The sequence below is a fragment of the Hypomesus transpacificus genome, chromosome 3 (genome assembly GCF_021917145.1).
Source record: "Hypomesus transpacificus isolate Combined female chromosome 3, fHypTra1, whole genome shotgun sequence".
In the NCBI taxonomy this organism is placed as follows: Eukaryota; Metazoa; Chordata; class Actinopteri; order Osmeriformes; family Osmeridae; genus Hypomesus; species Hypomesus transpacificus.
Window position 1 is genome coordinate 11,915,759 of NC_061062.1, and position 238,360 is coordinate 12,154,118.

Genomic DNA, 238,360 nt, shown 5'->3' on the forward strand with positions numbered 1-238,360 from the left:
TCAGGTCAGAATGTTACCTGCACTTTAATTAATTTTGCTGACAAGGATGGCCTCGAATCAATGTCATGCTTATGAAAGTCATTTTAACTATGAATCAAGACAAGATTCTGTTCCTTTCCATTAACATATTTGTATATTAAAATTCATTAACCAAAGTCTATTTTTATGATCTAACAGAGCTTATTGGTATAGAGTGCTATTGTCACAGTTTTTTCTAATTCAGTAAAAAAAATCTGGCTCAAGTAGCCGCTGTGAACTGTAAGTAAATAACTCTCAGTCATTATTGTTAAGGTATTGTAGATGCTATCCCACAGTCAAGGATAGAAGATGAGCTATAACCTGCACTTTAAGAACACTGGAAGATTGCCAAGAAAGCATGGTAATCACGATTAATTAGAAAAGGCTTTTGACAAAACACAAGTGTGTGTATGTAGGTGTGTTTGTGTGTATGTGTCACTGTGTGTGGGCATGTATTCCTGCTTGCTTACTTCATTCAATTATCCGTTCCAACCAACCCGTTTTGTAATCAACATCTGTTGTGACAGATGACCTCTAATTTTCTCAGAATGGCCCACTTCAAATAATGAGTGTCATACCCAACTCTACCCAACCCAGCTGATTTCACTCCTCCAGTTTGACCTAAACTGACTGTTGTTTGCTCTGTTGTCATTACTGACTGAACAAGATTACCTTCAGAGACCGTCTCAAATACATTTTCTGTTTGCTGCGACGTGATCCTCAATGACTGTGCCATAGGGGAACAAAGACTAGTAGCCGACATAGCCGACAACTGAATGTCAGCCAATGCAATTGGTTTACAATGATCCTTTTAAGGTACACTCTGTACTCTGCAGATACAGTAGATAAGGTATGTGCAAAATGTCAATGTGTTTTGGTGATAATAGTTTGAGCAAAACATGTACCATAGCAGTTTATACAATACAATGCAGATGGACAAAAACTGAAATGTAAAAAATGTGCAATGAGTAAGGGCTATTAAATCACCCTGGATTGATACCATAGAACAATGTGGCCTAACATTTTGACAGCTATGTGATATCTCACTGCTGTACTACATCACTATACACATAAATCATGTGTTTTCAGTGTGATAAGACATCTTTTTATGCCTGCACTCTTGTGTTATTAAGAAAGACATGTGACTACATTCCGTCTTTGACATTCCCAAGTTTCCTCTTTGAATTGCTGTAATAACATACTTCCTTAGGTTCTGCTGGGTTTCACTGATATTTTTATTTTCTGTAAAAGTGTTTTAGTCTAAATATCTGTATAGTTTTGAAATGCAAATCCCCTTAGACCATGGTGTGTATGTGTGTGTGTGTGTGTGTTTGTGAACTTTGCTTCTCTTTGGCAAGGTTTTTTTCAGCAATAGGGATTACTCATGCCTCCAAATGACAAACATTTGTGTTTTAGGCGCCCCCTCATGGTGATTAAGGTAGTGTTACTTGTCCAATCTCAATTTGACATACAGTATATGCACTCTTACTATACAAAATATCAGTTTGCAACAACACTACCTGTTTTACAAACTTTAAAATCATCAAAAACTGGACTTTGGTACTTTGATATTTCTTCTGCGACCTGTCCTCCATAAAATGAAGTTTCTTCACAGGTCAGTAAAAGTGTTCTATTGACAAACTGAATGAATAGCAGGGCTGTAGAATGTCTGAGTAGGCTATAAACATTTTACCATTTGCTATGTTTATGTGCCATTCATGCTTTACTCAAAACACATTTTTAATGAAGAACATCTCCATTATCTATTGTACAGATTCTTCAAAATGTGTGAGAAAATAACCCAGGAATTAGCCTATTCATATTTAATATGAGCTTGTTGGTTTAGGATAGAATCTGTATTAAAACATTTATTTGTGTAATCATGTGTAACAACTCAAGCAATCTGTGTGTGTGTCTCAAAGCAATTTTAATTGTAATTAAATCTCAAATTCAGCTGTAACTAACACAATGAAATGTACCAAATTAACCAAACCAAATAACACATTTTAATACAATGGGATAATCAGTTGAAGAAATGTACCAAAATTGGTGAGTCGTAATACAGTACCGTTTATTAGCACAGGGTGGCACTTGGGGGTTACATAAATGCAGAAACTTGTCCAACACTTTAGGTTCCTTTTTTCTTGATTTGGACTTGCTTTGGACCACTTTGAAATTGATCAATCATTTTTAGGAAACAAATAAACAATCTAAAATTATTCAGCATAGCTACCCTAAACTTGGAGCTGGGCTAAATGTATCATTTATTATAAAGTCAGTCATTATAAAGATTATTACAACAATGTATATGAACAACACATTTCCAATTGCTACAATTGTGGCAGAAGGTGGATAAGTCTACGTATCCACTAAGATGTAGGCTATATTATTGTCAATATTATTGTCACTTGTGATATTATTGCTCTCATTCATCCTGATCCATGTGATGCAGTCCCACAATAAAGCCATGTCTGTCCTGTTTCCAACCAGTGAGTGATTTGAGATGGTGAGTAGTAACTACATGATGTTGCAACAGACACAACATTGAATGAAGGAAGGAAATAACTGTAGCCTATTTACACATTGCCAGCCACACTATTCTAAAACAAAATGATTGACAGTATGGGTAATACATTACCCTAGGTTTGAATACCAGTGAATGCCTACAGAATAATCGGGGCGGTAAATTGCTCTTTTTATGTATTTCCACAAAGTAAAAGGTTTTATTTATTGCTTTAACCCCCGTAACACCATTTAGGTTTTATCTCAATATCAATATTGCTGTTCTATGCCGAGGAATACATATCCATACTTAATCCGAACCGGCATTCCAGACCCGGCTGCATGGGAAGCCAAAACGTGTTAACCCAACCTCACGAGCTGGGTTTCCGTGTTTACACACCCACGTAGGAGGAGGAGACTAGATTCAACGTATGTTTACCGAGCAAGCATAGAGCGGTAGTGAGAAAGTGACAGTGTAACATAGGAGGCACACTGTATGGTAAAGAAGGGGTAATTTTCATCTTTCAAGATTGCGTTTTACAGCGGAATGTTCACTCGAAGGGGCCATGGCGACGTCAAGAAATCAACACAGAAAGTTCTGGACCCAAAGAAGGATGTACTGACCCGACTAAAACACCTTCGGTCACTATTAGGTGAGTGAAATGTCACCGAGCTTTGATGCCGCACCGAGAACCCAGTGTTAGCCAGCTAGTTAGCTCGAGCTAGCTCGCTCTCGTGAGTCTCATCTCAATTGGAGCATTGCTGGTGCTTCTATCTTCCAGTTCTACCTCTGAACTAGCTTCCAGGCTTGCTGTCAGCTGTTCATGTTGGTGACCAAATGCATACATTAACGTAACATTTTGTTTACATTGTATGTTTAGCTATCTATCCGTGATTTAAGGAAAATCCATCCTTTGGGTCTCGGCGCTCTTCAGCACCAGTGTTTCGATTGGACGATATGCTTAAATCGCTTGCTAGCTAGTAGTAGCCGGCTGGATAACTGGCTACACGCTAGCTAGCTACCCAGACTGATTAGCCTGCCAGGGATGAAATTGATCCAGGACAGCGAGCTAGATGGCATTTTATTAGCAAGATATCCACTTTGTGCCAGCTAACAAAGTGTCTGGATTTCCTGTGAGATGTTGATTGTATGCCTAGTTATTTGTCTGCATTACCTGCCACATTAGCATGCAACTGCTCCTGTCATTAGGAACACCAAATAAAAGGAAGCTAACCTTCATCGAGCAGTAAGTGCAATTTAGTTCAGTTGCTTCGGAAGCAAAGGTTATTAAAGCAATTATATCCTTCCCTAATGTTCTACTTGACAGACTACAATGTGTACCTTACAGATGACCTCCTTGGTGTAGTGTATTCAGGCAAATGATGACAGGAGAAAAGGGCTATAATACAGAACCGTTTTGATATGGAAGTGGGATGACCAATTCTGCTTTGGACCGCATTGCCCACTTCTTTCCAGTGAATTTGGGAGAATCAATCTCTCAAACGTGTTTGAAGTAGTTCTCTAATTGTGGCCTCTCTTAACTTTAATTTGTGATTGTTAAGTAGTTAATGGAAATGGTTGCTTGGCAAATCAGTAATCATTTATGACTTATAAATCTTGTTTCTCTCAAGAAAATGTGCTTCTTCATTCATTTTCCGTTAACACAGATCTGCCATGGATGGAAGCATGCAAGGACCAGTCATTAACATTTTTCACCGCTATCATTACAGTTTCATGGACCCTCTAGGTAGCTCTTGGCAAAGCTGTGTAGAACAAAGATTACGACTAACTTCAGCCTCCACTTGCTGCATGCTGGCCTACAGAACACTGAAGGGACAACTCTGGTATAAGCTCCTGTGGTGATCCTTTATTGAACTACTGTCAGAAAAAAGAGAACACAAATCATTGTACAAGCTGTTTTAACAGTCCATGTAGATGCAGTTACACATTTAGATTCATATGGCAGTAGACTTGCCTAGCTTGGTGCTATTTTGTGCTACCACTACAAATTCAATGTCAAGAAGACTATTGCAATCAAGACAGAGGTTGAAGTTGAGCTTGGCCAGTGTACTTCTTGTTCTCGTGTGGTTAAAGATAAGGTTGCCCTGTTTGTCCAGTTGGCTGATGATTGGGCCATTACACTGCTATCCCCCCCCCAGCTACCTAACCTCCTACAGTGTTTTCATTAAACTAAGGATTTCCTCCTGTTGCTGTCTGGTTCCTGTGTGGAAAGAAGTTGCAATGAGTGATGGGGTGCTGCTGGACAGCACGGACACCAGGGATTGCGTTGGCCCTCTTTTATTGCTAACTGTTGTTTGGGTGGTCATAAATCATAGGCATATCGCTTGTGCCCCATTGACAAAAGGCCTAGACTGCAATGAGACACAGAAATGTCAGTGTGACATAAACATGTCACCTATTGTCCTTTGCATTTAAAAATGTATAATATATTAAATATGTTTAGACTTATCTTAGCACAATATCAATAAGTATTAGGTTCAGACTGTCTTAAGTTCTAACCTACTTGAAAAGGGCAAACTGCAGTCCAGGCTATTTTCAGAATAGCTCGTCTCTCTGTTGTTGCTTTTTCTGCTCAGTGAGCAGAACTGTGGGCTAGAGTGTGAGAGCTGCTGCATGTTAATTTGCTGGTCATGCCTGGCTAGACTTGGCTGAGTTTGTTAATTACAGGAGCCTGGTTGTACCACCTGATCACACACATCTCTCTCTCTCTCTCTCTCTCTCTCTCTCTCTCTCTCTCTCTCTCTCACTCACTCACTCACTCACTCACTCACTCACTCACTCACTCACTCACTCACTCACTCACTCACTCACTCACTCACTCACTCACTCACTCACTCACTCACTCACTCACTCTCTCACACACACACACACACACACCTGACTCGAGCAACACCACAATACTGTTCCCTTTGCCGTAGCCTTTTTTATTTTTGCATTCTCTGGATAAATAACAGCAATTATGAAAGCTAAGTCTATGAGTTTAAGAGATACATAATTTTGATAGCATGTAGGTAGGACTGAACTGTCTTTAAACAAGCTCCTGCACAAACAACAAAGGCATACAAAAAAAAATGCTGGCTTAGACTGAGACAGGATTTTTAGATCCTGTAAACAAGTTTGACTGACCCAAAACCTCCAGTGGCCTGCATGGGAACAATGGAAAACAAGTACCAAAGTACCAGTGTTTTTGGTGATAACAGTCAGGTGTGTGCAGTCAGGTGTGCTTTCCACGGTGGGGGGTGTAGCAATATGTGTGTGTGTGTGTGTGTGCAAGGCAGATAGCCAGAATAGAAGACAAGTGGGTGTTAGAGGTTGAGTAAGTGGGTGACTTCATCCTCTTCCCTATCTCTATGGGTTTGTTGTGAATGACAGAGTGACCAGGGTCATACTGGAGGGTTGCTGTTGTAAGGAGAAATCACAAGCTGAAGCAGCTCTGAGGATACAATGATTTCCACATCAGAAACCCACTCAAGGATTCCATTTTCCTGGTGGGTCCAGCTGAGATCTCTTGACATCTACCCCCCCATTCTTTCAAAACTTCAACCTCTTATCTTTTATCCAGCAATTCACTTTCTATCAACACTTGTCCACACTCTGTTTATCATACTGAATGTCAGCTTATCACTGCGGATGGTATGCTACATGCTGCTTTGAGGCTCAGGAGGGAATTTCACTCCTTCACACTTCTTTAATAGGCAACCGAGCCATTATAGTTGCTTCAAGAAAGGTTGAAGCAATTTTCGGAAATATAATGTAGGCTACTTGGCAGTTCAGTCCTTCCATGGTTAGTCTTTCTCTTGCTATTTGTCACTACGAAGGCCAGTTCATCAGGAAACTGAGCCATTCTATATTTCCATATAATTTCCATGTAGGCCTATGTCTAGTGGTTTGCTTTTTTGACGCGTATGATTGTTAAGGTTTATGGGGTGCACTCAGATTCTACTGTAAACAGAGCTCTCAAAAGACTCTCTGTTTTGGTAACAGAAAGCTTAGCCCCAGGGCACTTGGTTTTATCTAAATGCAGGCTTATTTTTTCTCAGGACAAGCTTTTCGTAAGCCTTGAATAAGGTAAGTCTTATAATTGGATATTTATAGCAATTAAATAATGCTCAATTTAAGAATGCTTTCTGAATAGTAACCTTGTTTGGTAAATGTTGTATAAATGTAAATGGATGGGTTATGTTGTGGTTGGTCTAATATTTAGGTCTGCTCCATGGACTGTAGGCTGGATGTTTGTGTGGAATGCATAGTTTTCCTGAAGGCATGAATGTTGGAGTTCCTGTCACTCCACAGAAAAAGATGGGTCAGGATTATGATTCGCTTTGCTTCAGTGACCTTGGAAACTAGCTAGCCTAACCAATGAAATCAATTGATGAAAAGCAATCCCATGCTTGTTCTGTCTCCTGCAGCAAACCATTGGGTTCAGTTATTTAGAAAATCATAAAGCCTATCTTCTCCCCTAGTGCTCTGCTTTTAACTAGCATTCTTCCTGTCATCTGTTTCTTTTATGGAGCTTGAAGAACTGGATTTGCTTCAAAAAACTGAAACATTTACAGTCAATGATAATCATCATTGTGTTTCTTCCCTCACATGTCTCGGCGCAGGTAGGTCTCTGTCATATCAAGTCCTTCGCCCACTGGTGGCCAGGGACCTGTGAGCTGCCAAACAGGTTAGCTAGCTGGGGGGAACAGCAGTGTAGCGGCCCAATCATCAGCCAACTGGACAAACAGGGCAACTTCATCTTTAACCACACACAAGGACAAGAAAAAAAGAGCATAGTGGCTAAGCTCAACTACAACCTCTGACTTGATTGCACTTTGGTTGTTATCAGGTTGATCAGCCTACTAGAGCTGCCCATTAAGATCTAAACTTATCATTACATTTCCATCACCCTGGTATGGTTATTCTTGGCTTCTTGTCGTTATTTACTGTTCTGTATCTCCTACCTACATTCTAAACCAAATCTTCACGTTTAAGCTATACCACCAGCATCACGATACAAAGGCAAAGAAAAATATGTTTTTAATATAGCAATAGACTATATGATTATTACTAATAAGCCCAATTCAATTGTTGGGAAGTGGTCTCAGGGTCAGTGTAGTCCTCTCCTATTCCTGCCATTGATGCAGCATGGGTGTGACTTCCCCAGAGCCAGTGGCAGTGCCAAGATAAGCCTTTGTCAGTGTAAAGGAACAGTGTGCCATGATATCCAAACAATTAGCATTACAAACAATAAACCATGATAAAACTTAGCAGATAGCTAGCACTCAGCCCCTCTCTGTTCGCTTACATTCACAGATCCCCCTTGCTCAGCATTAGGATGATTCTTCTCTGCAAGAAGACTAGGTCAGTGTGTCTGAAATCATTCAATGAAGTACTGTAGAAATCAACAATGTTGTCAACAGGTTTTTTTTCAAAGCAGGAAGTGATCCCCATTAGTTTACTGTCGTAACCCATTCCTGTAAACTACAATACTTCAATCAATAGTGACATATGGGTGTATCAATACATATCGTATGTGGCATGAAGGGCAGGCAGGCTGGACACTGTGATCAAAGCACGTCGTAGTCTAGGGGCAACACTTAAGACCATTTGCAAGTTTCCCCTTTGTGTACCTTGCAGTACACATCAGGCCTTTTAAATCATGTATGACCCGTGTCAGGAAAGTTTCTGGAAACTTCAAGAAAGGAGGCTTCCCTCTGATGGGCTGGAGCCTGGGAGGGAATCATGACCCGTCACTCACGCCATCTCTCTTCAGCAAGACAAAACCCTAAATGCAAAACGCATAAAATCTTTGCGAGGAATACACTGTCAAGCTCTGAACCAAGAATGTGGGTGAGCCAATAAAGTGTTGAAATGTGTTAAGACTAGACAGGTGTTTGAGAAGTAGGCAAGACTAAACTCACTTATGACCTTTCCTGTGTGAATATCTTTTCAGGCGAAAGGCTAGTTCAGTTGAGTCGAGAGACAGTTAAATGTTTCAGTGGCCTTTGATATATCTTCAGGATGAATCCTCAGGATATGCCACATATTTTTTGTCAAGTCTAGTCGGAATTCAAGGTTATTTTATGAAAATTTATCTTTGATAAAAGTCACATTTGTCAGCTTTCATTGATACCCAGACTTAGACGTGTAGGCCTACATAGTCTTGATAAAAATTCAACCATAAAAACAAAACTGATTTGCAACTTCTGCGTTCAAGCCTAAGCTGACAAGAAACAACATTGCACATTTCCGAGTGTGTTCTGGGCATAATGGACAATATTTAGGGTATTGTGTAACTTGCACAGTGCATGGCTGTCATCAGAACAAGTTTGTCAGGTCAGACTGGTTATTTATGAGGCAAGGTCAAAATCTAGCCTACATCATATCCCATGAGTATCCATGTAGATTTATTATTGTTCCCAGATCTGCTCAATTTCTCACCACCTTTGGTAATGTCTTACACATCGTTAGGGATCCTTCTAGCATGACTGATAATTATCTGTTTTGTTTGATTTAGTGTAAAGCCTGAATAAAATAAACCAGGCTACCTACTAATTACTTAGTCTTGCACCAGCTTCATTGTTGTCACTCTGTACACCTCTTGGGTTTTTGTGCGTCTCCACCTGTGTGGTAATGGCAAAGAATGAAAGGCTGGTCTCAGTTGGGGCTAGCTAGTGCTATGCTCGCAGCTTGACATCCCTGCTTAATTAGTGGAAGTATTTGAGGGCGACCTTAGGATGAAGAGTGGCAGTCTGCAGTTTATTGGCTTCCCAGTGCTAAGCTGCTAAGATTAGCTGCTGCCTGATCTGAGAGACAGAATTGGTGGAGGTCAGGCCACAGTCACGGCTACTGTGGATGGCACATCCACGTCACACATACTGAAAAAGTATGATTGTCGATAGGACCTTCATTTGCAGTGTAGGTTGAGTATGCCCAACACAGTCAAGGCTTTTTTGTTGACAAAATAACAAGCTTTGCCAGTGGCTATACTTAGTAGTAGTTAATCTCAATTCTGAAAAAAAACTAGTTATCATCAAAGCTTGTTGTCGTAATTAAACAAATCTAAATTAATCTTCTCTAAACAAAGCCTTAGAAATATAAGACCTATTTATAACATAATAAATAACCCTGAATGGGTGCGTGATTTACACCACATAGTAGCATGACATTCCCTGCAGTCTCCACACATTGTGGCTGTGTGAGTGTTAGTGTCTGCTAACAGTTCAGAGGAAGTGTGCTGTTATTTACAACAAGATGAGTAGACCCAATTCATGTTACTGTGAGTTACAGCCTGTGTTAGACCTCTGTTCACTCACATGCAGAGAAACACAACTCAGACCCATAGCTTTATCCTGACAGGCTTTTCATCACACACTGGTTCACTGCAAAGAGACGATGATGCATGGGCTGGGGGATGCTATCGATGTTCTCTACCTTCGGCAGTCGGTGTGACGATCTTAAATCATCCACGCAGTCAGCCAAGACGATCCCTTCCATCCAGAGCGATCAAAGGAAGTTAAACTGCGGCACTGCAGGTGGAGGGCTTTATCAACTGCCAATTCATCAGGGGACTCGATTGACCTGCCGATGATCGGAGCGCAGTGGACTGGCGTTAACCTCATGATAAGGGACAGTCATTTGGCCCAGTGTGTCTGGAATGATGACAGCTATGGCAGCTGCTAAGTTGTAGGTGTCCCTTCGTTGCCTCCTCTGGTGGTAGTGGTGGTGAGCTGCTGAGACGCTGTATGAAGGGCCTGATCATGAGGTAAGAACTACTACAGCAGGTTCACCCAATACAGCAGGAATCAACAGATTCATTAGTAAATCACAAAAGAATTACCCATTTGAATGACACAACACCTCTCCAGGGAAGTGAAATGGCATCATGTGACCTGAAGCAGCCCAGTCCCTCCCCTCCCCCTCCTTTCCTGCAGCTGGTTGCCATGGATTTATCATTAACCTTCTCTTAGCATGGTCAGAAGTCATCTCTCCTCTACATGAGCTGTAGAGAGCTGACTGGCTGGATCAATGACTGTCTAACTGAAGTTTTAAATCCGTAGTTTTTTTCTGGTTCTTGGTACTCTGTTTTGAAATAGCTCGGCAGGCATCAGTGGCAAGATTAGGATTGATGAGCAGTTTGCAAACCCCAGGTGGTTGGGATCAGAGGAAGCGGAAAAGGGGTCCTAGTGTGCAGCAAACTCCCTGTTCTAGGCAATTGCAAAAAACTCACACAGTGAACACAGTGTTCTCGCTCTCTTGCTCTCTCTCTTTTGCACAGCCTACACACACGCACACAAATACACAGGCAGTCCCAAGGTGCCTTTAACTGAGAGAAAGTGACGGCGGCCCAATTGAACAGTCCTGGCTAGTGACACGCTGCCTCTCTACCTGCCTCCCTCAACTTTCTCTTTCATCTCCCTTTGGCCTCGGGCCTAGAAAACACAGTAAACAAAATGTGCAGCGTTTTCCCCAAAAAGTTGTCAGAACTGATATTATCTGTCTCTATCCCTTATTACCAGTCCCACAGTGTGTGAGCATTAGGGTGAAGTTACCTTGCATTCGTCCTGACAGCCTACACAAAAACTGCCTCCCACTGCAACTCTTGACTTCAGTTAAGTTGCCCAAAGGGCCTTATTAAAAACGTCCCTATGAAAGATTTACTTTGAGGATTTTACATTGCATGAGCATAAACTTTGTCAAATGCAACAATCACACACAGCTCCCTGATTGACTCGCATTTACTCTTTGTATGTCCATTTGATTTGTGTGGTACTCGTGTTGAGTAGTTATCTTCACTGAAATTAGTGTGCTGACTAAGTTTTGCCATTGTTTTCGTCAAATAAATAAACAATGGATTTGCGTCTTCTGTGCCAACAGTATCTCTCTTTCTGTTAACATTACTTTGTTATGACATCCTACACATCTGCAGAACCACTGCTAGCTAGTCAGCTAGCCTGGAGCTAATGCTAACAAGAGTCTGCCTGATTAGCCTGCCCTCATGCATGAGCATAACTGACATGGCACATCATTACTGACTAGCTCTACCCAGTGTGAAGGTGGCAGACATTTAGCTTAGTTCCCCCAGGGTATAAAGGCCGCTTGACACACGTTTGTACAGTAAATAGGACAAGTTTCTGACAAAACTAAGTGAAGTGTGCCAGGTCAGGAACTGTGACAGCCTGTTGATCTGGACGTTTGGTTTTGACTGTGCAAATATGCCATAGGCTTTAGATGCCTGGAGGGTGACCTTCACCCATTCAACATGGTGGACAAACCTAAGACACACACACACACCATGGCAGAACACTCTAACACTGCTTGCTAAGCAAACTCAGTTTAGCACAAGGCCAATTCATTTGACAAAACAAGCAGCTTGGTAACAGCTAGCTAGCCTAGTCTGAACAAGGCATACATTCCGTTTTTCATTCAGAGTATTAGGCTATGGTTGATTCAGGCCAAAAGGCACATTGTTACATTTCTTGCTGGTTGTCTATATTAGTGGTAGTCAAAAGGAAGCACATGTTAACTCCATGACTCCAGAGGTCACACAGATGTAGAGGGGTCGGCCAAGCTGACGTGATGTCAGCTGACACAACGAGACCTCCGTGTCAGCCTGGAAGGGAGGTCGAAGAATCACCCCACAAAGAAATATCCCGTCTGACGTTTTTAGGAGATCGTTTTCCTACATTATCCCAGAAAGAGAAATATGGTGGGAATGAAAGGCAGCTCCAAGGATCTGTCTTGAGATGATGTTGTTATGAACACTCGGTGTTTTCCTTTCCTGAGAAGCTCGCCCTGAATATTTCATATGGCCATCAGCTCTGTCTGGCTGCTGGTGATTACTTTCCAGCTGGTTTTTCCCACAAGGGGGGGTGGCGGGGGGGGGGGGGGCAGCTGCAGCTGCTCTTCTTTGACAGTTATTCTGGAAACACCTTCTCGATCACACCAAGCTGTCACACTTCGCTCTATGATCTCAGAGAGTCCGTCTCTGTTCTGAACTCAGGGAAAATGGGCTGCATAGTGACTCTTAATAGGACTTTAATGGACACTTAACGATATTGCTGTGGATTATCTTGCTTTAATGTAGGCCCACTGGGCATCAGGCTAGCACAATGCCAGGTCCCATTGACTTGAAGTGGTGGATTAGGGTTTGCCAGAGTGGTATTACTAACACATTGCAATAGCAATTGACCCTCAGGTCCACACGTTGTTGAACTTGGCCAGCCTCTCTTACCACTCAAACACCCCCCTCCTTCCTGTCTCCTCTGAGTTGAGGGAGAGAGTAGCTGTTGTGTGTGTGTGTGTGTGTGTGTGTGGGAATTGGATCATTGAGCGTTGGCACTCTCATACACACCGCCACAAACAGACCTCTCTGAAAACACAGTGCAGCACTATCACAGTCGACAGTTCCTCCCGCTCCAGTCAACAATGAAAAACATGCCAGATTTCCTCAGCAATAACATGGCTTGTGTGCGTGTGTGAAGATGTCATTCTCAACGGCTGGTGTTTGGTGATTCACCCTCCGGTTGTGTTCCTCCGGGCGGGCAGAAGAAGGGTGTTCTACAGGATACAGTGTCATGCCCTGCATTCCTCAGTCCTGCACAACAGGTTCTGTGTCCGTGGGCCAGGCCACCTGAGAACTGAGGGGTCCATTGAGCCATTTCCCACAAGGTTTAGCCTAGCCCACTTACAGAGCCTTGAAGCCCAATTTGAGGCCCGACTACGGTAACTAAAGCTGCCCCAAAGCTATGGCTTGAATTCAGTAGGCTAGGCTAAATCAAATGCCAGCATACAGCACACAGGTCAACAACACAGTTAAACCCAATGGTCCAAATCGTTTTCACCAGCCTCCCTCTCCTGTTCGATTTCCACTCCCTTTCAGACACCCATGTATTTCTTTTTTCCCTGAAGCGTCCTCCCTCCATCGCTCCGTCATGCTCCACAGCCTGGCTGGAGGAATGAGAGCAGATGGAGGCCAGTGAGTCTGGAGGGTGGGGAAAGCAGGATGACAGGTTCAGATGGCTCGTTGACGTTGATGACGGCAAACAGAACTGATCCATCATACGCAGACACTCTCATGAACACACCTGTCATATCAGATATCTCACAAGACAAGAGAGGCATCAACATAGTGTTTTTAGATGACAGATTGACAGGCATATGGTAATTGGTAAATTCCCACTTTGGTTGACTGCTGGTTGACTTGTTGGACCACACAATCCTCTCTTTAAAACACCCCACAAGATTTCTTTCCAGTTACAAAACAAATAAATAATTGGCTGTATTACAGGAATATGGAGGGGAAGTGGAAGTGGGAATTGATAGCCTTGCTATCTCTAAGCACACCAGTGTGCACATACACACACTTCTGTGGAAGTTTTCACTCAGTTCTCTGTTTCCCCCCCACCCCACACACACACACATCCACACACACACATATACGCACACATACACTACAGTCCCTTATGCACACACATTCCTGACCCTTCTGAGCCCTCCGGATTCCCTCTTTCCTTGAGGATGTAGCTGCTGCTGGACTCTGTTCTCTTTTCTCCTGCCCTCCCCTGTTCTCTCCTGCCCTCCCCTGTTCTCTCCTGTTCTCTCCTGCCCTCCCCTGTTCTCTCCTGCCCTCCCCTGTTCTCTCCTGCCCTCTCCTGCCCTCCCCTGTTCTCTCCTGTTCTCTCCTGCCCTCCCCTGTTCTCTCCTGCCCTCCCCTGTTCTCTCCTGCCCTCCCCTGTTCTCTCCTGCCCTCCCCTGTTCTCTCCTGCACTCCCCTGTTCTCTCCTGCCCTCCCCTGTTCTGTTCTGTCCTTTCCTCTCCTGTTCCCTACTGTTCTCTCCTATTCTCATTATCTCTCCTCGCTTGTCCTCGGCCTGCCCTCTCTCCCTTCTCCTCCTCTCCTCTCCTGTGTCTCCTCCCTGGGCTGGCCCAGAACTGCTGATGAGTCAACATGTTTTCCTGAGTGAGCGGCATGCGGGCAGGAAGAGCTCCAACACAATGAGCTCTGCTGAAAAGTTGACCATGTGAGGTGCTGAGATAAGAGCCTCGCCCGGGCACCAGACCCCTCGTCCCCCTCCTCCCCCTCCTCCCCTCCCTCTCTCCTCCTCCTGTGGTACTGTCCTACTGGCCCCCACCGGCCTTCAGTGGCCCCTAGACCGACAGCCTCCCTTACCGACAGTTTAGCCCTGTGTTCAGTGGGCAGGGCAGAACTTGTATGGAGATTGTCTTCGTCCCTGCTCAGAAACCATTGAATATTCACCTCCAGTTACTTAGCTAGGTGTGGCGCTTTTGAGTCTATCCCTCTGTGCACTGCTTAATAGCTCAGTTTTGGAAATTCTTTATGCCAGTATTGTTGGTAGATTTATGAAGCATACTACCATTTTGGCCATTGTTGGTTAAATGTTTGAACATTGTCTTGCGTTCCCTGTTGTGTGTGTGTGTTGACTGCAGACTATTTGTCGTTTGGCTCACAAAGATGATGAGGTTCACATTGACAGGCAGAGTGTGTGTGAAGTGGGAATTGAAGAGATGTGATTGGTTGAGAGACTGGCTAAACCCTCTCTCCAGCACAAGCGAGCTTGCAGCAAGGCAGATACTATCAAGAGGTGTGAAGCAAAGGAGAATTTAATGAAGTGTTACCTCCTTTGGGAACTGGAGACAAGAGAGACAGGATAAGAGTGTGGGGAGAGACGAGAGTGTTTGTGTGTGTGTATTTATAAGTAGGTGTATATGTGTGTGAGTAAGTGGGAGGTTATTGTGTGGTTGTGGTTTTGTTTGTTTGTGTCGGGGAGGGGGGGGGGGGGGGGTTGATTGTGTTTTTGTGGGGTTGGGCATGCAGAGAAACAGAGATGAACTGCTCCATCCAGAGATCCAGCCAGGTGTAATGCTTGGTGTTGCTATGTTGAGCAGTGGAGTAGAAACGTGTTACAAGGTGACACGCCACACACACACACGCACTGAAAAGTCAATATTTGGTGTTGGAGCTTAAAAGGCCATTATGCACTCACTCTGACGCTAGGCTGGGTTGAAATTGGTTGGTTGGCTAGTTGGTTCACTAAAGTGTCCTCAAGGGCCCACGCCTCTCACAGAGAGACAATGAGAGGGAGAGTCTAGAGACAGACAGGCAGCCAGCCAGCCAGAGACCACGGAGGTTCAAGCCTATAAAACATTAGCTACCATTACAAATCATTCATGTATGTAGTTGAATCATTCGGTCCAAGTGCTGACGTTAGCCAGTAAACCTATGCCTGAGAGGGTATTATGTCAGTTTGGGTGTTTAATAGGGTATGAAGAGAATTTACCCCAGTATTTGACCCCTTTAATCCAGCACTATTAAGGGGATTTTCTGCTTGAGTTGGTCAACTTTCTGTTAAGGAGACTAATCTTTGTTTGGGAGCTTAAAGCCATGTTGTGATGTTCAGTAACATGTTGTTGTTTTTTTCCTTCCTTCATAGTTTTTGTACTCATGGAGTTTTTGGACATAGTCTAACCAGTAGGACTGCCCAGGCTGTAATCCCTTACTCTCATTCAGTAGTTGAAACCTGTTGTGGTTGTATTTAGTTTATTTTATTCCCAAAAGTCCAGTCGTATTGTTAATACATCAAGGGTGTTTCCCCTTGTTCACTGGCAATACAAATCTTCCCTCCATTCTCTAGGGAGTAGCTCTGTTGCTGTTCTGGACTCATGGAGAGGAGTTCTGCAGCAGGAAGGATCTCCTGTAGCTCACTAGCTACCTCGTCTTTATATTTAGCATCAGGCTGCTTTGCATACAGGTCATTTTCCCCCGCTGCGTCTTTCAGAAGCTTCTGTAGATGAATCCTGTGATAGCTCTTCATTATTCAATATTCCAATCAGAGCCCTAACACAGTTACCCCGGGAACAAAAGCAGTTACGGCCCAGTGTGGACTGTCTCTGTCAGGGGGCATCATGATTGAAGGCCAGACCCATTCAATTGGGGAAGCTCAAATATGATATCAGAGGGGTCGTGGCCATCTTTCTTCATTGTGTGTGCTTGATTCGCGGGCCAAACATAAATCATTGCTGCGCCATTGTCACACACGGGACACGCTTACAAATGCCAGCACTCCCCCTGAGCCATTTAGCTAGCTCGCTAGCCTGGCTGTGTTTGGGAGGCATCCAATTTGGCGGGGGATCTGGGGAATATTGGCGGGAGGAGGGAGTGGGGGGTCCACAACAGAAGGTAAGCCTTAATTGCTCAATTGGCATGCCAAGCACCCTCCCGGTCTGATGGTTATTCAGGCTAGATTTTACCCGTGTATATGGAGGTTAACTGAGTACTGATAATCACAATGATAATAATACGATAGTCTACTCTACATTGAACCAGTTCACAAATGATGTCTGTTCCACTGTAGGTGTGTGTGCGGATGGATGTGTATGTAAAAGTGTCTGACCGACAGTAAAGCAAGAAAGGGTTTCCCACTGGTATGCCCTGAGATAAACCACCCTTCACCTTGGCTGTGACCCCAACCAGGCCTAGCAGCAGATCTCCACCCGTCTCAGTAGAGAAGATAATCCCACCCACAGCATCAGCGTGCACCACCCTGGCTGAGTGCTTTGCTATGCACTCAGCAGTCAGCCCTCTTAGGCTAACAAGCTAACAGCTGCCTCTGAGTCTGAGAGGAGTGTGAACCAAGGTACTGTGCTGGAGATTAAAGAGAGGTAGGTTGTCGGAGGACGGCGGGATGTCCTAGATAATGAAAAACAGACACAGATGTGTGTGTGTGTGTGTCCGTGTCCGTGTGTGTTTGTGTGTCCCAAACTGGCAGATGTTGAATAGGATTCTGATTTCGTGCCGCACCATAATATGCACACGCATTTCAGACTCACGCATGCACAACGCCAACTTGCACCTATGCGCACACATTCACAAAGATGGAGGTATGCCCACCCCCCACACTCTAACACACACGTACACACACACTGTGTGCAGACTCCTTGGGGTTTGCAGTAGACAGCCACTGCATTAAAAGGCACGTATCTACCTTTCAGATGTGAAGGATTGAAAGTACGATCATCGTGTTTCATGCAGGCCCACTCCTCCTCCTCTGGTGTACTGGAACAACTCTTTTCAGGCATTAAAACATATCAGGTTATTTTTAAACGCCTCTCTCTCTCCTCAGCGCTTGATGTGCTGTTGGATTCTTATGGCAGGGCTGGCTGGAAAGCAGCCTAACGATTATGAGAACGTATGTTCAGCTGGAACATGGAGGCATTCATGCCTGGTCTAATTGGTTCACTTCTCAGATCCGTTTAATGGCCAATACATGTTTATGTAGCCTGTGTAATGTGACTGCTATGTCTAGTGGCATCTGTGGCATGAAATAATAAATCATTTGTTTACTGCTATATGGATCTGACTCTGTTTCTTGTTTGGTTTGCAGATATCATTGAAAGGAGTGAACTGAAGACGTTCTTTGAGAGCAACTGCTCCCAGATTTATTTTATCTTCTATGAAAATTTCATAACACTGGAAAGCAACTTAAAGCAAAAAGGTAAGATCCATACAGTAGGGTGAACTTGTTTTCCCATGACTTCTCTGGCAGCCAGCTAATTAGCTTACTAACGGCATTATTAACTTGAGAATAGCAGGGTTTCAAGTTCGACACAAGTTGTAAGCCTCTCCCTTCCCTTAGCTCCTCAAAGCCAATTACAGAAACATGAATTCAGAAAGCTGGTGCAGAGAAAATACGATTTGATCCTCCAACCAATGACTCGTCAGCGATTTGGGACCATTAGAGGCAGGAGGAAAAAGCGATTAGAAAAACCTTTTGCTCCCAGAGTTTACAGCACATCAGCAATTGACTTTGCCTCGACTGTCGGGAGTTGTAGGCTAATTTTCAGCATTGAATGTACAATAGTAAGTGTGACAACTTGGAGAGAAATACGTGTGGGGTGGTTACGGATGGACTACGATATGGTATTATGTGCTGTGATGTAAAGGGCCTCTAGTTCAATAGCTTTTAGCAGTGAGAGTTGCACTGGGGAAAGAGGTGCCGATGGAAGCTCCTGCATCCAGGCCTCTTCTCTCAGGTTTCCTGTTTCCCTCTCTCTGGGAGATCTACGTCCTGCACACCGGTCTGTCACCACATACCTGCTACCCCTCCTCTCCACCTCCTCCCCTCAGCGGCCTCCTTCCTCCACTCCTCTCCCCTGTCTGAGTGTGGAGATTGATTTAGAGCCTGTGGTACTCTCACTGTGAACTCCTTAGAATAGAATGTGGAGAGGAGAGCCGAGTGCTGCATGGATGTCTGGCTACTTGTGTCTCTGTCTGTCTCTCTCTCTCTCTCTCTCTCTCTCTCTCTCTCTCTCTCTCTCTCTCTCTCTCTCTCTCTCTCTCTCTCTGTCTCTCTATGTCTCTCTCTCTCTCTCTCTCTCTTCTCTTGGTTAATGCATAGTCCTTGTAATGCACACTCATCTGTTGGCCTTCCCCACCTCCCTGGAGAGCCAGCAAAGCAAGAGAGAACCACCTGCGTGTCGAATGCTATCGTCATTACTCGCTAACGCTAAAGCCTTCAGTAATGGAGGCCCTTCACTGCTCTCCACATGCACTCTGCACTCTCAATAAATGTCTCCAAATGTCCTAAATGTGGAAGCTCAGTTCGTTTCGATCCTCATCCTCATTTCCTAGGACTACGCCACTGCTTTTGCAGCTTGCGGAGAATGAGGTCAGAGTCCTCAGCCCCCACATCCTCGGCCCCTGCATCCGTCTGGCTCTGACGGGTGGCCTGAAGGCTCCTGCTCGACATGCTGTGTGTACTACAGTAACCACAGTGGAAACTGTAGTTTTAATAGAAATGTCTGAAACTGACCATAGCCCCCCCCCCCTCCCTTTGTCTCTTTCAGGGAACAAATCTCAGAGGGAGGAGCTGGACTCTATCCTCTTTATTTTTGAAGTAAGTGACTTTTCTACATTCTGGCTCCTTGTTTTCTTGCTGTGATGCCCTTGTCTATGATTCCTACTGACAGCCCCCCCTGCATCCATCCAGCCTGTTTACTGCAACACAGGGGAGGGACCAAAGTTTCCATGGTGACGCTCGGGCGTTCCAGCCACTTCCTGGATTTACTTAGAATTGGAAATGAATGGCAGAAAATAGACACCAGCCTCATTGTTTTTCGCCCCAGGAGTTGGCGGATACCTTGCTGGGTTTGTTTCTGTGTAGCCGTAGCTCAGCAGAGGGCGTGTGTTGTGTGTTTGTGTGTGTGTGTGGTTGACAGCAGAGCACCCTGCCCCTCCTCTCATCTTCTCCATCCATGCTCACGTGTTTCTCCTGGAGGTTATGTCTCCCACCTTGTTTTCCCACCTGACTGCAGGGCCAGGCTCCGGTTTCCAATACAAACAGGCTTGCTCTCGGGTTACATTTGCTCAGGGCAGGGCTGGCAGGCCGAGTATCAGAGAGAGAGAGAGGGATAAAGAGAGAGAGGGAGAGGGAATGACAGTCTGTTAGGGCCTTTCAGTGGCTTCTCTGTGGGAGGGGAGTGTTCTCACTGTGTCAACAGGTCATTGTGGCCCGGGAGGGACAGAGGGAGGGGATCCCAGGGCCGGGTTCCAATACTCTAGAGAAGTGTCTTTCCTCACTTCCTTCAGGTCGCTTAAAAAGGTACAGGTAGGGTTGCATTTTAGAAGTATTGGAACGCTACCCTGCGCCACCCTGGTCTGGCTCCAGGCCTATGGACACATCCGTCAGGGTAGACACCCGTGCATCCCTAATGTAGCCTCCCGGGGATTTACATATCATCATGTCACATCTCAGCCTGCTTATCAGTGTCTGTCCGGGCAATGTTGGTCCTGTTTGTGATTGGTGACGCAGTCTCACAGGTGCCACACACTGTAGGAACAAAGCATGCTGTGTTGTTTGTCATGTTTTTATTTGGATAAAGGTATATTAACGCCAGTAGGCTGTTGTGACTGCTTGGTTAGGATTCGTACTACAAACTGTTATCCTAAAGGGTAGGTTACGGAAAGTCTTTTAAGTGTTATCTAAGGAAAATGTTTAAAGAACTTTGATACCCCCCCCCCCCCCCCCCAATCAAACTGAGATGCATTTTTGACAGTTTGTGCTCTCTGCCTGGGGATGTAGAATCAAGCTACAAGTCAGGATCCTTCTCTACACACATACACACCAAATGCACACACACAGACACACACATACAGAAACACACCAGATACACACTACCATCTGACCTCTAAATATAGCCCTGGATTCCACACCGTGTTAAATATTTATGGGGGGGGGTATCCTTTCAAAAAAGAGAGCTAATATTCAAAGCAGCTTAACCTCTAGCATGATTGTTGATGGCTGGCATTCACACTGTGTCGAGCAGATAAGCTGACGTTGAGTGGCGTGTACAGGACAGATACGGAGGGCTTTGATCCTCCGCCCGGGCTACATTGTGTCGACTTCACTTTGAGCCGTAAGATTAGAGGCGGTGGATCCTACTTTTGTTTTTTTGTACAGGCCGAACAGTAAACGTCCACATCCACCTGCTGGCACACAGCAGTGCTGCTCGTTAGCCCATACTGACTCAGATGGGATTCATGTTGACATGTGAGGGAATTGGGGTGCTGGGGGGGAGGAACGAGCCGTGCTCAAAATGAGATGGAAGACAGGCCTGTGCACCTGCCAAGGGAGGGCATCTGTTTGATGCTGCTGTTGTTGTTGTTGTGACACAAACACCCAACAGCTCTCTCTCTCATCAGCTGTGTCTACTCTTGGTGGAATGTAGATTGAGTTCCAATAACGGGATGTGACCCACTGTGCTCCTGTTAGCGAGGGCATTAACGGTGAGCACATTTCATTAGTATTAGTTAATATAATCGTTCAACCAGAACGATTGTTCTCCCTACCTCTATTCCTCCATCCCTCTCTACCTCCATCCCTATCTCTTTCCATACCTCTATTCCACTATCTCTCTCTACTTCCAATCTCTCTCTCCCTTTTCCCTCCAGTGATATAAGATTTGTCAAAGCTACTGCCGTCTCCATTTCATTGGTCCTCCCCCAGGAAGGTATAAAAGAAGGTTTCCCCGCCATCAGACCCCCCCCCCATTTGTCATTTTGACACATTATTTTCTCCATCACTCTCTCTTTCTCTTATTTGTCTCTCGATCTTTCTCTCCCTCTCTCCCTCTTTCTCTCCCTTTGTCATTGACTTCTTCCCTCTCTCAGTCTTCCTCTTCTCAGATAGGTTATTTTGATGAGGCGACAGTAGGGATTACCTTACTGCCGTCGTGTGGTATGTGACCCCCTTTCTCTGGATGGCTGGAGTGTGAGGAGCAGCCCCCCCCCCCCCCCCCCCCCCCCCCCCCCCCCCCCCCCGAGCCTGCTGGAGGAACAAGCGTCTGTCTCTTTTGTTCTCTGTACCCCCCCTCCCCCCCCCCCTCCCAGCCAACACCACCACACACTGCCTACCACATCCCCACTCCTCTCTTTGTGTCTGCTTCCACCGAGATACACACACAAATGCTCACACACGCCAGTCAAACCAGCGTACGTGCTTTCAGGTGGTGACTGGTTATGTGTACACTATAGATATGTTGTGTGAGATGTAGTCGTGTGTGTTGCATCAGACCGCCAGATGCTGCTGTGCTGGGATGAATGTCTTTGTTCTTTCCCAGCACACACACACACACACGGACACACACACCATAGCGGTGCAACCACAACACACCTTTCTAGTCACTCATCTGTGTACCGTTTAAGCATTCACTGAGAAGCAGGTCAATGCCAGGGAAGGAAACCAACTGATATATGAGCCATTGAAGCCTTCACAGAAGCCATCGCATCCCTTTTGAAGCAAGCCTATCAGCGGCACAATCCATGTCTGCTTTCCTGCTAATCATGTCACTGGACTGATCTCACCGGCCCTTAAGATTCCTCCCATCCCTCCTCATCTCAATGAGGGACAGTGGCATCATTGAGAAGGGGGACTGTCACATGTCCACCACATGAAAGGGCCAGTGAATGGACGGTGTCGGCGAGGCGGCACGCCGCGTGTTTGCTAAGTCACGGCGTGAATGCCACCTCTGTTTGTCTTTGTTGTGGCCCGTCGTAAACACACTATAGCCTCTGTGCCCAGATGGGCACTGACTGGGCATAATGGCTGCTTTTTAGCTGGCACTGCCACCTGGCTGTCACCTCTATGCTTCACCTCCTGTCCTCACTGCCAAACAGGAGCAGGCCAAAGTGCAGTGAGGTGAGACATGAATACACACAGACACAGTGTCCTTGTTGCTCAGGGAAGCGGGGAGGGGCAGCGAGGCTGGATGGGGAGACAGGGAGATGGATTTGCATGCCACCTGAGTGAGCTTGTCGCTGCTGTTTAAACTGTCGTTTCATTCCCGGAGGACGCCGTAGCAAGGCACTGTTTCCGATGCAGCTTTCTGACCATGGCATTTTGTGCTCAAGTTGGCTAATCAGTAACAAAGAGCATTGTAAATGTGCAGCAGCATAAAGACCCGGGGATCAGTCCCACTGCTTGTTATTTTCAGTGTACCTGTGTTAGCTGCTGTGTTTGTATTCAAGCCGTCCTCGTGACTGATAGACATCTGCTGGGCTCACACAGAGCTGTTTTACTCTCCCTGTAAAAAGACCATGTAGCCCACAAGTTATATTTGAACTGGCAATGAGCTAAATGCTTTTCAATCGGTTGCTGATTAGGTCTTTTTTGCCGGCGAGTTGCTAAATTGGAGAGAATGCGAGTGGGTGGATGAGAAGTTCTATGAAGCTGTCGAGGAGTGACACTAATTATAGCGAGAAAGCCTTGGTGGAAATCACTCTACAGCAGCCTCTCACTGTCGGCTTGTGGACCGCCGCTGGATTTGACATGAAGCCTGTGAAATTTGACTATACTCAGGACCTCTAGTTTGTTTATCAACCATTACAATGACCTTTAACCTCTGTTGTGGTTACATAGGCTATGGGACAGGTTGCCATGGTAGTGTGTTTGGACAGAGAGGGAAGTGTGTGTCGTGCACTTCCCCAGGACTTATGACCTCTCTGTGACCCCCAGCTCTCTGTCATCCAGAACTGGATCAGCTCTGACTGCCACTGAAACTGGGAAACCCCCAGTTTAGACCTAGAATGATGTGGTCATTTATCTGGTGTTGGTACATCCATGCCTTATATGGATAAAATATCTTCCCGCGCTGTGTAATCAAGCTAAACGAGTCAGATGGCTGAGCGGTTAGGGAATCAGGCTATTAATCAGAAGGTTGCCAGTTTGATTCCTGGCCGCACCAAAATAAGTTGTGTCCTTGGGCAAGGCACTTCACCCTACTTGCCTCGGGGGGAATGTCCGTGTACTTACTGTAAGTCGCTCTGGATAAGAGTGTCTGCTGAATGACTAAATGTAAACATCCATTTTGGTGAGAATGAAAGACATAGAGAGGAGGGGGGAGAGAGAAAGAGAGATGGGGATAAAGAAAGCGAAGGGGGGAAGAGAGGGAGAGAAAGAAAAAGAGAAAAGGAAAGAAAGAGAGAGAGTGAAGGATGAACTGTTCAAAGGCCTCAGTTGGCTCATGGCAGTCTGACAATGGGCACTACGTCACTACATCCTGTATGTTCCTGTTCCACCTCCCCACTGGTGGAGATGAGATACTGCAGTGTGCCAGGTGCACAGACCGTTCCTTCAGTCTGACCACCGAAACACTGTTGCACATTTGATCCTTGATTTTCTACTGTATACTATATCCAGGGTTTCCCGCACCCGGTTTGCCCGGTCTGACAGCAAACCCCACCCTCCACCTTAACTAACACATTTTCTGCGGGGAAACCCTGAAATCACAAATAAAAGCGCTGGTTATATGACACATTTCATGCTAAATGTGTAATTTGTAGTCCGGTTTGACACCAACTTAGCTTTTCTGCCGACTGTTTGATTACAGCTTTGTTACCGTCCGGGAAGGCTTAACCCTACAGCCAGGTATTTCACAATACCCCTGAATGGGCAACATCTGACTGGACCTGGAATCAGTAAAGTAACAAGTTGTTTAAGGCAGTTTTTAAACATTAACAACACCGTACTCAAAGTGATCACAGCTCACATGGGTAGGAGCATATTTCCAGCCAGATACAATATGGTGCTAGAGGGACTGCATTGTTTAAAAAGATCAAGACTGAAGCATGATTGGATAGCTTCCACAGCTCTCATTATTTACAGTGTTCCAGTCCCTGCTATCACTCACTGGGGGGTGGGGTAGTGGGGGAGTGGGGGAGTGGGGGGGCAGACGATTGGCTGTGATTGATGTCCGTTTACACGTCAGGGGGCAGAGACGGGCCATTAGAGCGCTGGCTATGTAAATGCTCCAAGTAGGTCATGAATAATAGAATGTCAACCTGGACCCTGGCTAGCCATCAGTAGGGTAGGATTCCTCTCCTCCATAGCTATCGGACTGTCGGTCTGTCTTCTACCTCGGTCTTGCTCTCACGCTTGCTCTCTCTCTCTTGCTCTCTCTTTCTCTTTCTCTCTAACTCTCTCTCTAATGGCCTCAAATTCCCCTCAGTGCATATCCTTGGTACCGGAGCTGAATATCTAGGTTGTTCATCAGAAAGCCTCCATGCTGAGCAGTGTTTCCCACAGATTAGAAATCTAATTGTGGCGGGGAGTGGTGGGGGTTGTCAGACGGGGGGGGGGGGGGTCGTAATTATTCCTTCGTTAATAATTCGTTACACAGTTAATTTGTTAATAATTTTTACATTAAATATTAATCCAAAATGATTCACACCTTCACAAATGAACAACAACTAACATATAATTTCTGCATTATGCATGTAGCAACGCTAGTGCTAAACAACTATTTAACTGGTCGGCTCCATGACGCCGAGTAAGTAGCTAGCTCTTGAGACTTCTCACCAAAAGAACGAAGGGGAAACTTCGAGTACTAAATGTAAATGTGAGTAAGGTACCTAGCGAAAAGTAGCCGCAACTTTCCTCGACTTTTAGCCACGGCACTAATGCTGAAGGCTCGCTGATATAGCTGTCGGTCTTACTAGAACGGCATATGTACTGTATGCATTGTTGCTAACGTGTGCTGATGTTGTGACTGTGTGCATATGTGGGAAAGACGCATCAGTAACAGAGAGACGGAGGGAGAGCAGGGGAAAGGAAATGCAGCTGAACGAATACGCTGCATGTTTTAACCTAAATAGAAAGTAAAAAAAAAAAAAAACGAAACGCAATGTGTGGCGGCCGGTGTTGATTCTGTGGCGCACCGCCACAAATTAGTCTATGTGTGGGAAACACTGCTGAGGGAATGTCTCTGATTCCCCATGTAGTTTAGGAAGGCAAACTGGTCATCAAGATATGATCGAGCCATGTCTGTGGACTGTCTTGGTAAAACTGGTCGTCCCCTTTGTTATAAACGGTGACATTTGCGATGGGACTTTGTTTAAATTCCCTCGCTGTACCCTGGCCTCCATGTAGCTGATCATATCATTAGATCAACCAGACCGCAAAGGAATGCAGCACACTGAAGTGAGATCAGGCACTGGTGATTAAGGCTCACTGGAAGCTACTGTACTGTACATTTTGCAGATGCAGGCTATTCTGGTCAGGATTTATGGGCATTCATGGCAAACTGTCTCTGGCTGTCCTCATATAGGGATGCATGGCTGCAGTAACGGCAAGATGAACATGCCCCGTGAAACCTAAATCATGAGTCATAAAACATGGTCATTATTAGACTCATAGAGTTGCAGACTCAGCGAAACTAGATGATGTGCTGTTATAGGACCCGTGTGTTATCCCGGTCCACCACCACGTCAGTGATCGCCCAGGACGAGTTGTGTGTTGTGTTGCTGCCCCCTAATGGTGAGACAGCAGGAAGGCTCGTCTTGTGAATTCAAAACCTGACATGAGTGTTGCCTGTCTGCACTTAATAATAGTTAACAGTACAGTAAATTAGCCTGTGGTGTCTTCATTTAGCCTACTTTTACTAACCAAACTATAATATATCACTGCTATCCTATTGTAGAATCAGGCCCTAGTGCTAAGACTACTTGTACAAATAGGCCAGAGTAGGTAATTAGGTTTGCATTGTAAATAAGTTATCCAGTTTTAGAATAGAACCAGGCTCCTACCAAGCTGCTAGGGCCTGTGCTGTGAGCCGGTGTGTCTAACCGAGGTTGGACGACACATTCCAGTTTGTCAACAGTGAACTTTGAGCTGGTCTCTGGTTGTGCAGCATGCTGTCACACTCGTACCTCTGGCTTTCACATGCCTGTCACGCGGTTCAATGATAAACCTGGTAGGAAATGTCAAAAGAGTCTGTCTGTCTGCCCGCATGTCTTTGTCTGCCTCTCTCTCTGCCTGCCTGTCTGTCTCTCTCTCTCTATATATCTTTATTTATTGATCTCTCTGTATAGCTGTCAGTTTTTTCTCATACAGACCCATACTTGCATACACACATTATGTCCGTACAATATCCACTACCGACAATTTCCCAAACCCTGTCAAGAGTCTATGGGGGCGGCACAGTGACGTCACACCCAACCGAACCAGTCAGGAAAGTCTGTAAAGTTTGTCTCAAGTGATGCGGAGTAGCAGGCTTCAGTATGCACCCCGCGTGGTGAAAAGCCCTAGTGGGCCCGCCTCAGGGGGGAAGCGTATTCTCAGTCATGTCCGCCCTGCGACTGGAAACCTAAGTGTGGATCAGGGAAATGCAGTCGTGTTCAGAGGCGCACGGCGGTAATGCCCCCATCTCTATGCCTGGAGTAGGGCGCCAGATTAGAGGAACGCCAGCGGCGGGCGCTCCGCTCAGCCGCCTCGCCGGATGGCAAAGTCCCCGTTGCTGCCGAGGCCATCTCAGCTCCACAGGGAGCCTCCTTGCTTCTTCCACTCTGCTCGTTCTCTGTTCACTCCCTGGAGCTGGAAGGGGAGAGAAAAACAGGGAGGGAGGGGTGTTATCTAACTCCCACACGCAAACACGCACATACTGACACACACACACACATATAAACCTTCTTTCCTTGTTCCTCTGGAAGACTCCCACAGGCTTAGTCCCGCCCCCTGCTGTGTTCCCACCCAGTATAATGTGTCTGCCGCTCCAAGGAGAGAGCCGAGCAGGGGACGTGATGGAGACTCTAAGCCCAGACAGGGATCAATAGCTCCAGTAGCAATGGGACACACATGTGTCATCACGCTCCGGATCAGTCAGAAGTCAACCAGAGGGAAGGAAAGAGGAGGACAGGAGAAGGGAGGAAACAGGATGGGAGGAGTGAGGAGGAGAGGGGAGAGGGAGGAGAGGAGAGGGGAGAGGGAGGAGAAGAGAGGAGAGGGGAGAGGGAGGAGAAGAGAGGAGAGAGGGAGGAGAAGAGAGGAGGGGGGAGAGGGAGGAGAAGAGAGGAGAGGGGAGAGGGAGGAGAAGAGAGGAGAGGGGAGAGGGAGGAGAAGAGAGGAGAGAGGGAGAGGGAGGAGAAGAGAGGAGAGAGGGAGGAGAAGAGAGGAGGGGGGAGAGGGAGGAGAAGAGAGGAGAGGGGAGAGGGAGGAGAGGAGAGGGGAGAGGGAGGAGAAGAGAGGAGAGGGGAGAGGGAGGAGAAGAGAGGAGAGAGGGAGGAGAAGAGAGGAGGGGGGAGAGGGAGGAGAAGAGAGGAGAGAGGGAGGAGAAGAGAGGAGGGGGGAGAGGGAGGAGAAGAGAGGAGGGAGGGAGGGAGGAGAAGAGAGGAGAGAGGAGGTCCAAGTTGTCCAGGTGGCTTGACAGTCTGTCTGCATGTCTTGTCTGTCTGTCCAACATACTTTCACTGACATGGAGAGGGACTTCGACAGGCAGTGAGTGAGTGAGTGAGGGAGGGAGGGAGGGAGGGAGGGAGGATAAGGGGACCTGATGGAGATGGGAAACGTTGATGACGAGGAGGGGCAGTTGTTGACAAACCGAGGCGAGTTGTACTCCAGACATGAGTTTGGAACACAAACGTGGGCAGGCTGTCTGCATAATGTGTCATCATGGCCCATCCTCTCTGGAGGCCGCTAAGCCTGGCTCTCTGGTCTCTCTGGGCTTTGAAGACGTGCCCTGCATGTGTGAAGCTTTCTCAGAGTCGCTCACTCTTATTCTCTCGAAAACGGTCTCTCTCTTTCTCGACCTCTCCCTTTCTTCTTCACTCTCTGTTTTTCTCCCTACTCTGTGGAGACAGAGCTATTTGTCATGCAGGCTAGGGACAGTTGGAGAGGTCACAAGCGTGTGTTCAACAGAAAGAAACAGGCTTGACCTCTAAATTGCAATCACGGAGTCTCATCGGGTCCATGATGCCCAACAAGTGGAGAAACAAGTGCGGCATCAATTACCCAGTGGCAGTTAACGGTCTGATGCCACACACACACACACACACACACTCAAACACATTTATAGAGTCATTCCAGAGTGGTGCCCCCCCCCCCCCCCCCCCCCCCCCCCCCCCCCCCCCACCCACAGCGCTCTCATTCCCCCAGAGAGACCCAGTTAACGGAGACCTTCCACACAGGAACGATAAGCTGCTGAAAGGTCAGGCCTCTCTAATTGAGTTGTAACATTGTGGTTGGGGATGTGATTACATTTTTCTGCACAGTGCCGTGTCACGGGGCCAGTGATCAAGTAAGATAAGATAGACTTTATTGTCCCGAAGGATATTTGTCTGAGACAGGAGCAGTGAAGGAGGACGCTACGTTTCTGGGGTAACACTTGTGTTTAGGGCTCTCACTAAGAGGCACGCCAACACACAAGGTTGGACAGTAGTTGCCGTGGAGACATTGGGGGCTGACTGGAGTTTTTTTTCCAGCTGCTTGTCGTATAGCCTTTTTCATTGAGTTGTTAAGTCTATTGATCGAGCATTCTTTTGTCCTTCAAACTGTCCTACCCCATCTCTCCTATCCTCTGGTTGTGGAGTGTATCTCTTACTGAAGTGACACGTTTTGTCTATTATTGTCTTTTCTAGAAAATTCTACAACTACTTCCGGAAAAAATCTACAGCCGATGGCAGTTCCACAGTATAGGTATGTATTCCAGAAGCAGCTATCTCTTCCATACTCCACACTCCTACAGTAGTTTCAATCCCCCATCTGTGTAAACATCCAAATACCAAAATAAACCTCTGAAAGCACAGATAATCTCCACGGCCATGCCTAAACTGCTTGTGTGAGGTAAATGAAAAATGCAAATGAGCGCCTCATTTGAAATGCAAATAGGTAATTGAATTATGCCTGGAGCGGTTTAAGCTCTAGCTAGCAGGAGGACCCTGGCACCAAGCACCTCAATTAGAATCTGCCAGTATGTCAGCTGTTTTTCGGCAGTAAAGTGACTACGAAGATGCTGAAGTACATGTTCCAACATGCCCACCATACTCCCGAGGTTTATTCCTCCACACACACCCTCTAACATGCCAGGCCGTCCCCTGGTCCTTCCAAACACACACACACACACACACACATACATACATACAGAGACACACACACACACACGCACACATACAGAGACACACACATACACACACACACACATATACTGAGACACACACACATACACACACACACATACAGACACTTCTTACTGAGAGCAGATTCATGGGAGTCTCCAACAGAGGAGGCTCTCCAGGTTGTATGCAGTACTAGTTGTATTCCTAGAATCCCCTCTCTCACCATAACAGCTGTGCAACTGTGACAGAAAAAGCTTTTTTTGTTGCATTGAGCTAGAGAATTGAAGGTTTGGAAAAGACTCATGGTCAGAACTGATAAGAAGAAACCGAAATGTGTGCCACTGTACTCTTGCCTTTCATGCTGTTGTAAAGTGTAGGCTAGGTTGCAGATCCACAAGGACATTTCGCAAGACCATTTCTAAGCTAAGAAATCAATAAATATCTTTCTTTCATCTCTTTCTATGTTCTGTCTGTCCTTCTCCCGGTATCTTTCTTTCTCTCTCTCTCTTTCTCTTTCTCTCTCACTCACTCTCTCTTTCCCATCCATCTCCACATTTCCAATCTTTTGAAATGTAAGACTTGGAAGCAATCAATTTTTTCTTTTATTTTGCCAACACACGGAATGTAATTGATTTAACCTGATAAGTGGAGAATCCCCTCCCTTTCTCTCTCACACACACACACACACACACACACACACACACACACACACACACACACACACACACACACACATACACACACACACACACACACACACTTCTCCTCTTGTTCCTTGTTCTTTTTCCTCTGACGGCGTTTAGCAATCAGAGCAATGTCTCATTTGATTACAGCCAACCTGATTGGCTCCAGAAATGCACATCCCCGCCAATTGATTTTTATTTTCATCAGGCAAACAAGCATCCATCCTCTTAATTCCAGCTGATTTATCAGCCTGCCAAGGTCAATACGTATTGATGAAGATGACATGCTTGTCTTCTACAATTTTGTGTGTGTGTTCCCGTCTCTTAAATCACCAGGTGCAGGACACTTTTGTTAGCTCCAGGGTTGTTAAATGTATTTGGTAATTGATGTATTCTCCTGTCATTGTTCCAGGTTCTATTCTGAAAAAGCTTTTGCACACTGGAAACTCGTTCAAGGTAAGGGTGAGAGTAGTAGACACACTCATTCCCCCCTACTGATACACACACACACACACGGCCGCCATTTCTTAGTTCCAAGTGACGCGGGCGTTGCGGTGACGTGGTCCCCTGTGTGTGCAGATCCGCTGTGAGGGGATCCGTCTGTTCCTGCTGTGGCTGCAGGCCTTGAGGGACAGCTGTGCCGAGGAGCAGTTCCTCATCTTCGCCTGCCTGGTGCCGGGCTTCCCGGCTGTGCCCTCCACCAGGGGGCCCTGCACCCTGGACACCATCATCTATAACCCCTTCTCCAACCCACCAGATGGTGAGGGCCTCGCTTTCAGACACAGACACACACACATACGCCGTCACACACACATGCAGTCACACAAGCCTTGTCATTTGTGTCAGATATCTGATCACACTATAAGACACTCTTTCTACTCTCTCGTGTGTGTGTGTGTGTGTGTGTGTGTGTATGAGCAGCCAAGGTGGTGCCTGAGGAGATCACACCGCTGGTGCCTGCTGTGCCAGGGGAGAAGGTGGCAGACGACCAGACCTGCTACATACTGCAAACCCTGCTCAAGTTCATGGTTGTCCAGGTGTGACGTCACATGCATGCTTATCTGAGCTCTTACTTTGACATCTACCTGTATCTCTTTCGAGTCTACCTGTGTCCAGTCTGCCTGTGTCTCGATCCAGTCTACCTGTGTCCAGTCTGCCTGTGTCTTGATCCAGTCTACCTGTGTCCAGTCTGCCTGTGTCTTGATCCAGTCTACCTGTGTCCAGTCTGCCTGTGTCTTGATCCAGTCTACCTGTGTCCAGTCTGCCTGTGTCTCGATCCAGTCTACCTGTGTCCAGTCTGCCTGTGTCTCGATCCAGTCTACCTGTGTCCAGTCTGCCTGTGTCTCGATCCAGTCTACCTGTGTCCAGTCTGCCTGTGTCTCGATCCAGTCTACCTGTGTCCAGTCTGCCTGTGTCTTGATCCAGTCTACCTGTGTCCAGTCTGCCTGTGTCTTGATCCAGTCTCTGTACTCTGTTGGGGTTTTGTCTGATTAGGCGTCCAGCTTGGAGTGGAAGAACCGAGACAACCAGGACTCTGGCTTCAGGTTCCTCTTCAGCCTCTTCAAGAAGTACTACCTTCCCCATCTCTTCCCCTCCTTCACTAAGCTCACCAACCTCTACAAGCCCTTATTAGGTAAGGGACGGTGTGACAGTGTCTATTTGACAAACATCCCACTGTTGTGTATTTACCTAACTCAAAAACCGCCAATTGAGATGAGTAATTTTAGAGATCTTGTTTAATTTTGACAGCAGGCAATTGGTACACCTTATTTTTCTAAGATGGAGTGCCCTTTATATAAAAGCTTCTAAAATGTTTAACTGAGGTGAAAAATAGTCTTGATGTTTTGAGCCAAGCCTGGCCAGAAGGGCTTCTTTCTGATAACTAGAAAAGTACAAATGCAGCTTGACCCGCAAATGAACTACTGCCAAGACTCGCATGCCTTAAACCAGACCATTTTCAATTTCATGTCATGATCCTGACTTTTCTTTGTCCTCTTTTGGCTTATCTGCTGAACTCATTCACAGAACCGCTATTTGAATTTAATTGGCAATTAGCTAAGAAACTCGCAGTTAGAAATGTGCCTAGTGAATCTCAGATAATGAAAAATCCATTAGATAATTGGCAGGCCTATGGGACTGTAGAGCTGGGAAATGGTGTGGGCCAGACAGGTCAATGCCTTTTATAGGCTCAGTGAAATGACCAATTTCAGCTGAAGAATTGACATTGAGACCATGAAGAGCAGCACATTGAAATCTCTCCTATTTCTGCGCTTCCACACTCTCTCTCTCGCTCTCTCCTCTCTCGCTCTCTCTCCTCTCTCCATTCTGTTTTTTATCTCCCCCTTCCCTGCCCGCCCTTCCCCACCACCCCCACACACTTGCACATTCCTCTCTCTGTCTCTCTCCCTGCTCCGTTCTCTCTCCTCCTCCCCCCCAGACCTCCCCCACCACCGGCCCAAGCCGCTGTACGTCCCGGTGACGAGGAACAATGAGAGCACCTTCTGCACCAGGGACCAGTACCTGGCCCCGCGCGTGGCCTTCATCACCTGGCTGGTCACCTTCTTCCTGGAGAAGAAGTACGTCAGCACGGCCCCTCCCAGCGCCAAGAACGGCACCGAGGTCATCCCCAAACTCATCCAGGTGAGAGTCATCCCCAAACTCATCCAGGTGAGAGTCATCCCCAAACTCATCCAGGTAAGAGAGTCATCCCCAAACTCATCCAGGTGAGAGAGTCATCCCCAAACTCATCCAGGTGAGAGTCATCCCCAAACTCATCCAGGTGAGAGAGTCATCCCCAAACTCATCCAGGTGAGAGTCATCCCCAAACTCATCCAGGTGAGAGAGTCATCCCCAAACTCATTCAGGTGAGAGTCATCCTCAAACTCATCCAAGTGAGAAGGTCATCCCCATGTAAAGGTCTTTGTACACCGAGTCTGAAATTTGTGTCTGAAATGTTCGCACGTTAAAAAAGAAATACGACCTCACGTCATGCATCCATAGCCAGCATTTTGAGAGTTTTTTTGACAATCCAGAGCAAACCAAATATTTTAGCTGACGATTAAGAAAAGACGCGAAATTAACCGTGTACTGTATGTTCATCTCCTAGTAACTAACTTGAGTAGCTCTTATCCCCTATCCGTTTGGTTCTGCGGTGGTCTGTGGACTAAAGCCCTCACTCACAGTTTCACATCTCTTTTCTACCTCTCACCACTCCGACAACGTGTGTGTGTGTCTGTGCCTCTGTGTGGTTCCAGACTGTCACTGCGGGCAGCAGCAGTCAGGAGAAGGACAAGGAGAAGGACAGAGAGAAGGAGAAGGAGAGGGGGTCGGAGGGGGAGCCCAGCGGCCCTGCCGAGCCAGAGAAGAGCCATTCCAACAGCAGCACGCTGTCGGACCGGCGCCCCAGCGACTCCAGCCTGTGCAGCATCGACGAGGAGCACCGCAGCGTCTACGACATGGTGCACACCATCCTGCTGTCCACGCGGGACAACGTCAACTTTGTCAACGAGGTCTTCCACCAGGTAGCTTGATGTCCCCCCTCCTCCTGCCTCACTAGTCGTCAGAAAACCGTCGGAGAAAATCAGAGGATCGACTTGTGTCGTCCCTGCAGGTTTAACAAAATACATTCGATAGTGACCGATTATATCGGCAGTGTTCTTGCCACAATGTCATTCACGGACTGTGTTGTGTTGCTCTGCCTTCTAGTGGCAGCCGATGGTACTCCATTAAAACAAACTAACATTCTATATTCCAAAAGATATCGATCCTTGCACATACCGCGTCAGCAAGCACGTGTTGAGACGTCATGACCACACCGTGTGAAATCCCGCCCCAAAAGTAAACGTGCCCTTGCGCTCCTCAAGGCCTTCCTGTTGCCCTCCTGCGAGGCGTCGGCGACCCGGAAGGTGATCAAGGTGTACAGGAAGTGGATCCTGCAGGACAAGCCCACCTTCATGAGGGAGCCGGAGAAGAGCAGCCAGGAGGAGGAGGTGGAGGAGAGCCCCGAGGAGCTGCTGAAGACGGAGACCGACAGCGCTCTCGCACAGGTGACACACACACACATGCACACTCAATACAGAATACACACACATGAACAATGTACTATATACATGCACACACACACACACACAACATACTGTAAACACAAACACACACACACACAGAGATGATGACTGGATATCCAGGGTCCGTATAAGCCTATAAAAAAGATGTCGAATGAACGGTAGGCTAGGTGACATCATGACCCCACACACATGCTGAGCATGCTGGTGTACCGTAGCAGGTGCTGGAGAGTCACCCAGGCCACAGGCGCTCGTCCAGCTGGGGAAGGACCTACTCCTTCAGCAGTGCCATCAGCCGGGGCTGTCTCACTGAGGACCACAACAGGGACATCAAGGCTGGCATCCAGCCCACACTGCAGGTATCTGTGTGTGTGTGTGTGGTGTGGGTAAGTGCATGTACATGCACGGCTCCCCTAACCATGGTGAATGTGGTATGTACACTTCCGGCCATGGTTAATGTGTGTGTGTAAATCCCGCCAGTCCCTCACCACACCACAGTGAATGTGTGTGCGTTTGCACTCCCCGTCCCTCACCACAGTGTGTGTGTGTGTGTGTGCCCAGGTGTTCCTGACCAACTCGGCCAACGTGTTCCTGCTGGAGCCGTGCCAGGACGTGCCCAAGCTGCTGGACAACCAGGTGGAGGTGTGCAAGGGGGTGCTGAGCATCTACCGTCACATGATCATGGAGCACCCCATGAACACACAGACCTGGTCAGTCTGCCCCTTGGACCCCCCCAGCCCACCCCACCCCACCCCCGCCAGTCACTGTGGAGCACACGTTATGCATGTCTCAACCGTCTATGCCGCTGTTAAAACGGCTCGACAGGCAGCCGTAGCATGAAGGAAAGTGTCGATGGTGCTCACGTGCGCGGTGTGTTGTCTGCGTGTGTCCCACAGGGAGCAGATGCTGCAGGTGCTGTTGAGGATCACGGAGGCGGTGATGAAGAGGCCTCAGGAGAACCAGAAAAAAGATCCCTTCGCTGAGAGCCTGGCAGCCATCCTCTTCAGGGTCAGTCTGGGCCTGTTCCTCACAGCCTTCCTCACTCACTCACTCACTCAGCAGCAGCAAGGCTATAGGGCTCAACCAGAGAGTCAGGAGACGTCAGAGATGTCATTAGAAGGTTTACTCACAGTGGTTCATCCCGATTGGTACTCTTTATGAGCCAATAATAGGGTGTATCGAAAGACAATTCGGGTATTCACCCGGATTGAAAAATGCAGTGTGTAACTGTTATTATTGAAACCCCATATCAGTCAATTCTGTTTCCTTCTGGCTTTCTATCTTTGTCTCTCCATGTGTTTGACCTGTGCTTATATCTCTCTCTCTCTGTACCCATTTCTTTATGTCTGTCTCTCTCTCTCCCTTCCCCCCCCCACGGACCCCAGACCATCATCGTGGCGTGGGTGCGAGCCAACCTGTGCGTGTTGATCTCGCGCGAGCTGTGGGACGAGCTTCTGAGCGTGCTGTCGTCCCTGACGGGCTGGGAGGAGCTGGTGACCGAGTGGGCCAGCATCATGGACTCCCTGACGGCCGTGCTGGCACGCTCCGTCTACGGCCTGGACATGACCAACCTGCCGCTGGACAAGCTGAGCGAGCAGAAGGAGAAGAAGCAGAGAGGCCGGGGTGAGGGGAGGGAGGGAGGGGGGGGAAACCTCTCAGATCACAGATGGAGGACGAGATTGTGACAGCGCGCCATTTCGATATTTTCTGATTCGCGTTTGTGCGCGTGTTCTTACAGTGTCTCTTTCTGCTCCCCATCCACCTCCTGCTCCTCATCTTCTTCCAACTCCTCCTTCTCTTCCTTCTCCTGTCCATCCTCCTGTCCCTCCTCCCCTCCCGCCCCGCCCAGGAGTGCTCCAGGACTCCCAGAAGGCGGCGGCGGCGGCGGTGGCGCGCTCCTTCTCCCTGAGCTGGAGGAACCAGGGGGAGCAGGGTGGCCAGGGCGTCCAGGAGCCCATGAGGTTCCGCAGTGCGACCACCTCTGGGGCCCCCGGTGTGGAGAAGGCCCGCAACAACGTCCGGCAGAAAGCCACCGGTGAGACACACACACATACACGTGTTTATATTCTTAAGACGCTTGTTTTTATTTTATTACAAAGGTGCACATTTCGTCAGGTTTTTGTTATTCAATTAAATGTTATATCATGTGGGGTATACAGACACACCTACCCTGGGATCATCTCAGTGCAGTTTTGAGAAGCTCTTAATGCATGATATGAGGGTAACAAGTTAATTTAATGATAACTTTGCATACAAATCTTTTTCTTTGCAGAACTGAACTGTAAATTCAAGAATATTCTCATTGTCCGGTTAACGCTGGTCCAAATACATCTTCCTTTACTGCCGAGTAATGTTTGCGTCCGTCTGAATACAGTATGGCCCATCCCTGATAGAGTACACATGGTCTTACATTGTGTGCTATGCCAGGTGTTGGGGAAAGGCCTAACACCGGACACAAAGAGGCCGGCAGATGGCCGCCATTGTCCCCCCCCCCCCCCCCAGCCATGTCACGGGCCAGTGTCAACATGTTTCCCTGTCAGTTCCATGGCACACACAGGCCCTCGGTGACACGTCAAAGACCAGCCATTGTCAGCGGTTCAATGCATGCACAGTGCACAGCCACTTATCGGAGCGGGATCTGTCACTCAGGGGAGCGATGGCTTTGGTGCTGACGTGTTCAGGACAAGGTTATCTGGGGCCGAGGACACGGGGAAGACGGACCGGTCTGTTTGAAACGACGGCAGCCTTGAAGAGAGAGACGTTCCTCGCCGGCTCTGTCTCTCTCGCCGGCTCTGTCTTCCTCCGTCCACCGCCCCCTCTGTTCACTCTGATTCGATCTCGGCGCTCTGAAGAGCTTGTTGAGCTCCAAGCAGATGCAGTTGAAGCTGAAGGAGGGACTCTCAAAGGCTGCATGCGCATTTCTGTGTGTGTGTGAGGGAGAGAGAGAAAGTGTGTGTGTGTGCGTGAGATAGACAGTGTGTGCGCGTGGGTGTGTACATTTGTTTGTTTGTCTATCTGCGTGCAGCCAGAGAGGAACATGAAACACCACCGCCTCAAATTCTTCTCTTTCTCTTGCCTAATTGGATTTCTCACACATTGATCTTCAAACGTCCCGATTCCTCCCTTCCTCCCTCCTTCAGAGACAGAGAGAGTACCCACACATCAATTGGCGAGCCGTTTTTGATAGTTTCATTAAGAGTGTAATTAATGCTCATGAATATACATAAAGGGCTAACAGTTAGCGGTCTGTAGCAGAGACGATGTTATCGCCTTATGAAAGGCTCTAATTAAAGTGCGCCGTGGGCCGAGAACAGAAAGCCTTCCTCTCCGCTCGTTCACTTTCAGATCAGACCTGAAGAGCCGTCCAGACACAATCCCCAGGCCTTATCTGGAGGAACTGGCCAAACTTTGGATGCTCTTGTCTATGCAAATACCTCCTTATTATCCTGGAGGGGGTGTTGTTTCTGATGGGTTTGTTGTTCAGAGGGAGGTCTAAAAATACATCCGGATCTGTGAGGAGGACATACATAGACATGAGGTGGACTAATATGGTAGGTTTATTAGTGGGGAGGGGGAAGAGTTTGAATGGCTTTTCTGGTGCGATGCTCCATTTGTAGACTAGAATATGAGCTTAAATAAGCTTGTATAATGTCAATGTACAGTTGTGTTAAAACCCAACTTCAGACGACCCTGCGCAGGTTCTTGGCACCTTTGCGTTTCAAGATTACTCTGGAGAATGATATCAGAAGTTGAATTAAAGTTTTTGATACATTTGTCTGCTTCCTATCTGCACTACACAGTCCACGCTCCTGTTCTGTATTCCTACTGAGAAACGTTCTCTAAAGCTCCTCAGTCTCATGCTCTGGAGAACTAATTAAACTCCTCTTCCAAAACAAACGCAACCCAGCGCATAAATTAGTCGTAAATCTCTTTAAAGCAGATAGTCACTTATTTTTTAAATTTGTTTTGAAGATTGTTTGAAAAAAAAGTTGTGCGTATATTTTTTACACAGCGCAAGAACAGCAGCAGAGTGGGGTGGGCTTTGTTTAGGTGAAGAGCCCTCAAGTGACAAATTGAAAGCACAGGCAGCTCCAGCAATGTTCCTGTCCCCCACTCTGCTTTTCTTCATTTCCTGTCTCAGTGCCTCCACTCTGCCTTCTCGTCACAAACTTCCTTCAGAAACTCTCAGTTTAGAACTTGCCCATTTTTCAGGCCTGCTCACCACACAAAGAAAAAGCATTCACACGCACACATTATTCCATTATTTTGTACTGCTGTGTCATTCTGAGAACGACAGGTAGCCTACGTGGGACTCGATGTCCTTTTCAATGTTCTGCTCTCGTTGACTCCTCTCTTCTTTTTCCTCCCTCCCTTTCTTTCCCTCTGTCTCGTCTCCTCCCTCTGTGATGGAAGCTAAGCGGAGCCAGTCAATCAGCAACTGTGTCCATCTCTATGAGGCTTTGCCCGCTACTAAAAGTGTCCCCATGCTGCTTCATACTGTCAGCTCTTTCTTGCCTGGTATCTCTTCTGGCACTTCTGCTTGCTCTCACAGGCTTTCAGGTAAAGTGTGTTCCGGAAAGCACCGTGTGTGTGTGTGCGTGTGGGACGTGTGTCTGCCTCCACTTCCGGTCTGTCTAACCTGTGTGCCACCGCTCAACCTGTCTCTACCTCTCACTGTCCCCTGTCATGGTAACACATCCGAGTGAAGGCAAGCGTAATACGACTGAGACCGTGTTCATGCTAGTTAGTGGTCATGTGATCGCCGCGTGGTTGAATCCCGGTGTGTTTGGTTTCCACCGCATGTGTCCCTCTCACAGTCTGACTCATAAGCCATCCGAACAATGTCAAAACCATGTCACCACTCGCGCTCGTGAAAGCCTGAGTGTGTGAGTGTGTGTGTGTATGTGAGTGCGTGTTTTAGCACGTGAGCGTACAGTGAGTGTGTGTGCAGCCTGGCTGAGGGTCGAGCCGCGTCGCGTCTCTCTCCTGACGCCGTCTGTCCTCTCTCTTGTCTCTCGCCCGCTCAGACGTGGAGGAGGGGCAGCTGGCGGAGTGCGGAGGGGAGGAGGAGCTGGGGGGCGCCGACAGCCCCCTCCCGCGCAGCAGCAGCACCTCTGACATCACCCAGCAACTGGCTGACACCTTCCCTGGTACAGACACACACACACAGAGATGCATTTGAATGCCTTATTTTGGATAGGGAAGACGAATGTAGGATTCTAGACTTCCTGGTTTTGATAAAAACCAGGAAACACTGCTTTGTTTGTGTCTTGGTGTTGTGATTACTGGTCAATATTTCATGGTTACAATGCAAGGAGTAGAGAGGAAATGCAGAATATATACCATTATACTATATAATATTATACATTATACTCATTCAATACAGTTCATACTACAGTACAGTATGTGTCAAAAATCTTAGTCAACATGCAGAGAAATGTTTCCTATCTTCCTGAATGTGTCCTCCAGGCCAGAAGAGGGAGTACTCCCCCTCCTCCCTTGGCTCTGAAGGCAGGACGTCAGAGGACAGAAGAGAGAGCTGTGAGCCTCCCGTGGTAGGAATCCCCAACCTCCACATCCATGCAACATGTTCCTGTTGGTCTCAGAAATCCAGCAGTAGTTCTGGACAGACCAGTAAGGCCTTTATTACTGATTATGACCAGAACAGAGGCAAGTGTGACATAGTGACCTGTGTGTGTGTGTGTGTGATTAGATCCTGATCCGGCGGAGCAGCAGTCCAGTAGAGATGGACTACCCGGCTGATGGACCGCTCACCTACAGCAGGCCCAAGCTCCGGGAGAAAAGTGAGGACCCACTTGAACATGACCAACCTCCTCCTGCTCTGGACGCCTGGCTGACGGAAGCAGCTAGCGATCTGCGCCGCTAACGCTAACAACTGTCCTGGAGCTCTCAAACCAGAATCCCTGTGTTGACCTTGGACCCTCCCTGTCCCGTGCCCTCCTCCACAGGTGAGAGTGTGAGCAGTGAGACGTCCAACGGCTACCTCAACGACGCCGACGTCAGCATGATGACCTGGCAGGCCTTCGAAGAGGAGGCCGACACTCAGTCCACCCAGTCGGCCCACATCGACGTGACGACCGACCCCCACAACCAGAGGAACCTTCTGCTGAGCCACAACGAGGCCCTGGCAGGTACTGTCCTGGACCATACCATGTCTGCTCCAGAGGGAGGGGGGGTGGAGGAAAGGGACCTTGGGGGTTGGGTTGCTTTGGAGTGTGATAGTGAGGGAGACCTGAATGCAGGGCTCTTTGGGCAGGCTTCTAGAAGTTGTGCGAGCGGAAAGGGGTTCATTTCCATTCTGTCAACGTAGGCGGTGAATTGTAATGCATATTTAGTCAGTCCTTTGTCGACTATATTAAAGTGGGATCGCTCCCAGCAGCACTAGGAGTTTACAGAGTCCAGCTGACCCGTATGTCCTCATGTCGCAGACTCCAGCCTTAGCAACCGCTGACCTTTCCAGGGATTAGCCTGGGCCCTGTATGTCATGCAAACCTGATCCGGGACGCAGTATCTCCTTTCTCTCCCCTTCGGCGCAGCTCTGTCACCTCCTGCCACAGCCCGGGGTACAGGTTAGCTCCTGGCTGCTGGGGATGCACCTTATGTTAGGAAGGTGTGTGACACACTCAGCTTGTCGTGGTTAAAGAGCAAGGCCAGGTGAAGTGTAAGGGGTTTCATAAAACATGTATAAAAACTCGATGGAAAGATCTCTACAGAACCCAGTCCCTGCTTGTGTCGTGTTTCTGTGTTTTTTGTGCGTTTGTGTGGCGTTTGTGTAATGTGTGTGTGTGTGTGTGTGTGTGTATAATACATAAGTTCATTGTGAGCCTGTAGTGTTTGTAATTTGTGTGCAGTATTTATATGTGCGATACATCAGTTGGCCGTGAGCTTGTGGTGAGCCGTCCCTGCCACCTTCCTCTGACCCCTCCACCCACCACCCTCCACCTTGTGCCCCTGTGCTCCCTCAAGTCTGACTGTGTTCCCCTCCCCGCCTCCCCCCTTCCCTCCTTGCTGCTGTAGATCCTGAATGTGTCCTCCCTCCCCACTCTACATACCCCCACCACCACCACCACCACCACCATCACTACCACTACCCCCAGCACCCCCCAGCCTCGCCAGCCCTGCTGGTGCACCCAGAGTGCCCCAGCCAGGACTGCCACCAGCTGCTGGACGACACCATGCACAGCTCTGTGTTGCGCATGCCAGAAGACCTGGGTATACCACTCCTCCTGTCCACTCACCCACACACACACACACACACCTGTCACATCCCCATGCATCCTCATTGTGTTACTCTTTCTATCCCCTTCCACACACACACACACACACACACTGCCCGTACTCAGTGTCACTCTCTTTTCTACACTCTTCACACACCCCTCCCCACACCCACACCCTTGCCACCTATTGTGTGCTGTAGTTGTGTCGGTGTGTCTGCCCCCCCCCCCCCCCCCACACACACACACTCTACCTGGGGAGCTGTTCAGACAGACCCTGGGTTAGATGTCATTACTTTGATGGGGAGCAATCTGAAGATAAAGGTTCACATTATTCCAAAGGAATGTGGATGAACTTTTAATTATTATAGTGTATATACAAGTGGCTTTATCTGCTCCTCTGCAGTACTATGACCATGCTACAACATATTGCATCTCTCTTATCCTCTGTCTCGCTCCCCTTCCCTCCCTCCATCTCTCCCTCCTTCCATCTCTCTCTCTCCCTCCCTCTCTCCTTCCCTTCCTTCTCTCCATGGGCATTGCAGACAGCAGCGAGTGCCTCGCTGATGACATCAGCATCATCGCCGGGGGCAGCCTGACAGGTTGGCACGCCGACTCTGCATTCGTGCTGTGGCGGAGGATCCTGGGCATCCTCGGGGACGTCAACAGCATCCGCTGCCCCCGCATCCACGCCAAGGTGTTCAGCTACCTCTACGAGCTCTGGCACAAGCTGGCCAAGGTAGGACACACACACACTCATACTCGCACACACACACGCACACACACACACACAGACATTCACCCACAAACACACATTCCATCCAAAGCACATATCCAGACAGACTTGTGATGCTGTGTAATAACCTGTCTGTGTGTGATCCAGATCAGGGACAACCTGGGCATCAGTGTGGATAACCAGTCGTCACCCCCCCGGCCCATCTTCACCCCTCCTCTCCGCATGCTGGCATCCTGGCTCTTCAGGGTGAGTCCACTGAACATGCTCTGACACCTGCTAGTCTGACACTGTATGTCCAAACCAATGTGGAGGTGAGAATGCATCGTGAGAATAAGGAGAACCCAACAGACATATCATTAATCTGTCATATTGTTTCTGGTATGGACTCATTCTACTATACTGTCCTCCCACCCCTCCCCCCACCGTCCACACACACACACACATACACAGGCCACCATGTTGCCGGTTGAGTACAAGCTGGGGAAGCTTCAGGCCTACAAGCTGATCTGTGAGATGATGACCAAGCATCAGGACGTGCTTCCCAACAGCGACTTCCTGGTGCACCTCTACCACGTCATGCACAAGGGCTTCGTCAGCGAGGACCAGGTGAGGCCACCAGGGGGCGCCACAACCTCGCACACACACGCTTAAGGGGCATTCCGGCTCTTTGTCGTGAGCCGGCTGGTTTGGCTCAGCTCACTGAAAAGAGCCGGCTCTTTAGGCTCCCGAACGGCTCTTTAAAAAAATACATATTTGAACTATGAATTTGACTATGATAGGTGTGAAAACAATTTGAATTAAATAATTAAATGAAATCATACTCTACCTTAACCACAATGTCTTTAAAAATGCATTGATTTGTTATGGCTCTCCTCCGAGTTTCGATAACTCGTCTAAGCGTGTGTGTGTGTGAGTTGGCTCGGCCCTCCCTCATGCAGTATAATTGGTTGACACCGCGTGTACGATTGACAGGAACAGAATGTGAGGATGATCGCGTGCGCCTTTAGGCCTACAAGTATTTTTGGGTTGTTCTTTGAATTAGTCAATCATTTTAGATAGAATTCAAACTCATTATTTCATAATCATTGAATTTTCATAGGCTATATTAATCTATTAAAAATAGAGTCGGCTCTTCAGATATGACGGTCACCTACAAGAGCAAACGACCCGTCACTACTCTGCTCGATCTCCATTCGTGGCAGCCCCGTTCCACTAGATGGCGCTGAATTCAAAGAGCCAGGAGATTTTCCGGCCCATCGCTCACTGGAGTTGATGAGTGTGATGATGAGCTGGGGTACGCCAGTACACACTCTGCCCCTCTCTGTTATTGTGTTGTATTGTAAGATGTTCGATTAAAACCTGATGTGAAGCTGCTTGCTTCTTCATGCCTACTGATATACTCACAGCCTAAGTTTGTCACGGCAGGTCTGGTCTGGTTAACGTCAGTGTGAGTCCCATGCATAAGGGGGGATGAGGCCCATGGTTAAGGACGGTTGTCAGGGTCATTTAGGTTCACCACACCTTGGTCCTCCATCGGTCTGTGGTTTATGGTTAATGGTTTAGGGTTACTGATGGTGGTGTAGGGACCTGGTCTTCCTGCCAAACGATGGTGATGGCAGGAAGGTGATGGTGATGGCATCTAGCCCCTCCTCTTCTGGGCCCGGCCACACCCCTGGCTCCTCCCTTCTCCTGGCCCTGCTCCACCAGCACCAGCCTCAGTGCTGGAGCCCCCCAAAACAAAGAGAGGGGGAGATAGATGGAGCCAGGGGAGAGGATGGGATAGAGGGGGAGTCGGGGGGGAGAGAGAGGGGGAGTCAGGAGAGATAGAGGGGAGGAGAGGGGGAGTCTGGGTGAGACAGGGTCAGGGGAGATGTAGAGAGATTGAGGGTGTCAGGGGGAGATGGAGGGGGAAATGGACGGAGAGAGGGGCAGTCAGGGGTAGAGGAAAGAGAAGGAGGGGAGATGGAAGAGTGGACTGTGATTACATTCCTTTGTTTTGGACGTGTGAGAGTGTGTGCGTGGGTGTGTGTGTCTCTGTCCTCAGCCCAGTTTTTTTCTTTCTATCAGGCCTTTGGCAGGACGACAAGCTTATTAGAATGTTTTCCGTGTCGTTAAATAATGTTTGAGCCCCCCGCTGTGTCTCTGTGATTAACCAAGGCCCGACGCCTGTCGCGCTCCCTCAGACTGACGCGCATGGCAGGGCCGGCCTGAACCTTAGTGTACATGCCCGAGCACATGCATACCGGTGGGTGTGTGTGTGTGTGTGTGTGTGTGTGTGTGTGTGTGTGTGGGTGTGTGTGTGTGTGTGTGTGTGGGTGTGTGTGTGTGTGTGTGTGTGTGTGTGTGTGTGTGTGTGTGTGTGTGTGTGTGTGTGTGTGTGTGTGTGGGTGTGTGTGTGTGTGTGTGTGGGTGTGGTTGTGCGAGGGTGTGTGTGTGTGTATGAGAGCACCCAAGCATGTGTGCGAGCATTTGTGTGTGTGTGTGAGAGAGAGAGCGCGTGCGTGCGTGCGTCTGCAAGAAAGTGTCGAGAAATGAAGTGGGCCTCAGAGGCAGCAGCAGCCTTTGTTGTGTCTCAGTAGAAGCCAGGGAGCCGGGCTGGCCAGGACAGCTCACTGGAGCGTGCTCTAATTGGCCGGAGAAAGAGTCCTCACGCCACACAATAGAGGGACAGCCGCACGCCTGCTTAACATAAGAAAGTGGCTCTTACTCCCACTCCACCCCCCCTCTCCCCCTCTCCTTCCTCTCTCTGCTCGACACCCTCCCTCGTGTTCTGTGTCCTCTCCCGCTAGGCAGCCACAATATCCAGACCCCCCCCCACCCCCCCTCAGCCCGCAAAAAAATCCCTCTCATCTTTTGCTTTCCTCTCTCGATCCTCTCTTCCTCTCTCTTCCTCCGTCTGTCCCCTCCTTACTACTGCCTTACTATGTCCGCCTTACTATCTCGTTTCATCTTGGCGTGCTTCTCCGCTGATGAAGCCTGCCTTCTTTCCCAGCGCTGGGTTTGGGTACCGTGGGAGCCCTTCCTCTCGGGCTCTCTGCTGAACCCGCCTGTTCAGCTGTGGAGCGCTCGCTCTTCAGGCTCCCAGATTTCACAGATAATATTGGACTCGGAAATAAACACGGCTTATTTCCTGCCTGGTCCAGAGATGATTATGGTCTGCCATCCCGCTTCCCTCCCTGCTTGGCTGTCTCCCTCCGCGCCTGGTGAGTTCCCAGCAGGCTGTGCGGGGACAGGGACCGGTTGGGTTCTCCTCCTCTCCCTGGCAACAGCTAAGGTCAGTGCTATTGTCCAGACTGGCTGGCTCAGTGTGTTGAGCCTGGAGAGGCATGACCTCAGGACAATAGCAGTAATCTATCTAATCACACTGATGGTGTCACACACATCAGACCAGGGATGGGCTACGACGCCATGTGGGTTAGGGTCTGCGTGATCGCTTGTTTGTTTTGAAGTGGCTCACTTGAGACATCTTTGTACCGTTCACCTTGAGGGAGACACCAGAGGGCAAAGGCGAGGGAGTGTTTGCGACAGTGCGCCGCTCGCCCATGTGAGACGACTGCCACGTCTGGAAGGGCTCTCGGTTTAGACAAAAGAGAAAGCCTGCATCACTTGGCTGGGCATGAGCCAGCCGGACTGTTCTGCTCCAGTCTCTCCCTCCCTCCCCCCCTCACACACACACACACACACACAGCACATCACACAAACACACCTCCTTTCTGCCTCTCTCTTTCGTTCTGCCTCTATCCCTCCCTCCTTCCCTCCCTACTTCCTTCCCCCTCTCTCTCCCTCTCTCTCCCCCACTCTCACTCCTGTCTACCCCCAACCCCATCTTATCAGCGGAAAGAAGAAAGAAAACACTCACACAGCTGCCCCCCCCCCTACCCCCCCACACACACCCCAACCGATGCCCGCAGAGTGGGGCCGATGGGGGAAGTCTGACGGTTGATGATTCCTCATGTGGCTCCACCATCCAGCGTCCTGGTGGATGATTAAACACCTTGCCACATAGTCATACAGGTGGGCCACATCTCTCAGCAGGCCGGGCCCTCACCGGGAAGTCCCCCAGCCTGTTACCATGACACCACCTGGGGGGCGGGGGCGGGGACAGCACTCTGATCCCTGCTGCAGTGGAAGAGATGGACTGTGTTGGAAGGCTTTGTAGCAGACTGTACTGAGAAGCATTGGGGGAAATTCCAATATTGTCAACGACTCCAACGTCCTTAATGACTCCAACTGATAGCACCTGATTGGACGTTGATCTCCCGACCCAGATGTCTCTTAATGGCATTTTTTGTTCAACTGGAACTTTCCCACTGCGGGCAGAAAAGGAGCTGCTGAGCTGTGTTCCCATGTGCGTCTCCCAGACCCTCTTCTACCCCCGCTGACACTCACAGACACTTCCACACTCACCTACACAGTCACCTACACACCCAATTACATGCTCACCTACACATTCACCTACACACCCAATTACACGCTCACTTTCACACTCACCTACACACCCTTGTACACTACACACTCGCAGACACACGCATCCGTTGGAAGCAGGTTCTCCCTACTTATGCACACAATAGCAACACTTGGTACACTCTGCACTTCCTCTAAAACGCTCATTTCAGGCAATCAAGCGTGAGTTTGTCGCAAGCTAATTACCTCTGACTGCTCGGCGCATTACGCCCCAGAGGTCAATTACCGACAAAATGAGGGTAAAATAGGCCGGCGGGCCCACCACTCTCACAACCAATTTTCGGGGACTCGAGTTACAGAGTGTGTGTTTTAAGACCTCTTCCTTATTGCTCTGCCTGTTTGTTTGATCTCTCCTTTGTTCCCCTGCACTCCAGTGTTTACCAAAGCTTCATTTGAGGTGATTAATGTTGCAGGTAGGGAGGGGGTAAACTGAGGGTGGAAGGGTGCGTGTGTGTGCGTGTGTGCGTGTGTGTGTGTGTGTGTGTATTTACCAAGTGCACTCTGCTCCAGGCGCTTGGAGATACCAAGGCCAGTGTTTGAGCGTCCTGATTTGCCTGCTTTTACAGCCACCAGAAAGGCAGGTGTTTCTAGACGGGGCTTTGACATTGTAGACACACACACACACAAAGACGTCTAAGACAAAAGACTGGCATTCGGATCCCATGTTGGCACTTGAGGGCAGCCCTGGCATTGTGGGCATCCGGTGTCTTTATGACCACCGAGGGACATTTGCAGCAGTGCTTGTCTAAACACACAAACCAACAACACACACACATGCTTTCAATATGTAGATTACCTCTTGGACTTGGGAGTTTATTGATAGAGGCATGCAGGAGCTGCCTAGGAGTTTGGAGTCTCCTCAAAGCTGCAGCCAGAGCCCATATTTGTGCAAATCCCTCTGCAATACGACATATGTCAACACAGAGAGAACACCCATCTGCCACTAGGCTGAGCCTACCTGAACAATACCTGCACCCTGGCTTTAATTACAGGTGTGTGCGTGTGTGTGGGTGTGCGCGTGTGTGTGTGTGTGCGCGTGCGTGCGTGCGTGCACGGAGGAAACTTGAAGTCTTTTGTTCCAGAACCCACCCCCCTATCCTCCCTTGCTCTGTGAACAACCCATCTGCTACCTCTTTCTTTCTCTCCCTGCGTTTCCACCTTTTGCAATATTTTGTCTTGAGAGAGAGGAGGGCACTCAGCGGTCCATCTCCAGTGAGTGGAGCTACAATAGTTCACCTGTCGAGAAAAAGCTTTCACATTACCATGCTTCTACCCAACCTCCAAAAAACCCTTTTATCTTTGCCCGTTTCTCCCGTGATCCTCTCTTAACGGTAGACCTGACTATGTGACAGGGTTATGGTGTGGACTACTCGGACTGTTGATTGATATTGTGTCGTTTATGATTTCCGTTGCTTTTTTTAGTTAACGAGATGATTGTGGAACGTTTTTTGAAACTTATATTAAACAAGGCGGATTGAAACTTAGCAGGGGTGACGTGCATGTGCAACTATAAAATAGAGCGATTTAATGTATGTATGTGCGTGTAATGTGTATGTGTGTGTAACGTGTGTGTATGTGTGTGTAATGTGTATGTGTGTGTAACGTGTGTAACGTGTGTGTGTGCAGGATGTGCTGAACACGGTGATCCGCTCCTGCTCCCCTCGCTTCTTCTTCCTGGGGCTGCCAGGCTTCACCATGCTGGTGGGGGACTTCATCACTGCCGCCGCACGCATCCTCAGCTCTGAGTCCTCCGAGGTACACACACACCAACACTCGCGCAGAAACACAGTGTGCCCACGTATGGACGCACACACACACATGCGTCATATGGACATGGCATGATGAGGCTCAATCAAGTTCCATCCGGTTTCCCTGGAAGAGGAATGATTCACTCCAATTCACTGAGTGCTATAATAATGTGTGTATGTATGGTGTGCTGTGCGTGTGTGTGTGTTTCATGGGTGTGTACGTGTGCCTGTCTGTGGGAACCGTGCTGTGTGTGTGTGTGTCCCAGTCCCAGACCCCCAGGGTGGAGGCCCAGACAGTGCTGGGTTCCTTGGTGTGTTTCCCCAACCTGTACCGTCAGATCCCCCTGCTGCAGACGGTCCCCGGCACCCAAGACATCGTGGTGGGCAACGAGGACATCAAGGTACCACACACCTGCTCCCGCCGACACCACGTCCCCTCCCAAGGCCTCCCTGGTGGGGGGTGGACGTGTTGGGGTTGGGGTTAGGATGCAATGCTGTGTGAGGTGATGCTGTGGTTCTCTGTCTGAGTGTCTGGTGTGCTGTGACCTCCAGGACTACCTGGTCAACATCCTGCTGAAGACGGCCAGGAATGAGCACTGTGAGGGGGCCAGGTACGCAGGGTCGAGGGGGGTGGAGAACAGACCGAGAATACCCTTTTGGATGTTTGTTCTTGGAATGTCAGAGGGTGTGATAGCCTTCATTGCATGGGGATGTTACGTGGCTTGAAAGAAAGAAGAAGAAAAACACTACATACATTTTTTATGAATTTGATATTTTTTCATCATCTTTTTTTGAGTGATCTTGGTTTTGTAGTTGTTGGTACTAAATGCCCAGCGTGTCCCCTCCCAGGTGTGTGGCCGTGAGCAGCCTGGGCCTGTGGGTGTGTGAGGAGCTCACCCAGAACAACATCCACCACCAGGTGAAGGACGCCATCAATGTCCTGGGAGTGACCCTAAAGGTGAGGGGGGGCGCTCCGCTGGGCCCATTTCTCCATTCAGCTCTCCATCCGCACAGCTGGGCATCCATTTTACATGAGCGCGGTGTACCTGGTAGCCACTTTGGCCGTAAATCAGTTGGGCCTTTCCGACGGCCCTTCTTGTTTTACCAACAAACTGTGTGCTGTGCGGCACAGCTTTTAGATCCTGGAAAATGATAGTAGATTACATCAAAACCGACTGTAGAGCAATTTGGTGAGAGTGGGAGCGTGAGCACACAACACTGTGTGTGTGAGCACGCATGTGTGTACCTGTGAGCGTGTGTGTGTGTGGGATAACATGCCTTGCAGTGCAACTCCAAAAAGTGGTATATTTTCAAATAGCCCTCTGCCTCTCTTTTCCCCCTGGTGAGTGTAGAGATGCAGAGAGGCGGTATTTGGCTGTTTTTTGGGGGGGGGGCCGGGGTGCTTTGGGCTGTTGGCGTAATTTCCAGGCCCCACTCGCTCTCTTTGGTTTCGTCGTGGGCCCAATTTAAGCAGGCACATCTCCCAGCTTCCTGCGATCCCCCCGCCTCACCCACCCACCCCTCACCCACCCACCCTCTCTCTAATGGAGCGGTAATCACTCCCCTTGCACAACTTGACACACAGGCTCGTCCGGCCCAAAATAGAGGGTACGGAGGGGCGGTGGGGGAGGGGGGGGGGGGGTATTGGGTTAGGGGGCAGGGGAGTAGAATGCTGCTCACAGTCTTTTTTCTAAAAGCAGGTGCTGAACTCTCAGGGCCCCTTTTTGTGTTGGTCCATTTCTGCACTCCCTACATTGTCTGCCCTTGTTACATGTTGAAAGGCATTCAGTCGGAAGAAAATGGGAAATGTCCATTTCTGTGCTCTGAATTCCAAATCACTAAAAAATAAAAACCAGCGCCGAAAGAATATTGTCAGCAACTCCAGCTCGTTCAGCCCCCAATGCCATCTTTTTCCAACATACAAACAAGCTGGTTTTGGAAAGAATGAGTTTTGAACCACTTCTACACAGCCAATATATTTTTTAAAACGCATTATTTTCTTTTTTTCTATTTGTGGCAGCAGTGTTCATCCAGCTCGTACAACTCATTCCCAGCAAGCACAGGAAAAAAACAATTTACGCTTTCTAGCAGCACAATGAGAAGCTCTATGGCTGTAATGTATTGCCTGTCATGGGCTCTAGTTTGAAAGAACTGGATGTGGATCTTAATTTGCCACCAAGCAGAAACCAGGGGGATAGACCTCTTCAAGCTCCAGCTCTGACCTGTACGGTGTAGTTGCTGTCATATCATTTGTTTCCCTGTGTGTGTCTGTGTATGTGTGTGTGTGTGTGTGTTTATGTTTTTAGTTTGGGAACAAGGCAGTTGCCCAGGTAGCATGTGACCTGTTCCAGCTCCTCATCTCTCACTGGGAGCACCTACAGAGACTGGAACGCACCCTCCCCAAAAAGATCATCGAGGTAGGAGACTACACGCACACACGCCACAACTACACTTCTACTGTAACACAAATCCTTTGTCACATCCACTGTCCCCTTGACGGTGTCTGTGTCATTAAACTATCTCTCCCACCCCTCTCTCTCTCTCTGTCTCCCCCCCCCCCTCCTACTTTTTGGCCGACAAAGATCTTTGTTGCCACAATAGCTTTTCTGTTGCCGAGCGCAGAGCACTCGACAGTGGAGGCAGACAAAAAGGTATGGAGGAATATTGAAGGAACATGAAATGAATGGGAGGATCTGAAGGAACTCTTTGTCAGACATGCAGTCCATTTACACAGGAATTTTTGCACTGAAGCCCATTTATGGTTGTGTTATCCTCCCTTCAGCCAATCTCTGATATCCTCTACAGTTTGGATATTTATTGTGGTAGAGTCCTATTTCAATCAAATGCAAAGAACGGGCTAATGGTAGGGTCTCTCTATCTCCTTAGCGCTCTGTCTCTCACCCTGTATCTCTCTCTCTCGCTCTCTTTCCCTCCCGCTCTTATTCTCTCTTGTACTCTCTCTCTCCCCCTCTCTCCTTCCATTAGCTGATGGTGTCTCTGCTGCTGTGTCTGCTGGACTGGTGCATGGCTGTTCCTCTCAGTCTTCTACTGGAGCCCATAACCATGCCTGTCCTGGATGACCCCACATCCAACAAGGCCCCTCTGCTGGATTACATCTACCGGGTGGGTATTCACAGGACAGACACACCCCTCAGATGGCCCTGACCCCTCGGAGGCTAAAGAGGTTGTCACTTTCATTTGTCTCACCTCTGAAACTGCTCCTCGTGACTATGCTATTTAGCATCGGAGGTGTGGCTAGGCTACGTACAGAAGGCTGCCTTGGTAATTTAGCGGTTAGTATCATGGCTATTGTTGCAGGTACCCTCCAAACATGCATAGATAGTAGACTACTTCGGACTGCGTTCATTCAACACCAAAACAGTTCCCTAAAATATTCATTTCAAATTCTATTTAGTGACATTAGTTAGCTTTCAGACCCTTTTTTATGATCAAATGTAGAGCGTCAGGGACAAACAAATGAAGTGTTATTCATTGGCGTCTGGGCCAGCTGCGGTCAACGGACGACCTTTGTAAGGATGTCTCCTCTGATAAGAAATGGTCAAATTATTCAAACGGAGCCTTTGTCCACTCACTGCGCCCGGCCATAAAGGCTTGTCTGAGATATCTGAATTGAATATGTCTTAATATGAGAGGCAGCAGCTGCTAATGCAGGAAATGGGAGAAGAAAAAAATGGTGGCTGCTTAGCTATGCACATAGAACTTGGCCTTGTTTCTCATGGGTGAATATTCATACCCTAACGTAATAATCCATTGAGGTCTCTGCTTCTCCTAATTATGATTATCTGTATTTTGCCTTAACAAATCAACTTATATGTTGGTTTTGGCTGTCATCAGCCTTTCACTTACTTTACAATATGCCTAAAAATAAAACAACCTTTTATGAAATGATTTTATATTTTGGATTGAAACACTTTATTCTTTGTCTACGTTGGAGTTGGGATGTTTTCCCCATCAATTCCTTCCTGAGCAGATTAGCATGATCCATTCACATGCTCATGAATAAAGATGGCTGCTCCGCTCCGGTCTTGAACTTTGCCGTGTGCTGTGCTGTGTGTGGTGACCAGCAGCATGAGGTGGGTGTGCTGTAGAAAGCAGGATTCAACTGGAGCTCCACTCAGGGCTTCTCCATCTGCTCTCTCTCTCCGCCTGCCTCGCCAGCTGCACCACTGTGTCTGTGTGTGTGTGTGTCTGTGCACGTGCATATGGCTCTTATTCTTGCATATGTCTCTCTCTGCTACCATTAGCTTTTGTTTTGAACCGTGTCAGAGTGTACTGTACATGATGTATATGTGTGTGTGACTTCACATCCACCCACGTGGGCACAGCCAACCACGCTAGATTCCCATGTGTTGTTCTCCTGGAACTGTTGCTATGTGAGGTACAGCCACTTAGTCGTCAAGCAGCTCGAAGCTCTTCCTCCCCTAACCCCGCCCTCCACAGAGGAGGTGCTCTGGGGCCTTACTGTGACAGCTGTTTGGTTTTGGTCTTTTCACCATCAGCTCTAATCCCTCCACTCCCCCCAAGCCCACAGGACTGGGAGGCATCATAATCCACATAGTATCTGCTTGTACATTGCCCCACCCAATACTGTTACAGATGACAGGACCTACCTCCCTGCGCTGCCCCACCCGTGTGTGTGATAGGTTTGTGTGTGTCTGTGTGTGTGTCTGTGTGTGTGTGTGTGTGTGTGTGTGTGTGTGTGTGTGTGTGTGTGTGTGTGTGTTTGTGCGTGCGTGCGTGCGTGCGTGTGAATGAGAGTGTGTGAATGTAAGTGTGTGAATGCGTGTGTGTGTTGAATGGGATTAGCCTCGGCCATGGCCTCAATCCCAGAGAAAGGCCCCCACACACATGTTTAGACAGCATCTTCAACCTGTCCCCTATACAGTACAGTATATACAGGTGTGTGTTTAGTATCCACTTATGTGTGTTCTTGCGCACAGCGGCAGAGGGATCAAGCCTTAATTAAATCAAACAAAGCAAACCTGTCCGATGTCGGTAATGAAGCGGCCCAGCGCGCCGCCTTATCTGCTCCTGCCAACGGATGGCTCACCATCTGTTATGCAGATCGATACACTGGCACATCGCAGGAGAACTGGATTAGCGGTAATAAAGAGCCTCTACTCGCCCCCCCCCCCCTCCCCCCGGCTGGCTTACCACGGTAAATATACCGTACAGCCCTCCTCCTTATGCTCCAGGCTCTCCGGAGCACCAGCCCCACCGCACACGCACGGGGCCGCCGCCGTGTCACAGATGATGGCGTGCTGGACCTTCTGAGATGAGGCCGTCCTCCTGGTGTAGATTCGGGTGGAGGCCTCTGGTTGGTGGAGGCCTCTGGTTGGTGGAGGCTCCTGTGGTTTTCTGGTTTGTAGTGGAGACGTGAGTGGATTGTGGCTGATGTTGAGCGACAAGACAAGCCACAACGCCGTTGTTTAGATTCGTTAGCGGGCCTCAACGTTTCAATCGTTCCAACGTCCGTTCGTCCCGAGTAAACACGCATTTCCCCCCCACCAAGTCTGCATATGTACCTGTTTAGCATGTGCGGCGTGTCCCCATGCGTCAGACGTCAAGGCGGGGCGCTGTGAGCCGTGTGGACGCTCACCCAGCTGTGTGTGTGTGTGTGTGTGTCCCTGCAGGTGCTGCACTGTTGCGTGTCGGGTTCCAACCTGCACACCCAGCAGAGCCACTACCTCCTCAGCCTGTCCGACCTCTCCACTGACTACGACCCCTTCCTGCAGCTGGGTCAGGTCAGGAGCTCTGAGACCCCACCCTCCCACCCCAACGCCGCTGACTTCGGGAACCTTCTCACCGTGGCGGAGGGTAAGTGAGTCATCGGCTTGTCCCAGCCCCAGCCGGAGGTCAGGAGGCGGAATGGGCAAATTTGTCTGTTTACTACCCGCTGTGTGGGAGATTGCCCTGGGGTGACAGATAAACAAGGCTGTAGTCTGTGTGACAGAGAGGTGTTGGTGTCGCTGTGTGTGTGTCTCTCCCTGTGTATCTCTCTTTCTGTGTGTGTCTCTCTTCCTGTGTATCTCTCTTTCTGTTTGTGTGTGCGCGCATGCTTGTGTGTGGAGGACCAAGAAATGCTTGTGAATGGTTAATATGACCTTCTCAGCCAACATGGATTTACCCACTGTAGATAACTGTAGTTTGTTCATGCGTTCACACTCTCTTGTGATCTCTCCAACACACTCAGAGTACCTCAGTCTTCCTGTACTACACCCTAGCATGTAGATGAGTTTACCAGAAGCAGGTTCCAGGCAAATGGAACCTGAGCGTTGCCACCCTTTGGAAATACTCCATTAAATGTCAATATCTTATTAAAAGTCTGAAAAATAACTCAAACCAGCACGGCAAAATGGAATCTGCACATTAGTGCCGAGCCAGAGAGAGCACCCATTATGGGATTTATTTTAAAAGATGGGAGGTAGTGGGTAGTGACCATGCAGTGCCATTAGGTAATGTAATTTGCCCTCTTTTGCAGCGGCGTGTCCTCGACTTTTCAGAAGTCCTTTTAGCCCCCAAAAATGAAAGTGCACATATAGCCTCTGAAACAATGCAGAGCTCTCTGCATTTCTCTATTTCTCTACCGGAAATATCCACCCTGCTCCATTTTGAGTTCAGCCGTTCAAATCAAAGTCTCAAAATGGGAAATAATAAAACGCCATCAAAAGACCAACTGAGAAGCGCTAGCTCGCTACGGCTATATGCACCCCCCCAGCCCCTCCAACTCATATTGATTAAGTCACATCAAAGAGCCGTGTATCTCTAATGCAGCTTGGCCCTGCTTCCCAAAGAGCTTTCTCCACTTTGATGAAGGGATGATGGTATTGATAGCAGTGTCACAATGCAGACGCTCGTCTTCTTGTTTTCCTCTGTGTCGGACTAAAGCACTGCATCCCTTTCACCTCACGAGCAAAACCTGGGCATTTACATAAAATCCGATTCAGTAAGTAGCCGGCTATTCACGTCGCCGCTAAAGATGGTGGGTCTCATTAGCACTTTGTCATTCTCTTCTCTGGCCCATTGTAAAAGATTCAATGAGGCCCTTTTCAAAGTTGTATCCTATGATTAGATGCTACCTACTTAGAGGTGTGTTACTGTAGCTAAACCATTGTTAGGAAATGAAAAAAGTAGCTCTATTAGCGCTTCTGAATCAGATATGTAGCTTTGTGGCGAAAAGGCGAGAGAAAGGAGAACATGTCTACACAGGATCTCTCAAGTTTTTGAAAATAGCGGTTTTAAAAGTTGGATGTGCATGATTTTTTCTTTTTTAATAAATGAGAATTTGATGCTTTGTGCCGGCCTGAAAATTGATGACTTCTTGCACTTACATGATCTGATAATATTTAGCCTATAAATCTCAACAAACATGAGGTTTCAGAAGTGGTTTAATTGACTGGACCCGATAATGAAGACATCATGTGTGTGTTCTTTGTACTCTCGTATCTCTGCCTCCCTCCGCCGTCCCCCACTTAATGTCTCCTTCTCGTCTTCTTCTTCCAGAGAAGAAACGTCGGAACATGGAGCTCATCCCCTTGACAGCGCGGATGATCATGACACATCTGGTGAACCACCTGGGCCACCACCCCCTGAGCGGGGGGCCTGCCCTGCTGCACAGCCTGGTCAGTGAGAACCACGACAACCCCCACGTGGAGTCCTCCGAGCTCTCCTCCGAGGTCTTCAAGAGCCCCAACCTGCAGCTCTTCGTCTTCAACGACAGCACCCTGGTGTCCTACCTCCAGATCCCCTCGGAGCCCCCCACGGCCGGGCAGCCCCCGCACCCCGCCTCTCAGGTCCGCGTCATCGTGCGGGACATCTCCGGGAAGTACTCGTGGGACGGCGGCGTCCTGTACCGTACGGGCGAGGGCCCTGGAGGCCACGGCACCAGGGCCTCCCAGGACCCCAGCGAGGAGGAGCGCTCCACACCCAGGCAGCGGCCCACCTCCCCAGGACTCCCCAACCACATGTCCTCCCAGGGCTGGGACCCCCAGTCTCAGTCGGGCTGCTGTGACGACGAGGACGAGGATGAAGAGATGGACGTCCTGGACCAGTTGCTGGAGGAGCTGGGTCAAAGCAGCCCGGAATGCCTTCCCCAGCCCAGGCTGAGGCTCAACCAGCCGGCTCCCTCGCCGTACGGCATGAACCTGGAGCAGGAGGGCTCCATCATGGAGGCCGTCCTACGGCAGACGCGTCAGGAGGAGGAGCAGGTGAGGAAATGGAACGCCGACGTGAGCGTGCGCGCGGCGTGCCAGGGGGAGCCCACCCACCAGGAACCCAAAGCGCCCTTCTACTTCTGCAGGCTGCTGCTCAACGACCTGGGCATGAACTCCTGGGACCGCAGGTACGCCACGACAGCCAGACGATGCCTTTAGCATAGTGGTTTAATACCATCCAACTAGAGCGGATTCTCGCTATGCTAGACTGAGTTCGAAACACATTTGGACTGTGACAAAGCCCTGAAGGTTTCTGCAGTTCGCCTATAGAAACCCCCTGAGCTTTGGATACTGAGAAAGAAAGAGCGACAGAGAAAGAAACAGAAGGGAGGAAAATAAGAGGAAAAGAGGAAGAAAGGTTGTTAAAAGCTTGGTGGGATCTTGGGGCTGTTAATCTGCTCTCCACAGGGCAACACGGGCCCTAGCTGTTTTCACGCAGGTCCACCATTGTGGGCCACATCCTTGTCAAGTTGCCCTGTAAATTAGAAGCTCACACCTCTAATGGGCAAGTCGAAACACTCTCCAGGCACGGCCAGATGGGAGTTGGAGTTTTTTTGAACCTGTACCATGTTTGCCACCTTTTCAGTTGCGAACACGACATTTCTGTACAATTTCAAATTAGTCCTTTTTTTGTGTGTTTCTTAGTAGATATATCCTAACATATAAACCCTTTCAGGAAGAGCTTTCATCTCCTTAAGAAGAACTCCAAGCTCTTGAGAGAACTGAAGAATCTGGATTCGAGACAGTGGTATGTTTCTGTGCAGGAACCCCCAGTAACCTGCTGTAGTTCCACTCGGGACTTAATTTCTCCATAGTCTTGGTAGACCTCCGTACAGCTGTCTCCCAGCAGTGAACTCCCTCCCTGTAGGTATACTAAACCTGCAGTGTTACATCTGTCATTGTCCATCATTACTGGGCCCTGGAGCTCGCTAATGAACTGGTCTGCAGATTAGCAGAGATCTCACTCTCAAGGCAACACGTCTCAGAACCACTCAAGGCACTAGTCAGCCTCTCCTCCCCCTCCATCCATCCCTCCATCCATCCCTCCATCCATCCCTCCATCCCCTCCCTACTAATCCACACAATCTCCGGCTGATCACAACTCTAGAGCACTCACACACACACATGCATGCACATGCACACACATACATGCACGGACACACACAGAAAAACAGGCACACGCATGGTGCGATCAATAGGCACTCCACACTGCTGATGACTGGGGCTTATTAAAGAATGCCCCCAGGATTGAGCTTTGCTTTCCCAGTCGGACATACCTAGGTCGCACGTAGCAACCTGTGTCAAAGCATGCAAAATGCCCCCAATTTACCAATCCGCCACATGCTACCATGGCAACGTGGAAATCACAGGGGTGTCTTTCTTGGTTATTTTGTTTGTGACATGGGACAGTAAATACAAACCAGTGTTAAGACACGTTATCAGTTACTCAAACTCTGTTCTGAAATCCGTGCTTACAATAAAAAGGTTCACTATTGAAGAATAACATATTGAGATTTAATACGATTTTTTAAATTTTTTTATTTGTATTTAAACTTCGGAATTTCAACCAATGTAAAGCATCTTAACATGAACCAAACCCAGGACCCAGTGATGCTGGAGATGCTTGTTGCTGCTGTGCCTCTGTGGTTCCAGGATGGTGACGTGTCCTTTGTCTCTGTTCTGTAGCAGGGAGACTCACAAGATAGCTGTGTTCTACATCGGAGAGGGCCAGGAGGACAAGTGTTCCATCCTGTCCAACAGCGCAGGCAGCCAGGCGTATGAAGACTTTGTGTCTGGACTGGGATGGGAGGTACACACGTCTACCCAGCTACACACACACACACCTTACTTTCACACGAACCAAACCTGCTCAAGCTCAGGTCCTTTACACACACACACACACACAGATCTGTAAGCTACCGTGTGTGTGCCTGCTCTCCCTCAGGTGGACCTGTCCACACACTGTGGCTTCATGGGCGGGCTGCAGAGGAACGGCAGCACGGGTCACACAGCTCCCTACTACGCTACCTCCAACGTGGAGGTCATCTTCCACGTCTCCACGCGCATGCCGTCCAACTCCGACGACTGCCTCACCAAAAAGGTAGCGGCCCACCCAACACTGAATATCTCGAATCCCCCCCCACCGTCCGCCCTCCTCCGCCCTCCCCCCTCCATCCCCCAAACACACACACACACATACTAACCTCAGTTAGCGAAAGGAACCAAGGGCTTGAACAGACCTCGCCTTTATTGATTTGTCGGTGAAAGGGACTGGGATTCGTTTGCGTGTGTGTGTGTGCCCTGGTGTTCTTCAGTGTGACGGGAGGGGCACAGATCAAAAGACATGTGAGAAAGATTGAGACAAACAGACCCAGTACACAGCATACATGGCTGGATGGCCTTGGTCTGCCTGTGTGCTGTGTTGTCTGTGGGCCCTGGGCTCTGTGCTAAGCTGCCATCAGGTGGTGTGACTCCTGGGTGCAGCCATTGATTAGCAGCCCTGGACAGGCCCGAAGTGGAGAGCGGAGCAGGCAAGTGAGGGAGGAGGGGGGTGGGGGAGGGGGGGGGGGGGGGGGGGAGCGGGCCTGTGCCGCTGCTGTAATAATCATGATTCCTCCCCCTCCTCCTCCTCCTCCTCATCTCGCCCCCCTCCTCCTCCTCATCTCGCCCCCCTCCCCCTCCTCCTCCTCATCTCGCCCCCCTCCTCCTCCTCATCTCGCCCCCCTCCTCCTCCTCATCTCGCCCCCCTCCCCCTCCTCCTCCTCATCTCGCCCCCCTCCTCCTCCTCATCTCGCCCCCCTCCTCCTCCTCATCTCGCCCCCCTCCCCCTCCTCCTCCTCATCTCGCCCCCCTCCCCCTCCTCCTCCTCATCTCGCCCCCCTCCCCCTCCTCCTCCTCATCTCGCCCCCCTCCTCCTCCTCATCTCGCCCCCCTCCCCCTCCTCCTCCTCATCTCGCCCCCCTCCTCCTCCTCATCTCGCCCCCCTCCTCCTCCTCCTCCTCATCTCGCCCCCCTCCCCCTCCTCCTCCTCATCTCGCCCCCCTCCCCGAGCGTTGTGACCAGGGCCCAGATTCAGCCATTAGCCCTCCCCGGCAGGGCAGGCGCCGGGCGGATGCCGGCAGGACCCTTTTATCCGCTTCCCGCAGTGGACGGCGAGAGCAATCGATGTGCTGCTCCAGCGGGGGCCCAGGCCCCTGTGCTCTACCCAGCCACAGTTAGCATGGAGAAATGAGCCGCTAGGCCCCTGCCCGCGCTGCCAATCTTCTCATGCGGCATCCCGTCGAGAGAGGAAATTCATCAGCCTCATACACCCCCACCCACCCCTCTCTCTCTCTCTCTGTCTGTCGTCTCTTCAAAAACACCCTCTGCTCCATCCGGCCCCCATACTGAACCTGTGCTCAGCAGCCGAGGAAATTAGTTAGGCCCATGCAGCAGATTCGATTCTGACTGGCCGGCGTGCACCATCGGAGGGACGGGCCCCGGCCTTGACTGGAGTGTGCCGCCGGCCTGCTTCGATTCATTTGACCGGGAACCCCTGTAATTGCTCTCCTCACTCCCTTCCCCAGGTCCCTGCACTAGCCGCTGGCCCGGACAAGAAATTGGCAGCTTGGCACCATGGGTGGAGGGGGGGGATGAAAAAGAGGCTTTATCTGCGTCCAGGCAGGAAGTTTCTCTGTCTCTTTACAAAATGAAACTCCCAGCCACCCGCCCCTTTGCCTGCCTCCACAGCCGTAGACACACTGTGGAGAGGGGAGGGACGGGGGGGTCCACGGGGGCAGATTGTCTGTTGAAGGAGTGGAGGGGTGGGGGGGGGTGTAAAATAAGCCTCCAGCTAAACCGAAAAGAAAAGGAGAGAGGAAAAAACATGAATTCCTCCAATCCAATTGTGGGCTTCAGGGCAGTGCCTGGCCCAAGCTGCGGCAGCAGCTGGCTGTGGTAATGTGGTTATAGCAACGACCTTGGGGGGTGGGGGTCAGGCCATGTAGGGTCTTAATGTCAGTGTGCGTGTGTGTGTGTTTGTGTGTGTGTGTGTGAGAAAGAGAGAGAGACAGAGAGAGAGAGAGACCCAAAGGAACACACACACACACAAACCACCCCAAGGCAAGCTTTACTGGCCTGCTGCATGGTGTTTTTATAAGGGAGGACTTGTGCAGTGCAGACCCCTGCTATACATGTGCAGTGCAGACCCCTGCTATACATGTGCAGTGCAGACCCCTGCTATACATGTGCAGTGCAGACCCCTGCTATACATGTGCAGTGCAGACCCCTGCTATACATGTGCAGTGCAGACCCCTGCTATACATGTGCAGTGCAGACCCCTGCTATACATGTGCAGTGCAGACCCCTGCTATACATGTGCATGAGTGAGATGCCCATAGGCCTGCTGGGGGTCACAAAGGGCTAATTGGACAAGAGCCTTTGACTCAGGTCATGATACGTACTGCAACTGACTCCACACATAGCTACAGTACTCACTGTGTGGGCCTTGGTGAGACTGAGCTTGATGCAGTAAGACTACAGTGGCGTGTCAGCATTCACGCCAGTCCAGTGGTTCAGTGCACCCAGTTCAGCATGCTAACTTTAATTAGCATTCCCACCATTCCTGGCACCCCCAGAAATGCATATTCAAAATGTTTGCTTAATTTGTCAGAGTGACTGACCTGCTGGGGAGCCATTGATCCATAGACAGAAGAGCTGAACCCAGAGAGCGGCAGCACAATCAGCGTTGTTGTGGATTTGTTTAACATTATAACATTACCATAATTAAGGGCTTATAATAGAATGTGCTAATTGAATTTTTTGGTGGCGAGGGCATGTTTTCTTAATGGCTCATTAGGCCTCCAGTACACTGGCAGATGTTTCTCTTTCTTTGAGTGAAGGCCCAGTCTAGGCTGCCACGATGCACAGTGACGGGCAGAGGCAGCTCCAACACTCGTATGTTTGTGTGTGGGTGTGCCCAGAGCTCTGTCCAGATGGATGGGACTGTACACCAGGGCCATGTGTGGAGTGAGCACGTGTGTGAAGGTGTTTGTCTCGCGGCCTTAGTGAGACCGTCGTAAACAATTTGACTGTTTCAGACCAGCGTCTGTCAATTTCCTGTCATTTGTGTGTCTTTTTTGTCCTACCTTCATTTGTGTTTGTGAATAGGATATGAAAATTGGTGGCAATTTGGTGTCTTGGTGGGAGGTTAATTGGATTTAAATTATTGCTTTTAAAAATGCCCAATTTTTTGTGCTTTACTGTTTGTTACTTGAATTTGTAATCATATTTCAGATTATTCCGGAATTAGATGACTATAAATGCATACTAAAGCCTAGGCCACAGTAGCATTTTATATTAAAGTAATTTTGTCCTAACAACCCTTCTATTTGAATGATAACTGGCACTAGATCTGCACTTAACAGATTTGTTCTATCATAGTCAGGGGTCTGTTCAGGATGGAAAAATATCTATACACATCAACTGATCAACAATGTGTGTTGTTTATTTGACTCATCATCCATATGGCCTCAACCTGTACTTTGGCTAGATTTCTTTACAATGTAACATTTGACTTTTCGCCCATTAGCTACATAGAAATAGTGCAAATAGAAAGTACTGCAGAATACCAAGGAACAGAAGGGCATAGTACCACCTCTGTTTGAGTTGTCAGATTCAGGGAAGGTCAACTCCAGTGTCTTGTTCTGTCAGCACTGTGTGTGCCGGCTGTAGCAGTAAGAGCGGCGTCTAACCCTGGATGTGTCACCGCAGCTGCGTCACCTAGGGAACGACGAGGTGCACATGGTGTGGTCGGAGCACACGCGGGACTACCGGCGCGGCATCGTGCCCACGGACTTCGGAGACGTGCTCATCGTCGTGTACCCCATGAAGAACCACATGTACTTCATCCAGATCATGAAGAAACCACAGGTACTGACAGGACTGTCTCACATGTCGTTGGTTTCAGGAGAAAACTCCTGGTTCTGTGTGATGTTCTGTGTATTGTATACATGCACTTTTATTATCATGTAGGCTTCTCTTTGTTGGCATTCTATGTGATGCATTGGCATTGTATTGCTGCTGTTATCTTGGCCAGGTCTCCCTTGTAAAAAAGAAGTAGCATCTCAATGGGACTTCCAGGTTAGATAAGATTAAACAAAAAATATATAAAAAAACATCTCTGGGTGAAATTGGCGCTGAGCTATGTATGAACCCAAACATACAACTTGACATCAACTGAAATTGAGCGGAAGGATAAAGAGAAAAGACATGGAGAGTGGAGTGGGGCCAGAGAGACTGGGACTGGAGAGTGGAGTGGGGGCAGAGAGACTGGGACTGGAGAGTGGAGTGGGGGCAGAGAGACTGGGACTGGAGAGTGATGACGGAATGAAAGAGGGCCGACTTGGAGAGAGAAAAAGGGAGGGCTCAGAGAGTGATGAGAGTTAGAGAAACAGGAGAGAGGGAGAGGGAGAGGGAGTTGTGCCGGCCAAACAGGGGCTTAAGTGTGGCACAGCGTTGGCCAGGAGAATGCTAGGACACAGGGCAGCCTTGGTGCTTTACCCACCTGCCAACACGACTCTGCCAACATAGAGATGATGGTGCCTGTACCCCTGTGCCAGGCCAGTGCCTGCCACCGTGCATGCCCAGACACAGACAGACAGCATCTGAACCTTCATCTTAGCAAACACTAGACCACCGCTCAAATTCACACACACAAATCACACACTAGCTACTACAAGGGTGCTGTAAAAGTTCATTGTCCTGAGCTAACCCCAAGAAATTAGGCTTCATCTTTTATGGTCAGTATAAATTGTTTGGAATGGGCTGGCTGTCAGCACTTACTGTGGCCTGGTTATTAGAGTGCCGGGTGCGTTTGAATAATGAGTTGGACTGTGGAGAAACAGCAGGAGCTCTCTCTCTCTCTAACTGTCTCGGAGGGCACACTGACTTCAAATATCAGGTCAACGATCATTCAGCCACAGTGATTTAGGAGCGCTTCCCAGATACATGAACAGACGCGTGTTCCCACACACACTGCTGTCTTCCGACGCAGACAACTCTTATTGTATTTGTTCAGAGATCTTTTCTTTGGTATTAATCAATATTCTGATCTGAGTTGCATCGATGTGTGCTTTTGTCACGCAAAGTCAAATTTATTTTATAACGTTTAACCTTGTTGCTTTACTCCTGGCAGATAGAAAACAGACCACAACAGCAATATTACTCATTTGGATGCTTTTAAATAAAAATTAAAAAACACACAAATTAACTTTAGTTTTAATTGCCAAGTAAATACTTTGATGTCCTCCCTCTCTTCCTGTTTTTCTCCTTTTCCCTCCCTCTCTCAGGTTCCTTTCTTCGGTCCTCTGTTCAACGGAGCCATCGTGACAGGAGCGCTGCTGCCCAGCCTGGCTCGGGCCACCTGCATCAACGCCAGCAGAGCTGTCAAGTCCCGTCTGACTCTCTACCAGAGCTTGTATCCTTTCTGCTGCTCCGCACTACTGTACCTTGGGTGTGGGTGTGTGCGCGTGTGTGTGTAAATAATCCGAGTCAGAGTGTGGGCACTCACAAAAGTGAGGTTTGTGTGAAAGTAAGGGGGGGGTAGGTGTGTGTGTGTGTTTGTATATTGTTTCCATGTATGTCATAGGGATTCAGCAGGTAGGCTAGTGTTTGTGTGTGGGAGTTTGCATGTATGGGTGGATCCACATGCATACACATGGCTGAGCATGACGGAGGATCTTTTGATTACCATGCGTGATTACCACTCATGGTGTTGGGTAACCTGTGACACGCATAGCCATAGTATTACATCAGCCAAAAACGGAGGTGGCATCTCTTCATTTAAAATGCCCGAAGAACTGGGCCTGTCTACGCACTCACATGCAGGCCAATCCCCGTGGCAGCGTGTGTCTATAAGGGCCTGACTCCAGCTGTACTTGTCAGTTGGTTTAAAGGGAATGTAATCACTGATGGAGATGAATTAGCATGTGAATGGCAGGAGGAGGGAGAGAAGGATGGGGGGGGGGGGGGTCGGGGAGGGGGGGGGGGTGGTGGGGGGGCAACATCTCTAAGCAGCCCCTGGGGGCGAAATCTGATCTCCCACAATGCCCTGCTCCTCAGGACAGGGTGTACGCTGTGGCCCTGGCCGTCATGCCAGTGCGCTGGTTGCCATAGAAACGTCTCCTGTTAAATCAAATGGGTCGTGTTTTGGTGCTTGTGTTCTGAGAGAAGAGGACAGTTTGGTAATAATGCCAACAGCTAACAACAAAGACTTGTCTGCTTGCTGTCCTGTTTTCTGTGTGTGCAGGCATGTTTGTACACGTGTGTGTATGCACATTCACACACCACCCCCCCCCCCCACACACACACACACCCTTGTATCTACCCTGTATCAGCCTCCGCCTGCGTCCCATGGGCACAGTAGTCACAGCAGAGTAGTCACAGCAGAGTGACAGATGTCTGTTACCCCACGCCAAGTCAACTATCCCAGTGAGGGGGGGACTGCCAGTGAGGGGCCCACCATCCTCCAACCTCCCCCGGCCCATCTCCGTCTCCTCCCTGCCACGGAGGGCCAAACCTTGGCCAGGCCGGCAGGGTTTAGACCCCCCCCACCCAACCTGGCATTCCTTAGCAGCAGTTGCAACACAAAGGCCTGATCTCAGAGAGGAGATAACGACTGGGATGGGGATATGGAGTCTTGGCTGGCCAAGGCAGCCTCAGAGCCAAGTCTGGATGGACAGTGAGGAGACAAATGGATGGTCCCAGCCAAGCGCCCTGCCAACAGTGCCTGGTGTCTGTCTGTGTGGACTGGCTGTGGGGACTGGCTGTGTGTCTACCATGGCTGGAGGACTTTGTTAGGGGACGAGAGATTGTAGTGAAACAAAGGAATTCTTACAGAGATCCGGAGGCCTGTTTTTATTAGTACTGCGTTGTACAACACACACAAAAAAGAGATTTCTTAGCGTTTGTTTGTCAAATAAGCCTGAAATTTAAAAATGTTTGGAATGAAGCAATCTAGAATGTCATTGTAGTTCTATTCCCTAAGGGAATAACAGGCATACCATGACGATATGATTCATCAAAATTTGACCGCCCTATACCATCCTTCAATCCTCTGCTGTCGTCAGAGGACAGGCTGTTGTATTGTGCCAGGTGCTTCACATTCTCCCCTTTCCATCTTAACCCTCCCTCCCCGCTGTCTTCTTCAGAAAATTTGGGTCATTTTTCTTTCGTTCTTTTTTTTCTCTCTTTTTTTTTCTTCTTTTTTTTGTGTGCACAAAGTCGAAACAACGTCCCCCGTCTCTTCCTGGAGATGGCTGTTTTTGTGCAAGAGATGAAATCCCCATCAAGAGCGTCCCTCCTTCACAATGGCCCCGGCAATCCGCAATCTGCTGCCCGCTAGCCCTGCCGCTCTCCAAGGTAATTAGTTGAATATTTCTTCAAAGAGAAGCCATATGACCCCTGTGCGTCCACATGAAAGGGGAGCGCGGCGCTGGGGCCCTCTCTTCCCACCCCGCCACCGCGGGACTGGAGAGGCGTACGGTGGCCCGCCGCTCTGCCGCTGGTTCACTCTGGTTAATTGGATCTGATATTGAGAAATGACCACAACCAGCCTCATGGCTGCAAAACACACACACTGACACACACGCATAAAAAAAAGGCTACTGACAGAGTGAATGAAGTGGTGTTCGAGGGTGTGGTTGAATGCTTGAGTATGTTTACGTGTGTGTGCGTGTGCGTGTGTTGATGTGTGTGTGTGTGGCCATTGGCCGCAGGGTTCTTGATCCAAGTCTAACCAAGGGTTTGTGTTTTGCTATTTTCACTCGTGCATCATTTACATTTAGTCATTTTTTTTTAGCAGACGCTCTTATCCAGAGCGAATTACAGTAAGTACAGGGACATTCCCCCTGAGGCAAGTAGGGTGAAGTGCCTTGCCCAAGGACACAACGTCATTTGGCATGGCGGGGAATCGATCCGGCAACCTTCTGATTACTAGCCCGACTCCCTCACCGCTCAGCCATCTGACCCCCGTCAGCATCAAGTCAGCATCTACTCCGCTTATTTAATCAACAATGCAGCGATATCATTTTCTTGCCCGAGGGGCACCGTATTTAAGAGACACTGCTGTCTCACACCCAATAGAGTCCCTTAGAAATCTTTCATAATGTGTCATTTATTATTGATACTGAACTGGTGAAGAAGGCAGCTGTCTGAGCAGCACTGTCTCTTCCTATTGAGAGAAGCTGGACAGCAAAGTGGATTGACAAAATATATTCTATCACACTACACACTGTACTTCTTATTGCACTACCGTTAGTTGTTTTTTTGCCCCCAACCTCCTTGTTCCTGAATGTGTCAATTATGGCATACTGATAAGCATGACACTGATATATTGACATGCTGTGTAGTGACTCAAACATTGGTACAGGAAGATGATGTGGCAAAAGCAGGAGGACCTCTGGTGGGTCATCACCGCTGCCACGTGTCCTCCTGCACCTCCCCCTTATGGCTGGAGCCTTTTAACCAAGTCACTACATGTTACTCTTGAACAAGCTCTACTTCAATGGTTTTATGTGCTCTTCATCCCTCCTTGTAAGGGCATTCTTTGTACACAGGGTGGTAAGGTGTGTTTGGAGGTGTGTGTGTGTGTGTGTTTAGGTTGCTGAAGAGTCTAATAGGTGAGACGGAGGAGAGCTGACCTTCATTCTGAAACCCAGCTTCCCTGCCGGTCAGAATCAATAGCTTGTGCACACTGCCCCTCGCTCCTCTCCCCTGGTACACACACTCACACAGACACACACACACAGACACACACACACACACATCCGTCTCCGGGCAGCGATCAATAGCCATAATCTGTTCCTGCCCATGGCTGGTCATGCGAGCCGGGTTTTAGGTGGCATTGTGAGGAGCGTGTAGGGGGAGGAGGTGAGCCATCTCCCCGGCAGAGACACCCAGACAGAGCTGCTCATGGTGGCCCCTTCCCCAAACACTGGGTTGGGCCTCCCTGTGTTGAAACATGGCAGGGCTCATGAGACAGGCTGTGTAGGGTTAGTCATGTGAAATCTACTGTTGCGTTTTTTACCTTTTATGTACGAGGTACATCCACTTTTGTTAGGCCGATAGCACTTCAACCTTATTCATCTCTTGGTTGACTAACAAAGGTGGGTTTTTTCTCTCCCATTGAGGGAAATATTATTTACCAAGTGGAGATGAGAGCATGTCTGTAATATGTGTGCGTGTGTGTGTACGCGCGGGAGTACGTTATGAATAGATACTGCCATGTTAGTGTTAGTCACAAATGCATTATTTAGCAGTCCTGATGGGCCTAATTTGCCAGCTGTTGTGCCTACCCTCGTCAAGAGTCTTGTGTATGTGTAATACCCAGCGGGCTGAATTCATGTGAACGCAGTGCTTGGCTGGGCACAGTCTGGAGTCTGCCCTGCCGCACTCTGATTGGCTGGGGACTTGAGTGTGGATAACTAGCCCACTTCCTGCCAATGGCCCCGCCCCTCAGGGAGAAGTGGAGTGTGAACCTGGAAGCCAAACATGACTCAGAGTTGACTGTACCTTGAGAGAGTCTAGTTGGTTCTGGGGGAGTTTGAGGTCATCCAGCCAGTCTCTGTTGTTTATCAGCCTGTTAGTGGAGAGTCTCAAGTGCCTCGGTCACTAAGGCGCTGCCCAACTTAGTTTCCAGAACCCAGAGATCATCCAGCAGGGGTAGACTCACTGTGAGCCGCCCTGGAGTTGGGCGTGCTGTTCAGGGTGGGGTTGATGGGGTCAGGCTGGGTGAGTGGGGGGCTTGTCAGGGGGTAGTCGGGGGCACTTTACGCAGTGGAAAAGAAGAAGGGTGGGGGGTGCGGTCCTGAGTTCCCCTGCTGAATGTTTTAACCTAATCCCATTATCAGTGTAGCGCACTGCCTCTCTCTCTAACCTCCGCTCCCACCCCCGCCCCCTACACCCCAACCCCCCCCCCCCCCCCCCGCTCCTACCCACACCTCTCTCCAGCTGACCAGCTGTTCCCGGGGCTTGAGACAATGTCCAATGTGTTCAGATCACTGAGTCTCTCCCTTCCACACCCACCCACCCACCCTCCTACACACACACACTCCTTTACACACACACACCTCCACACTGGCCCCCCAGAGCTGCAGACAGCTCAGTCACTAGGGTCTAGTTGGGGGGGGGGGGGGGGGGGCTACTAGGAAGAGGAGGGGTAATAGAAGGGGCGGGGGGGCAAGCACAGGCCTGTCAAACCCAGTAGCCCTGACTCAGGAGGAAAGCAGGCAGGCCCAGGCCTCCGGATGGCATATGGCGTCTAGCTTCATACAACATGCAAAAGTATTCTCCCCCTTGCCTCCTCACCACACCCATCCCCTGCTGCTAATGCAGAATGACTCAGAGCATTTCTCTTTTTTTTCTTCTTCTGCCGGGCTCTTCCCCCCTCTTCTCCTCCTCGTCCTCCTCCCCCCTCCTACCAAACCCCAGGCCTATAACAAAAGGCATCCCCCCCTGGTGCACCCACACAGGGAAAGCCCTGGGGGCCCGGGGCCGAGGACTGAGGGGGAGAGAGAGAGGGCTCTTAAACACAGGTAGAGCAGGCGTGGAAACAGACGGACGACAGCAGGGATCCAGGGGCTGATGACAGTCAGCCCCGTCTGGGAGGGGACACACACACACAGTCACACACACACACAGTCACACACACACACAGTCACACACACACACAGTCACACACACACAGACACACACACACAGTCACACACACACACACACAGTCACACACACACAGACACACACACACAGTCACACACAGTCACACACACACACAGACACACACACACAGTCACACACAGACACACACAGTCACACACAGACACACACACACTGTCACACACACACAGTCACACACACAGACACACACACACAGTTGCACAAACACAAACACCCACACAAAGTCACCAACACAGTCACACATACACGGTTGGTGTTAGTTGTGGACTGGTGTGTTTGTGGGAGCACCAGTGATGGGGGATAAAAAGAACGCAGAGGGTTATGTAGCAGCAGTCTGTTTGTGTTCAAAGATGTGACGAGCTGCTGCTTTGCTTGCTGCATTTCATATTTCTGCAAAACTCCCTAGATTGAATTAAATCTAATTAGGGAATGAAGGACATGTTGTCCATATGCTGATTTTTACATGTGATAATAGCCAACAGTGTCACTCTGTCATTATCTTTTAAGTGATATAAGGACAGTGTTAATAAAAGTATCTAGCTTAGCACTCTGAATGTACAGTACTTTCTTACTATCATTTCAATATAGCAGTACATGTTCTGTTCACTATTCCAGATGAGACTCAACCCTTACACTGTTGCCTTTTGTATTGCTGACATAGCACAGCATAATGTTACTGGAAGAATGTCATGCTTCGAGTATTCTTAAACTTGAACCCCCCCCTCCCGACCCCACCCCACTCCACCCCACCTCTCCTCTCTCTCCGTCTGCTCTGCTTTCATGCGTGACATCTGTCCGTTTGAGGGGCCAAGAAATGAGCGGCAGCCAGGATGCCAGTTATTTTGCGTGGGATCTCCCTTTCTTTCCCATCCCCTGTGGGGAGGTGCGAGGTGTCAGGTAGCATTACCTAGTCCCAGTCCATACCATTATCAACCTGTCAGGGGTGGACCTTGGAGGCGTTTGGTACTTAACCCTAGCCAAGCCCTACAAATAACTCCAGAGGCTGTCTTTGTTACCAACAGTGTCAGATCCTTTGGTATTTTCCTGTACTTGTTCACAATATTTATACATAGAAAATTACATTAAATCTTTAATCATGATTATTGTTTGTGACAAACCATAACCCCAATAGGATTATATAACATATATGTTGTTAATACTTTCTCAGTGTTTCTATCGATTTTCAAAGTCTGGTATTGTATGTGAATGTAACTGTCCTTTTGTGTGTTCATTTAATTGGTTTGAATGTTTTTTTAGTTTTTGTTTTTTTTTGAGTCGAGTTGAGGCTAGCTTCTCTAATACAAGCTCATCCTCGCTCTCCATCCCTCAGACTCTCGCAGTGCGTTGCTGTTAAGAGTCCATGTTAATTGTGATTGATGTGTGTGTGCCTGGCTCTACCCAGGGTGTAAAACTCTGGGTCTGTCTGCTCTAAGTGATTAGCATCCAGCTAGCCATTCCATCTGTTCCCCTAGCCTTGTTTAATTAATGAACTTTCTTTCTCCGCCCCTAGCCAGCCAGTGCAGCACTAAAGGAAAGCTGTTAGCCCTCTCAGGTTATCCAAATGGATGCCTGTTCTTGTTTGCACCACAATGGGTGCGTTCTCATTGATTAGTTGTGTTTTGTTTCCCCCTCTTTTGTCTCTGGGTTCTTGAGGGAGGGTTAATGAGGTTTTCTGGCAACCGCCAGCACTAGGAATCTGCGGATAAATGGGAATCTTTTTTTTTTTTTTATGCACTTGGCAGAAGTGCAAAAAAACCTCAATGTTTTTGTCTGAGCGTGAGCATGCTTCTACACACTTGTTTGTCTGCGCACACACAAACACTTGTCAGCATGTCAGCAAGTGCCTGCATGTGTGTCGAAAATGTGGTTCTCCTCTTTGGATTTGTGTCAGTGGGCTCTGGGAGGTGTTGCCGACTATTTTCAGAAACCTCTGGCCCTCTTTCTCTAGTAAAATTGTAGTCTTCCTCCCTCACTCCTTCCTTCCCCTGTTTCCTTCCAACTGTCTCATTACATGGAGGCACCGGACAGTCTTTGTCCCCAGACAGCTCCCCCCTCCTTTGTGCACAGACTCACTCATCGACATGGTCGTGTGCCCGTGTTGGAGCCCATCTTTCACGCTCAGCTCCCCTTTGTTTGACGCCCGCCCAGATAAGGATCCCAATTCTAGGGGCCTCTCTGATATTGAAATCCGACAGCGGCGCACTGAGAGCTTTCAATCATCCATTATCTGGGCTCCAGTGATTACCATTCAATCTCCCAGGGCCCGTTCGGTGTTCGCGGCCAACGCTCAGCAGCCAGAGTCCTATCCCCTCTGAAAGACCAGGAACCAGCCAGGCACCATGTCACGTTCAGGCATATCCGTAGATATTTCCGAGGCGGACTTGAGACGCATCCGTGTTCGCCTCTGTGGGGGAAATGTCAGCAAAATGTCAGTCATCACCATCCCCTGGAATCTCTCACTCTGTGATGTGGCCCCAGGGTTTAGGGACTCTTTTGTGAAGACACCGCTCGCTTCGTTGACATTATTCCATTTTCTCTCTTCTTTTTTTGGTCCATAAATGGACTTTAGCTTTTCAATTCCCTTTTATCATAATTAGGCCTGGCCTTGAATTGTGCAGGTTTTATTTATTTATTTAAAAAATATGTTGTCTTTTTTCTTCCCTTTTTTTAAGGGGGGGGGGGGGCGGACAGTGTGCCTGCCCACGTTGTGTTTAATGTCACAGACTTAATTGGTTATTCTAAAAAGAGGAATTAGTTGATTATTTATAAGTTGCACATAAATGCCTCTTTAAACAGTTCAAAGGCAGCGCCTGCTCCTTCACTTGCCTGTGTCCATTGTTCTCCATTAGAGGATGTCCTTGTCCCGCAGCATTTCCATTTTTGCACTAAACGGAATTTATTTCCTACATAGAGACAAGCAACGGCAAACAAAGCAGTAACAAAAACAGAACATTAAAGTCGTCCATCGTGCTTTGTTTGCCCCTTCTTAGGGAAAGCACTCTTTGATGTGGTAATGCCCAGAGACTGTACGTTGACAAGTGGAAGGCCATACTGGGACTAGCACCAGGTCTTCCTGTGTTTGCTAGAGTTTTGGAGTGTGTGTCTGCACGCGTGTGTGCTATTGTGGTTGAGGCTTGCGACAAAGAGAGAGCTTTATCAGTATTAGCACTAGTGAGAACTCCTGAGGTATTTCCACAGATCGCTTCATAAGCAGCTCAGGATGCATAACCCTCTTAGCTGAGACTTCATTGTCTCCTCTTCTCTAAATACCAGGCTTGGGACAACAACAACATCAGATAACACCGTGGTGTTCGCATGCTCCTCTCACAGGTTTCGCAGTACATAACATTGATGGGAAAAATCCCTTATTTGCCCGATCTTCACACTCACAGCAAAGCTTTGTGCTGGGAAACAAAAGCTCCCCGCTCTTCAGCTCTAGGTGCTGCGTGCTGGGCACATCTTCATTAGTTATGTATAGCCGCTAATTACTATTGATGAGATTCAGGCAGATTTGGGTACAAATCTATAGCCATTGTGATTCTAATGAGAGTTATTTACTCTCAGATCTGCTAGCCATGGGGGATATGGGATGGAGATGCTGGGCTTTGTGGAGCCAGATATAGCCTGGACCAGCCCGGTCCTTCTATAGCCTTCTACACCCACTTGTTTTTGTATCTGCTGACTCCCCCCCCCCCCCCCCTTCCCAAATCCCCCCTCCCCCGGTATTGTCACCGTCTGCTCGGATGTATAGCACTTCCCGCTCCCCCACCTGTTTTTGTCCGCCATGAAAAGGTCCCATTATAATCTGACCGACCGCGGCTGCCGGGGACATGTAGCCATGAGCGGGCCGGGACTCCCAGAGGCCCTGGCGTCGCTGCTCTTACAGTACTCCACAGTTTGAACCATCTAGACTAGCCCCCCCCCCTCCTGAAGATCTTCACTTGGGGCCCTACACAGCTCTGCATGCCCCCCCCCCTCCCCCAACACACACTCACACATGCGTACACACACATACTCACACTTTTGGAGCCTGTTGAATAGGGGGGCATAGAGCTCCTATACGCCAAGGCAGTGTTCCTATTAACCCTTGAGTGACTGGGTAATGTCATTGAAGGAGGGCCACCTGGCTGTGAGACTGTACAGTCAGCTGCCTACTTGCCACAGAGGAGTAGAGAAGGACCAGGTGTTGGGCCCTAGAACCCCCTAATTGTTGCCATGTAATAGCCTCGCTTGACTGCACACTGTAGCCCGGGGGCAAGGATTAGGGGAAAAGCTGTTGCCAACACAGAAGTCCATTTTATTTTCAGCCTTTTTTCTTTTTTGCTTGTGTATATTTTGTCTCTTGAAGAGGGGATATATCCAGCTCTTTGATTATTCCATCCAGGTTGGAGTCTGGACCCCCCTCCCTCTCGTTCTGCCTTCTTCATCCCCATCTTTCTCTTCCTCTCTTCTCATTCATCTCCGGCCTGGTACACATAAAGGGGTGCTTTAGGCCAGGAGATGCTGGCTGTAAGAAGGCAGAAGAAAACACGTATACACATCAAAGAAAAGGCTGAGGGAAGGAAATGGGAGGATTGGTTTCAGACCTGGGTGTGTCTCAGCATAACCTGCTATGTATTCCAGAACATTCCTGGCAGGTGAACAGCCATATAGCAACAGTTGAGGTTCTTTGGCTTCCACCTGTGAGCTTCCACTGGAGCACTCCCACCCCAGAGAGCTTTCCCTCCTTCAGTCGGTGCCTTTCTTGTTTTGCACTTCTTCGACTCCCCAACCTGAAGCTACTCTCGGCCCTGTTATTATTGTAATGGTCTGCCCACAGTGGAAACGATCCCAAGAGAAGAGAAAATTGTCCAGCGGCATTGTCTGTCTCTGTGTACGTGTCACGTTTTGATAAAGAGCTCCCAACCCCATTACAACCACAATGGCATTGATTGAAATTATGTCAGTAATGCCAAAATGAGGGCAACCGAATTCACTCTTGTCCCCGTAACTAACCCTTCCCCTCTCTGCGCCTCCGTGTTAACTGCGATCACACGCCGCCCCTGCCACTAATCATTAGCATTCCCGCTAAATGCCTGCCGTTTTGTATGAGGCCAGACGGCTCAATTTATCCGATGAACCTTTCACAGCATGGGGCCAAAGCGGAAACGGGAGTATGCAGCGATGAATGGAAGCACGTCCTGAATGTGCCTCGCCAGAATCAGACGCCGGCTGAGTGGCGCTAACGCATCACAACCATTCCCCCGCACATGCCGCCGGCATCATTAAGATTGCAGAGGCCCCAGTCTGGATGGTTAATATTTCATTACCACTGGTTGGAAAAGTGCTTGTGTTATCGTAGGGGTTAAACCAGTGTTTGGCATGGCACGGCTTCATCAAGCTCCTTTGGAAACAAAGCCGTCTGGGTGTCTCTGTGAGTGATGGCAAGTCATCTTGCAGTATATCCAGCTGTTGCTGTTGGCTTAGGAGCACGTTAGTGTGTGTGCTTGTGTTTGCGCGAACAGGCACGTGTGCGTGTGTTCCCACATGGTTAGGCTCCTCTGTTCTCCTCTGTCATTTTCTGTCTCGGTAATCTTCGAAATCCACATCCAGCCCTAATTGTCTCATTATTTCCAACTGTCCCACAACATTCCCTGAATACTGTAACTCTCGTCTTAATGTCCCCTTTCAGAATCATCTTTTTATGACTTTCCGTTAATGCATCACAGCCCTGTAATCTGTCTGTATTTGATTAATCAGGTCTGGCCATTGTACTTCACTTCTAAGGCCAGTCCTTTAGCCATCATCAATGGAGAGTAGGGCCCTTTGAAAAGGAGATTAGTTACACAGTGCTCATCTGAATACACGAGCAACCATGTTCTCTTTTCAGAGGAAATGATCTTGTTGTGTTAACTAACCTACTGATAGTCTGATAGATTTGTTAGAATCTGCAGATTATGAAAGAGCTCCTGTTAGCTGATGGTTAAAAGTGAAGCCAGACAGTGATAAGTCAAGAAAGAAAAAAATAAATAGGAAAAGGTAAAAGAAAGAACAAAAAAAAAGGATTGAAGAGTGATGACATGATGCTTCTCATGACACCAGATCTCCTTTGTCACAGCAATGTCCATTCGCGCTACACTGTGATCGTCACTTTAACTGCGTTGAATGGCATAGCTTTCCAGGTGGCCATATGCATATTGAAAGACTAACTGTCTGGCCCCTTGATTTGTTATCAAGTGCTAATCGATTTAGTGTTCGTCACAGGGGAACAGTGGGGCGCAGAGGGCGTGGCATGCTTGAGGAAGTGGGCGACTGCTTGGTCCATCCCTGCCATAAATAACCAGCCGTGCCTGCAACCAGACACCTCGCCAGGTTTACTCCAGAGGTAAAACTGTTGATGTTGCTGGATCGCACTGATGATGTCACAGGTTAGGAATGATGTCACCGCCATAACTCCCTGTCCCCTTGTCTTGACTCTGAGACGGACGGTGGAGAGGTGTGGAGGTCTGGGCCCTGGAAACTGACGCCGGGGGAGATGAAGCCCCCTGGAGGTGTCATTAGCCCGGGCATACGCTGTGACCTCCTCCCCTCTCTTCTTCTGGGAGTCTGGGACTCTTGCAACACTGCTAATTAGGCTACCTGTTAAAGCTTTCTCACCCGGCCATTACATTAGACAGCACTCCATTCATTGTAGCATCTTAACGCGCACACACACGCACCAAAAAAGCTACAATGTACACACTCTGTTAGCACTCAGAGCCTTGCTTTCTTGCTCCCTCACACACCTCCTCTCTTGACTCTCTAGGAAAAAGCTGTTTAATGAGACACCAGGGTCTTAGTAGCTGCCCATGCATAATGGGATGGTGGGGCACACACACACACACACTTTCACACTCTCCCTTCTGGGTAGTATCTGTCATTCCCTCTCGGACTTTATCCCTCTCGCTTAGTTGTTTCTTCCCATCACTGGATCACGTGTTGTCAAGCCCGAGTCATCTCTTTCGCTCCACCTCTCCCTGTCTCTCCCCTCCTGTTTCTCTCTCTCCCCTCCTGTGTCTCTCTCTCCCTCTCCCCTCCTGTTTCTCTCTCTCCCTCTCCCCTCCTGTTTCTCTCTCTCCCTCTCCCCTCCTGTGTCTCTCTCTCCCTCTCCCCTCCTGTGTCTCTCTCTCCCTCTCCGCTCCTGTTTCCCATAATCACCTCACACCTCTGGGCTCTTCCACTGGGACGAGCTTCTCACCTCAGCCAGCGCTGTGACAACAGGTACCACAGGTACTCACTCACCCAGCCTCTCTTCAATCAACACCTGCTACTCTCCCTCTCGCTCTCTCTCCCTCTCTCTCCCGCTCTCTCTCTCTCTCCCCCTTCTCTCTCTCTCTCTCTCTCTCTCTCTCTCTCTCTCTCTCTCTGTCTGTCTGTCTCTCCATCTGCTCTTCTCCTTCCCTCCGTTTGTCTGTCCCTCACTCTCTTTATTTATTTCCTTCTACCCCTCTCGCCCTCCCTCTCTCCCCCATCTTCCTTGTATCTGTCCCGCAATCTCTCTCCCCCCCGTTCTCCTTCTGTTTCCCATTTCTTTCTTCCTCCTCTTTCTACACATCTCTCTGCTCTCTCCATCTGCTTCACCACTCCACCTTGACAGATCTCTCTTCAGTTTTTCTACACACCATTGCATCTAAGAGATGACATTGTGACGGTCTGATAACTTAACCACAAAGCAGGGATCTTGTGCCGGGATTGTGACTGTATTAAAATGACTCATGATCATAGATCCTGGCCCATATTGCTAAACCATACCTTCCACGTCTAACATTCATATAGGTAAAGTATATTTGTATACAATGGGAAAAGAGAGGACAAGAAATTGTAGTTTCACAAATCTCCTACCACCCTCCTGCTGCTACTTCACTTGCCCTCCCTCCCCTGCCCATCCATTCGAACACCCGGAACCTTCTCCCCCTTCACACACACACACACACACCCCTTAACCGGCCAATTATGTGACTGCTGAGAGTCAATGGTACTGTGGCGGGCCACTCCTAGTCTCTCCTCCTCTGGAAGGTCAAGCTGATTGGCAGAGGTTAATGGGTAGACGTGGGCAAGAGAGGGGGTCAAGCATCTCTGGGCCCCCTCCACTACCACTTTCCAAGCCCCCCTCCCCTTCTCCACTACCAGAGGGCCTCTTAGCAGGAGGACCTTTGAAAACAGGATTAACCTTGGCTTCTACCTCTTTGGTTGTGGGTGGCATTTCTCTGTCATTTGAACAGAGTACTGCATTAGGACGTAATTTACTATCTATTATGACCAATGAGCAACCTCTCACTGCATGGATATCATGATGATTCATCGTGAATTGAGAGCAATAACGGCTTACCCTATGAAGCATACATGGAACCTCCACTACAGTGGGAGCCCCCAAACTCATAGACTCTGGACGCAACGGCTGGAAGCAGTCGGCTAGCAGCGGCTTGTTAAGTTAAATCCCACGAGCCACGTTACCACAGTAACCCAAAGAAAAGCCTCCTCAGAGTTGAGAGGACATGCCTGCACTCAGACTAAAGACCCTTCCCATTTGAGAGGGGCCAGGGCCTGAGGCTTTGTTCAGGATCATGACCTTCACCCCTGGCCTCCCATCCCACACACGCATCCCCCTCCCCCTAGTGTCTCCAACCCTGAGGACTCGGACGTCTTTAAATATAAATTTGGTCGATGCCCAGTGAGGGATCCCTGGGCGATCCTGAGTCCTAGCTCTACGGAACCCTTGGAGGTCTTTGACCTCCGTTGGTCATGGTCAGAGGAGGTCATGCTCACATGTCATGGTCAGAGGGGGGGACCTCTCATGATGGGGCATCCAAGTCCCAGATACTCTCTCTGCTGGCGTCTCATCGAGCACTGCAGAGACCCCGACTGTGTGGTTCATCTGGTCTGAATGGCACATTAACCTCTCTGTGCTTGGTTTAAGGGGTTTGTCCCGTGTGTGTGTTTACGTATCACTTAGAAACACACACCGTTTTGGCTAAGTCTGTAGCATCAGGCCAGTGACATGCATGCTCATCACAGATGTGCGCTCCTTGCGGCTGTCTGGGCAGTGTTGGTTGAGCGATGCGGCGTGAGGTTCAGAGGTCAGTGGTGGGGTGAGGCCTGCTGTCAGGGAGGTGCTAGTGGACACAAAGGGAGTGGGCAGCAGGGCTGCTCCTCTCCCTCTTTCTCACTCTCTCTGTTTGGAGAGGAGGGGGGTGTGGAGGGGTGGTCTGAGTTCAAGATAAGACCCTGTTGAGAGGGAGGGAGAGGGTATGTGGGGTCTGCGTGAAATGGAAAGTGACGGTGTGTGCGGGTGTATTTGTGCACACACTTTTTTGTTTGTTTTTTGTGTGCGGTATTCCAGGTCACAGAATATGTCCCTCTGGACAGGACTGGGAGTGAAAGGGGGGGGGACCCATTTTGAGGAGCGGTCCCCTCAGAGAGAGCGAGGGGTGCGGGGAGGGTCCGGCGGGGCCGGGGCAGCCTGCTAATGATGAGCCATCTGAGGCCTCCATTCACCTTGAACATGGGCTGCTGCTGCCTGACCTTGGCTTTGATCCACAAAGACTCTTGACCCCCACCATTCCCTCTTGGACAACACCCCTGCCATCTGGACAATGCACACACACTCATGCATGCATATGCATGCATGGATGCACACACACGCTCCCTCATGCACATACACGTGCACACACAGGGGCATCATTGTTTGTCCTCCATCCTTAGATTTTGATGGAACAAACACACAGAATGGTATGTTGGTGCGTGTGTGTGTGTGTGTGTGTGTGTGTGTGTGTGTGTGTGTGTGTGTGTGTGTGTGTGTGTGTGTGTGTGTGTGTGTGTGTGTGTGGGTGTGGACGCGCCATGTGAGTTTTGCAGCAGTGTGAGTTTGAGCGACAAACAGACGTCTCACGCCACAGACAAACGGCAGTTTTAAGCATGCTGTGACTCACTGCTGTCATCTCGAAAACTGTGGGCCAAAGAAAGAGAGGGGCAGGGTGTGTGAGCTGTGGAGGGCACAAAAGGACCTTTATCTGCCAAATACACTGCCAAATGTGTAAATGTACCATTGTTGAGAGGATTTGAATCACACTTTGAATCACACTTTTTCTTGGTGTTATCTGGCCAAATCGTTTTTTCTCTCCTCCCCCGTGTTCGATTTAAAATTGCCTTTTTCTCCGGTCAGGTCACCTCTGTTTTACCTTGCTAGTAGTTTTGTAGATAGTCAGACTAAAGAATGCGTAAAAAATAGATTTTCTTTTTCTTTTGGGGTTTATCGCCTAGTTTTTAATACGCTTCATCGCAGTTACATTACCGCGCCTCTCTCCTCTATAATAGGAATGTTCAGCGGGTCGGAACGCTTGGGATTCGTTGGAAATTCCCAAAGTGGTGCAACACCCCAGCCGTATCCTTGATCAGGCTTGCAGCAGTCAGCTGGAAGGAGGCTGTTATCCACGGCGACACGGGTGACTTGCATTGGGAGATGCTTGGGAAGGAAGCGCCTCTCTGTGCTTCCCCATCCTCTTTGGTTCACATCATCTCCAACTACCTGTGACCGGATCGTCTGAGCACCGCCAGAGTCGATAGTGAAAGGCAATGTCAGAAGACATTAGCTGGCGCCACGGCCTAACATTCTAATAATCGTCTCAATCACGTCCCAGGTTCAGGGGTAAATTCCAAACTGAGCAAGCAAGCGTTTCAGCTTTTCACCTGCGGAACAGCTATTGGAATATGCATTTTCTTGCAGGCTTTGAACTCTCATGACAAATAAATCCAAATTTAAATGAATATGGATCCATGACTACCAATGAGAGACCCTGACCAGCCAGTCGGTGGGCTGGTGGACTCGACATGAGATAATGTCTTTGCGTCAAAGCCCCCGTTGCCATGAGCATGTCCCTTAATTGAGTAGAGTGGAGCGCCATCCAGAAGCAGTCCAGTCTCTGAGCAGGAGAACGCTCTGTACCCATGGTGGAGTAATTAGATACAAACATGGGGAGAGAGGGATGAGACGAGGAGAGGACAAGATTACCCCTCACTGTGCATTAGGCCTTATTGTCTGTGCCGCAATTCTTTTTTCTCTTTTTTTACGCACCGATAGCATCGCACTTTTACTTAAATGAGCTGATTGGAGCTTTTACTGGTGCTTATCTCTTCTCTCTCTCTCTCTTCTCTCTCACCCCCCTTTCTCTCTCTTCTCTCTCACCCCCCTTTCTCTCTATCTCTCTATTCGCTCTGTGCCCTTAGTCTTTTTGTCTCACCATGTCTCTCTCTCTCTCCATCTCCTCCTTTACTATCGCTCTCTGTATTTGTTTGTTTGTTTTACTCTTGCTCTTTATGATTCATTTTCAGACCCACTCCCTCACTCCCAGTATCTGGGATAGAAATAGGGGCAGCGACTGAGCACAGGGTTGGGGTAGGTGTGTGTGAGAAGAGAGAGAGTGTGTGAGTGAATGTCAACTGGCTCCAGCTGGAGTCAATATTTGCTTTGGGAATCTCAATAACAGGGCAGGTTTGAGTCATCTGCATCCCTGATAATGGACACCCATATGGCTCTGTTGACCCACTGGCCCAGGACTGTAGTTCTCTCTATCTCTCTCTCTCTTGTCTATTCTTCCATTTCTTTATCTCTCCTGCTCTCTCTCTCTTGTTCTGTTCTGACTTGAACAGATTTCCTCATATTTGTCTAATGCTTTCTGTCCATCTTTCATTTATCTCTCTCTCTTCCTTGCTCAATCTCTCACCCTCGCTCTCTCCCTCTCATCCATAAAACCCTGGGTATGACCTAGCACACCGAGCTGTGACCAAGGTTGCCATGGCAGCTAAGCCAGCAATGTTCTGGCGGTGTCTGGTGGTCAAGACTGCCGAGTCGTGAAACACCAGGAAATGATGACCATGCGCCGGAGGAAAGCGGAGGCGTACTGTAAGATCAGAGCTCCGGAGCGGTAAGAGTGTCACACAAGGCTCCCGGAGCCTGATCCTGGACAGGCTGTCCTGACTCCCTGTCTCTCCGCAGAAGCTTGAGAGGCTCTGGAGCCGCTTTGTCTCCTGACGGCCAACACACTTCACACATAGCACAAATACTCACACGCGTACACATAAATACACTCTCTCCTACAGACACACACTTAAATACACAAATACGCACGGTCAGACACACACAAATACAAACACACAGACTTAAAGTCTCACACACACACACATTCCCTGATTCTCCTCGATTATTTTTCTCTCTCATTGTCTCTCTGCACCTCTGTTTCTCTCCTGCCGTCCCTCCCTCCCTGTCCCTGTGTCAGCATGGTGAGCAGATTGTCTGCAGCCGTCTCCAGTGTGTCCAGGGCCTCAGGCTCAGGTGCCTGTCAGACCCACTTTGCTACGGTTCCCTTTAGACGTTGGTCACGCCTGCCTCGAACCCGGCTGTGCCGGCACGTTAAAGCCCAGCCAGTCCTGACAAACCTCAGCCTAGCCTAAACTACTCCTGTTGAAGGCTGGTTTAGCCTGACCGGCTCAAGCCAAACCTCAGCCTTAGCCTAAACTAGGCCTGGCCTGACTACTCTAGCCTAGGTTAGCGTAGCGTAGCCTAGCATGGACCAGGCTTGGCCAAACAAATTGAGCCGTAGTGTAACCTAGTTCAGTCTCTCCACAGGACCGAGAGCAGTAAGGTGCTGGCAGCAGCCCTCTAATGAGCTGGGCATGGCACCAGTGGCTGCCTCACAGAGGAGGGACAGAGTTTGGCAGGCAATTTGTCAGGCTCCGGCCATCAACAAGGCATGGCCAAAGCAGACAGGCGTGAGGACCATTAGAGACACATTCTAGCACACACACTCTACCACATTCTCACACACACACACTCGCATACACGCTCCCATTTTAATATGGCCCATTCTTTTCTACTGTACAGGGTTGTGTTGTGATCATGATATCTTTGGCTTGTGTAATACATAATAGACTGTATTTTTAGGTTGTAGAAAGAGAGATGGGAGATGGAAGTAGGGTTAGAGGGATGGTGAAGATGAGGGATCTCTGTCATTCATGTGATTATTGTCATCTGGTCAATGCTTTCCCATTTGGACAGGATGCGTATCTTTCTCTCTGTGTTTATAAAACATTTGTCCAAAACTTGGATGATTGTTATTTGTTTCACACTTTATTAAGTTATGTTCAGAGAGGTTTCAGCTAGGTGTGAATGGTGTGCAGTCTTCCTTGTGTGTGTGTTTGTGTCTGTCTCGTTGTCTTGCCTTGACCGTAGTCTTTCAGCTATGAAGAGCGTGCTCTCTATCTGGAGGCCATCGTGCAGAACCACCGAGAGGTCATGACCTTCGAGGACTTTGCGTCCCAGGTGTTCTCCCCCTCCCCCAGCTATTACCCAATGAGCGGGACAGGTAAGAGAGCTGAACACACCTGCCACAGCCCATCTCTCCTCCTCTGCCCCGCTCTCTCTCTCTCTCTCTCTTACTCCCTCTCCTCCTTCTCCATGGCACACCTGTTTCCTCTCCTCCTCCCCTCCCTCTGTCTCCCTCTCCTCCTTCCACAGCCACGCAGGGTGATGAATATCAAACAGCCCTCCACACCTTCTGAGTAGCAGCAGCATCAAAGACCGCCTCTCTACAAGTTTTCTCTGTCTCTCGCCCAATCTCTCTCTCTTTCTCTCCTCTCCTGTTTCATCTTTCCCTTCCTATCATTAATACACACAACCACACCTTTCATGCAATTACCGCCATTCAAATATACACGCCACTTTGTTGAATGGAGGTCAAAGCTGTGTGTGTTTGTGTGTGTGTGTTTGTGTGTATCCATCCCTCTGTATCACACACCTACAGCACAGGAACACAGTGCCAGTTAAGGCCAGCATTGTAGCTAACTGTGTGTAGCTTCTAGGAAAGTAGGGTTAGGGTGTGTTTAATGTTTGCCTGATAGGATATATAGCCCTATCTACCATAGGTCCAAGACTATCTGCAACAAGGCTAACAGGAAATTAATACAATTACCCATTCTTTAGTTACTGAACACCTGGAAAGTTAGTCAATATCTATAGAGAGAGAGACAAAGACAGAGAGAAACAGAGAGACCAAGAGAGAGAGGAATTAATTAGTTTGAAAACGTGTATGCGTATGAGTGCATGCATGTGTGTGTGCGTGCATGCCAGTGTGTGTGTGTACAGATCTCAGCAAGCAGTCCCAGAAGGCAGGACAGATAAGCAGACAAGCAGCCCCATTAACATCATTGTAGCTGGTTCTCCGGGAGGTGTGAAGAATCCTCACCCTGAACTACTCTGACCCTTGATAGAAAGGGGGGAAAGAGAGAGGAACAGAGAGGGGAAAGAGGTGAATACACACAGTTCTAAAACAGGGAATGGAGGAGAGAGGAAGCCGTAAAGGAGAGGGAGAGAGAATGATAAAAGGAAAGAGAAACAAAGAAGGAGAGAAAGGACGGAGTGGGAGAGAGGGAAGGGAAAGAGGGCTGGGTAATTACTCGGAGCCTGGATATTCATGTTTTTTCTGCCTGCTGTGGTGGGCTGTTTGAGTGAGGGTGTCTTTGTAGCAGGGCCGAGGGAGATAGCTGGGCGACGCTTAGAGAGAGGGGGCTGACAGGGAGGGATTCTCTCTTTAGCCAAACGAGGAGTAGCTTCACAGAGCGATAGTTGCTAGAACACTATATGCTGGCTTTGGTATGTACAGTGCTATGTAATTTTGTGTGTGCGCATGGGTGGGTGTGTGTGTGTGCGCACGTCTGCAGCGTCCAGAACAAATCTTTCTCCCCGCAGTGGGTTCACAGTCAGCTGGCCCTCCGTCACAGCTGTGTCTAGGCACCGCAGCACGGACATGCAGGGCTGTTCCACACATCATGCAGACTTCACCTGGCAATCTTCTAAACAAGGGGGAGGTTAAACCCTACTCTCTCACACACGCACACACTATCTCTCACACACACGCTTTCTCACACACACATAATGTGCAGGTGCGCTTGGCTTTCTTCAGTGAGCGTTTTTTCTTTTCGCTTTTTCTCTCCCCTTCTTACAGGAGTTGTTTGGCTCGCCTGTTTCTTTTCTCCCTCAGATGTTGTTGTCTGTGTACAGCAAAAGCAAAGCCGACTGGACAGGCCTCGCTAGTAGAGGAATCCATTGAATATAATTTGCAAATCTTACCGGATTGTCGTCGTCCTCCAATACTTAGTCTCTAGTATGTCCATGTCCGTGTGCCCCATGCTCTGGTGAAATTACTGCAGGATTCAAGCAGCCATCCCCATCAGATAATCTGCTTCATCATGTCCCTTTGAGCCTCACTCGGTCTGCAATGCCTGGCTTAAAATGCTGCTCTCCATCCTCACCCTTTTAATATGTGTGCCATTCCCCCTTGCCCCATTCTTTGTGTGTGTGTGTGTGTGTGTGTGTGCGTCTGTCTGTATGTGTGCACGTGTGTGTCTGTGTGTGTGTGTGTGCCCATATGCCACGCTTTGGCTCACTGCTCCACTAACATGTCACCCATGACAGCGTGCAGGCGTTGGCCGGGGATGGTTTGGGACATGGAGTACCCCTGGGCCAAGCTGGACTGTAAGACTCTCTGCCTGCTTCCTCCTCTAGGCATGATGCCCCACCGCGTGCACCCACCCACCCCCTGACCCTCTGGAGCCCACTGACACCCACTGACCCCCCCCCCCCCCCACTACATTTTGTAACATTTCGTAACCCCTTGTGTCCTGAATGCAGCCTTACTTCTTAACTTCAGCTGCCCAAAGCCCACTCTCTCTGTTTTATATGTGCACTCATTGTGTTGGGTTGTGTTTTGTAGAATGACATTTTGATGCTTGACCTATTTAGGTTAACCCATGGACTTTGACTAAATTCAGTTTTACTTCACTTGTCAACTAAGGCGAGCGTGATGGAAAGTGTTTTGTTCATAATGATTTCTAACTAACAAAGATGGTCTCTTTTTCCTGAGTGGGGACTGCCAAATCTCATGCTGCCCTGTGATACTTGGCAAGCTCTGTTCTTTCACGTCTCAACTTTCTGTGTAGAATTTTCAGACTCATCAAGATCTTCTGGTCAGATTCACGCATAATTCAGATACAGGGACCTAACATTTCCACTACAATCTAGTCTAACAAATTCATACTGTATATCTCACAACTTTCAGTGTCCCAGTGACTAACCCCAAGCGGAAAAAGAGTATACTTAAATCTAAATTACATAATCAAATAAAAGCTTAATATGTTTTCCATTATATTTGTACTCAAACTGAACTGATATAAGTATGTTTGTACTCTGTAAGTATACTTTAAGTATAATATTTTTTCGCTTGAGTCCACAACGCCACACAATCAGTCTGAATGTTCCACCTCACCCCCCTTCATCCCCTTCAACCCCTACCCCCATCCCCTTCACCCCCCACCCCACCAAAACCCATCCCCACCACCCCTAAACAGAGTGTTCTCTACTACAGCGCTGTGTTGTGTTGTGCTGTGGTGTGGTGTGACCCTGCCTTACGTGATGCTCTACTGTCTGTTTCTTTTTTGTTTCTTTGTTTCTTTTTTAGATTAAAATATATTAAAGGTCTCGTAAAGATATTTGAAGAAGGTAAGCCCCGAGATCGGACCAGAAGCCTGCGTGCCGCCCCTGCTTGTTGGAGCGAGGGGGCGCCCACTCACTCTCTCTCTCTCTCTCGCTTGTTCACTCACCCTCGCTGGTTCCCTTTCCTTTATATTTGGTACTAACAAGCTTTATTTACCCAACGCTCCATAAGAGTAAGGGGGGTGTAAATAGCGGGAGGCTGTGTCAAGGGTTTGGGCAGGGAGGGGGGGGGTGGTTTGGATGGGGAGGAGGTCCTGTTTGACGAGGGTTTGTTGATCGAGAGCAGCGCACGATGGGGACACTTAGCACCTGACTAAGTAGCAGCATGAACAATACAGTGCACACTTCTGGCTCGGCTTCTGCATGTGGTGTCGCTTTATCCTCCCCCGACAAACACTCCTCTCTTTTCTTTTCGTCCCCTCTTTTTTCTTCTTTTCTTCCCGTTTCTCTCTCTCTCTTGCCCGAGGCAGACTCTGACACCAGCACCTGCCGCACCGGAGAGAGAGAGCGTCTTTGTCATCCGACAACCTTGTTTGCACTGCTGCAGGGGGATGGGGGGGGAGGAAGAGACTCATTTAAAACTTCCTTTGTTGAGGTTTTTTTTGTTTCTTCATCTTTTTTTTTCTCTCCAAAATTTACTTTTCTCTTTGTCTATCTTTCATTCTTGGTCACTCTCTCTGCATTGCTTTGTGTTTTCTCATATTTTTCTGAGACAGATTTATCAAAAACAGACAACGGTATTGATACAAACAGATTTACTTTCAATTAAATTATGTGGATTCTATTCATTATTTCGTTTTTATTATTTCTGACGTGCAGTGAACTGTTTCTTTGTATGGCTTTAGAGTTAACAGAGTATAAAGCTTTTGTATTGCTTTGTATTTGAGAGAGGCTGACCCACCTCCACCCCCCCCCCATCAGAGCTCCCTGACAGGGCCCTGGAGTACATGGTTAGGGTAGCTCTTCCTAGTGTTGGAATGGCCTACCTGGAGGGCACTGGAATGTGTGAGCGTGGCAGTTGGTCCGACTCCCGTTAGACCCGCCCACCAACCCCCCTGATCCCCTCCCTCTCTCGTAGTTTTTGATATGCGTAATGAGGGTCTGCGGTACATATTCAGTCTATTGTACTAACCCCCCACCCAGTATAAGTCAGTGGGCCTGGTGTCCACGGCGCTGCCGAGTGTCTGTTACTCCAACCATCTGCCGTGCCTTTTAGATACAGCAACTTGAGATGCTTCAGGGAAAAAAAGAGGGGAGATGAAAAAGAGGGGCTAGGAAATAAAATAGTCCAGCAGATGCCATCTCTATCACAAAGAGAGGGAAGTTGTTTAAACTCGAGGCATTGTAATATGGGTGTTTGGGGAAAGGGACAGCAGAGTAGAGTGGAGTGTCGTATGCAAATGAGTTTGTCCATTCTTCCTTGTTGCTCCCACTTATCACTGCTTGGGGTCTGTAATTGTAGGCTTGAATCTTTTTTCGTTTGTTTTTTTCCTCTTCAGAATGGACAGTGTTTTATAAGGGACACGTTTGTGATTGTCCATGTTCAATTGTGGGGATTTTCTCCTACGTGGTACACTCTCGCAACAAAAGCTCAATCTTTTTAAGCATTCTTCTACCAAATCATGCAAGCATCTGGAGAAGTATACTTGTGTTAGGGAGTCAGACCGAGCATGTGAAGGGGGCCCCATGTTTATTTGCTATCAGACTGTCTATTTCAGTCTAATCGGTGCACTTGATTGTTTTTGTTTTAATGGAATGGGTCAAATGAATCCGCTCCAAGATTGTGTAACACGGTGATTACCAGAAATTGTGTTTTCATATTTGACTTTCTTAATTTTACTCTTAAAAAGCAGTTGGGCGAGTCTGCTTTTTGGGTGCCCTGGGAAACATGCATGGCAGAGCATGCTGGAGTATGCCACATACTCAAGATCTCTGAGAACTAATGCCACATATCTGACCATCTTTCTCTGCCCCATCTCTTTCTTTCTCTGCCCCATCTCTTTCTTTCTCTGCCCCATCTCTTTCTTTCTCTGCCCCATCCCCCCTCTCTCTCAATCCCTCTCGTTTTCCTTCTCTCAATCCTTCTCTCTCTCCCCCTCTCAATCTCCCTCTCTCCTTTCTCCCTCTCTCCCGCTCTCCCTTTCTCCAGGCTCGTTAAGCGGCAGCACAAGTGCCGAGCTCAGTGTTGCCGTAGGAACAGACTCGGTGGACCAGGTCTCTCCTACGATGCCCCGTGCCACAAAGAACCGGGTTTCTGGAAAACTCCGTCGATCCGCCAGCGCCATAAGCAAATCCTCCAACTGAGCTCTTCACCCAACCTCCCATTCTGCCTTCAACTACTTATTACTCCCTTTAAAAGAAAACGCCTACCCCTTGTGACTGCAGTTTTGGGCCATTTGAATTATTATTGTTTTTTGTTGATGTTTTCTGTGTCATTTAAACATGTAACTGGAGCATATTGCAATTTATTTTAAATGGCAGTTAATTCTTTGATACATTTCCAGTTCAAACTGCGTAATTTAAGATGGACGTGAGATTAAGCTACTTAGGTTCATTCCAATGGAGAGTCCAGATTGTCACATTGTTTTGAAGTCGACCTGTAGTGAGAATTTCAGTCTGTTCTATGCCACAACTTTCAAGCCATAGCCCATCATCTGGTAGCTGACACTGTCGTACAGAGAACTCTAAAGAGAGGGAGAGGACTGGGAGACTTCTGTTTCCCCAGGCTGCACTAACATGCAAAAACAAAACACTGAAACAGGACAGCCGCTAATGTAGTGATCATATGTAATCAAACTGTACAGGACGGAAAGTTCTGATCACCCGTAAATTTTTATAAACAGTTGGTCTGCCTTTTGACCCTTCAATGGGTTTTATCATTGATCTCTCTTGCCCTTTTGAACCTACTGTGTAAAACACTGCAGAGCTCTCAATGCTGTTGACCGGGAGGATATTTAAGTGTGATGTCTTGTTTGTTTGGATCCTACGTTAATGTATTTTTGCCCACTCATCCTTTTATTGTGAAGAGGAGATGACTGTGTCATAGGAGATGCTGTTCTGGTGTGCTCTGCAGACGCTCCACCTCTATACGCCATATCCTGGTTACGGAGCACTGTGGAGCACGTGCAGTAGGAGTCTGTTTTTAATAGTTCCAAACCCAGAGTGGACAATCAATGACGTCATTCCAACAGGGCTAAATCGAAGATTTTCTTCTTTTTTTATCTCTAATTCCCTCTTTTAAATGGATTCCGATGGATTTTGTTGTTCTTTGATTTATGCAACTCTGCTGGAATGAGAAAAGACTGCATTTGTAATTATCTCATGATGTTGTTAACTCGGGCTCATAACCTATAATCAGATAAGTTCCTGTTGTCTCTTTCCTCCTCCTTCCTTCCCTGTCCTGTCCTGTGAAGCCCCTAAATGACATTCCAACGTTCCTATAGCCATGTCTTTTGCACTCACTGTCACGGAAAAGGAAACTAGAATTGAATGTGTCTCTCTTTGTTCTTGGATGTAAATTGCTTTAATTTTATTTGATGACATTTGTCTGTTCCGGGTGTACATACAGAGTGATATTGGATGAGTTATTTTGCTGTTGTGTTGAACTGTGTCATACATATGCTGTGTAGATGAGAAAGCCGCAGGAGCCTCAGGTGAATCTTACTCCATGCACTGGTTTGTGTGTGTGTGTGTGTCTGTGTGTTTGTGCGCGCCCCATGTGTTGTGCATGTGTGTGTGTGTTTGTCCGAGTGTGTGCATCCGTGTGTTTCTGTGTAGCGTGTGTGTTTGCTGAAGGAGCTCCTCCCAGTGCCTGTGTAACGTCTGTCCACCAGGGCCCTTCTCCCACACCCCTCTCCCTCCCCTCTTCCTCCCCTCTCCCTCCCCGCCACCTCCCTGCCACCTGATTACATTTCTTTGGTTTATTTTCTTTGCTGTGAGAGGCAGGCAGCAGACAGCTCACCCTGCCTTTCTGTCCTACTTTTCTTTTTTAACCGGGAGGAGGGACGGGGGTGGTTGGACGCTGCCATGTGATTGAACAGGTCAGCGTCTCTGCCTCCTTCAGCTAGTAGGAGCCCACTGACGGGGCTCCGGGCTGCTTTGTTTAGTCTTGATGTGAGGAGGTGCCCCCTTCTCTCCTTTTCTCTCTGAATCTGAATCGAATGGCACAGACTCCTCCTCTTTCCCATGATATGCCCTCAGTGGCCTCAAGGGACTAGAGGAGGAGGGGGGGGGGGTGTAGATGGCATACCATTGCCGAGCCTAGTGGACCCTCCTAGCAACAGGAAGGCTGGCGCTGCCAATGCACCCTGCCCCCCTTGTTTGGGTTGCCACGGCTACAAGGTGTCCCCACCTACCCCGTGCACACACCTAACCTGCAACACTATCCTAGTCAAGTCTGTTGCACTACTTTGCCTTACCTTTGTACATTTCCTCTTTCTATTCTTAAATGTTCCTCTCCCTCTTGTTCTTTTTATTTTCTACTCCCTTCATTTCCCGAGCACTGATTAAATAGCAAAGGAGGCACAAACTGGAGGTTTGTTCAGAATATAGTCCATTTTGTGCAGTTGAAGAATGTATGCAAATATGCTGACCTGAGTCGGAGCAACGCTCTCACCTTCCCCAGTAGTCCCTGGAACCATCCGACTGGCTTTTCCTAGGCGTTAAGGTTGTAGATAATAGATGAATTTTCGTGGATGGGGTTCCCTGTTCTATTCGGAAGTGTATATGGGCTGGAAAATGTTTTTACCATGACAAGGATTGTGTCTTATACTGGGTCTACTTATGTGAAGCAAGAATTTTAGTGTTAATTCAAGACTTTTGGGGTTAGGAATCCTGTACATTGTGTCAAATCGAGGGCTCCCGTCCTTTTCCTGAATATAAATATAGTAATGCCTGTAATATAATATTTGTAAGAGGAAGAGGGAAAAGAGCTTGAAGATTTCATCATTACTTGTTAACATATCAAACTGTTTTTAATGACTGGAAGTCATGATATCTTTATTAGAAATGTGAAAATCGGAAAACATTTCATTAAATCAATTTGAAGTTCTACTCTTTTTGTGCGTGTATGTTTGTTGAAATGATGTTCCACTTACATTGTGCATACTCTTATGGCTCATAAAACTGAAGGAGATCAGTTAATGTGGCGATGATTCAGCAGAGGGTGGGGTGAAGGGGCCGGTGGGGGAGAAGATGGGGGCGGGGGTGAAGGATTGGGATGGGGTTGTAAGGGAAGCGGGTGGGTGGCTGACATGATGGTACTATTGGATGGATGGGGACGGAAGGGGAGGGGGTTGGGTTGACCCTGGCCCAGCCCTAACAGCCCCAGCAGCAGCAGTGGTAACCTGACCCCCTCCCATATGTCCCCCTGCTGCTCAGGCCAAAGGGGGGGGGGGGGGGGCACTGGTGAGGGGAGGGGGGTGATGTAGCCCCCGTCCATGACGTACAGGTGCTCTCTACAATTACTCCTACCTTGTTCTTCCTTCACTGGGAGCCAGGCTCAACACTGTATTATAATTGGAGGCTCAAAACTCTCTGTGAAAGAGAGAAACAGAGCAAGGAATCCGAGAGACTTTGTAAATGTCATTGATGCTGAAAAATACATATGGTAGTTTTAACCTCTACAATGAAATAGTGAAATAGGAACAACATGAGTCTACATCACCAGGCAACCACTGATGTGGTTTATGTTTCAAAACAGATTTTTGTATTAGGTGTGTTGAGATTATGTTGACATGGACATCACAGTCTCAAGTTTTCTCTCAGCTAGATGAACAGCACTCTGAACCAGCTTTGTAACTACATCCTCTTTGTCCTCTTGTCATGTTGTGACTTGAAATTATGTGAATTTATGATTGTGCTTTAAGTGCTCTCTTTTTTGTAGTGTCAGGACCCTTTTGAGCCTCTGTGGAATGATTTAGTATGACTCCGATATCAGACTGATAAATTGCCAATCAATAGACCAGGCGACCTGCTCAGGGTTTGTCGGTGTTGTATTACATGGTACACCTCTTTCAATGAAACATTGCCTGAGGTTGATCCGGAATGGCACTGGAATGTTACCAGAGATTTGCATAGGATGTAGACTAGGCTACGTCACTCTGGGAATGCCTACATTGATGTTTCAAACTCCTACAAACGGTTTCAAAATCGTATTGTTAAGAGCCCTGTGCGCTTATCCTCTCTTACGTCACGCTTTTGGCTAGCGTAGGCTATATTATGGTCGATGGTGTTTATGAAGAACAGGCGTCGTTGGAGTTTTTTGACATTTCGGCCTACACAGCTTATCATATTGAAAGTTTAGGCTTACCTAGAACTGGTAGCCTACTGAACAGAAACATTCGAGTGCTTGTTTTGAAAATATTTTTATTTTATTTTATGATAGACGACAACGATGTACACATACAATCAAAGCGCTATAAAAGCCAACATTTAACAAAATAACATGTCCATAGAAAAAGATTGCATCTAAGTTAAGAGCTTTACGTTTAACAAGAGCTGTGGAGATTGAATTTAAACCTACCCACGACAACTATCACAACTCAAAATTTTGACAAAACATTTGGCTACGACATGTAAACTGCCAGAACGATTCACAGAATAATCACACAACACAATTATAATTTACATAAAATAATTGCAGAATAAATAAATAAATACAATTATGATGAAAATATTGCAACAATTATACTCAACAATAAAATGTGCCAGCATTCAAAATTAAAACAATCTTTATATTATGTTGACTTTTTAAGGCAGTTGTACAGCGGAGTTTCCATTAGGCTATATTCTAAAGGCAATTGTGGTACTACTAAAGGGGAATGTTCCAGTCGTTTTATCATTTCAAGACAAAGTTGATAAGTTTGTCGTGTCATTCATAAACTAGCATAAAGCTACAGTGATACAGCAATTCACAGTCGGTGAATTAAAAGGCTCTGATGATGAACAAATATCCACGGTGAATAAACATTTCTTAGGTCTAGAAGCTATTACTTGAGCACGTGTGCAGCTGTCCTAGAAAAATACCCTTTAACAGTCAAACTACGCTTTGTTTTATTTTGATAAACTAATTTGAGAGAAATCTCAAAATATAGGCCTATTTTATTCAAGATATAGATAAGCATTCAACAACCACTGATTGGCATGAATAAGACACCTCATTGAACACACCATCTAAACATCAAGTTGCCCGGTCATTCATACAGTCGGGCCTTGAACATCACTGAAACCTTTTCTTTTTTCAATGCCACGTTGTTTCCCGTCTAAAGGCACGCATTTTCTTATATTAGCACGCAGGGCGCACGGGCATTTGAAGCAGGATCACCTGCCTGTTCTCAGAGGGGTGGCATTTGTTGATGTGCCTCGTGAGTCCTGGTGAGCTGTAGAAAGTGGCAGGGCAGTACTTGCAGGGATAAACCTGGGATGAGTGCATGAGACGCAGGTGTCTCTCTTGGTTGGCCCTGTTGGGGAAATTCTCCCCACACACGGGACACAGAAGGCAGTCCACGGGGCTCAGATTCAGGGGACTTTGGTTTGGGTGCTGCTCTTCTGAGGACGACGACACTTGAACCTCTTCTACTCTGTCGCTGTGTTGAAATCCGTGGTCCTCGAAGATTTTATTTTGCAAGGCTTGATGTCCAAGAATATGTTTTCTTAGGTATGCTTGACGCTTAAACCTTTTCCCACAAAGTTGGCAGTCGTATAACCCATCTTCCGAGCCGGACTCTGACAGACCGGGACTCGGGGTGTCTCTGTCGCTCAGCATCTCAGGTCTCATGTCTTTGGCTTCCTCGGGGATGGACTTGACAACGGGGGGTATTTTGGCGATGTCAGATTTCATGTTCTGAGTTGGTGGCATTCCGGGTGCGCTTGGGACGCGTGGTTTGTGCCAGCGTCGGTGAGAGGCGAGGTTGGCCGGACAGCTGAACATCTTGTCACATTCGGGACATCTGTACTCAACTCTAACTATCCTAGAACACTTGTGCTGGGCTAGAGAAAAGGGGTCCGCGTATTCCTCCTTACACAATTGGCAAATGTACTCTCCTAAAGGCTTATTACCTCCCGATGTCTGCGCTCTTGGTTTGGAGTCGACCGGTCCCTCTTTGATTTTAAGACCAAGCACCGGTGAAGTCGTGACTTCGTCCTCAAAATTTAGTTTTCTTATGGCTTTGGGTTTCTTCGATGCAGATTTCTTGCGCTCATTGTCGGATGCGGGCCTTTTAGTGCCGGTCCGGATGGCCGTGGCGGGGATGCTGCTGGTGATGCCACTGCGATTGCTGTTGCTGCTTCCTATTTTCAGGTCCACTGGGGCGAATAGAAGATGGTCTAAACTCGAGAGGGAGGCAGGTGTCGGGAATGACTCGGCAGAAATCGGTGAGCCTAGATTGAAACTTCGCTCGAAATATCTCCTTTCGTGTTCCTTGCTGATGGGCCGAGTCGGACTGTACAGTGCTTGGTACACCGCCTCGGGGTTTCCAAACTGCACCGGTTTACTCTCCAGCCTGGGAACAGGTGCGTCTGCGGCGAGATCCGGCGATATAACTGCTCGGTCAGGACTGGATGCAACAGACGCTGCCGGGGATGAGTCGACCTGGCTATGAAAGGTTGGGATATGATGCTCCTGTTCATTTTCATCGGGACGGGTCCTGTAGGAAACATGTGCAGATTTCCTGTTTCTTTTTACTAGGAATCCTTTGGGCATCTTTGCGAATGATGGTGGAAAGGCACTTTGGAAAGGAGGGCGAAGTCTCTATTATGATCCAGGTTTGTAAAATTGCAGACACGCAGGAGCTTAAGATGACAAACTTATATTTTCGCTATCGATTCCTCTGTTGCTGAAATGTTTTCGCCTCCAATGCATAGCTGCACTCCTTTTATGCCGGAATGATGCTATTGTTCTCGCCCCTTGTTGCGGCGTCCCCAACCAATCAGACGAAACTAAGATCCCAGTGGATTTGGTTGTGGGAGTGTTCAAAGCCTGGCTTTGGTGGATTTCGTTGGAGGATGTGCAGATAGCTGGGCAGATGTACTTGCGGTTTATTACATTAATGTGTGCGCGCGGCCCCGCCCTGACAGAGGCACACGCCGGGTCCTCCTCTTTTTACGGTCTGATGGCTTTCTATACAAATGCACACGTGCCACGGCTTTGTGGCTCTCCTCCGGGGGCCACAGAGCTGCCAAAAGGAAATGTCTGTCACTACCGCAATCATCAAAATTTAGAATTAAGATAGGGACTGGAGTGGAGTGGGATTCATAGTATTGGGCCTAGGCTATATGATTTTGACAATCCTCGGTATTAAAATGTGTGCGCATAATGTGTGCGCCTACCACAGCAGGGCTTCAATAACCCAAACCTTGTAAGCATCTTTACATGTTTGTTTGATGGTGGACGTGTTTTTATGTTTTTGTTTATATATTTCACGAATGCACAACACTTCACGAATGCACATTATGGACAACATCGTAACTTGTGTCAATTGTGAGCCTTGACATTTCTAACGCATATAGCCAACATAAAACATTCACTTGACTTGACCTTGATCATGTTTTGTGTTCTTTTTTTAAATGGAAATATTCTTTAGTTTAAATCATATTTATTTGAGCACGTGTCTGTCTCGGCAGTTTAACTCGAGTTATAAATCAGACGTCTCACTGCATACATAAGTAGTAAGCAAGCCCTCTGGTCTTCGTGGACAATAGCCACGTCTGCCCACGCTGGATATTCCGTTTTCGTTTGAAAGGCAAATTGACCTCTTCACTGTGAAATAGGACTCACGGCCAATCTGGCCTAGAGATAGGCGCGTGCTGTGTGTAATCAGCGCTCCAAACAAAGAGGGCCGCAGTCCGAATGTCAGTCAGCGCGCACTGCTGCTCGCACAGTAATGAAATGCAATAACATCTAAAACATGACTGCATGATTATGTAGGCTAATATGGAAATACAATCATCTTTATTATTTTCCAACATATTACCTTCTTAAAATGTTTTCTTATTTGCACAATGCTGTTAAAGCAGGTAGTATTGTCAGTTTTGGCATATTTGTTAGTTTTAACTATAGTTAAAACTAACAAATCTAGCTAACTAACATATTTAGCCTACTAGAATTCAGTTATATAGGCTAAATATGTTATTTTCAATGTTATTTTTTAAAAATTGTAACGTTTTTTTGTAGGTCTAATCCAAAACGTTAAAGAACCCATTATTAAATGGCTACAGTGAATGTGAAAAAACGCGCAAGTTTTTCAGATGTAAAAAAAAACTGTTTTCATAAAAAAGAAAGACTGAGAAGACATCTCAACATAACTTTGTCCGTCTGGTTGAATATTTATTTAAATGAAGTCAAACCAGGGACTTTGTGCGCCCTGTACTTTGGAGAGTGCCTTTCTCTCTGCACGGGGAAACCAGGCAAGAATTAATCTCCATCATCGCCCATTGTTCTGCCCATTTGCATAAAGCTGCTGTATGACCAAGTCAAATAATTGCACAATCAAGTTGAGACATGTGTCTTTGAATGGCTGTTTTGGTGCATTCTCACCTGCTTCAATGCTCACCGTTAGATTTGCCACGATTCTATATTCGCTTTTTAATTTTGTGAAAAGTTGCTTTTCACACACTTTTTTGAACTTTATTTGTAGGCTACAAAATACCATGGGCAATTCAAACCAATTTAAACAAGTTATGTTATCTGGATCAAGTCAAAATCTTAACCTATATTTTCTACTTTGAGAAAAGTAGAAAGTTGTACATTTCTTTCATAGACAAGAGTAGACCCTATTGTCCTTTTCCAACATATGAACACTTATTTAACAAATACATGTTTTCATAATTCGCTGTCTTAGGTCATGCATTTGCCCTTGTTTGTGTTATGGCCAATCAGTTTTCAGTGTTTCAGCTGCACTTATATTAGCATTGGTTCGAGGAGATACTTTAATGGCATTTTAACGAGTTCCTCTTTCCCCGTGATAATTTCTCTTAAGCGCGTGGGCCAATGTGCAGTGTGGTGGCCTTGGTATCGGACGCATGTGCGTGTTTGCTCAGTGGCGCGTGCTCCCCTGTCTATGCAAGGGGGAAGTGCCTCATTACCATACAGCTGCCTCTCCTTCCATACTCATAAACTTCCTCCGCCCTTCATGCACTATCACCGGGGCCACTTCGGGATCGCATAGGGGTTATAACACACCTCTTTGGTTTGAATCGTCGTAGGTCTCATGGGCCTCCTTTCTACAAGTTTGATAAAAAAAATACATACCCGGGTCTAATGCTGAGGATTGTTTGTGAAACTTGGATTAAGTGGCCTGTTGGGGTCTTTAGAGTGCTTTCAATGGTGCGGTTTTGCTCACGAATACAGAGCAACTTCATAACGATCTACATTTTGACATAGGCATACATTTTATGACAATAATCTTGATATTTTGATACAACCCTGAAGACAGCCGTCTAGTTGAGTTAATTCCTTGACAACTTGACTTCATTGCACCACCTACAGGCTGAACGAAGCATCCGGACGGTGGACGATTTAAGATCCTAAACATCTTGGTTCCAAAGTAGCCTATGAAATCAGACTGAATTATTATTATGTCTATATCAATTATATATTATAAAATATTCTACATACTGGAGGTCTAAATCACCATTGGTATGTGTGCTCGATCAGACCTTGTGTGCCTCTATATCTAACCCACTATAGCCTATAACAAGTAAGGATGTCACTGTAATTTGCGGTCACGACATGGGCTCCATGAATGGTGTTGTCAATAAATTATTGTAATGGATGAGTTGGAGCTCCATTCGGCCTGTCTAATCTGATAAGAGAAGACCAATTCAGAGAGCCAGTGAGGAATCCAGATTTAATCACAGGGGATGATGCAAGGACCTGTGTAGGAGCGCTTTAGCCATTGTCTTCAGATGTTTCTACGATGAACCAATTAGACAATGAAACAAACGAGCCTTTGTGAGTGAAGTTATTCAATTTTTTTGTAAAATAAAAAGTTTATAAATCGGTTTGAGGTGTATTGTTTCTCATTGTGAAAAGCAAATGCAAACTAATCGTGTCCGATAATAAGCCAAACTGCATAATTCAGCATTTCTGGGGTTATTCCGACTCCTATCCATTGGAGTAATAACATAAGCAAAATAAAACTGTATGAATATAATTTGCCCTTATCCCAGAGGCATGTTTGATTCTCTAATCGAAAACATTCGAGAGTTGCTTCGTAATTTCCAATGTTTCTTGGTCGTTAGGTGGAGTCTATCCCACGAGACATGCCCTGGAATGTTAAATGCTAATTCACCTCTGAGCCACAGAGGTGGATAAAGTGATTGTTCTATCTGGGACTGATTAAAAACCACTACCTCGTCTCTCCCCGCGTTCACCTCTGTCGGCCCTCACATTCATTTCTGTATTCATGAGCGGACAACAAAGCGCAGGCAGAGCGGCTGGTGTATTATAGATAATAAGGCCAGCGGGCGCCAACTTCCCGCCGCAGGTTTCCCTCTGCCCTGGCTCATTCAATTACCTCAGAAGAGTTCTCAGAGGCACAGCTGCTCTATGGGAGAGCGGAGAGGGAAGATTGAGGTACAGAACATGCACGCCTGCATGCACGCGCATGCGCACACACACACTTCGACCATCATCCATTTTTTTTTTTAAGGAATAAGGAACGTTAACTATTTCACCCCTGTAAGGAGAAGGGAGTTCAGCATTTCCAGTGGCGTATGTTTGTTTCCAAATGTGAGTGGGACAGCTTTTTGGATGCAGCCACTAAATGTAATTTTCTTAATAAAAAGTGGGAAGGACAGATTTGCCGTTTTCAAATTAATGTATCATGAAACCCACGCCACTGAGTTAAACATATGACTTTCTGATAGACTTTGCCACACCTAAACTGAAGGCAGCATAATTCTATATAGATTTGAAGTGAATAAATTATAGCTATAAGAACACTAAAATATGTGGCACACTACAATGTGTACAGTTGGAATGACTTGTGTCCTAAATTAATTAAATTGCTCATAGTATCATTATAGGCTATGTGAGGTTACCATTAACTTGATGAACGTGTGGACTGTAGATGCATTATCTGGAGAAACATGAAAGATGACCGCTCACCAACCTAATGGACCAAATCTTCTGTCTGTTGACAAATGGAGCTACAGAATTATCTCGCTCTCTAACTCCTTCTTTCTTTCTTTAAATGTCGTGCTCGAACCTTTTTTTCTTAAAGGGGACCCATGAGTTGTTTGCTTCCACAAATGAAACGCCCGCCATACATTCTGTAACTGTTCAGGAATTCTCCTATTTTGATTCTCCGAATTTAAGTAAACTGCAATTGCTCATGTCATTTTAGTATTAGTACAAGCCACCATCCCTGCGAAGTAAAAACGCTTCAGACGTTCTTCTAATGGAACGTGTAAACCCCGCTCTTATAAGCCAAATTGCTGTCCATGGTCCTGAATCTCTGCTGTAGTTTTGGCTGCCGTACACAACTGACGTTAGCATAGCTCTGTTGCACTGCATGTAGACTTCGGGGCAATGCTATTTGCCCGTAAGTGACTCAGTCTTACTTTCTGAATAGTCCACATCCATTTCTCAACAGGAAAACCCAAGGAAATAATCTTGTTTTGCTGTTGACTGGGAAATGTAATGTGTTCAATTTGGGAAATCCAACGTTATGCTTTATACTTTTTGGATTGGACGTGGTGTTTGGACGTGGTCTTATTGAGTTTCTCAATAAGACGTTCTGGTTGGTGATGTATTCTTGAAAAAATGGAATGAGCATCCAAATAATTTCAGGCTCAAGCATGTAAGCCCATCCTCGTACAGACACACAATAACAAATGACCCCATGTGAAGAGTTTGGAATGTCACATTTTCCAAACAAAACATCTCCAAAATTGACATGCTCCTCATTAGCTGGAGTCATTTGCATTCTCTCATAATTGCGCTGCTTTCTTGATTATTAAATGAACCCCATAATTAGTCACCTAAATAGGGTTAATCAGACTCTGCTCATCACTCTTATTATTTTCCCTCAGAAAAAAAGAGAGGAAAAAAGATACTTGATTAATTATATCAGTCTTTTCATCAGCCAGGCTACGATTCCCACTCTGAAATTAATATCATGTTGTAAATGGAGGAAGGAGCGGCCGGACCCAGACAGATGAAAGATTTCACTCAAATTAATTAAGTACTAATTATGCAGTGGGAGTTGGGAGCCGTTTGCATAATAAGCTCCAGTCGAGGAGATCAGTCATGGAGCAGGCTGAGCTGTAGACTAATACACCCTCCGGATACACATGCTGGACCTCACTCTGCCTCTAAAAACTTTGACTGGGATATGTGACCGTCTGGAGTGGGGTTGCAAGTTTCGTGATATTTTGTTTTTGACGTGATAAAGGGACAATATTTGTTTGTTTTTTGTTCTTAGTGCGGATGTTGGTGTGCTCAATGTGATCGAAAATCATATTAATGATCATGTTAAAATTGTTGACCTGATTTATAAAACCATGATGTCATTGTTACTATTACTTTAAACCCTTAGGAATGAGTTTAGAGGAGTCTGACAAACACCTGTGTTCTAAGAGATGATTTGCTCAAAAAGGAACAGAAAAACACTCACATGCTGCACAATTTATATCACATCCAGTAAGGGTAGATGTGATCTCTTTCACTACAAATCTCATCAACAATTATTTCCTACTTTCAACATCAAGACATTGCTTTAAGCTCAAAGCACTGGTAAAAGCTCTAAGCTCCATCTAATCACGAACAACCTGCCTACCCTCTTGCCAGAGGGTTTAAAGAGCCCAATCACCTTCCACTCCAACCCTTTTCATCCCTAGACTTGTATTGTTGATCAGGGATAGTTGTTGTTTGTTGAGTGCAGCAAGGGGGATTATGGGGAAATAAACTCAGTGTATCTTAATTGTCTGGCTAATCACAGCCATTCACCAGTGTATGGACCATGTTCCTGGAGATGATTGGCTCCAGACTCCCAATAATCAATGTTTAGGTCAATAAGGGTGTACAGGCAAGCCTGCCCTTGGAGGCCGAGTGGGATTACAAAGACTATGATTAGTTAATCAAATCAAGAACCCACTTTCTTGTTGGCTGTCCTCTCTTTGTTTATACGTACACCGTATCTAAATGGAAATCATACAGCCTTCCACTTGCGGGAGGGCAAATCTACATGTGAATGATGCTCAGGGTCTTTGTGAATATGTTTAAAGATCTTTCACTTTCAATCTTGGTGGTGTGGCCATCAGTGGCTCCTCTTTGCCAACAACACTGTTGTCCTATCATTTGTACCTAAATTTGTACTTTCCAGACACATTCAAAAAACTCTTTAATCCAGCAGTGCATTAGGGAGAAGGGATTTACTGTATTTTTTTATGTGAACAAGCCCACCCGTTACCTTATGAAAACTTCCTTCCAGGGCCACCAGACTTGACCTGATCATCAGGCCTGGGATCCCTTCGATTCTTCCTCAGTGACAGCAGCCCATTGTTAAGGGGTTCCTACCAGAAAGGTACTGGGTCGAGGCCCCCCTATCCATCTCTGTCCAGAGGCCAATTGATAGTGGCTTGCTGCCTGTGAGGGGGGTTGGGACGTTCCTTTCTGATGAGTGATGGGGGGACCCCTTTGACTCTCAACACATGGTGAGCAGAGGCAGGGTCTATGATGAGGGGTCAGGGGCAGCTGGTGGGGGTAACAAGGGTGGATCATGGCGCAGGGTAGAGAGGGGGGTCACCAGGATCACTAGTTAGGGGGTATTGGGACAAAGCCTCCCAACCAACCACCTGAGTCTATCACTAAACCCATCCATCACCGGCCCGCTTTGTGATATTAGCCTAGCGGCGCCTAATCGTTTCATAATCAGAGGATAATAGGGGTGAGAGTGAAAACTGGCTAACAGGGAGGTCATTCTATGAGAGTCAGTCCATAGGGCTGTGAGTGTCTGCAGAGTGCCTTCCGGCCAGGGGGGCAGCAACATGAGACTGGTGCCGTGATGTACCACTGCTCAGGTCGCTGGCTGTTGAAATCAAATACCCTTTTTGCTCTGTTAAATTGCTGCACTAGTCCACACTTGACCGGTGGGGATCTCATTCTATTTTGACTGTAACTGTTAGCTGCTCCTGGCATTCTCTAATCCCTGCTCTCCTCTCTGTCCCCCCCCCCACACATTCCCTGTGGTGTGGGGGGTTTGAGCTGTCAGGACCTGCTTGGTCGTCGGTCTGCCAACGCTGAACCAGGTCGTCACCCGGAATCCAGTCTCCATGACGGCCAACAGCGAGTTTCCCGGTCCCATCCAACGTCTATAAAGCCGAACAATGGATTTTGGTGTTTCAAAACCCATTGACACTGTATGACTATGTTTAGCTTGTGTTCTGCTCCTCTCTCTTACCAACCGTCTCTGGAGGAGGGGATCCCTCTCTGAATTGCTCCTCCCAAGGTTTCTTCCATTTTTTCTCCCGGTGGGAGTTTTTCTGGGAGTTTTTCCTTGTCTTCCTTGAGGGTTTAGGTTGGTTGAGGGGCAGTTCTATGGGCGCATGTGAAGCCCTCTGTGACATGCTTGCGTGTAAAAAGGGCTATACAAATAAATTTGATTTGATTTGATTTGATTTGAAAATCCATGCTGTGGCCGCCACTAACAGAAGTTGGTTGCCAGGCAGGTAGCTCTAGGTAACGTGTGTCAAATTTGTTCTGTTTGAGCAGTGGTTAATGGTTACACTACTGTATGTGAAGCCTAGGTGTTCTGAAGTGGACACCTGCCACAGAGAGTTCATTGCAGTTGGCGGTAAGGCATTGATACCATGTTTGGTTTAAGGCGGAGACAGGGCTTTTTACTAAAATGTAAGATTCTTTGCTGATCCTTTTTGGGGTGTTTTCATTTCATTTTCACCATCCCTATCCCACACAAGAATATACTTCAAAAAGCAAAGGTCTCCGAAAATATAGGTTTAATGATAAACCTTACGAAACCAAATGAAAAATGTAACACAGATTATCTCTAAACCTCATTGAGGAACGATGCGATTTCAGTCTGGGGTTCTGATTTGAATTGAACCAGGACAGAGGCAAAAGGAGGTTGCCCTTTGAAGGCTGTTAAGCCCAGCTTCGGCTTCGCTTCACTGGGCTGCTCTGGCAGCTTAGCCCCCTAATCACCCTGAGAGGCCTCATAGGGACCAGAGCTGGCCTTCCAGTCAGATCATAGGGTTCACACTGGCATACTGCTGCTGTAAGTGCATGCTAATCTATATGAGATCTCAGACTTTTACAATGGGAGTATTTAGATGGATGGTTCAGAATGTGAACCTTTTGCATCTTTTCTCTGTATTGTCAGTGCAGATACTTCGGAGGCTCTTTCCTGGTTTAATAGAATCAATCGATTTCATCATTGTATTTCATCTTTGATTGGCACAGCACAATCCCATGTTTCTATATGAAAATTCTGCCTGCAGTCGACACATCTCAAATGCCTGTGGAGATAAATGAATAGCCAGTGTACCTGGTCTAAAAAGCCATCAAACAGGAACTGGCTCACTGTAGTTACAGGAAGTTGCATAACCTTTAAAGAGGTCAGCCTTGGGCGTGCGTAGTAAGCTGGATAGGTAATCTGATATGTTATTAACATAGAAGGGGCAGGTGCACCAACCAGCCCCATCCATGCAGGCATGTTAGACACAGGTCATCCATTAGAGAACTAATTCCAAGCTCTAAAAGACTCCCCTCTGCCCTACCCTACCACTCCTGTTGCCATGATACCAAATTGCAGTGATGGATGGTCTGTGCTCAAAAGGGTAAGGAATGTTCAATGTTTATTTGCTTAATACTCAGAGTGGAACATTTTGTTGCTGAAAGTTCTTTGAATTTACGGATGAGGATAATAGAAAATGGATGCCATGTAACAGAACAGCTAATAGGAATATATATCTTATTTCCAACAGTAAAGGGATAGCGTGAAAGACAATTAACAATTTAAACTTGGTACCATTCTATAAATAATGTGTGTTATAGTGTTTGTATGAATCAATAAATAACCATGTTATTCAAATCCCATCCAGCAAAATCAAGTTAACCTTATAGGATAAATGATGAATCGGATACACCTCAACACCTGTCATTATCAAACCCACTCCCATCTCTCTCCATTATCTAGCCCCAAACAGCCCCAGATGCCAAATAAAGCTTTACCGGAGGGATCAGACATCTGCTGCCTTCTGATTGGCCGATGGACCAGCGATATGCTCACCTGTTATCCACACACCAGTGCGTAGTAAACACTCCCAGTCCGACCTGTAGGAGAGCCCATCTGGTGGCCGCCATTGAAACAGGCTCTTTAACAATGACTTCTACGAAAAGGAAAAGGGCAGATTGCGCCACACCACCCAATAAAAACAGGCTATGCATGACATTTAGCTCCTAATACAAGGGTTAGCCCAGCACTGGTTATCCACAGTCTGTGGATCCTATACCAATAAAACTCAGCCAATTTCCGAGAGTATGGGAGGCTTTGTGTAAAGCAGTCTGTATTCATCACAGATATATTTTTCTTTTCAGGGATCTGGACACTGTATAATTAAAAAGCTGTGAAGGGAACGATGTCCCTGTCCCTTTCATATAAACTACAAGTAGATAAATGAAGCCTTTGTTACAGATTGGGAAAATCATTCTATTCTATATTCAGAGTTGACCTATTGTATAGTTTCATAGAATAATAAACTTTTATTGTTAAATGAAAGGCATTTATCTTGGTTCACATAATGGGGCTGGTGGGTAGATGACTAAATAGAGTTTTCCCATGTGAAGATTTTCTTTTAGCAAAACAGTGCCCTCTTGTGTTCAATTGTTTTCTGATTTCAGATCATATAAAGTGTGGAGATTCTCTGTCTTCATTGAGAACTGTCTGTATTTATCCACAGTCTCTGTACTTTCTCCTCACCTCTCCTCTCCATGCATCATCAAACCTTCTTCTGCCTGGCCTGATCTCTCTCCCAAGCCCCGTCAGACTGGGCCTATGGTAAGAGCAGCCATAGACATTTTAAGATTAAAGTCTTGAGACGTGACAGTGCAAAGTGAATACGTCATAGAAAAGGGTAACACATACCTGGTGAGTAAACCACTTCACATGGAAACAGGTGAACTGGTGATGAGAGCTATTTGCTTGGTTGGGATGAGGTTTGGACAACAATCCATATACAGCTGCTAGCACTAATGAAGGTAATTACCACTGCAATGAAATTACCCTATCTGAGGGAATGGACGAGGGAAACAAGTGGTTGTGAGGCATAAGTGTGTGTGTGTGGGGGAGGGGGGGATGTGTGTGTCTGGTTGAGTGTATGTGTGTGTATCTATGTGTGCCTTTGTCTAAATACAAGTGTTATTGAATGTGTGTCAATATGTGTGTATGTGTGTGTGTGTTTATGTATGTGTGTGTGTTTGTGTTTATGTATGTGTGTGTGAGTGCATGCATCCCTCTCCATGTCAGTTTCTTTCACTCTCTCCCTCACTGCTCCTAATATCAATATCTCTTTGTTAGCCCACAATAATTCCATTTGGTCCTCATATCCGCCATATCAGATTCTAGTTTGTACAGGGTAATTAGCAGAGGAAGACAAGCCTCCACACCATGAGGAAATGTCTGGTGACATCACCCCCACTGGGTTAGACACGGAACATTCATGTCATTTTACTAAGCTCTCAAGAGAAAGGCAAATAGATGGAAGGTTGAAAAAAAGATGTAGATGAGAGAGAAGAGGGAGACTGGGATAACCCACTGTATGAGAGACGTGAAGGGACATGGAGGGAGAATTGAAAAGAGGGGGAGTTAGTCTAGATTGGATGGACTGTGTCTCCCTGCAGGTCTTTAATCTCTCATCAGTATTAGCTAACACAGAGTGCAGAGGAAAGGTTCTCAGTACTAATGCCAGCTGCCATTCAGATGGAGACACACTATCCAGCAGGGACTGGGAGTGTGTGGATGAGGAGGAGATTAACGGAGAATCAGGCAGGGAGAGACACACACACATGCACACATACTGTACATACACAAACTCCTGCGCATAGAGATGGTCCCTTGCAGATGGCCACATCTTTCAGTCTTCAAGTCAGACAGCCAACCCGCCCACCTCCCTACCAACACTCCATCCACATCGTTCCAATAAGAGCAATTTGTTGAGGCCAGAGCATCCCCCTGTGTTGTCAAATGGAACTGCTCACAAAATGTACTGTCACTTTACCTTTATTCTTTTGGTCTTCTTACCTTCTTTTTGTATGTTGGTTGAATGAAAGTATCTGATAAATGAATAACATTTAAAATTTAAATATGTAATGTAATGTAATGTATAACATGTAGAGCTGCCATTATCTGTTCTCCCATGAAATGAGCATTCATACTAACGTCAATACTGACTGAAGTTGATAAAACAAATGACCAGATCAGTAAACTGAAGTGCTTTATTCATAAAGTGCCATGACAATATAGTAGCAGTAGCATTGTAAAACAAGTAATGCATGGTATACTGAATTTAAGATATGGTATTTTGCTATTTCACAGGCAAGAATTTTCTATTCCTACAAACTCGTTATACTCAGTTAATTCATTTTCTGTGAGTTAAAGTCCAATGAACCACCTTGGATGTCAGACACAGCAGGTCACCCTAGATAGTCTCCAGACTGCCCATCATCACTACCTTCCTCTGTGTCGTCATAGAAATACTCTTCCTCCTTCTCCTGTCGCCCTCTCATCACTCTCACCACTGATGAACAGATCAAAAAGGGAGGATTTAAACGTTTCTGCCAATCTGATAACAGTTTTATAAAATAAGACTTCAAAGACAAGTTAACTTTTGTTTGACTTTTGATTGATAAGTGACTCTTAAATAAGCCTTAGTTGAGAATCTCCCAAAATAGTGTTGTGGAACTCACTCTGTCTGAGCACGGTGAGACGGGCGGAGGCAGACGACTCCCCCAATGCATTGTGGGAAATGCAGGAGTAGACCCCTGCGTCAGAAGTGTGGAGACCCTGTATCTGCAGCGCTGGGGGCCACCTCTAGCCTGGGAGGGGGAAAGGGAGGGAGTCTGGGCATAAGAACAGACCAGATCAAATGGTCAAAGGTCAAACAGGAAAATATTTAATTAATTTATCTTAAATGAATACATGAAAGACTGTTAATGACATCCTCATCATCAGACCTGGACAGATATATGGGGATCGTCCCCTGGCAGGAAGTTGTCACTCCCCTTCTTTCTCCAGCTCAGGTTGGGGAGGGGGTATGCAGTGACCTCACAGCCAAACACTATGTCGTTTCCTGTGTAGTTGGAGAGGTCCCTGGGCGCCCTGGATATGCGGGGAGCTGAGTGAGAGAGAAGCACCACAAGGTTAACTATTAACACCTCAACTGGTTTCATTCATCTTTGAAATGCCACTGTTGTTCTACTGTGAACAACCAACAGAGTTGTTTAGGACTACCCCTTCAAGATAGCAATGTCCACTAATACATCAAAGTGGCTTTAGATACTATTTCTGGTTGCCAGACACAGAGTGGCTATATTTACCAGAGTAGCATGGTCCATGTCCAGTGAGTCTCACGGTGGCATTTCCTCTGCTGGCAGCTTCTTTCAGCTGGCACAGGTTGGGGTAGGTGTGTCCATCAGAGCCACACACTGGCCCCTGAGCCTGACACACACACTTAGGCTCAGGGTTCTCCCTGGCCTGGCCCCTCCGCCCTCTCTTTGTTTTCCTCTGGCACACCAGCCCCTCTCCGCAGCGCCCATAGAACTCCTGAGCCCCACCAGGGTCACACTGCTGGCCCTCCACGTTGCCACACTGCTCACAGCAGCCGCAGCTGTCCCGAACTCGCCCAGCTGGGCAGTCATGCAGCGCCAGAGGACAGCGCTGTAGATCACACTCCCCACAGCCCTCACCCTCTTCCCAGAGACGCAGCCAGCCACGGTGCTGAGGGGGGACCCCCAAGGATGGAAGGATACATATGACCAGACAGATACTAACACACAACCAGACATGAGTACTAAAAGCCATGGCATCTGTGATGTGCAGTATGCACACATTCACAGATGTAGAGGTATCTCCTCTGGACCTGCTTATGAATTTGAGGGAAGCTGTAAGGATGTAGAGTCTTCACCTGGTTGTTTGTTAAAGTCCGAGCACAAACCGATAAAAAAATGTTTACTGATCCCAAAAAGGCTTTTGCTGTGGTTCCTTCTTTCTCTCTTCTGTGCCACTGTGTCCTCACTACTAGGTCTCTTGTTCAGTTTACCCCAGCTTGTTTCAAAGGATTCTTACTTTTATGTTGCTCTCTCCTCATTATTTTCCTTCAGCTCCAAGTTGTTCTTCATGGAAATTAAGCAAAGAACGAAGCGGTGTGGGAGGAATCTTCACCCCCCAAAACCTTGAGTGGTCTCTTGTCTCCTCTCTCACAGTGCCTCAGTCTTTCTTCATATGCCAGTGTCTCCGGGCAAGGCATAACTGGCACAAGGAGTACAAATATGGCACAGCATAGAAAAGAATGTGTATTGAGATGAGTGCTCCTTCTTCTGCTTCGTAGTGAGACCGTGAAGGGATTTTCACATACTGTAGGTGGTATACCAAAACTAACACATAATATGGTAACACAGATTTATTATGGTATGTACATAAGGTACATGCATATAGATATCTCTGTATGAATCTCTTTTTGTCACTCTCTCAAAATCACTGTCTCTAGCAGAGTGGCATGAAATTCCTTGGTCTGACGTCTCCTATGTCATTTAGGTAAATCTGCCTACATGTTGAAGCATGTAAAAAATAAAAAGGTTAAATAAAAAGAAATGTTATATATGTATAATGTCTGGGGGTCAGATGGCTGACCGGTTAGGGACTTGGACTATTAGTCAGAAGGTTGTTGGTTTGTTTCCCAGCCGTGCAAATGACGCTGTGTCCTTGGGCAAGGCACTTCACCCTACTTGCCTCGGGAAAAATGTGCCTGTACTATGTTATACAATGTTTGTTCTTTGTGCTCAGATGTTTTTCATCTTGGGAAAATAAAATTATTTTAAATACAATGAACTGCTGTTCCTCATCATGTGCTGGTGAAGAGGATTCTAAAGTAATAATATTTTTTCCTCCAGTTCTCCTTCAGTGAAAGAGGGCATGGACGCACATCTGGCATCAAATTAACTGCTTCTACAATAAATACACTGTGTGGGTAGAGATGTGGCTTGGAAAGAGTGACTTCTGACGTCAGTGCGCGTGAGGCTTCCTGGTTTGACGACGTCCACGTTTCATTAGTGTGAAGGCAGCGACAAAAGTATGGATGTTCATTGACCGTCGACGATACTAAATAAAAGTACTCTCTGATGAACATGCAAATGTTTAGCCACTAGCCAGTCAGTCAGAGTCAGTTGCATAAATATTTTTGTAATGTGACCAAAAGAAATGAGGCAAGGCTATTATATATCGTTTCAGATAAAAGAATGTTATGGCATAAGAATGAAATTGGAAAATGATAGCGCTATACCAAAATCGTAGCTTTTATTTTGAAAAGAAAGCACTGGCATAATATTCTGACTTGACGCAGCTCCACGTAGTGATGTACAGAACAGGAAGCAGGAACGTAGACCCAAATGTTGACAAGTTCTTTAACAACTTTGTTCATTCTTGGCAGTCATCAGTGACTCTCTGCCGCATTGGCCAGTGATTTGCTTCGGGTGGAGGTTTTTCCCTTCGTTGTACAGAACGTTAAGGTGAGAATTGTGTAAATTCACTTATAGGAGGTTAATGTACTGATGTTGCTGTTAATGTACAGCTTTACTAAACCGAACGCTATGAACATAATGCCATTGCAGTTGTTGCATTATAAAGATAGCCTGTCATTACACTTAGAATGGAATACAAGAGGAATGTGTTGTTTGATATTAATATTAGTTGGTTATGCGAAGCGGTACGTGGCACAAGTGCACAGAGAGAGATGGCATTACCACCCATCCAAAACATTCTGGGAGACACACTGGACTTTTAATTGAATGGCAGCAATAATGTTCATGTCACTGGATTTTGTTATTCAATAACGATAGTGCGCTCTGACTTGTTATACTAGAGACACTTCTCTGAGCTGACCGAAGGACAGATATATGAAAAAAGCTAACGACATTGGCCGGGTTTCCCAGATTCGTTAATAAGCTCTTAACGCTAAGAGCGTCTTAAGAACGTTCTAAGGGCGCTCTAGAACGTTCTTAGAACGTTGTTAAGAAGATCTTAGTGTTAAGAGCTTCTTAACGAATCTGGGAAACCCGGCCATTATTAGTGAACGTCTAGAATCCAAACCGTATCCTGGTTACTCTGACCAGGTACAGTGGCACCCGAGGCTATGACGTGTCCAGTGGGTGGGGTGGGGCAGAGTTTAACACGTTTGACGTTTGTCCTGGCTTATAAACCAACCAGGTTTTCAGGATTGCCCTGTCACATTCATGACACGATTCATCAGCATTTCTTATTGGCAATCTGTGAGATCATCCATGTCAGTGAATCTATTCAGTACAACAGGCTTGGTGACCACACAGTTTTATTACAAGACCTCTCAAATTCAGAAGTGATAAGCCAGAATAGTTTCAAGGGGAGAAAATGTCACTGTTTCTACTGATGAAGTGCACTGTGGAGTAAGTTTGTCTTGTGTTGTGCAATGCTAAGACAGGTGGCGAGGATGGCAGAGAAGGTCCTAGTGACAGGTGGGGGGGGCTACATCGGCAGCCACTGTGTGGTGGAGCTGATTGAGGCAGGCTTCTGCCCTGTGGTCATAGATAACTTCAGCAATGCTGTTCGAGGTAAGTGTCCATAACTCAACAGAAAGTGTATTATAGCCATGCAGACGGTTCTATGTTTGTTTTTGTGATTTGTGATGCTGATAGCCAATAAAGATGTGTGTGTGTCTGTGTCTTCTGTTCTGGAGGAGAGGGGGATGTACCAGAGAGCCTGCGCAGGGTAGAGAAGGTTCTGAACACCAGTATCGAGTTCCATGAGCTTGACCTGCTTGATCGTCCTGGCCTGGAGAAGATCTTCAAAAAGGTCAGAGGTTATTCACAATGATTCTATTCATACCCACACATTTACATTTGTATTTATATGTTGTTTAACTGTGTCTTTATTTGTGTATCTGAACAGCATACGTTTAGTGCTGTAATGCACTTTGCTGGTCTGAAGGCTGTTGGGGAGTCTGTGAAACAACCCTTGAAATACTATCGTGTCAACCTCACTGGGACCATTAATTTGTTAGAGGTGAGGTGCAAAGGAGTTGTAGCCTTGTGCCCTGCACACCTCAGTCCCAGCTTGCCCTGCACTGTTTGAAGTAATTTACTGCTGCTTGCTTGTCACCTTTCTGCATGAATACCTGTCTGTGGGTGTGTGTGTTTTATGTAATGGTTTTCCCACTTACTTACACAACAATTGACATTACCATAATCCCTGTATACAGACTCATTGGCTGTTTGTCGAATGCCTTCGTTGTGTCGCTTTGCTATAATGTTAACCTGTTGATGCCAGGTGTGTGAGCACTTAGGCTGGTGTCAGCTGTAGATTGCTTTCTCAATGGCTGCTGTGTGTACATGTTCTGTGCATCTGCATGTGGCTCAGGTGATGCAGGCTCACGGAGTACACAATCTGGTCTTCAGCAGCTCGGCCACTGTGTACGGGGACCCCCAGCGCCTGCCCATAGACGAACAGCACCCTGTGGGGGGCTGCACCAACGCTTACGGCAAGACCAAGTACTTCATAGAGGAGATGATTATGGACCAGTGCAGTGCTGAGAAGGTACTGTACAGCTCACAGAGGTGTCATCTGCTGTATATTTTTAGGTACACAGACACACTGTAAACAAGTCTTTTTTGGCTTGCTATAGCATGTTTTTTCAGTCCATTTAGATGTTTGTGTTTTAGCTTCATGTGGCGAATGTAAATGTGTGTTCATGTGTGTTGGTAGGACTGGAATGCGGTGCTGCTAAGATACTTCAACCCCATTGGAGCTCACTCCACTGGGGTCATAGGAGAAGACCCACAGGGCATTCCCAATAACCTGCTGCCTTACGTAGCCCAGGTAGCTGAAGGAAGAACCTAAAAGTAAATAAATATAAAACAATAAGGAAACAAATTATAAATAAATACCCAAATTGTGTTCTTATTCTTCTTCAGGTTGCTATTGGGAGGAGAAAACACCTAAATGTGTTTGGGAATGACTACAACACTGTTGATGGAACAGGTAAAAGGCCTAAAGATTGATCAGTGATTGAACGGGATTAAAGGTGTCTGAATAGTCTTTATATATTCGAATGCAAAGTACCCAGTCATGGTTTATAACTACATACCTCTTTTTTTAGGAGTAAGAGATTACATCCACGTTGTGGATTTGGCTAAAGGACACATTGCCGCTCTCAAGAAACTGAAGGACAACTGTGGAAGCAAGGTAAATGCTCTCACCAACTAATTCCTGTTTTTCTCTCTGTGTGCCTGCTGGCTTTTTTACTTTCCACTTGTATTCTCTAATACACACTTAATCATAACGCTGATGTTTGTCTCTCTCTGTGGATAGGTATATAACCTGGGAACAGGTACAGGTTACTCTGTGCTCCAGATGGTCAAAGCAATGGAGAAGGCCTCAGGGAGACAGGTGAGTGACAGTAATGACTTAATAACCTTGTAAGAACATACCAGGATGCAGACATTAGGGCAGTACTGTGTATGTACACAATAACATCTGTGTGTTATTTGTCTAGGTTAAGGTGAAAAGCAGTAGTCTTTGGGGGAAAATGACTGAAGTACATGGGGTCCATTGATATATACATACACATACACACACACACACACACACACACACACACACACACACACACACACACACACACACACACACACACTGTTAACTCCATTCTTAGGTGTATACTGAATATGGTGAGGTAATAGCAGCAGAGCTAAAAGTCATGTCTAGAAGATTAAAATGTTTAAAACAACCACACGTCACAGACTCCCTAAAAAATATAACTGATGATACAGCTGATGACAGGGAAAACCACTATAAAGGGGGGTGTTTTTGACTGTGTACATTTCTCTATAGATCCCCTACCAGTTTGCACCCAGAAGAGGTGGAGATGTAGCATCCTGCTATGCTGACCCTGGTCTGGCTGAGAAGGAGCTGGGCTGGAAAGCTGACTTTGATCTGGAGAGGATGTGTAAGGACTCTGACATAATAAAATGAACTTGATCATCATGCCTGTTGGGATTAGGTCATCATCATTGGCCCCAATTGTTTTGACTGAGGAAGCGCTCCATTGTCACCGATAGATTGTTTTATGGTCATGGTACTGTAAAAGGTCATTATGATAGGGACTGTCCTATTTGAGGATGTACATAGTTTCCTTTCTGCACATCCACTTAAGCTCTCTCTGTTTGTGTCTCAGGTGAGGACCTGTGGCGCTGGCAGTCGAAGAACCCTTCTGGATTCCTCAACAGCCCAGCTTCGTGATGTTACTCACCAGCTTACAACAGTGGCCAAAGCAAATCATGACGTTGTTTTTATATTATAAAACTTAGAGGGACCTCAAGACAAAATGAATGATTACATGGCATAATGTTTGAGATTGTCTGAAAATGCCAGATCGCTTTGCTTCTAATTATTGCTTTCTTAATGAAACATACTATAGATCAATCTCTGTTCGTCATTTTACTGTACAGCCATACAAATTAATTGTCATCACACAAGCCATAATATGAACACAAACAAATATATATATATTAAAATGACTAAATATTGTCATTGTCATTTGTGATTGTGTTGTGTGTCTGTGTGTGTTGGGAAGGGGGTAGTTACAGAGATCACAATTGACAGATTGCAGATGATGCAATGTAGGCCTAATCAAGTTAAACCCACTTTGGATTGTACTGTGTTCATACAATTAAATGTCAAGACAGATACATAATGTCTAAAGTTTCCATTGGTTCCAATGTTATGCAGTTGTATGATAAATTAAAGCTGGAAAAAGAGCACTAGGGCTTTAAATGACTTCTTGGCCCTCGGGCGCTCTTGCTAAACACCCACGTCAGCACAGCAGTTTTTTCGGTCTAACAAAACGGGTTTCGGTCTTTAGGGCTGAGCAGGAAGTGAATGAATGTGTACCCTTAACCAGAAAAAGGAGTGAATGTACTAACGTTTAAAATGGAAATGGTGACAGAGATGAGGTCGAATAGGATTTATCGGGCACCGGGTGAATCAGGTCACCAGTGAGTATTTACAGATAAAATGTTGAGGGGAGAGCATCGGCAGAAACTAGGGAAGCGGGTATGTCAGGGCGTAAGCGGGTCTTGCAGATATCGCGTGCCTGAGAAAGGGACGCTGGGTTCCGCAGCAGGCAAATTCTCTCCCCGCGGCTGTGCTCTGCAGCTCTGGCAGGAATAGGGTGATCCATGGATCAAATATCGGGTGTAGAGGGAGAGAGCTCATCTTCACAAATTATATTATCATGTTTGGCTGTTGTAATTACCATTGCTGATATGTCCTACAATATGTAGTCTATTGTGCGGGGGCTGTGGTAAGTGGGCGTCTCTCCAGGTCTCACTGGGCTGCGCTCGCGCGCAGCTACCCGCTTTTCTTTCGCTTGCACTATCAACAGTCGCAGCACATACAAGCTGGTTTCGAGAATGCAGTGAAATTGCAACAATTGAATTGAATCATTGCAACATTTTTATTATGCAACATCGACTCAAACCGGGTGTTACTGTAACCTACTGTACATCGGGCACTACAGCACACCTTCTGGGCGAATGAGTCCAGTAACATATTTCTTCTTAAATCGATAAGCGTATTCAATGTGTTAAAAATAATTATTTAGAAATAAGAATAGCCTTATTAAAGTTGCTGGGGAAATGATTATAGCCTCAATGGAGGCTCGTATGGCCCATTTTGTTCCTTTGTTTATGGAATCTTTATTCTGGCCATTTCTCGTCATTTATTTCCTAGCCTCGCATCATAGTTTTTGTTATCTTAAATGTTTCAATTTGCATCCTTGACGTTTGATGGATGTTGTTACCCGATGCGTTCGCCTCGTCGGGTGTTGCCCCTTCAATAAAAAAAAGATGCTTGACTGGCGGCTTATTCGACCACTCAAGTTGCTGGATTGTGGGTTGTGGGCGGGAGTTTCAGCGGATTTGACTTTGCTTCACCGTGAAAACGAAAGAGTTTCTATCCAAACCTGACTTTAGGGTGAACGAACCGCAATGTTCTAATTAAATACATGTATAGTTAACTAAACCTTGTAGCGCACCTATTTTATCAACTTTGATCAGATAACTTATTCAATATTAAACTCACACTGCAAATTATGCACTACCAATAGTTACAATTCTTAAAGTATAATATATATATATATATATATATATTACACATACAGTACTACACATACAGTAAATATACATTAGGGCTACCATGCCATAATGCACTACCCTTTGTCCATGTGTTCTGTGTTTCAGACAGACCCAGCGGTGGTTCCACAGCACAGACATCACTGCTGACCACCAGAGCTGTCTGCTAAAACAGCTGGATGAGCAGCGGCACCAGGAGCTCTTCTGTGACTGCAACATCCTGGTGGAGGGTCAGCTCTACAGAGCCCATCGCAATGTCCTCTTCGCCAGCAGCGGCTACTTCCGGATGCTTCTCTCCCAAGGCTCAGAGAGCGTTGACGGAGACCCCATCAGCGCCTCCTTTGATGTCTTCAGCCCCGACACCTTTACCGTCATCCTGGACTTCATCTACTCAGGCCACCTGGATCTCTCCAGCCACAACGTCATCGAAGTGATGTCGGCCGCCAGCTACCTGCAGATGAACAATGTCATCAGCTACTGCAAAGACTTCATCAAGTCTTCTCTAGAGATCAGCGCTAAGGATGACGATGATCGTTACCTCAGTCTGTCAGAGACCAGCAGCTTCCCCCAGGAGGTCGGAGAGGATGCAGTTGAGCAGCAGGCAGCCTGTTCCGGCAGCCCCCCGGCAGCCCTCTGGTCCCACGATAGTTCAAGGTCCCAGGGGGTCTACCTTGTAAAGGATCCAGACTTGGAGGTCCCGGACCTAAAGCAGGACCCTGGAAGTCCCATTCACACCAAGCCCAGCCAGCAACAATGCAGTGATGCAGAGGGTCCCCACGACCCAGGTGATCCCCTGTTCACGCTGCCTGTCCCAGGACGGAGGCGCAGGGGGGCAGCCAAGAGGAAGGCCTACGGCACTCGCTCAGCCACCCAGGAGGCCTTGGAGGTGGAGGAGGCTCGATCACAGAAGGCAGAGAAGGCAGAGGAGCTGTATGCTACGCTGCCCACAATTCTGGGTGTTGTTGGACTCTTCAACAAAGGTGAGCCCTTTGTTGAAACTATTGACAAATGCAAAGTCAGGTTACAGAATAAGTTAGATACTGTATCCAGCTTTGAGGGATTTAAAGTATTTCACAATCAAATTCATAATAAATACAAATGAGGTTACTTAGGGTAGAAACGTTTCTAAAAGCCTTTCTTTCCACAGACCTGAACCCCTCCATGCGCTTCAAGTGCCCCTTCTGTACCCACACGGTAAAGAGGAAGGCAGACCTTAAGAGACATTTGCGATGTCACACAGGGGAGCGGCCTTACCCCTGTCAGGCCTGCAACAAACGCTTCACCCGCCTAGAACACCTGCGCAGCCACTATGAGACGGTTAGTCTCACCCGGGACTAACACACACATCTGACAAATATCATTTTCTGGGTGTATTTGTGATATTCAGTTGGCAAATTGCTTATGGACATATTTCTCATTTGAAACCTTACTTTTTTTCATGATATACAGATTCATCAGGCTCGGAAGCTGGTTTGCAGGAAGTGCAAACGTCTGGTAACAGAGGACAGTGGACAGGTAGTGTGTGAGGGGACGCGGCGCTACCGCCTTTGTACTGAATGTATTCGGGAGACAACGGGCTGTGAGGACCTACCCATGGATAGCATAGATGGGACCAATGAGGAGCCTGCTCTATTGCTGGGCGTTGATGGAGTGGAGGAGGGAGAGACTCAACGGTCCTGGCTGGTTGCTGACGATGATGACTTGGCAGAGGACTCGGGGGCTGACCTCATCATCCAGGAAGTGGATGACAGCGATGAGGAATTACAGTGAAAATGTTTGTGTGGATGTATCAAAGAATATATTTGACTGTTTATGCAAAATGTAAGTAACATTTATTGTTGTAAATGCCAATGATGTACTTACTATAATTACATTTTAAAGGATTGAATTGAAAGATTTTCTCAAGTTATGTAAAACAACGTTGTTTTTACACTTTTGTTCAGTTTTAATGTTAAGGACATGCTTTTTCTGGGTGAATGCAAGTTACATGTTCAGAGCTCTCAAGTTTTATAAAACGTTTGGATTACCACACCTGTATATTATGTTCTGCCATTGGCAGTTTATGGTCATGCATGTGTATTAAGAAGAATTATGTTCAGCTTTAAAAAGTAAGTGACAAAATTGAGTATTGATGACAAACTTATTAATGAGATTAATTAATGAGAAATCTGGGCTTTTTAATTGTTGAATTGCATTGACACTTCCGTGTGCAGCATTTTGTTTAATTTATTATTATGTTGTTTGTCCACAGTTGATTGTGAACCATGCTGATTATTATGATAATTAATTATTTATTACCTTTTGTACTTTTTTCCGCATAATAAAGATATTTATATACAGTGAATATTTCGTTACTATTGTTAGCCTACATCTAGGGCACTAGATGCAACATCTACACATCTTCTACTGTGCAGTCCTATTTTTTCCAACTACATTTTCTCAGTGCACTACCAGTAGATGACAGTATTGAGCTAGACGACCCGTTGCCAACTTATCGACTTTCTCGCTATGTCTGGCGACTTTCCAAACCCTCCTGACGACTTTTATTGTCAAAAGCGACTAGCGACAAAGCTAGCGACTTTTTCCGGTGTTGTTGGAGACTGGTGTTTTGGAGACTGACGTGAAAGCACGGATCGTTTGGGAGTACTGCCAGAGAACGTCTACTGTCCTCAAAGAGCAGCGTCTGCTGCCGTGAACTCCTCCACCGTCCCAAAGCACTCACAGAACGGAATTTACGTCAGTGGAGAGGCTGAACCAACATGGCGGCTGTCATGAGAATCTTCAATAGAGGTGTTTTTAATTGTAGAATGGGTCATCAATGCTTAGCTTTGAGTACCACTACTTCGGTAGCAGTGGTGAAATCAGTGAGTACTTTTTGTAATTTTGTTCACTGCATGTGTTGTTACGGATGATTTCGACCGGTTCACGAAGTTGTTCGCAAATAAATGGTTTAATGAATGCAAATGCTAGTTTCCTAGCTAGCTATCTTGCTTAAGTTGGCTAGCTATCTTGGATAATGTAAGTCAAGGTAGACTTGTGACCATCCTTAGGTTGCCTACGTACTAGTGTAGTTAACCACGGATCTCAACTGTCATTTTCCAAATAGATTTGCGTATATTAGGGTATCTATCTAATCAAGCCTCTCTACCATCAGGTTGGTGTGACAGCAGAGAAAGCTCTCCCAGAGAGAGTAAAAATAGTTGAGGTTGGACCCAGAGATGGTCTTCAAAATGAGAAGGTAATGATCAGCAAAAGGTGTAAAAGCCTAGATGGCTGGGTGTGTTAAATAAGTTCCTGTGATGGTCTATTAAATCAAGCTGAAACAAATGTCACATGGATTTCTCTTTCCATGCTCTCTCTGTATTTCTCTCTCCTTCTCTCTCACATACACAGACCATAGTTCCTGCTGAAGTAAAGATTTGCCTCATTGACATGTTGTCAGATTCAGGACTCTCTGTCATTGAAGCAACAAGCTTCGTCTCCCCAAAATGGGTTCCACAGGTGAAGTTAGTGGACAGTAGTAAATTGAAAACATACAATCTCAAACCTAGAGTGACCATGTATTATTCTCTGAAATACCTCTATCAATAATCCCAATGTTCGTTTTTATATTGTTTGCTAGATGGCAGACCAGGTGGAGGTGATGAAAGGCATAAACAAGAAACCAGGTGTGTCCTATCCTGTACTGACCCCCAATCTCAAGGGCTTCCAAGCCGCTGTAAGTACCTGATCACTAACATTTGTATAATCTAGGAGCCTTAATGACCAGCCTAGAGAATAAAGTCAGGCAGTTGAACAATCTTTAGAAAACACGTCTTTATTGTGTGTTGACTTAGTATTTCTACATGTATTTGTTCTCTCAGTGATGCATTCTTTTTCCGTGCTTTTGTACTTAGGTAAAGGCAGGGGCAGGAGAGGTGGCCATATTTGGCGCTGCATCTGAGTTGTTCAGCAAGAAAAACATCAATTGCTCTGTGGAGGAGAGCCTGCAACGTTTTGAGGAGGTCACCAAGGCAGCCAAGGAAGCCGGTGTGCCAGTCCGGGGGTAACACCAGCAGTGGGGAAGGTTCTAGAGACTGGCAAGAACAAGGAGGATGTGGATTGTTGATATCAGGTTATGTCTCTCACCTCTATTCTTTGTACTTTGCAGGTATGTGTCATGCGTACTGGGGTGTCCATATGAGGGCAATGTGGCACCAGAGAAAGTAGCACAGGTGAGTTCCTCTCTTAAACCAATCTTGGTGGTGGTGTGTATTTGATTTCAATTGAGAATGTCTCCTGACCACCGTGTGCCTCAATATGACAGGTAGCCAAGCGTCTGTACTCCATGGGTTGCTATGAGATCTCTCTGGGCGACACCATTGGTGTAGGCACACCTGGGGGCATGATTGAGATGCTGGAGGCGGTGGTCCAGGAGGTGCCTGTTGGTGCCTTGGCGGTGCACTGCCACGACACGTACGGCCAGGCCCTGGCTAACATCCTCATTGCTCTGCAGGTATAGGAGCTCAAGATGATTGAGTTCTTGAAGCATCTCATCAATGTGCAAGCTAAATGTGTTAAACTCACCCCAAATACTGGCGACCCACGCCATTGAATGGCCAGCTTTTTGGTGTTGTAGCAGGCTTAAGCTGTGTTTATGAAAGGTGGTCATTGCGAGTATGATTCATAAGACCATAGTTTGACCCCTATTGTGGGCAAGTGAGGGAAGAAGTGATACTGATGAGCGACTTGACAACACCTGTTACACATACATTACTTATACAGGTGTGTGATTATTTTGAAAACCCTCCTTCTCCTCCAGATGGGCATCAGTGTGGTGGACTCCTCAGTGGCTGGTTTAGGTGGGTGCCCATATGCACAGGGGGCGTCCGGGAATGTGGCTACTGAGGACGTGGTCTATATGCTTCATGGACTTGGTATTCATACAGTGAGTCTACCTCTTTCTTTTCATTATAATCTTTTGATCTCTTACTCTCTTTCCCTTGTCCTTTTTTACTTCCCTCTTTTTGGCGTTATTTTCCATTCTGATACAATCAAAGCTTTGTTGTCACCTGTGTTCAGTTCATTTAATAGAGTCGGCGCTTCAGGACTGGAATTTCCTTGTTTTGTAGTTCCTTGTTCCTGCCTCTGAGGCTCTTTTTCTATGTCCATTGAGTTCTACCTCTCTCTACCTCATGTTCTACCTCTCTCTCCCTCATGTTCTACCTCACTCTCCCTCATGTTCTGACTCTCTCTCCACCTCAGGGAGTGGACCTTCCCAAGCTTATGGATGCTGGAGCTTTCATATGTCGTTCCCTGAACAGAAAGACCAGCTCCAAAGTGGCACAAGCCACCTGCAAACTCTGAACGTGGACTCTCAAAGCCCTTTCAAAAGGATACATCAACGAGTATGTCAAGTAAAGATCATGGCAAACAAAAGAACACATGGGCCACCTTTAATGACTTTAATCTGAAAATTACATTATAGTTAAATCTATCTGAAATAACTACAAAAATGTCTCTTTAGACATTGCTGATCACTGGTGCCTTATCATTGCGGTCATGTCTTTCATGTTTGTGGTGCATGTTTTGCTCCAATTCCTGTGTACTGTATGGTCATTACATTACTTTACGGCTTTCTTTTTCTTGCTGTGACTTGCTGTGCCTGTAAACCAGTCTCAAGTCCTACAGTATACGGACACTTCTGGGGATTGGCAGCATGCCTTTCCTCTGACACTTGATAGAGAGTATAGTAATTCTTGTCTGCAAATGATATCGCAACTGGGAGACATTAAGTCAAGGAGATGGCGTTTGACTAAATGGGTAATTTTGGTTAATGTTGTACTAGTGTACATCAGTGGGTATCCATGTTAGCCAAACAAAATGTTAATGGCAGTGTTCAACTTTGTCATTGGGCATTGGGTGTAGAACCATTGTTTCATTTTGTTTGAATAATCATCCGTCACTTTTGATATCTGAATGATTTTCTTATTGGTTTTACTGTTTGTAATAAATACTGTGTAAATATTTATTGTAAAAGGTTGCACTTTCCATTGAGTTTATTAGACATGTTACCTTTAAATGAAAAAAAATAATACTTTGCTTTACTTTAGAAATACATAACTGTTTGTTGAAAGTTGTTTGTTTATTCAAACAGTTCTAATTCTTCCTAGCTGCAAATGAATCATACTGGTGAAAGGGGATCAGACTGTAGGCCATGTTTAAAGTAATTATGGATTTGGGACTATATGGTACTGATAAGTAATACTTGTACCATTGCAAGGTAAAAGCGAAATAAACAAAAAAAAAACATTTATCAAAATATAGTTGTCTATATATTGTATAAATACACATACATTATATTTTAAGCCACATCTTCCCAAAACCTATAATTCAAAGTTAAGCATTGGGTAGTTAGAACCTTCATATGGGTGAGGAGTTTCTTCTCTGAGGCTGTGATTTAGCACTTTGACTATAAAGTGATTCAGAACAAACACATACTGTACTTCGGTTTGCCATCCACACCTACCAGTACCTGAAGTACGAGCCTGACCAGCTAAACTGAAATTCCTCTGCTATACAAACACATCTAAGAAGTCCTTGACGATGTTCTTTAGCTTGAATATCTTAATGAGAATAGGTACTGTCGCTGAAAGGTGCATAACTACATTCCTCATAGTTAAGACTAGGGAATTTCTTACTAGGGAAAAGTAGCTTGGTAACCATCGACATTGGCTTTGAACCCTACATGCTGAGAAGGCATACAAAATACTACCAAATAATACTATAAGGAGACAGAACACAAGGCTTATGTTAGTCAATTGTGTAGTAAAATGTGGCAGATATCACATGGTTATAACAAGACACATTTGACCTAAGTTGTTGACTTTGTCCAGGATGTTATGGGATTGGTTTATTAAATGGCCTGATTCTAGAAAATCTGATTTGACCATCAAGGCGCAATCTAGGTTTGAGAGCCACATATCTAGTCACCTAGAAAGTCAGATCGATATCTAAGGTATAAGCCTATGTACCATGAGGGAAAAAAACACTGGTAAACAGATATACATACTAATGTAATGGATGACACAAGTAATTATGCAAGAGTACGATTTATTACAACAATGTAAAACATAAACATTCCCAGGTGTGATCATTTAGCTGCTGACCATGCAAAGTAGTTCAGAACCGCATAACTGGTTGTCCTTTGTTCCTATTGTCTCTTATGTAGCTTGAAACATCTTTCCAAGACCAGTGTTTACTTGCATTCAGACTTCTTTTATAAAAACAACAGCATTCCTTTATCTCATTCGGATCAACATTGGATTTGGGAGAGTGGAGCTTGTGTACAAAAATGTCAAAACACGGACAATGTATGTGCCTAGTGCAGCTGTGCAAAACAAACGAGGGTGAATAAACATTAGGTATGAGAGATGAGCTCTGTTAACTATTGGAAATGTTTTTAAACAATAAAACTGGCCAGGAATTTAGTATGCCAATTGACTGTGCCGACAACCAAGTCCAACCAATGCCAAGAGACTGTGTAAATCACCGATACACTTCACTCTCTCTACTGTTTTAGATGGAATTATGTTATCATTCTGTTGTAATGATCTCCTAAGACAACAGTCTGTAAACCTTAAAATGGTTGTTAAGTCATATTCTCAAGCAAGCTGGGGTTGCTACTGGTTGGTGTTAAGGAATTCACTGAAACGTAGAAATGTTTGAGGTATTTCTTGTTTCATTTCCCCCTGTACATCATGGAAGCATTGGCATTGTGTGTGCATACCAAAACCAGGTGTGTCTTAAAACTCTTAGCATTCAGTATCAGCGTCTGTTTCCTCCCACGTCTCACCTCCAACATCTAAACCCGGACAGCCCCAATAGAACGATTAAAACATTTGAAAATCTACATGCTCAAATTGTCATGTCAGTTTTATTTTTATAATTTATTTCCAGGATTGTTTCTTTCTCCATCCCCATGGCAGTCGAAAGTAGACTTAATTTTGTTAAGTCTTAGCCAGCCTTAGTATATGGCTTGGGTCTATAGATATTTCAAGAACATTAGTTATAAATACTTTTTTGTAGGGAAAACTTGCAGCTAAAACTGTTTTTCACAGTCTCTTTGAAAGACACAACCAGGATGTAGCCTGGTTCTGTGGCAGTGCTGGCGTTCCAAACGTCCTTTTTACAGAGCAGAGGATAGATTAGGAGCTGAGGCACGCATGTCCTCAGTGAGTTTATATGCAGGCTTATAGGCAGACCTGATGCTGCCCTTGAGCGGAAGCTTCTGGTTCTCCCTGGACGAGTGAAGACTGCAGTTTTTACAGGAAGGGTCACTGTAATCATGGTTGTGTACGGCCATTGTGCGCTCACGCCTTTTCATCTTCTGTGCAAAGTTGGCAACACGCTTAGAGATCAGGTAGATGACCTCACAGATGTTGAGGACAATGCAGAGGGCTGAGGCCCCCACCATAAAGTAGGTGAAGACCTTCTTCTCTGTGGGGTGTCCAATGTAGCAGTCCACCTGGTTGGGGCAGGGCCACACCTCACACTTGACCAACCTGGGAAGGTAGAAGCTGTCGTAGATGTGATGCAGGACGTAAAGGAACCCCACCTCAATGCCCGTCTTGACGAAAAGGCTGAGCAGGTAGGTCCACCACAGGCCGCCATGCTTCTTGGCTGTATTTTTGTAGATCTTGGCGTCCTCGCCAAACTTGGCACGGTACTTCCTTTCCCGTTCGTCCCGGTAGGCCACATGCATGACTACCATGAAGGAGGGACAGGAGACGAAGATGAGCTGCAGGGCCCACAGGCGGATGTGGGAGATGGGGAAGAAATAGTCATAGCAGACATTGGCACAGCCCGGCTGCTTAGTGTTGCAGTCAAAGTCTTTCTGCTCATCACCCCAGACACGCTCTGCCGCTACTACGTATACCATCACCCTGAACACAAACACCACAGACAGCCATATCCGACCAAAGGCAGTGGAGTACTTGTTAACCCCACTGAGGAGGGCTTGGAAGTTCTTCCAGTCCATGATCTGGGCTTGACAGAAAGTGTCTCTTTTTTAGAAGTTGTTTTCTCTACTTCAAGAGCTGTGGATAACTGTTAGCAGCCTAGAAAAACAAAAATGAGAGAAAGAGTGAGTGATCTGATGTACTGTTGAGAATTACATCAGTTGTATACCCTAAGATACAGTTATTAATCACTTTATGATGGAAATTTGAATATTAGCCTATCCTTTTCAAGTCAGCATATCTATACAAGTCAGCATTTCTGTACAATTTCTGTACATTTTGGAACTATTACGGTATCAGAAACGTAAAATACTATTAATATTTCACAATGTAGGCTACGTTACAATGTTTCCAACAGTTTATAAACAGATGTGAGTGAAAAAAATGCCTCTTCGGTTCAGCAATATGGATGAGTGGGATGACGGTTGAAAAACACTGTTTGTATACAAATGATTTTGACCATCTCTGATGTGTTTTGTTTGATGAAGGTAGAACCACAAAAGTGGTCAAACTAAAAAAGAATATGACTGGTTGAAAAAAGTTAATGTCGTAAACTTCTTCATAACTCTTCATCCTCCATGCGCACTTAAAACTCCCATAATTGATGAAAAAAGTTACAAAGTTAATAACGTTTCACTTACCAAATATGTCTCGATCCATAGTTAAAACCGCTTTTAGTGAAATAATGTAAGGTCTATTTTACTATTTTGTCATACGGTTTCCAGACGGTCTTTAGGCCGTCTATTAGTTAATCGCTCAGGTAACTCTTCTGGGCTGGTCTTGAGAAATAAGTCTTGGAAATCGTTTATGGGCGTGGTAAAAGAAAAGAAAAAAAAGACTGGTTCAACGAATTGAGACCTAGATGAGTAAAACATGTTGAGATTTAACGATGTATCATGTTTTTCCTGGAAAGCAAAATCTAATCTCATATTGAATAATAGAACATTGAGGTTAGTTAACTAATTAAAGCTTCCATTTTACTGCAAAACAAAAGGTCTTCATGCACATTGATTCCTAGAAAATATACAGTTCATGTTTGTGTATTCTGTTGTTTAGTCCATATTTGATTCTTATATTCTACACAAATTGATATTAATTTACAGAATATCTCCACTTTGTTAGTCCTTTATTACTATCCTAAACTGAAACAGACACTGTTTAGTTTATGGTCGGTAAATACAATTTGAGATCATGTTCGTTCCTCATCCTGTTCATACTTGTTCCAGAATGTCTCCAGCCTCACCCAGAAGTGAACAATTTTACCTGCACCCATTTTACTTGTCCACATTACTTGCTGATGCTCACTCCTTATTGGTAGAAAGCTTCAAAGAGGTCTATGGTTCTAGGCAACTTCTCATTGTGGGTCGCAGAGGCGGAATGGCTGCAGTCAAAGAGGGACAATCTATTATGGGTGGGATTCAAATCCTCTACAGAATTAATATCCCTTACATGGCTTTTGTGATTGTGTAAAATGAGTAAAGCTGGTAGTAGAAAAACACAAAGGTTGGTTCAGGAACGGGTACAGTAACATGATAGTGTAACCTGTTTCTGAAAATACAGCTTTGTTTTTATTTTGTTTTGTCAGTTAAGCCAACCAGTACAATGTGCAGTACCCTTGCATGCAGATACTTGCTGTACAATTAGATGCTACTCGTACACATTAAGAACCTTGCTGAATTTTTAAAATAAATAATGGTTCTGAATAATGAACCTTTATGTTGGAACAAGTAAGTTCTGTTTTGAGTATCGTGTGTTACCCAGTTGGAAATGTTTGAGCAGCATTGTTATACAGTCTGAAAAGAATATTGCTGTGTATGACATTTTTGTGCTTAGGAAGAGAAGCACTGCACCCCAATATGGTTAAACAGAAAAGAGACACCCAAGGAACATTCCTGTTTGTCTTAAACTTGACTTAAACATGCTTTGCTAAAAAGTTGAGCCTTTGATGTCTTGCAAATAAATGTATGAAGAGCTGGTGTAGCAGAATGTCATCCAAGGGTCACAGACTCTCACCTCCACATGTAGGAGGTGGAAAGTCTTGTCTCCATCCTGTAACATGTTTTGAACCATCAGAACTACCTATTACTGTAAAGCTTTAAGCAACTCTGTACCGACACAGACTTGCTTCCTTGCAAGAAATAAACCATTGAACCTTCTTTGAACCTGATGACTATGTGAGCTTCTTGATAAATAAATATACCTAACATACCCTTATAAATTACACAACAATAAGTAGGCTTATGCAAAGTGAATTGAAATATGTCCTCATATACACTTCATATCCATTCAACTATACACCATTCAATTTGTACAGTAGTCTTTGCATCACTATAGATGTGCAGATCTGTTGCTTTCAGGCTCAAACACAAAAACAGGAAAACTTAAACACGCAGAGCAAGTGCATTGCTCAAACTCTTGACATGTTTTACAAGACTTACAAAGTGCAAATACAAATGTCATGATTACCTTTACCTTGCTTGATTACATTCTGTTTTCACATGCAGTTTCTGAATAAGCTATGGAACTAATGAACAATAATTCATTTAGGAACCATCAATGTGAAGACAAAACTAATCACAAAACATATCTCTACCAATTCCATCACTACTACTTTTTAGCTTTGTAGAATAAATGGTCATCAGGTGTAGGTGTATTTAGATATTTCTGTCCAAATATCACTCTCAACAAATCTTCTACTTCATAATGATTAGGCGCTTCTTGAAACTTGTCAACATCTGCCTTAGCAACAATTGCTGCTGTTGAGTAGGAGGAAAGTTCCTTTTGGCTCCAGATAAATAACTGGTCCAGGCAGATTGTTTGGGCGTAACTGAAGGAATGCACCATATGACTCAACCGCTGTGAAGAACTTGTCTCTACTTGAAGACAGAACACAACAGGGGAAAATGTATGATGTTGTTGCATTTGTTTAAACACACTCAATGAATTCAACTTAGGCTTTGAAAACATTGACATGTACTGGCATGAACTGGGAGATAACTCAAAGTAGTACCCTAAAGCTTCATTGTTCCTGTCCTTGAACTTCTTAAAAAAAAAAACAGGAAGGTACAATGTACCATTCTAAACACCCTGTTACCCAATTTATAGCTTATCACAGAATACCCTCTATTAAAGGTGATTAAAACACAACACGGAATTGCTAAAGTGAAAGAAAGTGAATCTTTGTTTCCCACCTTAAAACACATTCACACCCTTCTCTCCTCTTATGCAAACAGGGGAGTCTTTCACGCATTACAGGCTCTTGTGAGTGATAGGGCAAATTCCTCCAGAGGGTGAGTCTACCAGCTCTGACTAACGAAAAGAACTGGAGAAGACAGAACCCCACCTGTCTTAATGACTGTACCTGTCTTAATAAACAATGGAAGGTTCCATTCATTGGTCAAACGTGTCCAACAGCTACTCCTTGTATGTGTATAGGAATACTGTTGGTATCAAGGCCGTAGTCACAATACATATTGGGGGGGGGGGGGACATCCCCCCCCCTCCAATATTCAAATCTGGTCAAAATGTCCCCCCCAATATATTAATATAGAAATATAAATGTGCTACGCTACGACAGGCAACCACGCACGCTGTCCAAAATGATCATAAATAAATAAAAAAGTCCCCCCCCAATGTTGACTGATGGCTACGGCCTTGGTTGGTATTATGTTATAGGGCCAGTACAATTACTGTATGGGACAGTATTTAATATTGTGAGATTGAGGTAAATCATTATTATACTACTATTATGTCTTGCATCTGGTTATCTCTTGCTCTACTGTCCATACTCTGCATCTGTGTTCAATCAGTTCCACAGTTTTCTGAAATGTTTTATTGACATCGATATTTAAGAAACTATAAAAGAAACAATATGCAACTGTAAAATAGGTCCTATGTTTAGAGTTTCAGTTTACATCATGTGTACATGGTATGTACACAATCAAATATATATACATTTTCTGTGCTTACAGAAATCCACTGATTGCCTTAGAGAATAATTCAAGTCTTAGATCATAAAACCATAAAAGTTATAACAGTTAACATACAATAATTAAAAGTCATAATTGTGCATAACCTTTTGACTAATATAATTTATTAATCCATAAAATAAAACAGACTTCTTAAAATGCAGGATGAGTTCAGAACTTGCCATTGTAACAATAAACCATGTAACAAGTTGACTGAAAATGCAGCAATTGGAGGGTATGGTAGTGGACAAATAGTGAAAACTCTTTCTTTGCCCAGCTTCTACCACTTGTATAACTTGTCACTTCAAATAATGAATAAATGGCTTCTGACTAGTGACAAATCTTATTTGGATATTTGATTTGATTGTAATTAAACAATTCTGTAAACTCCTCTCTGTTAACAACTGTAACTCCTACAATCAAATGTATGTAACTCCCTAAATGAATGCCATGATTGTCAACCATGTGCTTCTACGTATATGAATACAGAAATACATAATGAAGATACAACTATTATTGGCAAACATGTCCAAACACATATGAATGCAGAAAAATAGACCACATAACAGTAAATACATTTTTAGTCAATGTATCTGAGTCAGTTGTACAACATTAATGAGTAAACAATTAATCCAGGACTAGGAGACTTAGTTCCACTGGTATTCCACAGGCATTGACAAGACAGGCTTTAATGTCTATGAAGCCTATAAGAGATGTTGCAGAAGAGATACATGCAATATCGCGTATGTCCTCCAGGTTTTCGATTGGTCATTTGTATTTTTTTTCCACATCTTCTGTGAAGTCAGGGGAGTCTCTGTGTCAACAAAGTCTCAGGGCCTGGCTATGCTGCTGTAAGCAGGGGCCGGGCTCTCCTTGCCCTTCCATCGCCCACAGTTGTGTTCCAGATTTCCGTTCTTGACACCGACCAGCGAGGTGGCGGCTATGGCCATCTGGCGGGAGTTGTGGATGGACGTGAGCCACTCACGGCATCGTTTGCCCACCAGGTACAAGATCTCGAAGAAGGTTAGCAAGATACAGACCAGACTGGTGACCACCATGAAGATCGTGAAGATGCGCTTCTCTGTGGGCCGTGCAATAAAGCAGTCCACCTTGTTGGGGCAAGGCTTCTGCTCACACTTGAGAAGTATTGGAAAGTCATAGCCCTCATAGATGCGGTACAGGAGGTACGTAAAGGTGGCATCCACAGCAACTTTGAAGACCAGTGTCATGACATAGGTCCACCAAAGCCCGCCACGTTTCTTGCCGGTGTTCTTGTATAGTGTACGGCAGTTATCACCATGTTTGACACGATTTTTGCGTTCACGTTCGTCCCTGTAGGCTACATGCATAACTACCAGTAAAGAGGGGCAGGTGACAAAGATAAGCTGCAGAGCCCACAGACGGATATGGGACACAGGGAAGAAGTGATCATAGCAGACGTTATGGCAGCCAGGCTGCGCCGTGTTGCATTTGAAGTCTTTCTGCTCATCGCCCCACACCTTTTCAGCTGCTACAACAAAGACCATGACCCTAAAGAGGAAGACGATGGACAGCCACACACGGCCAAACGCTGTTGAGTACTTGTTTACTCCACTGAGGAGCCCTTGGAGGAATGCCCAGTTCATGGTGAGGCTTTCACACTGTCTGCCTCTCTAGAGGAAGTAAAAATGGAGGAAGAGAAATGAAGTTAATCCAAGTGCATCTTATTCTCGTAAGACACATGCACATTATTTTAGGAGAATATTAGACTCTGTCCCTTCTATTACATGATTGCCTTTGTGACGAAACGCAACAGCACACGTGTTTATACTCAGCTCAAATGCATAAATGTAAGATCTACTATGGTAACTCAAACTCATAAATGTAAGACCTACTATGATAACTCAAACTCAGGAAACAGGCTTGAGAGTTAAACTGATATTCATCACTCAGTGTAACAAATTAAGAAAACCAAGTCGTATGCATGTGTCACATAGGGATGGGAAGCGCTCACTTAAAATGTGATCAAACGTTTTAGTTGAGACTTGAGCATAGATGACAAGTGATTTAAAGAAATGATTCGCATGTTATGCGTAAGACACGATTCAAATGTCAATAGGGCGCTCCGAAAGGAAATTTAAATGCAATCAATAGTTAAGGCTTAATTTTCTTTTGGACAAGAAAACAAAAGCCAGCTAGTAATTTCATATAAAACAAAAAGCTACTTACATAGTAAATATTTATTAAGAAGGGTTTTCTTACGTGGCAGATGTCTTTTGGAGCCCTCGCAGGGAGAAGAGTTTCACTGACTGCGCCCCCAACGCTCAAGATCTTCAGATCTCTCAAGTCATGGCGGATGTGAGGGTGGGTGGAGTTTCGACATCCCAATGTTTTCTTACAACAACCTTCACAGGTGTGAGCATGGACGAACTGGGTGTGAAGACCAGTCAACCAGGCCTGCGCCTTTATCTTAAATCTCAACATTACATAAGCCTCATAAAAATCGGCGTCCGTAGTAAATTAAAACATATGTAACGTAACTTATAAAAACGATTTGGTTTTCGTTTAAATCGTCAACAAGAAATGCAGAAAATGAAAGTCACGTTTTTATTTATTATAAAAGTGTTTATTGCAGTATTTACAATACAAAGGGTTGGTCTAGAAAAACTTGGACAATAAAGTATTACTGTAATAGTATTAATCTGAACACTGGTATCACTCAGCCATCTGATGTGAACAGTCTAACGCATCTTTCCACATGTACCACACGCACACACACGTATTTTCATTTACACATATTCCCCACAGTCCGAGATGATCACTTTCTGCTTTGGCTTGCCTTCTTTTGTCCCTTCGGCCTGTGGAAAAAGATAGTTTAGCCTTTAAACTAGATTTTGAATCCATCCTAATATAATTCAAATCATGTCAGAATAAGAACGATTCTATGGCCATTATACCCTCCCCCCACTTTACATGCACACCCCTACCATGCCCTTACCTCCATGGCACGGACCACATCCATGCCCTCCATCAACTCCCCAAACACCACATGCTTGCCGTCCAACCAGTCTGTCTTGTCACAGGTGATGAAGAACTGGGAGCCATTGCTGTTTGGTCCAGAGTTAGCCATGGATAGTTGTGCTGTATGCATATCAAGAGGATAAGTACATGATACACAAATACTACTGCAAACAAACTGCTACTCTAGCAAATATCTAAACTTGCATTCAGGTTTCAAACTATTACAAAATATATTAAATTAAAGACAGATGTCAACAGTAGGCTTCTCACCTGGAGCAGTGTGTTTAAGGACAAAGTTCTCGTCATCAAACTTGCGCCCATAGATGGACTTGCCCCCAGTGCCATTGTGGTTGGTGAAGTCCCCTCCCTGGCACATGAACTGGGGGATGATGCGGTGAAAGCAACTTCCCTTGAAGCCAAAGCCTTTCTCATGAGTGCAAAGACAGCGGAAGTTCTCCGCTGTCATGGGAACAATGTCAGCTCGGAGAAGGAACCGCAGCCTCCCAGCCGGCTTGTTGCCAATCTTGATGTCCATGTAGACCTGGGGGTTGACTCTGCCCTTCTTAGCTGGGGGTTCACCCTGCACACAATTCAACTCAATTCACTTACTTGATCCAGAAGGAAATTCAGGTAACTCCATGAGCATAGAAAAGGTTACAGATAGAGGTAACAAAGTCATCTTAATTAGGCCTCATGAAGCAAATACATTGGATCAAACAAGCCCATTCAGAACTCTTTTACCTCCTGTGTTTTACTGTTTACAGACTCCCCAGCAGACTCTTCTACCTCAGCTTCTTCTGTGGTCTTCCCAGAAAACTTCTTCAACCAGTCATCATCCGACCATACTGTGGAGGAATTACATACACTTGTCAATATTATCAGGACTACTGGATTTCAAAATCACAGGTGGTGAAACGTTCCAGCCTATTTAAACTCAAAGTGGTTAGTTACCTGGACGAGAGGAGCCTTCCTTGATCCTCATGGGTTTGGCTATGTTCACCCTGATGGTTCTGCCAAAGAGCTCAGACTCATTCTAGAAATTACCCAGAAGGAAACAAAAGATTGTTAACATAACTATAATTAAACTACTCCACTTGGACAGGACTATATCTTAAGTCAGGTGGTAAAACCAATTAGTAAGTTTACTCACCATGTTATCAATAGCGGCAGCAGCATCCTAAATACAATGGAGGTAGTGAAACATTAGAACTCTTTCAACTGAAGATTCGAGTTTAGAATATTTGGTCCACCAGATGGCGAGCTAAAGTATGGCAGCTCAATAATACATTTAAGTTTCTTTAAATTGTCACCACACTTACTTCTGCCAATTCAAATTCAAGGAAGGCGAACCCTCTGTGTTTCTCTGCAAAGAAAAGGTATATTTAACACAAACTCCCCCTGTAAGTGGACTTTACTAGGGTGACCACATTTACGTTCTGGCATGGCTGCAGATGTCATGTGCTGTTGTAAACAATGCAACTGTAGGCGGTAAGGTGCTCAGTGTTGCCAGATTGAAAATGGCGAAATATCGTACCAAAGGCTCAAAAGGATCGTATTTTGAGGATAATTATCGTGCATCTGGCAACACTGAGAAAGCAGTCGACCAATGACAGTTTTCTCTACAGCCAGAGCTCACGCAAGAAGGTAGAACAGATACACTTTCCAAAACTTGTAAGGGCGTAATAATTGTTTGTGAAAGACCCAGAGAAACACAAATATCCAACGAGTCAAAATCCCGGACGTTTTTGGAATCCCTGCCGGACGCTTTTTTTTTGTCCGGGAAAAAGGACGTCTGGTCACCCTAACTTTACATCTTCCTTTAATTGTAGGCTACCTGAAGCTGAACTTCAAAGACGTCTTGTTGGCTAATCAATATTACATAGCCTACATTCTCACCTGTTTCATAGTCTAACGGAATCTGGATGTCGGTGATATCCCCAAACGGAATGAATGCCGCGTGAAGAACTTTTTCATCGACCTCTTCAGTCAAACCACCTGTCGAAACCCATACTTCAATAATTAGTTTCCATTTTCAATAGTTCTATGATAATAATCAGGGATATTAAACTCCAATCACTGAGGCTGTGTTTTTATGGCCATTATGTAGGACTATATGGTTTGTTTCATTCAATGTAGGAAAAGAGCCTGCCGCATAGCACAGTGGTGCTTGTAACATTGCCGTAATTTAACTAATCTAGCAGGTCAATACGATTAAAGATTAATTCATAAGTAGTAGAACACATTTTAATAATAACAGTGGCGCTCTACATGATTGCATATAAAAGAAAACAGCTAAAATGACCAGTTTTGTGTCACAAATGCTTACCAACATAAAGCACTCGTTTTGTCGACGCCATCTTGGATTTAAACTTTAACCTCTAACCTCAACAAATCCTCATTGGTGCATTATTTCCAAGGCCCGCCCATTCGAGCGCCACCCATTGCCCTGTTAAATCGCAATTTGAGGTAGACTTTTAACTTGGGATATATAATAATGGTACTTTTTTAGCCTGATTCAGACTGTGAAAGAGGAACGTCTTGTACATGTACATTTATATATATCTGGACATCATTTAAATGTTGGCCACCGTATAAATACTAAATAAATTAGTAAAATATATGAGGGTGAAAAGGACCACAAAGAAAAACGCAGCCAATTACTATCTGTCTTTGCTTTCTGTAATGTACACCAATAGATACCTACTTAATGCTGCCAACATTGATCAGAAAACAAACCAAGAACTGCAATGTTAAACCTGATACATATTTGTTGGCTGTTTATTGCTGTTAATGAAAAAGAGACAACAAAGTGGTAAACTTGATATATTCATCCCTTTATTGAGAATACCACACCACCCATGATAGCAGGATGGGACAAGGAATCAAATAGACCAAATCAAGTCTTCAAACACAAAATCCTCAAGCAAAGAATTAGAGCAAATATCATTTTCTTGATAGAAAAAGGGTCTATCAAGGTTCACAAATTGAAGGACCTTGAATCAAATTGTTTTGTTGCTTTTGGTATTCTGTTTTAAACTATTACAGGACTAGGAAAATAATTGAATACTGTAATATTTCTGAAAGGGTTCAAGTAGGTTTTTAATTTATTTTTCGTTTTTTATATATATTTTTTGGTTTTGCATAATGTAGTACATATCTCAGGAAACTGAAACAGGTGTAATAATCTCTCCCCTTCTCTTATCAGCGTGTTTCCTGAAAAGAAAAAACAAAACAAAATGAGTGCCATTGCAAACCATATTAGGTCAAAGGTCATGAAGCATAAGCAGGTTTCTGATGAAAAGTAAATACTCCTACACATCAGGAGGTGGTGGCAGCAGCAGTTGCAGGGATGACTCCTACTTTCTGGGTGGCGTCCTTCTTTGCCTGATGGGCCTGAAGTACTGCAACGGCCTCCTCCACCTAAGCGTACACAAACACAAATGTTTGATGGGAGATATTTGATTGTTGACATTCCTTTGAAGCGATGCATTTACAAAATGACGCATGTAGTGCTTGAACTTCGTCCGTCCCAAATAGTTGTACCTTGGAGCGCAGAGATTCGTGTGACTCAAGCATGTGAAGCAGCTCTGAGTTGTCAATCTCCAGGAGCATCCCAGTAATCTTTCCTGCCAAGCTGGGGTGCATGGCCTGGATCAGGGGGAACAGACGCTCCCCTGAAAGAAGAGAGAGACAGAGAGAGACACAAAGATAGAGTGAGGGAGACAGAAAGTGGGCTCAGGCTAGGTCGCCAAAGAATGCTTGTCCGCTTGTATTCCTATGGGGGTCTGCAATCCTAAAATACAACCAAGTCTATCGCAGCACCTACCGAGCATCTGCTTCTGCTCCTGGGGTGGAGCGGCGGCCAGCATGGATGATGTGAGAGGCTCCTGGCCCTGCACATGCACGGCAGGCTGAGTCTGACAGAGGAACACAAAGCAAGAAGAGAAGGTAAGACTCAAGACTAAGACTCAAGCAACCTAACCTTGAGGGTTTAGGTTGGTTGAGGGGCAGTTCTATGGGCGTATGTGAAGCCCTCTGTGACATGCTTGCGTGTAAAAAGGGCTATACAAATACATTTGATTTGATTAAGACTGTTGTAATGTAATATGTAATATCTGGTAACTGGCTGTGTTCCTGTGACAGAGGGTTTGTGTATGTGAGCTACCTGCTGAAGGGCAATTGGCTGCACCACTTGGGGGTTGGTGTTGCGCACGCTTGTGGCGTACTTGTAGGGAGGCATAGCACGTGGGGTAGGGAGGGAGGAGGGACGAGGTCCCATGGCCTGGCCAGCGCCTAGAGGTGATTGGCAGGAAAAGATCATATCTATATCGGGCCTTGTCCAACCATACACCAGCATACGGTAAATCATCGTGTGCATGCTTTTTCTTTAGAAAGGGTGATTCCATTTAAACAGTGCTCATTGGTCCAGTAAGACAGGGATGAAGTTGGTCAATAACGCTGTAGCAGAGATCTGTCCAAAGTTTTACCAAACTCTGTTCACCTGGGGGCATACCTCGTGGGCCCTGGGCACTAGCATTGGGAGCTAGGTGTCGCAGGTTGGCTCGTGGACCGGGTTGGCGCAGTGAGTTGGGCAACCCCTGGAAGCCACCTATAGGAGAGATGGGGTAGCACAGCCAAAATATAGGAGAGTTCAGCGTTTGTTGAGAGATTAGATGGACAGAGGACCCATCTGCCAAAGCAGATATAGAGAAAGACTCTCTGGTGGCTAAGAATAAAAATACTTCTCAGTCAGTTTGCAGCCTACAAATAACATTGACAAAAAACAAATTCTTGTCCTTGACTTTTGCCTTGTGACTATGAAGGATAGGCTGTTAAGCTGAGTTTGTTAAGCTGTGTATGATGTCATCATACACACCACACTAATCCCCCCCCCACACACACACACACCTTGGCCTCTGCCACCCTGCTGCTGCCAGCGGGGGTTGGGACGCATCTGGGCCAGCTGATTGGGTGCATAGTAGGTTGTCCTGTTCTGGGCCTGGAGGACACAAACAGACAGATAGTTGTACTACTGCAATGTGCTACAAACAGTCATCCACCCCTTCCCCCAAAACACACACGCACCTGTGGCACTGCTGGCATGAAGTAGCCGCTGGCAGGCTGGAACTGGTTGATGATGGCGTTGGCTGGCATGGCTCTCATGCCAGCGATGCGCTGCATATACTGGTTGGTCAGGTGGGCTTTGCGTTCCTCCTTGCGCTGGGCCAGGGCCACATAGAGGGGTTTGGAGCCCACAATGCGCCCATTCATCTCAGTCACCGCCTTGGTGGCCTCCTCAGGGGAGGAGAAACACACAAAACCGAACCCCTTGGAACGGCCCTCCTCCAGCATGACCTGCACATTGACACGTCAGATAGTCATATGGTCCTCTGAACCTACTTTAACCTCAAAAGGTAATGAAAATAACTGAAGTATCCCTCCTATTGTCAAATTCCATTCTTTCCGTCACTTAATATTTTTTTACCTTGGCACTTGTGATGGACCCAAATGGAGAGAACTCCTTGCGTAGTTTCTCATCATCAATGGTGTCGTCCAGGTTCTTAATGTAAAGGTTAACACCCTGGGATAGGAAACAAAAAGTCAAAACCCAGTTAGAACATAATAATTTGGTTGTTGTTGCTGTACTCAAACACAGTCAACGGCATCCGCAATTAGTGGCTGATGAGACCAGATCCTACCAGTCTTTTTGTAAAGAAAGTTTCACTGGTTCACCTGGTAACGGCTAATCCTCTCCTGTTTTATCTGCTCAAACTTCCTTTTCAGCTCAGCCTGACGCTCCATCTTCTTCTGAGCACGTCCCACAAACACCATCTTGCCGTTGAATTCTGTGCCGTTCATCTCCTCAACAGCCTGCAGATGAGAAGGCCAGGACAGTCAGCATTGTGAATCAAAAATACTGGCACATACAGACCCACGCACCAACCAACTCAGAACACAATATGTGCAGTACCCGGTTAGCGTCCTCGTGTTTCTCATAGCTCACAAACCCAAAGCCTCTGGATTTGCCGCCGTGGTCCATCATTACTTTTACACTGAGTGTTTTACCTGCAAGGGTCAAAATGCACAAATAGGTCAAGTCCATATCTTCATGCAGTCAGTGTGACAGTTTATGTTTATCTCATGGTGTTCTGCCTTAGTTTACCGTATTTGTCAAACATTTCCTTCAGCCGGTCATCATTCATATCGTCCCCAAAGTTCTTAATATAGACGTTGGTGAACTCCTTGGCTTTGGCACCAAGCTCAGCCTCTCTTTCCTTCCGAGACTTGAAGCGTCCTACGAACCTAAAAACAGAGGCCAAGAAGCAACATAACTTTTGTAAAACAGTCCATGGCAGGAATGAAGTGGGATCCAGATCCATCTTAGTGTCTGTGTATTCTTTCTAAATCTTAGCAACATGTTTTCAGATTCTGGTTAGGCTCTCACATCAGTGACAAGCAAGACAATTCAAACAGGCGGTTAAAAAGACTGCATTTTGGTAAACTGTCACTGTCTTAAATATATACTGTAAAACTGTAGGTGGGCTAAAATCCTGATCCCATTGTATTCATTCATTTCTACTCAAAAATAGACAGTCCAACTGTTCTAAAGGACCACAAAACATTCAATCAAGCCCATCTCAAAAACAAAAAAAACAAACAAACAAACAATGAAAATCCTTCAAGAAAACAATAAACATAAACACTAAACATAACAACCAAACCAGGAATGCAAGTATCCTCATCATGTTATGCATCCAAGAACAAGGCACCGGGACAAACATTTCCTGGTCCAATACTTGAAGAGGTTGAAGGACAGACGTCCACAGAGTAAAGTGGAGGAGGACCAAATTATGTTTATATACCTTAGGCAGACCTCTCCCAATCCGTGTTCCAGCATTGCATTCCTGCATTCGCCGAATCACTAAAACACACAAGCGTGGTTACACACACACACACGCACAAACAGGCAGGCGGAAGGATAGACAGACAGGACTGACACTGAGTTTGGATGGGGAGTAGGGACATTGAATCAATCCTTTTCCAGTGAGAGTTCATGTGTGTATGTATGTGTGTATGTGTGTGTGTATGTGTACGTGTTTGTGTTTGTGTGTTGGGGGAGGGGGTTGTTGGGGGGGTTTTGAAGTTAATCATCCAAGGGATCTCACTGTTAGTAGTAGTATAATTCACACACAATGCAATTGTAGGACAAACAGTGCATAGGGGACAGTGAGGAACAGATGCATCACATCTATGAACTGAAGTCATACACCACTTGACTGTTTCTCAGCTCACACCAAACATTCTCATTCAACTACATTATAATTAGTAGCGTTTCCTTTCACCATTCTCTTAAACCTTTCAACACGACAGAACACATGAAACACATCCAGACAAATCTGGAGACTGGTAAGATTCTTCAGAGATTTGTATCAACAAACCATTCTAACTAACCTATAATCTGATGAAGAAACCAAAGTCCAACCTCTCCTCTAATCTCTCTCTTCTCGTCATTGAATAGACACTCACACCTTGCGGTCGTTCAGAAGCATGCCGTTCATCTTCTCGATGGCCCGGTCGGCGGCGTCCTGTGTCTCGAAGTGCACAAAGGCATAGCCCTTGGATCCGTTTTCATCACACACCACCTAGTTATAGGAGGTCATACAGTACAGAATACAAGTTTCATTGACACAACAGAGGACTACATCTGAGAGGACTACATTTAGGATGAGAAGATTTTAATTAGCTGAGCAGCTTATGTACAGTGTCAGTATAACCTCAATCAGCTACCTTGCAAGAAAGGATGTTGCCAAAAGCAGAGAAGGTGTCGTAAAGTGCTTTGTTGTCAATGGTTTTGTCCAAGTTCTTGATGAACACGTTGCCCACTCCAGACTTCCTGAGGGAGGGGTCTCGTTGAGACCACATTATTCTGATTGGCTTCCCTTTCACCACATCAAAGTTCATGGTGTCCAGGGCTCTCTCCGCTGTAGAGGAACGGGGGGGGGGGGGGGGTAGCAGGGGTTAGAGGTAAAAGGGGAGCCACATGGATGTTTTTCTTACAACTAGGAACAAAAAGCACAAGTCATCAAGCTGAGCCTCCAATGCTGCTTGGTGATTTGTTACAGGACACACCACAAGGCTCCATTTACATTATACAACCACACACTTTCTAGTCACTTCCATTCCACTATCACACTTCTTGTCTCATTTACCAAAGTAAATTGTCAAAAGTGTGGTATCACCACTACAGTGTTAACACAACAAAAAGTGTAGACCTAATTGTTCCTCCATGCCACTAAGGAGGAGTCAGACCACACCAAACTATTATTTGTGTCAGGCGTGCAGCTGTGCCTGTGAGTGCAGTAAGGACAGCTGCAGCTGGTAAGATGGCCAGCACATGGCGCTCCCACTCACACACAGACAGATGGGAACAGCAGTACATTGTGGGGCCACATGCTGGAGCTTGACCCAGGTTAACGTTATGGCTTTCTTACGACATGATGGAGACTGTCTCACAATACTGGGTACTGACTTTTCCAGTCTTTCTTTCAATTGCCAATTCTTTGAAATGCTAAATAGTACAACTAGCTATTTCAAAGCAATGAATCGTCCCCATCATGGGCTTATTTGCCCTCATTCACTCACTCTATTCGTTTGTCTCATGTGGGCTCTCATGTCCATCTGGGCACATATGCCAACCAGAGAGTTTCCCTTTGTTCCCTTCACTCCACAGCAACACACACCCCAGGCTTTAGAGCAAAAAATGTCTGGTAAACAAAACCTTGCGTCTGCTGGCATCAGCAGTTTGCCCTGCAATTGTACTTCACAAACCATTCCCTGCTCAGAGAAGGTGTGTGATGATAACAGCCTGTGTTTGTGTGTGTGTGTGGGGGGGTTAATCCTAGAAGGTTCTCCAGGGGAGTTTGAATTTAAAAAAACTCAAGCATTACTATATCTGTGTGGCTTTGAGGAAAGTACCTAATTAAGTCATGTTGAATACAAATACTACAGTACATTGCCCATGGCAACCTTGGTCATTTAAAATATGCCGACATGAGAATTTGCTCATTTATGTCAAACATTTATTTTAGAAGACAAAGACAGAACATATTACTGGCAGGCACACTTTGGGCAGCCTTTGAGTGAGTCTATATTTAGAGTGGGGTCCTGACAGCCATGTTCTGGAGTGTGAGTTAAGCATTCTCTACCATTGATAGGGAGGAGACTTTAAAAGAATGCTCAGATGAGCAACTCCAGGTCTAGGGACTGTTTATAAAAGGCAGCTGTGATATGATGTAACCAAGAATAAGTGAGCAGCTAGTTAATTGCTGAAGGAGGCTTCCCATCAAACAAATCCTTCTCGAGTAAAAAATAAAATACTAACGCCAATGGCAAATGTAATTTGCAAAGAGACCATGTGACAAAACCAGGAAAACTTGGTTGGTGGTGCTGTGTGTGTGTGTGTGTGGGGGGGGGCTCTACTTTCTACCACTAAAACCACCAAACCTCAGCCAAACAAAACATCCCCCTTGCTTGCTGCAGCTCTTCAGCCTGTCTTTTCTCATACCAGTACAAGTTGGTGATATTTAACACTTTTCAGCAGCAGATAACCCTGTAAAATGTTTTACAGCTTTGTGGCTACTTTAGGTCCTGTGTGCTGCAATGTAACAGGGTCAGAGACAGGTTGTGACAGGTGTCCAATGTTGACAACAACCAAAATGACCCACACTACACACTTACTATGGGTCAGGGGTGGAAGGCTCAAAATAGGCTTACACAAACCTCAATTGCTCAATCACATACGGTCATAGTCCCAAAAGTAATCATCTGCTACAGAGCATACTCATGAATGACAAAAGGCCAGATAGAAAATGAAGTCACTGAGTTGAAACTCCAGTGGATCCACTGAGATGACATAACATTAAGCAGGGAAACGTTTTCATCTGCCACCCCCCCAGCAATGGGAATTAACTTCACTACAGAACTGTCCCATGGTGGATCTTTAAATAGGAGCATAATTTGGGTCACTTTGGGTTGTGCATCATGGAAGTGCTGAAGCTGGTCCCTGACTCCTGCAGTGCTGCCTCGTCAGATGGTCACGGTTGCTGTTTCATGTTCTGCTACATACTTAATGCTGACGGCTGAATGCAAAACACCAAAACATAAGGAATTTCATTAAACAGACTTTTCTGAATCTGTACTTTGCAATGCTTTGGCATTAAATATGACATTTACATGTAACAATGTGTACAATTTGTACAGTTGTAAGGGTATGAGCCTCTGACTGTCAATGAAAAACAATGAAGTAGGTGTGCTTGTCTGTGCTTAAGACATGAGGTTTGACTGAGATACAGCCTAGGTAAGGGTGCATATTCCTAAATATAGAGGCCAGTAACAACTTTCTGATTCAAAGCACCCTCACGTGCATACACATGCACTGTCACATATAAAGCACTATCCACAGGGCAAAAAAAAGCTTGATCGTAACTGAGATTAGTATTTCTTACCGTCAGCGGGCTGAGAGAAATTGACATAGGCATATCCAAGAGAGCGCCGGGTGATCATATCACGACATACTCGGATAGACAGGACTGGTCCGGCTGGGCTGAATTTCTCATACAGCATAGCCTCCGTGATATCGGGGTGCAGATCGCCAACATAAAGAGAAGCCATTGGATAACTCCCCTCAGTCGCTGTGCTCATTTCTCGGTGATCACAATATGAATGAAAGCTTTTCTCCCCACAGAATTGCAACTGAAACTATTTGGAATTGTTCTCCGGAGCTTTGTGCTTAATGATGAAACGCTCTTTGGCAGATCGACTTGGGTTCCTATCTATAAAAGTTTCCACGACTCGCTGATAAGACAAGTTAGAAAACAAGTTGTCGATGTCTTCCAAATAAAAATAGTCTTCTTCAAAAAGTACAGCCGCCAACTTCGGGTTAAGCCCGAGGCCTGTCAGTCTTTTTTCAAATATTATAAAAGAGATGTATTTTTTAAAAAATTATTTTGAATATTACGGTACTGTTTTTATTAAGATTTTATGTATTTTGTATTTTTTTATATATTTTTTCTTTTTTAAGTTTTAGAGAACAGTGAGTTAGACACTCACGGTTGTTTTGTGGCCGGGGAAAGAGACTGCGTGAGAAAAGCATGGGCACTTTATAGGGAGTGCGGTGCAGAGGAAATAGTAGCTAGGGTCAAACTTTGGGATAGAAAAAAAAAAAAAAACTGCGTGCCGTGTAAAAGGGAGAGCGCCCGCAGCACTGTCACAAGAACTCAACCAAGCTCCCTACAGCGACATCTGGGTGTGACTAGGCTACGTGGGGGGTTATTAGATATTAACTAATGTCACTGCATTTGTCCCTCATATTTATTTATTTTAAATATTATTATTACTGTTAATTATAATTTGATGCTGGTAGTTCATGAAGGGACTTTCTTAGTTTTTTCATTCATACAATATTTTGCATAATAATACAAATGTATTAATTGTTACCCAGTGAAATTAGGGATTTATTAGCAATGGGTCTAGCACTTTTCCAAGGCACTGTATTCATGTCACATTTGCATTGGATGCAGAGCACCCCTAAAGGTCTGATCTGAGAATTGCCCCTGCTGCTTGGTATAAGAAATATAGAAATTCACATCTGGTGGCAAGTCTTAAATATTTGCATCAAAAAACACAAATCTACAGTTTGTTGTGAACAATTTATTTTCATGAAGATATCTGGTTTGTCCAATTTCCTATTCAGCCTTGTCCAATTTCCTAAAGGAGAGAATATTTTCAAAAAGGCACATACAGACCTACTAAGTGAAAACTCCAGGGTTTAATTCCATGAGTTGTGTTAAATTACTTACCTCAGTATATCCACAAAAGACAAAGCCAGACCCTTTCCTTGCAGCCCCTTTTGTTGAGCCTTGCCCTCCATTTTAAATGTTGTCAGCCCTCTTCGTCCAGGGCGCCTTACTTCTTCCTTATAGCTCAATGTCTGGGAGCCATCAACCACTCGAGACAGCTGCAGCTTTGACCTCACCACTGAATTGGAGTCATCTGCTGCTCTTCCATGTACCTCAGGCTCTACATTCTCCATTTTCACCAGAACTAGACCATCGTCTCCAATATCGTGGCTGTTCTCAATCAGGGTCAGCTTATTCAGAATGGGGTCCTTTGCCTTTGGTTGAAAGCCCTGTCCTGTCAGTCTGTAGGAGGAGTGCACACTCTTACGAGGAACCTTAGATCTGCCACTTGATTGCTTTCTTTGCGGCTCTGTGAAAGATGCTATCAGATCCAGTGGTGTCCATCCATAACTGACAAGATCCATTCCCTTCATGAAACTGTCCCCCTCTGCATCTGTCAGTACAAAGTCGTTGACATTTTCCATGGATGGGATGAAATTTTCCATGGATGGGATGACATTTTCCATGGATGGGATGACATTTTCCATGGATGGGATGACATTTGAGGGCTTATGTTCCTTTTTTACTGTGTTTTTTAGTGGGTAAAACTGGTTCTCCTCTTTTTCATAGTTTATGGAGGAACTCTGCACTGATTCAGCTGGTGCTTCACTCTGCATGGATGGCACTTGATATGCTGTTTGACCAAGTTTAGCTTTGACCTGCAACTGTCCAGGTACCGACATAGTCAATGAATCCCCAAGGTCCTGGCTGATGACCACCACGTCATTCATTGTAGATGGAATGGACCAGGGTACCTCTGGGATTGTGTTTTCCACCAGAGCACTACCTGAGAAGGAGTCACCTGATACTGCCACACCTGTAGGTGCTGGGGCTCCATGTATGGCAGAAGAGCTCATCTGAGCAGATGCACCTGGATCACTGGAATCAGACTGCACAAATCTGGTTTCCATAGGACTGCAGGAGTGGTCAGGCTCATGGACAACAGACTGAGGCTCAAGGATGGGTCTGTCCGCAATAATCAGCAGACCAGAGCTGACCACTGCCTTGGCAGCTGAAGTGAATAGTAAATGGGTCAAGATGGCACAACTTGCAAAACATTCAGCATTACGTTCACATTAACATTTTAATTTACTTACCAATATGAATGTTCCTACTAGAAGAGCCTTTGCACTTAGAGCCACAACAACTGCACACATCAAAATTCCCATTCAGCTCCACCCATCTGTTAGATACATTTAGCACACATCAAGCAGTGAACCACTAGAACACATCTGAACAATATCAAAGCAATGCCCCAGTACCTGGATTTTAAGTCATTGTAGTTGCAGCATTTTGAATAAGTGGTCACACCCTTGTCAGAGATGATTACGCTACAGTGTAGGTACACCTGCAGAGGACATGGTCATTTCACCAAAACTAAAAGGTAATTTCACCATGAACACAGTATTCACAGCTAGTACCATCCTACCTCTGTTTGTAGGTTTGAGGTGTCGAGAATTAAATTGACAGCATCATGTCGCCTGAACGCCACAAACTGAGCCACCACAGCATGCTCTGACCCCACAGATGCTGTGCACCTGCAGAGAGCCATGACCCATGTCAATTCAAGGCAGTTTTCCTTCCTGACAAATTCATGGCTTGTGAAGCTTACCCCTTGTTTACTATGACCCCAAGTCTTGGACGAGCGTCTGGGTCGGCGAACACAGAGACGAAACAGGTCTGGATGAAAAGGCTCTGATGAGGGTCTACTGTGGCTGCTGCCTGCAGTTGCACAATCTGGCCTCTATAGTAAAGGTTTGATTCTTCTGGATGGATCCAGGATGCTGCAGGAACATTCAACCGATGACTAATTGTGTGAAACATATTAACCAGAACCAAACCGCATCTCTAGATCACTTACGATGCATAGCTTTCAAAGAAAAGCCCCAATTCTTCTCCGGAAGAGAAGGGTATGTTGGAATATGTGTAGCAGATCTGAGCTTTGACCTAAAAGATGAGCCATTAACGTGAGGTCTACACCAGTTATCGATGTCAGTTCTTAGACCAGTTCAAACCTCTTCGGTGTGCAGGAGATGGGCATGCTGAACGGAGGCAGCCACCATGTGTCAATACTAGCTTTGGGGTTGAAGTGAAGTTGATTGGAAAACACCTTCCTTCCATTGCGTCCCTGTATGTGTGGAATGAAATTAAACTTAAATGTGACACTTGACATCTAAACTTATATTAGATAAAGTAAACATCTGATTTACCAAATAATTTGTCCCACACTGAGAGTGTTGGTATGAAAAGACAAGCTGGTTTTCAAATTGTCCATTGCTAAGGCAGCCCTCACCAAGCACCAACTCCTCTCTGCTCAGTTCAACTCCATTTAATTGCATATCAACATGCACTGACATGTGAGTTTTATCACACATCACCTGAATGTGGGGTAAATTCATAAGAAGTCCCAGCTCAGCAATCATGTTGACATTTGGCGCTCCAAAGGGCCAAGAACTGACGACGGGGTCATATAGAATGGCGTTCCTATTCTCATCTGACGAAGTGAACGTCGGAAAACTCCATAAACTATGCGGGAGTCCCACAGACCGTTTGCCAAATTTCTGTTCCAATGTTGACTTAAATGGCAGATAAGTCACTGAAACAAATAATGTGAGCAACACAACCCAAATCCTCATCTTGGAAGGAAATCAATAATTATTCAACTGTCTGGAATGGTTTAGACTCCGACTTAACAACATGGTCCGTAAAAGAAACCCACGAAGTCAATACCTCAGAGACCTTCTTGTCCCCTAATGCGCAGGTGATTGCAATTGACGCTAATTATATATTTAAAAAAATAACGTTAAAAAAAATTAAACATTGCTAGAAAATGAAGCATAGGCTTTTATATTAATAATAAACCTAGCGTCAGCATATAATATTAATATCTAAAACTGATGTAGGCCTAGCCCATTCGCATAGTGCGTCAAGTGCGTCTTTTGATAAACCTGTATTTAACTTATTTTAATCTTTTTTAAATTTACAGGCTTTTAGAGGCTGTGTATTTGACTATGAATGAGGTTTTTGACAGACCCTACATTGAAACAGGTAGGCTAATAGGCGGGGCGTAGTATGTGCCAGACGTAAGAGCAATGCGTAGTTTGCGCTCTGCTGTCAGCCAACAGGTGGGGCGGAAAGGAAAGAAGGTAGAACGAACAAAGGCAAGAACGACGATGTTCTACGGGTTAAAGAGCTTCATAAAATCTTAAGATGATTTAAGAAACAACAGAGGAGCCAATATGGTAAACTCAGGTGAGTTTAACGCGACTTTGTGCAATATCCATGGATTATATGTCAACAAATAACAAATATACAATCAAGATACAAGCTGTAACTTTTCTGGGCGGGGTCGGGACAAGCAGAATTTGCAGTTGAAATTGGAATTTGAGAACTCTCTGTCATCACGCAAACGCAACTGACACGTGATGCAGTGAAGTCACAAATGTCTTTAGCGTGATAAAAAGCCAACAACAACGTATTATTTTTACATCGAAGTGGGTTAACCCAGGATATTATATGATAATGTCTATGAACCTTTTTCCTTGAATTACATTAACTGAAATTGGAAAGGTTTCCACCAAATCAGATATACTCTTGACATAACTGCACCATAGGCAATGCAATACAGTAATGGCATGCCTCTGCAATGTAAATTCACCTCCTCAATACTGGAGTGAATCCCTAAATGTCCTGATCTTAGTCTGTGCCGTTTTTGTGGTAGGATTGTAACCAGAGCTTTTGGTGCTTGTTTGCCTTAGGGGGATGGAGGGGGTTTCAGTTCCTTTACACAAGTCTACCTGCCTTCTCATACACACATATGGTCTATAACAGTGGTTCCCAAACCTGTCCTCAGGGACCACCTGTCCTGCATGTTTTAGACGTTTCCCTGCTCCAACACACCTGATTCAAAGGCATGTTCGTTACCAAGCTTCTACAGAGCTAGATAACGACCCATTCATTTGAATCAGGTGTGTTGGAGCAGGGAAACGTCTAAAACATGCAGGACAGGTGGTCCCTGAGGACAGGTTTGGGAACCACTGGTCTATAACAAGGTGTGGCCTGCTATACATGACCTTGTATTAAGCCTGTGTTGTTGCTTCTCCTTCACCTGGACCCCTGCTGTCCTACACTCCCTCCCGGTGTGTTGACACTATATGACACCTCTCTAACCTGATTTTCTCCTTAATAATAACACACCTTGTCACCTCCCACACTGCTGTTTACTCAGTAAATGTACCATTCTTTTTCCTTTTTTAATTTTATTTTACAGATTCAAGAATTTGTAGACATTTTACCAGCACAGAATGCATGACGACCTTTGGGTAGCAAATAGACTAAAATCTTAGGTAGACTGTGACCTTTTAAGCATTGAAGAGGCAATTGTGTCCTGCAATTAATAAAACCACTACCTGTGTTGTTACTATTTGTTCATGTAAGCCTGCCCTCCCCCTCTCCCTTTCTAGGTGTGTGCTGTGCCAGCCTGAAGGACAGCAAAGCCCTGATGAAGATGGGTCTGGGCCTGGTACTGGTGGGTCATGTTAACTTCCTGCTGGGAGCGTTGGTACACGGTGCAGTGCTTCGGTACGTCAACGTGCACCCCCATCCCCGTCGCATCCGGACATATGCTGTCGCAAATGTGATTTCCTTGATGGCAGGCCTAGTGGTGAGTTGCAGTCTTCTGATAATTTAGCATTTTCAACAATGATTTGAATGACAATATTGAATAGTATTTCACCTTATGGAGTTATTGTAGCCACAGAGAATCATTTTTAACTAAATGGAACAGCATCAATAGTTTTATGGACATGGATGAAGTTTGTAGTGTTTTGTTTGAACAGCTGCATTCCTTGTGGCATATAGGAACAGTCTTATTTGTGTGTTACTTTCTGTATCCTTCAGGGCATCATAGCTGGAATAGCAGCTATTGTTCTCTCCAAAAACAAGAAAAACAAGATTATGGTGAGCATGGCTCTCTTTCTCCCCACGCAGCTTCCCAATAATTACATCTCTCCACTTGTCAGGAACATGTCTAGATACTTCACAGTACTGGCAGCGCATAATATCTCAGAGGATGTTATTCTGTGATGTGATTCTCAATGTGTGGGTTAGGGATTGATATGGATTTACAACTAGTTTCAGGGGGCGACAGTGTCTTTGCTTAAGCCAAACCTACATTCAAATATATTTGTATGCATTTGCAAATAGAGGCTTGGAATAATACATATGCAAATCAGGAAATATAGTGATCCTTCCTAATGATTATACAAAAGTAACCATCTGATTTCCTTTTTGACCTTTGCCCTCTTCCAGATGTGGTTCTTGTTGGTGGTCAGCTTCCTGGCAGGCCTCCTGGCTTCGGCCTCCATTGTTGGGCTGTTCTGGGCCATGGTAAGGGCCATCCTGTATCGTGGACAAAGCCTGCTGGCACACTGCAAATTCCCTGATGCCATCGGCTACTCCAGCATAACAAACGAGTGCCCTTTTGACCCAACCCGTATTTATGTGAGTCTAAAAACGAGAGCCCTCATAACGTCATCCATCAGGTTTTCAACATCTGTGAGGAAATAAAATGTAACTTTCTTGAATGTTATCGCAATATTCTTCTCAGTGAAGATTTAAGTATTATTAAGGATTCCTATATTGGAAGAATGAAGGAGCTAATGTGTGTGCCACTGTCCCATGCCAGGGGACCACTGTGATCCTGTGGGTGCCTCTCATCCTGATGTGTGTGGTGGAAGTGGTGTTCTCTGGACGCTGCTTTGCAGTCTGCACATTTTTCCTACGGTTCTGTAGAAAGAAGGCAGTCAATGCCAAAAAGGTAGGCCATCGTGACTGGTGTGTGTGTGTATACTGTTACTGTAGCTGGTGTGTGTGCAGCCAGTCATCTTTCACACATCCAGTTTTTTTGTTGCAGGTGCGGATAGGCAGATCTGTTGAAATGTCCTCATCTCCTCCAGAGTTAGAACCAGAAATGCCAGAACCTGAACCCCAGCCAGCAGAACAGCATGAGCTGCTGGGGCCAGACTCCCCTAACGAATTGAGTGACTGGGTCTGAACCGGCAAACCTACATGGCTAGGTTGGAAACTTTTATCATTGGTGTCTCTCAACTCTCTGACCATAAGATTTTATTGCAACTCCAGAGGGTGGATCTGGAGTTTTGGCAGGGGCAAGTCACAGGATTGGATGTGTTTAACCCTGCATGGCATGTTCAATATGCTGTATGTTACAAAAGTATTGTTACAATTTATGAAAAATATATTTCAGCCAGACCAACTTATCCATACAAATGTAATGCTGCCATAGTAGTTTTAGAATTTGGTTTGCCAGTATGTTTTAAAACTTAACAGTATATGTTATAACATAACCGTTTTCCATTTTATACATTTATTGATGAAATAATAGCGCCAAAACAATGAATTATAATTACTTTTTATTTTATTGGTGTCTAAAGGATGATCATACAGAGTGTAGTCCTTCACAAACGAATATGAAATATTCAAAGCACTGTTGTGGGGAAAAAATGTTTGTTGAATTATACTTAATATATATACAACAATGAATGTGTTCTAACTAAGTTGGTCTCCATTTTTATAACTTGCCAAACTGAACATAAATTCATGCACTTTTAAAAACTCATCTGAAAGGAAAGTTAATTGAAGTTCCACCTCCCTTAGAACACACAACTCCCTTAGCATCCATATTTTAGTCCTAAAAAGGTAGGAAGTCTCTTACAAGATCAATTGAAATACTGTAAAAAGCGGTTTTCAGTTTTATTGAATTTGTGCTCATCTCCATTGGCTTGGGGAAGGGAAGACCGGAGATTATGCAAAAACATGTTTGAGAAGTGGACCTAAGTGTCATGTTTTCAGCTGCATCTTAACAAGGCACAGGACCAACGTGGGACTTGGTACACAGTAACAGGGAGGGACTGCTAGAAGGGTGGCGACATATCCATGATTTAAATAAATTAAATCCAGTTAGATATATAAAAAGTATTACTGTGGCTGGCCTTTTTATAAGAAGTGCTTTGATGAAAGCAGGTATCATAGTAGATAAAAATTATTAAACCGAGAGACTACCAAAAACACTAACAAAGCATACAAAAACATAGGAGTACTTATAAAAAAACACAATTTTACTTTTTAAGTCCTTAAACAGTCATATTTTAAATGTGTTCTAGAAAAAAACATATAGCCCATTCAAATCTGAGGGGCAGGATGTGTTAAAATGTATAGTCCTTCCGGGATTCCCATTGCAGCAACCAGTATATAGACTGGTCCAAAGACATACGTCTCATCAGGAATAGTTGCATTGGGGTTATGCAGGGCTGGGGAAGGATTTCAAGGAGTCTTGGACTCTTCTTTTGGCCTGTTGGAGAAAGAGAGCAGGAGTTGAGTCCACAGTTTGAGTAGGTCTTTGTGAAATGAGTGACAGGTGTGTGTGGAACGTTTGCTTACCCCTTTGAGGTGTCCATCTTTTCTTCCTCCGGCACTTTCTCCTCTTCTTTTACTTCAGCTAGAACAAAGCGATCCATCAATTCATCCATTAAATATTGCTGCATACGTATGCATGAGAGGTCAGACATTAAGGATGACAAACTTGACTTAACTGCCAGATTGTTCCCCATCATATGGAAATATACTGAGAATTATGAGAAATAAAATTGGTTATAGATACCTTTTTCTTTTTTCTCCTCACTTTTTTTCTCTTCTCCCTCCTTCTCCTCCTCGGTCTTTGTTCTCTTGGCTTTCTTGAAGCTGGCTGCATTTCTGCGACCACCCTGGCCCTCGTCTTCAGAGTCAGAGAACTCCTCTTCACACGCTATCCTCTTATCATGAGCCCGGACTAAACACACACAACAAAATAAAATAAAGTGTTATAAGGCTTTGTAATTTCCTGTAGCAGGAAATTAACATTTTCCAAAACGGTCTTAATCAGCACAATGTGTGTGTGTGGGTCTTGCTTACTGGAGATGCGTTTGTTGGGATCTTCCTCCTCCTCGTCTCCACTGTCCTCCTGCACTGCGTCCTCAGGGATGGCCTGCATCTGCACCCCCGGAGCATGGGGCAGCATGCGCAGGTTCTCAAACAGACGCTGCCTACACACACACACATTCACAGAGGTAGTTAAGTTGACAAATAACCTGATGCTGGCTGTCATATGGCCTTGATGCTAGGTTACAACCTAGTGACTAGTGTAACTTTTTGGAGTAGTGGGACAGCGATAAGAACACAGAACAAAGAGGGAGAGGTGCTCACTTGATCTTCTCCAGGTAGTCGTTGGTGTTCTGGTTGGTCATGTTAGAGGGGCTGATGTGCAGCTTGAAGTCTGGCCCAAAGTACTCAAAGTAGTCGTTGTATGGAAGTTCTGTGGAAAGAAAGCATTCAAATACTTCCAGCACAGCATTGGCAGTTTGTGCATACCCCAACATCTTCATAAACAACTTAATGTGCTAGTAAAGTTTTGAATTGTATCATCATTCTCAATACATGTGACAAGTTACATTTTATGCGTAACAGAGTTGAATTGGTTAAACTCACTCACATCCACTGCTAGCTTTTCAGCGGCATAGCTAACTAAACACGTGTTTCTGAAAGGTGGTCCTTGCGTTAGTACGAGGACCCTAGTTTGAACCCCAGAGGGAGCAAGTGAGGGAGGAAGCAATCCTGACATGCGACGCGATGACACCCGTCAATATAGTTGATGACGTTTGATTGAAAACCTGATGGAGGCCAAATACCAGCACACTCACCGTTGGGGATGACACTGTCCAGAGCCACGGCAGTTTCATAGGTCCAGCAGCGGGCTACATTGCGGATGGTGTACCCACCCCCACCCAGCATCAGCAGGGGAAGGTTGAAGCTCTTCATGTACTCCACACACTTGGCATGGCCTGGAAAGAAGAGCGGGCAATAAAAACAGATGATATCATGAGAAACAGCTGAGATGACAAGAAAGCAAACCACAAGCCTTGACTCAATGGCCACAGCCCAGGTTGAGGAACACCTTTTTGTCCTTGTGCTGCCTTACCTTTGATGGTGAGGTTAAAGCAGCCCAGCCTGTCCCCTGACAAAGAGTCGGCCCCACACTGAAGAACCACAGCGCTGGGCTGGTACATCTCCATCACCTTAGCCATGATCTAGAAACACACATGCATGGTTAAGTAACACCTTAGATGTGGTCAACAAGAGGCAATTTACCACAGGCTTTAAAACAGGCCGTTTGAAAGATGAGGGAAAAAATGACATGTGTAAACTTACAGGCTTGAATATAGCTTCATAAGACTCGTCATCTATTCCATCTCTCAGAGGGTAATTGACAGCGTAGTACTTGCCCTTCCCCGCACCAATGTCCTGAAGGAGAGACAACATAGTCACCATCAAAGATGCTTACACCGGTAACACTTTTAACGGACGCTTTTATCTAAAGTGACGTCCAGGGGGGATTTGAACCTGCCACCTTTTGATCTGCTGTCAACTGCTCTAACACTGAGCTAATACCCACCCTCGCTGATCTGTTAAGACCAATGCTCAGACTCACCCGCAGGTCACCAGTACCAGGGAAGTACTCTCCATACTTGTGGAAGGACACCGTCATCACCCTGTCTGTGGTGTAGAAGGCCTCCTCAACCCCGTCACCATGGTGGATGTCAATGTCTATGTACAACACCCTCTGGTGGTACCTAAAAGTGCACAGCATTGACATGAACTATGAACCACTCCTTGGTTACTTGTATGTCTGATCAAATAAATGTAGCTCTTAAAATCGGGTCTACCAACACCCAAATGAATGTTTATTGAGAGTGAAAGCATCCACCACCTCTCTCCCACTTTTAAACTTCACAGTGAAAGGGCTGTTTGTACTTACTTCAACAGCTCTAGAATGGCTAGCACTATGTCGTTGACGTAGCAAAACCCTGAGGCCTCAGACTTCTTGGCATGGTGCAAGCCTCCAGCCCAGTTAATGGCTATGTCTGTCTGCTGCTTATTCAGCTTCACTGCCCCGGCTACACAGCAACAAACAGGTCAGAACATCGACATTAATGTAAGCAACATCAATGGAACCAATTACATTTTGGGGGATCTGGTGTAGAGAATGGTCATATTTATACATGTATGCCATACACTTACCAACAGAGCCCCCTGTTGAGAGCTGGCAGAACTCAAACAAGCCATCAAACACCGGACAGTCCTCTCCGACATTAACTGTGAGCAAATTACAATTTGGGTATTTCATTTAAGCATGCTATTACTTATATTGGTTTCATAATTTAATGTATATTATGATAGTGTTTAGGCCAATAGTCGATGATAAAGTACTTAAGTGTCTCTAGTCTCAGAATCAAACTTACATCTTTGCATCTGTTTGCTGTACTCTGACATGTTGTCTGGCCGGATGGAGCGCAGAAACTTGATGTAGTCATCACTGTGGTACTTGGTCATCTCCTCACCATTGGCTTTGTGAGGTCGCTAAAGCAAACAAAAAATAAACTTGTTACAGATCCTTAAATCTAGCCAGCGTGGTTGACTTGGGTGACTCAAAAGCCCTACAACAATTATGATTTGAATTACTTACATATATTTCCATCTTTCTGTATAGGCCATAGTTCAGCAACAAGTTGTGTGTCATGCGAATTCGGTGAGGCTTCATTGGATGACCCTGGCCATAATAGTAATTACCAACATCCCCTGCAAAAAAAAAAGTGTACATTTTATAGATGAGCTCATTTGTCTTCTGTTAAATTATGAATTAATCGGCTAATTACACCTAAGACAGGCCCCAAAAAAATCTTTACTCATAATGGTACACAAGTGAAACACATGCCCGTACAATAAGATTATTCCAGACCATTTACATTAGATCTAACTAGATCATTAGAATCAGATTCCCTACAATAAACTAGGCCGAATTATTTGATAACTTTGACGGCAAAATGACTCAAAATGCAGTAATGTGGAGACAAATGTGAACTAATAGGGTAATCTTGCAATAATTATCTAGAGTCTAAAGGGCAAACTAGGACATCTATGATTAAAGTAAATTAGTAGTCATTTCTTGAAGCCAAAACATTCCCTGCTAAATTTACAGAATGCATTTTAATGGAATGTAACTTCCCTCATAATTCCCTCATTATTTGTACAAAAGTATTTGACAGTGAATCAGGAGTGAAACATCACGATATGCAACTAAAACGTAACGGTATTCACTGTTCCATGGAACATTTTCTGAAAATAGACGAATCCCGGTAGCTTGTGATACTGGCTGGTGCTAGCATGCTAACTATGGATGTTAACACATTGTGCTTGCACGCCTTTTGTTCCATTTAGCTAGCCAGCTGAGCAACCAGGTATTTAGTAAACAAGCAACCCATCGTTGGGAGTACTTTATTATAAATAACGTTAATTTTTATGAACGTAGCTATTTGATGTATGAGTTCGCTAACTGGCTAGCTGGGATACAATGCACGACAAGGGATGCTGCATGAGAAAGCTTGCGCGTCTAACCTAGGGCTAACCTAGCTAGGTAGGCTAGCTAGATATTGCTTACTAGCAGCATGCTAGCAATACCGAATATTTAGAACAATTTCCTGGACCCCCTTACCAAATTGTACGACTTATTTCGCATATGATCAATAATATGATACAAAGATTAATACATACCATCATAATAGTAGCAAACTTTTTTCTTTGTTCCTTGAGAACTCAGCGCCATTTTAGCTTCTTTTACCACACACACACACACACACACACACACAACCACAGTGAATACAACGGCAGTGGTGATACTTCCACTTTGAAGCAGATACTTTGTCGAACCGGCCTTGAACCAATCAAGACTAGGTCGGAAACCAGTGGGCGTTGCAGATAGATCCCGCCACAACAAACAAGAAAACTTAAACATAATTTTTTTCAATTTTATTTAAAGAAAATTATCTTGTTATGACAGAGAGAACACCTAAATGTTTTTGTAGGTTGCATGCATTACATTTTTTTTTACATCACAGATCGAAACAGCAAAACAAAACAAACTGAATTCACAGCAAAAAAATAAAATAATAATAAAATATAAAAGTTTGATTTATTTACACTTTCAGAACACGCACTGCATTTACTTTACATGTCTTTTTGTATCTATCAGATGGCACACCATCGTGTACTTGGAAGACTTGTGCTAGATCTTCAGGAGCAACGTTTCATTCTTATTTTTTCCTTGTCACTGCTGCCCCAATCTAAGTCATGTGTGACACTTTTTTCTCAGTCTGTGTCAGCTTGTCTGTCTATCAGTCTGTCTCAACAAGGCTGCTCCTGATACTGCCCCTCTGTGGCCGTGAAGAAGTCTTCCAAGACACTCCTTAGGTACTCAAAGGTGGGCCGGTTCTCCGGGTTCTCCTTCCAGCACAGACCCATGATGTTGTAGAGGCCCTCTGGGCAATTCTCGGGTCGGGGCATACGGTAGCCTTGCTCCAAGTTCTGGATGACCTCAGGATTACTCATGCCTGACCACAGTAAGACAGTAATATTACAGTGTTGGTGGTGATGAGTTTGGCATTATTGCAGTACATAAATTAGGGAGGTCAGTTTGAACAATAGACAACATCAGAAATATTTGTCAGAAATTTAAATCAGTGTGACCCACTTTATTGACCATATATGAGCTATTTGTTTAGGATGGAATATGAGTGACCTACCTGGGTAAGGTATACGTCCATACGTTACTATCTCTGTCAGGAGAATCCCGAAAGACCACACATCTGTCTTTATGGAGAAGGTGCCATAGTTTATAGCTTCGGGTGCTGTCCACTTGATGGGGAACTTTGCACCTGAGAAGAAAGAATGAAATAACTATTTTTGAACATTTCTATCTCTATCTTTTGGAAGTTGCTTTGAATACAAGTGTCTGCTAAATGCATAAATGTAAACGTAAATGTAATCTCATTCATTTAGCCGACACCTTTATGCGAAGCAACACAGCAATAGTGCCTGTAGAAAATACAGCAGAAGATCTGAAGTACATAGTTAGAACACATGGTGGAGACACAGTACAGATTACATGTTGTTCTCTCTGCTCAGATCTCAAGTGTTCCTTGAAGATTATTGCATTGCAAGTTTGTTGAACATAATGGAATGTGATAGTCTCATTACCCTCTCTGGCTGTATATTCATTGTCCTCGATAAGTCTTGCAAGTCCAAAGTCAGCAATCTTACAGATGAGCTCATCGGACACCAGAATGTTGGCTGCTCGTAAGTCCCGATGAATGTAGTTCTTCTCCTCGATGTAGGCCATTCCATCAGCAACCTACAAGGGGCAGAGTGTCATTAGAAAAGAACGGTGCATGTGTGCTTTTGTGTTTTTGTGTGTCACAGACAGACAGACCGAGATTCCTGTGACTGGGAGGTTCTCACTTCCCCAGGTCAGGTCTGTGCTCCTCACATCTGTGCTCCACCTAGTTTTCTAGCTGGCAGACCAGTCTGAGGACATAAAACAGGCAACTCTCTATCCTGTCTCTCATACCTCAGCTGTGTGGGCACATCCGACTTTAGTCATACAAGGGTGTTGGTGTCATAGGTGAGAAAATGGTATCAGACAGAACATAGGCTACTGACTGTGAGTGAATCAAAGAATCATTGCCATAAGAGGAGTCACACAAAGGACGAGGGAGTTATGAGGTACATTTTGAAAGTGAGAATGTACCTGACAGAGAGTATATAACCGCCCGTGTGTATTGAATGTATGTCTGTGTGTGAGAGTTGTGGGGGCAGATGTGCATAGTAAGAATCTCACAGATTGGCGTCATGGGGCCCCAGGGCCCTTGGCAGGAAACTGAGATGTGCGTGTGGACTATGTACTTTAGCTCATCATCACGCACCACGCCGGAACCAGAGAGAAAGCATCTCCATTTCATTCCTTTGCTTTAGGGTGGATGTTGTGTTGTGGTTCATATTAAGTCACATGCTTCTTTGTGGGTAAACATAAGTAGTTTTGTCGCACACACTCTAACCTCCAGCAGTGGGAAAGAACAGTTCCCAAGATAGACAGAGCTCCTCTGAAGCAAATCAGTGACAATTTTAGCTGGTAACAGTGAGTCACTTTGGACAGTGCTCATTTGAATTCTAAATCAATCCCATGATGAACATGGTCCCTAACCAAATGAGTTCCATGTTGAATGGATGCAGTGTTCGCTCCATAGCTCAGGGATGTTTCCCCTCGTAACACCTCTACAGAGAAACCATAGTCTATCCTCCATCCCCTCAGACTGTCACTGAGATGCTGTGAAGTTGTCTTTGAGAGTTGACCAACTGTGACCTTTATCTAATCTTTGGAATTTTGACCCAAATTACACCTGCTTGTATCTCTTACGTTGTCTCTTAAAGCAAAGTTATAGCATGGTAGCATAACATTTAATTAGCAAACAACAATTAGGTTTAAGGGTAATTAGATGTTCTCATTAAAACGACAACTGAATTAAACCTGCACATGAACTGTGTTGACCCCCATTTCTGACAGCCAGAGTTGATGTACTGTAAATAATGTTTACTCTACTAGGTCTCAATGAAAATAAATGTCAACGCTTATAATGGACCTATATTTTGGTGATGGCTGTGTATCATCAGCTGTGTCTCTATTGAACAGCATTTACTTCATGGTGTGTTGGTTGACACCTTTAAAGCATGACACAATTATATTTGTGTCAAGGTGTCTAGCTGCGTTTTGTTTCTGAAACCTTTCCTCACGCACACAGGTCTCTATTGTTACCGGGCAGATTATGACGGCCGGTAATTACAAGATCACGATTGCAACTGAAAGGTATACTTAGTGAGAGACAGGAGCCAAGATAGAATTAGATAAACATGGCGTAGTAATGAAGAGATGCGCGACTTGCCTGTGAGGCCATGTCGATTAGGGTGCTAATGGGCAGACTGCCCCCCTCAGTTGTCTTGAGGAAATCCACCAAACTGCCTGTGAGACAATGAGATCCAATCATTAGCACAACAGCTGTATCTGTAAGAATCGGGCATTTGTTGAAAATACCCGTATGTCAAAGGACATTAGTCATTAGGCAAAGCATTCTAAAATGTTTCATTTGAAAATAGTTCTATGACGTTAGACATGTTCATGTGGAGTAACAGCTATTGTGAAGGAAGTCAGTGACACTCCAAGTAACAGTACATCCTGGACATAAATAGCTGATAAAAACCAAGAATAGATGTTTAAATCAGGGATCATAACATTTGCAGGAAGTGAGCTTTCCATCATTCAAGGTGATGCATGGCCTCTTCCAACAGGCCACGTCTCCTTGCTCTTTGCATTGTTTGATTAGGGCAGAACAATACCACGGGACCCAAGTCAGGCCAGCCGAGTCTATCCACAGGAAATGCCTTAAGAAAATAGGAAAGACTGTGCAAGTAAAGGGGCAACAGCTCCTCTGCTTTATTCTAGACAGATTCCTTTGAAGTCTGAGGGAGAAAAATAAGTCATAGTTGAAGTGGCCTCGGGACATTAGGGTGCCACGCCCGTTATTTTCCCCCGGTTGTATTATCTTCACTGGTAAAATAGATGGACAAATTGAGAAGATGGGAACCTCAGTCCTTCCTTTTCTGTTGACAACAGTGACAACAACAGAGGACACAATTGAATTTGTCCACACGTGGATCCCTGACAAAGGGACAGCTCATGTTCGACCACTGTTGGAGCTCTGCAGGGCTCTCATGGGAACATACAATGGTCGTCCATTCACAGGCCTCCAAGCTCTTCCATACTGAGGCTGTTGTTGCACCAGTGACTGCATCTCTCTGTGTACTTTGTTATTCTCCTCCACAATCTTCCCAAGGAAAATACAAAACCTTTGCTGGACAAAGTGGAACATACACAAAGGCAACACCTTAAAAACGTGTTTTCACCTAAATCGTTCTGATCTTTTAAACATTTAGGGGTTGAATGTGTTGCCTTTAAATAATCAATTTAGTTATAAATGCCTTAACTCTGTGTGGACCTGTTACCATGGCCACCATTTTATAGGTCTTCCTTTAGATTTGTGACAGAGACAGACAGGTTGCCTTTGTTGTGTGTTTGAAAGAGTGAAAGGAAGAACAATTTTAATGGTAAGTGGTTGAAAGGCCTAGTGCAGCAGGTGGGGGCTTGGGTGTGTCTGTTTTTTAAAGTCTGGCTGAGGGTCTGTCTTGGACCCAGGTTGTGTGTGTGTTTGTGTATGTGGACGCACTAGTGCATGTGCATGTTTATGTGTATGCTTGGTGTGCTGATTCTGGAATGAAGCCAAGCACCAATGGGGGTCGGCGGGCCCTCTCAGTGAACAATGAGGCGGTGAATCACCTTCTCCTATTTGACACCTCTGTCCCAGACCAGCCGGGACAGACTTCCCCTTGGTGTGTTGACATCATACACACGTCTGGAGAAAACAAGTAAAAGTTTTGTTGCTTTGAAAATCAGCTCAGAGAAGTGAATTCAACAGGCTCACTGAGAGACAATGGAAATGGCCTGTGGTATCTAGGCAAGAGAGGAAAGATGTTGGGAAAGTCTGGACAAACCTGTAACGTGTTTCTAATGATCAAATGGCACAAAAGCATAAGGCGTGTTCCGTAGTGCTCTATTTCACGTCTTATCTATTCAAACTATAAATAAAGTAATCTCATCTGAGGTCTAAATGATATTTGGATAACTCTGAAGAGTCATTGTCCTGTGGAAGGAATCTGACTCATGAACCATACACAGACATGCAACAAGTACAGTAGAGTAGAGAGGACCCGCCTTTTTTGAGCTGTGTGTGTACTGATAACATGTAAACATGTTCGATCATGATGGCTGATGACATTGCCCGCCCCTTTGAAAACAGTTTTTCTCTTTGTGAGTTCCAGGTGTTCGTAAGTATCTGGATGACTCGTTGTGTGCTGTTCAGAGACAGGGGTGCGGACTGTGAGTTAGAGATGACAGAGACGGAGGCCGGCACAGACAGAAGCTTGCTGGGAAAGTTCAGAGAATACAACAGAAACCATCTGAAAAGAACCGAAACTAACAAACTGCATCAATCATTTATGATGAGTTGATCCTTCCTGGAAAACGAGCTTGAACTTCTGATAGCGTCCTGTAAATACACCCATAGGACAAGCAATAATGACAATAATCATGCCCTTTCCTCTTGTTTTGTCTTTAAAATGGCTTGCCACTGGAGGTTTGGACCACTGACGGATCAACCCACCATTCTCCATGTATTCTGTGATGATGTAGATGGGTTCTTGGGTTACCACTGCAAAGAGGCGGACCAGTCGAGCGTGCTGTAGGCTCTTCATCATGTTGGCCTCGGCCAAGAAAGCTGCCATGGACATGGTCCCTGCTTTTAGACTCTTGACTGCTACCTTCCTGTTGTTGTTGTACACACCTGGAAGAATGAACAGAACAGCAGTTGACATTTGTTAGAACCTAATGGTGACATTCACTTTCACCCTCGAAAGAATTTAGCAATTGTTTGACATAGGCTACAGCTGGTGGTTTTAAAGTAGGGCAGTGCCATGGATGATGACACGATGGATTGTGACACGATGGATTGTCGCTTTTCAAGTCCTAGCCCTAACCCTCCACAATTTTTATTTGTAATTCCTCAGTGATGGAACCAACTTTATTTATTATTGAAAGCCTTCTTCTTTTTTTAAATCTTTATCTGCTATGGACATCATGAGACTGAAAAGGGGGTGGGGAGCCTTTTATTTAATATCTGACAACCATGAAAAACAATCATAAGGGAGTATTAACACACTGCTGCTTGGACTAAGAAGGACAAACAATTCCCCTGCCAAGATCACTCACAGGGGGCAAAGAGAAAACGGGGGAAAAATTCAAAAACACAGGAAGGGATATTTGCTTTACTGATACTGGGGCTTGTTTAGAATGTGGGACTGAGTGCACACGTAGATATGGACAGCATGACAGAATAAACAGCCTGGAGTGAGAGAAGCTCAGATTACAGGAGCAGATATACCCCAACCAACGCCCTCATCCTGGTATTTAAGGTTTGATTTTGTGATCTCAACAGGGGAACGGTAATAGATAATGTACCAGACATTCACCCTTTTGTAATGCTAGCCTCGTCATAAACCCAGGTTAGAGAGGTTGGTAAGCTATGGTGTATGTGGCTTGTGCCCTAGTGCAGCTCTTACTTTCTCTTGGTCTTGTGTAATACTGCTAATACTCAACATCAATCCTAAGAGGCCTCACCAGCTGAAACAAGCCCTTGTCACATTGCTTGCATGAGGAAATCATGCACAACACAGTAAACCCAGTTCTGAGACTATTCCGGCAGACAGGGAGAAAGACAGACAGGCGTGCAGCCCAAAGCCAGGCTGAGCAACAGGGTGTTGCACATTTGTAGGGCAGCTAAAAAACTGTAAAAAAAACTGTGTTGTTTTCTATCTTCTGTCATTCAAAAAGATTTCTGTTTCTGATAGAACTTTAACAGAGCTGTCATGAGAAGACATGAGACACTGTTTAACATTAAAGGTCTTGGTGCAGCCAAAGCCAGAGTCATCTGTGGAGTATACACATCCAAACCCAGTCTGACTCAGTGGCTTTGAGTATAGCAAAGGTCACCACAAGTCTTTTCACATTTCCCTTGTTGGAACAGACGTACACACTCATCCATAGCCCTCATGTGCATTCCTATCCATTTAAACATCGAAACAACCCGAACACATGCACAATCAAACACTCATTTACCCCTCAACACACTTTGGTGACCAGCTAACACACTCACCCATCCAGACCTCCCCAAACTGGCCTGCTCCCAGCCTGCGCTCCAGTTTGAGAGACTCGCGAGGGACCTCCCACTCATCCTGCCACCAGGGCTTCTGGGGCAACTTAGACTGGCACGGCTTCAGCAACCGGGTGCACAGCCCGTCAGCCTCACCTGTGGGCAAACACAAACGGGTCAATGGGTTGGAAAACATATTTGCCCATTGCCCTTCTGTCTTCATCTTGTTGAGTTTTGATAGCCTCAATGCCGGTTTCTAGGTGGTTCTTACGCATGTGATGTTGGACCAGCTCCTTGAGGGAGCTGAAGGAGATTTTGGCGGTGATGTAGAAACCACCTTCGTCCAGGTTCCGGATCCTGTAGTGCTTGACCGTCTCACCCTGGTTGTGGTCCAAGTCCCTCACAGATAAGGAATAGGAGCCTGAGACACAGAGAGACAAGCGTTCATCAACCTCTTTCATCTAGAAACGCACCCTCCTAACTGTCAGAGGACATCGGGCAAGCATGAGATGGTGAATGCAGTCTACTTGCAAAGATTCATGTGAAAGCACAGCATAACAAGATTGCATTGGGTTTTGATGGAATTGCAACCGTACTACCACTAATTGAGTTGAGTAGACGAGAAGGACGACATACCTTTGGCGGTCTCACTCTCCCTGATGAGGAAAGAGCCCTGTGTGTTCCCAGGGGCCAGCAGAAGCCTCATCGCATCATTTCTGGTGAGGTTCTTGAAGAACCATCTGCAGAGCAAACAGAGCAGTGCAGCTTCAGAACCCAACCACATCCCTTACCTTTAGGGAGTCAACTCGACAAGCATGAGATAATGTTGAGGTTGAGCAACGCGTTTTTTGAGTGGCGTTCGGCTGCGTGTTTCCGGTGTGACTCACGGCTCTGTCTCCATGGTATTTAGGCTGGCGACAAAGTTGTGTGGGATGTAGCCTCTCTGTCCGGTGATGAGGGACTCAGCCAAGTACCACTCTGGGTCATTTCTGGAGATAGAGACAGCAAGTGATCAGCATATTTTAATATGACTAACAATTAAGGTTCTATATACTGACTACTTGCAGCAACTACATTCACATCACTGGAGTGTACAATGCATAGCTTTGACTTCCTGTAAGTGATTTTTTTTCTTTTTTTTTTCTTTTGGGGGTAGATTTCTTGAAAACCCGCCAGGAAAACCAAAAAAAGTGGTTTATCTTTTTTTATAAAGTTTGTTCAGTTTTTGTTTTGTCTTTAAAGCTTTCCATGGCCTAATTCTCTCGTCTCACTTATTGAGGATCCGCAGCCTTTCTCCCTTGTCAAACCCCAAGTCTTCAGAATGGTTTGGTTCATAGCTGTATATGGCAATCATTAGATCATCTGCAAAACAGAAATAATCGTGGATATATTGCAAACACAAAAATAAGAATGGTCTCTCATACACTTATCCACTTCCACACATTATAATTTACCTGGTAAAGGGGAAGTGGGAGGCTGCTGGTACGGGTCATAGGGGATCAGCTGCTCTGTATACTGGTGAAGGTAGAATTGGAAAGTGACAGTAAATATACAACGTCAAATGTGTTTCACTCATCTACAAGAGAAAGATTTGGCAGACACCTTTCAGCTATGTTAGCTCAAGAAGAGAAACATCAGGAAGACTTTCAGAAGTTCTCTTTTTAGTTTGGTCCAACCCAGTGGGTCTTGCAGCAGACATGTGTTATTCTCCTCTAATGCTAATTTAATTGGGATGTCTATTTCATATGGCGGAAGTATACAGAACATTGGTGAATGGTCGCAGTCCCAATTAATGGCACACAAGGGGAAACTTCCCCTCTAACTGTGTAAGTTACAAATTCCCACTAAGCAACACTGACTTACACAAACATCCTGGCACAACATTCATTCCAAAGACCATGGTTACATAGGTCACATTAGTACGTTGTGTATTAATACATCAATTGCTCTCATATCTGTGATATTCATTTCACCCCATGTAAAAACATCACACCCTCTTCCTTACATTGGACTACATTTCCTGAAGTCACATGCATTGCTTATGTGTTGTAGCACTTTGTGCTAGCGCTCAAAAGCGATTGTGAAAAATCACACACAAACACTCAGACAAACATGCACAAACACACACACACACATATACACACACACACTCACCGTGTTGACTGACTGGGGGGGAATTGGGCAGTTGCAGTGGTCACACACTTCATCCAGGTTCTCTATCCAGTCTTCATCATTATAGTCTGAACTGCAGTTACATCCCATTTTCCCTGGAATACAGTGTACTGGGTTTTTTTTATCTGTGAAATGTTACATTTTGATAAACAAATGAAGCTTTGGTTAGAAGCTTCATTGATAAAACACATATATGATTCATAGACAATCTAATGCTACATTGACAATGCAAAACAACTAATCCATCTGACCAAATGACCTTTTACATTATATCTCCAATCAGAGTTTGTCATTTAATGGGATTATTTCACCATCCTCTCATAAATTAAGAACTGCAGGTCCAAATTAAATTACATTTCGACAGTATTTCAACCCAGATTCAATAAATAAGTATAACGTTTCTCAAATAAATGGTTGTATTTTTTAATACACTTGTAAATGTAAACAACTTTGAACCCAAATAATGTATTTCATGTTAACATTTAACATATTACTGTACCAAAGCATGGAACAACTCATTTTGTTGAGAGTAAAATCAGAACGATAAAAAACTTTGATAAAACAAAGCAGAGCTGATAGATGACATGTATACTGTAAATCTTAGATGTCATTTAAATTTAAGTAAACCAAACAGTAAGATGCCCAGATTTGTAAAATGTTAAGATGCTTCAATTGCAGAGTCTAAGGCGCTAGGCCTTAACTCAATGTATAAAGGAATTTTGACCACACACAGATTTGAAGAACACAAAAATGTTAAGAAATAAATGTTGTTCAGTGATAAAAAAAAAAACAAAAAAACAAGTAATATAGTATATACAATGAAATCATAAGTATCATAACATTACAAATGGAAAGTGTGGAACTTGCTCATGCTGCAGTAACATTACTTCACATTCCACAGAGTCCTCCTAGATTTATAACTACAAAACTTCACATAAAATATGTATCCAATTCAGATTCCTGGAGAAGAAATGTGATTATATAAATGATTGTATTAATCCTGTCACAGACTGCACGAGATCAGTGTGTGCAGCTCTACCCTGCCACGTTGTTAGAACAGTGGTTCTCAGGCTCACTCTTCTTCCATTGGACAGCTTGTGCAACAAGGTCAGTGAGCTAATCTCAGTGGCCTCAGGCATAAAGCCGTGAGAACATCTGACAGGGGGTCAGTTTTGGGGAAAAACCTGACCCCCCCGTGACAGCCGCCCCCTGTACTGGGACGCTGAGTAATGACACTGAGAGGGACCATGGAGGATGGCGAGGGGCTTCTTCTGGTCACTTCCATAATGCCTCTGTTCTGTCACTTTGTTGGAAGACTCACAGAACCTCCCCCCAAAAAGGTTTGTCACATTCACATGCGGCTCTCCTTTTGAGTCGACTAAATTCTAGTCCAGAATGTTAAATTTCAAGGACATTAGTGGTGTACTGGTAAGGCAGTGTCTGGGAAAATGTTTGATGGCCAAGATGGGTAGTAAATAAACGTGGCTACATTTTTAAATCATCCCCTATGTATTTATGTTTGCTCTACCATTAGTCATCAGTTTACATCACATTTATTAGCAGCCTCCTTCAAACCCAAAGATTGTACAATGGTTTGTTATTTGATACAGTTTTTTAAAATGTGTTTACGTCTCACTACCCTTCAGTGTAGGAATCTTTTATTCTGCATAAAACGGCTGATTTAATTTATGTCAACAGGTATTTTTCTTTGCTTCAATCAAAATAGATCAATTCACAATTACACAATCAGTCTAAAACAATGAAATCCATATGGAAACTATATAAAAAAGAAAGAAATTTAACTGTTGGTAGGTTTGAATTGGTGATATGTTATGTCACAAAAGTAACAATTCAATGACCTTCATAATTGTGCTGGTTGTTCCTAAGCTCTCCACGACAGGTTCTTACCTCAACTTGACCAGTGTGCTCTCAAACAGGATCCAGTGGTATCAGTGGCCAGTAACCAGTATACGTACGCCCATGACTAAAATATCACCTTCGGATGGTTTGGAATAAATCTAGTCTATATTACAATATAGCTATTTCAAGAAAAGCTCTAAATGAAGGGTGAAGCAAAGTGAAAGTACAAGATGCTGAAGCGCAAGGTCTTTTCTCTTCTTAACGACTCATTTTATATCTTCAAATGGTGCTGATGTGCGCTTGTACGTAGGCTCATACACACACATACACACGCAGACACATATTCACATACGGATACACACACATCTCTGCGGAGAGATAGCAACCCAAAGGGCTTCCTGTCGTTGAGAAGTTAATCTGCAGTGTGTTTAGCAGGTGTTAGACATGCAGCTGTGTGGTAGCATAGGGAACGTTGGGATCCACTGTATGTGGGTCAGGACAGCACCTTTCTGACAGCATGAGTCTACATGTCAATGTTCCATTAGTTCAAAACATTTAAAAAAGGAGGAATGTCAAATTGTCTAAGGACAACATTTTGTTTAAGAGACTGTAAGCAAACCACAATGAAACAGTTAACATGAAATCAGTATCATTAAGAACCTGATAATGAGTCACTGTTCATCATTGTTGTTCCGTAATAATAAATGTTTCCAACTCTCCAATTACTTTATAGTATAAAAGAGACGGAAAATGATAATAAGTAGCTATGTTACACAGGCTCTATGGTACCTATGATTCCCAAGCCCTGGACTGGGATCATTGTTGAGAACAGTGTCATTTGTCATTGTTGTAAACAATATATGGCTTGATGGTTGGTTGGTTGGATGTTTGTTTTTTCATGAACTTTGATAACATACTCACACACACTTTCACCTACAAACTCTGACAAACAAACACACACACACACATTCAACACATTCACACAGACCTTCAGATTAATGTACATGAACAGACTGGAACAAGGGTCTGAGAAACATACTATAATGGACAAAATAATGATGCTTCAGTAAACTGACAAAAGACATGAAATCCACTGTTATATCTTTTGCTCTAGTGTAACTCTGGCATGCAGAGTAGTGAACGTTGCGGTGGCAGACACTACGAGAGCATGTAATGACAGGAAGTCAGACTAAAAATGTACAGGAAGTGCACAAAAATAGGTGAATGCACAACTGCAGCAAGTTTCCCATATTAAACATTGCCACATGTATAAATACATTCAGATGTAGCATTTTATGGATACTAACTTACAGTGTTTGGCTCTCTGTGTTGGGAAGTTTAGAAGTTTAGTGTTTTTTTTTTTTCCTATGAGAAAGTGAAGATTGTGCAGATAAGGGCATGGGCACTTTCCATAGGAAAAAGCTGTAAGTTGCATAATTAATTTAATGCATTTGATTTGGTTTTAGTATTAGGCAACGGTTATTGAGCTGGTGCCACAAATAATCAAATTCCAGTAAGCAGTTTGAGTTTGGACTCTCAAATGTGTTTTCGGAGAACTTCAAAGGTTTACACAAATCCAAGACAGAAGCATGTGCAACTTATTATCTTCTTACTAGTAAACTCATAGCATTGATGGGATCCCAGAGGCCGTTGGAACTTAATTTGAATTGAATACATTTACTAAACCAGCACTTGACAAAGAACCCAGCATAGAATCAGAATATCAACAACTGATATCCCCCCACACAACCATGCGTCAAAGTCAGTGGGTGCAGTGAGTTTCTCTGAGGGGTATTCCTGCTCCCACATCTGCATCTCTTGTCACTTGTTTCCAAATTGTAGGTTTGAAATCTCATCTCTGACGCATCTGATGTTTGTCTAGAGACTATCAATGCAGCACATGTTCCAGGTCCTCTGCTTCACATTGCTCTGTAGTGTGCACAATGAGGTTAAAGGTTAATCATCTGCTTAGCGTTTTAGATAAAATGTTCATTCCTACACAAAAACAAAGAACTGATGGTCCTTGTTCCAGGTAACGGCTAGATGGTTCTACTCAGCCTCTTGTAAATGTATGTTTTGTTGTCTTTATCTGTTAAACCATAAAATCACAGGAAAGATTTAATTTGATCAGCTTGTGTTCATCTTGTCTGTTTACTTGTAGGAGTAAGGTGGCTGAGCAGTTAGGGAATCGGGCTACTACTCAGAAGGTTGCCGGTTCAATTCTGGCTTGTAAATGACATTGTGTTCTTGGCCAAGGCACTTCACCCTGTACTTACTGTAAGTCGCTCTGGATAAGAGCTTCTGCTAAATGTAAATGTAACGTTCTTCTTGATTTAGGGTTCTATGACATGATCATTCTTCTGTTTTTAGAGCCATGTCTCTATCAGTGTACTATCTCACTATCTGTTTACAAACAAGCCAGAAGCCTACAATCGAAACTGAACATTTGTTTGTATATTGTCGGTGTTCAAATAGCTATCTGATGTTTTCCCAAGGGGGCAATACATTGTAATGCTCCTCTGTGAGAACCTGCCATCCAATCTTTACTGCATCCAAGTGCACAGAGAGCAGAGACAGCCCCAACCGAACTCTGACCTTCCCAGGAGAAACCGTACTGTATGCAGCTGATGGTTACACTTGACATGTTTGAGTGACCTAATATTTTAGAAATACGTTTGTTAATTGAATGTATTATTTTTGTGTATACTGTTTGTGTTTACTAAAAAAGCAGAAGAGAACTAGAGGCTAAAATGATTATGTACATATCAACAGCATCTATTATATCATTTCTCTAATATATATTTAGAGTATAGTCTATACTAATTATCATTGACTGTATTTATAATAGAGTTAAATATAGCATATCTGCAGGTTTTTGGTGAATATTAGTTACAGTAGGTGAGCTGTATGAGAAATATGAGCACAGGATATCACAGTAGTCTAAAATGGAGTTAAGCCTCAAGGTACAAATTTTCAGATAATGTGCATCCTCTATATCGTATCATTCTCAACAGTACCATTTATTCTTCACTATCTCTTTCACATACGTCATGGATGAGGTCACCTATAAAAAGTAGAACTCCACATTCTATGTGCTTGAGCATCCATTACATATGAAATTGAGCACAGTATGTCATACTATATTTGGTTGCACGTTGTGCTAATCATGTATGACACTTTGGTCTGTGAGGTGGAGCATTCCTTCCGGGCTTTACCCGTATCCTAGCATAATGTTGTGTTGTTGTTGAAGAAATTCAGCATTGTAGAAAGATTAAACCTGCACAAGCACTGAGGTCCTTCAGCCTAGATGTTGATTGACAGACAGACACAGACATATAGGCAAACAGACTCAAAGAAATCAAAACTTTAACTTATTAATATCCACTTTCTCCAATTCATTTTATTTATTATAAAAAATATTTTACATCTTTAAATGTGAAACCCCTAACAATATAAATGTTATACAACTGCCCCCAAAACACCAGTCTGTCTGAGGTTGTTTTATTTCCCCCACACATCGGAGATACAGAGAAACAGAAACTCACTTTACTATCTGTAACACAGATAATTGTATTACATCTAGTCATTTAGCAGTCATTTAGCAGACGCTCTTATCCAGAGCGACTTGCAGTAAGTATTACCCATCTATTATTTTATCTGTTCACCTTCTCTCCCTGAGAACAAAAAGCATTAGTATATTTCAACGTAAGAAGCACATCCTGTTAATCTCATACTATTTATGTGCTAAAACACTGTGCTGTCTATGGAATTCAGTATTACATTGAGACTGTCCTGCTGTACACTAAGCATTGTACTGCACAACATCTGGACAATAGAATGGAAACTAAATCTCATAGCGAACTTGCATAGGTCATAGCCTCTATTAGGCCCTATCGTTGCAGTCCTGACCCTGGAGAAGTCAGTGTTATTTTTGGTTGATGAAGAAGAGGTGTCAGAATGCTGGAGCGTGACCCTCTATATTTCCTGTGGGACTGGTGTCTGGGACTCAGCCAGACCCATTTTCCCTGTGGCTCTCTGCATGGGTCAGAGCTGTTTTACCACACTAAGTTTTCCTTTCCCAGTGTCTGTATTTCTATCTGTCTGAGGTACTGACTTGGGTGTGGGATTCCCTATGAAGACACTACAGTGGACATGGAAGAGACACAGCATGAGACTACTTGATGATGCTCTACGCATCTCTGTCCCCTCAGAAGTTCTGATCTTATCCTATCGATGAGTCGTAATACCTAGAACACTGCATCCTGAGTCACTGTACTCCTTCTATGCCATATATTTCTGTTACTATTTTACACAATCTTCTTTGATCCACACGTCAAAACAGGGGCCCTGAGCACGAGGGGACTAATAAAGGTACTTCTTTACAGGGTGTGTCGCCCCCACTTGGCATCTCTCTCATGCCATGACAAAACACAAACACAAATCATAGCAGTCATCTATATTTCCTCCCATGGTTAATTACCGACTAAGAGCTCTGTCAACTATTGTTCCGTAAATGCTGTGAAACAATATCCGCAGTAGTGTGTAGCCAATAACCTACACAAACAGATTCAGGAATTAAAGGGCTACTTAGTCGTTAACAGAGAGAGAAGCGTCTGGAGTTGATGTTCATCTTGGTGAGGCCCAAGTGTTTGAGCGGTGTCGACAGGGCAAACGCGGCCTTCATGGGGATGTCGCACAGCAGGTCCGACTCCTCTCCACACTCCTCGAGCTCATAGGTGGCGTCATCCAGCATCTCCTTGTGCCGGTGACAAATCTGCTCCACTTTCAGACGGTGTATCTCCACGCGCAGACGGATCAGCTGACGGGCCAGTCGGTTGTCCTGCAGCTGCATTTCCCGCTGTGGAAGTAGAGGCAGGGAGGGAGCGGAGTTGGTAGAGAGATAGATTAGTAATAAATAATATATAATGTAGGCTAATACAGGAGTTATATCTTCGACCGATCTAGCATTGACTGGCATTGATTTTTGGGCGATTGAAAGCGTTTTAATTGAGTTTCGTGTGTTTGTTCAACAAGATGCAAAGCCACGAGTTGTGTTCAACAAGATGGAAAGCCACGAGTAGACCTACTGTAATATATTGTTAGTAGGCGTTCCAGCAAAGCAATTACCAAAAATTATGAAAAACACTGAAGACACATTGAAGGCGAACGCCAATGGAATCTAAAACAACGCATTTAAATAAAACAAAGGGCCTATGTTTAATCTTAGCCTAATACGAACCATATAATCCGAGCAATTTTAGACACACGATTCGCCTATATGTATTATGCACTATGCTCTCTATCCAAGTATCATAGAGGAATATAATTTCACAACAATCCAAACTATTTCTTTGACTCACCAGTTCTTTCCTAATGAAGTCCAAAGCATCGTCAATTGTATCAAAGCCGCATATGTTGCGCACTACTAGTTCAGAGTTTTCATCACGTATAATTTCAGGTAAATGAGTAACTTTCTGTGCAGAGTCTTGTTGAGGATCATCTGCGTTCTCCTTCCATGGCCGGCTCTGTAAGCGCTCTTGCCATTCAAAATATGAAGGTCTGCGAGTTTGTAATTTCAGTTTTTCAGTAAGCGCTTTCACACAATCTAAATCCTCTGTGTCTCCCTCACAGTTTTCCTCTCCTCCAAGTTCTTTGAAATCCATTGCAAGTGCTGAATTTGTGTGGAAAGTTCAACGCGTAAAGGTAAAGTGTAATTCTGCGGCTGCAAACAAGGCTGAATGAGATATTCCCAGATTCCTAAAGCGCTTACTGTCCTATATTAAGAGGGTTGTCCCGTTCTTATTGGAGTGCACTATAATACTTGTACTTTATAGTGTGAGAGAGTGACCGCCCATTAGCTATCCCGAGTTGAGAGAGGTGTCTCCGTAACTTTCCTCATATCCACACGATCACTTTCATTTTATTTTGTACTGCTATACAGCACTTATAGGTCCCACCTAACATTATTACTGAGGGCAGTATTTATTATTTGTAAACTTTGTTTACTGATATTGACATGAACTTGACAACAACAAAAAAATGGGGGGGGGGGGGAATACCCTACTATTAAACGTTGTCTCCATATTAAACATATTGTTATAAAATATGCAATCTCTTTCACTGTTACCTTTCCAGGCACACCACGGAACCATAAAGATTACAGAAAAAAGTCACATATAGGCCTATCTGGAAATAAACTATTAATGTTTGTTCAACGTAGCCTAATGACACCATCTAGTGGTTATTTACGAAAACTTTATCTAAGCGCAGGATTTGCAAAATTATTTTATTGTTGGGAGTTTGGTAAGGGAACGCTTATTGAACAACTGACACATTGTGTCATTTTTAAATTTTTTAAATGTTTAAGAATTTAAAAATCCGATCATTACAGACGCGAAACCTTCTTAGGAAGGGATTTTAGCCTGACAGTTCAGTTTGTCCTCTCACTACTACTTCCAGGAAATGATGACTTCAGCTCTTACCACAAGTTGTGGTCACATTTTGTGAAAAGCAGATATGGCCTTTCAATAAGGTGTGAGCTCTCTCAAACTGAAAGGCGTCGCTATTATTAGGTCCTTTATCGCCAGGCAAACACTGAAGCAAGTCAATATTATGGACCGACACACCTCTTTTTCCATGTTAGAGAAATGAAGTTCATTTCGAGATTCTTTTTCGTTCTTTACAAATAAACCAGATAAAAGAGGATTTTGCAACCAAACAGTTCATTCGCGGAAGACGTTTTGTCAAACCGAATAGCTTTCGGTTTTCCTTTTTTTGCGCGTAGGTGCCAGAGATGGAGTTTTCGGAGCACATCAAAACGGCCAACGTTGAAGATGTTGTCCTACGACGGCCGTCACATGCTCCGATGAAAGGGACTTTATGTGTGACAGGGCATCACCTTCTGTTCTCTGACAGGGATGGAGACAGTCCAAAACAGGTCTTGGTACTTCTCAGAAACATTGATGCCATTGAGAAGAGGTAAGAAGGTTCACCTCTACATTAACTACAGGATCAGAGACAACCTCAGTGCCTAAAGGATAGAAGATAACTAATTTGTTGTGACAAACGTTTGTCTGTAATTATGATATTCAATGTTGTCTACAATGAAACGTTTTTCCCATTCTTCACTGCCCTTCTAGTGTCAGTAGATGTCTGATTATCTCTTCACTCAAGATCCACCCCATGCTCTCTCTCTCTTTTTCTCTCTTTAACCAGTGTGGAAAACCTGTTAGGCTATTCCAGCCTCTTCTCTAGTTCAGTCCAGAGTGAAAGGTTGGACATTGTATGTGCTCTTATGTGTGTTTGTATGCTTTGCAGGACATCACACAGCATTTTGCAGCAAAACATACAGTATAGAGCCTCTCTCATTTTCAAGCGTCATGGTCGTCTGTTTTTGTACTGTTTTCCGATATTGTACCGCCTTCAACGTTTGACATGCTTTCTCTCCTAAAACCATGTTTTGTGTTCGCTTCAAGTCAAACTGCTTTGCATTAAGGCAGAAACTAAAATGTATATTTAAACCCATGAACCATGAATTACTGTAGCTTGTTGGAAACATACCATTACAGTGAAAGGGTTGATATTGAGGGGTAAAGGGCCCCCATTAAACTGTCAATGTGTAGAACTCCCCCCTGTGTTGGCCTCTGCAGTTGCTTTTTTGTTGCCTTTCTTGCTGCAAGATTTTGTTTTGCAGGCTGTGGAGTCCTAGGGTTTGGGGAAGGGCATATTACGTGTGGGGTGAGATAAAGGCCAGTGTGATGATATTTGTGTGTCTGTGTGTATGTATATGTGTGTGCGTGTGTTACTATGTTTGTATGTGTGTGTGTGTGTGTGTTTCCTTAAAGGCCAACTGGGTCATCTGGGACAATCACCCTCCGGTGTAAGGACCTGTGTGTTCTCCAGTTGGACATCCCGGGTATGGAAGAGTGTCTCAACATCGCCCACTCTATTGAGGTACAATACACAAACTGATGGAATCTACAAGTTTCAGAGGATATTGAGAAGTAAACCATTTCCTTTTTTGTCAGTACCCCCCCCCCCCCACACACACACACACACACACTCTTGCTTTCTCTGTTTCAGTTTTTTGTGACAAACTGTTGAGTAAGGTACAACACGACATCCGGTAAAGTGTAGTAACACTAAAGGTGTGGTAACACTAAAGGTGTGGTAACACTCAAAACACAGTTTGTCTCTCTCTCCCTAGACTCTTTCGTCTCTGGAGACAGTGTCACACACGTATCCCTTCTTCTACAGACCTTCTGGTTTCAGTCTGCAAAGCCAATGGGGCCTCTCATCCACTGAGCAAGACTACGCTCAAATGGAGGATCTGGTAAAACCCATAGATACACATATGCACGCGCATCCACACATATGCACATGCACACAGGCATACACTGACAAAAAGACAAGGCCAGGGACTCACACAATCAGGTAGCAACAAGAACACTGGAGCCTCCTGTCGGACACGGGCGTGGGAGCAAGTTGAGTGAGCGTGGCGCTTCTGGAACGAGTGGCCACCTGGACACACACACACAGTCCAGAATCCATTCACACAGGAAAAAACACTTGGCAAGCTCATTGCAGGGGTCAGAATGTATTACATGTCCTGCTGCTGAGATCCAAACTCAAGCGTAACAGCCACAGGCATGTGGTTTGACTTACTGCATGAGAAGTGCACAGAACACACGGAGAGGATATATAGCCATCAGTTTGACACCAGTCTCAGTCATGCTTAGCTATATCATCCTATATCATCCTTTTCCCAGTATTTAAGTGTAGGATATATACAGTATATTGTCAGTAAAATATGTATGTTTGGGGTCAGGGGATTTGAACCTGCTCTTAATCTACAGTCAAACATTATACAACTGAGTTATACCTATAATAATAGTTTATTTTATCATTGTGGTCTCTTTATGCAGAACGACCAATGGAGGCTGAGTCATGTCAACAGGGACTACTGTGTGTGTCCATCCTACCCCCCTGCTGTGATCGTCCCCAGGGCCATTGATGATGAGGCCCTCCTAAAGGTGGCCAAGTTCAGACAATGGGGGCGCTTCCCTGTGCTTTGCTATTACCACAAGCCTAACGGCATGGTGAGGACACACACACACACACTCACACACAAACATACAATAGTACATGTTCATACGTGTACGGATACAAGTATCACAAAAGAATGTACACACACATTCTGCACACACACACGTGCAGTGACATGGGCATATACAGTTACTCACAAAACCAGTATGCATTCACATATATACACCTCCATGTAATTACAGTGTAATTCATATAGGAACGTATGTGACAATTAACAGACAGTTAAACTCCCTGACTCATGTGTTTTCCAGGTCATCATGCGCAGCAGTCAGCCCCTGACAGGAGCCAATAAGAAGCGCTGCAGGGAGGATGAGCTCCTCCTCCAGGCTGTGATTGACAGTTCAGAGAAGGGTTACATTATCGACACCCGCTCCAGCCAGCAGGCTCAGCAGGCGAGGATGACAGGGGGCGGCTTTGAGTCCAAATCCAGCTACAGCTGCTGGAAGAGACTGCACAGGCAACTGGAAAGGTGTGCTGCTGGGAGCAAGAGAGGAGAAGGGTGCTTGCATGCATGTGTGTGAGTGCATGTGTGTGTGTGCGTGTGTGTGCATGTGTGTGTGTGTGTGTATGAGGGAGAAAGAGAGACGTCGAGAGTTGAGAGTAAGCATGGGATTTTGTAAATGTAATATAATAATAATACCATTTATTATTAAGAGTTCCATAATAGTGTGACATGCCAATGGAATTCAATAAAATGTGTGTGTGTTTCCTCAGAGGGAAGGTGCTTCAGGAGAGTCTAATCAAGCTGGTGGAGGCCTGTGGGGACCACTCCGACAGTGTGGACCGCTGGCTCAGCAAGCTGGAGAACTCCAAGTGGCTGAGTCATGTTCACAATGCCCTGGCCACCGCTGGCCTCGCTGCAGAGTGTGTGGAGAGGTACAGCCGCAGGACTAGGATCTGCCTCCGTAGCACTCTCTTCAGCAAGCATACACATGCTTTTGAGCATACAAATGTTCTTGAGGTTTCGATGTATAACAGTTTTTCACCGTTTTTTGTATTTTCTGTTACATTTGTTTATCTGTATCACTAACTGTATACCGTAGCTGTAACAACACACATTTGATCCTTCTAACCTAAATCCAATCAATGGTTATTTTCTGGATGCTCACAGGCCAAAATATTCCCCTGTAAATGTTGTTAACAAAATGCTACGTGCTGCATTGAGACAGAGTAACCAGGTAAACATTTCAGTTGAGACAAATTGACAGAGAAGTTGTAATGCGTTGCTGTATGGTTCTCTGTGTCCAGGGATGGCCACTCGGTCCTGGTCCATGGTTCTGAGGGGACAGACACCACTCTGCTGGTGAGCTCCCTGGCCCGGCTGATCCTGGACCCAAGCTCACGCACACTGCCTGGCTTTCTGGCTCTGCTGGAGCGGGAGTGGGTGCAGGTGAGATTCATGTTTCACTGCAGGCCCACTGCAGGATATCACATCTTCCCGATGTCAGCGTTCATCTCACAGAATGACCTTCCTTTTTTCCTGTGTGTGATGATGCCTCTCTTGTGTGTTGGTGTGGGTTTGCTTGTATTTGTGTTTGTTTATGTGTGTGTGTGTGTCCAGGCTGGCCACCCGTTCCAACAGCGCTGCGCCCACTCTGCCTACTCCCACGCCCGTATCAGACAGGAGGCCCCAGTGTTCCTGCTGCTGCTGGACTGTGTGTGGCAGCTAGCCCACCAGTTCCCCCTGGCCATGGGCTTCTCTGAGGCCCTGCTCATACGGCTGGCCTCAGATGCCTATGCCTCCAACTATGGCACCTTCCTCTGCAACTCTGACCAGGAGAGGTGAGTCCCCCTCCAGCTCTCCACTCCTTTAAGGCTTAGGTCTGAGTTTGTCTGGTAGTTTACACTCTCACTTCACTTGCCTGTCCCTATCACCCTCTCTCTATCTTTCCATCTCCTGAGGTGTGCTCTGGGTGTGAAGGAGAGAACCCACTGTCTATTCCAGGCTCTGTTGACACATAGGGAGAGGGAGTGCTATTTAAACCCCCTGTATGAGCCCACAGAGCTGGCCATCTGGCCCTCTGTCCAGCCCCAGTCCCTGCAGCTCTGGAGAGGTGAGCTAAAGGAACATATCTGGGTCTTCTCATAGAAACATACTGAATGTCAAGGCTTAAGTCAACAGTATTGGGGGGTCTAGTCCTGTGTGCCCTATTATTTATCTGTGAATGTTAATCAAAACTGATGTATTTTTTGGGGGTGATTACGTCGTCGTCGTCGTCGTCGTCGTCGTCGTCGTCGTCGTCGTCGTCGTCGTCGTCGTCGTCGTCGTCGTCGTCGTCGTCATCTGCCGCTTGTCCGGGGATCGGGTCGCGGGGGCAGCGACCTAAGCAGGGAGGCCCAGACTTCCCTCCCCCCGGCCACTTCCGCCAGCTCTTCCTGGGGGACCCCAAGGCGTTCCCAGGCCAGCTGAGAGACATAGTCCCTCCAGCGTGTCCTGGGTCTTCCCCGGGGCCTCTTCCCAGTGGGACGTGCCCGGAACACCTCACCAGGGAGGCGTCCAGGAGGCATCCTAATCAGATGCCCGAGCCACCTCAGCTGGCTCCTCTCGACGCGGAGGAGCAGCGGTTCTAATCTGAGCCCCTCCCGGATGACCGAGCTTCTCACCCTATCTCTAAGGGAGAGCCCGGACACCCTACGGAGAAAGCTCATTTCGGCCGCTTGTATTCGCGATCTCGTTCTTTCGGTCACTACCCATAGTTCGTGACCATAGGTGAGGGTAGGAACGTAGATCGACTGGTAAATAGAGAGCTTCGCCTTTCGACTCAGCTCCTTCTTCACCACGACGGACCGATGCAGAGCCCGCATCACTGCGGACGCCGCACCGATCCGCCTGTCGACCTCGCGCTCCATTCTTCCCTCACTCGTGAACAAGACCCCGAGATACTTGAACTCCTCCGCTTGGTTCAGGATCTCCTCCCCGACCCGGAGATGGCACTCCACCCTTTTCCGGTCGATTACCATGGCCTCAGATTTGGAGGTGCTGATTCGCATCCCAGCCGCTTCACATTCGGTTGCGAACCGCTCCAGTGAGAGCTGAAGGTCACGGCCCGATGAAGCCAACAGGACCACATCATCCGCAAAAAGCAGCGACCCGATCCTGAGGTCACCAAACCGGACCCCCTCAACACCCTGGCTGCGCCTAGAAATTCTGTCCATATAGGTAATGAACAGAATCGGTGACATAGGGCAGCCCTGGCGGAGTCCAACCCTCACCGGAAACAAGTTCGACTTACTACCGGCAATGCGGACCAAACTCTGGCACCGGTCGTACAGGGACCGGACAGCCCCGATCAGGAAATCCGGTACCCCGTACTCTCGGAGCACCCCCCACATGAGCCCCCGAGGGACACGGTCGAACGCCTTTTCCAAATCCACAAAACATGTGTAGACTGGTTGGGCGAACTCCCATGTACCCTCCAGGACTCCGCGGAGGGTATAAAGCTGGTCCACTGTTCCACGGCCAGGACGAAAACCACATTGCTCCTCCTGAATCCGAGGTTCGACAATCCGACGGACCCTCCTCTCCAGGACCCCTGAATAGACTTTCCCAGGGAGGCTGAGGAGTGTGATCCCCCTAAAGTTGGAGCACACCCTCCGGTCCCCCTTTTTAAAGAGGGGAACCACCACCCCGGTCTGCCAGTCCAGAGGCACTGTCCCCGATGTCCACGCGATGTTGCAGAGTCGTGTCAACCAAGACAGCCCTACAACATCCAGAGCCCCAAGGAACTCCGGGCGGACCTCATCCACCCCAGGGGCCCTGCCACCGCGGAGCTTTTCAACCACCTCGGCGACCTCAGCCCCAGAGATAGAAGGGCCCCCCCCGATGTCCCCAGACTCTGCCTCCACGTCGGAAAGCGTGTTGGTGGAATTAAGGAGGTCTTCGAAGTATTCCTTCCACCGATCCAGGACGTCCCCCGTCGAGGTCAGCAGCGCACCATCCCCACCGTATACAGTGTTGACAGAGCACTGTTTCCCCCTCCTGAGCCGCCGGATGGTGGTCCAGAACCTTTTTGAAGCCGTTCGGAAGTCATTCTCCATGGCCTCGCCGAACTCCTCCCATGCCCGGGTTTTTGCCTCCGCGACCGCCAGAGCCGCGTTCCGCTTGGCCTGCCGGTACACATCAGCTGCCTCTGGAGTCCTACCAGCCAATAAAGTCCGATAGGCCTCCTTCTTCAGCTTGACGGCATCCCTCACCTCCGGAGTCCACCACCGGGTCCGAGGGTTACCGCCGCGACATGCACCGACCGCCCTGCGGCCGCAGCTCCGGTCAGCCGCTTCAACAATGGAGGCCCGGAACATGGCCCATTCGGACTCAATGTCCCCGGCCCCCCCCGAGACATGATCGAAGCTCTCCCGGAGGTGGGAGTTGAAGCTCCTTCTGACAGAGGGTTCCGCCAGACGTTCCCAGCAGACCCTCACATTACGTTTGGGCCTGCCAGGCCTGACCGGCGTCCTCCCCCACCATCGAAGCCAACTCACCACCAGGTGGTGATCAGTTGACAGCTCCGACAGCGTATATAAATAGCCTCATTCTTCAATCATCACTACACATCTGGAGAACCCTAACTATAGCAGTAACTATAGTTCAAAAGTGTATTTTACTACTTTTCTATGTTCTTGTCTGAATCTTCAACAGGTCTGTTTTTGAGGTGGACACAACACACTCGACACCTTGAAGAGGCTCAGGAGGAAATACGCAGCCTTGTCCTTGAGTGTCGCGGAGCAGGTCGAGTGTCAGGGGAACTTGACCCATAACCGTTCTAGTTCATCCATTCCAAAGACACATTTGATGTTGATTATTTAAAATATCCTACTGTAAAAATGTGTATTAGATTTTTCATAGTAAAACCTTTATCTAAAAGTTTATAACCTTTGTTTTATAAATAATTTGTATTTGTAACACGTGTATTTGTCTTGCTTAATTCAATAACCTTTTAAAAAATCATGATCACATGTCCTTCCATGTTTTATATTGCCAATCTCATTTCAGTTGTAATTTGTACGCTACATATTGTTTCTTGAATTATTCCTATTTTAAGTAAATTAATTATATACTTTTTAATAATCTTTAAATAATAACATTTTAATTATCTGATTGTTATATTAACATTGTAATATTATTATTGGACTAACTGTTTTGTTAAGCTCAGCTAAACAATATACACAATACAAATCCTCTGTGAGCAATGAGTCAGCATGTTTTCACACGCGGAGCTTTGCAAGCTGGAGACTGTAGTCATGTTCAGTCGAGGGACACCTGCTCTAAGGATTATATCACAAACGAGGAAAACCACGTATCCCAGCATGACCTTCTCTGCCTGCTTATGTACCCAATGGTTGCTCGGTGCGCCTAATCAGTGACCAATAGGAGGGTAATCTTTTAATTCTTACAGTTGAAAACTATGAAATCAGTTTTATAATCAAAAATTAATTTAGCAGTCAAGGCTAGGTTTAGCGTTTTTCCGTGCAGTAGGCTAAAATTGTATTTGGATCAACAACTGGACGTCCCATCACCTGGCACAGTTTTCAGGTTTTGATCATCACACAGGTAATATTTCTCAATGTATTATCACAACGTTCCTTCTTGTTATTTCTGAGGCATTGATCTCTACGAAGATTGTTCTCAGAATTGAATGATCTGTTTCATTCTAAACCAAAGCTGCTTATTGCCTGAACATAGTTTGCCTGAATGTAATAATAATGTATTATTATGTAGTATTATAGCTCACTGTTTGTTGTAGGTTTACAGCTTTTCACCTGCATCTCGACATGCTGTCGGGTGTGCGGCACTTTTTGCCTTCGGCACTGTCCGGTTCGTTGTGCCGCGACTGTCTCAGCCGCGCACGTTGCTTGCCGTCCCGAAGCTTTAGTTGGACGCCGAGACAAATGAGCAGATGGAACAGTCAGGAGTGCAGCGAGCCTCTGGAGGACAACCCGAGGGTCCTCATTACAGGTGATTTCATTTAACTCTCTCTGCTGAACAACCTTATTTGTTACATTGCAAATAGTATTCTGTGTCCAGTGGTGCTATCAACAGTAGGCCTAGACTGCAGGCGTTACGTAAATATGTCAGGTTTTCGAGTTGTTTTCAGTGTCCAGTGAAAGCCATTACAATAGGCTGTGAGCAGACTGTGCTGGTGACATAAAAGATCCAGAAAGATACGGAGTGGAGAATAATAGCTGGTGGCCGGTCGTTGGTTTTTGTCTTTAGATAAAGCTCTGGTAAAAACAGAAAGGTCAAACAAAGTGTGCCAGTTAGTCTATAGATAATCTGGTTAGTCTCTGCAATTTTGAGACAAGTTGCAGATTAGTTTATTACCTGACCCGTTGTAATTTTCTAACTGTATTTGTATTATTTGTTCCCCATTAAAAGGTGGTCTTGGACAGTTAGGTGTGGGGCTTGCCCAAATGTTGAGGTGAGAGATGTTTTCCTCATGGATGTACATTTGCGGCAGATTTGAACAAAGGTTAGATTATGTTCATTTGTGCATGTCTTTGACTCATAGGAAACAATATGGAAGAGATAACGTTATCCTCTCAGATATCAAGAAGCCTCCATCAGAGGTGTTCAGTAGTGGTAAGCCAGAGGAAGTCATCCAAGTCTCCATTTCCTCAATCAAAATCACCTACTTGTTGTGCTTCACGTTATCTTCATTGCGTGCTACATCCCATCTATGTCATCCCACCCGCACAGGTCCATTTGTGTATGCCGATGTGCTGGACTACAAGAGCCTACGGGAGCTGATTGTCAACAATCGCATCACCTGGATGGTGCATTACAGCGCCCTGCTGAGTGCCGTTGGCGAGGCCAACGTCGCCTTGGCACGCAAGATCAACATCACAGGTCAGCTTGAATATCACACACACATGCCATGTTCAATATGCTGAGCTGGCCTGACTCCTTCACTGTGTTGTTTGTTTACTGCTTCTTTCTCCCTCTCGTTGTATTCCCAGGCCTTCACAATGTGCTGGATCTGGCTCTGGAGAACTGCTTACGTCTCTTTGTGCCCAGCACCATCGGAGCCTTTGGTCCTTCCTCTCCCCGTGACCCCGCACCTGACCTGTGTGTCCAGAGGCCTCGCACCATCTATGGGGTGTCCAAAGTGCATGGAGAACTAATGGGGGAGGTGTGGTCTAACACTAATGCATGCATATACATTAAGCACACACAGGCAAAGACACATCGTAAATGTTGTGTCGAGTTGTAAATGCCTCAGTTGCTGGGAGTCTTGGTGCATGAAGTCACTATTTGAGATATTTCATTTTTGAGTAGATAATGTGTTTCAGGTTGGAGTGGACCACATGAGTGACCACATACAGTACATAAACTAGTTGATTATTGGTCTACCTCCCGTGTTTACTCCTTGTCCATCAGTACCTCCACCATAAATATGGACTGGACTTCCGTTGCCTACGCTACCCTGGTGTGATCTCAGCTACCACACAGCCTGGTGGAGGAACAACAGGTAACTGCTATCCAATCAGCAGTAAACATCACCATGAAGCATATAGTGAATATCAATAACATCTAAACATGAGTGATTCCCTCTCCCCAGACTATGCTGTTCAGATCTTCCACGACGCCATCAGCAGTGGACATCACGAGTGCTACTTGCGTCCCGACACCCGCCTCCCCATGATGCACATTGCCGACTGCCACCGCGCCACAGTAGAGTTCATGCAGGCCCCGAAGTCTCAGCTATCGCTGCGCACCTACAACATTGATGCCATGAGCTTCACCCCAGAGGAGGTGGCACAGGAGATCCGCAAGCACCTGCCACACCTAAAGGTCACCTACAACCCTGACTCTATCCGCCAGACCATCGGTATGTTAATAGACAGAATGGGGCTTATTCAGACCAATTCAGGCTGTGTAAAATTGTCCCAGACTACAGTATATAAACTTTGATCCTTGGTGACCTTTAGAATTGGTAATAATACATGAGTAGAATACATTCTGCTACTGTATTTTTCAATGATCTAAATCTTGACTACCTGCAGCTGACAGCTGGCCAGTGAGATTTGACGATTCCAATGCTCGGAGAGATTGGGGTTGGAAACCAGACTACGGTCTTGAAGAGCTGGTGATAGATATGATCAAATCCATCCGCGACAAGAGGGCCAATGAAGGACTACCAGTCAGCTAGCACAGCCTTTTCCACTGAGACTGTGCTACCAGTACACTTCCCCTTCAAGTCCTCATCAGTGTGGGTTTGCACTATACAGAAAAACCTCTTCGACCTCGGACTTGTTTCCCAACTAGGACTCATCTGCAAGTAAACCAAAAAGCTGTTTAGAAACCTTGAATCTTAAGCCAGAGGCACGCAACCTGTATCACAACACCGGACACTGACAAGCTGATATCCAACCTGCCAGATGTATTCATGAACTTGGAATACTTGGAACACACCAGGCTCCAAATATACAGGCAGCAAACAGCTTCTTACTTGCATGCCTTAATCGTATTCAGGGAATCACACTGTTAACCATTCTCTTTTCTTGTGAATATCTTCATTTTTTTTTGTTTTAATTGTGATAAAAAAGGGTATGAGATTCATAGAAGCTTAGAAAAACATTTAGTATAGGGGTATTTTAGAGGTGTCTGGGGTTGGGTGCACAGTGATGGTATAATGGAACATCACAGAGTGATGTTACACTGTAAAAATACACTGTAGTTGTGCTAAATGGGGACACACCAGTGAGAAACATTTTACAATATAGATGAAACATTTTCAGAAAGCTACCAAGGTTCAAAATGCCTGCATTCACATGTAACTTCAACAGTACATCTACACATTCAAACATTTCTTTTACCAGCATTGTGTGATTTGGAGTACAAATTCAAGCAAAGCCTTATTTTCAAATGTTAAAACTGTTAATTTCTGACATTTGTGAGTAATTCATAAAAATTGCAGTGTACTTTAAATCAGAAAATAAAAAAATCGTATCCTAAAATCAAGTATTACATTATTTTCAATGGAGGGTAACAATTATATGATAATACACTTGTCAGTTTAGCTGTGATGGTTTGTCATGGAAGATAGGTTAAATAAAAACAGAAACAATGTAGATATAAATAGGTTCAATATCAACCAAGCCTATTGCCACACAAGTCTACGCTGATACATTTTTTAAATGATCATATTGAGAGGTAACAATTTGTAGTTCATCCAGGCCAACTACAACAATTTTGTTTCGTGACAGGATGTGTACTTGCCTGTTTACTTTTAATATGTTGACTTTTATTTTGAACATTTCAGAAAGGAACCTACCGGAAGTGTACACATTTTCGGACCCGCTACTAGTAGAAGTCACACAACTGGCCTTGGAAAGAATTTAATGTAATAAAGAACTCAATCAGTTTAGACGAACCATGTCCACACTGAAAAACATACTTTGGCCTCAAGTCATATTATTTGGCGATTCAATCACGCAGGTAAATACTCGCAGCCGTAATAAATAAAATTATATTGAGGACATAGTAGCCTATGCTAACGTACCCTTAAATTTCAGTACTCCTTCTCATCAAGCGGTTGGGGATCAGATATAGCCAATAAACTAGTCAGGTGAGTTTAACTAACACAGCTGAGTGTTTACTTTTACTCTGTCAGTGTATCCGTGTATCTGCTTCTTAGCTTAAATCTGACTGCTAGGCTACATACATTACATTCATTTTAGAATCTTGGGGACCTCTGTCTTGTACTGCCAGAAAATGCGACGTGGTGAATAGAGGGTTGTCGGGCTACAACTCCAGGTGGGGCAAGATCATCCTTCCTCGCATCATCTCGAGCGACAGAAGTCCACACAACAAAATAGCAGCAGTAACAGTTTTCTTTGGAGCTAACGACTGTGCCCTGGAAGGCAAGTGCAACCACAGATGGCTCTAACGTCACTGCCTCTGGTAAAAAGCTTTATGCTGCTGTAGAAATGTTGAACATGATAAGGAGCTGTTATTTCTTGTTTTTCCAGATAAGAACCCAAAGCAGCATGTCCCATTACAGGAGTACTCAGACAACCTTAAGGAGATAGCTAGGCACCTAGTGTCAGTGGGCATAACTGCTGACAAGGTAATCTTCATCACTCCACCTCCTCTAAACGAGGCAGCCTGGCAGAAAGAGTGTGAACTGGCAGGTTCTCCCCTGAATCGTCTAAACTCAGTGGCAGGTCAGTATGCCCAGGCGTGTGTGCAGGCAGCTGGCCAGTGTGGGGCTGACATACTGGACCTCTGGACTCTCATGCAGAAAGATGGACAGGTGAGGTCCTCTCATGTACCAAATAAACCCCTCCTTGTCTGCATGTTACAAGGTGTCATGGATACCACAAATACATTAGACATACTCTGTGGTACAACTCCCCTAAATATCCAGGATGTTATTGTAATTTACACTAATTTAGAGTCTGTTATTATAGAATGATGCTGATGCCATCTTTGATCCTCTGGTTTTCCACAGGACTTCACCGAGTTCCTCTCCGACGGGCTCCACCTTTCGCTGAAGGGGAACCAGTTTGTGGCGGAGCAGCTGTGGAAGGTACTGGAGAGACGGGTGGTGGATCTTCCCTTCATTCTGCCCTACTGGGGAGACGTCGACCCAGAACACCCTGAGGCCAGCTTGCTCTGTGACCGCTGACCTCAGCATTCAAGACTTCCTAGTATTAACACACAGCATCATCTATTGCCACATCAGAGACTAGTTTATGTGGAATGTTAAGATTCAGCAATAATTTCTTTTGATATAAATGTATAAAAAAACACAATAAAATATTTTATTTTCGGAATGCAAGTTGCATTTGGTCATACAGAAACACAAGACAAATGGCACATTAACATCAAGGCATTTATTGATCCAGATTATTAAGTACTTACTGTACATAAAAACAGGGCAAGAAGCCAGATAACTGGCCACTGAAGAATATTTCACTCAAATTAAATGTACATCTAATATAAAACATTTAGCAAAATAAAATTAAAGACACCAAGGAGTAGCTCAAGCTAATGGCAAACTGTATATTGGCACATATGCTTTCAAAACAAAAGTTATCCTCAAGCCTACGTACATTGGAAATTACATTTAGAAACTATGTTCTTGGAAATCAGTCCAGCTAGTTGGGTGCAGTATTGCCATTTCAATATTCAGCTGTGTGGATTGTGAGTGTTTGTCTACTGCTTACAGTACAGTTACAGACATAAGGACGCATGGTAGCAACATTTACAGGCTCAACTTCAGAAAGGCACTACTTATTTATTAAGGATTTTCATATGGGTAAACCCGAAGCTGGAAAGTGCATGATAAACATGACTTGACAAGAATATATGAAATAGTGATAGTTGTGTGGATTTCTCAGCTTCCTAAATATTGAGTTGTCCAAAACTTTGGGATGCAGATGACAGTTTACAGGGCCACATCAAACAGGAGTGACCAGCATAAGGAAGGACCCACAATAACAACATGATTTCAAAACAAAAACTGGACCATACAACTTCCAGTGAAAATACCAATACAAGTGCAGCAATTTTCTGTGTCCAAAACAGTTGTTTGCTACATTCAGTCCAAAGATTTCTTTAGTGTGTCACAGATCTGAGAAATACAACTATTCATCTAAACATAGCACAATTGTTTGTATCCACTCTAGATCATTGTCACAGATTTCAGATTTTCCTAATGACCTACAAGAACAACTAAATGGATCTTAATGCCATCTGTGGTATCCTGTTAGACCCCTGGGTTTGTGTGTATCCACTACCACTGTATCACCCTCTGAGTGCCTGGGGGTGGGCATTATGATCATGTATGGGTATGACATCTACTATCCATCTATTTATAATTCATAATATGGAAATATATGAGCACTGGTATGCATGTCCCCAAAATGTATCCTGTGTGTGTGAGTGTGTGTGTGTGTGTCCCTCAGCATTCCGTCTCCTTACTGTCCACGCAGGCCTGTCTCTTGAGCCGCCGCTGGTCCCTGGCTGGTGTGTTCTCGGTCAGGTCCTCGTAGGAAGCCTTGGTGCCGCAGGAGGATCCGGCTGCAGCTGCTGGCGCTGCGGACTGGAAGTCTTCCTCCAGCACCTCCTCTCCCAGGTGAGAGTCGATGCTGAGGTCCTCCTGGATGGTGGCCAGGGCCTCCACCTTCAGGGCCCCTGCGCTGGCCGGGGCAGGGCCGCAGCTGGGGCCTGGGGCCGGGGTACTGCTGCTGGCCTGAGGAAGGGCCCCGCTCGGGGGCTGCTGATGCAGCTGGGAGGAGGGCGTGATCCGGACGGCGGAGAAGGAGGGAGGCTGAAGAGGCTTGACGATGCGCACGGGCGCTGACTCTGGGTTGTTCAAGAGCTCGGCATTCTGATGGTGGGAGGAGAGAAAGAGGGGTGTCAGGGCAAAGTAAACTGGTTTACTATCTGAGACTGGGGGCTGGCTCATTTCCAACTCAACTTTTGTTCAAACTTGTACTGTTTTATTTAAAGGATTACTATAGTTTACAGAAGACATTCAAAGTCAATTGGATAGCTGTAAAGGGAATGGACCAACGTCCCCAGTCTGTTTCAAGCGACACTACCAGTCATGAACAGATGACCTTCCAACTGAGAAGCCCAAGCATGATCAAACTCAGCTCACGCACTGACAAACCAACAACATCAACGCCATTCAACACTGCCCCCATAACAGCAGGCGATGCAAAATCAATGTGCGTTTGTCCTTACAAAGACAGCGTGCACTGCTCAGCCCTCACACAGACACGGCATCATCATGTGACACACACTGACCGTGCACACGGACCCCCAAGCCACGCTCTAAAGCCACGCCTTTCCCACTCACCTGAGGGCGGAGCTCTACTACATACTTCCACCATCTGCTGCAGTTCCGGGAAGGGGGAGGGGCCAAGGCAAACAGTGACTGACTTGTCATTTGATCTGAATACCCAAGGTTAATTCAGAGTAGACAGAAGAAAAATATCTGGCCGACACACTGCCCTTCATCACCATGGTAACACACCAGACTCCTTTCTGTGCCAGGCACTTTGAATAACCGACGTTTTGCAAACTGTCATACAGCAGACTAATCAAGCTGTGATGACACTCACATTCTGCAACAGCTTCTTCAAGCTTATATCTTTTTGGAGGTGTAAACCAATGTCTGTGACATTCCAGTTTGGCACAGAGACTGGATTTGGTGCCAAGTCTGCCTTCTCTCTCATCACCCCATAAATTGAACTTGTAAGCTGAGCCCAGAGCAGTAAGATACTTCATGAGCTAACCTAGCATAGCCTGACAACAAACTAGAAAGTAGAATACATTCAAGAGGTGGGCAGCTTTCATGCTCTTTCTGAAGATTAGTAGATATGTTAATTATGTGGCTGCAAACTAGTTCATGCTAACAATGCAGATGCCATATGTCTGCAAGAGGATGGGACAGATCAGATCAAATATATCAGAAACTTACACTTGGGAAAAAAAAGGTCTTGGTGTTCTCCTCATACTCCTTGTCAAGGTTCTTGTCCTACAGAGAAGGTCAATTCAACAGAGAGAGGACATGTCAGGGAGGCAGAGAGGAAGGATGCATCATGGGGTTTGTAGGACAGGGTGGAGCAGTGTACAGAAGGTTGGTTCTCTCACCACACAGTGAACCAGGATACTGAGAGGGATCCAGAAGACCAGGGAAAAGACCACCACAGAGCCCACAATGTTATCAGCCAGGAACTTCCCTGAGGGGCAGAGGGACAAAAAGAACAGTCAGTCAATTGTAAATCTTTTTTTAAATAAAGGCTTTAACCAAGGCCCACGTACCAAATGTATTGATGTCCAGCTTGTCGATGAAATCCCACAACCTCTCGATCACATCCTGGACATGCTTCATGCATTTACCCTGAAGACGAAAACAACAGAGGACTCAAACAGGAGACAGCAATATCTCCAGTCCTCCCCTTCCAATCCTATCCCTGTCCTGGAAGCCTTTGGGGGTTAAAGGTCAAGGCTACAGGAAATGCTGACTCACCGCCCCGTCACAGAAGCCCACAGTGCAGGGCTTCCCCTTCCGCAAGAACAGGAAGTCACTGGTGGTCTGGACAAAGGGAACACAGGCTCCGATTTTGTCCCGGCAGCACACTTTACAAGAGTCCCTGGTCTCTACAGAGAGAAGGGGCACAACAGAGGTCTAGGCCTTAATAATGCAGCTATTTGCTGGTTCATACAATTTTGATAAGCACACCAGAGGTAACATATGTAGGAGTGTATGTGTGTGTCAGCTCACCATTGCAGGCACAGGACTGCAGGTTCTGCATGGCCTCGCAGAAGGGGATACACTCCCCCTCCAGACATCTGCCGCTATCCACACAGACGTTGTCGTCAGGGAGGTCGTCGGGGGGTGGGCACTCGCTGCTGTTACCTGGGGGCGTATTACATGTCGTATAGCGTCAAAGGTTATGACAGCCCACAGACGGTGTTTCGAGACGTGACTGTAGGACTTGGAATACTCCACTAGGGGCGAGGTCTCACCTGTGCACAGAGACAGCCCTTTACAGGTGGCAGTGATGGGCTCCTGGCAGACCTTACCGGCCTGCTCAAACTGGCAGCTCTTACAGCACGGGCTGTTCCTGTCACTGAGGGGACAGCAGGAGAACGACCTCAGTGTGCATGCGGCTTCAGAATCAGTAGCAACTGTTTGGAGACACTTGACTTTTGATAATGTCACTGACATTCTGTACGTGTGCAAACACCTTTTATCATGTGAAAGACAAGCTTAAACTTGTCCAATTGGCTTGTGCCAATACAAGTCGTTGTTGTCATTCTCCCTTCTCAAAGCTCCTATCCTATGTGTGTATACTGAGCAGTGTGTGTTCAGGGGTGTGTCTAGCATGCCCTGTACCTGCACTGAGCGCCCCGTCTGAACTTGCACTCAGCAGAGCAGCACAGGTCGTCGTTGAGGTGGAGCAGGCCGGGGTCACAGTCCTCCCCCTCCTCCACGCGGGAGTTCCCACACACCTTGCTGTTCCTCTCCCTGAAGCACACTGGAGCCTTGAAGCGGAGAGACTTCCCTATGGAGGTCTTGCTGCAGTTTGAGAACCGCTGGGGCCGAGAAAGAGTGTATGAGAAAGAGAGACAGAGGGAGTGAGAGAAAGGGGGAGACAAAGAGAGAGGGAGATAAACAGAGAGGGAGAGAGAGTAAGACAGCGAGACAGAGAGATGGTAGAAAGTAGAGTGTTAAAGGTTTTGTGGTTTGTGGATCGTACATTCTTGGCTGACAAAGAGTCATAGTTTGTCACTTTCACTTCCTGTATCTAGAGCTGCATGATGTTGGGACACTACCTTGTTGTTGTAGTGGTCCCCGCTAACAGCGATAGGGTACATGACAAATTTGCCCCCGTCGTCATCGCTTGGGGCGCAGTGGGGAATGTTGTCAGGGTCATGCTCTGCCCCAAAGTTGTGTCCCAGCTCATGGGTGGTCACCAAGTCTGCCTCCTAGACACAGAACAGACAGGAAACAGAGAGAGAGACAGGGAGGAAGAGAAACATAACCATGTGGTGTCAAGCGTTGATCATCTTGACTTGAGAAATTGCTTGGCTTGGACAACTAACAAACTAGGTCAACAATTACACAATATAGGATAAAAGGTTCTGCTTTTCAGAGCAACTGACATGCTGGGTATAGCTCAGTGGTAGAGCATTTGACTGATGATCAAGAGATTGCAAGAACGTTGCTTTGGATAAAAGCGTCCGATAAATGAACACAATATGGGGTGTTACTGAGACTGGATGTGGTCATCAAGTAGAACTCACTTTGGTCAGAATGGTCTTTCCATAGTTTTTTGTGCTGGTCAAACCAGTGTTGAGGTAACTGGGCTTCTTGCTGGAGGTAGATGGATAGTAGGCTAAAAAACCCAGAAATAAAACATTTGTTTTAAAAACGTATCTCCATACTGTTCAGAATTTAAACATTAATTTTCATTAGAAAGACCACGTCTCTGTCGGTGGGCAATCAATATGAGCCGACAAAACGCTTCCGAATGATAACTATGAGAAAGTCCTCACGTTTTGGGCAGAGCCCCCCCAGGGCCATGGCTTTAGAGGGGGCCACGTAGGCCAGGCCCAGGGTCCCCTCGTCAAAGTCCTGGTAGGTGAACAGATGAGCCAGGCACACCTTTGACGCATTGTCTGCCATGTCTGAGCTGAATTGCTGGAGGACAAAGAAACTATATTACAAAGGGGGTATTCAAAGTCTAAAAGAAAAGTTCATGTTTAATGAGCATTTGATACAGTCAGTTGTGGTTGTGGCCTCTCTCACCTCCAGGAGTTTCTTGACATCCCACACCTCCTTGCCCTTCGTAGGGCTGTCCTTCATGTTGTAGTGGACCCAGTTTGTGGCCGCCATGCCTGCTGGTGGTTTTGTCGGCTCCTTGTTGATGACGATCTGGAAACATATTAGTGAGGTCAGCAGAAGTTTATGAGCTGTAGCGGCACATGTGAGAGTTAAGAGTTTTACTACACTAACAGTGTCTTTACTCCCTAACCCAGAGGAACATCTTCTGCACGGACATGAGTTATATGGTAAACACAAAGTGTTGGGATATTTCAATACTGAACACACATACTTTGGACACGCTACACTGGAAACCAATGTTAGTCACTCGGCAATGTATGAATGAGTATCCATTCAACTACACATCCATACCCCAGCACACACACACACACACACCTGTTGGATCTGCACACCATAGTCTTTAAACTCGTTATCCCAAGTAGTGTTCCTGTAGATGTCATCCACACGATCAATCAGCTCAATCTGGTGGACAAACAGCACAACAGATGACGTTTTGGGAGAAAGAGCATTCCTTCAACTGAAATGTGTGTGTTTGTGTGTGTGTGTGTAGTTTACCAGGTAGTTGAGGGTGGTGCTCTCCTCTCCACGGCCCATGTGCTTGAAGAAGCGGTAGTCTGCTACCAGCAGGAGAGGACAGGTGTTCTTCTTGTGGTTGTGGACCTGCCTCTTCTCTCTCAGATGGGGTTCTAGAACACACAGAGACAGAGTGACAGACAAGAGACTGGCAGTCAAGGCAGATGGGGTTTTAGAACACACAGAGGCAGAGTGACAGACAAACAGTTTGACAGTCAAAGCAGATTTCCACTGCAAGATAAATGTGAACCTGGTTGTATTAACCTGCCTAATGGCAGTGAGTTGAAGAAACACTTGTGCATCTTGACCAGATTCCACCACTGAACTGTGCTTGAATAACAACAGACCAAGCCTACTAATTATTCCTTCTGTACAAATAAGTCAGATGGATCATAGCAGGCTAATCCTGCATGACGAGGTCCTTTCCTAGTCGGCTGTGTGTGTCGTACTAAGCCTTCAAGCACAGACCTGACAGTAAACCCCACCACTCCCCAATTACCTTACCACTCCCCGTCTATTTTCCTTTTTGTAATATATCCTTCCTCCTTTTAGACCTCAGGCACATTTCAATATTGACCCAATTCTTTATTTGCCTAGACAAAAAGAAAGTTTGTCCTCCATTCTGTCACTTACACCTGTCCTTTGGCTTCAGGTCAGTCCAGGAAAGAAGTCAAGGAAAGCAGGCTTCTCTAGAGTATGGACTCACAGCCCCAAGCTACTACAGAGCCAGGAAACGTGGGTGACTAGCGCGTGAGACCTGCGAATCATAGTCATCTGACTACGCATATACGCAATACTAAGTGCTCCCATGAATTTGAATGCCTCCACTGTGAGATGATTCAACTCCACGTATTGTCCTAGCAGGCAGTAAGAGCAGCACAAAGAAATATGGTCTGTTGATAATTGACTACTAGTCGAACCAGTGTACCGTAGTTGTTTTACATGACATGATTTTTTTACTTGAAGGCTTCAAAATCCCTAACCCTAACCCTAACCCTAACCCTAACCCTAACCCTAACCCTAACCCTAACCCTAACCCTCATCATGTAACACACCATCTTAAGCTGCATCTACAAAAGATCCACAGAAAGTGGGGCACACAAACACCACATGTTCATATAACTGCATTAACAACTGCAGTTACAACAGGAAGTCAAGTTTTTTTTTTTTTTACGTTTTACTCAACTGCCAGAACAGCAGCACATATTTTTCCCTCATTAAAGCCCACACACATTCACAAACACACACAGACGCTTACCATCCTCCTCGGCATCTGCAGCCACCCGGGCCCCCTCTGGCAGGAGGTCCTGGGCTGCACCATGGACGTAACCACACACCTTTGGAGAGGCAAGGCGGCTCAGGTTCTTAATGTCCTCTGAACGGTACACCAGCAACCTGCCGTCCGGACTTGCCTTGGTAAACCTCCACAGGGGCTGGGGGTGGGAGGGCAGGCAGAGGGATGAAGTCAGAACAGACAGAAATGATGGGAAGGAAAAATGGATATGAGTAATAAGTGGGGGCAGAGAAGGTTTCTTTGTTTACACCGATCCTTTACTCCCAGGCGAACACTATTTGTATTTAGAATAGTATTTGGAGGAGCCTTACCTCTAAGTTGTACTCTGCCTCATCAGTCAGAATGTGGGCTGAGAACTCGTCCCCATCTATGTGGGCTTGCACACGCGAGTGCTCCTCTCCTATTGACAACAAGGTATTATTGCATAACTAAAAATGTACGTTTCATAGAATTCAACAGCAAATCTCAATTTATATATCAGACTCGCTCACCAACAACATGTCCAGAGAAATAGTTTTGCAGCTGGACATTATAAGGTTTTTCCTTTCCTTGTTTGTCTACAAAAACTGCTTTGAAGTCCTCTGTGAACAGGTCTGTGTTGGTGGTCAAGTAAAGCTGGAAATTTCTGTAGGGAGACAAGCGACTCATGTGGAGGAGGACACAGAATGACTTGCCTAAAGGCTATGGGCTACAACCCTCATCAAGATGAAGCACCAACCACTTTTCATCTGGTAGGCCTGACCACCTTGCATGGACAGTGTCTGCCACTGCTGTTATAGACAATCATTCCAGAAAATCCCTGTTAGAGTCTCCCTGGACCCAGAGCCAACTTTGAATGGTCCTGCTCTCTGTCGTGTGGTTAGCCTACCTCTGGAGTGCCTTGAAGCTGACCAGGCGTTCCACCTGGGACCTGGTGTGAACATCCCTCTTCCTAACAGAGTGCTGCTGGAGGCCAGACACAGGAAGCACCTCATAGTCAGAGAGCATGAAACTGAGAGCCTCTGGAGAAGAGAGGGAGCAAATGCTGTTCATTTATTGTGTTAATATAGAATGTTGTTCATTTATTGTGTTAATTTAGAAGGCTGATCATTTATTGTGTTAATTTAGAAAGCTGTTCATTTATTGTAGCAGACACGTGTCAGATTAGTACTAATCTAAAGCACAGGGGGTTTGGATCCTGCAACCTCTTAAATATGTGGTCTACCACTGAGATATACCCATCCCCAGTCATATTTCAACAAGCAAGTTTTTTCCAGCAAATCCATAGACTGGGATGACACGGTGGGGTGTTGGTCTGTCTCTCCTAGCCTTAGATCGATTGTCATTCTAAACTAAACACTAATGTCGTTTATAGTGGCCACATGGACTTGGCATCCTTGGCATTATGCTTCCAATTATGCTTTTTATCTTTTTAACGGAACATTCTATTTTACGCAGGCAATTATCAAGCAATTGTAACTAGCGACCCTAAGGATAACACTTCTCACAGACCATCATTACATCGGCTAACTTTTGGCAGTTTAGGTATTTCAAGGGCTACGCCTCGGAAGGAAAAAACGTGGCTAACTGCTTTAACTAGCATTCAGGCATAGCCACCTTTTAACCCTTGCAGCTGCTATGAGCCCCTCCACTTACTTGACAACCATTCAATCTAGGATCAATATTACAAGAGCTAGAGGAGCCACAGTAGTTGGCTAATAATAGCAATAAGTCAAGCCAAAGCGTAACGGTAACGCGCAACTAGCGAGAGCTAGCTAACTAGTACCAGTTAGATACCAGCTCTCTAGTTTACTAGTCTACAGTAGAGTCCTTGGTTGTACGACCACGACACACTTTTTATGTGATGTTAAAGTATTAATATATTATATTTATTGTATTTTTTGTTAGACTCGAAATACTATACAGTAACAGATATGTTTTCTGTTCACTTGTAGCTAGATGTGCAACGCTCACACTAGTAAATAATTATTGTTAAGGGCGCATTACTGACTCGAGATAACTAGTCTAGCTAGCCTAGTCAAGCTCTAGTGTGCATAGTCGTGCAAAGTTGTGTAGGGTTAGCTCGTCTAACTAGCTAGCTAGCTGCAACTTACCGTTCTCGGGAGTTTTCGATTTGTCTGAGGTTTTATGTACTGCACAATTGACCCAGAATGGAGCCAGCGAGGCAATAAATAATATAACAATATACTTCATCTTGACTATTAAACAGATAGCCAACGTAGTGGCTGACTAGCTACACTACACTGGTGTAGTTGTATCAGACATCGTTGTCTACTGTGTAGGTAGCCTAGCTAGCTCAGCCTCTATCATTCAGACTTCCTGGCTACCCGTGTTACTTCGCTAGTCTAGACTAGGTAGCATAACATCAGTTACTGTAGCTACTATAGCTAGCTCAGATACCATAAGTACAGTACAGCAGTAAGAAACTACCCTATTTGCAGAGCCGCATGCAAAGGGAACCAGTTACATTTCCAATTAGAAAATAGCGACATCTTCTGTGTGGGATAGTCTACGATTAAGAAAAAAAGCGTCTGCTAAATAAATAAATGTCATTGTAAGAAGTATTATTTATGTCGTGTAAAATACAAAAGTGACTACACTACACTAATGAATTACTGAAAAAATCCTACAGTAAAAAAATACGCGGTAGAAGGTTGTTCTTCTACTTTGCCAACTTGTCGACTAAAGGTTTCATTACATTACATCTCTCTCCAAATATGTTTTCATATACAAAGTGACCATACCGTATTAAACATATATATATGTATAACTATAGATAACATTACTGAAGTTAGCTCTAACTGTGGCAGATATGCCAGTTCGTACGTTTTTCCATACAGTTTATTTTAAACAATGTGACACGAGAAGTAAAAGACATGCTAATCTATTTTGACCTGACAACTTTGACTAACCTTATCCATTCAATGTTTATCACTTTTGCCTTTTATTTTGCAAGACTGAATTACTGCTACGTCCCCTTTAACTGGCTTTGGGTGGCGCTCAGAGGAAGTAAAGTGTCAAGTCTCGCCAAAATAGAAAGAAACACACAAACTCCCCTGATGAAACAACACACCACACAGCCATAGAAGGCGAAGAACACATTCCATTCTGAGGTATGCCATGCGTAATTGTGCTCAGCGCTCGGATTTGTCACTTATTTGGTAAAGAGTGCGTTCATATCCGCATAATATGAGTTTGGAGGGGATACAACCAGAGTTGTACTGTACGTACGGTTGTGGGTGGGGTTAATTGTTTATCCTAGCAACGAACGGGTGCCGTGAGAAAAGTTTAGGGGACATGATCTACTTTCGAACAGTATCTATAGACTTTCATTGAACTTCTGTTGGTCCAGAATCGGTTTACTGCTTAGCTCAAGACTAGTGAAACTACACACAGATTTCTAACTCGAATGAACCTGTTGATTCTGATTTGGAAAAGTTTGACTGATCAGTGTAGTTGAGCACTGCACCATTGGATGGGAGACATTGTCCATGATGGCTTTGGTAGCCACAATTTTACTCAGTGATTATGATGACATCTTATTTGGTTACATATGTTACAAGCAAGACTGCTGTCTGCAGGGGAGCAGGGTGGCTGGAAGGGAGAAAATCTGGTGGAGTCATGTTGAAGAATGTTCCGGAAGGTCAAAAAGCGCCACAGCAGCAGCAGCTCCCAAAGCAGTGAGATCAGCACCAAGAGCAAGGTAGGCCGTCCAACACTAAACACACACACTTACTCCATCTGTCCCATCTGAATCACAGGTCACAGTTGGTCTTAGAGACAAAACAAATAATCATAGTACAAAAAAGAAAATACAAATGTGATATCACATAACAGTATTGGTCTTCAGTCTGTCTTTTCCCCCTCAGTCTGTAGATTCCAGTCTGGGAGGTCTGTCCAGGTCCAGCACCGTCGCCAGCCTCGACACCGACTCCACCAAGAGCTCAGGTCAGAATATTTGCTTTAACACTATGTATACCTACATTCATTTAGTGTTGACAGACCTCTTACCCCTGACCTTTGACCTCTGGGTCCTGTAGGTAACAGTGTGTCAGAGGCATGTGCAGAGTTCAGGGTCAAGTATGTGGGTGCCATTGAGAAGCTGCAGTTTGACATGAGTAAGGTCCTCCAGGAGCCACTGGATCTCATCAACTACATTGATGCAGCCCAGGTTAGAAACAGACTCAAAAACATCAGCTTGTGCCATTGTTCCTTAATCTATTACATTTCAGCATTATGCTTTATTGGGATTCATGTGATTCTGTCTTTTATTAACCAACCAGTGGTATTCTCTCTCACAGCAAGATGGCAAGCTGCCGTTTGTTCCTGGAGATGAGGAGATGGTATTGGTAGTGTCCAAGTACGGCGTCAAAGTGGCCTCCATGGAACAGTGTGTAAGGTCTTTTGTGTCTTTATTACTAGCAAACAAAATGTTCTCATGGGTACAAGATGTGAAAGTGACAAACTGATACTGTATGTGTATGTATTGATCTAGGATTACCATTGTTATGCGATCTAGTGATCTGAAGCTGTTCCCTGTAGGATGTTCTGCATCGCCACCCCCTCTACCTGATCGTGCGCATGCTGTGCTATGATGACGGCCTGGGCGCCGGCAAGAACCTGCTGGCTCTGAAGACCACAGACACCAAGCAGCAAGAGTGCTGCATCTGGGTCTACCAGTGTAGCACAGCGGTGAGCTTGTGTGGGTTAGAAAGGGAGACTAAACTGTGGGAATGTCACTCAGCATGCTAACCAAATGCAGGCTCCTCCACAAGTAGAGCAGGAATGCAAGACTGCTGGTCAGGATATCAAATAATGACTGTAACAAGTAGTCCTTCTCCCCCGTCCTCTGTTTGTGCAGGAGCAGGCCCAGTCCATCTGCAAGGTACTCTCTGCCTCCTTTGACTGCGCTTTAACCTCAGACAAGCCTTGAGGTGGCAGATCGCCCATTTTAAGGTACTCAACCTTCGACCTGCCTCAAGAGAGGACATCAGGAGCCTGGGCTGCAGTTTACAGAATAGTCAAATGACTTACCCAGCATGCCCTGCACCACATTTACATGCACCGTCATCCATCAATCACAAACACACCCCAAAGTACAGTTGTTTTAATTTAACAAAACATAATTGAATGTAAATACAATGTGGTAACCAAGGATGTATCTTATGAGGTTGGGCTTGGGAAGTGACTGTATGGGATTGAGGTATTTTTGATAATAATAGTTAGACCTTTACTGACCTCCTTTGTAGAAGGAAGGCAGCAGGAACAGTGGTACACTGCAGTCACTCCATCCACCAGTGAGTACACACAACCAAGATCAAGATGCTGTAGAACCCCACAAATATTGTGTTTACGACACCTCTCCTCGTCATGCTCATTGGTACAGATGGGAGTGAATCATTCAAGTACGGTACAATAAAGACATGGCATTTTAATTGACCATGACTGTGTCTGTATTATTTGACCAGACAGACTGTCTGGTTGTCTCTTTACTGTAGTCCCACCAGGCTGACTCTGGGGCCCCTGCCTCCTTATCTATCCCAGCTGGAAGGGAGAAACTCTCCTGGTTTATGAAGTCTGCCCAGTGGGAGAAGGAGGGTGCTGTTTGTGTGTGTGTGTGGAGGAGGGGTTATGGGCTACTGGCTGGCCGCATTGGTCACTGTTAGTCCAATCAAAGGAACACTCCCTCCCATACTGACCCCAACATTTCTGAGCTGCAGGAGGGCTGTTGATCCTGATGACTTTATAGGGAATTGTGGTTTTATAGCCTCAGACTTGTATTGTGATACTGTGTTGATGGCTGTAGACTCAATTGAACTATAGTATCTGAATTGAAATATATAGTCAGATTCAATGTGGCCTACCTAAATGAAGTACAGTAAGTAGTTGTGAGATGCAGTTTACTAAAGGAAAGCTAGTCTTTAATGTTTTACAGTAAATACATGATTACACATGTATCTTCATTTCCTCCAGTTGTCCATTAGAGGGAGCTCTTGCTGCATTACTAAATACTGGATGAATCTGCAGGTTATCTGAACGCCGAGGGTACAAACTTGATCTTATGTGGGCCCTAGATGCTGCATTCAAATTACAGGTGAAAAGAAAGACCACAAGCGATCAATCCTTTCATAGTTTATTATTCCAGTTTCAGTTTCCCATTTCTATGCAACCTAACAGGTTAAGATTCAATGCTGCATTAGCTGCAGTTATGTGTGTGTGTGAATTGGTGTGTGCAGGCTTACACTACCAAGACTAGTCAATGCACACAGAGGAGCAACTGGAGACAACCAATGACCCTGCGCTGAATCAAAAGACAGTTACAGCAAAATGTTAACTTCTCTTTAATTAAATATCGACAAACAAAAAAAGTCACCTATTTACATAAAGACCATCCCTTTTCCAGTGAGTTATTAGATGGAGAAATAGTGTCAGATTCATGATACGCATGCTTTGTATCCTCTAGTTTTAAGTCTAGTGGAGTTCATTCACAATCACAACCCAAGTTAAACATGTCCAACATACTGTACATACATACATACATAGTTGCTCTGCAACCAAGTCAAGATATTTACATAGAAGCCTCTGTAACAATCGTTTAGAAACACAATTTTCTTCAGTATGGGGTCAACAAAATACAGTGCAGGAGGTGAGGAGCTCTGGTAGAAGCAGGGAAAAGCTCATTTGGGGTCTCTTATTGTGCACCTTCCTCATTGGGTCTGCTGCCATACACAGTTCTTCGCTGATATAAAAAAGTATGATTTATCTAACTTCTGTCATGCAGTGTGCTTTTACAGTCATTATTGATCACTGCACAGAAAGACAGACAGTTTCCTGATCTCCAATAAACTGTAGTCACTCACCGATGCGAAGGTGAACACCAAAACACCACGCACAGGAACAGAAATGTTGAAATGTGAGCCAGCTGGCTGGTCTCTCCTTTAGTCATTTTCTCCCACTCTCCCCCTTCATAGACAAACAGACTGTGAAAGGCTGGGTTCTCCCAGGTGTGATCTACTGAGGCCTATTTATACCTACCAGCAACCCCCTTTCACTGCCACATGTTGCCTGGTAATGGGGACAGTTGAGCGCCCCCTAGGGGATAGCACCTAGCATATTCCTGGGTTAGCACCATTTCCAACTATTGGCCTCCACTTTGGAGAACTGGAACTAGAACATATTAGAACATTTATATGCGTCTCATTTGAAAACCATGCATGTAGATGGAATGTAAGCACTGACCATAATATTCACAAGTGTTTGAGGCTCTAGATTATGTTATTGTAGGACTCTTAAAAACTGTACAATTCACTCCAAGAGAAAACAATGGGATAAGATAGGAATGACATACTGTGTGGAAGCTTCATTATATCTTCATGTCTTCTTATGTCATGATAACCACAATAAATTAGCAGAAAGTGCATTTTATTGCAAGAGGTTATTTACTACACATTAATGTTTTTTGTGTTTTTTAAAACTAAATGTCTTTTTCATGTCAAAACATCTAAAAATAGTTCCCATGAGCCTTTGGGGCCTGGCCTTTAAGACTGCTATTCCCAGACAGGGTCAGTTGTCACAACAGCATTCATCCTGTGCTGCATCCAGTGCATTGGGATGACATACTTCTCTGTCCTGTTTCAGTTCGGGCTTGACTACGACGGTGATGATGAAGATACCGATGATACCACACAATCTAATGCACACACCTTTAATGACCTCTGACAATCTTTGACCCCATTTCAGTCCACAATGAAGTGCACAAAGGTGACAGGGAATGCTCCTCTCCTCATTGGTTCTCCTTCGATGTGGCCCAGCTAGGAAACAGGACAGAGGGAATGTTAGCTGACAGAACTTAGTATGAGTGACATGCACAAACAGTACTGGACGAACCGCAAAACTTGTTGAATACACAATGGTGCAGCAGGAGCAGCATGCGGTGCAGTAATGCTGGCAGTTTTCCCTGGTCAGAAACCTGGCTTTGTTTCTGCCTCAGATATGGTTTTTAATCTCTACTCATGCTTACATATGACAGAGGCATGCAGAGATCCTGCTTCCCAAGACAGGAAGGCTTAGGTCGGGGATTTGAACACACATACACACACTAAGTACAGCCATGTTAGCAGGAATGAGTTAGGGGGAAACAAGTTGCAGCTGGTCTGTATTCAGACGAGGGGTTCGGTAGAGGAAGGAAGGCAGTCAGGGGTGGAGCTGGCCAGAATGAGGTCATCATTAGCGCTCAGGCCACCATGGTTATTGGCACAGCAGACGCTCCTCTGAATGGACAAGATCTGGACTGGACCAGGCTGGACTTGTCATTACTCTCCAGTCTACACACAATGCACAACCAATCCGTCCTTGTGAATATTTAACCACCCCCACACGGTACTCACCCACCACTCCTGGTCCTCCTCCCCGTCCACCACGATGACCTCCCCCTCTGAGAAGGTCAGCTCATCTGGGTTGTCTGCTATGCAGTTGTAGATGGCTTTCACCCTCTTAGGCCTCTGCTTCTGACACATACACACACACACACACACACACACACACACACAGTCAGTCAGTTATAAAACAGTCAAAACAGACAAGCAAGCGACAAGAGTTCACTCTGATCCTAATTCTGATCTAATCCTCACTGCTATGGAATGTTCACAACGCCCACATCAGGACACTCCTCTGTTGTGGACATGTGACAAAACTGCAGTCATCCACTGTAGGTATCCGGTATACACAACCACTCAAGTGGCAAACTCAAAAATCCTCCTCCCCACACACACACACACACACACGCACGTTCTATATGGGTTAGAGGAAGGAAACGCAGAGCTTAGCAGGACAGAGAAAACACTCAGACAATGGAGAGATACTGCTGACTGTCCGTGGGACAGTGGGACTGTACAGGATACCCAGACTGACTGGAACTCAACAGACCCAGATATGGCACAGCAGGAGGGCTCCAACATTATCCTCAACAACAGAAGAAGAAGCACGTATCCAGGGGTTTAGGCAGGACTTACAGGATACGCCTTCCTAGGTACGGTGGCGGGGGGTAGAGATTGACCTGCCGAGTTCTGGGGGCAGCCCGGCACTTCCTTAGCTAGAGAAGGAACAGGAAATGACATTGGTGAATGAAAACAAGCGTTCTTTTGGCGCAGTACTTCCTAAGCTGAAATGTATTAATTATGCATACACCACACTGACATACAAGAAAAGAAAGAACTCATACATTGACACTTCTTAGACACTACACGACACATTTACTGACAGAAGGAGTAATGTAGCTGCCGTTTCATGCTCACCTGGCCTTTCAATGGACCCAGTCCTATTAGGAGGGCGATGGTTGAAGCTTTTGTCTGGGCTGAAAACCACAATCAAAGTCTTTCATTAAGCTGCTGATTGGCAGGGTCTCTCACATTCACATAAACACCCAGCCATCTACATTTCAGTCTATCTGCATCATCCCTGCTGGACCTGTGGGATCTGACTCTGCATGATGAGGAGCAGGGCTGAAGCTCAAGCTGACAGCTGCAGATGAATCAAGCCAACCTCATAGTGTTAGTTCAGTGTGTGTGTGGAAGTGTGTGAGTTGGCTCACCCTGATGGAGATTTGGGTTGTGGGCCTCTGTGGTGTCCCTGTGTGCTCCCAGGCGGTCCGCTCTTAGACTGGAGGTTCATGGCTTCCATCATACTGGCCGTCTTAGCCACTGGGGGAGGGGGGTTCAACACGCCCCCAACTGGCGGTCCCAGACCTGGCTGGGCTAGGCCCTGGGAGGCTAGTCCCAGTGGACCTAGACCTGGAGAACAAAGGACCAAAACAAGCTCACAGACTGTACTTGCTAAGACAACAGCCTTCAGATAACAGCGTTGTCTCCATTTGTGTGTACATGCCTGTGGTTGAGGTGATCCTCATAGGGGGGACTGGGGGGTGCATGTTGGGGGGGTCGGAGGAGGATCTCTGTCGACCCCCCAGGTCTATTGAGCCAGGCTTCCACCCTGAGGACCCAGAGGACTGGACTATCCCCCCCAGACCAGCCAACTGAACTACAACAGAGGAAGAGAGCGAGAGAAAGACAGAGAGGCAGGGGGGAGTTATGCTTTGACAGTGAACATGTGGTTAGAAAGTGGACCCACCTTTATTGAATGTAACTGAAACGAGACAGAGAGGAACAATGTGTAGAATGCTGGCTGCAGTGTGACCTCTACTGCTGTTTGGGCTGAGCGAATGAGCAGGAGAAAGGAGCAGGAGGAAGAGGAGCAGGAAGAACAGCAGGAGCAGGAAGAAGAACAGGATGAACAGGACCAGGAGGAGGGGAAAGAACAGCAAGAGCAGGACCAGGAGGAGGGGGAAGAACAGCAAGAGCAGGACCAGGAGGAGGGGGAAGAACAGCAGGAGCAGTGGAGGAGAAGGAGAGAAGTTGAAAAAGCAGAGAGCAGATTTGGAGAAAGAACGAGTGAAGCCTTCCTAATGCAGGATGAAGGTCCAGGACAGTCAGGGCCAGAGGGCTACCATCACTAGCCTTATGGAGGCTGCAGAGTTGAGCTCATTTCTAAAGGAAATTGACTAATTCAGCCCATGAACTGTAAAATGTCTCTCATGTCTAAGGGGCTAATTTAGTCTAATTAACTAGGTTGCAATGGAAGAGCAGAATTTTTGTACGGCAGGGGTTCTGAACTTTCTGGAAAAGTAGCTCACCCCCCCACTCACATTGGTGTGAGACCACACACACACACACACACATCAGAGGCCTCTACAGCTCATATAGGTCAGAGCACCACACCAGTCATTCCGGGCCCAGACGCTAATTAGAGAAGAGGCCATCCTTATCAAAGACACGTGCCCCAACATGCGTTCTCCTTCTGACACGGTCCTAGTGGGCTGCTGTTAGAAATATGACTCCTAAATCCAATCAAAGGAGGGTATGGACTGACAGAGCTTCCATCCTTTCAACAACCATCATCTCCCATCATATTTATTTCCCAGTAATGTGCACCACCCAATAACGTTGCTAAAAGCGTGGGCTGAGCCCTACCTATATTGCGGGGAGGTAAGGGGGGTCCAGAGATGTTGTTGGCCCCCCCGGTCTGGGCTGAGGAGGGTGCCGTGGCGTTGAGGATGGTGCCATAGGTCTCGTTGTTCACCAGGTTGGGGATGTACGCCCGCTGCTTGTCCTTGCCCTGGCTGGGACTGTCCCGAGACAGGGAGGCCGGGCTGGGCTGGAGGTGTGTGCTGCTGCCAGGAGTGTAACAGCTGACTGGACGCTCCTCTCGCCGGTGGGGGCTGGGCTGGAGGGGACCATACCGATAGGGTCAAATGGTCATGTTCTGGACCTGCTTTGCTGCCCTAGGCGACTTATGCATTGTAAAGAGTGTGTAGGTCGTGTCTGGAAGCGTAGGTGTGCATGTGTGTATGTGAAGGGTCTTCACCCTCACTTTCTCATCCAGGTCCTCGTCACTCTCGTCCATATCTTCATGCTGCAAACACCACTCGTACTCCACGTGCACGTGGGCATTGAACTTCCCTGCCAGGGCCTGGTTCAGCTGCACACACACACATGCACACACACACACAAGTGCGACACAAAAGGTCAGTAGGATGTGGAGGAGTAATAACAGAGTGACAGTGACAGACAGAGTGACTGACAGTGACAGACGGCCAGAGGCCAGAAAGACAGCGAGACAGAACTCACCAGTTCTTCACACTGCAGGTGCTTTAGTCTCCTCGCAATGTCCAACGGTGTCTCCCCAGATTCATTAGCTGCAGGGAGACCATGTTTCCTGTTATGGACTTGATATAAAGTAACACCTCTAGACCTAACACCAGTACAGAGGCCTCCACACAACCCCTCTCCTTTAGCACAGCCAGACCCACTGGGTCAGGCTCTGTCGGCATCCAACAATCACATCGCAATTCATCTCTGTGGCTATGTTTGTTCCTTACCAATCTCTATGGAGGCCTTGCCCCTCAACAGCAGTTTGAGGCACTCACTGTTGTCTGTCAGACAGCAGTAGTGGAGGGCTGTGCTGCCTTTAGCTGTTTGCTTGTCAAGGTTTACACTGGTAGAGGTGGAGAGAGGAGAGGTTTATTACTGATATACTGTAGTTGGTCCAGGTCACATCTTAGGCTCTTTGTTGTGGCTTCTGCTACAGGGGCCAGTGGAAGGCTCCCAGTGTGTGGTACGGAACAGTTTTGTCCCTCCTGTCTTGCCGTACCTGTTCTGAGTGAGGAAGTCCACTATGTGCAGTGAGGTCCTGTCCACCAGGCGGACAGCCAGGTGCAGGGCGGTCTCTCCATGCTCCTGTAACCATGACGACACAACAAACACTTAGAAAGGGACCATGAAAGGGACCTCTCATGCTACACTGTGTGCGTGTGCGTGTACATGTCTGGGTGCGTGTGTGTGTGGTACTGACGTGTCCGTTGGCAAGTGGGATGGGCTCCATCAGGTCCACTCCCTCTGCGTAGACCTGGATGAGGGAGAACATGTCTCGAGCCTTGACGGCGTCGCACAGCGTGTGCAGCTTGGACGCCCCGTCTGGACACTTCCTCCTGGCGAAGCGCTTCTCTGTGTACTTAGCTAGGATGAAGTCCTTCCTGGCCAGCCTGCACACAGAGAGGGGGAGAGAGACTTACTGACTGTATGGCACACAGGAGAGAGAGAGACAGAGAGAGAGAGAGACAGAGAGAGACAGACTTGGAGCCTACATTACATTTCAGTGTTTCCTAGTAAACCTAGTAACATGTAAAAGGAAACGATCAGTCCAGGAGAGAGAAGAAATAAGGGCTAGGGAAGGAGAAGATGAAGACAAAAGAAGAGGAAGGAAGAGGGGGAAGTTGAGGGAGGTGGAGATAACTTACATGTCACTCGCAGGGTTGGGTTTGACCACATTTTCAGCCGTCAGACAAGCCTCCATGATCTCGTTAAAGCCTGCATTCCCCACGTTCTTGGCCAGCTGCATGACAGCAACACATGCACACACACACAAACGGTCAATCCATCAAAGTGTAAATGAGTCTTGTCTCTGAGGGGTTTTCTGTGAGTATAACTCCGACACATTTACCCAGATTTGCCACTTCAGCAGATCTTACAGTCAATGGAGAGTCACTGATTCTGTGTATGAAACTGCCTCAGTGGTTGAACTATGTGGATGACACCCATTTCACTGTGGCCAGCACAGCTCAAACATTACAACGCATAATGAAGCCAATCACTCAGAATTAGCCACAAAAACAGTTCAGCCCAGATCATTGAGTGGTGATAAATCTCTGTACCAAATGGCTATTAAAGAGACCAATAAAATGTGGAGGATTTAGAGTGGAGCCAGTTTCAGTCCCACAACCCTTCATCCCGGGGGGGAGGATAGGGAGAGGCTGAAGGAGAGGCTGAAGGAGAGCAGGGTTTTATAGAATGAGGCCAAGGGTGCTGGGAGGTCTGTCTGAGGCCTCCTCTCCTGTCCAGAATGTGGGTTACCTCCTCTCAGTGGACCTTCCCCAGCACAGAGGCTGAATATGTAGGAGGGTTTGCTCACCAAGAGCTCGGAGGTGCTGAGGACGTCCAGAGTGAGGGACTGGATCCTGGAGTAATGGACACCCAGCTCCCTGTGGATCCCTGAACACTCGATACAGGTGAGGATGCCTAAATTGGTGGACAGCCAGGTAGGGTCTGGGAAAGGGGGAAAGAGAAGAGAGGGCGGAGGGAGGGAGGGAGGGGATAGAGAGAGGACAGTGAAAAAATGAAAGAACAGGTAAATAACGTCCTTGAGAAGGAAGTGCTGGAGGGTGCAAGCTATTTTTTAATACACATTAGTAATGTAATGTCCTCTGCAGGGTTGAGGGTCTGCAGCTCTGGAACATTTATAGCTAGGGCCCAGAGGCAACTCTGCTTCCCGGTATGTCCAACTGACCAATAGGAACTGTTCATCAAGTTCTCAAACAATCATATGGGAAGTCATTTTCTTGAAACAAAAAGGACGCATGCATTTGTGTGCAGGCATGCTTCTCCTCTAGGTGACCCGTGCTGCAAGTGAATTTCTTATGAATGTGTGTGCGTGTGTGTTTGTGTCGGCATGTTTTTCCGTGAGGTGACTCACTGGGAGCGCCGCAGTCGCAGCAGACATCGTTACCGGTCATCCTCTTGACCTCTCCCAGGATGGCCTTGGTCAGTTCCTGCACTATGTTGTTTTCCCCAACATGCTGGTCGCCTTTGAAGGCGTTGTTCAGCGCTTCCTCCTTGCTGTTCTGCAGTACTGAGATCCAACTGCAGGGGGGGGGGGGGGGTGTGTGGGGTCAACATTGGGTGAGAGGATACAAATGCAGGAAGCAACACTTGCCTGCGCGTACACAACCACCACAAACACACACACCATAAACAAACACACACACCATAAACACACACACACACCCACACACCCCAAACACAAATCACCAAAGGAAGGAACTGAACACTTACATCTGACAATCTGGGTCGTCCTCAGCTTGAAAGTGATATGTTCTGTCATCTACAAAAGAAATGGAGCAAAGGAGAGAGGGAGAGGGTGTGAGAGGGGGGATGGGAGGAGAACAGGAAGAGGGGAGTGATTGGGGTGGGTCAGAGACAGACATAAGCATGAAGTCATCAAAGGAATGAGAGCAAAGCTTTGAGCCTATCAAAGCAGCAATCTGACAAGCCTGTGTATATGTGTGTGTGTGTACAAGCATAAGAAAGTGGAAAGAAAGAGATGCAAGGGGTGGAGTGAAGAGATGGAGAGAGAGACAGTCAGAGTGAAGGAGGGAGGGGACAAGTGGAGGAGGAGGAGGAAGGTGAACCTACGAGAGATGAGGTCAAAGCTTTTCTTCTCCTCAGGGTTGTGTTTCACCTGACAGGTGAGGAGGTTGAGTTTAGCTGGTGGCCGATTCGCCTGAGGGAAGAAAGGAGGCAGAGGATGAGAGATAGAAAAGAGAAGAAAGAATAAGAGATGAGAGGAACAACATTAAATAGGAAGACAGTGAAAACAAGTATCTAGCCGCATGGCAGAATGACAGAACTGTAAAAAACATACACGGATTTACTCTCCAACATCACATATCTATGCCCATCGGCCAGTGAACTACACAGTGAAACAAACACCACCAACAAATTTAAAAACAACATTTGCTTTAATTTCTCTGCTGGGTAGTAAACTATGATATACTGTATGTGAGAAAGAGGGTCAATGTGTTTGACTGAGCAAACACTAATGGGGGTTCCTAACAGAGAGAGAGAGGGGATCGATACTGTATTATGACCCTGATGGTTGTAGAGGGTCTGACTGGTGGAGATAGACAGTGCACACACACACACACACACACACACACACACACTAGTGAACATAGAGGTGTTGGGATGTCTCCTGCTACCACTCCAGAAGCATCTCCTCAGACATTAGAGCAGAGTGCTGAGATCGAAACCTGGAAGAGACTGAGAGCTCAGATAAACCGCTTTGTATCTGATTTGTGTCTGAACATTGTTAGTGAGGGAGGTGGGGGAGAGAGAGAGAGCAGCAGCAGCCAGGGTGAGACCTGCCCAGGTGTATGTTAGCTGGCAGGGAGTAGCAGGGCTAGCTGAACGCTAACTGCTTGGCTTCTCTCCTCGTCTCCTTGTGTGACTGTAAGCAGAGCTAATGAAGGGAAAGCTGACGGACAGGATGCTAGGAGTGGGCAGATGGCGGGCTGGTGGGAATGGCGAGTCAAGACATATTTTTATACAAGGCAATGAGGGAAAGATGTGAATGCTTGTGTGTGTGTGTGTTTGTGTGTGTGTGCACTCCAGATTACTCACAGTCCCATGTGATATGGTGAGGTATCCATTCTTCACTGTACACTTTCTCTTCTGCCATACCTTCCTCAGCCTGGAGAAACACACAGAGTACAGTGAGACACAGAACAGATATGGGGGATCAAATATTAAAGATGACCTGACTACAGTGTATTCTCATTAATGACATGCATTAGTAATGACCACCTAGTCTTGTCTGCCTACTGTGTCTGTATGGTTGTGTATAAGCGAGTCCAGTTATAATGGACAGAGTTGTGGTTTAATAATGACAACAGTGTGTGTGTGTGTGTGAGAGAGATTGCAGGACAACCCACCCATCACTCTTCTTGTAGAGGTTCCCACAGCGCTCGGTCCCGTGTTCCTTGTTGCCCTGCGGCTGGTGCAGACTGTAGGTGGCGCTCTGGCGCACCTGGGAGTCCTTCAACAGCAGCACACACACACACACACCCATAAGCATCTACCCAGGTCTGGTGTGTTAGATATCAAAGGGCTCCTCTCTTCTCTGTAACTACTCTACACGCAAATCTGAACCGACAGGAGAGAACTGTGGACCTTTTCGGCCATGTTTTCAGCTGGGCTTTACTGGGAGTGGAATGTGAAGGAGAGGAGACAGCACACAGGGAAGGGAGGTGGTTCTAACTACTGAGATGACTCCATGGTGTCATCCCACACAGTGAGAACTAAATGCTGGAATCATGCATTCAAGGACTTCACATCCATACAGGAAGTGGAATGGGAGGGTGAATGGGGCAGCAACCGGAAGGAGGGGGCACATTTAATGGAATAGCTTGAGAGGTTAAATGTTTACCAGTTACCGGACAAACTACACCTTCATATGACACATTCTGTCCAAATGTAAACTCCTTTTGAGACGGTCTACAATGCTTCTCATGGCCATCGTTCCTATCTGTAGTGTCTGACAATTATAAAAACAGCAGGACAGACAGTAGCAGACAGACAGGGTGAAGTGTAAACCACTTACTCTCCTAGACTTGGTTCACAAAGTAGTGGACGCAGCAAGGAAGAGAGGAGAGTATGGCACAAATAAGACAGTGTTCTTACACAGCCGACCCAGAAGAACGCTTTAAACAGTGTTTAATCAAACTGAACTGTACAGAGGCACAGACACAAGCCCTCCATTAATAAGCTTAATTCTCAGAGAGCATGCGATTAGATGGTTTACATCAGGGCTTTATGCCTGTAATCTGATCCCAAAGCTGGATCAGAGGAAGACAGTAGATTGTCACCAGGATGTTACATGTGTTTGTAAGCATGTGTGTATGTGCATATACTTCTGTGTGTGTGTGTATGTGTGTATGTGTGTGTACGTAAGTGTCTAAGTGTGTTACCTCCTTCTGCTCCACCTGCAGGGCCGTCTTCAGGACATCACGTAGCTGAGTCAGCTGTTTCCTCTCCTCGTCCTGGACCTGCTTGATCTGGAGTCAGAGGAAAGTGGCAGTGTTTAGATCCAATCTACCCACAGAACGGCATGTCGAGATTCCTATCTACCCAGAAGACAGGACATCTACATCCTATCTACCCAGAGGACAGAATATCTAAATCCAGTGTTTACAGAGGACAGAATATCTAGATCCAGTGTTTACAGAGGACAGATCCAATGAGGACAGGATATCTAGATCCAATGTTTATAGACGACAGATCCAATGAGCACAGGACATCTAGACCCAATGTTTATAGAGGACAGATCCAATGAGGACAGGACATCTAGATCCAATGTTTACAGAGGACAGGAGTGCCATCTCACCGTGTGTAGGTCTGTGGCCAGCTTTTCTATGGAAGGTTTCAGGTTGTCTACGGCCTTCAGGCCGTCCTGGAAGAAACTGTAGAAGTAGAGATACATAAATAAGAAATCTTTCACTGCTGACTGTGTTATTAATGACTGTGTGAGTGTGTGTGTGGCCACTCACTTGCACTGTGCGTGGAAGTATTTAATGAGGTTCTGCAGCAGGTCCACTCCTTTCTTGATCTTGATTTCGTTCACTTTCAGCAGATACTGGAGTAGGAAGTCAAACCAATTACCGTTACACACATTCAGTTTCTAACAGGTGTTCACCCAACCTGGCAACCCTGGCCTGACTCCACTCTAAGATAAATACATGAAGCATGAGACACATCTAATTACCCATGAGTCTCTGCATATTTTGTTCATGGACATTGACATGGGGCCAGCTTTGGCTAACTGAATGCATTACGGTGGATGGCAAGATTAGCTACATTTGGCCCAGTGTATTTACCACATAGTTGGTTGTCATAATGTAGAATTTTACACATGACAATTTTCACTGGATTACAGTAATTGTTTATAATATATTGTGTGATAACTCGCATATTTTTCTTAAGCGAGGACAGTTAGCAACCAGTTTTAGCTAACGGTTTTGGTTTGCGTTGCTATAGGTGATGAGTTACAGCTAGTCTCGTGAAATCCGAACTTCTCCGTTGTGATGACGTTGTTGTCTCAACTCCCCCCCCCCCCCCCCACTCACACACACACTTCCTGTGTTGTAGCTCCACCCCCTGACTGACCTCACACATCTGCAGCTGGAAGAAGCGTCTCTCCTTCTCCATCTCCTCGGCCACCTCCGCTCCGCTGATCTCTGTGCGGATCATGCCGTGCTGCCGGGCGTGCTCCTTCTTCTCCTTCTCTATCTTGGTGCTGGCAGGAAGTGACATCACAGACAGGGGTCAAAGTGTGTTTTTATATAGGGGTAGGGTTGGCGTATACGCACACGACACGCAAAACAGGAAACACACAGAGGAAGCACCATTCCATGCACAGCATTATTTTCCATATGCTGGAGCTGCAGCATATATCCCCCTACAGACGTACAGACAGACACAGATGCAGCATTTCCCTCTTCTGCAGGAAGAGAGGGACTCCTGACTGTCTCCAATAAGGTCTCCAATAAGGTCAGAGGCCAGGCAGAGGCCAGGCCAGTCTAAGGCAGACCAGGCCAGACCAGGCTACTGGCTCATGGTTGTGTAACCAAGGTTACAGAAACCAAGGTTGATCATTCCCTCCAGTTGTCTGCACCTCTCAGCCTGCAGCCTGGCTCAGAAGAATCAACACAGATGAATCAAGGTCATTCCAAATCAAAACAGAACAACAGAACTGGATCAAACCAAAACAGACACGCGGGGGGTGCGGTGGTCAAGCTGAGAAAGTGATGCGTATGCATGAGCCAGCACTGTGGTCTGCTCTGCTCTTTAAAGGCCTGAGTAGGCCACGGGGGGGGACATGGTCCTCCAACATCATCACTGGGCCGCAAATCTCCCATCAGCCTAGTGACTCATGGTACGACACCACTTTGATTAAAACAGGTTCTCAGAATAAGAAGAGGTCACAGTTCCTGTCTAATCTCCTTCCAGCAAAGTCCTTTAAGCGTGACCGTTCAGACAGCATTTATCTGCTCATTCCCGGGGTCGGAGCCACCTCTGCCGGCACAGGGAGCTGCGGAGGGTGATTTAGTAGGGGGGCATGTGCCTCGCTAGCTTGTGTTAGTCCTCAGCCAAGAAGCACTAGTCTGACTGAGACAACGGCCACATGAAGCAGACACTAGCCTGGAGCCTACCAGAGAGTGCTGTACCAAGACAGGCGGAGAGAGAGATATACACATCTACAGAGAGCGAGAAAGGATGTAATAGAACTTTAACTGTGTCAGTAGTGAGGACGACGTGGACAGAGAGCTGGTGAACCAGTTCAGGGCGGTCGGGGCGAGGGCTGCTGCTGTGTTTGGGCCAAACTGTCTCATCTCTCTCTGTCTGCAAATATGAAAGGACTGGTTATGAGTGTGAAAAGAGATGGGCGATAGGACTGGTCTTTAGCTAGGGTCAGAGCAGCAGGCCAGCCAGGAGAAGTTAGGCCCCAGCTTGTGTGTGTGTGTGTGTGTGTGTGTGTGTGTGGAGGGAGGGGGGGGGGTACAGATGGTCTTGGATCACGCGGAGTAACTGGACCCCATTGATAGCTGGGCAGACAGAGAACATCAATGGAGGGTAAATTAAAGGGTTTGGCAAAGGGGGTCAGGAGCAGTCACATGGCATCCGGTTGAACTTAGTAGTACAAAGTAAGCACTGTCTCTCAGCAGATTTTGTTCAGAGAAGAAAATGCATTACCCTTTCAGTAAAGAATGTCCTTTGCAGCTTGTAAAATATATATCACAGTGCTATGAAATGTCATCAATCTTTACATGTACAATAGTGAGGGGTGTGGAGTAAAGTTGAGGTGGTGTTGATACAAAGAATAATGGATGAACCTTGAACGGGGGTTAGAGTAACAGTGAACGACAACAGTCAAGACTTGTCACAAATTTCACACAGTAAATATTAGTTCAAATGCAAATTATTTGTCATGTAGTACATCACTCAATAGCTTTGACCGCATTACCAAAATAGCCTTCAGAATGTGAGGATGGGCCAAATTATTATGGCAATATGAAGCCACAACATCACAAGCAAGAATCTGAACTTCAACTAAGTTCCGTTATATATATATATATTTTTTTGTATAATACTTACACTTTAGTTTCATAATCCTTCCATGCCTTATCAAAGGGCTTCTTCAGGTCCTGAGTTGGAGAGAGAGAGAGTGAGATAAGAAAGATGGGAATTGGACTATTATGTGAGACCACATCTGAGGATCTCTATAAGAGACACAAAACAGCTTCCAGCTGCTCGCATCATCATGGATGAACATCAAAACATCCAACCCCCTCTAAACCTAGCGTAACTATTTGATTTGTATCAAGGGGTGATGGGAAATATCCCACACGACAGGGAAAATTATTACTTTTAAATTGGCCATCTTACCCTAAGCTAACTAAGCATGTACACACAAAGCATGTTGTCAGCATAAGTGTGACTGTGTGTGTGTTTGGGAGAAAGACAGAGTGTGTGTGTTTGCTGATTCAGAAGTGTTTATAGTGCTACTGCCGTCTCTCTGGGGAGCTGACGGGGTTCTGCCTCAGGCTCTGGACAGAGACCTTGCGCTGTTTAGTATCAGAACACGGATCTCATTGGCCGCTTCGCTGAGCAGATTAATACATTTCCCATCATTATGGGGGTGCTTCAACAGCTGCTTCATTGAACGCTTAGATTATGCAACTCCTTTCAACCCGTCCCACTGATTAAACAGTGATTAGGACAAACAAAAACAGACATTAACTGGTGCAATTGTCCGTGTCGTTCTCTAAAAACACCACAACAGCCATAATTGCCCGTGCCAGGGCTAGGGAAAAGGCCAGACCGACAGAGGAACAGGGAAAGGGAACAGGGGCATTACACAAACAGTTGGTTGGACTGTAAATTAGCAGTTGATTTAATGTTCATTCTCTGATTATGTGCCAGTCACAAATTGCAGGGTATATCTGTTGCCAGCTCTGAAATTGCAGTTAAAACCGGTTTGTTTTAATTTACACAATCATTGGGTAGAACAGATCTGCAGTCTGGTTCTGAAAACATCTAACATATATGGTCGCTCTCGTGTTCTCCGACAACAAGACTGAGTGCCAGGCAGACAGGGGGAGCTGGGTAAGGGGGGGGGGGGGGGGGGGGGGCAGGCAGGCAGGCTGGCAGACAGGGGGCAGCCAGGCAGATGGAAGTCCCCATTGAATGATGGTGTGAACCAGTGTCCAGGAGAAGGACCAGTCAGCCATTAACTAGACAGGCAGTGGCGAGAGAGGGAGGCCAGGGACGAGACAGAAAGGAAGCATGAGAGGAAGTAGACAGGGAGATAGAGGAAGGAACAAAGAGAGGGAGAGGCAGGTGAAGCGTGAGGCAGAGAAGAAGCCATGGAAAAAAGGAGAGTGCTGGCTAAAAATACAAGGTCAGGGTAGAGACAGGCAGGGAGACATACAGACAAGCAGGCAGGCTGGCAGGCAGGCAGACAGACAGACAGACAGACAGAAAGGTAGGCAGACAGGCAGACAAGCAGATAAGCAGGTGAAGTGATGGCTGTGTCATGCCCTTCACAATGGCCAGTCCTCAACAAAGAGCCACTTTCATCTGCATGTCCCTCAATTAAGTTGTCTCTCAATTGGTTCGTGTCTGCATATAATTGTATGTATTTGAATTCTGAGCACATTTCTAGTAGCTATGTCGTTTCTGAGCTGTTTCCTGTGGTGGAGGTCACTGAGCTGAGCACAAGGGCTGGGGAGTGGTCCTTCTGTGTGAGTGGGTTTCACACCTCACTGAGCCACTGTGGGGAGGCTATACTGGGCTCACACTACACTGCAAGTGCACCAGACCATCCTGAAACACATTATATACACAGACACAGGCCCAACACACACACACACATTGTTTCACACACATACAGAATACAGATGGGTTGATATGACTCATAGTGGGTAAAACAGGAGGGGGGGGGGGGTTGTGAGACAAGGAAGAGAGGGGGGATATATAGACAGGATGAGAAGGTCCAGGGCTGGAGAGAATGACATCATAGCCGCTGTGTAAATCCCCTGGCAGGCCAATCTGGTGGGCTCAGCACTTTCCAACCCTCTGTTGATGATGGTGTGTGTTTTACAATAACACAGGGCTAACAGGGTCATAATGGTCTTGGGGAGATAGGCAGGGATGCTGTTGTCATAATCAAACCAGACCTCCCTAAGTTAAGATAAATTGTGTTTCAGCTAATCAAAACAGACACAGTGGTTTCCACGGATGCATGCAGCACTGGGTCACTGCAGCGTTAGTTACTTTCCTCTATCCTGTACCAGTCACAGAGCAAAGGAAGTTCACACAAAATGACAGGAAGTGAAGAGGAAACTTCAATTGACCGGGTCATTTTGCGCCATAACCTTGCAAAACAACTTTTCAAAATGTTCCTTTCTTTTCCTCACCTGTCAAGGTCAAATAGTTGGAAGTGACGAGTGGGATGTGAAATGACCGTTTCTAGTGAAAGGTTGGTTTTTGAGAGGCATGTCATCTGACAGCTATTAGCGTCAGCCTTTCACAAGGCTCTTGGTGTGCACACACCACACACTTGCATGAACACACACATACAATTAAAGCAATAGTTACCTTAGACAGTAATAGATCCCTCAGACATAAACCCAGTCAGACATTATTTTTACTGAATATCAGCATTTACTGGAACTGTGAAATGTCATATCTCACCTCCATTATGCAGGAGTATAGAGTTCCCATATAGAGGGAAACAATAGGAAATAGTGGGAAGGCAGGGTGGGGAATTGGGGGAAATGTTTTATTCAGTTACTAGCTTGATGTGTCTGGAACCGGAGCTCCATTTCAATCCCTTCCTCTCCCCCTTTATCTCTCTCTCTCTACACACATCTCTCTCTCCCAAAGTAGGTGAGTGGCCTCAGGGTGTTCAAAGAATCTCCAGCCACTCTAGTGGGGTCTAGCCCCCCCCCCCTGCTTCCTCCTCTCCACAGGAAGAGGAGGGAAAGGAGCAGGAGAAAGGGGAGGAGGACTAGGGGAAAGGGAGGAATGATAAGAAAGTGCCTGAGGCTTTGTAGGTGAGATAGTGGTGTGAAATACTGTGTGTGCACACGTGTACGTGTGTGTGTGTGTGTGTCTGTATGCATGTATCTGGTAGAGGATGCCCAGACCAGAGCCTCATTAGGAGGACATCGGCAGTGTGATTGGCGTTGGTTGTGGGGTAATGAGCTGATCTACAGCCTCACTACAACTGGCATTCCCATGATGCATCACATTTCCCCTGGTACAGCACCGCCAGAGGAACAGGGAAGAGAACTGGCAGGGAGGGAGGGAGGGAAGAGAGGATAGAGAGAGTTAGTAGAGAAAAAGCTATGGTCTCCATAAAGAAGGGTCACTTGGGACATGGAGAGAGAGACAGAGAGAGACCCACACACAGAAACAGAGGGAGACGGAGAAAAGAGAAAAAGTCTCATTTGAAATGGTAAAACACCTCGGGCAACAGCAGCAGCTCTGACCAACCCTGTATCAGGGAGGAAAGGTTAGCACTCTGAGTGACAGGACTGGGGCTGATGGGCATGGTATCTACATTTGGCTGACAGTACTGATTCCGTAAGCAAGTTTTGGTCTAGGAGTGAGGCCGGATTAGTGGTTCTTTCGTAGATGTTCCAAGAACATCTACGAACACTCAGATCATTACGACAGATTATCTTTAATCAACCAGACTCAACATGTCCTCGTCTCTAAAGTTAGGCTGGCTAGGGGGGAGGTAGGTTAGGGTGAGAGGTCATGCTTCTTACCCCTTTTACTCCCTTCAGGTCTCCTTTCAGCAGGCTGTCCAGGGGAAAGGTGATGATGTTGTTCATGTTCTGGAACTGGAGACAGACGAAGGAGAGAGTGAGAGGGAGAGAAGGGAGTGGGGTAGAGAGAGGGAGATAGAGAGAGGAGTGGGGTAGAGAGAGGGAGAGGGGGATAGAGAGAGAGAGAGAGGGTGAGTGGGTTAGAGAGAGGGAGAGAGAGAAGACAGGAGGTTACATCACAGGGTTTAACACTGAGCCAAGTAACAGACAGAAATGAGAGGTGGTAGCAGAGATAATCTGATACCCTCTCCTGCCGGGATGTGTGTGTGCTCATGTGTGTGTACTGTATGCATGTAAAGACAAACACACACAATTCCTGTGATAACATCGTTATGTCCTTTCCGTAGCATTCAGTAAGTTCTATATGGGGCAGAGGAAGGAAATACAGATCCTAGCTGGACAGAGAAACCACTCAGACAAGATGGCCGGTCACAATACAATCTCTAATCACTGAGCCCTGAGTGTTCATGGACATGATTTTTGAGGGGTAGCAGGTGGTTCTAATAAAGCTCGGGGATTGTTTCAACGTGGGCTGGATTCAGAGTGGGAGCCTTATCAGAGTAAAGTAGGTCCAGCTGAGATGCTGGTGGTGGAGGAGCACACTGGTCGCAGTAGTGGGGAAGTGATTTGGCCCTGAGGATGGGTTTCCAGAGTGTTCTGACCCATTGGGATGGACACATTCAGGACAGGACGGAAAATCCGATCTGCTGTCACACGTGCATGCCTAGTACACCCACACCACTTAGGCCATCTCACCAGATTCTTGAAGAGGGCAGTAAGCTCTTTGGTGAAGACTGAGAACTTGAGGAAGGCAGAACCCAGGTCAGGGTCGTCTCTGTAGACACAGTTCTCCCCAAACTTCTCCAGAGCCTGTGTGTACTGCTCCTCGTTCTCCACATGAGCTATGGGACAGAGAGACAGACAGGTCAGAACATGGGAGACAACGACAGAGAGGGAAGTCAGACAGACAGGTCAGAACATGGAAGACAAAGACAGAGAGACAGACAGACAAGTCAGACAGAGAGGTCAGAACATGGGAGACAACGACTAGAGAGACAGACAGAGGGCATGGCAGCCAGTTGAGGTGTCATGGTGACAGTAACATTTCACAACTTTAGGCGAGAGCAGTCAGCAAAGCACATACTGTCCTACTGTACACCAATCACACACACAGTACCCCCCCCCCCACACACACACACACACAAAGATACACACAGACAGGCCTTTTCTGATCTTTACAAGGTTAAAATCAATCCTCCTGATAAATATTAAATGATGGCCTTCGTTAGAGTGCAGCGTACGTGATATGAGATCCAGCTCTCCCTCTTCATTTCCCTTTCTTCCCCCCCTTTCCCTCTCTCTCCCTTCCGCACCCTCTCCCCTAAGCGTCATTTCTGCCTGCAAAGGACACAGGAAAGGACAGGAAGAGGGCTGCAGTCTCAGAATAGAGAAACTCCAGAACAGAAGGAAACAGAGAAACAGAGAGAGAGATAAAGAGAGACACAGAAAGAGAGACAGAGAGACAAAGAAAGACAGAGCAGTCATTGTCTGTCTAGGTCAAGGAACAAACTGTCTCATGAGGTCAAACGTTGAGCAACAGTGAAGGTATGACTCGCCATGGCTCTGTGTGTGTGTGTGTGTGTGTGTGCAGTGTGCATGCTATCACGTGCTGGTCATCGAAGTGAGACTAAAGCTGCAGAATCTAGGCATGGTACTGTTCCAAATACAATCACAGAGAAAAGAAAGGCTCCATTCTAGCATGCACCAGACCAGTGCACACCAGATCGTCCCCCAGCAGCCAACTAGCCAGCCAACCAGCCAGCCCTCTAGTCCAACAGCCAGCCAGTCATCAAGATGTCAGCCAGCCATCCAGGCAGTCAGCCAGCCGACCAACAAGTCAACAAACCAGCCAGTCATCCAGGCAGCCAGCCAGCCAGCAGGGGGACAGATGCTCGAGTCACACAGCAGCTGACGCATGTTAAGCAGGGGAGGGCTGGGGAGAGACCACCGACCACAGCAACTCGCTTAGACACCAACGGGCGTTACCATGACGACGCTGCACCCTCCCCTCCTCTGAGAACTGTGTGGGGATGACAGCGTGTGTGTGTGTGCAGAGAGCTCACGACCTGCAGGAGCCTCCAGGAGATGAAACACTACAGCTACTCTGTAGGGAGGGCCTGTTGCTCACCGTGGAAAAGGCTGCAATGCTGCCATGTCAACAGGACACACACACAAACACACACACTCTGCTTTGACATCACACACAGCTGCCTTATCTGTGGCGCATGGCCAGGGCCCAGGGGGGGGTGCTTTTTGTTTGGAAGAGAAACAGGAGCTCAGGAACATACCTATTCACCTGTGACTGGCATCATGCAAGACTGCACACACACACACAGCATAAACCCCCTGTAGTTAGAGAGATCAGCATCACATAACTCTTTCACTGTCTGCCTCTCTTTGATAGCAGGGCACTGTGACAGCAAAGGCTGTGTGTGGGCGTGTGTGTGCGAGCGTGTGTGTGCAGTGATGTGGATAGAGCGAAGTGGAGGGGTTCCATCCTGTCACTGTCCCTCAGGAAACACACACACACACACTCTTGCTTGCGGTGTATTATCTAAGAGCCCAGGGGGTGATGGAGGTTGTTATTGCAGCCCTCTCCGTCCCTCACACACACACACATACTGTTTAATCACCAGATAGCACACACAACTGCGGTTTCCTCTCTTCCATGCCTCCAAATGTCTCTTTATCTCCCTTACACAGTCAAGCACAAACACACACACACACAGTCAAGCACAGTCCCTCACACATACACACTATTCATTCCTGAGCCTACTAGCAGTGGCTAATGTCAACATCCCTATCGATTTACCAGCTTAAGGCCACTCTCTTTCCGGTAAACACTGGAGTTACATCGCTTTAACAAGATGGCCGCCTGCGGCCCTCAGGGTTGTAAAAGTTTACCCAGAGGACAGAGTGGTGGAGGATTGATATGGGCCATCGTTAAAGGCCGCCGCATGATGAGATATGGGAGATGTACTTAGTGAGGCTTGGCTGGTCTCTCTCTGTGGTCTCTCTCTCTGCTGCCTCTCTCACAGACACATCCATCCACTGGGTAATTACATTAGTGCTTATGGTAGCCTCATTCTCTTGGTTACCTGGCAGCAGCCAGAATGCCTGTTTTGTGTGTGTGCGTGTGTGTCGTGACTTGTGATGGAAAACTACAAATCTGGAACAGAGAAGCAGGGGAATAACATCTGAGAGATCTTCATGTCTATGCGTGAGCAGACAATGTGTGTGTGTGTCCCTTGTGTGTGTGTGTAAGTGTGTCTGAGTTTGTGTGCGTGGGCATGTATCATACGTGGAGTGGCTCAGATTGACAGCAGCTGGGCACCTGCACAAACTCAGAAACAGCCCAGCACATCCACCAGGCTGGATCCTGGCTGCTGCTGGGATGCTGCTGCCTTGTTAGAGGACAGAAGACTGCAGAGGGAGACAGCAAGAGAGCAACAGAGAGATACATGGAGATTTATCAGGGCTCTGTTGAATAATGCAGTGATATGCCAACATCTCCCTTCCACTGGCAGAGAAAAACCAACACTCACCCCAGCAACTATACCACTCACCCCAGCAACTATACCACTGACCCCAGCAACTATACCACTCAACCCAGCAACTATACCACTCACCCCAGCAACTATACCACTCACCCCAGCAACTATACCACTGACCCCAGCAACTATACCACTCAACCCAGCAACTATACCACTCACCCCAGCAACTATACCATTTACCCCATCAACTATACCACTCACCCCAGCAACTATACCACTCACCCCAGCAACTATACTCCTCACCCCTGCTCCTCACCCTAGCAACTATATCCCTCACCCCAGCAAAATTAGCTGTTCTCTTTAGACCTCAGCAGATCCAGTCTTTGTTGTAATAACATAGACATTAAGGGATCAGTTAGGTTGTTTCCACAACAGATAAAGCTAGAAACGGAGCTTGTCCACCTCCGCAGATAAGAGAAGGCTGCTTTGACAGTGTGATGAAGCAGTTAGAACCACTGTCAATGGCTGCCAGATCCCCCGCTGGCCTCCCCTTCCACCCCCTGACCAGGGCCTGCTCTGTGCACATACCTGGAGCCCATCAGCCTCCTGTCCCTCCACACACACACCTCTATGATCGAGCTGAGTCTGTGTCTGTGAGAGGAGCACAGACAGGTGTGGAAGCTGTCCCACACAAACCAGGAAAGTATCAACCTCCAGTATCTGTCTGTTAGGGAAATACTCCCAAACCTTAGATGTTATCAAAGAAACGGCCAGTAAAATGCAAATAGGTAGATTTGTACTGAAAGCAGGCTTAATTTGTTTTGAAAACACACACACAGAGGCATTCACACTGCGGTCCACTGCAGTTACCTTGTGTAAGGTGACAACTACTCCTGGTCTTCAGAATGAGAGGGTTAGGGTTAGATAGGATAGGAGATGGGGTCAATGCTGGGAACTGCTAGGAACTTCATTAGAAGTATAAAGGAAAACACACACACACACAGGCAGGCAGGCAGGCAGGCAAGCAGGCAGGGCGTGCCCTGAGACAGCTGTTCCTCTATGGGGGTCTGGAGCAGACAGCTGTCCCCCTGAACAGAGGAGCACTGTTCCCAAAAAAGACCAGCTCAGCATTATGTTCCCCTCCCTGCTCTCTCCCCCTCTCCCTTTCTTTCTCTATCACTCTTTCCATATTATGTCTGCTTTTCTGTTATCTTGTTCCTCTCTTTCAATCTCTCTTTTCTTCTCTCTCTCAGCAGGGTTCGGCAGACGGGCCAAACATTAAGCAGCCCGACAGTCAGAGCCGGCCGCAGTGACACACACACACACACACACTGCAGACATGTCTGTATACACACACACACACGTGCTACTCACCCAGACCAGAGGTGTAGATGGCTTTGACAGACTTCTTCATCTTGTAGAGAACGCTACGATCCACATCCAGAGCCTGCACAAAGGGAGGGAAAGAGGGAAGCAAGGGAAGGAAGGAGAAGGACGGAGGGTTAATAAGCAGTTTGCCGTTTCTCCAAACAAAGCACAGGAGAACACCCACGGTTCATTAGGCTGCCTGATTCTTCTCAGCAGTATCTCAGAGGAAAACTGGACCAAGGCTGTCATCGCCTGAGACCACTTTCCCTTTCTATAAACCTTAGGAGTATCTAAGGGATGGAGAGAAAGAGAGATGGAGAGACGTAGGGATCCCTTGTCCCAGGCACATTGGCAGGCATCTCACACCACTGGCCTCAGTGGACTCAGGTGTGTGTGTGTGGCACGGTCTGCGGGTAGCAGGTGTGTGTGTTTGTGTGTGTTGAAGCTGGCAGCATCCATTCTTTCTGCTGCAATTCATTATTCAGGGCAATGCTATAAATAGATTTGCTACACTCCCTTCTGCATCAGAACCAGGAAGCCTACAGTACATTGTTTTTGTGTGGATGTGTGTGTGTGTGTGTGTGTGTGTGTGTGTGTGTGTGTGTGTGAGAGAGAGCGACAGCAGGGGGGCAGGCTGTCTGAAGAGGCCAGAAGGTGCACATATCCATGCTCCTATACCTTTAAAAACACACACAGGCAAACATTCACTTAGTGACTCCCTCACACAAACATCCACACACACACCATGCGGAGACAATGCACCACAGTACCAACTGATGATTGGAGGGGATTTGGGAAATGAGTCCGGTTGATGATTAAATAGCCCACCCCCTCCCTGGTTTCGGCGCCAGTCCACTCTACCCTCCTTCCTTCCCAACCCCAACACATCAGATCAGACCCCCCCCCCCCACCTCCCCACCAACTTACTGAAAACAAAACCAGACATCCACAAAGGCTTCCTTTCATCAAATACAATACACACACACACATCCACACACTAGTCCCAATGCCAAACAAGTAGCCATGTTACAGAAGATACCAAAACATGGAAACCCCAGTGCTAGTGAGTCAGTATGCTGTGATGTTGTCCGTCGCCGGGCTGCAGTGTCTGCGTGACCCTCTCTGTTCTGTGGTGTGCTATTACACACAGCGCCGGAGTAGCCAGCTGACAATGTACTTCTTCATGTTGACCAGGCCTGGCCCCTGGCTGACACACACTGGCCCACCTACAGTAGCGAGGAATGAGACGGCGAGCCGTTATTAAAAAGAGGTGGAAGAACAATGCGACACTTATGTGGGTCTCTCTGGCATTTAGGAGCTCCCATGCGCTTCCCTGGCAAGGTTCCCAACGTGTGGAAGAACCCTAAGAGGATGGGAAGCTTCTTTAGTGTCGTTTCGGTGGAAGAACTCGTAAAGAAAAGATGAATCACAGGGCCAGTGCCTTGTTCTTGAGAGTTATTTTTTCTGAAGAACCAGAAAGACCGCCTCTTCTGACCTGAACTTGACATTTGCGTCAGCCAATCAGAAGCGGTGCAGCGGTCCCAGGGATAGGGACTCTAGCCGGCCTATTGTGTGAGAGCTTATTCACTTTCCTTTCACAGCCCCAGTCCTGAATCCGGATATGTTTTGTTCACCGTGCCGGGTGGCTGAGATGTGGTGACTTTGCAATGTGGCTAGTACAGACAATTCCTTAAATTTGACCACAGAAAATACTGTGAGAACTCTGCACTTCTGATCAGTGATATTCTGCTGTATTTTCCATATACACTTTGTATAAAGCGTCAGATAAATCAATGAAATGTATGTAAAGTATATATGAGTGAGAAACAAAGAGAGAAATTCGCCATCTTCTCTTGTTAGCCAAGCACACTTAGTCATCGTACAGACATTAACAAGATCTCCACCTGGCCCATCCCACTCAGTCAGCTGGGCTGAGTCACAAAAACAACAACAACAGATAGCATACTTCTGTTATCTATTAACATCCAATCTAAAGAGTACCGGTACTACAAGTTAAATGTGCAGTGGGTTCCGGCGCTGGTGTTCAGGATGACTGACTTTAGTGTAAACTAGGTAGACATGCACACACGGCATGCACGCACGCACGCACACACAGCTGTTCAGTCCTGGAGGACCTGTGGGTTTAGGAGAACAGTTCTAAAAGCTTCTTTGCTGACATCACATTTCTCCCAGGGTAGACCAGCTAATCTCTACAGCAGATCTCTAATTGATCTAGCCTACAGCTTTACCTCTCTGCACCTCGCTCCCTCTTTCTGTCCGTCTTCCTGTCTCTGTCTTCTGTCGCTCTCTCACATCCTCTCTCTCTTCCTGAAGGACAGGAGGCCTGAGCCTGGCCAACAGTGATGTCACACTGCAGCAGCAGCAGCAGCAGCAGCAACATTCATTAAATACAAACTAAGCTTCAGGAATTGTCTTTCTGGTCTTGGAGAGGGAGACTTCATCTGAGGCGGAGACAGAGGAACTGATCCTTCTGAATCAGGGCGATCTTGGTCTCTGCTGCTCACCCTGCAGATGCCATGCCCCGTGTTCAGAAGAGAGGGCCACCGGCTCAGGAGGAAAGCCCTACAACACCCTAGACTGGACAGGGAGGGAACCCAGGGGATGTGCTGACTTGAGTGACAGCCCTCCTCCTCCCAGCCAGCCAGCCAGATAGCCAGCCAGCCTCACATCCAGCAGACAAACTGACATCTACAGCAGGAGCTGACCACCAGAGCACTGCTGCTTTGCTGGACAGGTAGTCTACGTGGAGAGAGGATTTATAATGTTTGGACTTCTGACGATGGCATATACACATATGATCAGAGGTGTTGATGTTCTCAACGCTGCAATCTTCTAGTCAAGAAGCAGTCAAGCTAGAAATCTTGGAAAAGGTGTGATTGGGATGTTTTACTGTGATCGGTCCAACACACACACAGGCGTGCACACACAAACACACACCACGCCTGAGCAGACCCCTTCAATCTGAGGAGAGTGCTCTGTCAGGGAGCTGGATGAGAAGGGGACAGACGGAGGTTGTAAACCAGACCCAGCTGAACACACACACACACACTCCTATAAATCATTCTCACACACTCTCTCTCCTACTCTTTTAGTTACTCAGCCAAGCATTCAGTCTCAGACAGGCTTTCACTCATTCAGTAAGTCACATACACACAACCACACACACATACATTCACTCTCCCTTTAGTATTCAGGGTTTTGCTGATTCAACTCCAAGAACCAGGCCAGCCTATTGTGTGCCTTCTTGTCTGAAGAGGAACCATTCTAAAATTAAACACTTTTTACCCAAAACTACTTAGAAAAGCAAGGGGGGATTTCCAGGGCAGTGACGCTGCAGGGCACTGCCTCTCTCTCACACACACACAACAACAACATAATAGATGGCCTGAAAGCATGAAGGAAATACATAACAATTCACTGCACACAGCCATGTCAAATCAGCATTTTGTTTGGTTTCCTAGAAGACGATGTTCCAAGACTCACTGGTACTTAGAATGACCCTGCTTAGGAGAACTACCGGTCCAGCACATGAATGAGTCCTCTTAACACATGACATCAGTGGGCACCATCTGGCTCTGTCTGGAGGTACAAGAACACTGATTGATGATGCTGGGGCAAGCCCTCATCCGCTCGCTATCCTTTAGTCATCATCCCTCAGACTGGCTGACCAGGGTCAATGGTATAAGCTAACCCTTTGCTGTGCTGTCGTCTGGGCAGCTAGCTGAGCTTAGCTCAGGCCCGGTCACGCCCACACCCGGGCCTAATACCCCAGAGCACTTGGCCCCGCATTTGCCAAGGTCTTTCAAATCAAAACAAGAGCGGAAATGAGCGAGGGGACGAGGGAGGGCCATCCATATTTCATGAGCTTTTCATAGCACGCCCATTGTTCCTCTCTCCTGGTGGACTGCACTGCTTTTCAATGCTTCTTTCTCCCTCTGGGACGCGTGCAAAGAATGAAGGGGGGAAATCTAGTATTAACAAGACGGGCCGATTTGTTTAAAACTTTTTCCCTAAAAAGAAAGTGGTATTTTTAGGCCCTGGAGTAGCCAAACTGGATGGAGAGAGCGTGGAGCTGGTCCCACCCACAGCCCTGAGGCCCTGGGTATCTGCTGCCTCCAGGAACGTACTGGAAGACATTCCTGGATGATTGCATGCTACACGTTGGACTGACAGGGACGTCTCTGCTTCTGGACTAGTCATGTCTGGTGATGACAGCATGTCTCGAATGACTGCCGCCTCCCTAACCTCTGCCGTCAGCACGTACACGCGCGGCCCAACAGAGGCGCAGTCTAACACCCACAGACGCATTGGTGTTGCACGGGCTGGGCTGTCCTCTTAGCGACATTCGGGAAGCTAATGTGCACTCTCAACCCCGCGTCTCTTTGAACCGCAGAGGATCATGGGAGGCAGGAACACCCATGGTACACGAGTTTGGTTCCTGTTTGGTGTCACTTTACAACACTTCACCCCCTTACCTCCCCCTCCTTCCACCCCCAGCCTCCCCCCTTGATGAGAGTCTGTGCCACGCTTTGGATCTCAGCCAGAAAGAATGAGGCAGTCTGGGATATAATTATCCAATTGAATTGGGAAAGGGGTGTGTGGTGGTGATGTATGTGTGTGTGTGTGTGTGTGCGTGCAGGGGAGGCCTGATTCTAATCTAAGTTTCACAGAGACACCAGATGTTGTAGTTAAAGCAAACAAACACTCCATGAAGACAGAAAGAGATGGAGAGAGAGAGTGAGAGAGAGACAGCAGGAAAAAGACAGAAAGAGAAAGAGAGAGAGAGTGAGAGAGAGATGGAGATGGGCAGAGCTCTGGTGTGGTGGCTGGGTGTTGCGGCAGCTCTAATCCATCTGCATGGTTCCTTCTTCATCACCCCGGTCTGGTCTGATGTGAAAGAAGGAGACCTTCTCTCCGTCATGGGAGAGAGTGCTCTCGACCTCCCACACACACACTCACTTGGCTACTGTGTGTAAAACACTCCCTCAGAAAGACAGGAAAATGACTTGTTATGTGGTAACGGGCTGCTGCAGTGCACTGCAGTGCAACACCTACGGGAAAACACACAGGCAAGCACTCAGACGGATACACACACCACACACACAAGGGCACACACAGACCGTTAGTAGCCCTCAACAGGACAAAAAAATCCTAAATGAGGTTGGAAATGTTAATTCTAAAAATACAAGTCAACCCCCTTTGAAACACCCCATTCACACATCTGAGCCATTTTGAGCTACAGAGTCAACATTAGAATAAGGCTGTGTGCCGTTAAGCAGACCGCTAACTAGCCGTGGTTCCAGTATTTGACTCTGAGCAGTAATTCATGCAGCTATGCTGACTAGCCCTGGGGCAGAGTTGAACATTTATCCGGCCCTGACTCAGGGTCCTGGAGTACAGTATGAAGGGTTAGGACAGCCATGAGGAGGAGGGAGCATAGGACAGAGGGAGATCTCTGGTTATGGACACAAACGCATAAACAGACAAAAGCTCTAAACTGTAGACCAATACAGTCTTTTACATAAGTGTCCTTGACTGACCACGAGCGCAATGACGAACGCAGTACATTTCCCTTTGTCGAGACATTCTTCTTGACATTCTCAAAGACAACATTCTTTCTCCCTCTCTCTAACAATCTAATGAAATATACAAGGTTCTGCCTGACTTCCTTAAACACACACTTCTTCACCCTGTCCACGCTGTGTTGCTACAGCTCAGAGTGGTTACGCCTCTTTACTGCTCCTCAGATAGAGCGCAAACAGCAGTCCTGGACCACAGTCCTCCCCACCTGCCAGCTCACACTCACACTGGGGTAACGACTTGAACTCAGGTACTTAAACTGCTCAAGAAAACAATCTAGGGTTTAATGGAGAAAGTCACGCAGTGCCTTAACCATGCTAGATCTACAGGCTTCCCACATGCTCTCCTGGGCTGTATACATCAATAGCTTATATATGGCTCCATTTGTGACCAGAGGAAGGCCACCATCTGACTAACCCTACCCCTGCTACCAACCACTTCAAAGACCTGTCTTGTCTGAGTCCTTCTTTTGTTTTTGAAGGCTGTTTATGACACTTGCACTGTCCTGAGGATGAGCTAGATGTTCAGTCACTGGGGGGGGGGGGGGGGGGGCATCAACATTAAGACATCAACTCACTTTCAAGTTGTTTAAAGGGTAAATTAGCAGGTCGATTCGTGCTGGATGGGGTTTAAGTTTGTTCTTCGAAGTCTGTGTGATAAAACAAATTATTGATGTAGGTGTTAGCATTTTGGTTTTATATACTGCACAGCATGGGATACAGTACACAGATAAGGTCAACTTCTTTCAAATAATATCTTTAAAGGGAGACTTAAGGGATGAATGACTGAAAAGACCCAGAGGCACCAATTTAAAGACTGTATGAGTTGTTAAGTGGAGTACTACTTAATGAAGTAAGTAAATTAGCAAGGGAATGAGGAAAGGGGGCTGGGGAAATGAAGACCAAATGTGGCTTGGTTTCTTCACTGTAGTCACAGAAACTCCTGTCTGAAGATTCTGGCGTCTTGCGTCTGCAAGCATGTGTAAGCCTCATGAGTACAGTAGAGTTTAGTCGAGTCTTCATGGTCTCAAGTACTCATCAATGATGCAAACCTATTTTTTAATAGGTTTTAAACTTTTCAAACTTTTTTCAAAACTTTCGATTGAAAATATTTTTCATCCCTTCCAAAACTTTCTTTCTAAAAAATTCTAAAAAAAACAGAGAAGCGTAGAACAGAGTAAAGCACAGCACAAGAGTCACGGCGGAAACGTAGCCATACCAAGAGTACAATGCTAGAGGTGCACACAAGAAGCAATCTGCAGACAGTTTGAGGGAGAGAGAGAGACATATATTCACCTGGAAATGATCATCTGGAGAATGTGGAAAACATGTGTGCTATATGGAGGGATGTGTGTGTGTGTGTTCTATAAGACTGTGTGTGTGTGCAAGTTGAATGGAATACCCTTCTAGAACATTGCTCCTTTGAAGTCCTCTGAAACTTTGATTATTTCTACCGAGTCTCATCCTGTGTGAATCCCGTCTCCAGAAGAGGCAGATGAGGTGTGAGAGAGGAGTCCCTGTATTACTGCCCCACAGCAGGTTAGACTGGACTGTACCAAGGCATGAAACATTCAGCGTGGTAAAGGTCAAAGAAAATAGAGCTTGTGCTCACACAGTTGAGGTCAACCAGCAGCTTTATATTTTTGTAAGGTTTTCAGCACCCGTCAGTAAAGTTTTCCAGCTCTGGACTGGGTTGAGAGAGAAGGGCTACTTTGTGCCTTTCCTGCTCCTCCAGGGGCCTCCCAAGCCTGCCTATTGGAACTAGTCAGAGGACAGACTTCGAAACAGACTGCAGGTGAACTATATGGTATGAAACAGAAAAACTGAGATCGATAGTACCTGCCATGTTTGTTATATGATAGATGCTACCATTTTTATAATCAATGAGTCATGCATGACATGAGTTCTGACTTTGAATCTCGCCATCTGTTCCTACATCAATCTTGTTAAATGGCTTACGGTTACATTAAGCTTATAAGAACCTGACTAAAGCTCCCCTGAGAGTCTTAAGGAACACATCTGAGGGCTGGTCCTCAGAGAAGAAGGGATGCCGGCAGCTACTCTTAAGTGAAAGTGACGGCCCAGCAACGTTATTAGGAGGATTCCTGAGGAGCCTGCTGTCGTCATGAACACAGGCCAGCGCTACAAATCAATGAGGGAGTTCATTAATGAGGAGGCATAGCCTGTCGTGGAACAAAGGCACTGAACAGAAGATGTCCCAAGCAATCTGGGGCAAGGCTTCAGATGAGGCACCCCCCATCCTGGACCCCGGAACCCCAGCTAAACAAAGGCCAGTGCACTCTTGACCACCTCCTCAATAAATGCCCCTTCCCCCCCTTCCAGTCCACTGAGATAGTTTTGAGCATACTTCATTCCGATGTCCTGTGTGTGTGTGTGATCATACTGCAACACAGCCCAACAGTCAGGTAGCATCACACGGGACCCCCTCAATTGGGACGGGACTCCCCACCCTCACCCCACCCTCCAAACATAACACACCCTTCCATCAGCAAGCCCCATGGGGAAGCCTTTTCATAAGCGTGGGAGCCCAGTCTGAGCCTGGGTGATACAGAAAGGGCTTGTAGCCCCTAGATCATTGGAGGGACACACCTCATGCTTCAAAGATAAATCCTGAAGGAAAACACTGAGGGAATTCCCATCTCCCAGACAGGAAGAAGGGATTTTAGTTTTTTATAGTAATGTTAGTGTGACATCTAATACGCTGAGAGGACATGACAGCACTATGCCCAGTTTTATGTCTCTCTTACCAAATGAAAAAAAAAAAAACTGCATACATTTGCATCTATTAAAGTCTGACAGCAGATCTGTAAGGAGTACAACACATGAGAGAACAGACTAGGACACTGTTGATCCTATCAGCGACCTCATTTCAATTACAGAGAGTACATTAAGCCTCTTAGGAGGAAAAAACAGGCCAAGGTGGCCGATAAACAGGCCATACCAGGCTAATAGGTCAACGCCCTTTTAGTGTATGTGAGTGTACGTCTGTGTGTGTCCACACATTAGGGTCCATAATATGCCTTGATTGTCATAGCATCTAATCCCTATGAGGGCTTGTTAAAACTTCCCTCCATCCAAACCACCTGTTCCAGAGGGCAGCTGTTCCCTCCAGCCTGGTTATAACCCTATCTTATTGGAGAATGGAGATAAAAAACGATTACTTTTAGTGAAAGGGAGAAAATGAGTTGAAGTGTAGGAAAGGCTACTGCTGTTTCAGCTCATTCACTCTGATAACAAACTCTTGTCTGTTGGATTGGCCAGTTGGAAACTAAACTACTGATATCATCATCAGTTTACACAAGATAAGGCAGGGATCCAATTCTCAGAGCTGGGGCAAAGAAAGAAACAGAACAGCACCAACAACGAATGGTTGGGTTTTAGATTGAAAGTTCCGCCTAGCGTTTCCAAGAGCATGACAGAGTTTCTTAATTGGTAACATTCCACAATGCAGCCAGCCTTGACATTCACCCAAGCTTTGCCCCATTTCTTTTCTGAACTCCTGAGTTTCTGTGAGAATCCACTTGAGTATTCTAGTGGAGGCTCATCCTTATTGTGTAACGAAGCCAGGAATCAGTCCCCGAGAACCAGTCCTATAGAGGGGGTGCAGGGAGGGCATGGCTAAAGCTAGCACCAACAGTTGCCACGGATTCTAGGAATGCCAGCACGATCCCCTTGATACTCCCCAATAATCTCCCTCCAGAATCATGCAGTCTTGGACAACATGCCTTCACAGCACATTGCTGGAATACCAACGTGAAGGACTTCAGTTAGGGTGGGATTAAATACCCCCCCCAAAAAAATACAGGACAAAAATGTCCCTTGCAGAGCGCCGCCTATAAATAACCCTGATTCAACAGTAAAAAATGAGGAGAGTGAATGAAGGGAAGCTAAGGCCTGGTGTGCCTGGTGTTGGCCTGGTCATGGGGGTGGTGTTTTTGTCGGAGGGATGTGTGAAGAGGCTGGGGCCCCTGGGATGCTCACAGTCCTGGAATGTCTCCCTGTGAAAGGAGGGCCTGTGGTGGTTCGGTTTGGTCGGTTCAGAGAATCATTCAAAAGCCAGCACAATGGAAATCCTGGGTGGCATCTTGACAGCACACTGTGCCTTTACATTCTCATGGGCTCCCATGTACAGCATCAATTCATTTGTTCGAACTACATTGGGAACTTTATAAATAACCACAATGATGGAGTTACAACTTGGGGGAAAAACATGGTGATATAGACTACTTCCTTGTATGTATACCACACTGGCTAGACAGAATGCTGGCGTCACAACAACAGTAATTACACACACCTGTTAGGCCATGCTGACAGTAAACCAAACCAGTCATCTACTAACTGAGTCATAGGAGATTTCATTCACAAAATGACAAGACTGGCGATGTTGTTGCTGAACTGTATAGAGACGCCATGAAACAGACCCAGTATTGACTTAATACTGCCAACGTTGCAGCCAACAGGGAGGGTGATAGGAGCACAGCTATTAGTGAAGTAGAACATTAAGGGGTCAGGGGAATACATCTCCTGTTTCACTAGGCTCTGCTCCGAGCCAGATCTGGAGGTGGATGTGGTAGAAATCAGATCAAGGAATATTGATTCCATTCAGATCGTCCACTTAGCTCTTCATCTTCCCTTTGGCAGAGACTTGCAGAACCATGGGTAATGCCAGTGCTTGGCAGCTTCATAGCCCAGAGAAGGAGGGCTCAAGTGAGGGTCATTCTCAGCTAGGAGTATGAGGGACTACCTTCACCTGGGGTTTTCTGATGTCAACAAAGGGATGGAAGTACTTTTACTTGAACTATTACTACCCTAAGGGTCGGTTTGACCTTGATGTTAAGTGCATTGTCTTGAGCTTTGAGGTTTCCTGGTAATCCCAGACAATGCAACACTGTACTGCACTGGCATCACCAGTCATGTGTGGAGCCAGGGTATTATAAAATGAGGTAAGTGCTGAGGTAAGTGCTGAAGAAAAAGGCCCAGTTTGGAGGAGTTGCCATGTTCCACAGGAACCCAGAGGGGGGTTAATGACACCAGGCACAAACATCCCCTCTCTGGACAAACTGGTTTTATAGTCGTGTGGCTTTAAGGTCACACACACAGTAATCTGAGAGGCTTGTAAACTCCCATCACCACCACCCCCCCTACCCCGCTCCCTCTCTCTCTGCTGGACACATTAAGCCCATTTATTTGGCAATAAGAGACAAAGCTTTTATAGCCACAAGGCTAATTAAGGTTATGTCCACTGTAATGGGTTTATGTAGAAATAATCACAATATAGACTGGGGTCCATTAGGCCCTAAGAAATAATAATTCTCCCCCAACTCGAGACAGGGTTAAAAGACTAATATATAGAGAACATATAGAGGCCGTTTTATATTGATGGACGGTAAGGGATGAGAGTACAAATCATTCCGTACCCCTAAAGACTAGACAAGCTTCTCATTTGTTTACCATACTGTCACAGAGTTGGGACCAGTCCTTTGTACAAATCAGCTCGCAAGCAAAACGGGAACTCTGACCATCTGGTCAGACAGGATTTTCAGAGAATTCTTCCCCTCCCAGAATGAATCTAAATCATCTGCTAGGCTAGTAGTTCTCTGATGCCAGCACACTCTCTAGAAAGCTGCTACTGTGTGAGTCACCTCAGGTCTCTATCACTCAAGTTATAACACATTGACACAATTGCAGACATCCCAACCTGCAGAGACTCATTTACGGGAGGTGGATTCCAGCCCCCCCCCCCCTCCCGGGATGCAATCCGGACGCATGAAGTACCCCCTCAACCAGCACGTACACGATACATGATGCGCGATATGCACCTATCTCTACCAGAAATTACAATTTGACAGTCTCTCGCTCGAAATACAAAATCCCCAATTTCCGGGAGATTACATAGCATTTGTGGGCGTCCCGGACCTTCCGGGAGACTTGGGATGTCTGCAATTGTAAAAATTGAGAGCACTATGTTTGCTACTGGTGAACAATGCACATCCCAGTGCTGCTCCTGCTAGCCAGGGAATTCCTGTTCCATCCAGGACGTTCAGCTGTCAGATGAAGGAGGAAAATTGAGACGTTAGCACTTTTATACCAAACAACAGCAGCCGCATCAGCAAAATGCTAGAGATTTGAACTCTTACCAATTCCTATCATGTACTCTATTCTACATCTGCACAGAGGTACAGTGTCCTTTCAAATCTGTAGCCTAGCTCTAGCCTGAATTGCTATCATTCATGTGAGGATAATAAGAACATACACAAAAAATCTAAAAAGGTGTTTGTATTGAAATGGCAACATTCAGTCTGTGCTATAATAATACAATGCCTTATGGACTTGAATCACAGTCACGTTTAAAAGCATTTCTCTTGAAAACTGAAGCAAAAGAGCTCGGTCTGGACAGCTGCATGAACACAATACATGGAAGTGTTCCTAGTCCACTGCAGAGTCTAATTGGTCAAACAGACGCAAGGCCTTGTTTGGCTCTGAAACAATGGCTGTGTGTTTTCTGGGCCTCAGAAATGGGAGGTTATCATAAGAAAACAGAAGTTTGCACACAGCAGTTCCACTCTCAACTAGGAGTTCCACTCTCAAAGTCTCACTATGAGCAAGTCTGCCCAACTAACTTTACTGAAAAATAGAAGAAAAAAAAGGTTCCATCTCGAGGTGTTTGTAGGCATGTTGCACCTGTCAGTTTGAACAGGTGCCAGGCTCACTCATAACTCCTGAAACACAGGCTTATCCTGAAGGTCTTCATTGTGCCAAATGTGTAATGTCTCTGCCCCCCAACTACTGTCAGGGTGTCATACTGACAACAACATGCACAGGCACCAGGCACACACAAACACAATGCGTGTTCAGTCGTGTATAAAAGTATAGTTAGTATTACTATAGGCCTACAAATTTCACATAATAATTGAGAAATAGTCGTTTGAAATTAAGTGTTGCCTTTACTGTGCTACCCTTAGCCATGAATGGAAATGTAACGATCTCGGATAGACTACTCTTCGAACATCGATACGATCTTCAAGAGAAGTATTTTCTTTACCATCCTAGCTCAAGATGACAGCTATGAACATTTTAATTCAGAAAATCTTAATATTTTCCTTGCAGAGCTTTTTGAAGATAGTTCACAATCCATAGACAATCCTGAGTTTTGTATTAGGTAATCATAAGCTACACAAACAGATAGCTTACCGTATGAAAATGCTAATTTCTATTATCTGATAGGGTGAGACTGTCCCATAAGGGACACGGTATGGGGTTCACGGTATAGGCACAGAACTTGGAAAGGGTGGTCGGTTTTTCACAGTAGCCTACTACAAAGCGGAAGTCTATGATCTGCAAATTCGTGGAACTAACGCGTCGGACAATGAAACACATATTCAGACAATGCAGCATTTAAACAAAGAATGCATCCGTTTCGTTGAAACAGGTGCTCTGCAAACTATTCTATTCGCTGGGAATTTAAACTATAGAGACCTTAATTACCATAGTAATAAATGGCGTACAGCCCTTTGTCAACCTCATATAGCACTTGAGGTCTATTGATATTTAGTTATGAAGTGTAAAATCAAAGACCAAGAGAAGTTTTCTCTCCTCTGCACATGGTGCATATATGGAGAAAACGCCCAACCATTCAGAACTATGACAAAGCTTCGCCAGTTAGGCAATTATTATGCTTCTGCATGGCAGTCTGCAAAGACGTAGTAGCCTGTGAAGTCGTGATAAGCCGTGGATCAATGGGTGATGCTACCGAATGAGGACAGTGAAGGGTCTGCTCGAGTCTCACCTCTTCCAAGGCAGTGACCGTATTCCTGCAGTGGGACATTCGGGTGGTGAAGTTCGAGGCTGTGGGCGCTTTGTAATCTTCATTCGTCTCTGCCACGAACTCCGAAACTGTTATTTGGTCAGGCATTATTAATCCTTGTTTGAAAATATAGTATAGTCTTCCCGTGGTGCTTGTTGGAGAGAAAAAAAACATTAAGTAAAAGTCAGATGAAACGCTCCCATGTTAACCATTGGCAAATGTTGGTTCATTGAGCGCTCTCACTGAAAACCCAAGTGGGACCACGATTGAATTCTCCAGCTACACAGCAGACGGTAACGACTACGAGCGCCTCGCGCTCTATCTGTGCTCTCCCTCCAAATAGTGTCGAGCTCGCGCTGCAGGTAGACTTCGACTGAAAAAGCGGCGTTGTTGTGCTTTCCTATACCCTTTCTAAGACAATGCTCCGATGAGTCTAGATAACTTCGGTATGGAAAACACCAAGACACTTCAATGAAAGCGCAGAAAGTGACAAAGGTAAAAGGAGGGATTCAATGGATGTGCGCTATCCAATGGAGAACACCAGCTGGCCGTGGCGACCCAATCACAGCCTATGGAAGGCGTGGTGTTGGGCCTTATCACGGCACCAACGTAGCTTTAAGGATTGAGCACCACCCAGAGCTTTTTAGAAAGCTCAGTAGAAATAGACAACTTTCGACCGATCACAACATAATCCTCCTACTCCATCCAAAATTATAACATTTTCCAATTTGTCTATACAATATTCTGCTGTCACAAAAGCAAAAATAGCTTTTGTGAAAGTTTAGCTGCTCCTTTCAGATTGCCATATCAAAGAAAACCTTTATTTATAAGCGGTTGAATAAAAAAATAAAAAAATGTTATCTTCAGTTGTGCAGCTGGCAATGTGCTGTGACTGTCTGCTGGGTGTAAACTGATGCATGGCATTCAAAAGTGTATCAAGAGTTGTGATATGGTGTGCGAGTATCATGTCTTCACCTTTATTCATCTTAGGCTCAAAGGGAAGGCAAGTTTGCAGAGAAGACAAGACATGCACATAAATTCGGATGTATTTATAACAGACCAATGAAGCATAACCAATAATGGGAGGTCTCTTCACTGTTGCTCTGTCGGAAGGGCCACACCCACTGGAACAAAAGACTAATTAGAAGGATCATTAAACATGGATTGCCATCTCAATCTTTGTGGTATGTGCTATAATAAGGAACAGGTTAGCAGCATCGTGAGATACACACAGTGTCGTGAGATGAAGAACCCTATCCCCATGAGAGTAAACAGGGTTGTTGTTTATGAGGCACAGAAACCGAAATAAAGTGTCTTACTCTTTGGTTTCACACTTTGGTAAGAAGTGAGTGAGAGAGAGAGAGAGAGAGAGGAGAGAGAGAGAGAGAGAGAGAGAGAGAGAGAGAGAGAGAGAGAGAGAGAGAGAGAGAGAGAGAGAGAGAGAGAGAGAGAGAGAGAGAGAGAGAGAGAGAGAGAGAGAGAGAGAGAGAGAGAGAGAGAGAGACAGAAAGAGAGACAGAAAGAGAGACAGAAAGAGAGACAGAGAGAGAGAAAACTATCCTATCATTAAACCAAGGTTTATGAAGACTATCCCACGCTTACAAGAGCCCAAAGGAGCGACACACTCAGCTCCCAAAGCGCTACTGTTTTTCCTGGGCTTTGTGATGAAGAATCTGCTGACGTCCCTTGGTTCATTCAGCCTCGGTAGGACAGCTAGTGGTATAAATAGCAGCTCAGCGGCGGGCTGAAACCCCGGGCAGGATCTAAATCACAACCCTTCGGCCTGTGTTCAGCACTCCTCTCTCCCCAACACATTCTTTCAGGTCCATGCCGTCTCCTGGCTAGCTGCTAAATGAGCAGGGCTGAAGCCAGAGTTGACCCTGGCCTGACCACCGCCGCTGCAAGGCTCTTTTTCCTTCCAGATGTAATGAGATGCTCCACATCTTTGCTTCAGAGTTACAGCAGTAAGGCTAAGTGCAGCAACATGTATCCAGGCCGACTAACATGTCTTCAATATTTCTGGAAATACATCAATTATTGGAATGTGGTCCATAGCCGCGTTATTCGTTCAAGATCATCTTAGGAAATATCTAACATTATATTAAGGCAACAAACACGGTGCAAAAAAAACACCAAGCGACCATTGTATTCCAGTAAATGTTTACAACAAATGATACAGAGTATATAAAACCACA

The 238,360-nt window shown here is 46.0% G+C and overlaps 22 protein-coding genes across 42 annotated transcripts; 9 read left to right on the forward strand and 13 right to left on the reverse strand.

Moving 5' to 3' along the window:
• The first annotated feature begins 2,948 nt into the window (after positions 1-2,948).
• On the forward strand, positions 2,949-91,418 carry ralgapa2 (Ral GTPase activating protein catalytic subunit alpha 2). 5 transcript variants are annotated; one of them, XM_047013818.1, is made up of 41 exons: positions 2,949-3,173; positions 17,932-18,042; positions 19,394-19,443; positions 29,454-29,511; positions 31,026-31,069; positions 31,193-31,373; positions 31,535-31,650; positions 32,108-32,246; positions 33,051-33,253; positions 33,868-34,134; positions 34,477-34,659; positions 34,893-35,033; positions 35,236-35,384; positions 35,571-35,682; positions 36,060-36,297; positions 36,524-36,709; positions 39,702-39,824; positions 40,144-40,229; positions 40,388-40,478; positions 40,644-40,826; positions 41,713-41,907; positions 42,455-42,648; positions 42,793-42,891; positions 43,096-43,251; positions 48,736-48,864; positions 49,124-49,258; positions 49,410-49,468; positions 49,707-49,815; positions 51,164-51,274; positions 51,440-51,508; positions 51,843-51,980; positions 54,512-54,695; positions 56,382-57,219; positions 57,768-57,839; positions 58,778-58,901; positions 59,037-59,192; positions 62,843-63,001; positions 64,420-64,547; positions 83,057-83,181; positions 86,332-86,372; positions 88,516-91,418. In XM_047013818.1, exons 1-40 carry the CDS (start codon positions 3,068-3,070, stop codon positions 86,334-86,336), a joined length of 5,952 nt encoding a protein of 1,983 aa, XP_046869774.1. In that variant the 5' UTR covers positions 2,949-3,067; the 3' UTR covers positions 86,337-86,372; positions 88,516-91,418. The 5 variants fall into 5 exon arrangements, with proteins under 5 accessions (XP_046869774.1, XP_046869790.1, XP_046869765.1 ...); XM_047013834.1 differs by lacking the exon at positions 86,332-86,372 and adding an exon at positions 39,088-39,234 and having other exon boundaries at positions 34,896-35,033; XM_047013809.1 differs by lacking the exon at positions 86,332-86,372 and having other exon boundaries at positions 34,896-35,033.
• A 1,340-nt stretch (positions 91,419-92,758) lies between these two features.
• insm1b (insulinoma-associated 1b) lies at positions 92,759-95,437 on the reverse strand. The gene has a single exon (XM_047016726.1). It carries the CDS (start codon positions 95,065-95,067, stop codon positions 93,652-93,654), a length of 1,416 nt encoding a protein of 471 aa, XP_046872682.1. The 5' UTR covers positions 95,068-95,437; the 3' UTR covers positions 92,759-93,651.
• Positions 95,438-106,956: 11,519 nt separating this feature from the next.
• Positions 106,957-108,659, reverse strand: LOC124466435 (kazal-type serine protease inhibitor domain-containing protein 1-like). The gene is given in 5 exon segments (XM_047018281.1): positions 106,957-107,123; positions 107,293-107,400; positions 107,403-107,421; positions 107,560-107,720; positions 107,923-108,659. Coding segments are annotated over 5 exon segments (876 nt in total). The 5' UTR covers positions 108,407-108,659; the 3' UTR covers positions 106,957-107,019.
• Positions 108,660-109,942: 1,283 nt separating this feature from the next.
• Positions 109,943-114,159, forward strand: gale (UDP-galactose-4-epimerase). Of its 3 annotated transcripts, none has more exons than XM_047014750.1 (11): positions 109,943-110,109; positions 111,053-111,186; positions 111,312-111,427; positions 111,524-111,637; positions 111,992-112,168; positions 112,337-112,450; positions 112,546-112,612; positions 112,731-112,816; positions 112,943-113,020; positions 113,465-113,579; positions 113,808-114,159. In XM_047014750.1, exons 2-11 carry the CDS (start codon positions 111,066-111,068, stop codon positions 113,870-113,872), a joined length of 1,053 nt encoding a protein of 350 aa, XP_046870706.1. In that variant the 5' UTR covers positions 109,943-110,109; positions 111,053-111,065; the 3' UTR covers positions 113,873-114,159. The 3 variants fall into 3 exon arrangements, with proteins under 3 accessions (XP_046870706.1, XP_046870726.1, XP_046870715.1); XM_047014770.1 differs by having other exon boundaries at positions 111,315-111,427; XM_047014759.1 differs by having other exon boundaries at positions 111,057-111,186.
• A 304-nt stretch (positions 114,160-114,463) lies between these two features.
• Positions 114,464-118,102, forward strand: zbtb8a (zinc finger and BTB domain containing 8A). The gene is made up of 4 exons (XM_047015175.1): positions 114,464-114,627; positions 115,873-116,744; positions 116,912-117,081; positions 117,214-118,102. The coding sequence occupies exons 1-4, from the start codon at positions 114,563-114,565 to the stop codon at positions 117,532-117,534; spliced, it is 1,428 nt and encodes a 475-aa protein (XP_046871131.1). The 5' UTR covers positions 114,464-114,562; the 3' UTR covers positions 117,535-118,102.
• Positions 118,103-118,301: 199 nt separating this feature from the next.
• On the forward strand, positions 118,302-122,059 carry hmgcl (3-hydroxy-3-methylglutaryl-CoA lyase). The gene is made up of 9 exons (XM_047015294.1): positions 118,302-118,628; positions 118,919-119,002; positions 119,158-119,265; positions 119,387-119,482; positions 119,661-119,809; positions 119,915-119,978; positions 120,071-120,259; positions 120,566-120,691; positions 121,009-122,059. The coding sequence occupies exons 1-9, from the start codon at positions 118,524-118,526 to the stop codon at positions 121,108-121,110; spliced, it is 1,023 nt and encodes a 340-aa protein (XP_046871250.1). The 5' UTR covers positions 118,302-118,523; the 3' UTR covers positions 121,111-122,059.
• A 780-nt stretch (positions 122,060-122,839) lies between these two features.
• gjb3 (gap junction protein beta 3) lies at positions 122,840-126,013 on the reverse strand. Its single transcript, XM_047015307.1, has 2 exons — positions 125,405-126,013; positions 122,840-124,862 (listed from the first exon to the last, which is right to left on the reverse strand). Exon 2 carries the CDS (start codon positions 124,781-124,783, stop codon positions 123,932-123,934), a length of 852 nt encoding a protein of 283 aa, XP_046871263.1. The 5' UTR covers positions 124,784-124,862; positions 125,405-126,013; the 3' UTR covers positions 122,840-123,931.
• A 2,824-nt stretch (positions 126,014-128,837) lies between these two features.
• LOC124464998 (gap junction beta-4 protein-like) lies at positions 128,838-131,091 on the reverse strand. 2 transcript variants are annotated; one of them, XM_047016955.1, is made up of 2 exons: positions 130,973-131,091; positions 128,838-130,383 (listed from the first exon to the last, which is right to left on the reverse strand). In XM_047016955.1, the coding sequence occupies exon 2, from the start codon at positions 130,354-130,356 to the stop codon at positions 129,562-129,564; it is 795 nt and encodes a 264-aa protein (XP_046872911.1). In that variant the 5' UTR covers positions 130,357-130,383; positions 130,973-131,091; the 3' UTR covers positions 128,838-129,561. The 2 variants fall into 2 exon arrangements, with proteins under 2 accessions (XP_046872911.1, XP_046872919.1); XM_047016963.1 differs by having other exon boundaries at positions 130,940-131,047.
• A 229-nt stretch (positions 131,092-131,320) lies between these two features.
• On the reverse strand, positions 131,321-134,101 carry ppie (peptidylprolyl isomerase E (cyclophilin E)). Its single transcript, XM_047016942.1, has 9 exons — positions 134,058-134,101; positions 133,628-133,726; positions 133,051-133,094; positions 132,882-132,908; positions 132,683-132,764; positions 132,473-132,576; positions 132,002-132,311; positions 131,709-131,851; positions 131,321-131,568 (listed from the first exon to the last, which is right to left on the reverse strand). The coding sequence occupies exons 1-9, from the start codon at positions 134,086-134,088 to the stop codon at positions 131,500-131,502; spliced, it is 909 nt and encodes a 302-aa protein (XP_046872898.1). The 5' UTR covers positions 134,089-134,101; the 3' UTR covers positions 131,321-131,499.
• A 443-nt stretch (positions 134,102-134,544) lies between these two features.
• Positions 134,545-142,875, reverse strand: pabpc4 (poly(A) binding protein, cytoplasmic 4 (inducible form)). Of its 2 annotated transcripts, none has more exons than XM_047018249.1 (15): positions 142,237-142,875; positions 139,520-139,713; positions 139,259-139,374; positions 137,895-138,034; positions 137,703-137,797; positions 137,465-137,602; positions 137,217-137,312; positions 136,817-137,086; positions 136,640-136,730; positions 136,245-136,340; positions 135,897-136,024; positions 135,558-135,648; positions 135,275-135,405; positions 135,047-135,151; positions 134,545-134,944 (listed from the first exon to the last, which is right to left on the reverse strand). In XM_047018249.1, exons 1-14 carry the CDS (start codon positions 142,430-142,432, stop codon positions 135,050-135,052), a joined length of 1,884 nt encoding a protein of 627 aa, XP_046874205.1. In that variant the 5' UTR covers positions 142,433-142,875; the 3' UTR covers positions 134,545-134,944; positions 135,047-135,049. The 2 variants fall into 2 exon arrangements, with proteins under 2 accessions (XP_046874205.1, XP_046874203.1); XM_047018247.1 differs by having other exon boundaries at positions 136,233-136,340.
• Positions 142,876-143,433: 558 nt separating this feature from the next.
• On the reverse strand, positions 143,434-144,296 carry LOC124466415. The gene is made up of 2 exons (XM_047018250.1): positions 143,590-144,296; positions 143,434-143,497 (listed from the first exon to the last, which is right to left on the reverse strand). The coding sequence occupies exons 1-2, from the start codon at positions 144,174-144,176 to the stop codon at positions 143,476-143,478; spliced, it is 609 nt and encodes a 202-aa protein (XP_046874206.1). The 5' UTR covers positions 144,177-144,296; the 3' UTR covers positions 143,434-143,475.
• A 40-nt stretch (positions 144,297-144,336) lies between these two features.
• On the reverse strand, positions 144,337-145,512 carry zpcx (zona pellucida protein C). The gene is made up of 6 exons (XM_047051951.1): positions 145,301-145,512; positions 145,118-145,226; positions 144,951-145,036; positions 144,786-144,871; positions 144,476-144,700; positions 144,337-144,353 (listed from the first exon to the last, which is right to left on the reverse strand). The coding sequence occupies exons 1-6, from the start codon at positions 145,510-145,512 to the stop codon at positions 144,337-144,339; spliced, it is 735 nt and encodes a 244-aa protein (XP_046907907.1).
• Positions 145,513-146,779: 1,267 nt separating this feature from the next.
• tmem54a (transmembrane protein 54a) lies at positions 146,780-150,263 on the forward strand. The gene is made up of 6 exons (XM_047016457.1): positions 146,780-146,940; positions 148,152-148,351; positions 148,588-148,647; positions 148,999-149,190; positions 149,375-149,506; positions 149,603-150,263. Exons 1-6 carry the CDS (start codon positions 146,928-146,930, stop codon positions 149,741-149,743), a joined length of 738 nt encoding a protein of 245 aa, XP_046872413.1. The 5' UTR covers positions 146,780-146,927; the 3' UTR covers positions 149,744-150,263.
• LOC124464549 (histone deacetylase 1) lies at positions 150,107-155,474 on the reverse strand. Its single transcript, XM_047016446.1, has 14 exons — positions 155,350-155,474; positions 154,265-154,377; positions 154,041-154,158; positions 153,820-153,894; positions 153,557-153,695; positions 153,230-153,371; positions 152,950-153,042; positions 152,720-152,828; positions 152,442-152,582; positions 151,948-152,056; positions 151,657-151,787; positions 151,367-151,534; positions 151,147-151,204; positions 150,107-151,057 (listed from the first exon to the last, which is right to left on the reverse strand). Exons 1-14 carry the CDS (start codon positions 155,399-155,401, stop codon positions 151,030-151,032), a joined length of 1,476 nt encoding a protein of 491 aa, XP_046872402.1. The 5' UTR covers positions 155,402-155,474; the 3' UTR covers positions 150,107-151,029.
• A 115-nt stretch (positions 155,475-155,589) lies between these two features.
• lck (LCK proto-oncogene, Src family tyrosine kinase) lies at positions 155,590-166,859 on the reverse strand. Of its 2 annotated transcripts, none has more exons than XM_047013934.1 (13): positions 166,527-166,859; positions 164,601-164,713; positions 163,901-163,961; positions 163,718-163,808; positions 163,334-163,435; positions 163,083-163,186; positions 162,718-162,867; positions 162,450-162,602; positions 160,902-161,081; positions 158,571-158,647; positions 156,832-156,985; positions 156,378-156,509; positions 155,590-156,185 (listed from the first exon to the last, which is right to left on the reverse strand). In XM_047013934.1, exons 2-13 carry the CDS (start codon positions 164,706-164,708, stop codon positions 155,980-155,982), a joined length of 1,518 nt encoding a protein of 505 aa, XP_046869890.1. In that variant the 5' UTR covers positions 164,709-164,713; positions 166,527-166,859; the 3' UTR covers positions 155,590-155,979. The 2 variants fall into 2 exon arrangements, with proteins under 2 accessions (XP_046869890.1, XP_046869898.1); XM_047013942.1 differs by having other exon boundaries at positions 164,601-164,743.
• A 2,984-nt stretch (positions 166,860-169,843) lies between these two features.
• On the reverse strand, positions 169,844-172,337 carry fam167b (family with sequence similarity 167 member B). The gene is made up of 2 exons (XM_047013951.1): positions 171,839-172,337; positions 169,844-171,336 (listed from the first exon to the last, which is right to left on the reverse strand). Exons 1-2 carry the CDS (start codon positions 172,139-172,141, stop codon positions 171,073-171,075), a joined length of 567 nt encoding a protein of 188 aa, XP_046869907.1. The 5' UTR covers positions 172,142-172,337; the 3' UTR covers positions 169,844-171,072.
• A 597-nt stretch (positions 172,338-172,934) lies between these two features.
• Positions 172,935-180,483, forward strand: zgc:154055 (uncharacterized protein LOC556036 homolog). Of its 3 annotated transcripts, XM_047018266.1 has the most exons (11): positions 172,935-173,456; positions 173,694-173,750; positions 174,323-174,431; positions 174,685-174,810; positions 175,403-175,576; positions 175,835-176,052; positions 176,298-176,459; positions 176,832-176,973; positions 177,145-177,365; positions 177,486-177,637; positions 180,220-180,483. In XM_047018266.1, the coding sequence occupies exons 1-11, from the start codon at positions 173,272-173,274 to the stop codon at positions 180,336-180,338; spliced, it is 1,665 nt and encodes a 554-aa protein (XP_046874222.1). In that variant the 5' UTR covers positions 172,935-173,271; the 3' UTR covers positions 180,339-180,483. The 3 variants fall into 3 exon arrangements, with proteins under 3 accessions (XP_046874222.1, XP_046874224.1, XP_046874223.1); XM_047018268.1 differs by lacking the exon at positions 173,694-173,750 and having other exon boundaries at positions 174,735-174,810; XM_047018267.1 differs by lacking the exon at positions 173,694-173,750 and having other exon boundaries at positions 172,936-173,456.
• A 139-nt stretch (positions 180,484-180,622) lies between these two features.
• tdh2 (L-threonine dehydrogenase 2) lies at positions 180,623-184,520 on the forward strand. Of its 2 annotated transcripts, none has more exons than XM_047018270.1 (8): positions 180,623-181,536; positions 181,957-181,999; positions 182,090-182,160; positions 182,278-182,427; positions 182,538-182,710; positions 182,959-183,049; positions 183,140-183,409; positions 183,585-184,520. In XM_047018270.1, exons 1-8 carry the CDS (start codon positions 181,353-181,355, stop codon positions 183,728-183,730), a joined length of 1,128 nt encoding a protein of 375 aa, XP_046874226.1. In that variant the 5' UTR covers positions 180,623-181,352; the 3' UTR covers positions 183,731-184,520. The 2 variants fall into 2 exon arrangements, with proteins under 2 accessions (XP_046874226.1, XP_046874225.1); XM_047018269.1 differs by having other exon boundaries at positions 180,623-181,131; positions 181,325-181,536; positions 182,090-182,427.
• Positions 184,521-184,836: 316 nt separating this feature from the next.
• On the forward strand, positions 184,837-186,359 carry iah1 (isoamyl acetate hydrolyzing esterase 1 (putative)). The gene is made up of 5 exons (XM_047051307.1): positions 184,837-185,019; positions 185,097-185,149; positions 185,293-185,444; positions 185,553-185,836; positions 186,035-186,359. The coding sequence occupies exons 1-5, from the start codon at positions 184,957-184,959 to the stop codon at positions 186,209-186,211; spliced, it is 729 nt and encodes a 242-aa protein (XP_046907263.1). The 5' UTR covers positions 184,837-184,956; the 3' UTR covers positions 186,212-186,359.
• A 467-nt stretch (positions 186,360-186,826) lies between these two features.
• On the reverse strand, positions 186,827-196,276 carry adam17a (ADAM metallopeptidase domain 17a). The gene is made up of 19 exons (XM_047051295.1): positions 195,851-196,276; positions 194,626-194,758; positions 194,249-194,382; positions 194,069-194,157; positions 193,722-193,896; positions 192,446-192,576; positions 192,266-192,352; positions 191,855-191,980; positions 191,602-191,746; positions 191,350-191,441; positions 190,879-191,031; positions 190,439-190,638; positions 190,069-190,172; positions 189,824-189,958; positions 189,569-189,699; positions 189,361-189,439; positions 189,190-189,278; positions 189,017-189,073; positions 186,827-187,918 (listed from the first exon to the last, which is right to left on the reverse strand). The coding sequence occupies exons 1-19, from the start codon at positions 195,948-195,950 to the stop codon at positions 187,490-187,492; spliced, it is 2,589 nt and encodes an 862-aa protein (XP_046907251.1). The 5' UTR covers positions 195,951-196,276; the 3' UTR covers positions 186,827-187,489.
• Positions 196,277-196,741: 465 nt separating this feature from the next.
• On the forward strand, positions 196,742-199,196 carry itgb1bp1 (integrin beta 1 binding protein 1). 3 transcript variants are annotated; one of them, XM_047051334.1, is made up of 7 exons: positions 196,742-196,870; positions 197,339-197,460; positions 197,627-197,705; positions 197,798-197,928; positions 198,059-198,151; positions 198,300-198,449; positions 198,625-199,196. In XM_047051334.1, the coding sequence occupies exons 2-7, from the start codon at positions 197,389-197,391 to the stop codon at positions 198,688-198,690; spliced, it is 591 nt and encodes a 196-aa protein (XP_046907290.1). In that variant the 5' UTR covers positions 196,742-196,870; positions 197,339-197,388; the 3' UTR covers positions 198,691-199,196. The 3 variants fall into 3 exon arrangements, with proteins under 3 accessions (XP_046907290.1, XP_046907271.1, XP_046907281.1); XM_047051315.1 differs by having other exon boundaries at positions 196,744-196,870; positions 198,619-199,196; XM_047051325.1 differs by having other exon boundaries at positions 196,745-196,870; positions 197,325-197,460; positions 198,619-199,196.
• An 886-nt stretch (positions 199,197-200,082) lies between these two features.
• Positions 200,083-236,681, reverse strand: asap2a (ArfGAP with SH3 domain, ankyrin repeat and PH domain 2a). 7 transcript variants are annotated; one of them, XM_047015136.1, is made up of 29 exons: positions 236,148-236,681; positions 222,747-222,819; positions 218,575-218,720; positions 217,759-217,833; positions 214,076-214,125; positions 213,215-213,322; positions 212,087-212,216; positions 211,471-211,556; positions 211,308-211,383; positions 210,892-210,978; positions 209,857-209,960; positions 209,546-209,615; positions 208,559-208,646; positions 208,199-208,247; positions 207,840-208,006; positions 207,279-207,412; positions 206,608-206,702; positions 206,163-206,352; positions 205,962-206,047; positions 205,690-205,805; positions 205,439-205,506; positions 205,182-205,289; positions 204,782-205,034; positions 203,640-203,792; positions 203,347-203,545; positions 203,051-203,109; positions 202,769-202,848; positions 202,145-202,264; positions 200,083-201,568 (listed from the first exon to the last, which is right to left on the reverse strand). In XM_047015136.1, the coding sequence occupies exons 1-29, from the start codon at positions 236,337-236,339 to the stop codon at positions 201,494-201,496; spliced, it is 3,237 nt and encodes a 1,078-aa protein (XP_046871092.1). In that variant the 5' UTR covers positions 236,340-236,681; the 3' UTR covers positions 200,083-201,493. The 7 variants fall into 7 exon arrangements, with proteins under 7 accessions (XP_046871092.1, XP_046871093.1, XP_046871091.1 ...); XM_047015137.1 differs by having other exon boundaries at positions 202,145-202,258; positions 205,176-205,289; XM_047015135.1 differs by having other exon boundaries at positions 202,145-202,261; positions 205,176-205,289.
• Between the last annotated feature and the right edge of the window lie 1,679 nt (positions 236,682-238,360).

Excerpts from the sequence above, each read along its gene's own strand:
- LOC124464549 (XM_047016446.1), bottom strand. The coding sequence starts at position 155,401 with ATGGCGCTGAGTTCTCAAGGAACAAAGAAAAAAGTTTGCTACTATTAT. Across the intron at positions 151,535-151,656 it reads TCCCAACAAACGCATCTCCA|TCCGGGCTCATGATAAGAGG; the intron begins GTAAGCAAGACC and ends GTGTGTGTTTAG. Across the intron at positions 151,058-151,146 it reads AAGATGGACACCTCAAAGGG|GCCAAAAGAAGAGTCCAAGA; the intron begins GTAAGCAAACGT and ends TTTCTCCAACAG.
- fam167b (XM_047013951.1), bottom strand. The coding sequence starts at position 172,141 with ATGGATTTCAAAGAACTTGGAGGAGAGGAAAACTGTGAGGGAGACACA. Across the intron at positions 171,337-171,838 it reads ACTTCATTAGGAAAGAACTG|CGGGAAATGCAGCTGCAGGA; the intron begins GTGAGTCAAAGA and ends CTACTTCCACAG.
- itgb1bp1 (XM_047051315.1), top strand. The coding sequence starts at position 197,389 with ATGTTCCGGAAGGTCAAAAAGCGCCACAGCAGCAGCAGCTCCCAAAGC. Across the intron at positions 197,929-198,058 it reads ACTACATTGATGCAGCCCAG|CAAGATGGCAAGCTGCCGTT; the intron begins GTTAGAAACAGA and ends TCTCTCTCACAG. Across the intron at positions 198,450-198,618 it reads TCTACCAGTGTAGCACAGCG|GAGCAGGCCCAGTCCATCTG; the intron begins GTGAGCTTGTGT and ends CTGTTTGTGCAG.
- tdh2 (XM_047018269.1), top strand. The coding sequence starts at position 181,353 with ATGCTGTCGGGTGTGCGGCACTTTTTGCCTTCGGCACTGTCCGGTTCG. Across the intron at positions 181,537-181,956 it reads CCCGAGGGTCCTCATTACAG|GTGGTCTTGGACAGTTAGGT; the intron begins GTGATTTCATTT and ends CCCCATTAAAAG. Across the intron at positions 182,711-182,958 it reads ATGGAGAACTAATGGGGGAG|TACCTCCACCATAAATATGG; the intron begins GTGTGGTCTAAC and ends CTTGTCCATCAG.
- LOC124466415 (XM_047018250.1), bottom strand. The coding sequence starts at position 144,176 with ATGGAAAATGTCATCCCATCCATGGAAAATGTCATCCCATCCATGGAA. Across the intron at positions 143,498-143,589 it reads TCTTTTGTGGATATACTGAG|GAAATTGGACAAGGCTGAAT; the intron begins GTAAGTAATTTA and ends TCTCTCCTTTAG.
- zgc:154055 (XM_047018266.1), top strand. The coding sequence starts at position 173,272 with ATGGAGTTTTCGGAGCACATCAAAACGGCCAACGTTGAAGATGTTGTC. Across the intron at positions 173,751-174,322 it reads AGTTCAGTCCAGAGTGAAAG|GCCAACTGGGTCATCTGGGA; the intron begins GTTGGACATTGT and ends GTTTCCTTAAAG. Across the intron at positions 176,053-176,297 it reads CTGCACAGGCAACTGGAAAG|AGGGAAGGTGCTTCAGGAGA; the intron begins GTGTGCTGCTGG and ends GTGTTTCCTCAG.
- pabpc4 (XM_047018247.1), bottom strand. The coding sequence starts at position 142,432 with ATGAGCACAGCGACTGAGGGGAGTTATCCAATGGCTTCTCTTTATGTT. Across the intron at positions 137,313-137,464 it reads AGAGGATTAGCCGTTACCAG|GGTGTTAACCTTTACATTAA; the intron begins GTGAACCAGTGA and ends TTCCTATCCCAG. Across the intron at positions 137,087-137,216 it reads GGTCCATCACAAGTGCCAAG|GTCATGCTGGAGGAGGGCCG; the intron begins GTAAAAAAATAT and ends GTCAATGTGCAG.
- zpcx (XM_047051951.1), bottom strand. The coding sequence starts at position 145,512 with ATGTTTCACACAATTAGTCATCGGTTGAATGTTCCTGCAGCATCCTGG. Across the intron at positions 145,227-145,300 it reads GGGGTCATAGTAAACAAGGG|GTGCACAGCATCTGTGGGGT; the intron begins GTAAGCTTCACA and ends GGCTCTCTGCAG. Across the intron at positions 144,872-144,950 it reads TACAATGACTTAAAATCCAG|ATGGGTGGAGCTGAATGGGA; the intron begins GTACTGGGGCAT and ends TGTATCTAACAG.
- adam17a (XM_047051295.1), bottom strand. The coding sequence starts at position 195,950 with ATGAAGTATATTGTTATATTATTTATTGCCTCGCTGGCTCCATTCTGG. Across the intron at positions 189,959-190,068 it reads AGGGCTGTCTCTGTGCACAG|GTAACAGCAGCGAGTGCCCA; the intron begins GTGAGACCTCGC and ends ATACGCCCCCAG. Across the intron at positions 187,919-189,016 it reads AGACCTTTTTTTTCCCAAGT|AATGCCGAGCTCTTGAACAA; the intron begins GTAAGTTTCTGA and ends TCCCACCATCAG.
- ralgapa2 (XM_047013834.1), top strand. The coding sequence starts at position 3,068 with ATGTTCACTCGAAGGGGCCATGGCGACGTCAAGAAATCAACACAGAAA. Across the intron at positions 18,043-19,393 it reads AAGCAACTTAAAGCAAAAAG|GGAACAAATCTCAGAGGGAG; the intron begins GTAAGATCCATA and ends TGTCTCTTTCAG. Across the intron at positions 51,509-51,842 it reads CAGTGGAGGCAGACAAAAAG|CTGATGGTGTCTCTGCTGCT; the intron begins GTATGGAGGAAT and ends TCCTTCCATTAG.
- asap2a (XM_047015129.1), bottom strand. The coding sequence starts at position 236,339 with ATGTTTTTTTTCTCTCCAACAAGCACCACGGGAAGACTATACTATATT. Across the intron at positions 210,979-211,307 it reads TGGCCACAGACCTACACACG|ATCAAGCAGGTCCAGGACGA; the intron begins GTGAGATGGCAC and ends CTCTGACTCCAG. Across the intron at positions 202,849-203,050 it reads TGGGTCCATTGAAAGGCCAG|CTAAGGAAGTGCCGGGCTGC; the intron begins GTGAGCATGAAA and ends TTCCTTCTCTAG.
- gjb3 (XM_047015307.1), bottom strand. The coding sequence starts at position 124,783 with ATGGACTGGAAGAACTTCCAAGCCCTCCTCAGTGGGGTTAACAAGTAC.
- tmem54a (XM_047016457.1), top strand. Across the intron at positions 148,648-148,998 it reads ACAAGAAAAACAAGATTATG|ATGTGGTTCTTGTTGGTGGT; the intron begins GTGAGCATGGCT and ends GCCCTCTTCCAG. Across the intron at positions 149,507-149,602 it reads AGGCAGTCAATGCCAAAAAG|GTGCGGATAGGCAGATCTGT; the intron begins GTAGGCCATCGT and ends TTTTTGTTGCAG.
- insm1b (XM_047016726.1), bottom strand. The coding sequence starts at position 95,067 with ATGCCCAAAGGATTCCTAGTAAAAAGAAACAGGAAATCTGCACATGTT.
- LOC124464998 (XM_047016955.1), bottom strand. The coding sequence starts at position 130,356 with ATGAACTGGGCATTCCTCCAAGGGCTCCTCAGTGGAGTAAACAAGTAC.
- hmgcl (XM_047015294.1), top strand. The coding sequence starts at position 118,524 with ATGGCGGCTGTCATGAGAATCTTCAATAGAGGTGTTTTTAATTGTAGA. Across the intron at positions 119,483-119,660 it reads TCAAGGGCTTCCAAGCCGCT|GTAAAGGCAGGGGCAGGAGA; the intron begins GTAAGTACCTGA and ends TTTTGTACTTAG. Across the intron at positions 119,810-119,914 it reads GCCGGTGTGCCAGTCCGGGG|GTATGTGTCATGCGTACTGG; the intron begins GTAACACCAGCA and ends TGTACTTTGCAG.
- gale (XM_047014750.1), top strand. The coding sequence starts at position 111,066 with ATGGCAGAGAAGGTCCTAGTGACAGGTGGGGGGGGCTACATCGGCAGC. Across the intron at positions 111,187-111,311 it reads CTTCAGCAATGCTGTTCGAG|GAGAGGGGGATGTACCAGAG; the intron begins GTAAGTGTCCAT and ends TCTGTTCTGGAG. Across the intron at positions 113,021-113,464 it reads AGAAGGCCTCAGGGAGACAG|ATCCCCTACCAGTTTGCACC; the intron begins GTGAGTGACAGT and ends ATTTCTCTATAG.
- zbtb8a (XM_047015175.1), top strand. The coding sequence starts at position 114,563 with ATGGAAATGGTGACAGAGATGAGGTCGAATAGGATTTATCGGGCACCG. Across the intron at positions 116,745-116,911 it reads TGTTGGACTCTTCAACAAAG|ACCTGAACCCCTCCATGCGC; the intron begins GTGAGCCCTTTG and ends TTCTTTCCACAG. Across the intron at positions 117,082-117,213 it reads TGCGCAGCCACTATGAGACG|ATTCATCAGGCTCGGAAGCT; the intron begins GTTAGTCTCACC and ends CATGATATACAG.
- lck (XM_047013934.1), bottom strand. The coding sequence starts at position 164,708 with ATGGGATGTAACTGCAGTTCAGACTATAATGATGAAGACTGGATAGAG. Across the intron at positions 162,868-163,082 it reads GGAGAGTGAGACCGCCAAAG|GCTCCTATTCCTTATCTGTG; the intron begins GTATGTCGTCCT and ends TCTGTGTCTCAG. Across the intron at positions 161,082-162,449 it reads GTTTGGGGAGGTCTGGATGG|GTGTGTACAACAACAACAGG; the intron begins GTGAGTGTGTTA and ends TCATTCTTCCAG.
- iah1 (XM_047051307.1), top strand. The coding sequence starts at position 184,957 with ATGTCCACACTGAAAAACATACTTTGGCCTCAAGTCATATTATTTGGC. Across the intron at positions 185,150-185,292 it reads ATAGCCAATAAACTAGTCAG|AAAATGCGACGTGGTGAATA; the intron begins GTGAGTTTAACT and ends TTGTACTGCCAG. Across the intron at positions 185,445-185,552 it reads TAACGACTGTGCCCTGGAAG|ATAAGAACCCAAAGCAGCAT; the intron begins GCAAGTGCAACC and ends TTGTTTTTCCAG.
- ppie (XM_047016942.1), bottom strand. The coding sequence starts at position 134,088 with ATGGCGTCGACAAAACGAGTGCTTTATGTTG. Across the intron at positions 133,727-134,057 it reads AAAACGAGTGCTTTATGTTG|GTGGTTTGACTGAAGAGGTC; the intron begins GTAAGCATTTGT and ends GGGTTTCGACAG. Across the intron at positions 131,569-131,708 it reads ATGTGGTCCGTGCCATGGAG|GCCGAAGGGACAAAAGAAGG; the intron begins GTAAGGGCATGG and ends CTTTTTCCACAG.